The 206,580-nt window shown below is 37.5% G+C and overlaps 1 protein-coding gene and 1 pseudogene across 1 annotated transcript; both read left to right on the top strand.

The window, feature by feature from the left end:
- The first annotated feature begins 14,577 nt into the window (after positions 1–14,577).
- On the top strand, positions 14,578–172,776 carry LOC131041699 (uncharacterized). The gene is made up of 10 exons (XM_057974878.2): positions 14,578–15,000; positions 74,484–74,632; positions 118,161–118,221; positions 118,375–118,534; positions 118,715–118,820; positions 118,915–119,022; positions 119,308–119,448; positions 119,559–119,650; positions 171,609–171,757; positions 171,860–172,776. The coding sequence occupies exons 1-10, from the start codon at positions 14,847–14,849 to the stop codon at positions 172,555–172,557; spliced, it is 1,818 nt and encodes a 605-aa protein (XP_057830861.2). The 5' UTR covers positions 14,578–14,846; the 3' UTR covers positions 172,558–172,776.
- Positions 172,777–176,383: 3,607 nt separating this feature from the next.
- Positions 176,384–177,530, top strand: LOC131041694 (bifunctional protein FolD 2-like; annotated as a pseudogene).
- The last annotated feature ends 29,050 nt before the right edge of the window (positions 177,531–206,580 follow it).

The raw sequence follows: 206,580 nt of genomic DNA, 5'->3' as shown, positions 1-206,580 counted from the left end.
CCTTTGAAAGACTTGTGGCCGACAAGTCTTTCAAAACCCATTCCTCCCCCAAAGTACCATGTTTGACCTCCATATAATCTCTACCCTAGTCACCCCAAATTCTGCATAACTATGTCTTTATATCTGAAAAGTCAACCATTTCTTTTACTACAGGATAGGCTGCCCAAGAATCATCCCAAAACTTAGCTAATCTACCATGTTAGTTGATCAGTTAAGACTTTTCTACAACTCACTATGAAATTCCATATTGCAGATCATTTTGGCGGATTTCTAATTGTAAAATTTTTGTGGTCTTCCACAGAGTCCAGATATTTAGCCCTCGTAACTTTAACCCATAGCTGGTTCGAGTTAGCATAAATGCTCCAAGTTAGTTTTTCTTTGAGAGCTTCATTCATAATTTGCCAGTTCCTAAGGCCTGCACCCCCATTCTCCTTCAAGCTACAAACTTTCTCCGAAGCCAATAATGGGATTTTATCCTGCTCATTAGCTCCATTCTAGAAAAATTTCCTCATTTTCTGTTTGATCACATTTATGATTTTACTAGGAATCTTGAGGCACATAATAGAGAAGATTGGGGTCATTGAGACAACCGTTCTAAGCATTAAAATTCTACCCGCCAAGGTCAGCCATTTTCTCTTCCACCCCTCTAATCTGTTGAAACAACTCTCCACCAGATTTTTCCATAGAGCTGATTTATTTGCTCCTCCAAAAAGAGGGATGCCTAGGAATTTGTTTGGTAATATTCCCGGTTTAATGCCAATAATTCTACTAATCTCCCTTTGTCTAGAGGGTTCTGTATTGAAAAATAAAATCTCTGATTTGATCCAGTTCACTATCTGCCTTATCAATGGTCCATTTTATGATTCTATCCTCCCTTGTTGATGCCTCTCCGACCAGGAATGTGTCATCTACAAATTGAAGATGGGATAATGGTTCCACCCCTTCTGCAATCTTCACTCCCTTCCATCGGCCTTCCCCACACTCTTTAGAGATCAGTCTCCTTAATACCTCTGCCATAATTATGAATAAAAAGGGGATAAAGGATCCCCTTGTCTTATCCCTTTGTTTGAGGAGAAGAAACCTTGTGGGCTTCCATTTATGAGGACAAAAAAACATGGGGAACTTATGCAACTATCCACCCGAGCTATCCAAAGTGGATCAAAGTCAATTTAGCTAAGAATTTTAAAAGGAAGTCCCTATTAACTTCATCACAGGCTTTTTTGATATCCACTTTAACTATCATTTTTTCCCAATTTGAGTGTCGGATTGAGTGAATTGCCTCATGTGCTAGGATGATTCCTTCATAAATGGATCTTCCAGGTGTGAACCCACTCTGTTTCGGTGAAATAACCTCCTCCAACACCCATTTTAGTCTATTTTCTATCACCTTTGAGATCACTTTATAGATTGTATTACAAAGGGATATAGGCCTTAAATCATTAAAAGTAGAGATATTATCCTTCATTGGGATTAGGGCTATAAATGTGTTATTAAAATCCCTATGGACAGAACCACCCCTTCTTGATTCCTCCACCACTTCCCAAATATCCCTAGCCAAAATATCTCATAACTTTTGAAAGAAAAGTGCAGGAAAGCCATTCGGACCCGGAGCTTTGTCAAAGCCCATTCCAAAAACCGTTGATCTCACTTCCTCCATAGATACTGAGCTCATTAACATCCTATTGTGCTCTTGCTTCACACATACATGGATAATATCCATAATGGTTTGTAAATCCTTATCTATTGCCTTTACTCCATTAAAGGACATAGAAAAATAACTAATGGCCTCCCTATTAATAACTTCCTGGTCTGTTATAAATTCACCCTCCATATTCTTGATTGAGAAGATCTTATTTTGTGTTCTCCTCACCTTTATTGACATGTGAATTTTTTTTGTGTTTCTATCACCTTCCTTCAACCAGGTTTCTCATGATTTTTGTCTCCAAAATGATTTCTCTCTTGCTAAAATTTCAGAATACACCTTGTTAAGTTCCTTCTCTTTATTAAAAGCTTCTTCATCCATGCCTTGTAGGATGAATTGTTCATGGAGTTGTTTCAACTCTTCTTCTAGTTTCAATTTCTCATTAAAAGTGTTCTTAAATACCTCTCTATTCCATTTCTTCAGTTGTTCTTTAACAAATTAAAGTTTTTAAAAGAAAGTGAAAGCTTTATTACTTGTCTTTTCTGGAAAGTGAAAGATTTGAGATTACTGTCCATAAGCCACATTGCTTCAAATTTTAAGGGACTTTTGTAAGGAGCTTTCTCATCTTGTATATGTAGACATATGGGATAATGATCTAACCTTGTAAAAGGGAGAATTTTTGCAATGCTTGTCCAGAGACTTGACGACCAATCACCAGGTATGAAGAACCTATCTAGTCTTTCAGCTATGTTTAAAAATCTGCCCCTTCTATTAGTCCTTGTGAACTCACTAGTCTTGAAAGGAATCTCAACTAAACCAGTTTCTGTAATAAATGAATTGAAGTCTCTGTTACTCTGATTAATCCATCCCACTCCCCCCATTTTATTTGAAGGTCTTACTAATGCATTAAAGTCACCACCTATTATGAAAAGATTTTCATTGTCCTATTTAAGACACTCGGATAGATCAGCCCATATCTATCTTTTTAATATAGTGTTGTTCAAACCATAAACATTGACCATGTAAACATAGATATGCAATTGTTATGAATATAATCTCACCCATTGCCACCATTTTCCCTGTCTTATGATTGTGACATCCACCAAGGAATGATTCCACATTAGAGATAGACCACCTGAAGCTCCCTGAGCTTCCACCAAACAACATTTCCATTTTTTGAACCTTTTGTGAAATGTCTCAAAATCCTCTACCTTAACTTTGGTTTCCTGCAAACAAACTAGATCCGGTCTAAACCGATCAAGGCATCTCTTGATCTGTCTAATCTTGTTAGGGGCATTGCAGTCCCTAACATTCCACGATAGCATCCTCATTGCCTTTGAAAGATACGATGTCTCTTCCCGATCTCAGTCTGAGTTTACTCTGGCCAGCAGTACTCCCTGCAATTTCCAGTTTAACTCTATTGGATTTAGGCCCTCTTTTCTTGTTTTCCCCAACTTTCACCTCAACATTTTGAGCTGGTGTCATTTCGAGTGACCTCTTTTCCTATTCTCCTCCCTGAGCAAGAAATCCTAGCTCATCCTCTCCTTCCAGGGCATCAAATGATTCATCCTCTGAGTTTGAAGAGATCAAGTTCCTTCCACTATCTTTGTCTCCTTCAAAAGAGTTCTCTAGATTCCTTATTGGTGATATTTGTATGTCTTTGTACACTGTCTCTTCCGATTCTGAATCATTATGAACTGCTTGTAAGTGATGGTATGATGAAAGAACAAGAGTCTGGTCAACTACTGAGAGGGGGAGTGAATTAACAGATAGAAAAACTGATACTAACTTCACCAATATCAAAATCAATCTCTCAAAGTAAACTTAGAACTATCACTGTCAAGATAAAAACTCATAAGATAAATCGGTTGACTATTACAACAAACTAACAATAAACAACTTCAAACTCATAAACATCCAAATGCTTTTTCATATGTCAATAGACTTCATTTCTCAATGCTTCGAGTTATCATTACTTATCAAAGTAGTTAAGTAAATCAACCATAAGAACATAACCACAAAAACATTCACCACTTGACACAAATATTTTTGACGTGGAAACCCAAATGGGAAAAACCGCGGTGAGATGAGACTCACAAGATAACTATCGGAACTCTTCTAAAGTTTGCCCTATTAGGAGCCTAGCCTGTTAAAGCTTTACAAAAGTCTTGTTAAGAACAGATCTTGTTAGGGACCACCCGGTTAACGGATTGACTACAATGCCTTGTTAGAAGCAATACCCTGTAAGGAGTAACCTCGGTAGAGGATTTGAAATCCAAGCTAATGGATCACCTAGTTAGAGGATTTGAATAACGCCAAGCTTGGTAGAGCTTACCTAGTTAGGGGATTTCAATTATGTTGTAATTTTTAGAAAACAACATGATTTTGTTGATCTATTTGAATAGGACTACACTTGCTTGATCAGATCATTTTCATGCTCCTATCCGCCTTTACTCAAACTACAGATACATCATCTGGTTCGACAACCACACACTCAACTAAAACTTTGCCAACTCTAAAACTAAACAACTCATCGACCTTATAAACAAATCAAGTAGGTCAGTCACACAATAAAAACCTAATTCTCATATAGATTACAAATAAGTTGGTTCAAGTATGACTATTGGATTACATAGAAGTCTCTGCACATCAATCAAGGAAACCTCGATCTCTCCTTGATCATCGCTTCATCGATCTTAGTAACTCATCACGCGCTTTGCATTATATGCAGTATACTTGCTCATTCCCTAGACAAAAATTGTTACATCAATGTGCTAAAATCACTTAAAATTGTCTTTATACAATAATCATACACGTCATAATCATTACCTCTCATCATCAAATCATAAACCAATATAACCAATTCACCAAACTTAATCAGTTAGGGTTTATCAAATCAACAAGTAGGGTTTACCGGTTATCAGTTCAACTTTCCAATATATAGCAATACTGGTTCACTCCACAAAATCTTCCTACCGGTTATAGTTTCCTTCACTAGCTCATCCTACCGGTTACAAAACAATATTACAACAATATCATTACCGATTAATTGACATCAAAGACAACATAACATATCATTAATGTAATCTTCATGCAAATGCCAACAATCTCCCCCTTTGGCATTGAAGGAAATACAAATATCAATACCATTGATTGTTGTTGTGATTGTGAATAGGAATCTTGCTTTACATTACCAAGTATTCACCTTTCCCTCCATGTCTCTAGCTTGTCATTGGTTCTTCTCCCCATAATCACATAATTCTTCTCCCCCTTTGACAACAATGCCAAATTGAAAGTAAAACATGTAATGTCAAATTTCACTATGTAGCATCAACAACCTGCAACTTGATGCTCCCCCTGTGGAATAACTCCACTTCTACACCAATCCTTCTGTAAAATTCTGCAAGTAGCTCTGGGATTGATGTAATCTACATCATGCTTAACTGACCTCGTGAAGGGGTACAACCCCTAGTTGACTTCTAAGATACTCAAAAGTAGTCTTAGGCAAAGGTTCAGTAAAGATATCTGCAAGCTTCTCCTTGGTAGAGACATGCTCCAAGATCACATCTTTACTTTGCACTTTTTCCCTTAAGAAATGATACTTCAATTCAACATGCCTGGTTCGTGCATGCAAAATAGGGTTCTTGGAAATATTTATGGCACTTGTATTATCACATAAAATATTTATAGGTTCTGAAATCTTCATCTTAAAACCTTCCAAAATGTGCCTCATCCAGATAGCCTGAGTACAATTCATGTAAGCTGCAACATACTCAGCTTCAACAATAGATTGTGATGTACAACTCTGCTTCTCACTACTCCATGAAACAAGTCTTCCTCCAAGAAAAAATGCTCCACCGGTTGTGCCTTTCTGGTCATCAACATTTCCTGCCCAATCTGCATTTGTGTACACCTTCAAGTCAAATTTTCCTCCATATGGATACCATAATCCATAGTCAACAATACCTTTCAAGTATCTAAAAATCCTCTTGGTTGCTATCGGATGTGCTTCCTTAGGATTCTTTTGGAATCTAGTAACTATGCCAATTGCATGAGCTATATCCGGTTTGTTGTGAACAACATAGTGCAATTTTCCAATCATTGACCTATATTCCTTCTTATCAACATATGTGGATTCATCTTCCTTGGACAACTTACAACCTGTAACCATTGGTGTCCCAACTGGTTTATAGTCATTCATGCCAAATGTCTTCAAGACCTCTTTCACGTACTTAGACTCTGTGATGAAAATGCCATTCTTCATTTGTTGTATTTGCAAGCCTATGAAATTTTTATTTATCCCACTAGAGATATTTCAAACTCATTTTTCATTTCATCTACAAAAGCATTGCTCATGTCATCATTACCTCCAAATATGATATCATCTACAAATACTTTGCTGACCAGTATTTTATCTCCTTCATATTTGAGATATATGTTGCTATCATCACTAGTTCTCAGAAAGCCCATCTTCATCAGATGTGTATGAAGCCTTTCATACCATGCTCTTGGTGCATGCTTTAATCCATATAAAGCCTTATTCAATCTGCATACCATGTCTTTCTCATTAGTCAAAACATAACCATCTGACTGCTTAATGTATACTTCTTCTTCCAGTATCCCATTCAAAAATACTGACTTGACATCCATCTGGTATACCTTGAATTTATTATATGCTGCAAATGCAAGTAAAGTTCTGACACCTTCCAGTCTTGCCATTGGTTCAAAAGTTTTACCATAATCTTCTCCTTCCTCTTGTGCATAACCTTTGCAAACCAACCTAGCTTTGTTGTGAACTACAACACCATCTTCATTCAACTTGTTCTTGAATTCCCACTTAGTACCTATCACATTTTTATTTACTAGTTGGGGTACTAGGGTCCAAGTGTTGTTTTTCTCAATTTGATCTAGTTCCTCCTACATATCTTTTACCCAATGATCATCACCAAATGCTTCCTTAGCAGTTCTTGGTTCAATAGTGGAGATCATGCAAGAATTCTCTCTAATTCTTCTTCTGGTTAGTACTCCAACATCCTTATCCCCAATAATTTGTTCAGGATTGTGATTCTGTCTCACATATCTTGGAATAACATGATCATTATCTTTAGGTTCAACTTCTTCATTATCATCATCTTCTTATGAATTTATTTGTTCTGGTTGAATTGGTATATTAGTATTTGCTCTACCGGTCTCAAATTTCATAGTTTCTGGTTCCAAAAACAAAATGAAAGGATCTTCATCCTTTTTCTCCAAAATGGTTTCCTCTGAGACTTCAGGATATTCATCCACTCAAACATCAGCACTCTCAGTAATTCTCTGTGTCCGATTGTTAAAACACTTCTAGGCCTTACTTTTGGTGGAATAGCCAAGAAATACATCTTCATCGCTTTTAGCTTCAAATTTGCTAATATAATCACCTCTCTTAATAAAAAAATTGCTTCTAAATATGTTGATATAACTAACATTAGGTGATCTTCCATACCAGTATTCATAAGGAGTCTTGTCCTTACCTCTCTTTACTAGAATCCGGTTCATGGTGTAGACAGTCGTGCTGACAACTTCTCTCCAAAAAGTTTTCGCAACACCTCCATGTATCAACATCATCCTAGCAGCTTCAACAAATGACCAATTGTTTCTCTTTGTGATACCATTCTATTGTGGTGTCCTCGGTGCAAAAAGTTGTCGTTTCATACCATTTTTTTCACAATACCTAGTGAATTCCTCATAAGTAAATTCACCACTTTGATCTGTCCTCAGACTCTTTATCTTCTTACCGCTCTCCTTCTCAACTAAGGCTCTGAATGCCTTGAACTTACCAAAAGCTTCAGTCTTATCCGTCAATAATGTGACCCACATCATCCTTGAGCAATCATTAGTGAAGATCATAAAATATCTATCACCTTCAATACTTTTTGTCCTTATTTGTCCACAAAGATCTGTATGAACCAAATCTAACAAATGTTCCACTGAAAAAGATTTGCTCTTGAAATTTGAGGATGCCATCTTTCCCAACTGACATTCTTTACATAGAGCATTAATCGGTTTGTCCAACTAAGGCAAACCTCTCACTGTCTTGGACTTACTCACTTTAACAATGTTATCAAAGCTTATATGACAAATCTCCTATGCCAAAGCCAACTATCATCTATCTTTGCAATTAAACAGTTGATGACTTTAGGATTAAGGTGAAACATGTCACCTTTAGTTTGCTTCCCGGTTGCAATTAGTTCACCTTTGCTACCATATATTTTGCACATACCATTCTTAAACTCCAATGGGTATCCTTTGTCATTGAGTTGTGCCACACTCAAAAGATTGTGCTTTAAACCTTCAACCCCGTAGACATCATTTGCACTACTCTTTCCATTAAGAGAAATAGTTCCCTTACCTTTAACCATGCAGGGTGAGTCATTGCCAAATCTTACAACTCCACCATCAAATTCCTTCAAAGAAAGAAATTTGCTTTGATCACCAGTCATGTGATGTGAACAACCACTATCAATGATCCAATCATCAGAGTTATCCATCCTGGATACTAATGCCTTCTGATCAGATATCTCCTCTTTAATAGCTACAAACATAATATCTTCATTAGCATCAGCATCAGATTCATCATTAGTGATACCACCATCAACAACAATAAGACAATCTCTTTTGCCTTTACCCTTATACTTCTTTAATTTCTCTCGTTTGTGCTCATTATCACCATTAGGACAGTTAGCAGCTATGTGTCCAATCTTGTTGCATGCAAAACATTTCAAAGGTAATTTACCTCTATATTTACTTGTACCTCTGGGCAACCACTTGGCCAACAATGCTTCAAGCTCAACTAAACTATCTTTATTATCAGCTTCTCTGTTGGATCTGGATTCATAACTGTGACTAACATCTCTACTTTTCCTCGTAGATGGGTTAGAAATAGAAGCTCTGAATGGAGACTCAATTTTTTGTACACTACCATCATAACCATTTAATTCAAAAGCAGTAAGCTTGCCAATGATGGAGTCAAGAGTTACCTTAGTTTTGTCAATGGACTTTAGCTCCTGAATGGCTGCAACTTAGATAGTGTAGACCAGTAGCAGGGTTCTCAGTACCTTACTGATCACTGTGGCATCTTCCACTTTACCTCCTGCACTCTTAATTTCACCCACTATCTCTTTTATCCTTTGATCATACTACTGGATATTCTCTCCTTCAGCCATCCACATGTCATCAAACTTTCCTCTTAGACTCTCTTCTTTAGCAATCTTAACATGTTCATCACCGTTATAAATCTCTTCAAGTTATTTCCATACCTCATATACAGTCTCTAGACCATGAACGTCTACATACTCTACATCAGACAAAGAACTGATAATAGCCTCTAATGCTTGATGATTTTCTTGTTGCTCATTCTTTTGGTCATCAGTCAAAGTCCCAGTAGGTGCAACATATTGAGTATTGACATGTTCCCATTACTGGCTTCCCAGACTCTTGATATAAATTTTCATTCTGTCACTCCATATCCTATAGTTCTCTTTATTAAACTTCAGACCTTCCTTCTTCATCATGATCTGCAAGATGTTTACCTCAAGTTGTTAGGCTTAGACCTTAGAGGACCTGATATGATTTGATACCAATTGATGTTATGATGAAAGAATAAGAATTCGATCAACTACTAAGAGGGGGGGGGGGTGGTGGTGAATGAATAGATAGAAAAACTGATACCAACTTGACCAATCTCAAAACTAATCTCTCAAAGTAAACTTAGAACTATCAACGTAATATCACTGTCAAGATAAAAACTCATAAGATAAACCGATTGACTGTTACAACAAACTAACAATAAACAATTTCAAACTCATAAACATCCAAATGCTTTTTCATATGTCAATAGACTTCATTTCTCAATGCTTCCGGTTATCATGACTTATCAAAGTAGTTAAGTAAATCAACCATAAGAACATAACCACAAAAACATTCACCACTTGACACAAATATTTTTGACGTGGAAACCCAAATGGGAAAAACCACTTTTAGATGAGATTCACAAGATAACTATCTGAATTCTTCTGAAGTTCGCCCTGTTAGGAGCCTAGCCTGTTAAAGCTTTACAAAAGTCCTGTTAAGAACAAATCCTGTTAGGGACCACCCGGTTAAGGGATTGACTACAATGCCTTGTTAGAAGCAATACCCTGCAAGGAGTAACCTTGGTAGAGGATTTGAAATCCAATCTAATGGATCACCTGGTTAGAGGATTTGAATAGCACCAAGCTTGTTAGAGCTTACTTGGTTAGGGGATTTCAATTTTGCTGTAATTGTTAGAAAACAATAGGAGTTTGCTAATTTGTTTGAATAACACTACACTTGCTTGATCAGATCCTTTTCATGCTCCTATCTGCCTTTACTCAAACTGTAGATACATCATCCGGTTTGGCAACCACACACTCAACTAAAACTTTGCCAACTCTGAAACTAAACAACTCATTGACCTTATAAACAAATCAATTAGGTCGGTAACACAACAAAAATCTAATTCTCATAGAGATTACAAACAAGTCGGTTCAAGTATGACCGTTGGACTACATAGTAGTCTTTGCACATCAATCAAGAAAATCGTGATTGCTCCTTGATCACCGCTTCATTGATCTTAGTAACTCTTCACACGCTTTGCATTATATGCAGTATACTTGCTCATTCCCTTTAAAAAAACTATTACATCAATGTGTCAAAATCACTTGAAATTATCTTCATACAATAATCATGCATGTCATAATCATTACCGCTCATCATCAGATCATAAACCAATATAACCAATTCACCAAACTTAATCGGTTGGGGTTTATCAAATCAATAGGGAGGGTTTACCGGTTACTGGTTCAACTTTCCAATATATAGTAATACTGGTTCACTCCACAAAATCTTCCTACCGGTTATAGTTTCCTTCACTAGCTCATCCTACCGATTACAAAACAATATTACAACAATATCAACAATATCATTACTAGTTAATTGACATCAATGACAACATAACATATCATTAATGCAATCTTCATGCAAATGCCAACAGTAACACTTCCCTGCGATCTTGGATTTGTAATTGGAGTTGATCTTGTCTTACAAATCCCCTGTCCATAAATTCTACCCGAGTTTTTGGGACTATTTTCTCCTCCTCACCATATTTATAGTTGTCATGTATCTCATTTAGATTATAGTTGTTGATAGGTTTTAGTTGATCTACCTTCTGGTTGATCCCCTTCTCCTGATTTTTAGCCGATTCACTCTTTCCCTCTTCAGCTACCTAGGGGTTCTCATCTATAATCCTCTCCCAACTTTGCCTTTGATAATCATTCATTTGGTGGTTATTATCCCAGTTCAACGTCTCTTCACTGCTCATAGCTGCAAAATTCTCTGATTCCATCCTAGAGGATTCTATCTCAAAGATTTCATCAATGATCCCTTTTATCATACCAAACTTTGGGACTATGTCATACTCTAGTATGCACCCCCGCTTGTGGTTATGAAGCACCTCCCAGTCCAAAGCTTCCCATTGATGTTCCCACCTATTAAATTTTGAAAGTCTTATTATCTCCTCTGCCAAAATATCCTGTTCTTTGATTTTCCCTTTATCCCCTTTCTTGCAATCCCCTTTTGGGTTGGCAAAGGATTTGCAATTTGGACATGAATCCATCTTTTCTTCTAAAACCATCACTTGTTTCCATACACCCTACCCTGATTTGATTTCTAATGTGTTCGGAAGATTGTGAACCGGATTCCATTCTATGCAAATCCTCGTTAGCATGCTGTAATTTGATGAGTTGATAAAATCTTCTTCTTTCATAACTTCCCTAGGCTTTCCCCTATTCTCCTTAGGGTTTCTATATCCTTATATTCTTGGGGCAACCCTGGTAATTTTAGCCATATTGGAACCCTACTGAGATTCTCTTCCTTCAGGTTAAAATTTGGTTTCCATTTGATAATATAAAATCCTTTCTCATCCATGAAGAAAGGGCCATTTTCCCAAATCTATTTTCTATCCTGGGTAGAAGGGCATATAACTAGAAAGAAGCCATTTTCCTATTATTTTGAGTTCCACTCCCTCACCCCAGTTCGAACAACACCATGTCCTGATCTTGGAGAAAGCCGACCATGTTCCCCCCCATTTTAGAAATAACACATATTCATTAAGAAATCTTATGCTTTCACTCCATTCCTCATCGAAGATTTCTAGGTTCATAACTCTACTGTAGACTGACTTTGGGCTTACCTCTAGAGCTTTTGCCGCTTCCACCGAGGGTTTTGGTCTCCAGAATTTCTCCTGCACCATTTTAAAGTCAATTTGCTGCCTGTTATTTAAGGCTGCATCGCCATTGAACCTCGCCTTTCTCCATTCCCCAAAATTATTTGTGGTTTCTCCATATGAGGGCCTTCTTTGTTTAGGGTTCTCCAGATCCTTCCATGGCCAAGTCTACCTTCTGTAACTTGGTCAATCATTCATTTGATTTTCTCGGTTGTAGTATCTATTTCGGGGCCATTTCAAATTCAAATCTCCTCTATAGCGTAGCCCTTCATGTCTTCTGAACCCTTGCTAGGTGCTCCTATTCGCCATGTCTTAAAATTCCGCAACCAAAAGGTTTGGATCTTTAGCCTATAAATTGTCTTTTTTGATTCCAATATATTATTATATATAAAAAAGATTTTATTAAAAAACTAATATAATTTAATAAATAATATATAAATAAATATACATATACTAATTTATTTTTTAATCTAAATCAAATTAGAGAATCAATTAGTAACTGAAATTAAAAAATAAAAATAATTAATTTTATTTTTAATATTTAAATTATTTTATATAAATTAAAATTTTACTTAAAAATATTATTGCATGTAAATAATATTTTATAATCAAAATATAATGTAAATAAAACAAAGAAAGCATATAATGTTATACTCATAAATAAATAAAAAGAGGTGTGAAGAGGGTGCAGTGAAAAAATCTGCTTACTTAAACATTTCTTATTGGACATGTACAAAATAGGAAAATGGTAGGGACAATGCATGGGGAGCTCCATTTGCAATGCTTTGGGCATGTTTATTTGCAAACTTATTTACTTTTTCCTTCACCTGTAGTAGGGAAAGAGCACCGATAGATAACATAGTTCCAATAACTGTCACCTTATTGTCATGTTGACCCCCTAATAGCTGTCATAGTGAAAACACCATTAATAAATTTGTTTTGTACCAATAGCCGATCATTTTTTGTAATTAATTGGCCCATTTGTGCACAACTATTGGAACATTTGTCCCATTTGTGCACAACTATTGGAACATTTGTCCCATTTGTGCACCACTATTGGGACATTTGTCAACAAGTACTAGCAATTTTGAGTTGACGATTATTGAAACATCTTTAGTTAGGTATTAGGCGACACTTTGAAATGCGTACTTTTTGACCTTTGTGTGCATAATTGATTCCACAACGTGCATCGTTACTACCCAGAAGCCGATCAATAGCTATAAGCAATTAAGTCGCATACAAAGACAACTAAAAAAAATAATTCAAAATCCGATGTACTGTTTAGGATCTAGGGGTGCGCGAAGTCATCTATGACGGCTACTGGTGCTCTTCTCCTAGTGCTTTTGTTGGTGCCAAGTAGGCGCATAGAAGCGTGGGAGAGGGAGGAGTGTTTGGCACAAAGAGTACAAAACCATGTCGTAGTACGAAAAGTAAAAGTAAATGGCGAGGAAGCGAACAAAAAGGAAACTCATATCGATCAAAAACAAAATTTGATGGTAGTCATCAGTGATTGTGTGAAACTCAACGATGACAATACCTTTCGCATCATTAAAACAAAGTTTCATTTACATCAGGCAAGAAGTAAAAATGTTGATGGACGGGAGGGAGGAAAAAACGACGACAAACAAAAATCTAACGACCATGCAACTTCCCATTGTCTTGCATCCATTTTTATTGATTTCCAATCATTGATTTGTAAATTTAGCTTGTCCACTTCAAATAAAGGATTCGCCTTCGACGTAATAATTAGATGACAAAATAAGGCTATTTATTATTTTTATTTTTTTAATAATTAAATATAAAATAAAAATATATTAATATATAAAAATAAAATATTTTTGAAAGCATTAAAATTGTAACAAATAATATAAAATATATTTTTGAAAACATTAAAATTGTAACAAATCATATAAAATATATTTAGATTTTAAAAATAAAATATACATTAAATTAATTAATTTAGTGATCCATATTATGTTAATTGTAAAAATATATTAAACATTATTACAATTTTTATATGAAATCTTTTTTTTCTCACTTTCTCATTAATCTAATTTTTAATTACTAACAAACAATAATATAAACATAGAAAACATAAAATCATCAAAAACAATAAAAATATTTAAGTGTTGTGAACTTCCATCATCATCACCTCACTTCAATTTAAATCTCCTCCACAAAAAATAATTGAAAGAAGTTTCTCTTGAGAGCCACATATTTTGGGCGACGCTTATCCAAAACATCTCCTTCTTATGATGTGCTAAATATATGATTAGATAAGGAGATACAATGATGGTAGCAATTCTTATTCATTTGAAATCCAAAATATAACTAGATACTTGTAAAAAAGAACTCAATATATTTTTAATTATGAATGAAAACCAAATAAATTAAAAACAACAAAAGAGTTATTTTTTTCTCCATTAAATTAATACCATATCATATTTCTATTTATGTTAGCTATTTTTAAAAAATAATATATTTATATGGCTCTAGCCATTTTGCCTTAAAAAACAACAACCAAAAAAAAAACAACAAAAAAAAACCTATTTAAAAAATAAAATAAAACTCCATTAAATTGAAAAAAAAACAGTTGAAAAAAAAATTAGGACACTCCCGAACAAGAAGCAAGCCGAGGACATGAAGTGGACGTGGCATTTATACGGGGAAACAAAATAGCCCCTTATAACGCTTACATTTGGAATTCGTTAAAATCAACTTAAAAAACCAGTAGAAATATTATCACGGAGTAGTTCCCAATGGTCGTCCTGGTGTTGTCATCCCACATCCCCATTGGATCAAGAATAAGAAATATATCAAATTTGCAGTCTCCAGCTGACTTGGAGATCAGGAAACGGTCTCCATTTGGCTTTACCAAAGATTTGGTGTGGAACGCGGGGGCCATTGCCATTGAGTGAGAGGAAAATGGCAGGGGCGGCAGCAGCACCAGATGCTGTCGAAATATGGAAAATGTCAAAGAAGGTATGGAGGTTGGGATCCATTTATTTCAGGTCTGACCAAAAGCTCAGAGCTTACCTACTCCTCTCATCTGTTCTCACTCTCTGCGGACTAAATTCAGGTAATACATATCATGTCTTAATTAACAGTTACTGCAAATTTTTAGTTCAATTTGCTGGATCAGCTTCGGTTGTTTAGTTTTTTTGATCATCGGATTCAATTAAATGTCTCTTTCATGGAGTTTCAAAATTAGTATATAAACTTAACTGAATTTTATCTTATTCTGTAGCCTTGGGACATGGCCTTTTTTGTCATGTGGGGTAATGGCTAAATACAATTTTCAAGATCTATAAGGGTGTAGTACGCTCAACTGTAAAATATATTAGTTGCCCCTTAAATCTAGGTGAAAGGAATTGATCCGAGTCAGCCTCTTACGTGTTAATTTTATTAATGTCCTGCGGTCCAGAAGATGGACTTGGTATAAGATCGTTTTCTAACTCGCCTACATCAACCTGTGGGTCTGAGATGAATGGTATTCGGATATATTATACGTGCTTTGACCGTTTGGGACCGAGCGGTGTAATTTTCCTCGCGCAGAATATGTGTGAGATATTCAATTGGGGCTCAGCAGAATGTTTTCCTTCGCACATATTGTATGTGTTATGACGATCTGGGTCTGACCAGAATAGTTTGCTTGCACATATTATATGCTATAAGACCATTTGGGACTGAGCAGGACGACCTCTATTACATTTTACATGCATGATGGCACACACCATTTCAGGAAATCAAGACTCATCTCAGACCAATTCATGTTAACCGATTAAACACCCTACAAGGACGTCTAAATTAGTAATTAGTAATTTCTTTTTTCTTGGTTTAGGGTGTATATTCTTTGCTTATAACTAGAGGCTTACCTAATTCGGTTGCATGGGTTCTTTGTTTAACGAGTGATTTCTGAGACCCGTAATTCGAGCTCTGTTTGAGGACACTCCTCCTCGGGGCATTTAGCCAGCCAAGTCTCAATTCCGGCTTCTGACGGTGGCTCATTCTATCCAGTTGATCTCGAATGAGGGACAAATGTTTTTGTGAATTACCAATTGCCTTCTCTATATTTCTTTTTTGCCATTTAATCTATTTTTGAACACCCAAGCGAATACTCAACTACAAATGGAAATACATTACCCAACTCAATCTATTACAACTAGAAAATTATGGGAGTATGCCTGGCAGGATTTGAACCGGGATGTCATAAGCATATGAAATGCAGCTTACTGATCGCAACCTGATAGGCCCTTTCTGCCCATAAACATTGAGCAATGCATGGCATAATGTCATAATCTAATGGATCCATGGAGGTTGGCTACAAATAATATCTTCTAGGAGTATTCTTCATACAATTAAGTCATGTGGCACCTCCTTCAGAAAGCATTGAAGCCAAAGCTATTATGTCACTACATTCACATTAAGATTTCTGAGTGTTTCTTTCGGTGTTCATTACCCCTTTGCGAAAGAGCTTGATACTCTCAATGAAGCAAGATCTAACTTATGAAGGTGCAAGGTTCGACTAGGAATACAAGTAAAGGCTTCTCAATGATGACGTATAGCTGTTTGTGGTTTGTTTTATCAAGAGTCTCACTTTTGTGTTCAAGAGGAATTTTTACCAGTATATTGGGCTATTTGTTCAATGTACAACTGATTGGTAAAACCAATTAGTGAATTTTAAGACCAGTTAAAAGTGGCAAGGAAATCACTTTGGACCGTTTGCAGGTGTAATGTTTGTCTTTCTTAAACGTCTTTGTGCATGTTTTGGTGGATTTTGCAGGGTGAGTTTTACTTGCTGAGAATCACACTGAAATTACTCTATAGAAGTACAGAGATTGTTGGAATTAGGCATGCATTTTGTATTTTTTCTGTTTTATCCTATGATCCAATTTTTTATCTAAATAAATACGAAAAACAAATGCAAACTGGTTAATTCAAAAGCTAAGGTAACAGTTTGGGTTTGGGTATGCTGGTATGGCAAAATTCCTTTTAGGGATTGGGTATGTGTTAGATTTGTCTGTAGAAAATGTATAAAGTTCATAAACATATACATATTTTAGGCTTTTACCCTAAAAACAGGAATTAAGTTCAAATAACACAACTTACATGTAATACACAAAACACCCATAATTTTTATAATATCGTATTATCTCTATCTTAAAAGCTGTAACCTCCTTTCTGTGGACCTGTTGTGACCATTTCACACATCGCCCCATCGCAAATGGGGACCCCCTCTTTTTGCTTGTTTTTCGCTCGTTTTCGCTTTCGTTTTTAGGGTTTTGTTAGTTAGTTGGTCGTCTGGATTTAGGGCCAAGCCTTAGGGTTTTAAATTTTGTCTTTTCAAGCCAGAATTCAGTCGTTTTTGAGAGCTTTCGAGCTTCCTTTTCTAGGAGGCAAATTTTGAATGCAATGAATTCGCCAAAATGGTCTAATTTTCAATTGGAATGTTAATGCAGAGCTTAAATTTGTCTAGGTGTTGGCAGTCAATGTGAATTTTTGTCTGATTGAGTATTTTGATCAAATTTTGACTTTTTTAAATTTTGATCCTGGGCATTGGGATTGATTTGTTTTCGCCTCGTGAAGTGTTAAAATATGAAAAATCATGTTATTTTGGCCTGTAGGAGCAAAATCGCTCCTGTCCCTCAGTGAAGGACGGGAGCTCATTTTCAAATATCTCATCATCCCTGTAGAGTCCAGACAAATTTCAAGTTGGAAGTGATGGAGAACGGCGAGATCTTTCCATTGAATATAAATTGAAGATTTTCATGAGCACAGAAATGCCTCCAGGAGGAAAATCGCTCCTGTCCCTCAGTGAAGGACCGGAGCTACAATTCAAATTTCGCCTTGTCCTTGCAAGATTTCGAAAACTTAATAATTTGAGGACGTCCAAGGGAAGATGCTTTGCCAAATGAATACAATTTGATGTGCAAAAACGAAGGAGAATGACCTATATTGACCAAATCGCTCCTGTCCCTCTCCAAGGGACCAGGGCGAAATACCTTATAGCTCTCGTCCCTCTCCCAGGGACCAGAGCGATTTCCTTCATTATGCAAAATCCAGACAAAGGTCAAGGCAAGTTTACGTTCAAAAACAAAGGAAAACATGAGATAAATGCGTTGAATATAAATTGAAGATTTTTGGGACGTCCATGACAGTGTTAAATGCCTAGTTCGCTCCTGTCCCTCAGGAAGGGACCAGAGCGATTTTTGATATAAATGATTTTCTTGCAAAGTTACAGATGATGTCAAGGCATGGACGAATAGAGTGAAGAAGGACGAGTCCGTTGAATATAAACTTGGAACCTGGCAAAGTGAGATAGTGGCCACAAGGGAAGGATCGCTCCTGTCCCTCTCCAAGGGACCAGGGCGATACAATGGTGATGATACTTCCTACGCAAGTTCAAGGTCGTTCCTCCAAAGTTCAAGGTCGACACAAGTCAAGACAAGGTGGCGAGGGACATTTCAAGGCGTCTTCATCGTGCGCAAACATTCAAAGGACGTTAAAATAAAGAGATTGACACCCTATAACATAGATCGCTCCTGTCCCTCAGGAAGGGACCAGGGCGATGTTAGATGCATTGGCCATTTCATGCAAAATTTACGTAAGGACAAGATGTTGCAATGTTCTAGAGGGTCCATGGTATGATAAAAGGATGATATACAAGGGTTTTGAACGTAAAATGATCATCATTTTGAGCATGGAGACTATATCGCTCCTGTCCCTCTCCAAGGGACCAGGGCGATTTGCTTTGGATTCCTCGTTTTGCTTCAAGTTCAAGCTAAGTCAAGATGTCATAAGATAGCATATGGTCCAAGGCATCGTTTGAAGATAATTCACAAGAGTGTTGAACGTCCAAACATCGCCAAATAATGTAAAAGCCTCACATCGCTCTTGTCCTTTGGACAAGGACCAAGGCGATATCACCAAAAGCGCTCACGTTCCTTCAAGATCAAAATGAAGCGAGGTTAGGAAGAGTGAAGGACGACGTTTGGAGGACATTGCAACGAAGATCAAAGTGTAAAGTTGCCAAGGTCAAGGAGAAAACGTGGATCGCTCCTGTCCCTCTCCAAGGGACAAGGGCAATGGTCCCTTTAATACGTCCAAACACATAATGAAGGCAAATGAATCAAGCGCAAAAGGAACAAGTAAAGTATGTTATTCGCCAACAATAAAGATCGAAGTTAAAAGATGCAAGATGGACGTAGAAATTTGGAGATCGCTCCTGTCCCTCTCCAAGGGACAAGGGCGATGAACATTCAAGAAGCCTTTAAGTACGCATGCAAGATGATCAAATTCAAAGGACTCATCATGATGATCGATTTTCAACGCGAAGATGAAGGAGTTGGACGTAAGAAATGCAAAATCAAGACCAAAATCATGGATCGCTCCTGTCCCTCTCCAAGGGACTAGAGCGATGAGGTACGTCCCTTTGTTTTCCAGTTTTGGCGCCAAATTAAACAATTCAAATTTTCCTCAAATGCTAAATCAATTTAAAAATTGAATATCCATTTTATTTAGCATTTAATATGGCGTTATCTTTTATTAATTATTTTTTGCCTTTATTAAAAATCGAAATTCTCATTTAAAAAAACGCAAGGCATTAATAATTAATTATTTAATTAATATAAAATCGATTTGAAGCGCCCAATTAAGCAAGTCGGCCTTGTTATTTTATTGCAAATCATTTAAAAAAATGGTTTTATTTGTCAAGTCGGCCTAAGGGGTGAAAGGATGAGCGCGCTATATATGAAGGGAGTGAAATGTTCATTTTTCACATCATTATTTTTATCCTTCACATGCGATCTTGAGGAGAAGCGAAGGTGATGCGAAGTATATCATTAAGTGTGGAGTGCGAATTGCTTTGAAGACCAAAGGTGGTGCGAATTTCATTCATCCAAGGGTGGCGCTTAGTTATCAAAAGGTGGTACGAATTTGAAGACCACACCAAATGCGAACTTGAGGAAACATTAAGGCGAATTTGCTAAAGACTTGAAGGATTTGTTTGGGCGATTTGTCAAAGGCGAATTTGAAGATCATTTAAGACCACGTCTAAGGCGATACTTGAAGATCACGTTCTCTCCAGAGGTGGCGAAGTCAATTTTGAGGAGACCACATTGAAGACTATTTTATACCTCAAATTTTGCCTAGGCGAATTTTGTTTTTGCATTCTAGAGTTAGCTCTCTTTCGAGGTATGGCGACCCCAAAGGCGGGAGCATCCACCAGCCGCTCAACTCTCATGAAAGAAGATCAGAAGAACGAAGAAGTGGAGACCAAGATCGTGTCTAAATGGAGCAACATTGGAGATACCAACTTGGGGAACTTTAGCACGAAGAAGTTTCAAGAGGTCCCTTACATTGGCAAGCCATCACCTGTCGCCCGGAGAATCATAGAGAGTGGCATCATTAAGGCGGCCGGTTTTCCTCCAGCTATTCAGTGCCACGAGTTGATGATCGAGTGTGCCCGTCACTACAATCCACAGTCTAGGACAATCGTGTCCAATGAGGGAAGCACTTTGGCGTACCTTTCAGAGGAAGCCATAAGTGAAGCCTTCCATCTTCCAGAGCACAGGGACATGATATACAAGAGCATTGAAGGAGCCAGATCAGTGTACGATGATGATCCAGATGCTTGCCTAAGCATAATTAACAAGAACTGGCTACTCAAGAGTCGTCCCCGTCTAAGCAAGGTATCGAACACACCGCATCGGATTGATTTCCAAGAGGAGTACAGAGATTTGATTACCATGCTCAACAGAGTTACAGGAGCACCTCATGCCTTCTATTTTGAGAAATGGATGTTTTACTTCATCCAGGTGATTGTTCAAGGAAAGGGTACGATACATTGGGCTAGGATAATTAGCCATTGCTTAGACGTACAGTTGAGAAGACTCAGGGCTACTAAGTCCTTCCACATGAGTTCATACGTCATCTATGCCTTAATCAGGAGTGTTGAGTACGCAGGACTACCTCACAGAGGAGTGATTGGAAGAGGACCCGGTGAGGTCAGAGCTTGTGAATCCTATACCTACTTGCATTATCCACCAGGGAAGAACTACAAGTTAGTCAATGATACTTTCACGATGAACATCACAAGGACGTTGCAAGGAGGAATTCACAATAGGTTATCTCAGGATGCCCAGGAGTTCATCAAGAGGTACGGTGCTTGGTTCATTCAGTTTCCCAAGTTCACTTACATTAGAGTGCATGGATGTCCTTTACCTCCATACATGTTGCCGAGGTACCCGACAGACAGAATTGTGTTACTTGAAGTAACAAGGCAGTTGGCAGCATATGTGAAGGCATTCAGACACAGACATCAGAATGGAGTTCAGGTACCTATTATTTTGGGTAATTCAGTTGAGGTATGTCCTAATGTCTTAGCCATGGATGACGCAGAGAAGGAGTTAGCCTTGTATCCTTTTTCATCTTTTGCTTGGAGGAATAGTTTTGATCCACATGGACATTTAGAGGAGACGGTCGGTAGAAGATTTAGACATGAGCACCAAATTGAAGATTTTATGATGAATCTCCTAGATGATCTCGAAGTGAAACGAAAGATACATTCTAGATTGCCTTTGGATTTCATCAGGAAATGTAAGATTTACAGAGTGGCCGACCAAGCTCAGGACAACGGCAGGCACATCCAATCTTCATATGATAGAGAAAGCAAAACAATAAGTTTGAATTGGAATGAGCCCGAGGCCGTGGATTTAGATGATTTGATGGCACCAGTCTTGTCTTGTACTCGCAGATGGGTAGACGTTCAGCATCAGAAGTTGAGAGAACAAGGCATAGCTATGTCTTTTACTTTGGAAGAGAAACCAGCCGAAGGTGGAGCCAGTGTTAGCGAAGGCAATCCTAATCCTAGGAATTCAGGTGAAGGTAACCTTCAATGTGCCAGTGAGGGCAATCTCCATTCGAGGGGTTCGAAGAGAAAGGAAAGATCAGAAAAGAAAGAGCCTTCCAAGAAAAAGTTAGGTGCCAACAAAGATCAGACACCAGGTACTTCTTCCAGACCAGAAGATAGAACAGTTCGAGTGGAAGAGTCCATGGAGTCGATGGTACAGAATGACAGACAGGAGGAAGGACAGGCACAGCATGTTTCATCCGATGGATCTCTCCAAGATTATGAGTTGGAAGAGGATAATGAAGTAACAACTCCTCCCAGGCAAGAAGAAATAGTACATAAAGAAATTCAAGTTCAAGAGACAAGATCAAATATCCCAGATTGGTTGAAGGAAAGATTGACCAAGGTGATCGTAGTAGAGGACGAGGACAGTGCAATTGATTTAGAGAGCCTTGTTGGACGTTCACATATGACAACAGAGAAGAAGAAGGCTACAAAGATGTCCAAGATGATTCGAGATGGGACTGGATCTAGAAAACTGTAGATAGCTACACCGGCAGCAGACAAATATGAGGGTGAGATCCTAGCAGAAGACTATCATATACAGACTATTGAGTTAGGACCATCCACAGCAGAGCAGACTTTAGATGATGCCACCGACACATTTGAGGCATTGAAGGACAAGCTTAGAGAAGAAGTAGAAAAGAATAGAAAGCTTGAGAGAGAGGTCGGTGCATGGAGGACATATTTCAGTCACATCAATGAACCTTTGGGACGTCAGGATCCAGTTAGATCACCAGTGCAGGCATTGCCCCTTCAATCGATCAATGAAGCAGAGAGATTCAGGAACCTGGTCCAGCGTACATGTAGTTGGATGGATAGATCTCATACAATGGCCATAGAATTTGTTGCAAGGATGTCGAAGATCATTCATCAGGCTATCCAAGTTCTTGAGATTATTCACAGATTGATGGCAACAGTAGCTGCATTTGCCCATACCAAGGACGTTGTCGTCCCTGTCTTGAAAGTAATAAGACACACATCCAGAAGAATTTTAACGCAGGAGAGGATCTTAGAAGGTGATTCTCACAGTTTGTTTCAGTGGTCAACCTTACTCCATATAAAGAGTGTTCTCTTCGAGGACATCAGTGTTAGATGTGGTCAAGTTGAGGAGGTGATCAATCCGATCCAGGACAGAGTATTTGAGGTACTTCGTACCATTCTTGGCAGAAGGATCGAGGTCGAAACAGATGTAGATATACAAGAATTTGAGGATAGAATCAAGATCATCTTTCGCAAGGACGCAGATGTTACAGATGAGCAGTATGATCAGATGTATGCCACCATGCTCCTGATTGATAGAACAAAGGAACTTGAACCTACTTGGGATGCAGCTCTTCTAGATGCATTTGATCAGGTTATCCACTTAGAAGAGAGTATCAAGAATCTTCCCGAGATTCCAATCACAGAAATCGAAGGAATCGTGACAAAATTCATTGCATATGCTAAGAAAGAGAATTGGAAAGGGAATAAGATTCTAGATGAAAGGTTGTTACAGATGACATGACATCTTATTTCTCATTGGTTGATACCTCCTAGATTTTTGTGCCAAATTTAATATTTGGCTATGTATTTAATATTGTTCAGTAAAAAGGAGGTCATTTGTAACAAACCCTAATTAGGGTTTAGGTGTCATGATCTTGTCCGTTGATTTACTTTTAATCTGGACCTTTCATTGTAACTGGGGATGCTATTTATACCCCCATTTTCCATTTCATTTGGTAATAGTGAATAGTATAATAGAAGAATAGAGTAATAGTCAATAGTTGATGTAAGAGAGATTAGAGTTAGAAGCAATTTTTATTTTGTAGCAAGATTGAGTCTTGAAGAGAGAAATTCAAGCAATTGTTGTATATGATGACTTGGAAATCAATAAAATATTGAAGTTATGGTGTTTTGTTGCAAATTTCTTAAGTTATCTTCATGGTTGTTGGATGTACTTGAGTCACGCTCAATCAAAGTAGTTTGTTAATTTGAAAGACTAAGTGTGGGATTTGATATTTGGTAGGATTCGCAATCCAAACCACTAGCTTCTTGCTGATTGTAGGAACGCCTTGCGTGGTCGACTGGAAAACATTTTGAGTCCTTAACCTTCAAGCATTTTCGTATCTAGGATATGTACCTTCGTAGTAGTGTCCTTGGTCTTTGATGCATTGAACATCATTATTACCTTAGAAGATCGCACTAATTTCAATTGAGTTGTTATCTTATGGCAAAATTGAAGTTGGTTGAGTCTTGCCAAATCTCATTCATGCTAAGTCGTTCATAGGGTTAGGCTAGATTAGACCTCTCAAACCCTATTCTTTTGCTTTTTTTGAAAGTTCCTTTTAGTTTAGTAAAATCTTCGAGCCTTTGGAATCCGTAAGACGCCTTGGAGGAAACAGCAAATCACATCATACCACTAAAAAAGCTTGTCCACACGTAGAGACCCTACTAAAAGAACCTTGGAGTCCATCTAACTGATCCTTTTTGCAGATCTTCAGCAGTTAGAGACTATTTTCTCAAGAGAGGATAAGATGCCTATTGGTATTTTATTCTGTGTATGATTGTGTATAAAATACACGTCAACAGGACCCCGTGCCATTACTAATGTGTTATGGCCCTTCGAATCTCCCAATTCCAATTAATATAATCTGCAAGAGCTGCCAACAGAGCAAAGAACAACGGAGATAATATGTTAAACCCTCAAATTTTCAGATGAATCTCAAATAGTATGGCCTGCAAGAAAGGTATGACCATCATGTACTTGTATAACTAACTCCAAAATCTCCTTCAATCACTTCATAATCTCTCCAGAAACCTTTGAAACTTCAAGCAAACAACATCAAAATCTTTAGCATGTCAAAATACATAAAAAATATTCATCTTCAGCAGAAAATTGGAAAACTCTTCACTTTCAGCACCAAGGCAATCTCTGGATGAAATTACTCCAATGGATGTTGAGGGTTTTTGTCCGCAACACCCAATATTTTCAGCATATAAGTGACTTTTAGGTGAAATCACTTTTTCCAGTCCGAAAGGTTTTCGTCCTTGAATTTGGTATTCCAAGAGGGCTTTCATCCTCAAGAAATATGATAAGGACCCAGGATCTTAAAACAATTAGCAAATACAATATTTAGTCTAACTTTTCTTCTCTACAAAACTCCTCCTTAATAGGCATTTTTAGGGTAACCGGATAATTTCCTATTTAAAAGTTCACTTTTGTCCCCAATAATCAAATAAAGTGACTTTCTGAGAACTTTTAATTAAATATTACTTTTTAATCCTCCATTTCAGTGTCATTTTTAAATAATAACCTTTTGAGTCACTTGCAACCCATGTCTAGTGCTAACACTTTTTGATCCTCTTTAATAAACAAATTATGATGTATGCCACCCTTCTTTAAAAATAATTAAATAAAGTGTGATGTCCCCTTCTTTGTGATGATGCATTCAGTGGTCCATTGGCCTATTCTGGAGACCCGTAGGCTATGTGGAAAGGAGAATTAGGGTTTCCATCTTCTATGGAGTTTTGATCAAGCATGTTAGGTGTAGTCAGGGGGGAATTCTTAGTCCGGCTTGTGGTTCCCTTCTAGGTTTTTCATGGAACCCGGTGTGGCATAACATGCAATTGACTCTTTGATGGAATGTGAACTTACTATATTTAGTAAGTTAGGGTTTGGCTGTCTGGATGGTGCAGTGTTACTAAGTTTGCCAAGCTTTTTCTCTGGGTGCTAAGATCATGATTTTCGGAGCAGTATTTCATGACTTACTATTTTTAGTAATTGGCAATTTGGGCGTTTCTATTTTTGGCAGTGCTGGATATGGTCTTGATCTAGCGCAGTTCAGTGATCCTCATTGCTCAGCCTCATCCTGGATTTTGTTGATAATCTATATTGGAGTTATAAGTGATTTAATTAAATATTATTTCCTTATCCTAAGGTTTAATATTTAATTATTTTATTACTGATTAATGATATTGGGAATTGTGTATAATGTGATTTTCTTCCTAAGTTTGCCTAGGCGAATTATTTGATGATTGAAGGGGGATGCAAAAATGAAAGGAGACTTTATTTTATATTCATCAAAGTTTATTTTATGCCAAAATCGTGGTCCTCACTCCTAGGCGCGATTTTTGACTAAGGAAGTGGGCGCCATACTTGGGTCCACCACTTGAATCGAAATGCAATTTGGAAGAGGTTAATTTGGAGGCAATTTCATTTGAATTCCAGACTTGAAAATCTATATATACAGGTGTTTGGCTCCTCATTTGATTATCCAGAGAAAATATATTGTTATGCTGTTGGAATGACTTCAGACTTCTTCGAGGGTGAAAACCTCCTAGATCTTTCTTTGCAGTTTCGAGTGTGAGACATCACTCCTAGCCGTGGTTCGAATTTGTGAACTACTTGGTGTTCCTTTGGATTGCATTGGGTGTGTTTTTGAAGAGTTGTGTGCTGCTGCATATTTTTGGAGTTGCTGGCGTGTGTTGGCTGGAAGTGTGTTTTGTTCATGGCTATTTGCGTGTTGGGTGCATCATTCTGGGTGAAGGCTTGTTAGAAGTGTATTGGAGAGACAATCGTTCTTCTACATTGGCGTGGCATTTGGTGAACTCTCTAATTTGTGATTGCAAATCGAAGTATTCAGCTGTAGCGCCATTTCCAGATTTGCATTGAGTTGCTTGCATCACTCTTGTGGCTCTCAAGTTGCTGTTTTAAGGTATTGGATTGATCGCCTAAGTTATGCTATTCATCTGCATTTGGTTTGACGTGATTTCGTTTAGTTTTGGGAAAGTTACGAGCATTTTAGTGAATTTGGGTGTGGCTGGTTCTGCGTATTATTGACTCTGATTTCAGAACAGCAAGTAGTGATTTTTTGTTGTGTGAACTTTGATATTGAATACTTGAGATATGTACTTAACTCTATCTTCTCTCGCATCTCTATCTTTGTAAGATTGTTTCAGTAACAAGTGGAGGCTTAGCCGCCTTCTTATTTTGTAATTCAGTTTTTGTCCTCCCACTGAGAAAGTGGTTGAGTGATATTGTCCTCCAGCTGAAATATGCAGTTGAGTGATAGTTTTTATGTATAAGTCCTCTCGCTGCATAAGCGGTAGAGTGATTTGCTTCTAGTTATGCTCTTGTTCCCTTGGTTGGTTTACCGCCAAGTTCTTGGTCTTCATCCCGCTGAAAAGTGGAAGGGGCTGGCTTGTCGCCTGTTATTGTATTTCAGCAATTCAGCAGATTATCACTAATGATCCCCTGCTACCGTATGCTCTCACCCTCCCAGTTTGGGCTCTCGGTGATTAGAAAGTGTAGGGTTCTTTCCAGTTGTTTGGATTTCTTTATTCTAACCCTAATGGGTGATTGGTGTAATTGTGAGATTGCTTTGAAAAAACAAAAAAAAATTAGTGGGTATATTACATAAATACAAGTCACCTTTATGATATAAAGTCACTTTAAGACTCTTAAACTATATATTTAATTTTATCCACACATCCCAAGGTCTTAGGAAAGTTGGTGCTCTCCAAGGATGTTGGAAATCTCAAAGAAGTGTGGAATGTTCTCTGAAAGTTGGATCCACATTCAGGAAAAACCATTTTATTCATCTTTATTGCTGGAACACTACCATTGTTAGAAAACTATTTTGATAAAATCAATGCTCTTCAAGAATCTTGGAACTTTCCAAGAATGTTGGACTGGACCAAAAAAGGGACATTACAAGTCCTCCCTTCCCAAAGTTGTTTGTTCTCAAGCAATTCAACCTCAACTAATTGTTCATTTCTTGAAAAATGAAGGTGGCTCAAAGATCCCAAATCAATTTAGGAGGTTTGTGAATCCTTTTATTTGATGTACTATGCTGTATTACACCTTCAAAATTAACCTCCTTTACTCTTCTTGCTAAAAATACAACGATCCTCTGTAAGAATTTGGTAAACTCTCCAAAAAATTGCTTTGCTCTACTATGTTTCTGGTGCACCACTTTGATAAAATCTGGGAAGTTTGCAATTATTCTTTTCTTTCACTATCAGAACTCCTACATGCTAATCACAATTGTGCAGAAATCCTTTGTCCCATGTTATTCTCAAAGACAAATTATTAAAATCCACAACACATAACTTTGCAAGATGATCTTAATTAGTGATGTTGTAGATTATTTCTTCCAAGATAGGACACAAATCAGCTTTTGTACTAGCTGAAAATAAATCTAGACAGCCACGAATCACTTTTTTTCGCATCCATATTAAGGCTATGTTGACTGAAATATCCATTCTCTTCAGCTGAAAACATTTTCCAACATTCTCTAATGAATCCATGCTTTCAAAGGGATTAAACTCACTGCTGCACAAGTCTGAAATTTACAACTTATAATCTGATTTTATCAAGTTTAGCAACCTGGTAGTGGAAAAACAGCTGCAAAAGTTAAATCTTTTTGCACTAACAAGAATATGAGCATTCTAATGATTGAAAATACTTAAGGTTAAAAATTCTTTCCTAAAAGTTATAAATTGAAAATTGCTCCATTCCTTGACTGAAATTATTTGCTAATCCACTTGAATATGTGCAATTGAAGCACAGGTGATGGCTGATTGGAATGATGACAGCTGCACCAAATCTGAAATTGTAACGCATGATCCTCCATGGTATATTCCTTCTATCGCTACAACCCTCCAACAAACTTTGTTGGTGAACTTTTGCATGAATACTTATCAATCAAGTAGCTTCATCATGCTTATGCTCTGCTACTCTTGTATTCATGAGCAGTTCTCCTAGTGATCTTTTGAATGTGCTTAAGACGTCATCTCTAAGAAGAATGCTTTTCGAATACCCAATCTTTAACTCACGATAGTGCTCATCTGTGTGTGGTGATTTTGTAAATGCAAGGCCTATCACCAAATCATTTTGATCCGAAGTAAGATTACAATCATTAGAAATCTCTTCTCTAGCTACATGAATTTGCACTCTTGATGCACTTTTCAAGTGTTGTCAATAGACTGGACCACCATGGTACTAGGAATACTGGAGTCACTCTAGTTTTTCATCCTCTTTAAGTTCTTCTTCATGACTCCATGGATATTTTGGCTCCAAATTAGAGTGCTTTTGAAACTTACCAATTCCTTCTACTATTTGCTTGAACTCCCTAATTCTTGCATCAGCTTCTTGTTCCTTGGGTATAATTGCAATATATGATTGACTTTCAGCTTGGTAGAGTGAAGCAAATCAGGATAGATTCAAGGTTGAGCTCATCAACCTCTTTTTCCTTCTCTTGGTATGCATCAAAGGTGTCTTCTGCAAACTTGATGGCATGATACCGTTCTGAAAGCAAATGCAAGTAATCCGATTTCATTATCTCTTATGCATCTTTGATAGTTTGCAGATTTGCAAGAGTAGCTCTACCCTTAGTGCCTTTCTGTCTCTCCTCAAATTGACCCTTCTAAAAGAGGTCTTTAATAAAATTATGCGTGCTATCAATTCTTGTTAAAGCTTGCACCAGTTTCTCTTCTGAGATCACTAATTGTTTCTTTATTATTTGCAATTATTCAGGCCTTTATTCTAAATCAGCAAAGTAACTTTGCTCTCCACTTAGAAAAATTTCTGATTTGTCTTCAATTTTAGGAGTAGCACGACTTTCAAAAATTAGGCATCTCTCTAAAATTTGCCTTGCAATCTTCTTGAATAAGTGGTGGGACAATATTATCATCAAAAGACTCAATTGCTTGTTCTTCACTAATTGATGTTTTGAAAACTTCATCATTCTCAAAATTAGCATACTCTTGTACTGAAACTTCTGAAAGGGCAATCTGCCAATCTTCTTGCGTAGGAACATTTTCCTCATCATAGGAGGAGTTCATACCTTCATCTCCCTTTAAGTCATCATCTTCAAGGCAACTCAAGTACTTCTGTTCCTCTTGTTCCGTCATCTTTTTTCAGCCTCCTTTTCTTTAACTTCTAATTCTTCCTTAACAATTTTGCTTCTTTGTCCTTGCATTGATGGTTGGGCTTCCAAGACTTTTTGCTTGAGAAGCAGAGATTATTTCTTTTGAGCTCATTTTTGCCAGCTCTCCTTTTTCTTGAAACTTCAAGACTTTCCTATTTTCTTGTAGGTGCTTCACAAGTTTCTTTTTTAGTCAATAAATAACTAGAGGCAACCCAGCCTTGAGGGATTCATTCTATATGCTTATTTCACACATTTCAGACCTAGAGAGTGCGGTTATATCAGGCAGCACTTGTTTACCTTTTCAGGGATGAAAATCCTTGGATCTAGAGGTAAAGGATAGAGCTCTTCTTGTTTCTTGTGGGCAATCTCATCCATAGATTGCATTTAGCTGAAAGCATTATTTTCTATTGGTAGATTGATTTCTAGGCCAACTGGAGCAACGTTAGTTCTGATTTTGGAAAGATCTTTCACCAGGTGCTTGAGTTCTAATTAGTTCCACATTATTATTATTCTGTTGATATATTCCAGCAGATATTATTATTAATCTATTGATATATTTTAGCAGATTTTATCATCATTACTCTATTGATGTATTCCAGAAGATATTATAAATAAGATATGGCTCCAATGTTATTGTTAAAAAACTAGCTTATCGGGTTCGCCCCTAGACACCCTTGGTTCAGGTCTGGTACGGTCCGGGTCCTTGGTTCGGGTCTGGTCCAGCCTTGGTTTGACCAGGGTTCGTGTTTCTTAGTAGGGGTTCGACCTGGCTCGAACTCGGGCGGACCAAGATCGAACTAGGTCAAATTGGGCGGACCCAGGTCGAACCTTGGTGGCCCAAAAAGGCATATTTTATGCAAATTTTAATTTTTTTGGGAATCCGCCATGTAAAAAGTGAATTTTATACCCTAAAAGTGACTTCTAAAACATAATCTTGGCTCATTTCTCCTCATTTGTGTGCAAACAAAAGTTTTTTGACAGCAGGTTGAAGAAAGGGTGAACAAAGTTTGGCTTCCAAGATCAAATAGGAGGAGTTGAAGACTGATTTTTGAAGCTTCAACAAGTGTTGCAGCATCATTTCCATACATTTGCAAACTCCCATTGGCTACAAGAGGTAGGTTTTTTAACATTTTTTTCCAACTATTTTTGTTTCACAAATTGTCAAACATGAAACATTAATTGTTTTTCATTATTTTGTTTTTGTTTTTGAATCTGTTTATGTTATTTCTTTCCATAGGAACTAGAATGGCATCTACCTCTTCCTCCATTGGCAATGAACAAACAATTACAAAACAAATAAATGATCCAAATTCTCCCTTATGGAAGTATGTTGAAATTTTAAACCCACTTCCAGGAGGTGGGGGATTCCGTTGGAGATGCCAAGGATGTGGTATTGAACGTAATAGTTCATATTATTGGGTGGTAGGCCATTTGTGTAGAATAAAAAGAAGAGGCATCAAAAAATGCCTTGGAAAAGATGGTAAAGCTATACCAAATGAGACAATGATGAAACATATTAGGGAGCATGAGGAGGCAGAAGAGGGAGAAGCCCGTAGATTGAATCAAACCGCACCAAAGAAAACAAGGGGAATTCAAGCCCCATCTAATCCCGATGTTGTAGTAGAAGACCACCCCTTCTTTTCCACAAATGAACCTGAAAGTGAACTACCCTTGACACACAAAAGAACAAAGGGGCCTTTAGAAACCGCATTTCAAAATGAGAGTAGAGACATTGCTGACCAAGATATAGAAAGGTGCATTTGTGCAAATGGGTTGGCTTTTAATGTTGTTTGCTCCCCATATTGGAAGCAAATGCTAAAAAGTGTTGATGAAGCTCCAAGTGGGTATAAGGTCCCAGGTTATGAGAAGGTATGTGGAACATTATTGGACAAAGAGGTGAAGAGGGTTGAAGATGCATTGAAATCCACAAGGGTTCATGGGCTGAGACAGGTGTAACAATTGTTTCAGATGGGTGGAAAGATGCTAAAAATCGTCCCTTGATCAATGTCATAGCGGTGTCCCCTAAAGGGGCAATGTTTTTGAAAGCTGTGGATTGTGAGGGTCAAGTAAAAGATGGCCAATTTATTGTAGAAATTCTCATCTCTGCCATTGAGTTAGTGAGACCTCGCAATGTTGTCCAAGTCATAACGGACAATGCAAGAAATTGTAGAGCTGCTGGTTTGTTGGTTGAGGAATGCTATGATCACATCTTTTGGACACCTTGTGTGGTCCATTCACTCAATCTTATGCTACAAAGGATTGGGACTAAAATAAAATGGATCAGAGGTGTGTATGCAGAGGCTGAGGACATCCAGATGTTCATCACAAACCACCACGTCTCAAGGGATTTTTAGATCCTTTTCGAATTTGGAGCTATTAAAGGTAAGTGAAATAGTAATTTAATTTTACATTTTCTGATTTTTTAATTTCAATGTTCATAATATCGTTGTGTAAGCTATATTGTGTATTTTTCTTTAAAGTTTGGCTTTATTTTTTAATCATTTTGGCATTAATTTGTGTTATAGGTTGCTGAGACCTGTTTTGCATCAAACACAATCGTCTTAAGACGACTTGTGAAAGTTAGAGTGGTACTATGCAATATGGTGATCAACAACAATTGGACTATATGGAAGCAGAGTAGCAGTGAGAGGGCAGAAAAAATTAGGGAGAGAATATTGAGTGAGAAATGGTGGGATCTTGTTACATATCTCCTAAGTATCACTGAGCCCATTATGAGTATGATTCGCTATACCGACATGGATAGGCCTTGGCATTTATTCAATGCTTGAAAAAATAAAGTTCACTATAAATGCAAAAGAGAATGACCCCAAGGAGAAATTCTTCAAAGAAGTGAAAGCAATTATTGTAGAAAGGTGGAATAAGATGACCACTCCTTTGCATCTTCTTGCCTATGCCTTGACAACAAAGTACTATAGCAATCAGTTTCTTGGTAAACCAGGAAGGATTCCACCATGGAGAGATCTAGAAGTATCTGATGGGTACAAGGCAACATTTCTTAGACTATATCCTGATGATGATTTGGGAGATAATGTTACAAATGAGTTCATAGAATTCGCAAATGGGAATGGTCTAAGTGTTGATGCACTTCGTCATAGATCCAAGAAGGATGCTGAAAGATCCCTAAATGGGTTCTTTGCTGCCCTGGATAAGTTTTAATTAATAAACTATCTTTCAGAGCCTTTTGGTGTTCTTAGAGACTAGACAGAAGATGCAGAAAGTGTTGTTTATTTTTTGGTGATGGGGATTGCAACCATTAACCAATAATAACATAGAATTCAACTCAAAATAAGATATCAGCTTCTGATTTTATTTATGACAATTGATTACATTCAACTAGGAGTGAAGATACATTCACCAAAACGATTAGAAACATACCACAGATCTAGTGCTGGGGTTTGTTGCTGATTTGCTATCCAGAAATGGATACAGGCATGAGTTGAAGGTACAAGGGCATTCCAAATGTACCAATACACTTATACTACCTCCAACTGAATTACCAATAACAAATTGGGCCAAAAACCCAATTACCAACTGGAAATCCAAATTCTGCCAGGCAAAATTATACAATTTTAGCCTTAAATCCTCACTGTTTTGCTCACCCTGATCTCAATTCAAGCCTAATGACTGTGATTTCTTCTACACAGTCCTTGCTGATCCTAACAATGAAGCTAAGAACAAGAAATGGAGTTAAAACCCTCCATTTTATTTATTATCACTCCACAACCATCTGTAATGGTACGACCCCCTTGGGAAACAGTACAACTGCCAAAAGAAATAAGTAATGCACTGAAATTGAATGTATTCTTGCTCAGATCTGATGTAATGACCTTGCTGCTAATGATTACTGAGTTTGTTTGTTGAAATGACCCTCAATATGCCTGAAACAAGCTTCTGATGTGTTCCACGTGCCTCTTGTAGAAGGGATTCCATCCTCCTGAAGACTAAATCTGAGGTTTCCGTCTCAAACCTGCTTGCTGTTGTAAATTGCAGACTTGCAACTTCCAAGTTCTTCACAAAATAATATATCATGAATCAAGAATACCTCTGAGGCTGAATACATGCATTCCTTACATTTCACGTGGGATGTGCTTGCTGCAAATGGCGGCCCTAAGGCTGCAAGGATCACGCCCAAGCTGAAGAATCAATCTGCCATGCTGAAACCCTTACTCTGCAACCTGAATCCACAATGAAGAATGGCGTACTCAATCTCTGTCAACTATGCACTCTGCCTGAAGAATCCAATGCCAATAACTGCTGAGGGCTACGTCCCAGCCAGTCCAGATCTTGGGGTTTGCGTCCCAGATGAAGAATCACTCACTCAGAGCAAATTCACAAAATAAGTTTGATTGTGTAAAAAGATAATGAACAATTAGGTCTTCATCTCCTTATATCTCCTTTCCTTTCCAAGCCAAACCCTAAAAGGGAGTAAAGTTGGTGCATTATGAAAAGAGTGTAATTTTCTAATTATGGCGGCAACTATAGGAAAATAACACTAAATTGCAAATAAATAGCGTCAGGCATCCAAAAAGACTCCGGAAGGTGAGAATCATGTAGCAAAGTTCAAGACCTTTCCAACGAGCTATAACACATAGGCATATCAACCCAGATGAAGCTAGAAACCCCTTATTACTCCGAAATGACTAAATACATAGCCTTATTTTAATTTATTTAATCACTAACTTAGGAAATATTTAAATATATTAAAATATTTCCAGATATCCAATAACAACCCAAAATAACCAAACAATCATGAATATAACTTTGTCACCTATCTATGACCGATGCCGGAAAAGCTGAGCTAACTGGCAGTCCCATCCCTAAAATCTAGGGATGCTCCTAGAAACTAGGAAACACACCCAATCTTCCTGAAACTGAAACCATAGTATGGTCCTGTGGAACCTCAAATATGGAAACTGCCACAACCTCCTAAAAGGTAGGGAATCTCCCTAAAAAGTAGGAACCTCTCTTCAAACACGTGTAACTGCTCAAAAGGATCCTACTCTGCTCCTTGGTCCCCCAGGTGGTCATTCAGTCAACTGCCAGTTCTCCCTAAAAAATAGGAGACCTCGTTCGAAGGTCCGAAACGGCTCACAGAGCCCTTGCAAAGCTCCATGACCCTCAGAATGAGTCCCCTAACCATGTTGTTGACCTACGGGAGCTCGAATGGTAGGTCAACCCCTGCTCATCTCATGTCACCTAGAAAAGGGGACATTACAGATGCTCATAGCTAGTGGTACTTCCATGGTGCATGCTTCCAACACCTACAATCCCTCGCTGTAAAAGTTTTATCACAAGTAAGTTTAATTAATTAAAATTTATCACAAGTTTATTTATAGTTTACTTTGTCTTCATAGGTTGTTAGTAATTTTTAATTTTAATTTTATTAATGTATAACTTTAATTGTTTACTTTGTCTTCATAGGTTGCTAGTTCATCTGCTTCAAAAAGAAATTGGAGCACATACTCTTTCATCCACTCAGTAAAGCGCAATAGGTTGCTATCAAAAAGAACAAAGAATTTAGTATATGTGCATTCCAAGCTACGTCTTGTTTCACACAAACAACGTGACTACACACAAGGGGAAACAAAGATGTGGGATATAGAGCCAGAGCATACTGATTTGGATGCTCCCGCTTCTCAGCTTTTTGCATTGGCACATGATGACTCAGAGAGCAAGCAAACTTATAGTGCAAATGCAAGTGCAAGTGGCATTGGCTCATCTAATGTCAATGTCAATGATGAGGAGGATGAGGAGGAGGAGGAGGATGAATTAGCTGATCCATTTGATGATTAAACTTTATATTGTTGAAAGTTGAAACAATGATACTTGAATATTTTGTCATTTTGATATTAAACTTGATGTATATGATGCTATTATGGTATGGTCATGATGCTATGATTACAAGTTTATGTTTATTTTGTTGTTTATATGATGCTATGTGACATGCTTATCTTAATTCATGCTTATAGGCTGCACAAGTATTAAAATACATATGCATATATATAAAATTTACATGTTTTTGTACTAACGAACCCAAACGAATCCAAACCCCTTTTCAAAATTTTGCCCTACCAGCATACTGGTTCTTCAAACCGGAATCGGCAAGCTAGTTAAAAAATAAAATAATCAGATTGAGGGCAGCACAAGGAGTTTGGCTAAATGTGAATTCTGATATTTTTGTGGAGAGTTTGAGTAATGATGGTAGAGAGAGCGAGGTTTGTGATGGTAGAGAGAAGAATGGAGTTCCTGCGGAATTGTTGGGTGAGAAAGTTAGAGAGGACAGCTAATATGAGAAGATGAATGGTGAGAAATATGTGAGTCCTAGAGATAGCAAATCAGGGAGTTTAGAAGATAATGAAAGTTGGGGTGAATGCACAAATGAGATTGCTGGTGAAATTTACAAGGGATACCCTAATGAGAAAGCTAGTGAGGATAATAGACATGTTGAGACCAGTGCCAAGAAATACAAAAGTCCTAAAGAATGCCCAAATTATCAGGTAGATAATGCAAGCACTGTAGATGAAGTTAAGATTTCAGTGCTATGTGCTAAAAAATATTGTGAGAGAATGTGTCCTGTAATGCCGAAAGCTTTTTTTTCTGCTTGAACAGAAGCTGGACAGGATTTAGATATCGTTTATAATGAAACAGGAGGACACTAAACAGAGATACTAACTGGCAAGCCATAGCAAAAAATTCAATACAGTAAAAATTGCATTGCAGTGAATTTAAACAAAGATTCCTATTATAAATTAATTGACACTTTTACCTGTTAAATGTTTTCAAATAATTCTCATAAATGCTCCAACTACTCTGAATCATAGCTCATTCCTATGCACAGGAATATCCTTGTTGCCACAGAGATGCTCCAACTACTCTCAACTAAGCTCGTTCCTTCATGTGTAGAGGAATGTCTTGACTGCCTCAAACTCAAAGCAAAGCAAAAGGAAAAACAAGAAATTTCAGATGTCCCAAACCCTAAAAAAATACATGGAGTGAGATGAGGTAAAAGTTTGTTTCCAGATTATAATTATATTATAATCTACATTCACATGTAATGACTCTTAACCATCTCCACTTCCCTTTTTATGACTCCGAATAGCTATCCATATATAATTGAAGCATCCTCTATCCTGTAATGGTTTTGAATAAATTTAAAATCCCCACCATGCATTGACGTGATAAGATATTGGTGTTCAAGTGAATCTCCCAGAATCCAATGGTCCCTTAATTTAATACAGTATGCGAGACCCTATGTGCAGACTGTTACTGTTGATCTGCTTCTGATCATTGGCTTAGGTCTTCTTCTTGAGGTAGAATCACGACATCTATGCATACATATATACAAACATAAATATGTATGCTTGTATCTGCATAATTAGATATGCATATACTGCATATCAACAGAGATGTATGCATACTCGTACTTATATCTACATGCATACATTATAAATGCATCACTCCAACCGTTGTTATTTATTTTGATGTTTATCAACATTGACCCAAAAAAATATGGATAACTTAGTGCACTAATAAATGCATCACTTCAACTGTTAATCATTTATTTTGAGTTTTATCAACATCAACAAAAAAACATGGATGTCTTAGTGCACTTATACTACCTTGTATCATTACCAATTTACCTCCACCTCGGATAACTGAATTTTGTAAATTCCAAATTGTGGAGTTTTTTGTATAATGAAAACACCTCCATTGTTGATCATTTTAACAGTTTTTGGAAGGTTAAAATTCTGATATGGATTTTGTTACACATGGAAAGGATAAAATAAATAGATTTATTTCAGATTTTTGTAGTAGAATATTTGTAATTGAGGACATTTATCTTTTCTTCAAGTACAACAAGCACATTATAAAGCAAAGAAACGGGACTCGGACTCGGCTCGGACTCGGCAAGGCCAACTCGGACTCGGACTCGGGACTCGGCGTCAGACTCGGCTCCAGACTCGACTGGACTCGGGATAGTGAAAAACTCAAGAAATTTAGAGATTTTTAAATATTTAAAACTTGTTTCAGACACCCTTTATTGAATACACCTTAAAGACACAATAACATCATCAAACTCGGCTCATTTGATTACATACACAAGTATACATCAATCACATAAGCATAAACGCAAATTGTAGCTGAAGAAAATAACAAACATAGATATATAAATATTGTCAAATGTATACAATATTACAAAACTCATGGAATAAAAAATCCATGTCATCATATGATCATCATCAAATGTTTCATACAAATACCAAAGGTAAATACAACTACAAGTCTATGGCTCAGAGGAGCCTGCACTCTCCGGCCCCAGCCCCCTGCGAAGGCGTCTAAGGTAGGTCCTGGATGATTCGACTGCCATAGCCGCTCCCCGTGACACCATGCCATGCTCACCAACATCAGGAACATCCGTGTCACTATCTGCCTCTGAATCTCCTGTCTGTGCTCGTGCTCTCCGCTCCTCCTTTGCCATGGCTACAGTCTCAACCTCTATATCTACTTGGTCGATCCAATCAATGTCAGACTCGGAGGTTAAATTTTCTCTACTTCTATCGACGCAGTTTCCCCCATATTTTTCGACGGGGGTTTGGGGGCAGTGCCTCCAAGGTGGGTGCGCACTCCCTGTCGCGATACAGGGCGAGGTCGAGGGGCAGCGCCCCGCGAGGCCAAAAAAACTTATTACAAGTCTGAATTAGGGTTTCTTTGAGAGTCTTCCTTAGGGCCTGGTTTTGCTCTTGTTGCTAATTGGGTCTTGCTTGGTGAGTGAGTATCATTCTTGAAGGTCCAAGCTAGGTCAAGTTGGTGAGTGATAAAGTCTGGAATGTCATCCTGATCTTCAAATGCCCTGAAATTTGGCTAAGTCTGGAATGTCCTGATCCTGAAATTTGACTAAGTCTGGAAAACTGAAGAATCCTCCAAAAACTAGATTTTGCAATATAACTCCTGGAGGCCCGAAACCACTCTCAAACATCCTGACAGTATATATGGAATATAACTTAAAGTATAAGTTCCTTATATCTTTCTTCTTTCTTATACTTAAATGTTATATTCCATAAAATAATCCTGACGGAGAGACCAAAATGTCAAATTTCGCCCTTCCAAAAAAACTTTTTAAAATGTTTTTTTTTTGGTCATTTTATTAACCCAGCCAGTAGCTGAGTCTGGGGCTCAGGACTCGCCGAGTTTGGCGATTATGAGCCAAAATCGCCAACTCGGCGAGTCTGGCGAGTTTACTCTCCAGACTCGGCCGAGTCCGAGTCCGAGCCCTTGGGACTCGTTTGGCTTGACTCGGACTCGGACTCGCCGAGTTTGGGCGATTTCGGGCGAGTCTCGTTTCTCTGTTATAAAGTAAGGAGTTATCTTTTGTCAATTTTTTTTTCTTACAAGTTTGACAAGTCAACATTTTCAGCTTATGCATGTTAGAAGCAAAATTAGCTAAAATCCAATTTTTTAATACAAGAGAGAAAATTGCAATCTTAGATGGTGGATGATAAGATGATTTTTCTGCAGGGAATTTTGTTGCCTCTTTTTGATTTGCCTTCTTGTTGGACTTTGTGCTGTCTTAAGTATAATTAATGTCACTAAGTTAAATACGATGGCCCACATGGAGATTTGTTGGTGGCTTCATGTGGCTTACGTCTAGTAACTACCGTCTTGCTTGTAAAGGGCCTCATCTGTGTAATGGCCCCAACCAAAATTTTTAGATAAATATTCAGATCTAAATATCCAACAAATACAACATAAAATATACTGAAATAATCACCATCAAATTCGTATGATACACAATGTTGATTTTTTATGAACTGTCATGAAATTCACATAAATTTGCATGTGACTGATTTATATATTTAAAATGACAGCAAAATTCTGGAAATAATCAAATGTGCACAGTAATACGTGTGAATAGGAAACTCTGAAACTATACTTTGCTAGTTGTAGTTCCATCTTCTCAAATCTGCAATAACAAATACTGAAATAGATGTTGAAAATCCAAACAAGACTTTGAAGTGAGATTGCCCTCAAGATGCCAAAGCATTTTCATTCTCCACTCTTCAAGAATCCATGGGGTTTCGTCCGCAAACCCTATAGTTGAATACACGTGCTCAAGATGTAAAGAAAATTGATTAATTGGCAAAATATATAAACGAAAAGAATCTCCTTGACTTGTTGTAATGTCCCCTTCTCAATAAGGAGAAAGCAGTGGTCCATTAGCCTATTTCGGAGATTCGTAGGTTGACTGGAATAAGGAATTAGGGTTTCCTATTTTTTTGGAATACTGCGTGAGTCAATTGATGCTTGTTTGATAGGGATTTTTTGATTCTGATTGTGGATTCCTTCTGGGTTTTTTGAGGGCTTCGCAAAGGTATAACATACATCTTGTTCTGAAGTGATTTTTGAACTTACTATTTTTAGTAAGTTGGTGGTAGCTGACTGGATTTTGAGGTTTTTCTACGATTTCCGAGCTCATTCACGGGGTTCGACGAGCATGTTTTTCGGAGTTGTTTTCATCACTTACTATTTTTAGTAAGAGTCAATTCAGGCAATACTATTTTTGGTAGTCTTGGGCAGAGCTCCAATCCAGTTTAGAATAGTGATTTCCTGCACTTCAGTTCACAGTTTGATTTGGCAGTGATCAATATTTGATTTATAATTGATTAATTAAATATTATTACTTTATTGTAAAGTGATATTTAATTATTTTTACTGATCAATTTTGGAGGAATGACCTAGGAAGGAAAAAATTATATCATTTATCCTAAGTGACATTTATTTCGTAAGTCAGGAGGGCACTCAAAATGAAGTCATTTCACACTTTATAATGTTTTCTCATGTTCAAACTTGTGTACCTTAGTAAAGTTCAACTAGGAGGTCTTAAATGGGACGCCATGTCTTGAAGGGGTCATGTAATGAGATGCAAATGAAATTAAAGGGAATTTGGCGCTATGTTCATTTGAATTTGAGATTCAAAAGTCTATAAATACAAGGTTGGGTGCCTCATTTTGATCATCTTGGAGAATTTATACTTTTGCTGCCGGAATGGTGATTGAATCTGAGCTTTGAAGTTGTGGCTTCCTAGCTTGCACAGTTTCGTACTTGAAATACAATACTTAGTTGATTCAGTGTGTTGTTAGAGTCATTTGAGAGTGTGTTTTTAGTTTTTAGTGTGTTCAGTGTTTCTCTGTGTTGCTGGTTTAGTGTGGTTGAAGTGAAGTTTTGTTCAAATCTCCCTGCCTGTGCTACAAATCATTCTGGGTAACGGCTCATCGGAAGCGTATTGGTTGGGCGATTATTCTTTTGTTTTGGCATGGTTTTTGGTGTGAGTTTGAATTTTTAGCAACAAATTTAACTTTCAGTGCTGGCCGTACCTTTCTGCAAGTGCATTGGGTTGTGTTCTGCTCTTTGTTGGCGTTTTTGGTGTTGGTTTATGTTCCTATCTTGGTTGCCTTGGTCATATCTTCCATTTGCCTGTGTTCGTGTGCGATTTGGAGCTGTTTTGAGGAAGTTGTGAGTCTTTCAGTGTTGCTGGTCCATTTCTGGAGTTGCTGGTATTTTACATCAGATTTGGTTACTTGTGTTTTAGCTTGTATTTCTCTGAGTTCCATTGTTATGATTCCTAGTACTTCATTGCATTCATCATTGAATTGTTGGTTAGTAGTACTAACCTCTATTGTATCTGAAGTACTTCATTGTAATTCCCACTCATAAGTGGAAGAGGTTGGCTTGGCCACCTTTAGTGTTTGTAATTCAGTCTGTAGTTCAGTCCTCCCGCTGCATAAGCGGTCAAGTGATCTTTGTTTGTAATTGTCCTCTCGCTGCATAAGCGGTTGAGTTGAGTTTGTTTAGTGATAAGTCCTCCAGCTGAAATATTGCGGTAGAGTGATTTGTGTTTGAATGTGATCTTCTTTCCTTGGCTGGTTTACCGCCAAGTTTCCTTGTTTTTACCCACTGGAAAGTGGAAGGGGTTGGCTTGCCACCCAATATTGTAATTAGCATTTTCAGTGTTGCATCTAACGATCCCCTATCACCGTATGCTCTCACCCTCCTAGTCTGGGCTCTTGGTGATCAAAAGGTGTAGGGTTCCTTTTAGTTGGTTTGGATTGCATTATTCTAGCCCTAACGGGTGATTGGTGTGTTTGTAAAACAGTTAAAAAACAAAAAAAATTGTTGGGGATGCTACAGTGGTATTAGAGCCACTCTTCCTGCCAGCCTGTGCGTTAATGGCACTCCATGAGTGATAGAGATATCAAATACTACACCATAGATCAAAGAGGGCAACACTATCAAATACCGTCAATGCCAGTGGAAGAGACCTTTTCAGAGGTTTTGAGAAACAGAGAGAAAGAGGTTGATTCAGCCGATTCGGTGGATTCAATGGCAGAGAGAACATCAGGTCAGAATGATGCAAATGGGGCTGCAGAGAGAGCTAAAAAGAAGTTTGATGCCATGATGGATATGATGTCCTAGTTGATGGCCACATTAACTCAAAATGCTGGTGGGGTTCAAAATCAAAACACCAATGGAAACAATGCCAGCACTTTTAACAACTCTGGAGGAAATGGGAATGGTAGCAACCAGAGTAGTAACAATGGTGGAACCCCCGCTGGGTCTGCTTCAAGACCTTTGCAACCCGTCTTCCTTCCCAAGGAAGCACGACCACTTGAAGTTGAGGTTCCAATGGTCGATGAGATAAGGGCTAGCTACATGGAGTATGCCTCTCTTCTAGTGGAGATTCGAAACATCCCCACCCTTGACCAATACATGAACCAGAAGAAGAGAAGGGATGGGAGATATGAAAACCGTTATTTCGCTCCAAGAGACTATCAACAAGATCTTGGAAAGGTGACTTTAGCTCATTATGATGGGAGCAATAAGTGTATGACTAGAGCTTGGGTTCAGAAGTTGGACAACTATTTGTCCTTGAGGCCGATGCCTGAAGAAGATGCCATCAAGTTCGCTACCTTACACTTAGATGAGGCTGCTCACAAGTGGTGGTGCCATGGATTGGTCACCCTTGGCCATAGCTCGATCAATACCTATGCGGAATTCACCAATAAGTTGATCGAAAGATTTGATACTAAGGATCCAAAGGTGAAATTTAGAGAGCTTGCACAACTCAAACAACAGGGCTCGTTGGATACTTTCATAACTGAGTTCCAAAGTCTTTTGGTTATGGTTAGTAGCATTTCTGAGAAGAGGTTAGTGGTCCTATTCACTGAGGGACTTGAATAACCTTTGAAAGGATGGGTTAAAGCCTTTGATCCGCCCACCTTGGCATGGAGTTGGTTGCCCCTAAGTCTAAATTTCAGTCCAAGCCTTTCCCCTATCGAAAGAACAAGAAGAAATTTTCCAATCAGTCCAAGAAGTTTCCTCCTCGGATGGATGATGAGCTTCGCGAAGAGCTCCGAAGGAAGAATTTGTGTTACTCATGCAAAGAACCATGGGCCCCGGGTCATAGGTGTCATGGAAAAGGTAGTGCACGTCAGCTGGAAACCTATTTTGCTGATGGATCAGATTCTGAAATCTTCAAACAGCAGTCTGAAAATGAGTACGGTGAGTATGAAGAGGCCCTTGAAAGGCCTGAAAGTGAACAAGATGATAGAGGTGTGGTTGCTCAACTCTCGAGCATTCACAAGAATTAATCTTTTAGAGTTCGGGGAGTGTTGGGAGAGCACCGTGTCATAGCTCTTATTGATACCGGAGCAACTCATAACTTTATTGATGAAGGAATTGTTGCAAAGATAGGGCTAGTAATTGAGGAAGTCGAAGGATTCAAAGTCATGGTAGCTGATGGCTTTACAATATCTTGCAACCGAATGATTTGTTGTCCTCATTTTTGTTTTCAAAAATGAAGGACCATTACATTAAATTTTTGTTGAAAAATGACAATTTTACTCTATGGCACGCTTCTCGAGGCATAATTTCGCCTGCTTCTCGAGGCATAATTTCGCCTAATCCTTGGATTAGCTTAATCCTCAGTCCATCCTTGAACCACGTTTCAAATTTCATCGCATTTTGGGTTCGTTTGCTATATCTTTCCTTCAATTTCGGGTTTTTTCGCCCTGACTGCAGGTGGGAAATTTTCCTTGAATTACAAGTTTTAATGATTTCTTTTGTTTTGGTCTTTGTAGGGAAATTTTTGGCTAATTACAAGTGCACTTTATTGAAAAAAGAACTTGTAACTTACCTTTTATTTCCCCCTTGATGCCTTTTGGCTTTTTAAGTTATGATAGGGATTTTTTGGATAAGTTACAAGTTAATTTTAAATTACATGTTTATAAATAACTTGTAATTCTTTTCTAAAACCCCTATTTTAATGTCTTTTGCTTGTAATAGGGATTTTAAACCCCTATTACATATGTGCAAGTTATTAAAACTTGTTGTAGGGATTCTATTTTCCCCTTACAAGTAATTTGTAACTTGCACATCTTTCTCCAAAACCCGATTTTTCCTAGAAATGAAATAAAGTGACATTTTAAACTTGCTATTTTGCCCAAAAAACCCGATTTTCTCCATAAAGTGCAAATTGAGGAATTTTGAACTTGTAATTTCATTTCTAAAACCCGATTTTGCCTTGTTGAGGATAAAGTGACAATTAAAACTTGCTATATGGGAAATAAAACCCGATTTTCTTTATTGCATGTAAAATTAAACTTTCTTTTTCCAAAAACCCGACCAGCGAAAGGAAGGCGATTTTATTGGAAATTTGAAGGATTTTTTGTGGAGAATTTTTGGGAGATAGAAGGCGTTTGGGATTCTTCCCTATTCTCATGCATTTGCAAACACATATCATGCCATTTGAAGTGTATGATTGCTGGTTTTTTGGTGTTGAATAAGCAAACACGTTTTTACCGAAACCACGATTTTCTCTCCCAAGTTGCCACAGATCTCCAACCTCCTAAGTCGTTGGGCCATTTTATTTGCATTTGGTGCCACGTTTTTCTGCTTATGGCGTTTTAGTAAAAATATGGCTAGGGTTTCGGATTGCGGTTAATCTCTATTTAAGAGCTATCCTTCTTTCAAAGACTAATCATCTTTTGAAGAGGCATTTTTCAGATTAAAACAAGGTATGTTTTCTTTTCTTTTCTTGTTTCATTTTCTTGTTTTCTTGTTTTCTTGTTTTTCCTTTCTAGTTGTAAATTTGTGTATATGTTGGTTCTGCCCCCAAAAATCGGTTTTGTGAGAGAGATTTTCCCCTTTGAAAAGCAATTTTTGAATTGCATTGTTCTTCCCCATTTTCCCTCTTTACTTGTATTCGGGATTTTAAATCCCGATTACAAGTTGGATGAAAATAATTGTTCTTCCCTTACGGTTAAAAAAATTTAACCATCTTTTGTTGAAATTCCAAGTTACAAAGATGAAAAATACCCATCCTTCCAAAATCGGGTTTTTAGAACTGGATTGCATGTTCAAAGTTCTTCCCATTTTCATGAAAATGTCATTCCCAAAATCTTTCCTTTTTTTTCCATCCATATCGCCTATATCCGTACTTTCCGTTCACGTCATTTCCTGCAAGTCTAATTCTCATTTTTGACTCATTTCTCCATTTTCCATTTTACAAGTATACTTGCATTCGGGTTTTAAAAATCTGATTGCATGTGCATTCTTCCCAAACTTGTATACTTGTAAAATTTTCCCCAAGATCCGAAATTGGTCAAAGTCAAGATTCCTAGCATTTCCCATTTATTTCCCCTATTTCTCTGACAAAATCGTGAAGTGCAAGGGTTGGAGTTCTTCCCATTTGAAGAAGGAAAAATGTTAGTTGCAGCTGATTATGATGTTGCTTTAACACTTTTAAGTCTTCATCGCAGTATACTAGGTTGTCCTTCAATGTCAGATTTGCTGTCATCTCCAATTGCAAAGAAGATGTTGCATGGGAAAGAGTGAATGAGTATGGGTGCTTGTTTCTTCAATTCACGACCTTTACCTATATGAGAGTCGGATGCTATAGTGGGTAGCCATACATGCTCCCTAGATATCCGACTGATAAGATCATACTTATGGAGTTGGGAAGACAGATCATGACTGTGCACGCTCATCAGTTTGTCAGACATAAGGTCAGAATGGGGATTTTTGCAACAAACCCATTGAAAATTGACTGGTATTCTCTTGTCACATCCATCAAAGCCAAGGCTATGGAGACTGAGATGCAGGAAATTAAACTCAAAAGTTTTAAGTCCAGAGCTGATTTTGATTACCGAGGTATGAAGGAAAAGATCAAAAAGCCCTTCGTGCACGTGCATCATATTGAGGATATTTGGGTAGATCTCCCTACAAAAATGGAAATTCTGAAGATGGATTACTGCAGGCTTATTGTTGAGCAGGTTATTGATTTGAACTTGGTGGATATTCCACAAAGGATGATTGATGATGGGCATGTACTTGATCCTGAATATATTTCTGAAGGGTTGAGGAAGCTCCACTTCCTTTAATCCAATGGTCGCATAAAGAATGTGTTGGCGGCAATATTGTACACGGAAATAAAACTAGTTAATTAAGTTGTAATTGTGTTGGTTAGTTGGCAACCGAGGGGTGGCAGTTGCGGTGCGACGGTTGGCGCTCGCACCCCCTCGGTATCTTTATATACTTTCGAATGTAACTTGGGAAGGACAATTATAAATGGACTAACATCTCTTATACTTTGTCTGATATCTATGGTGTTATTATTTTGCATTACGTGCTTTATGTTTTAAGTTATTCACTCGAGAGGGCAAACATTTGGCGCCGTTGCCTAGACATACTCGGGAACGGAAGATGTGCATGGCGCATGGACACGATGGGCCTACTTGTTGGTGAGATAAACCCAGAGGCCGATGACGCGCAAACAGAGCTCTACACAGGAGAAGACACTGCAACGAGGGAATTTTCAATTTTGCTCCAAGTAGCCATCGAGACCTACGTCTAACGAGAGGCGACAGAGGCTGAAATCCCACCAAGTGTCGTGTGGATAGCGCTGGAGGTTAGCCCGACAGTAAATCGGTTAATGAACCACCTCCCCTGGTTGCTTGCACAGGCATCGCTGGCACAACAAGCTCGCTTGGAGGAGATTGCCCAGGAAGAGCGACACCAACAAATCCTTCAACAGTACGAAGAAAGCAGCCGACGGGAAGCGGAACGGGATGGTGCCAGTCTAGGAAGGAATTGAACCCTGAACCTTCTATATTCAAATAAAAGTGTCATTGACACGAGTTGTATTTGACGAAATGAATTAATAAAGACGTGTTTTGGTTTATGTATTGTGAATTATGGAAATGTACGACAATTAATGCCCAACCTATTGAATAAAGATAGAAATAAGAAAGTAGAAACGGACGAGTGGGAGGCCACGCAGAGGGCCTTGATTCTAGAACGAGTAGAACGTAGACGGAGGTTGAGGCGACCTGCCGAGGGGTTGCCTGAAGGGAACCAAGGAGGTGTCATGGAGGGTGCAGAAGCCGAGGGGAATTTATACGCGTCACCAGAACACCGTAGGGTGAGAAGCCACGAAGAGTTTCTGGAGGAAACATGGTTGCGGAGGAATCTAGTCGAAGAGACTCGGGATCAGTTTAGAAACTTATCCCTTACACCACGAAATGAGGATCACCAAAGGGAGCCTCGAGTGGGCGCGGGTGAGAACGAAGGGGAGGACAACCGTACGACTGTAGGTTCGACACATGGCAGGCAAAACACCGTACCCCCAGTCGCCCATGCAGGACACACCACCGGCGCCAGAGGGGGCGGCACAGGGGCTCAGGCACAGGCATAGCCACCTCAGGGGAGATGACCCCCATTAATGGCGAGTAAACAGAAACTGCCGAAGTTCAACGGCGATGGGAAGGAAGATCCCGTCCGCCATTGTCGGACGTGCGAAACCATATGGTCAGCAAACGGTGTTACCAACCAAGACGAATGGGTAACACAATTCCCAGCAACCTTAAGGGGAGTGGCCATAGACTGGTACTCAGATATGGATAAGGCCAAAATTGGCACATGGCCCGACCTGAAGAAGGAGTTTGGGATAGAGTTCGCCTCCTGAGAGATGACAACGAAATAGTTGCCGAGATCTATGGAACAAAGGAGAACAAGAACGAGACTGTCCGAGCCTATAGTCGGCGGTTGAAGGAACTGTTGGGGAAAATGGAGAGTCAATCAGCGGATGGGTTGAAAAAGAGATGGTTCGTGGAGGGACTAAAACACTCCCTCCGGAAGAAGATGAAAATTGTTCCACCGACATCGTATGAAGACGCATACAATAGAGCGATGGATCTCGAGAGCGAGACCAAGACATCGAAGAAAAAAAAGGAGGATAGCTCGTCCGAGGAGGATGACTCTTCACAGGAAAGCAACAGTGATGGCGAGGCTGGCAAACGGGTGCAAGCGCTCCAGAAAGACATGGGGCGAATGAGGAGGGAATTCAAAACAATGAGAAGCACCGGTCGGACCGAAGGGGACATCTGGTGCACTGAGTGCAAAGAGGAGGGGCATACAAAGGGTACTTGCTCGAAGAAGGTATTCTGTGAGATTTGCCAAGTGATGGGACACTCCACCAAGGAGTGCCCATACAACATGAAAACTCGAAGTACGCAAATGAACCAGGTGCTGTTCATAGAGCAGGCCACAACATCCGCACCAGCGGGTATGGGCCAACAAACTAACACAACGACATCATCTGGAGGATATCGGGATAACAGATGCAGCGGCGGAAGAAACAACAACAATAACAATAATAGAAACCGGATCCAGTATGACGCCAAGGGCCGGCCAATGATCCAGTGTAGGGCCTGCAATCAGTAGGGACACTTCGCCCGCGATTGCACAAAGGAAGCCAACCCTCAGCACCTCTGCCGATGGTGCAGGCCAGGCGACCATGAGGACGCAAATTGCTCGAAGCCTGGTGTAAACCTTCTAAACATAGAACCCACGAAGGAAGAAGTGTTGGCAATCACAAGGGCGCAGGCCAAAAAGGTTGCATACCCAAATCCCCACACGGAGACCGAGAGAGTGCGGGAAGCAAGAGATGAGATCACAAAGGAAATGGCCGCACAAGGACAGAACAGCTACCAGACCGCAAGTCCGCCACGGACGAGGGGAGGAGGAAATTTTACGACAAATATTGCAGATGGAGGTACCCGTGAAAATTCAAGACCTCCTAGAGACCATGCCGCAACTAAAAACGGCTATCTTAAACTCTGTACCCTCACAAGTGAAAATGAGGGAGGTCGTGAGCCCCACAGCCGACCTCGTGTTAAGGGAGGTCGTAAGCCCCGTGGTCGACCCCATGTTGTTGGTAGTTAACAGCGGACGCCAACCGGCGGTGGTAGAAATGGGCATACTGGGGACTACCTTGATAGACAGCATTGTGGACGAGGGGTCAGGAGTAAATGTGCTCCCAGAAGCGACATGGAAAAAACTGGGAAAGCCTACATTGTGGCCCCCCACGTTCAACCTACTAGGGGCAGATCAACACGGGATTAAACCCCTTGGTACCTGTTGATGTGTTTTCTATGCACATGCGAACACAGAATAAAATACCAAGGTATCTTATCCTCTCTTGAACAAAGTCTCTCATATGCTGTGCTTCACGATCAAATGAGACAACTCCAAGGTTACGAAATGTCAAGTCTTGACGTGTGGATAAGTTTAGTGGTTTGATGTGATAATGCTGGAATCACAAGGGGACTTACGTTGTACATGAATGCTCAATCTTATCATGGATCAGGATAAGTATGTCGATAACTTAGGATTTGGCAATGAAGCTTCGGACTTAATTCTTACTATAAAAGGGGGAAAAGGAATAGGGTTCAGGAAGTCTATTCTAAACCTAAGAATGTAGGAAATGATGAATGGATTTAGTGGAATCAAACCAGGCAAGGTCTCACAATCAGGTATTGACACAAGCTTAGTGCAATCGTCTAAGGTATACTTAAAGATTTTCAGGCTATCACCATCAAACGTAGACACCATCCAAGTTGATGCTTGTCAACGGACGCGTGATAGTTGAAGTTATGCTTACTCAAATTCCAATTGACCACACAAGGCGCACTTACCGGCGGCAAGAGGCTAGTGGTATGGACTAAGGATTCCACACAAATAAATTCAACAAATCTCCCACTCAATCTAACATACATGAAAATAAATTCTAATCTAACTTGGAGGAATTGAGAACCATGAATGCAAATACAACATTTGAAGAGCAAAATCACCAACAATTGAACAATGATTAGGATTCAAATAGCTGCAACATATACCAACAATTCTACAAAAACTCTCTCTTACAAATGAGAGACAAGGAGGCATATATAGAGTCTCTTACAAAATGGATGGCCAAGATGGATCCAATATCAACGACCGAGATTACAAGATAAAACCCTAATTAGGGTTTGTACAACCACCATTACATTGGATAATAAGAAATGAGGGTAGGTAAGATAAATAATATTTGATGTAGCGCCATGTGTCACCTATTCCCCCCTCAAATCAATTTGCCTTGTACATTCTTCTTCTTCACAATGTTTGGAATCCTTTATGATACTTTGCATTCCATCCTTATGTTTAGGAATTCCATGAATTGTTCCCTCCTTATGTTTGGAAAATTTCCCAATCTTGGAATCCTGAAATATTTCCTTCCTTGACGCACTTTGATATTGAAATTCCTTGATGTAGTTCTGGATTTCTTGGTGTAAAATCCTTTGTGTTCATTTCTTGAACTTGCTTTCCTTCATTTGTTCACCATCAAAGTGAAGTCTTCTTCATGATTGATCTAGTCCTCATCTTCACCTTCTGGAATCTCTATCCGGAAATCCCCATCCAATCTTTTGAAGTATTCATATTCCGTATCCTCATTGCGTGCATCCTCCTTCACCTCAAGCCTTCATCATCATGCTTCATTTCCTCATCACAGTCCTGCAAAACAAATAAGCATTGAATCAAACACTAGTATGATAAACTTAACTTCAACCTTGGTGAGAAATCCATCCGCATATGCACTGATCATTCCTCAAAACCATCCGCATTATCCTTGTCCATTCTTCACTTGGTGGAAATTTGATGCCTACCTGGACAACTTCCTTCCTTTGTAATTCCGCCCTGCAGTGGAAATTCGACCCTCATCCAGACTCACTGTCCTTGAAAATCTTGTGTTGACTGGATCATCATTCCATGGAGTGGAAATCCGGACACCATCAGGACTTTGTTCCTGACATTTGTCCCAACATGTGATAGGTAGTCTTAGAAAATTGTTAAACCAATTCTAGAAAATATGAAGGTCCGGATTGAAATCTGGAAAATTCTCCTCAAGAAAACCAATTTTCAGACTTAGAATAAGTCTGATCATAATTGCTAAGTCTGAAGACATCCATGTAAACTCAGAAAATCAAGTATTTGGAGCCCAAAAATGAATGTCCAGGTTTGGAAATATCACTTGGAGGTATGAAAACACTCAGAAAGTGACTGATTTTTTATATCAAAGTTGTAATAAAAGTCTGATTTTCTGAGGACAAAGTCTGAATACGCCCTCCAATGTCTGAAAATACTCAGAAAATGGTGTATTGAAGTCTGATTTTCTGATTGTTAAGTTTGAATACACCCTTTGAAAGTCTGAAAATGGCTCCAAAAAGTCTGAAGACACTCTAAAAATGATGAATATCAATGGCTGGAAGTGGTCACAGCCATGTCACATGCTTGCATTTGAATTATTTTGACCTTCAAAACTTAGAAATGGTCACATCTGGGCACTATGTGGCTGGAAATGAAGTTCCAGTGTGAAGACAACCTGGTATACTCAGAAAAATGTCAAAAATGGTGCTCGGAAGTATACCAAAATTCTGAAAATGCTTGGAAAAGGGTGTGGAAAAGTCTGATTTTTAGTTCTTAAAGTCTGAAGACACCCTTCCAAGGTCTAACAATGGCTGCCCAATGTCTAAAGACCACCTGCAACTTCAATAAATCAGTCATTTAAACTTGTCGTAGTCATAGGAAACACCTGTATTCGATGAATTTCACCTTCCGAAAGTGAAGTTTGTCAAATCTGGGCACAAACAAAGGGCTGGTAAAAAATATCTGTCTGAAGACAAAGCTGAAAATGGAGTTTCAGACTTAGATCAGCAATGATGCCCAAGTAAAATATTCCAAGTTGGCAAGTGGCTGGAAATGAAAATCAGTCTGAAGACAACCTGAAACTATGGAGTTTCAGACCGTAACAACAATGGCAGCCCTTGAAAATGCACTGAAAACTTCTCCAAACAGCCCTTAACCAAAATCGCCTTAGTGTGGATGAGCTAGGCAATGAAGAATAATTCTGAAAATGTGTTTCCAGCCAACAATGGAGGTCAAATCACTCCTAGCAATGGCGCCCAGCAAGGTCTGAAAATAATGGCAGCCACCAAACATGAAGAAAATCACCCCAAACAACGGCACAAAGCACTCCCAAATAAAAATCGTAATTTTCTCAGCAATGGCGCCAATGTCAAATTTTGAAAAATGTTGTTAATGGCAGCCTTGATCTGTAGCAATGAAGGTCTGAACAACAAGCAAAAATGGTGGAGGAAAAATCGCCCAAGTCTCCAAACAAAAAATTGCCAATTTTCACCAAAAAATGCTAAAGTTTGAAAAAATCGCCAAACTTAGGAAAATCAAAATTTTGAAACTGGTCTTTAATGGCAGCCAAGGGGAATAGATCAGCAAGCTGGAAAAAATGGAGCAAAATAAATCCTCAATCCCACACTTCACAAAAAACGCCTTGCTAAAATTCACCCAAAAAACACCTTGGTAAAATTCACCCAACTTCGAGAAAAATCGCTTTCATGGAGACACTTGGCAGAAATAATAATAAAATATTGCTAAGTCTCCTCTCATATACTTGCTTTCACCTCTCACTTTCACCACACAAGCAATGTGGGATAAAACACTTGCTTAAATACTTGCCTGGTGAAAACCTAACTTGCTTCTAGAAGGTTCAAACATTAAATGATTATTGCAAGTTATTTAAATTTGCTTTTAAATTTTAAATAATCATTAATAATTATTTAAAAGCAGTCAAAATGGGGATTATTTATTAAAATATTGCAAATTAAATCCAAAATAAGCCTCCAAGGGAAAATCGATATCAGTTGGGATTGAAAAATCCCTTTTAAAAAATCATTTAAGTGTCAAAATTTACCCCATAAGGGAAAATCGATCCATGCTTGGACAAAAATCCATGCATAACTTCATCAAAATGCACACAAAACCCTCCCAGGGGAAATCCGATGTGAGTTTGGACAAAAATCCAGACAAAAATGCACTCAATTTGCAAAAAAATCACCCCCCAGGGGAAATTCGATGTGTCTGGACAAAAATCCACACTCAAAACTCACTTAACTTGGAAAAATACCTCCCTGGTGGAAATTCAACCTCAGTCTGGATGAAAATCCGGACTCAAAACTTTTCATAATGTTCCCAGTGGAAAATCGATCCCTGTCTGGATAAAAATCCGGACAAAAATCCTTACAAAATGTCTCAGGGAAAATCGATCCCTGTATGGATAAAAATCCGGACAAAAATCCTCACTTAGCTGTCACAAAAATCCTGGTGGAAAATCGATGGCAGTTTGGATAAATCCTGACACTTAGCCAAATTTTAGCACTTCCAAGGGAAATTCGATGGCAATCTAGATAAACAGTGGGGGAAATTAGTGGCCAATATGAATTCCAGGGGAAACCCATGTGTAGTATGGATTTTGAGTGGGGGAATGGGTTGGGTAGTCTGGAATGTGAGGGGAAAAACACCTCTAGCATGGATTTTGACCCTTTAACCCTTGGAATAAGCATTTCCCTTAGGATTTTATCATTTTAACCACTCAAAATCAGTTAGAAACATTAAATTTAACTGGACTTGGACTAATTTTCCAAAAATATGAGCGAAACGCTAGGAAAATATTGGAATAAAGTGCGAAACCAACTTAAATATTACCTTAGGAGCGAGAAAACAACTCCAAAAGGTCTGTGAATACCTTGGCACTTTAAAATCACTGATGTGCGTGTTTAAAAACACGTTAACGCTCAAAAGGTCAAAACACTTAGGCAAAACTTAGGATCATTAAAATATCAACTTTTGCAACTTGATCCTATAACTTCAAAAACCCTAGACGACACTAGGAAACTAGGCAAAACTTCTATTCTAAAAAGTGAAAAGTGGGGGGTCCACATTTGCAATGGGGCGATGTGTGAAGACGTCACAACATCTAGCGCCACCTCGAATAAATGTTCCTGAACATTTCAAAGATAAAGACCCAATCCACACTTAGAACCTCTGGAAAATTCAACCCAAACCTATCAAGAGACTAGGAAAGTACCTCGAAATGGAAGAAGAATCCCGAACCGGACCAAGGTACCTAGTCTTTGATTACCCATGTGTGTGCAAATGCATTCATTCCAGCTCATGAGGACATTGCAACCCTTAAAATCCATCGTGACTAGCTACGTGATTTATCCTAACTTCATAAGCATCCTGGATAGAGCCTCGTTGCCAGTCAGACGTCTATAGCCCCGATGAGGTTATCGCTGTAATCTCACAAATATTGCTCCACTGCCAGCCATGCGTCCATAGCCCCGGTGGAGTTACTCGCATGTTCCCATAGCCCAAACATTCTAATATTTTTTCATTTCATCTTTCTCTTTTCTCTTGAATTTTCTCTTTTCTTTCTCATATCTTCCACACTTGCAGTTTGGCGCGTAAGCAGTGAAGCTCACTTGGGTTTGAGAATTACAGTGGCGCTGAAGCAGGGTTTTAGATTTTTCACTGGCCACAACTTCACCTAATAAACCACAATGACTAAGAGCAAACAATTAAGTGTGTAAAATATAGTAATCGAAAGATGTTGATATCCAGACACAACAAGTGATTTTCTTCCAAGTCAAGTACAAGTCCCAACCAAATGACGAAGCTGGAGAGGAACAACCTTGGATTCAAAAGCACTTCATGAATAGATACCTAAGAAATGGCCCTCAATTCGAAGAAATGTAGATTCATGGTACCATAGGGAAGATTGCTTGGACACATTGTGTGTAAAGAAGGATTGAAAACGGACCCGGACAAGATTCGGGTAATAGTAGAAATGGAACCTCCTACGGACGTCACGGTGATAAAGTCCTTCCTTGGTCATGTGGGGTACTACAGGAGGTTCATCAAGAACTTCGTTGAGGTGTCCCACCTGTTGGATAAGTTGACATGGAAAGGGGAACCATACATCTGGACAGAGCCACAGAGCAAGGCCTTTGAAGAGCTGAAGACGAGGATGATGGGAGCACCCATACTGGCATACCCAAATTAGGATAAGGAATTCCACGTTCACGTGGATGCCTCAAATTATGCCATCGGGGCTACATTAGTCTAGTTGGGCGGACACGGGTTGGACCACCCCTTTTATTTTGCAAGCAGGTTGCTCTCGAAGGTTGAAAAGAACTACAGTACCACAGAACGCGAAGCCCTCGGCATGGTCTATGCCGTACAGAAATTCCGTCATTACCTACTGGCTACACCATTCACATTTTACATAGACCATCAGGCACTCATGTACTTGGTAAACAAGCCGATTATCCAGGGGAGGATAAGCCGCTGGCTATTGCTACTACAGGAGTTCACATTTACAATTGTGGTAAGACCAGGGTGAAGCCATGTCATAGCTGATCAGCTGTCCCAGATTAAGTCAGGGGAACCTCTAGAGGGAGTAAATGATGATTTTCCGAATGTGCACCTGTTCCAAATAGCCGTACTTCCTTCGTGGTACAAAAAGATTGGAGAGTACTTGTCGACGTCCCGATTTCCGGAGGGAATGTCCCCAGGGGAACGAAGAAAGCTCGTATTAAGGAGCAGGACTTTTTCACTCATCAACGGTTTACTCTACAAAATGGGGCCAGACCAGATATTAAGGCGTTGTGTCATGAAGGAGGAAGTCCCCAGTGTATTGAGGGAGGCACACGAAGGACCTGCAGGTGGACATATGGGCCCAGACACTACAGCCCGCAAGGTGCTTCTGGCAGGACTGTGGTGGCCAACCGTACATCACGACGCCAGGGAGTGGTTCGTGGGGTGCGACACTTGCCAACGGGCGAGCAAACCTCTGAAGCGGGACTTCATGCCCCTCAACCTGTCGCACGCACAGGAACTCTTCGAATGATGGGGACTCGACTTTGTAGGGCCTCTTAAGGCTAGCCGCACATGACGGTGCCGGTACATTGTGGTTGCGACAGAATACTTGACTAAGTGGCTGGAGGCGAGGGCTCTCCCGGATAACTCGGCAGTAAGCACGGCGAAATTTATTTACAAACAAATCATTACGCAATATGGTATACCTATTCAGTTGACCAGTGATCAGGGGGCCACTTCGTGAACCATGTCATACAACTGTTGACCTTAGAGTTCAAGATTTTTCACTCATTATCGAGCCCGTACTACCCACGTGCCAATGGGCAAGCCGAGGCCACAAACAAAATATTGGTATCGGTAATTTACAAGTCCTGCGGAGTAGAAAAGGAAGATTGGGAGAAGTTACCCTCTGTTCTATGGGCCTACAGAACGACTTACAAGGTGACCACGGGTCAAACTCCGTTCCAACTCATGTATGGGTAGGAAGTTGTGGTGTTAGCAGAATTCATGGTGCCCAGCCTTCGCATTGCAGTAGAGAATAGACTCGGGGATATGGAGAGCCTGAGGGAGAGACTGTATGCCCTAAGCAAGTTGGACGAGAAAAGAATGATGGCACAATGGGCCACAGAGGCAGCCCGGCAAAGACGGAAGGTCTGGCACGACAAGCACCTTCGACGAATGAAGTTTACTCCTGGGCAGTTAGTGTTGAAATTCAATGGGAGGAACAAAATCAAACCGGGAAAATTTAAAGTGCGATGGCTAGGGCCCTTCAAGGTACGCGAGATCAATGCCAACCGGGCGATTAAGTTGTGGACGCTCGACGGGAAGGAGGTGCCAGACGCCATTAATGGATCGAAATTAAAACAGTACCATGAAAGGGTGCTCGATCCCGGACCCTCGAGAAGGAATAATTAAAAAATAAAAAAATCCGTACGACCGTACGACAGTTGACCGTACGATCGAAAACAAATATAAAATAAAATTACGAAAAAAAAGAAAAAAGAAAAAAGAAAAAAAGAAATGGCATGGTGGAACCACCGTACAGTGGGACCACCGTGCAGTGGTAACACCGACGGTGGACCAGACCATCGTGCAGTGGACACCACCGTCGTGCGGTGGACACCGTCGCAAACAAACACAAGCCCGCACAAGTCCGCAAACAAACATGCAGCTGCACAAGTCCGCTCCACCGAAAAAACAACACGCAACCTAGCATAGTAGGGAACCGCGCAAGGAAGCAAAGAGTAAGGCACGACAACGGCACAACATTACCGTATGGTTACAACGTACAGCTACAACATTCCGGGGAGGGAGAAAGAGGCACGTGGCTATTAATTTAACCCTATTTTTTTCTTTAGAAAAAAAAAAGGTGGTAGACGGGTTTTTTTTAAACAGTTATAAAAGCAGAATTAAAGAATTAATCCGGGACTAATGGACACAAATAAGAACAAGGCAAATTGGCGAAAACGGTTGTAGCCGTTAGAAGACAAGTTGCAGGGAGGGCAAAAAGAAATGAGTGCAGATACAGGCAAACGGGTTTTGCCATCTGGGGTGCGTATTGCAGGTAGCCTCGGGATGAGCAGCAGTCAAAAAAGCAAGAAGCATCGTCCAAAACCCTTGGTGACAAAGGATAGGGATGAAGTAACAACAGATAATATTGTGTTCGAAGGTCTGAATGGTATAGACTGTCGGAATTGGTGGGCGAAGACACCTCATGATGATCTGATAAAGAAAAGCCTTCGCCAGACACAGGTACACTGGGCCGTCCAGATGCCAGTTTTTTGTATAAAGGACTTTGAGGTGGTTTTACATGCCATGATTGGCAGCTATGACAGACATCGCCACCAGTCGGTATTTGATTATCAACACCAGCGGATAACAGTGTCATTCACGACAGGCAAGTTCACAAGGGTGTTTGGCATACCGGGGGTGAAAGGGAAAAAGATAGACACTTCACAGAAAATATCTCCACAAAATCGTGCCACATTGCTGCAGTTGATGTTGCGCGATAACCTCACCCAGGGAGAAAAAGATAGCCTCAAGAGTGCAGGCAAGAGTTGGGGGGTAAAGAAAACATTTTTCGCCAAGGGAGTATGGCGATGCCTGTTGTCTGTGGTGAAGAGTCGCCTCACAGGTGCCAGCCGTGCGTCAGACATAGCCATCGCATAGATAGCGTTGATGAATGGGCTGCATAACGGGGTGGTGTATGATTGGGCATCTCTATTGGCGGATAGGATGGACGAGTTCATGACGCTGCAATACAAGAAGTTCTACATGCCGCGTCATGCCATTGGGTTATTCCTGGATGCAGTCCACACACAGATCACCCCGGGCTCACAGCCATTGGAGCCGCAAGGACGGGTTGCACTAGACCAGCCGCTCATATTCTATTGGTCTCACTTGGACGTCTTGGCACATGGCGCCGAGGCACGTCTGGGCATAAAAAGAAAGAAGGCCGCCATGCTCGACATGGAGTCCAACACAGATGAGTCCGATGCAGAGGAGGATGCCGATAGTGGCAGGGAGGAATCCGCAGACACCTCCCAGGTGAGCGGAGGGAGCTTCCGATTGGCAGGAAGAAGAGGCGACCAGTGGCCTGAAGAGGAAGTAGTGGAATCGGCAGGTACAGAAGGGTCTGTTTTAGCATCGCAGGGGCAAGTTCACTTTACATCAGCCCGCTTACGGGAGACTTGTTAGCTGGCGGTACCGTGGTCATTTGGGACAGTGAGCGTAGTCACCACAGTGCCAGTTCCCAGCTTTGGGCAGCCTCAGGTGACAATAGCAATGACACCACCGCGGGTGGAGACCTTGGCGAGTGTAGAGGCTTCCATGGTGCACGATGTGCCAGAGGCTTCCATGGTGTACAATGTGCAGGATGTGACATGCCAGGATGTGCCAAGGTTGCCAGGCTATATGCAGGAGGCAATGACGGAAGCGGGCGCTCTTCATGATGACCTCAGTGCGTGGTTGAGCCGCTACCAGCTTACACCTGTGGCACTAGCGGGAGAGGCCGCACTATCTCCAGCCAAGACCATGCATTCCTTGGATATCATTGATCTGGAGGAGGGGAGTTCCCCGAGTAGTAGGGCGCTTTAGAGGGTTGCGTCACCCCCTGCAGTTGTAGTCACCAGCCCGTACAAGGAGGAGGAGGTTCCTGGGGGAGTACAGCAGGGTACAGGAGAGTTGGAGCAGTTCATTGGCGAGATGACTTTGAGAGCACAGCGGCTTGTGTCATCTTCCACACTCCAGGCGGATGCCGCCATGGTTGAGCGGATCGAGGGACTGTTGACCTTTGCCTGCACCGGATACAGAGAGGAGTTTGAGAGGTGTTTTGAGTGTGCCGGGTGGCCTGAGACGGAGAACTAGGCAATGCTGGAGGCTTGGAGCCTCACCGAGGGGGTTGGCGAGACTCGGATGCAGTCGGTTTTACGGGAGGTGGAGTAGACCTTTCGTGAAGGATATCTTGAGCTTTGGAGGACACAACAGACGACAACCACAGTTGAGGCCTTGCGCGTAGCAACAGTGTTAGCTCGGGAGGAGCTGACTATCAAGTTTCGGGGGCTGGACTCTACCATGGCACAGACCCAGATAGCGATAGACACTTTAGTAGCAGAGAAGTCTGCCTTGCTGATACAGTTGGAAGAGGAAAGGGCATCCAGAGAGCTGTTGGATACTCGATTGGTTAGTACACTGGAGAGTGTGGACAAGAAGGATAAGGAGGTGCTCGAGACAGCCTATATGGTAAAGACTGCTTTGGAGCGGCAGATGGTAGCTAAACGGGATCTAAAGAGGAGGACCGAGCAAGTGTATGAGCTCCGTGGGTGCTTGGCATCCACCGCTACACCACCACCGATGCCTTCTTCATCAGGGACGCCCTTTGCACCCCCTTAGTATTTTTTCTGATTTTGGGTTCTGTAAGCCCCATGTATTCTCCATTTTGTTGTAAGTCACCTGGAGACGACTTTTCTTTTGGGGGGGATGATGTTAGCGGCAATATTGTACACGGAAATAAAACTAGTTAATTAAGTTGTAATTGTGTTGGTTAGTTGGCAACTGAGGGGTGGCAGTTGCGGTGCGACGGTTGGCGCTCGCACCCCTTCGGTATCTTTATATACTTTCGAATGTAACTTGGGAAGGACAATTATAAATGGAATAACATCTTTTATACTTTGTTTGATATCTATGGCGTTATTATTCTGCATTACGTGCCTTATGTTTTAAGTTATTCACCCGAGAGGGCAAACAGAATGCACGTCCATTCTTGAAAGATTTCAGCCTATCTTGGCTAACACCAATACTTGGCTCAAAGGTAATGGTGTTAGACTCATCAAAATCAAGGTTGGGAAAGAAGATGATTCTATGGGGCCTCTTGGATGTAAGTCTGAGATTCAGGTTGACAACAAGGAAGGTGCATCATCTTCTGGCACCACGAACAAATTGCGAGTTAGTTGGGCAGTAGTGCTTCCTCCTGAGGAGGCGACAGTTCGTGAAAAGAAAAAGTCACGGTTTCATGTTAAGGCGATCGATCTTGATAATCCAGAAGAAGGACAACAATCTGATGATGCTCCTAGATCTCTAGCCTCGAAGTCACCTCATGAGATTCCCTCTTCAGTTTCTATGGAGTTGCCTCTATCTCCTCCTGATATAGTGGTGGAAGAGTCTCCTCAGAATGCCGTCCCCATTTCAGCAGTTGACCCTTTTATTGATTAGCAACAAGAGAATGTGCTAGAAGTTCTTGAGGATACTCTGCATGTATCCAGCCGTCAGAGATTGATACCTCCACTTTTGGTTTTGAAGAATTTATGAGGCAATATTCATGCCCATTGGTTACTGAGCAAACTATGGTCGCCATCCAAACAGATACTTCCCCTAGGGTGACCACAGTTGTTCAAATAGAAACTGCTTCTCCTTTGCTCGCAGCTGCTATTGAAGGAGAGTTGATGGCTTTACCTCCATGGCTTAGTTCTTTTATCCCAAAGAGGAAGAAGCAAGAAATCTCACCTGATGCCTTTGATTATCAGCAACTTAAACAGTCTAGACCCAAGGTTGCTAAAAAGGCCAAGACTATCTCAAGAGTAATTGTTGATAGTAACAAGATGAAGGTGGCTGAAATTGTTGAACCTCTGGCAGATAAGCCACTTGAAGAGATGTCAACTGCTGATTACAAAGTCACAAGGGTAGAATTGGGCAAGCAAACGCATGAAGTGGTTAAACATGATGCCCAGTATTCTGTAGCCTCACTGGTGCAGTGACACGACGAACTTCTAGCTAAGAAAGATAAGCTAGAATAGGACAACCGACAACTTGTTGCAGTTGTTCGTAAAATCACAAAACCAATTGGTGAAGTGAGTAATCCTACAAGTTCTTCCGAGGCACGAGAATCAATCCAGGGAGTTGAGAGAGCTGCTCAAGAGGTACAAGCACTAGAATCTTGGGTTGATCAGCTTAATAATCTATCTACACAAGTCTTGAAGGAGGTTTTCCAAATGATGGCCAAGTTGAAAACCATTGAAGAACAATTGAACCAAGTTTCTGATACTTTCAAACGGAACTTGGAAAAGGTAGAAGACAACTTGACTATTTGGCTTAAAATTCCTTAGCAAAAGTTAAGCATTCTTCTAGAACGTCCGGTAATTCCTTCAAAAGTTGTATACTTGGAATATCAGGAACTCTTGGAGAACAAAGCCCTTGTTCTTAAGTCACTTATTGAAGACATTGATGATGCTATGAGGCTGCAAATGGAAGTTTTTCAGGATATGGTCTCTCATTGTCAGAAAGCTTCTTGCACCATCATGGGTCATGATGGAGAATTGTTGATAGAAGAAAATGTTCTTTTTGATCTACAGTTGAAGATCTGTCAAGAGTGGAAAAGTGAACCATTTTCAGCAGCATCCATTCAAGCCTTAGTGACTTATCAAGGTTACTTGTGGGAAATTCAGTCTTCCTTTGAGAGAAATAATGCCACAATCCTTCGTTGCAGCGATGTTGTCGTGAAAACCATGATCGTGGCCAAGAACACCCATGAACCAAATCTTGATGAACTACGAATGATTATCCAGAAGTTCGAAGGATTCATGTCTTGACATACTGCAGCTTAAGTGTTTTTCAACACTTAGTTGTATATTTCCAAATTTGTAATCTTTTAGTTGTAGTTTTTCTTTTGACAAGTTACATGTAAAAGCCTTTTTGTAAATTGCAAGATAAGTCATTACTTGCACTTTTGTAATTACATGTAAGGCAACTACAGTTTGAGTTCAGTTAGGACTGTAGTTGGAATAAGTCATAGTTAGTTATTGAATTAGTCTTGGTGGTTGAGAGAATCTCTCAAGCTAGTTAGGATCCTCCCACCTTTTTCTCAAGGCTCCTCTTCTATAAATACTTGAGGGGTCTATTGTAATCTTTATCTTTTGGAAAGCAAGCAAAAACTCTGCCAAATTTGCAGCAAAGAAGTCTTTGAGCTTTTATGTGTAATTTGAAGAATTGAAAAGAATAGAAGAAAATTGCTCAAGCGTTGAGTCATTGTGCTACATTCTTAAGTTTGTGTTCCATATTTCCTTTCTTGCAAGTGTTCCTTTGAGAACTTAATCGAATCTGATTTGCAATCTTTGAGCTGCAAGTATCGAAGATTAATTTAGTTAAAGTAGAAGTTCTATTGGGAAAAAGCTGTAAGATTTTGCTCTTACACTTGTTCGTAACAAAATTTAGAAGTAGATTTTGTGTGAAATAGCTGTGAATCTTTGAGCTTATACTACTTCCCATTGTTTTATATAGAAAGGATAAGATATTTTAGTCTTTGTGCTGTTATAATTTGTTCTTAATCAAATTAGTATAGAAAAGGGTAGATAGGACTTCACATAATCAAGTCTTTGAGCTTGATATTGCTGTCTCGTCCCAAAGGAAGTGACAGAAGTCTTTAAGCTTTTAGGAAACTTCTTTTCCTTTCTCTCATTTCATTTCGAAAGTTGTTACTATTGATTTATATCGAATTGCTATCACTTTTCTGTGAAGAGAAAAGGATATTGTTTTTCTTGAAAGAAGAAGAAAGATTGCTGTCCCATCCTATTTTATTTTTAAAGTTGTAGTTAGATAGGGGGAGCCTTCCCTTAATTAGGAGAGTTTTACTCACACTGTGGTTGAAACCACAATTTTGTATATTTCCCCAAATGTACAAAATTTTCAACCAACATGATTTCCAACATGTTTTTGAAGTTCAGGATGATTTCTTTGTGGTAAGCATTGGAGAGACCGATGATGCAGTCCTTGCTATACAATGGTTGAGATCTCTTGGTGAGATCACTTTAAATCTGCAAATCATGGAGCTGAAGTTCATGTCACAAGGGAGAAAAGTGGTGTTGCAAGGAATGTCCAATGGTGGTCCAAGAATTGTATCATTGAAGAGGATGGAGTGGCTGATCCGCCATGATCAAGTGGAGTGGGCAGCGAAGTGTATGATAATGCCATCAAGTCCACTTGAAGAAAAGAGAAGCTACCCGACATGCATTCAAGCTTTAATCACAAAAAGGAGTAAGTTTTTTGAGAATCCACCCCTTGGTAGACCTCCTGAGCGAGGTATTGAACACATTATTGAGCTAGAAGATGGAGCTAAGCCCGTCATGACTACTCCTTATCGGTACCCAAAGAAGCGGAAGGATGAGATAGAGAAAACCATTAAGGAGCATCTTGACATGGGATACATTAGGCCAAGCAAGAGCCCTTTTGCTTCGGTCGTAGTGTTGGTAAAGAAGAAGGATGGGACCATGCGTATGTGTGTGGATTACCAGGCACTCAATCAGAAGACCATCAAAAACCGGTACCCTATCTCGAGGATTGATGAGCTCATTGATGAGCGACATGGTGCTGTGTTCTTTTCAAAAATTGACCTTAGATCGGGCTATCATCAAATCAGAATGAGAGCATCAGATGTTGAGAAGACAGCCTTCAGATGCCACTTTGGGCATTTTGAATTCTTAGTCATGCCTTTTGGTTTGACTAATGCTCCTGCTATGTTCCAATCTTGCATGAATTGGATTTTTTTAGAAGCAGTTAAGGAAGTTTGTGCTCATCTTTTTTGATGACATTCTTTTTTTCAGTAAATCATGGACCGAGCACTTACAACATTTGGATGAAGTACTTAACATTCTAGAGTCTGAGTCATTGTTTGCAAAGGAATCGAAGTGTGAATTTGGCATGAGAGAGTTGCTCTATCTCGGTTCGTTATTAGTGTAGAGGGAGTGAAGGTTGATCCTGAAAAGATCAAGGCTATTATTGATTGGCCTCCACCTAAGAACATAACGCATCTGAAGGGGTTCTTGGGGTTATGCGGCTTCTATAGGAGGTTTGTGAAGGGATATTCTCAGATGGCTGCCCCCCTCACAGATCTTTCCAAGAAGGGAGCTTTTGCATGGTCAGATAAAGCACAAGAAGTCTTTGACAAGTTCGAAGAACTTATAAGCACATGTCCTGTTTTGGCTCTACTTGATTTTTCAAAGCCTTTTGAGCTTCAATGTGATGCATCAGGAGAAGGGGTTGGAGTTGTGTTGATACAAGACAAGCATCTAATTGTGTTTGAAAGCAAAAAACTGAGAGGAGCTGAGAGATCATATTCTATCTATGATAAGGAGATGCTTGGGCCAAGTTCAGGCAGTACTTGGTGGGAAGCAAGTTTGTAGTGAAGACAAACCACAATAGCCTCAAGCATTTCATGCATCAGAAGGACCTGAATGAGAGGCAACAGAAATGGGTGAGTAAGTTACAAGCTTACGACTTTGACTTGAGTATGTCAAAGGCAAAAACAATGTTATGGCAGATGCTCTTTCACGGAGACCCCATTTGAGCTTATTGTGTGAGCTTATTGTAGACTAGAAGGACTCGTTGCTTGCTGATTATGCCAAAAATCAGTTTGCAATCAGCATTATTGAGGGTACTTTTCATGATGAAAAGTACAATTTGGTGGACGGGTTGATTATGTATAAGGGTAGAATCCTTCTTTTGCTCGAATCCACGTTGAAGGAGAAGGTCTTGCAAACCTTTCATGACATTCCCCTTGTTGGTCATCAGGGTTTCTTCAAGACCTATAGGCAGATCCAAGAGAGATTCTCTTGGAAAGGGTTGAAGAATGATGTTTTGAGATTCATCAAGGAGTGCCATACTTGTCAGATAAACAAGGATGAACATACTGCACCTGCTGAATTGTTGCAACCACTCCCTATTCCCAATCAGAAGTGAGCAAGTATCTCTATGGACTTCATCACCAGGTTGCCTAGAGTGAATGGCAAGGACTGTATTTACATTGTGATAGACAGATTAACAAAGTTTGCTCATTTTTATGCCATTACCAGTTCATTCACAACAGCTCAGGTTGCGGATGTGTTCTTTCACGAGGTGTTTACGCTGCATGGGCTGCCTAAAAATATCGTAAGTGATAGGGACAACAAGTTCCTAAGCACTTTTTGGCAGGAAATATTCAGATTGTGTGGCATTGTGCTTACTCTGAGCACGAGTTATCATCCACAAACGGATGGGCAGATGGAGATAGTGAACAAGTGGTTGGAAGGTTATCTCAGAAACTATGTTTCGGAGCAGCATAAAGCATGGGTGAGATGGCTACATATGGGAGAATATTGTTACAACTCCACTTATCACATGTCCTTCAAGATGTCCCCTTTCATGGCACTGTATGGTTACGAGGCTCCCAACTTTGCTGACTTGGTATTTGGTGATAGCAGAGCCCCTTAGGCTAAGGAAATGATTCAACAGTGTCAAGATATTCTGAAAGCATTGATGGACAATCTCCGAATTGCGCAAAACCAACAGAAGTTGTACGTTGATCAGTAACGTGTAGAGCGCTCATTCGAGGTTGGGGACATTGTCTACCTTAGAAATCAACCTTTTAGATAGTCTACTCTTAAGAAGAGTGGAGCAGAGAAACTCAAGCCGCATTTCTATGGTTCGTTCAAGGTCATCAAGAGAGTTGGAGCAGTGGCTTATGAGTTAGAGCTACCAGTGAGTAGCAGAGTGCATAATGTCTTCCACATGTCACGCCTCAAAAAGGCGCTTGGTTAATGTTCCCTTCTCAGTGATGTTCATTCAGCGATCCAGTGGCCTATTTTGGAGACCCGTAGGCTATTCGGAAAGGAGAATTAGGGTTTCCTACTTTTGTGAAGTTCTGCACGAGCTTTTTTGGGGTTTGTCAAAAGGGAATTCTTCAGTTCTGTTTATGGTTTCCTTTTGGGTTTTTCATGGACTTCAGGGTGGCATAACATGCATTTGATTCTACGGTGAAGTATGAACTTACTATTTTTAGTAAGTTAGGGTTTGGCTGACTGGATGGTACAGTTTTATCGAGCTTTGCAAGCTCTTTCTCTGGGTGCAAAGATCATGCTTTTCGGAGCAGTATTTTATGACTTACTATTTTTAGTAAGTGCAAGTTTGAGCATTGCTATTTTTGGCAGTCTTGGACAGGGTCCTGATCGAGTGCAGTTCAGTGGTTTTCATTGCTTAGCTTCACCCTTGATTTTGATGATAATCAGTATTGGAGTCATAAGTTATTAAATTAAATATTATTTCCTTATCCTAAGGTTTAATATTTAATTATTTTATTACTGATTAATTTTATTGTGGGCGACTTAGGGAAAACATATATATCTGCCATTAATATTGTTATTTTCCTAAGTTAGTGGCGTTAGAAAAAGGAGGCATATTTCATGTGTTTATTGCATTTTATGTTGCAAGTTATTCACCAAGGGAAAAATCGAATTTCTTGCCTAGGAAGGGACACCAAACACATGAGGGTGTGGTGAAGTGAAATGCAATGCCATTTTTTGATACAAGATGAAATGTAATTTGATTTGGGGGGAATTTGGGTGGAGTTGAATTTGAATTTGGAGAGTGAAAATGTTATAAATAAGAGCCTTGGGCTCTCATTTTGATCTTCCAGAGAATTTACACTGTTATGCTGTCGGAATGACTCCAAACTTCTTCGAGGGTGAAAACCTCCTAGAGTATCCTTTGCAGTTTCGAGTGTGAGACATCACTCCTAGCTGTGGTTCGATTTTGTTGGATAGCTTGGTTGTGTCCTGTGGATTGCATTTTGTGTGGATTTGGAGAGTTTGTTGCTGCTGTGATTTTTGGTGTTGCTGGACGTGGTGGCTGAAGCATTGTTTCATTCATATCTCCCTGCCCGTTGATCATTGCATTTTGGGTATTGGCTCTATCCAACCGTATTCCCTTGGGGATATAACTCACCAATTTGCAGATTGGGACGTGGCGATACTGATTTTTGGTTGCAAGTCAAAATCTACAGCAGGCCATACCATTTGGGAGGTGCCTTGAGTTGCGTGCATCACTGTTGAAGCTTCCATGTTGCTGGTTTGAGGTTTGAGATTGATCGCCTATGTTGTTAATTTCATTTGTTTCAGATTTTGTGTGATTTAGAGTGGATTAGAGTGGATTGTGAGTTTTTCAGTGTTGCTGGTCCAATCTAGAGTTGCTGGTATTTTATATCAGACTTGTTATTTTATGTTTGTGGCTTGAAATCAGCTATATTTTATTGTTGTAAGCTAGTAGTACTTCATTGTAATCATCCTTGTATCATTGGTTAGTAGTACTAACCTCTATTATTGAACTTGAAGTGCTCATTGTAATCCCCACTGCATAAGTGGAAGAGGTTGGCTTGGCCGCCTTTGTGTTTGTAATTTCAGTTGGTAGCTTTTGTCCTCCCACTGAGTAAGTGGTTGAGTGATCTTGTCCTCCTGCTGAAATATGCGTAGAGTGATAGTTTTATGTATTGTCCTCCTGCTGAAATATGTGGTAGATTGATAGTTTTGTATAAGTCCTCCTGCCACATAAGCGGCATAGTGATTGTGTTGAATTTCTTTGTTGTTTCCTTGGCTGGTTCATCGCCAAGTAGTTTAGTTTCTATCCCTGCTGAATGAGCAGAAGGGGCTGGCTTGCCGCCCGTGCATTGTAATTTCAATTCAGTTTATGGTGCTAACGATCCTCGGAACACCGTATGCTCTTACTCTCCCAGATTGGGCTCTCGGTGAACAAAAGGTGGAAGGGTTCCCTTTCAGTTGTTTTGGCTTATTTCTCTAACCTTAACGGGTTATTGTGTTTGCATTGTAATCTTGTTGAAAAAATTAAAAAAAAAATTGTTGGGGTTATTACACTTGGATACAATGTTGTGGTCTCTTTTGATTTACCTCCTTTGGATGAAGGAGAGTTGGTGCTTATTCCAAAGGAAATTTCTGATTTTAGAGAACGCTTTCAAAGGAGGAGGACCATCAGAGAATACTTGGTGAAGTGGAAGAACTTACCCTGTTGAGGATGCTACTTGGGAGAATGAAGAAATTCTACAGCATCCAGCCTTGCGATTGCTTGTGGACAAGCAATCTTGGGAAGGGCGGACTGTAATGTCCCCTTCTTAGTAAGGAGAAACCGGTGGTCCATTAGCCTATTTCGGAGATTTGTAGGCTGACTGGAATCAGGAATTAGGGTTTCCTATTTTTGTGGAATACTGCGTGAGCCAATTGATTTTTGTCTGGTTGGGATTTTTCGATTCCGATTGTGGATTCCTTCTGGGTTTTTTGAGGGCTTCGCAGAGGTATGACATGCATCTTGTTTTGAAGTGATTTCTGAACTTACTATTTTAGGAAGTTGGTGGGAACTAATTGGATTTTGAGGTTTTTCTAGGCTTTCCAAGCTCATTCACGTGGTTCGACAAGCATGTTTTTCGGAGTTGTTTTCATGATTCACTATTTTTAGTAAGTGTTAGTTTAGGCAATACTATTTTTGGCAGTATTGGACAAAGCTCCAATCCAGTTCAGAATAGTGATTTCCTGCACTTTAGTTCACAGTTTCATTTGGCAGTGATCAGTATTTGATTTATAATTGATTAAATAAATATTTTTACTTTATTCTAAAGTTTGATATTTAATTATTTTACTGATCAATTTTGGAGTGAATGAGGAAGGAAAAAGTTATATCATTTATCCTAAGTCACATTTTATTTCCTAAGTCAGGAGGGTGCCCAAAATGAAGTCATTTCACACTTTATAATGTTTTCTTATGTTCGAACTTGTGTACCTTAGTAAAGTTCGACTAGGAGGCCTGAAATGGGACGCCATGTCTTGAAGGGGTCATGTAATGAGATGCAAATGAAATTAAAGGGAATTTGGCGCCATGTTCATTTGAATTTGAGATTCAAAAATCTATAAATACAAGGTTGGGCGCCTCATTTTGATCATCTTGTAGAATTTATACCGTTATGCTGCCGTGATGGTGATTGAATTTGAGCTTCGAAGTTGTGGCTTCCTAGCTTGCACAGTTTCGTACTTGAAATACAATACCTAGCTGATTCAGTGTGTTATTGGAGTCATTTGAGAGTGTGTTTTCAGTTTTCAGTATGTTCAGTGTTTCTCTGTGTTGCTGGTTTGGTGTGGCTGAAGCGAAGTTTTGTTCATCTCTCCCTGCTCTTGCGGTAGATCATTTTGGGTTACAGCTCATCGGAAGCGTATTGGTTGGGCGATTATTCTTCTATTTTGGCGTGGTTTTTGGTGTGAGTTTGAATTGTAGCAGCAAGTCGAACTTCTAGTGCTGACCGTACCTTTCTGCAGGTGCATTGGGTTGCGTTCTGCTCTTTGTTGGCGTTTTTGGTGCTGGTTTATGCTCCTATCTTGGTCTCCTTGGTCAAATCTTCCATTTGCTTGTGCTCGTGTGCGATTTGGAGCTGTTTCGAGGAAGTTGTGAGTCTTCAGTGTTTCTGGTCCATTTATGGAGTTGTTGGTATTTTACATCAGATTTGGTTACTTGTGTTTTAGCTTGTATTTCTCTGAGTTCCATTGTTATGATTCCTAGTACTTCATTGTATTCATCATTGAATTGTTGGTTAGTAGTACTAACTTATATTGTATCTAAGTACTTCATTGTAATTCCCACTGCATAAGTGGAAGAGGCGGGCTTGGCCGCTTTTAGTGTTTGTAATTCAGTTTGTAGTTCAGTCCACTGACTGCATAAGCAGTCGGGTGATCTTTGTTTGTAATTGTCCTCTCGGTGCATAAGTGGTTGAGTTGAGTTTGTTTAGTGATAAGTCCTCCCGCTAAAATATTGCGGTAGAGTGATTTGTGTTTGAATGTGTTCTTGCTTCCTTGTCTGGTTTACCACCAAGTTTCCTTGTTTTTACCTGCTGGAAAGTGGAAGGGGCTGGCTTGCCGCTCAATATTGTCATTAGCATTTTCAGTGTTGCATCTAACGATCCCCTGTCACCGTATGCTCTCACCCTCTGTAATATCCCCACTTTGAAATAGAATTTAATAATAAATGATAATAATATCCTCACTTTGAAATAGAATTTAATAATAAATGATAATAATCAAATTAAAATATAAAATGATATAATTAAATATGATTAATAAAAAAATAATTAAGTTAATGAAAAGTCAAAAGACATGAAAGGAAAAGTTGTGAATCCCTCAACAATGATATATAAAAGGGAGAAGAAAACCTCATTTGAGAGGGGGGATAATTTGGTGATGAGAAGTGCAGATTTGATTTAAATAATAAGTGCAGATTTGATTATGAAAGGTTGTGTCCCTTTCAAATGGTAGAAATAATGAAGAGTTACACTCTTTCAAAGGGTGCTAATGGTGAAAGGGTATGTCTCTTGCCAAAGGACATACATGATGAAGAGGTGTGACCTCTCCCTCAAATTGAAAGATATAAACGGAAGGAATCAAAAGCATCTAGTGACATCATCATTGATAAGATCAAATCAGAATTTTTATCAAGTTACAGGAAGTAACATTTGTGTTCTTTGTGGTATGCCTCCCAATCTGCAGGCGACATCTACAGTGCGAACTCCAACCGCAGGCTACAATCTGCGTACAGGTAAGAGGGGTTAAGAAGTCTTGAGGTATATATGTGTGTGGACGTGTGTGCCACACACACACATATATATTAATGCATTTTTATGAATACATATATCTCTAATGATTACTTATATGAATGTAGCAATAAAGATAGGAATCTACGTAGAATATGTATGTATATTTAGGATCATTAGAAAGATTAAAGAATATGTAAATGAAGATGTAAATTATGGAATGGAAAACAGTAATGAATTATAAAATGTAATATTAATGTGATATATATGATGAAGGTTATAGGGAAGAAATTCCCTTAGCCTAATGGAGGGATTATGATAATCCCTGGTAGGCAGTATATACTGAATATCTATATGCATATATATGGCTTGGTTGACTAAGTTCATCCAAGAAGAGACGGATCTGGCCGGTCCCCTCTGAGGACTTGGATGATGGGATGCATCATCCAAGGCAAGGAATTGACATAGGGTCTTCCTTGGATGGCTTGGGTGTAAGAGGTTACACCCAAGACAGGAATCAAATTAACCTTCGATTTCCTGGAGGGCTTGGATGTAAGAAATTACATTTAAGACAGGAGTCGAATTAACCTTTGATTTCCTGGAGGGTTTGGATGTAAGAAATTACATTCAAGACAGGAGTCGAATTCACCTTCGACTTCCTGGAGGGCTTGGAACCAAGATGGGTTCCAAGAAGGCGAGCTTCACGGTCGCCTAAGGACATACTTTCGTATGGCAATCGTATCCTTTTTATTAGATAAAAGTTGTGATTATGTTAAGTATTTTAAAGTTAGATTGCAATTTAGATTATATATATATATATATATATATATATATATATATATATATATATATATATATATATATATATATATATATATATATATATATATATATATATGTTTGTTGTATTCTAACAATCTATTTTGCAGGTTAATGATCTCTAACTAGTAGGGACATTACACCCTCCTAGTCTGGGCTCACGGTGATCAAAAAGTGTATGGTTTCTTTCAGTTGGTTTGGATTGCATTATTCTAACCGTAACGGGTGATTGGTGTGTTTGTAAAACTTTTAAAAAACAAAAAACATTTTTGGGGATACTACACTTGTATAGAAGTGGGGGCACAAATCCCAACATCCCATAGGATAAAATAAATATTAGTTAAGAATATTTCAAATATTCCCTCTTAAAATAGGCTCCATAACGGGTTGTCATAACCTCTTACACTCGCTATATTAGTTAGTCAAAGATGCCTTTCTTGTACCTACTTATAGACTTAAGTTGTTATAGAAACTTGTCTAAGTCATATGGTTCACTGAATTTCGGCCATGAAGTTCAAAATTTGGGGAACTTCAAAACATAGCAAACAATTTGTTAAAATTTGTTCAAATATTTGTATGGACAAAATGTGGTATCTTTTCATTAAAAATATAATTAAAAAAATGGCTTTATGGTTTTTTTTGCTTTTAGTTTTTTTTTCTTTTCCGTTTGTGTATTTTATGTGGGTTTGCATGAAGTTGTGTTCTTTTCATGTTTTTTCTGTTTGTGTATCTGGTGTGGTTGTGTGTGGAGGCATTGAGGCAGCTCTCTGGGGGAGATTTGTGGGTGAATAAGAGCTCTATATATTTAATTTTCAGTAAATGGATAACTTTGTGCAGCAAGTTGCTTAACATCAAAACCCTCTCTTCCATACCCAAAACTCGATTGCTACCATCCAATCACTGATCTAAGTTCTGATAGCAGTAATAGCTGTAAAATTTTCAAAATAGCTGAAAAAACGTGGCTTTTGTTTGATTGTAGGCTAAACCATCATATGGTCTAATTAAGCCAATACAAGCTCCTCATGTTTATCATGATTTCCAAAGATGAATGGTCGAAGATTTAGAGTAGGATTCTTTTGGGACATCCAATCGTCGACATTCAAATTGGGCATGGAAAGGATGCTATTTGTTATTATAAATTTAAATATGTTAAATATTTACATATCTTTGTTATTTAATTATTTATCTATTTAATATAAAATCTATATTATTGTTTTTACTTTTATTTTTATTTAAAATAATATAATTTATTATGTATATATATAATTATTTATATCAATCTCTAAGAAATCTAATAGTTTAATTTATTTTCCTTGAGTTGTGAAAGAGGGAGAGGAAGGAGAGAGAAAGCAGCACAGAGAGTTTTGAATATAAAATAAATATAAACATAATATTATATAATTTTTTTTGATAGGTTATAATATTATATAATTACATATTAATATTATACAAAATAAATTATATAAATATTTATAGTTTTTAATATATACATGTATATATACAAACCCTTACCTGAATTTAGGGAAAATAAAAAAATGCCATATTGATTTACCTGAACTTAGTTATTTAGCAATGTTAAACTATTTTGATAATTTTGTGGTTATATTATTTATATAAAAATAAATAAATTATATAAGGCACAATTGATTACAATTTTTTTTCTGAATTTTACTTCCTTGCCGAACTTCATCAGAATTTTGTTGTTGCCGAACATGAACATGAACTTGAACCTTGTGACATAGAAGCCTGTCATAGAATATTTCATAATGGAGATTCTCTTCCTAAATTAATTTCTTGTATGTAACTCCATTAATTTTCATCTCATTAATTCCTCTCATGTGCCAATATTATGAATTGTAACTCTTCATTTACGAGCTGTCATAAATTTTTTATATTCCCACAAAAAAATTATCATAAAAGAAGATGCCAAATGATTTGGGAGTTACATTATCCCAACCTCCATGAATTTTTGCTCCTTAGGAAAATACACAAAAATAATAATATCTTATTAATTACATGGCCCCCCCTTGTATAAAAAATGAGAAATGATAATTAAATCGAGTCCAAACAATCAACTTTAAGTAAATTTATTTCTCTAGCAATTTCTCCTTAGTCCATAAGAAATATAGGAACAGGCATTTTCTCCACAAAATTAATTTAATAACAAATGGGACATCACATTATTTGATATAGCACTGCTTTGTTGTCTTCTTTGGTGTAGTATGAGGAGCATAATTTGTTTGCTATTTAACATGATTTATCCAATTTGCTTTGGGAGTTAATTTGGGATTGACGATCAATTTCCCATGTTATGTGTGATAATTCTTGAAGTAGGTCAAACTCCTTGGGATTGCTGATGTGTGGCCAGGGGTGTTGTGTCAATTTTGTACTTATGATAGTTCCAAACACTATTATGTTTTGTTAATACACAACTTTTTGTCTCAGTTCCTCATAACTTACAAGCTTGTGACAGGCAATGAAGATTGCAGAGTTCCATGAAACACTATTTGGGGAAGCATAAATTATTTAGGATATAAGTTATGGTTTTGTCTATATGAAAACTTATTTTGCTTTGATATACTATGAAGAAGATAGCAGACACAGAATAAAAGATACCCATTCTTTTAATTTTATAAAATTAAACGTGAGGACTGTTTGGACATGGAGATTTTTATGGTCTCTATTTTATTGTACAAATAGGATCTTATGCTAGGAATAAGGTCTTCTATGGCTTTGTGGGCCTTATATGCAATATTTCTTGTTTTTATCCAAAAGAAAAGACTTTTGGGAGCACATACATACTATTTTAGACTCATTTTTTGTTTCATTGCTCTAAATGTTGGTCTGATTTGTATCATTTTGACTTAATTTGTATCTTACGGCTTTAAAAATTAACACTTGTCCCTTTGACACAGGTATCTATGTCATTTTGTCTTACATACAAAGAGACTTTTCCACAGCACTATCCAATAAAGATGTGACAGGTTTCCATCGTGCAACTTGGCAATTTATTGGCATCGTGATTGTAGCAACTCCTTTGTATGCTTTCCATGATTACTTGCAGGTAAGCTACATTGTAATAACCTCTCCAAGAGTTTTTTGATCAAAACTTGTGATTTTCACAATATTTGCTAAGTAGGCATTTTGTTAAACAGTTTGCATTCTCTTGATTTGAGCTTGTATTTTCATTGGTTTTGAAGGACATTAGAAATAATCATCACAATATTGGATTTCTTATTCCAAATAGGGATAGCATTCATTGAACACAGATTATACAATAAAATATTGAACAGATAAGTACTATGTAATACCATGCATTGCTGGTGCAGGACAATATGATAAAAAATTACAATAGCAATAATCTCATTAATTAAATTTCATTCTTTTTAATATTTCAAATGGCTGACCTGCTTGACTTGCTTGAGCTGCTTGAGTTACTTGGGCAGCTTGCAATCCCAAATCAGCACTCAACAATTATTTTGACCAGCTTTGATGAAGTAGAGCTCCCTTCAATGGTACGACCACCTCTTAGAAATGCATGACACCCTTCATAGTTTGCACAACTGATTATTTAGAGTCCTATTCACAATAGAATTCCCTTTCAAAAGTTGCAATGTGCTTTGATCATGCTTACTAGGGGATGCGTCTTTGACTCCTCGGGATGTGTCTTTGGTACCAAAGACATGCCTAGAGATCGCACCCAATTGCAGGGGACTTCATCAAATGTCCTTTGACGTTTCCTCCCATCTCCTGTGGAAAAAGAGACATCTCCCACTGGAATCCCCTTAGAAAAGTCAAAAAAATTATTAAAACGTGGCCATAAAGACCTAAAAAGAGGTCGATAATTGATGTTTGGACACAGGACATGGGACGCCATGTTATTTTTCTAAACATTTTTTTTTTCTTGCCATCATGTGGAGGTTGAAGTCTCCTTCTATATGTGTGGGAACTCTTTCATTGCACATTGACTCAATTAAGAGGGTTGATTGGGCAGATTTGAGACAACTTGCACCCGTTGTATTTGGTGCCAAGTATGCGCTAGGAGATGTGAGTGTTTTGGGAGATTGGCTGGAGCCAAGTATCATCTACCGTACCAGAGCCTAGATGTCTTTCCTCTGTGCCGCTGTGAAGGAAAGAGAATAGAGAAAACCTGGGATGTGGATTTTGTTTGCATTGTGAACAGATTGCAATAAGTTTCAACTTTAAGTTCAGAAAATTCAAAATTTGTAGATACCTGTTTATGAGCTGCTCATGTTGCATACTTTAGCTCGATAATGTATTCGACTTTCAGACTGATATTCTATAGGATTTATAATTTAAAATTTTATATCTGCTCAGTGTCTATTTGATATTCAATATTGTAAGGGCATTCAACTACAGAAAACCATTAAACAAATACCACATATAACTACAACAGTTATTACACTAATAAATGATAAAGCATTGTGGGCAAATGAAATTCTAAATTCAAATAAATTGAATAATCCTTCATGACATTAGAAAAGAAGTTCGAACTTGGGCAAAATAAATTCTGAAATTCATATGTTTGATGCACAACATACATGGTCAGATACAAAGAAACAAATAATTTCTTTAGTGAAAGAATCTTGTATTTGAGTAGGATATGATGTTAATAATCATTTTATTTTTTCGTGTAGAATGTCAGGAGGTAGAAAATAAGGCTTGTATCCATTGTGGAAGTATTGCAATCGTGTTCCGGGGCCAAAGGTATAGGTGGAAGTTGGAACAACCACAATCACATGTAAGCTTTGTTTAAATTGATGGCAAGGTACTTACACGAGGCTAGTGCTCATTTCCTTCACATACCTAGAAGAGGTGTTGATCCTTGTCCAAATGAGGTGCAATGATATGATGCTGTGAGGAATTAAGAAAGTGCTAATGGGAAACTTTCTAATTTGATGTCTCATGCTTCAACGATAGGGGCAACTACTGCAACTCAAAATCAAAATAGAGAGTTCGAGGTAGATGTGTCTTCTAGAGATGTACCAGCAGAATATTCTCACAAGATAATACACATTGGCAGCTCAAACCCCATTGAAAGACTATTTGATGTGCAAGGTCGAGAAGTGGTTGATGTAACGATTGCGCTCTTCTTTTATGCAAATGGAATACTGTTCAATGTTGCTCGTTCACTTTTTTATGTAAAGATGGTTGAAGCTATCATTAATGGACCAGCTGGGTATGAACCACTTGGGTATGAAAATCTTTGCACTACTCGAATTGATAAAAAAAAATTGATTATGGTAACAAATGACACCAACGAAAAGAGTGTGGGCTACAAAATGATTTAGTATTGTGATGGATGGGTGAACACATGTTAGAAATCATCTAATATTTTATATCATGGTAAGATGTAGCAAATGACCTTATTTTTGAAGGCAATAGATTGTTTGGGGCAAGAAAAAAATGCAGAGTTTCTTCATAACCAGCTATATGATGGCATTGAAAAGGTGGGGCCATCACATGTAGTCCAAGTTGATATTGATGTTGCCCCTTTTTGTAAAGTAGTAGGTGTGTTGGTGCAAAAAAATATAGGCATGTATTTTGGACACCATGGTGTGTGCATTCATTGAATAATGCACTCAAAGATATTGGCAAGTCCTAGTGGATTTTAGATCTCATAAAAAAGGGCAGAAAAATACAAATGTTCATATGTAACTATCATCACACACAAGCCATTTATAAAAAAATTGCCAAGGTGGAACTTCTCAAACCTGCAAATACATGGTTTGCATCTTATTTTATTCTTCTTGAACATCTTTGTGAAGTCAAAGGAGCTTTGTGTTCCATAGTAGTTAGTAATGCATGGGCAGCTTGGAGACAATCTACATCAAATACTATAGTTGAGGTAAGAGGTATGCTCCTTGATGACCATTATCGGGTTGATGTTTTTGGACCTTTTTAGGCTCATATATGAGGAGTTCAAATTCGCAAATTTACACAAGCCATGTTCGAGAGAAGTTTATGAAGAAATAGATTCCATGTGTGAAAGAGTTGAGAAAACTATAGATGCAAAAAATCTTTATATCCTTTGATAGAAGAAAAGTTACATAGAAGATGGAACGAACTTAACCCCTTTTTTGTGTTGCCTATGCCTTAAATCCTAAATGGTATAATATACGAGAGAACAATAAGAGGGCTCCATATGAGGATACAGAGATAATGGAGGGATTTTCGGTTGCAATAAAAATGATTTATGACTGAGGTGAGATTGCTTCAATTATCGACGAATAAGTTTTCACATGGGCATGTTGATTTTTTTTCCGTGGAAGCTTTATATGATATGCAAGCAAGGAAAGACTTTATAGAGTGTTGGTGGAACCATAGAGGTAAAACCCTTGGATTGCAATTATTTGAATAAGATTGCTCTCACAAGTAGCCAACCCTTCATCTTGTGAGAGAAATTGGAGTACTTATGATTTTATTCATTCTTTAAAGACAAACAATTAGGGTAAAAAAAGTAGAGAATGTGGTGTACTTTCATAACTCACTTTGTCTTCTCTCTCGTGTAGATCCTAGGTACATGGAAGTCCCTTAAGCGAAATGGGACCAAATTTCACCTGAAGGAGAAGTTGCAGCCATGGTGGATGAAGTAGTTGAAGTAGATGGGCTTAATGATTTACCCCCAATTCTTCTACCAATAGAGGAACTTGAGTTTGAGAGTGATGAGCATCTGGATAGCATCATAGCTAAGGACCTTGATATGGATGTTCAAAACATAGAAGTATAGATGATAGATTTCCGATTTTTGTTTTTGTTCGTACACAAGCCTATCAAACTATTAAGATTTTTGAATTTCAATATGTAATGATAATCTAATAACAAATATGTAGTGTGAGTTGTAAACTCTTTGACTCTTTCACACAGTGACATTTGTGTATTTGAACTTTTTAAAGTTAATGTTAAACTTTACCACTATTCTTGTTTTGGAAGTTCTATGTCATGATATTTTCTACATATTATTGAATTTAATAAGTTATATTAAAAAAAGAAATGTCATCTTCAAGTATCCCCAGTCTTCTGTCTTAAAAATAGTAGTACCAGTACCGGTACTAGTACCGTTCTCTTGGAAACCTTGGTTTGGATAGAGCCTATTAAAGGCTGCGGTAGACTTAGGTTGACCAAAGATTATTGCGTTGTAGCATAGGTAGTCATAAATGCCTCCACTCATGTATCACCCCTCCTTGTAATCATAAATATTGTGTATTGCAATCTCATAAAGGCTGTGATAATGCAACATACACCCTTGTTTTTTTTGTGTGTTTTGTATTGTGATTTGAAGTGTTTAATAGAAGAAGACGAAAATGTAGAAGTTGTGTTTCCATGTTTTCACAATAGAGATAAATTGCAAACATAATGAATTGAAATAACAATATTTTGAAATATGCACAACCAACAAATAATTGTAAGTACAATATATCATCAAACTCAAATTTACCCAGATGGTAAAATCACATTACAATCAAATATTCAACATACCTTTTGCTGATTACATACAATATTGAGCAATGAGAGGAAAAACTAGCAACTAGTGCTCAGAAACCCTAGGAGTTGTTGTGACCATTTCACACATCGCCCCATTGCAAATGGGGACCCCCACTTTTTTCTGCTTTCAAGGTTAGTTGTAGTCTCTTTTGCTATTAGCCTTTCACTTGGAAGTGGCGTAGTATCTTAAGTGGCTAGGAGGTAATCGAGTTAGGTCCGTCTCTTTAGGATGAAGTGAGGTTAGTCAGTTTTCAAGGCTTATGAAATGAACAATTCATGATGATCATTCCATTTGATCATCTTTTGCTTGCAAAATCAGAAATGAGGTGCTGAAATTTGACTAAGGCAGATTTGTTTTGGAGAGTCAATATTCTAAGGAAGAAAAGAGCTGAAGTTCAAAATTATCAAGTGGCTTGGACCAAGAGGATTAAGGCAGCTAAGTTGCCACTTTTGGAGTGCTTCCTTTGAACCCCCCCACAAATGTGCGAGTAAAGCATTTCCTTTGATTGCCTAGATCAGCGACTAAAGCATTCTTGCTGCACTTCCTTTGCCCAACCCAGGCATTGCCAAAATTTCCTTTGCTCAAGCATGGTAGTGACATCACTTCCATCGACCCCTCCAATGTACGACCTAAGACTCCTGGTTCCCAAGAAAGAGCATGATACTCCCTTTCACTTCCCTTTCCACAGCTCTTCCATCTTCTCTTCCTTCCCACTTCTATCACCTTCCACTTCCATTTCCTTCCATCTTTTCTTTACCTTCTTTCCTCTCATCCTTTCTTTGACATTCATCCCTTCCATTTCCATTCACCCTCAGTTCCTTCCTTCCATCCTTATTTCATTCTTCCATCCCCTTTTCCCCCTTTCCATGCTTACACCCTTCCTTCCTTTCATCTTTACTACCCTTCCTTCCATCACCCCCACTTCCTACCTTCCATTTCCTCCATCCTCTATCTTCCATCCCTTATCCTTCCATCTTTCTTCATCTTTCATCCTTCCATCTCTTACCATTTTCATCCTTCTGATTCCCAACTCCCTTTCCTTTCATCATTCTTCCTTTTCACCCATTTCATACCTTTCTTCCATGTCTTATGCCTCCCAACTTCCCTTTCTTTCATCCTCTAACTCACATCTCACATCCTTACCCCTTTAACTCCTTCAACTACCCACCTTTAACTCCTTTGCTACCCTTCATAACCCCAATCCTATCCTAGCCTACACCCTCTACACCCCTCCTTGCCACAACATCCTTTTATTTCTTATGACTCTCCATTCTCCAACACCTTCTTAATTGCCTTCCCCAACTTCGCTTTCCTAACCCCTACCTACCATGTCACTCATCCTACCCCGATCCTATCCTAATCTTACCCTGCGGTATCTTCCATTTACCACATCCCCTCATCCTTACCCTTGTGGCGTCTCCTTACCACTATCTCTTCTTCACTGCATCCCCTCCAACTTATTGCCTTCCACCACATCCCTTCACTACCGTACCACGCCATTGCTTGGGTCCCATGAACTAAGGAAGAGAGCGAAAGTTTTTTAAAGGCATTTACAATGCCACATCGTAGAAGCCAGATCACTTCCTTTGACCATTGAAAACGTGGACTAAGGATTAAAGATTTCCTTTGATGCTTCAAAGGCACGAACTGACATTTCCTTTGATTGCTCCAAACAGGGAACTAAGAATCAGCAACTTCCCATTGGGCCTCAAAAAACACGGGTTAAGCATTGAGTCATTTCCATTGCTATGCCAAATCAGCGAGTTGAGGATTTTCTTTGCCCAGCCAAATGTGTGACATAAGAATTGAGTGATTTCCTTTGAGAGCCAAAAGTGCGACATAAGGATTTGAATTACTTCCTTTGCCCCTTGAAAAGTGTGAATTAAGAATTTGTTTATTTCCTTTGACATGCTGAATGTGTGACATAAGGTTTTGAGGCTTCCTTTGCTGCGATCTCATTTCAAGCCTAGGAAGGGACATTTAAACATCAGTGCCAACTTGTAAGAGGGGGCCCACGTAGGAAGGAGGAACAGTTCATGACAAATAAAATTTGTAAGACTAATCAGCCCTTCACATTGGAGCTTGAAACAAATGAATCATTAAAATACAATTGAAAGACATGTCGGCTGTGTAAAGGGAGATTAAAAGGTTGCGATTGATCAATAGCAAGATACATATAGCAAAGGAAGAGAGCTTTAGTTCAAGAAATCATATTTTCTAATATCTAAAGAGGGGGAAACAAAACAGAAACTGAAAGTTCAAGTACAGAAAAACATATCTGAGACCTTGCATTTCTAGACCTATCATTTCTGGATTGTAGAGAGAGTTTTATTGAGCAATTGCTAATGATACTTCATGATGATTATCAATTGGATTTGAATGCAAGGATTTTGAATTTTCAATTTCTATCATAACTAACTTCAGGTTTCATCTTTCTTCCAAGGTTTAAAGTGTTTCTTTGTCTTTTCCAGGTTTGACGCAAGCAATCATAGGACATAAAGGAGGAGCTTCACCACTTGAAAGTGATTTAAGACATACAAGGGATCAGCTCATGGTGATTCAAAGAAGTGGATACAAGAGGACAGCGATGTGAAGATGGACAACATTCACACTTCAAGGTACTAGAGACCTCAACATGAGGATCTACATTTAAAGGAGATATCAAAAGGAGCTCAACAACATCTAGGAGAAAAGGCTCAAGGTTTCGAACAAAGAAGGCTTCTATCACACCGAACCTTATCAAGGTTAGAGCTTCAAGTCAAGCTCAAGGAGACAAATTCAAGATCTTTCAAGACTACATCAAGGAAATCAACCATTCAAAAGGAAAAAACACTATAAGGCAAATAGTAGCGATCAACATCAAGCACTCAAGGAGGAAATTTTCACAATCTTGAATTTCCTCTGGAAACCCAAGAATCATTGCCAGTATAACCGGATGAAAGCTTTAAGGCATAGATGATCAAGACGAGATAGTTTCAGAAGAGTTAATCAAAGTTAGAGGATTTATTTGAGCAAAGTCATCATCACATCAAGCGCTTGGAAATGTTGAGTATCAAGAGATATGCCTCATTCATCTACAACTTGTGATGAGTTACAAAGATCAAGCAAACTGAGGTGGTGCCTAGTCATCACTTATTCAATTACATCATTTTAAGCTAAGACAACCAGATTCAATGTACCTAACTCATCCATCAAAGGATAACTACCACATGAAGGCACACAGCTCGATGCATCTACTGTCGTCATCTATTGGTCAAATATTCAAAGAGGGAGATGTGTCCCATCGAATGTAATTTTATCATTGGTCAAGCATTAAATGCTTTGCAATGGGTGTAACAAACTCTAATTAGGGTTTCTATCTTTCGATCTTAGCCATTGATTGTGAATCAATTTGAGCCACTCAATTATAATGAGAGCACTATATAAGGCTCCATTTCTACTTCATTTGTAAAGGTTAATAGTTAGTAGATCAGTAGCAGATAGAAGTTAGATAGCAAGCAAACAGTTAGAGTAGAGTAGGAACTAGGAAGAGAAGGCAAAGATTGTTGCCAAGACATTGTTGTAAGAAGCATGTAAACATCATTGAAGATATGGTGAACTCTATGTGTTGATTCAACAATTTGTATGATCTCTACTTATTTGATTTTCATGTTGTTTAGATGAATGGAAGAACTTTGTGTATGATCAATGGTGAAATTCGTACATCTATACTACTAATACCTTGTTGATTGTGAAGTGTTTTGCATAGTCAATTGGATCCATCGTAGCCAAGCTTAACTTCAATTTTCACTCTTTCATCGATATGCTTCACCTTGAAGGTATCTATGCTTGTGGTGGTGATTTGAAAATCATCAAGCTATCCTTAGAAGATTGGACTAGCCTTTTGTAGATGTTCGCTACATGTCAAAGCAAAGCTTAGTTGAGTTTCATCAAAGATTGTCCATTGCTCTTACATTCTTAGGATTAGAATAGCTTTCTCAACCCTCATCCTTTTTTCCTTTTTTTTTTTAATTTAAATGAAATTACACATTCCAACGACACCCAACAACGTTTCAAGCATTCAAGATTTTATGCAAGTCCACCTTGTGATTCCAGTAATATCACGTCAGATACAACTCAGTCTATCCAAGAGCATGTCAAGACCCGACATCGAGAACGTTGGAGTCATCCCATTTGATCATGCAGCTTGGCATTTGGGGAGTCTTTGTTCAAGAGAGGATAGAATACTTAGTATTTTATTCTGTGTTGCATAGTGCATAAAAACACCATCAACAGGCGGCACATTCAAAATCACCAAAAGGGATGACCTAATGAAGGAAAGATATGGCAAGGAGATGGATGCCACAAATATCAAATAATCTCTCCAAAACCCTAGTCAACCTCTTCTCAAACCCTCATGTCCCTTCCAACAAGTGTACAACCAACTAGAAATGGTACAACCAATCTCAAGGAGGATAAATCTGCCCAACAACTGCTAAAAACTTTCCCAATATGTTCTAAACAATCTCTCTTGAATCTATGTTGAGTTCTTTGAGAAGCAAAATGAATATATCAATTAACAATGAAGTCCAGTTGGGTTTCTTGGATTCAATCACCAAGTAATCATTTAGATTCGATCTTTCACCAATGTAGAAGATGTTCCTTGCAAGGGTATTCGTCCTCACAAAGCCACAAGATGAACAAGTTCAACTAGCAAGAGAAATCTACAAAATATCAAATCCAAGCATGACCAAATGTGCTCCAAAACTCTCTTTTAAAGCCCCTCCAAAACCCATGTGTAGCTGGGGATACTTTTTTAAAATTTAGTTTATAATCCTTATGTCTCCCAAAAAGTGGGTGTCCAAACCCATAAAGTCAATTTATTATAGTTTTAGCACTTAGCCCCTTTTATTTTTAACTTTGGGCACCATATATTCAATATTTAAATAAACGATAAAGTTAAATATTTAATTTAACTTTATAATTTATTGTTATCTAAATTAAAAGCACTAGACTATATCAAATATCATGATATCAATATTAAGTGCCATCGAGAAATCTAAAAATAGTAACATTGACAGTTGGCTTAGTCGGTGCCCAGGCTGACTTACTAAAAATAGTATGGAAAAACTATCCAAAACCACTCCATAAAAGGGTGTTATGCACATCTCAACCATTTGAGCTCAATGGAACACTTGTCATTGCCAAACTATTGGATCAAACTGTCATCATGAGTCCCCTAACCCTAACTCATTAGCCTATAGGAACCTGCTGAATTGGCTACTGACCCACCATGCTGATGTGCTTAGGAAGGGTACATTATAGTCTACCCTCCCCAAAATTGCTTGTCCCCAAGCAATTCCAACTTCGGATGCTGTAAAATCTGCTTATTCTCCTATATTGCATCCTCAATTAGCAAGTTCTTCCATCTGACCAAGTACTCTTTTATGACTCTCTTTTGTAGAGTACATTCCCTATAGTCTATAATGGCCGCCGGAATCAAAATTAACTTTTCCTCATCCAATGGTGGCAACTTTGATGAGAGAACCACATTTTTCCCAAGTGCCTTTTTGAGTCTAGACACATGAAACACATTATGCACCCTGTTACTATCCTGTAACTCAAATTTGTAGGCAACCTCTCCAATCCTCTTGGAGACTGAAGGGACCATAGAACTTGGGTTTAAGCTTCTTTGACCCACTCTTCTTGAGAGTGCACTATCTATATGGTTGGAACCTCAAATATACCATGTCACCCATCTCAAAATTGCGCTCTACCCAATGTTGATGAGCATATAACTTCTGCCGATTCCATGCCTTATGCAAGTTCTCCTTCAAAGATTTCATAATATCTTGGCTTTTGTGCAACAAATCTCTTGCCTTATACACTTGGCTATCCCGAAAGAGCAAATCAATGAAGTTAGGTGCCTCATACCCATACAATGCTATAAATGGTGACATCCCGATACACATGTGATAGGTAGAATTGTAGCAATATTCTTCAACGTGCAGCCATTTCACCCATGCTCTTTGCTGTCCTATAATGTAGTTCTTGAGATACCCCTCTACCCATTTGTTTGTAGGTGGTAGCTTGTGCCAGGAGTAAACTCAATCCCACTCGATTTAAAAAGTTCCTACTAAAAGAGGCTTAGGAACTTGCTGTCCCTTTCACTTACTATGCTCCCAGGCATCCCATGAAGTCTAAAAATCTCCTTGAAAAATAAATTAGCTACTTGTGCTATAGTATATGTTGCAGAAATAGCGAAGTGTGCAAATTTGGTCAACTTGTGAAATATTCCACTCCCAATTCCAATAATTATATAGAAAATATTAGATTTGAAAAGACTCAAATCTTTACCAATTGCTTACACAGAGAATAAATATTTAACAAAGAAAATTCTTGTATTATATGTATTGATTAAGGGACACAACCAAATAGAAACATTCCAACCAATTTAGAATCTTTAGATAGACAATGCAAGATTTTTACATTCATTCATACTCGACTAACTCAACCATATCGCACTATAGATCTCACTATATCCTGAAATACATAGACTTTAATATAGCTTGATTACACACCAATACTGAAGCTAGGTTTGTGACTCCACAGTTGTTCCTTATGATAATGTTCTACCTTTTCTTTTGATTGTATAGAATATTTCTAATGATAGGATCATAGAAACGAGACTCGGACTTGGCGCGAACTTAGCAAGGGTGACTCGACTCAAGACTCTGGACTTGGCAAAAAAACTCGACCAGGACTTGGCAAAGTGAAAAATCTAAGAAATTCAGATATTTTTAAGGATTTAAAACTTGTTTCATACACCCTTTATTAAATAAACCTTAAATACACAATAACATCATCAAATAGAAGCTAATTTGATCACATACACATGTATACATTGATCACATTAGTATAAACGCAAATTGTAGCTGAAGGAAATAACAAACATAGATATATAAATGGTCATAGTGTCAAATGCAAAAATATTACAAAACTTTTGGAATATGAAATCCATGACATCAAATGTTCTACACAAATATCAAAACAACTACAAGTCTATGGCTCAGAGGAGCGTGCATCCTTCCTACGGTGGCATCTAAGGTACGCCCTGGATGATTCAACAACCATACTCTGCCCGTGACTCCATCCACTCGCACCAATATCAGTTGTGTCTGGCTTTGGCTCTAGCTCTGCTTGTGCTCTAACCTCCTTTGCAGTGGCTACAATCTGAGCCGCTCTATATACTTGGTCGATCCAATCAAAGTCCTCGTCACTAAAGATAGGATCCGTAGCCTCATTGATCCACTCAAATTCTGGATCGACCTCCTCTAGCATGATTGGGGTGGTTTCATGGTCTATAACCTGGCTTTTTCTAAGACGAAGGTTGTAATGAACAAAGACTAGATCATTCAACCTCTCCACAGATAGTCTATTGCGCCTCTTGGAGTGTGTGTGCTCAAAATACTCCAATTGCGCTTAGAACCAGAAGCACTGCATGGTTGGCTCAAAATATGAATGGCTATCTGTTGAAGATTTGATGTTTTAGGACCAAACATCTGCCACCATCTATCTGAGATGAAAAAAAGAAAAAAAAATCAGCCTCATTTAATAATTAATAATATAATATATAATTCTTTTTTAATATTAAAGATAACAGTTTTACAAGATAAGAGCCTATCAATGCACAATATACCCAAAAAAATAGAGCATATACATTAAGTATTACTAAAGAGTTTCGACCCCAAGGAGTGTCATATCAAAACTGATTTACAAAAAATGGATAATTTATTGGACTGTTGTAGGTAACCATTGAAGTATTCATTCAAAGAGAGTGCTGCAGCCTTCATCCTTTGTCCAAGCCATCCATCCTTGCTGGCCTTCCATCCAAATCATCCACTTTCTTGCAAAGTCCAAGAGAGGGATGGCCTCTGGGATATCTACTGTTATATTTGGGACTGCAACAGCAATTGGGGTTGCTGCTACAGCAATTGTGGACTTCCTTTTTGCATTCAACTCTGCCATGAAATTAGAGAGCCCTCTCTCAAATGCATTCCTCTCCTCTGTGGATCTATTCTAGGTATAACCGTGGGAGATCTTGCTTGAGTACATCCTAACCTGTCCATCCCCAATCAGTTGTTCAAATTTCTTCTTGGAGATCTTCATAACCACTGTAACCTGCCAAGAGACATTATAGAATATGAGTCTCTTAAGAGACTCCGTAAGCAATCTTTGATTGCCATTAAAAAAATCGTTATTCCTAGATTTCTTAATTGACCATAGAATAGCAAAAGAGAGCACAAACCAAAAGTATTACCACTTTTTGACAATCCTGACACATGCCCAATCACACATTCCCAATTAATGATATTTGCATTAAAAAAAATTCCAAACATCTTCCATACTTAGCAAATAAACAATAAAAAAAAAATGCTTTATTGTCTCAGAACTCTACAACAAGAGCAAAGAATAGGACCACCATCTGAGAAGTAAATAGGTAATCCGTGAAGAAGAAGGCACCGAGAAAAATATTTCTGTTTAGGCTCCACCGGCTTGGCCCAAAGATGACCAAGAAGTCTATTCCACATAGAGGCCTCAAAGTTAACATTCCAACACTTATTAATATGATTCAAAATATCATTTTTGTCAACAAGTTGGGTATAAATGTCTCTGGCTTTCACCTTAGGAAGAGGGGTGCCATTGGGCCACTCAAACTGAGAACACTTGTCTTCATTATCATAGTCTCTAGGAAGGGAGAGAATAGAGCATGCTTCTCTCAACACAATGTATGTTCTCCATGGGAAAAGGGAATGTTATATTTGCTGCAAAGATTAGGCCAAGAGATAAGGTGACCATCTCTTAGGATATCCTTGAAGTATCTAACACCTTTAGTGGCCCATTTTTTAGCCAAACATCCCTAAATGAGAGCAAGGGGTTTGTCCTTATTGTATAGATTCCACTAAACTGATCGACTACCACAATTCAAATTGCCTTCATTAATGATTCCATTGTTACTAATAAGATGTCTAACCCCTTTCCAGGCTCTCTAGATGGCCTTGAAGACCACTGAGCTTGATGGCTTGACAACAAGATGTCTTGCAACCAAATCATCCAGAGGGAAAAGCCTCCAAGATTTACCCTGTTTTGGGATTGATTGAGCAAGATTATATCTGATCAAAATCTTCCATGGTTCTTTACCCTTAAAGGCCGTGAAGATCCATTTAGAAGCCAATGCCATGCCTTAAAGCCAAAGATCTTTTAGGCGAAGCCCTCCTTTAGACCTACTTATAGTACACCAATCCCATTTAACAACATGGACCTTTTTCTTGCCTCTGTTAAACAAGGTATCAAGCGTCAACTCACCACACCCTATACCCCTCAGCAGAATGGTGTTGTTGAGTGGAGGAACCAAACCATACTAAAGATGGCTTGGTGTTTGCTAGAAAATAAGAATGTATCTAAGAAGTTTTGGGCTGAAGCAGTGTATACTACCGTATACTTTTGAATCGGTGTCCCACATAGGCTGTTAAGAAGATGACTCCTAAAGAAGCTTGGTCTGGGAGGAAACCAAAAATCAGCCACCTCAAGGTTTTTGGTTCGACAACATATGTTTGGATTTCAGCTGCCAAGAGAACAAAATTCGATTCCAAAAGTCAAAAGTTGATGCTTACAGGCTACAGTGACAATCATAAGGCCTATTGGCTGATTGATGTGGACATTGATCGTGTCACATTGAGTAGAGATGTGGTTTTTTATGAAGAAGGTGGGCTCTTTCAGCTCACTTCTCCCATCTAGCATCCTGAAGATTAGCCTTTGCTGACAAAAGATATAGGTGTTAGGCTTCCATTAGAACCACCTGAATGGAGGGATTTTGATGATTCTAAACTTGAAGTTGTGGAATCTCCTAGGCATGATATTGTACAACTAGAGTTCCCTAAGGAACACCTTGATCAACATCTAGATGATTTTATTCTAGGCAGCCCAAGTCATGTTGATATGTCCATTTTGGAAGTAGGTGATTCTTCTCTCCATCCTAAGTGGTGGGAAAAACATATTGGGATGATGAGCTTGTGAGGGGTAGATCTTCTGGAGGCAATAGCAAGAAGAACATAGTCAATTTTGCTCTTATGGCCAACATTCAGAGTGTTTATGAGTGTAACATGCTAAATTTTTTTAAAAGAGATAACCATTCAAATAATCTAACCGTTGTAAAAATAACTGCTAACATAAGCATAGCAAGATGGATATATATATATATTTTTTATAAATTCAAAACTGGAACATGAATAACGATAACTGAAAGATTAAGTACATTGAACTAAAAAAATTAAGCATACATGTAATATTTAAGAACTAATTAACTTGCATGAAATGAAAGAGAGATAGGGTTTAGAGAGTACTTTTCAACTGATGCTAAATTCTGAACTTCAAACTCTGTCATGATACTGGTGTACTGTCCCTACTAGTTAGAGATCATTGTTCTGCAAAACAGATTGTTAGAACACAACAAAAATATATACATAACTAATCTCATTTGCAATTAAAGTTCAATTGCTTAATTAACACTAATCTCAATTCTTAAAAAGGATATGTGTGCAGCACTGATATGTCCTTAGGCGGCTGTGAAGCTCGCCTTCTTGGAACCCATCTTGGTTCCAAGCCATCCAGGAAATCGAAGGTTAATTCGATTCCTGTCTTGGATGTAATTTCTTACACCCAAGCCATACCAAGGAAGACCATCATATATGATCAATTCCTTGCCTTGGATGATGCATCTCATCATCCAAGTCTACTAGAGAGGACTGACTAGATCCGTCTCTTCTTTGATGAACCTTGTCAACCAAGCCATAACATATATGCATATAGATATTCAGTATATACTGCCTACTAGGGATTATCATAATCCCTGAATTAGGCTACAGGGATTTCCTCCCAATAGCCTCCATCATATAATCATATTATTGCCATTCATTGATATACAACATTTCATAATAATTCATATTATCAATGTCATTATAATTGCTATTAACATTATTACTTAAATTGTAATCTTGTGACATACAACATTATGCTAAAATTCTGTAACATACAACATTGTAATAATGATGACATAATTTTGTACATACATATTATAATAATTATGTCATAACTATTAAAAACACATTATAATAATTCTGTAACTACACATTATAATAATAATAATGATATAACTATTAAAAACTACACGTATATTTATATGTGTGTGTGTTGCACACACATCCACACACATATACGTACCTGTGGCGCCTCCGCTGTTTCCTTCCTTTACTCTTTCCTCTGTCTATGCAGCAGTAACTCCTATCTTTTCCTATGTTCTCCCCATTGAAGACCCATTTATGATCTTCTTATCATGAATATGATCTTAACCTTTACACTATGTATATATATTGATTGTTGTTCCTAATATTACTTCACGTATATTCACATGATATTTGCTACTAACTGAGAGTGTATGATGTTGCCGATATTTTCCTTTAGTGTATATGTAAGTTTGATTGTTGCTGATCGCCCAGACCTGATCCTCTTATTTGATACGAGGCTTGTACTGGCAGTGATCTAGTGATTGCCGTAATAGGCTAATGCTGGACAAATCCTCTTGACTTTCTACGATTCTTGTATATCCGTACCATGTTGGACAGAGTGTGGACGTGGACTGTGATTGCCTTCCCGTGGCTTCATATATTCCTCCGTGAATCCTCTTCTATTCGCTGCTGTAAATCAATTGTCATATAGCCTGATCATTCCCTGGCCTAATTCCCCCCATCTCGGGTGAATTCAATGGTCTTAATATATGATGGGAAACGATGTTTGAATAGACACGTATTCTTAATTTATCCTAGGTTATACTTTGATTGGTTACTTAACAAATCAGAATCTTGTTTTCCTTAATGATTTTGCTGATCATTGATGATTCTTAAATAGATCGATCATTATAATGTAACCGTCTCTCATATAGTTGACCCAATCAACCATCTTGATAATAAGTAAATTTGACTTGTTTTATCTTTGTTCTCAACAAACGTAAGTTTATTAAATACATTTCTTAATATGATTGCTGCTCATAACCGGATTGTTTTATTAATATAGACATCAACTCTTGATATTGTGTGTGAACATATCGATCAATATAATCAATTTTCTTTAATGATGTTGCTATTAGATATCCTTACCAAATCATGCTGCCAAGTGGAGTAGTCACTGAGCTTTGCTCTCAAGACATTATCGCTGACATTTAGTGATGACAATATTATCTCCGTAAGACATAATCGCTGCATATCACTTCATACGTTAATTGCTTTCAAACATATACTTATCACTGCTTTAGTCAACTCTGTGCTATGTCTTAATGATATTGCCATGATCCACGTTACCCACTATATTTCTGAAGATTATTATATTGGCAGCATAGGAAATGACATGCCTGTGAATGGAGACAAGAGGTGATGTGGCTCATTGAGTGGTTCGTATTTCACTTTTAGAAGATTTTGGAAGGAGTTTAAGTTGTTGCAAGGGAGACTATTCTGACATGTGTCAGATCTGGTCTGCCAGAAAGATATGCTGGACACTTAAATTAGCAGCAACTCTCAAGCTGGTAAATAGATAAATTTTTATTTGTGTTTTCTTGGGTCTTCCTATTATCTTCAGCCACCAGCCATTGAGAAGGGAAAAGTGGGACCCACAATAATAATAATTTCTTCATTTAGGGTCTTTCTCTTTCTCTCTGGTATATATATAACGATCCAGGAGGGGACATGACAACTGGTGGGGAGGGAAAGTATCATTTGGGCACTTTTTTGCCCAACCACAGACAATCTAGTCCCCAGTGCCATATCCTTCTGGACTGGCTTGACCCTTCGCAAGGAGGTAAAGGAATATGAGAATTCAATGCCATCTGAGACTTGGTGTTAGGACCTACACACTTAGTCGGTCATACACTAAGGGTAACTCCCTACTAGCATGACGCTCTGACTAAGGGTGTATCTGGTGCTAAAGATCAGACTAGTGTATGCATTACGTAGCACCACCTTGGCCAAGGTTTTACACTGTAAGCACGAGTTTTCGCGCTATAAATGATCTCACCCTTCTCGGCAATAAGTCTGGGTTAAGGAGTTTAGCTGAACTCAAAAGGGAATCTAAGGACCATCTTGGGATTAGCGTTCAATAGTTATAGTATAAGTATTTCAAGTGTTATCAACCATTCAACCTCCCGATGATGATGCTACTGCATCATGTACAATCGTGCTCTTCCACCCACTGCCTTCCTAGGCTAGGGTACGGATAAATTTCCTGATACTAGAGAGGTTGATCTTGATTAAATAAGATTATCCATGTGCTGTCTTATCATCTTAAATTAAGAAGTTCAGGAAGCCTGGTTGAGAGGTCAAGTCTTCTCAAGGTTGACTCAAAAAAGAACTCTCTTCCTTGGAATGATACAAATCTGTATCGCTATGTCGGAATATACTTACCAGTGTATGCCAAGATACTTATACACAAACACGTGAGTACAATTATCTTTGCGTATACGGCAAGTATTACCAGTTATTAACACACTGGTACATACTTGTCAATATATGCCCAAGTATGGTACATATTTGTACCTGTACCCGCACCTTTGCAGACACAATGAGTATTCTTGATGTCTAAGGTTTAAGGCTTAGTTTACTTCAGTTATAAATTAAGAATGACCTTATCCTTTGTGTTACCCTGACTTAAATTTTCATGAATAGCAGAGATTCTGTGGGTAAAATTTTACTCCAGACTGTAATTTAACTGGGCTTTACAAATGTATCTAAATAATAGACCTGTCATTTTTGCTGTTTGGTTACAGTTGTTTTAATGAGGTTGCTGAAGATTTAACTTCCTAGTCTAGGAAAGTAATAGCAGAATTAGCACATTAGAGATGTCTTGCCCTTCACAGTTATACAATAAGAAATAAAGACCTTCACTCCTATCATCCTTAATGTTCCAAACCGTGAACAAATCTGTTTAAATATAGATGTACTGCAGGAAATAGACATGTAATTTCTTTTAACCAAAAGTTAATCCCTCAAAAGTTCATAAATTCTTGTTCTCTCTTCTTAAACATGTTTAAGAAGGACAAATAGTAAATCTCAGACCTGCAAGCATCCCTACACACATATTTATGTATATACTTCCATTTATATACACATATATATATGTAGATATACCTCCCTTCAAATTTCTTTTACAAACTACCTGAAACCCTACTCGAAAATTTCATAGATTAATTTCCAACTGAATGTTATTTGTTAAGAACTCAAATAACAACATTATGTTTCATTAAAACGCAAAAGGGTTTCCAACCCATAAGTATTTCATGAATATTTCCAGACTTTCAGTATTTTATAACCCCAGACACATTATTCATAATTCCCTTCCAATTTCCAATTGAGAAACCAAATAACAGTAAGAAGAAAAGAAAAACGCAGGTCGGAAAGGTAGTATGACCTGTGAAATATCGTATCACGTCAATGACTTTATTCCAACACTCTCCTCTATCAGAACCCGCTAAACTTGAGATAGCAGAGCTGAATAATAGAAAATGCATAGCCAAAACCCTTGTTCCTCCCGTTTTTTCCAAAAACCGATCGTAGAAAATATGTCATTCCTTTCCCATATTCTGCTTAAGTATACCAAAAGCGTTTCCCTTGCTGCCAAATCGCCCTAATACCAGGCGGATTTTTCCCAAACCACCCTAGGAATCATGCTCGGCGTGCTTCATGTTTCACGTGATCTGGGTTTTGGCTTCTAGGAGAAGCTTCCACTCCTCACGCCATAATGCCCAAAAATAAAATATCTTCCCTTTTTTTCCATAGGTTATGAAGTTTAGCGATAAGTATCAAGTCCCTCTCAAAAAATGCTCGATAAAGACTATATCCAGATTGTGTGATTCAAATGGTCTTTTCTTTTTTTTTAAAATTTGCAATGCCCTTTTTATTAAGCAATCCTCCTAATAGCCCGATAAAAATATTATGACTTGCTCATAGGATGAGTAATATGTCATGGCTTAGTGTTGAATAAAATTAAAATGTTTTACTTAAAACTTATTTCCTTTCCATTAAGAAAATAATCCAAGTCAACCATTTAGCAACTTTAGAAGGGGCAAATTTCATAAACATTGCCATTCAATTTATAATTTAATTTAAAATTACATATTTATTTATATTTATATATATACATGCGACCTATACTCCCTACAAATACCTGAATGCGGTAGTACGTATACGACCAGATATACGTACTACCGTACTCAGGTACTCGTATAGGATATATTTGTAATGTGTATATATATATATATATATATACATAAATATATATATCTATATAATATAAGTAACATTAGTCCAGTCAACTTAATTAATGATTAAAGAAATAATTTATTAATATTTATAATTAATAATTATTACAAGAAGCGACAAACCCTAGATTCTATGTACTGACCTACCAGGTTAGCTAATGCACTGGCTAACAAGGTCTGACAAGATCAACCTAGGTTTCCCTGGCTTAGGTTAGGGTTTCCAAATGGCATTGAGTTCTTCCTTCCTTTCACCTCCCGACCTGATGATACTTTCTCTCCTTTCGTGGAGGACGATGATCTCCTGCACACACTTGGCCCACGTAAATTAGTTAGATCCAATCTTGTCTAGTTTTGACAAATTATAAATTTTGATAAAAGTGAAACATGATATCATATTGTTAACTGCTATTCATCAATTTACTAAAACAAATTACATCAAATTAGCATAGAAAACATAATTATCATTACTCACATTTGCATAATCATCTGAACAAATCCATCATTTAAAGCATAAAACTAGGTACACTATACATCATACGAGTATATCAAAATGCATTAGGGTTAACATGTATCAGGATGTAAATACTGCACAAAATCAACTACGACACAAGTGGGATGTAACAATGAGCCCCAAACCTATTCAGAGGCAAAAGGAATTCTTGAATGGGAAAAGGCTATGGAAGTTGAACATCATAGGCTTCTGAAGAATAGCACTTGGGTTCTATCAGATCTTCCACCAGGGAAGATACCTATTGGCTGCAAATGTGTCTATGAAGTGAAATACAAAGTTGATGGAACACTTGATAAATACAAAGCTCGATTGGTGGCTAAAAGTTTCTCACAGAAAGAAGGTGTTGATTATGAGGAAACCTTTGCTCCTAAAGAAAAGATGAGCACCATCTGGCTGCTTCTAGCCATTGCAGCACAATCTAGTTGGAAAATCCATCAAATGGACGTGAAGAGTGCCTTCCTTGATGATGATTTGGAGGAAGAGGTCTACATGATGCAACCTCAAGGTTTCAAGATTGTAGGCAAAGAGTAGTAGGTATGCAGACTGGTGAAGTGTAATATCCCCCTTAATTTTTTCCCAATTTTTTCCACAATTACATTCAACACACTTGTTATGGTTAGAAAATAAAAACCAAATGCTGCTGAAAGTAACCCTCCACTTTTTGTTCACCGAGAGCCCAATCTAGGAGGGTGAGAGCATACAGTGTTAGGCGGATCGTTAGATGCCAATAACTGAAAGTGATTACAATCTTCGGGTAGCAAGCCAACCCCTTCTGCTTATACAATGGGATATTGAAAACTATGCAATCACCTAGCGGTAAACCAGCCAAGCACAAGCCAAAGAACTGAAGAATGCAATCACTCAACCGCTTGTGCAGCAGGAGGACTAGAAATAGAAATTAATATCAACTCTACCGCTTATTCAGCGGAAGGACAAAATTACAAACTCAAGGTAGGCGGCCAAGCCAACCTCTTCCACTTATGTAGTGGGAGCCAACTAAGAAATCTGAAAGATAGCTGTTAGTACTACTAACTAGCTTTACAAATTCATTACAAGATTTCTGAATATAAGAAATATTACTAATCTAAGATAGGCAGTTGAGTCAGCCTCTTCCACTTATGCAGTGGGACAACAGAAAGCCAAAATGTTGCTGCTAGTACTACTAACCAGCATTACAATAAATATGAAATTTGATAGCCAAGTGCTGATTATGAGCTGACAACTGCAACAACACCTCCAATCATCATCTAACCACCCAATCTACTCACACTCTCAAAAGCACACCCAATGATCAACTTTTGAAAATCTGATATTTATGACAGCAAGTTGGAAATGCATAACTAGCAACACCAAAACACACCAAAATGCTCCTAACTCTTTCAAAACCCACTCAAATCACCCAACAACACACCCAAACTGATAATAAGCATATAGCGACTAAGAACCAACAGGAAAACAACATAAATATAACCCCAAATACTCAACACGCAACCCAATGCACTCCCTAACAAAAACGTCTAAGCTGAAAAGTTTGATTTGCAATTAAAATTTGGAAACTCAATACTAGGGGCTATAAACTTACAAATCTTATCGTTGGGAGCATAGAAATCTTTAGAGCCAATACCCAGAATCAACAGGAGCCCGCACAGGAAACTAGGAGTGAAAATACGCTTCAGCCATGATGCCAACCAGCAACCCGGAAACACACAAACTCACACCAAAAACAAAAAACCAATTGAAGCAACCATTCCCAATATGCTCTATCTATTCCTCTGAATGAGAAATAGTCTCTCCACAACTATAGGTGCTATCTCTCGAACACGAAACTGACATTGGCTAGGAAGCTCGCAACTTCGAAGCACGAATCTGACACCATTCCGGTAGCACTTCGTTATACAAATTTTCATGGATACCAAATGAGAGCCCAAGGCATGTATTTATAACTTTTTGCCAGCCAAATTCAAATTCAAATGCTCTCCAAATGCGCTCAAACCAAATGCCATTCCATTTCATCCACATTTGGCGTTGCATTTCATTTCATTTCCTTGCACAAGTTCACCCAACTCACATTCACCCAAAATCGCCCTTTTTAATAAATGTGTCATAAAATAAAGTGTAAAGTGGGTGCCCAACTATGACTTCCAAATAAAAAATATTACCAAGGCAATATACTTAGAAAATCGCCCCATTTGCCTTGAGATATAATTTAAATATTAACACCATGACGACCCCCTTGAAGTCATATGGAAATTTCACCCAAATAGACCTAGGATAAAATTAATAGTTTCTCCCCTCCTAAGTGGTCCATCCATAAAATAATCAAATATTAATACCTCATGCCTAAGGTATTAATATATTAAAAATACCTTCTCCTCAAATACTGATTGTTGCCAAATTGAGTCGGAAACTGAAGTGCTGGAAATCACCAAAATTGAACTAAGTTGAAGCTCTGAACTGAAGTGCTAAAAATAGTCATCTGAGTGGATACAGGATCGTGTCAAAATAATATTGCCAGAAATAGCCACTAAGCTAAGTTGCAGAATCCCTGCCAAAAATAGCACTACCAAAAATAGTACTTACTATAAATAGCATACTGCTAAAAATAGTAAGTGTTTCCAAAGTGATTTTTAGCACATTCTTAGAAGCTGCCAAACTTACTAAAAATAGTAAGTTCCGAAAAAGGTCCTCAGATTGGTTTGCATGTTAACCATCGCAAAGCTCTTAGAAAACCCGGAAAAATCTAGAGAACTCAACTACTTCTGCCTCCACTTACTAAAAATAGTAAGTTGGTCAAACTCCATAACTTGCTATGTATGTACCCTCATTGCAAAGCTTTCTGAAAACCCAGAAGGAATCCAGAATCCAAACTAACAAATTCCAACATGTAAGTCTTTGAAACTGTAGAAACATCTCCCTAGAGGTAGGAAACCCTAATTTCTGCTTCCGACTAGCCTACGGGTCTCCGGAATAGGCTAATGTTCCCCAAAACAAACTATAGCGGAAAAGGGGACATTACATGAAGTCTCTTTGTGGCCTAAAACAAGCTGCTAGGGCATGGTACATCAAGATTGATCAATAGTTGGTTGAGCAAGGCTTTCAGAGAAGTCCTTCGGTTCCCAACTTGTATGTCAAGTGTGTTGGTAATGAAATCATTTTTCTTATTGTTTGTAGTTTCTGGATTTGATTGTGTGAGAAATTTTTGAATCATCAACGTTTCAAATCACACTCCGTGATTCATCATCAGGGTGCAAGAGAGTTCAAGGAGTTGTAAAATAGTGAGTTGTAGACCCAGACATCAATATAAAGAGAGAGGAAGGGTATGAGCACGAGGACCAAGGAGAACCCAAGGTAAAAAAATATAAACAATGCCAAGCCCCTTAATATATAAAATAAGCCCACAATAATGCTAGCCTAATAAATCTTAAAAGCTACAATAATAATGAAAGAACAAGAAAGATAAAATAAGAAAAAATAATAATGGAAAATAACTAAAGAGCAACTATATAAATACAAATCCACACACACACACACATCTATGTGTATGTATAAAGATATGTATATGCTAATATGTATATAGATATGTATGTGTTTAAGTGGGACAACTTCTTTAAAAGGAAACTCAAAGAGGCAATCGAAATTAATAATAACCCCACCAATCTCAATCGTGATGAAGGGTGGAGTTTAAGTCTCTCTTGGCATCCCTTTATTATCGATCCTTAGAAGCCCCCATCATCCCCCTTCATGACTCTCCTCTCTTCCTGGTCCCCTCGTTTTGGCCCCCCTTCGTCCTCCTTCCAGCCCCCCCTCTCCTCTCTCACCCCTCTCCTTTAGTTCCTCTCGTTTTTGGTGCCCCCCTCTCCCCCTATTGGTTTGCTTTTATTCTTCTTTGTCGTTTTCCTCGCCCCTTCCTTGCTTCTTTTTTCTTTGGTTGGTTTTTCCGTCGTGCTCTTTATTTATCTGTTATTTTGGTCTCTATCTCTTTAATATATATTTTTTGTCTTCATTTAGTTGTTTTATTTTTTGTTTTATTATTTGTTTTTATTTTTTATTTTTTATGTGGCCTCTTTATTTGTTCTCTCCCATTTTTTGACTTTTTCTTTAATTGCATTTGTATTTCATTCTTGGTTGGGTTCTTATTGTTCCTCTTATTTTTTCTATTTTTTGTCTTTTTTCACACAAACACACACATACATCCACTATTTGTTTTCAAGTTACTTTACTTTAATTTATTCTTATATTTAAAGATTAATTTAAATATAAGAATAAATAAAGAATATAGTCATTTGAAAACAAAGTGTAATATCTTTATTTTGTTTTTTGTTTTTAATATTTATTTTTAGATCTTTCTTTCGTGGTTTCAATTCCCTTCATTTTTTATTCTTGTTGGATTGTTGTTTTTTCTAGTTATGATTCTTCACACACACACATATATACATATTAGCATATACATAACTTAATACACACACAGACACACACACACACACACACACACACGTATATATTTGTATTTATAGTTGCTCTTTAGTTATTTTCCGTTATTATTTTTTCTTATTTTATCTTTCTTGTTCTTTCATTATTATTGTAGCTTTTTAGATTTATTAGGCTGGCATTATTGTGGTCTTATTATATGTATTAAGGGGCTTTGTGTTGTTTGTATTTTTTTACCTTGGGTTCTCCTTGCTCCTGTTGTGACCTTTTCACACATCACCCATTGCAAATGGGGACCCCCTCTTTTCTTTCTTTCCGCATTGGTTAGTTTAGGGTTTTGGCAACATAGTTGGCAATTTTGAGTTTCCCATGCCCGAGTCTTGGAATTTTGATCATGCCTATTGTCGTTTAGGTTTTTTTTTGAAGTTATAGGTCAAGCACGTAAAGATGAGATTTTAAATGATCCTAATTTTGTCTAAGTGTAGACCTTTTGAGCGTTAACGTATTTTTGAACGTCCACGTCAGTGATTTTAAAGTGCTAAGGTGTTTTTAGATCTTTTGGAGTTGTTTTCTCGCTCCTAGAAAGTTATTCAAGTTGATTTTGCACTTTATCTGGATAGGTTTCCTTTTGTTTTGCTCAAGTTTTTGGCAAATTTGCCCAAGTCCAGATGAGTTTTATTGAGTTTTGAAGTTTCCTAGTGATTTTGAGTGGAAAAATCATCATTTTCCGGATGAAAATCCATATTCTTAGGGTTAAAAGGTCAAAATTCCACACTAGGGTTGCTTTTCCCCTCATATTCTTGACTACCCATGATTTTCCCCCACTCAAAATCTAAACTGGACATGGATTTCCCTAGGAATCCAGACATGCCCCATTTTTCCACCATTAAGAATTTATAATAGGGTTGATTTTCCCCCAGGATGATTAATTTTGACTGTGTTGCGATTTTTTCCTGACTGACAACCTTCGTTTTTCCACTGGGAGTATGGATGGGGTTGCAGATGACATTTGTGATGATTCTTGACATGGATCGATTTTCCACCAGGGCCCTTTTGTGATGAGATTTTGTGGATATTTATGTGGATATTCATTCCAGACCCTAGGCGATTTTCCACTGAGAGTGATTTTGATAATTTTATGTTCGGTTGAATGTCCAAACTAGGGTCGATTTTCCCCCAAGGGGCATTTTGTGCCAAATGACGAAGTTTTAATTGGAATTTTCATTCTAGACTCAAATTGATTTTCCCTTGGACCCATTTTTGTGCAAGTTGATGAAATTTTGATAGGGATTTTTATCCCTACTTGGATTGATTTTCCCTTAAGGGGATATTTTAATGATTTTTTAATGATTTTTATCCCAAGTTGAATCGATTTTCCCCATTTGGTCATTTTTTGATTTAAATTTTTAAATATTTTAATAAAGTGACCCACATGTAATTGTTTTTTTATGAAAAGTAATGATTATTTAAAAATAAAAAACAATTAATAAATGATTTGCAATGAGCATTAAATAAATTTACCTTATAGAAGCAAATCGTTTTTTTTTGCCAGGCAAGTATAAGAACAAGTTTTTTATCCCACATTGCTTGTGTGGTGAAAGTTGATGGTGAAAGCAAGTTTAAAAAGAGAGATCCTAGCATTATTTAATTATTATATTTGCCAAGTGTATGCTTGCAAAGGGCAATTTTTCCTCCAATTGGTGATTTTTGGTGAAGTGTCAAGTTGACACCATTGAGCTGCAAGTTGATTTTATTATTTTTCTTCCTCCATTTCCAGTTGGGCGATTTGTTTTAGCTGCCATTTGAGTGCCATTGAAGCTTCATTTTCAGACTTAGACGATTTTTGGAAGAGGGCAATTTTTGTTTTGGAGGATTTTCACCTCCATTTTTGGTGATTCTCTTCACCATTTGTGGTGCCATTATTGGGAGAATGCTGATAATTGTTTTCAGATCTGACATTTCGCCATTGTTGAGCTTATGTGACCTCCATTGTTGGCTGGTAATTAATTTTCAGACTTCAATTTTCATTGCTTAGCTAATTCCAACTTAGGCGATTTGCATTCGGAGGTGTTTTGTGGAGTTTTAGTGCATTTTTCAGACCATTTGAACGCTGTTGCAGGTCTGAAACTCCATTGTAGGGGGGCTGTCCTTAGAAAATCTTCATTTCTAGCCACCTACCCACTTTGGCGATTTTGCTTGGAGCTCATTCCTTCGTTGTTTTTTGATCATTTTCAAGGATTTTTACTACTTTGCAAAGTGCTGGTGAGTCTGAAACAACTAATTTCCAGACTTTTCCTCATAAATTTGTTTTTTACTAGCCATACTTACATTCTTGGATATGATCACTTTCATCATTGAGGTTGATTTTCATCAAATTTGTGCACATTTGGGGTGATTGCAACATGTTTTTTTTAGAGATTAATTTGTGAAGTTGTAGGTTGTCTTCAGATTTGCTGGCAGCCATTGTTGACTTCAGAAGGTGACTTCAGACATAGTTTTGTGTGAAAACACAACCTTTCACACCTTTCCTTAGTCATTGTTTGATCCGGTATACTCTTTTGCATTCTAATTTGAACATAATTTCTAAGTATAAGGAGGTGTTTTCAGACTTTGGTCTGAAAATTATTTATTTTAATGAATTTCTTGAGGGTTTTATACCCTAACTTTGGCACATTTTTGTATTCAATTGTTGAAATCTATTGAGAATGTGGATTATTTTCCTGATTTCCAAACCCAAATTAGTCTAAATCATTAGGCAATCAGAAATTTTGTTAGGAATATTTTCCGAAGTTCTAACTTCTAGCTTTGTATAGGTACGATGTCGAAGTCCGGACTCAAGGATGGAGAGAACAACAAAAGATAGTTGAGATTGGATTCTATCCAGAATCCAAGATGTCGTCCAGATGGAAGGAGGTTCCAGACACGAACATGCATTTTCTGAACATGAACCAGATGCGACAGCATATGTTCGGAATTGGGAGCCAGATTCCCTCCCTAGCCTATGTGAACATTATGAAGAGTGGCATTTATCAGATCGCTGGATTTCCGCAATCCATACAATGCAGCGAGCTTATCCTGGAGTGTGCATGATGTTATGATCCTCGCTCCGGAATGATCAAGACTCCTAAGGGTGCCATCATTGCCTACCTTGCTGAGGATGCGATTACTGAGGTGTTTGGAATTCCACGAGGAGTGGACATGAAAGATATAACTAAGGATGAATATGAAGACCAATATAAGAAGAAGATGGATGTGTGTAAGACCATAGTAAACAAGGAGTGGATGATCGAGCCTAGGACTCATCATTCCAAGGCTCCCAAGACACTCATGTGCACAGACTTCAAAGAGGAATATAGTGACTTAGTATTCCTGCTTAACCGAGTGATGGGGTTGCCTTAAGGTGCACTATACGAAGGATGGATGTTCTATTTCATCCAGGATTGTTTAAAAGGAATATTGATAAATTGGTCTAGAATCATAAGTGACAATCTGGACTTTCAGTTGAGGAATGTGGAGCGGTCTAGGTCATTTGCCATGACTTCCTATTTGGTGTACTTGCTTGCACGATTTGTTACATACAAGGGATTGATATGCAGAGGCGAAGTCAGGAATGGACAAGGACAATTCAAGGGTTATGAGTGCTATCCACAACTGAACATGTATCGAATTGAAGATTATAAGAGTGAATGATGTATTCACAATGTACATAACGCAAATGTTGCAAGGTGGAGTCCACAGGAGGTTGTCCAAGGAGGCAACGAAGCTGATAGAGAAATATGGATCGTGGTATATATAGTTTCCTACTTTCACATACCTTAGGATTCATGGATTTCAATTCGAACCCTATAGGCTTCCTAGGTATCCTTCTGACGGAGTGATCTTGTTGGAAGTGGTGAGACACCTTCTGGAGTTTGATTCTATCCAGAAGGAAAAGTACAAAACGGGCATGTCATTTCCTATTTCAGTTGGGAAGACATTGGAGGTTTGCCAGTCCGCCTTATCAGCTAGCACGATCAGTGAGGAACTTGCATTCTACCAATTTGCAACATACAAGAGAAGAGAAAGATTTGATCCAGATAAGAAAGTTGGAAGGATCAGGAGAGAAAAGTTCATCCATAAGGTAGACATAGAAGTTTATTGGGCCAACCTGATGGACGAGCAGGCAGTAAAGAGAAGAATGTGGTCCAGAATGTCAGTGGATTTCATGAGGAAGTGTGGACTTTTCCTCATTCCTGACCAAGTGTTAGATGATAGGGATCATATGCATCCACAATATGAAAATGAAATGAAGAAGGCGATTCTATTGCCTAATTGGTTAGAACCAGAAGAAATAGATTTGAATATATTGATGAGAAAGGTCTTGAGTTTCTCCTAAGCATGGGAGGATATTCAGATGAACAAGCTAGTTGATATGGGTGTCACCTTCACTTATGAAAAGATGAAAGAGGAGGAATCCTCTTCTGAAGATAATCAGAGGACTATCAGTGATATCAGTATTCATGCGGATGAGAAGAGTCAAGCTGCCAAGAGAAGGAAGAACACACCAGGAGAAGTCAAGGCTAGAGGGAAGAAGATTGAGGAGGTCAAGAAGAAGAAGAAGCAAAAGACTATCATTCCTTCACTGCTCCTCAGTGTCTCATCAATCAAGGAAGTTGAAATGCCAGAACAAAACAAGGGGATTGAGCAATGTTCCAACACAGTGATACCACCAGAGAATATTTAGGATTTACATGCCACAGCAACATCTGCTCCACCTAATGAGGATGATGATCAACAGGGATCCCCTACTGTCCTTTTAGAGGTTAGTTTGTGAAAGAATGTATGTGATTTGACCAAGAATAATCCTGATGATGATGATGATGTTATCTCGACGTTGAGAGAGCTTGATCAAGAGATGTGTCTCGATGATGGTATGGAGATGGCCACTATCCCTGATTGGCTAATGAAGAGTATGGAGAAAAGTAAGAAAATGATAGAGGCATAGCCTATTGATGACATTGATGACTACTTAGCTAGGAGCAATAAGGAGCCAAAGCCTAAGAGAGTTGAGATTTTGTCACACAGCTAGAGACGAGACAGGAATGCGGATTGCTCAGGTGGCTGTTCCTATTGCAGGTGTGACGACAACATTGCTATTCCCATGGATTTCTAGATCACTTTAGTTGCCCTCATCCGTACAGGAGAGCAGGAATTTTAGGAGGTTGGTGATAACCTTAGGGCAATTAGTGCGAGATTGGATAGAGAAATTGAAGAAAAAGAGAAGTAAAAAGAAGAGAATATCAGACTTTGAAATTATAGTGCAGGGATAAGGTGTGAGATTCCCACCCTTATTTCCCCTATTGCAATTGATTGTGGACTACATTCACATTATGAGGCAGCGAGAGATACACTCTCAGAGGTGGAGAAGTGGATTGAAAATACAAAGAGATAAGCGGATTGTTTCCTTACTCAATTTGTCCATGCATTTGACAGGACAACATGGCTCATATTCAAAATATAGTATCTAGAGGGAGTTTGGGAAGAATTTAGACCTATTCAGGAGAAGACTATTCCACGCCTCAGAGCTTTGAAGAAGATTCCTAAGTCCACATTGGTCAGGGAGAATGTTGTGCACAGTGGAGATAGATACGATTTCCATGACTGGCATTGTTCATTAGCCATGAAGAAATCAACTTATGAGAGCACACAACTGAGTTGTGCAGAGATGGAAGGGTCAATTCATGATATTCAGTTGAAGATCCTTGCCTCAATTGAAGAGTTATTGGGGGTTGATGTCAGTGAGGATAGTGGTTTACACTTAGCACAATTAAGATACAAATGAAACTTATTTATTTTCATTAGTTGGACTCTTTGAAGAAGAGTCAGATAGATGATTTGGTCTCTTTGTTGATTCATGTTCATAGTTCGCAGAAGCTCATGCCAGATTGGGAGAACACTTTGGATGCTTGCTCAGATGCGTTGGACGTGATTGATTTACTGCAGGATACCTTACCAGCATTTCCATGGAAAAGTTAGATTCTGTATTGGCTAGATTCTTGAAGTATGCTAGGAGAGAGAGAGATGCAAGACAAAATCTTCTAGAAGATTCCCTATTTGATGACTAGATATCTTTCTATTGGGCCATATGTTGGTGGTACCATTTTTGTTGTAAACCCTAATTAGGGCAATTCTAGGGTTTTGTTGGCATGATCTTGGCCCTTGATTTAGTTTTAATCTTTGCCATCCATTTTGTATGACTCTATATATACCTCATTGCCTCTCATTTGTAAGAGAGTTTTTGTAGAATTGTTGGTATATGCTGTAGCTATTTGAATATAAATCATTGTTCGACTTGATGGTGATTTTGTCTTTCAAGTGTTGTTTTGCATCCGAGGTTCTCAATTCCTTCAAGTTAGATTAGAATTCGCTTTCATGTTTGTTAGATTGAATGAAAGAATTGTTGAAATATTTGTGTGGAATCCTTAATCCATACCACTAGCCTCTTGCTGATTGTAAGTGTGGCGTGCGTGGTCAACTGGAAATTTATGCAAGCTTAACTTCAATTATTATGCATCCATTGATATGCATCAACTTGGACGGTGTCAATGCTTGATGGTGATAATTTGAAAATCTATAAGTTTACCTTAGATGATTGCACTAAGCTCATGTCAAAATCTGTTCGACTTGATGGTGAGACCCTGCCTAGTTTGATTCCACTAAATTTGTTCATCATTTCCTACATTCCTAGGCTTAGAATAGATTTCCTGAGCCCTATTCCCTTTTACCATTTTTTAGTGATTCTTGAGTGCAGAACTACATTGCCATATCCTAAGTTATCAGCACACCCATTCCACATATCATGATAAGAGAAATTGATTTGAACATTTGTGTAAGTCTCCAAGTGAAAACAACAATTCACATCGACCATTGAGTTACCCACTCGTCAAGACCTGACTGTAGAAACCTTGGAATCATTTTAGTTGATCTTACCCTTAGCATCTGAGGTGATTTTGTTCAAGAGAGGGTAAAGTACTTTGGTATCTTATTTTGAATGTTATGTGCATAAAACACACATCAACAGGTCCTCATGCTCATTACGCTCCTCTCTCTTTATATTGATGCCTAGGTTTGCAACTCACTTTTTTATAACTCCTTGAACTCTCTTGCACCCTGATGATGAATCACAGAGTGTGATTCAAAATGTTGATGGTTAAAAATTTTCTCACACAATCAAATCCAGAAACTGCAAACAATAATTGAATGGATTGTGGAAATCTTATAGCTTTGATTATTTTTCTTATCATCTATGTCGATGATATCATCATTACTAGTAGTGAAGAACACTTGCTTGAGAAAATTAAACAGATTTTGTGTTAGGCATTTGATATGACAGATTTGGGGCTTTTGCATTATTGTCTCGGTGTAGAGGTTTGGTAGATAGGTGTCAGCATTTTCATCTCTTAGTCGAAGTATGCCAAGAGTTTGCTGGATACGTTTAGAATGCAAGATTACAAACCTTCATCTACAACTATGTAGAAAGGCCTGAAACTATTAGCTAAATTAGATTCACCTGTTGTGAATGAGTCGACATTCAGGCAACTAGTTGGTAGTCTCATCTATCTTACAGCCACTAGACCTGATCTTAGTTATGCTATGAGCTACAAATTTTGTTTCAGGATAGCCCCTAAAGTTGAACATTGGGTTGCAGCGAAGCGTGTGCTGAGATATGTGAAAGGGACACTTGACTTTGGCATTTTATATAGTAGAAACAAAGATCCTTTGCTGATTGGTTTTTTAGATTTAGATTGGTAGGTTCTGTTGATGATAGGAAGTCCTCTTCTGGGTATGTCTTCAGTCTTGGTACGAATGTAGTCACATGGACTGGTAAGAAGCAATAGGCAGTAGCTCTTTCCTCGACAGAAGCAGAGTATCAAGGAACTGTTAAGGCAACATGTGAGGCAGTATGGCTAAGAAGGATGCTTTCTGACATGAAAATGTCTCAAGCATGGCCTTCATCGTTGTTTTGTGACAATCAAGGGGTGTTGAATCTTGCCAAGAATCCAGTTATCCACAGGCGAACCAAACATGTAGAACTTCGTTGTCATTTCATTTGATGGCTTGTTGAAGTTGGAATCGTGGTCTTTTAGTATGGTCCAATTGTGGACTAGACTGTAGACATCCTCACCAAGTCTTTGAGCCTGGAAAGGTTTGTAAAATTTAGGGGGCAACTTGGTGTAGTTGATAGGATGACCATTAAGGGAGGGTATTTTTGTGATGTTTTCACACATCGCCCCATTGCAAATGGGGACCCCCTTTTTTTGCTGAATAAGCCAAGTCTTTTGCAGTTTGTGTCATCTCCCGATGCTAAGGAATGAGCTGTAAGGTGTTGTCGGTTTGGATTTTGATCTTTGAAAGTAATAAAATGACTAAGCAGGGAATGGATTCTAAAGGAATATACAGCCTAGACATGATATAGCCTTAATATTGTCATCAAGTCAAGAATTAGGATTTTGATGTATTGAGAAATGCATTGTGCTTATTGTTTTATCCTTCGAACTTTACATTTTTCTAACGATGAACTTGATTGATACTTATACACCACAACGTTTTCTTGTCTTTTTCAAGTACATTGTGGGGAACAAGACTTTGGATGCTGAGAAGAGGACATCGTTGAGTGGATGATATCATCATCCAAGGAAGAGATTGCAGTGATAGAACAAAGAATGCGCATGCAGAGGAATGGAGTGATGGATATTTGACTAAGTGTCAAGATAACCCTAAAAATTGATATGAAGAAATGAAAGAGAAACATTCAAATTTTGGATGTCTGCAAGTGTTTTGGAGAAATTTGGCTAAGTTTGGAAGCTGGTATTGTCTATTTTAGGGTTTTTACCCTTCAAACTTAGAAATGAGGTCAATAACTTAGGGTTTCGAGAAATCTGAATGAAGCAATGAAATGAGAATCCTTCATGGAAGCTACCAATGAAATTTGAGCGAATTTTGAGGATTTACTATTTTTAGTAAGTTTCACTATGGTCTAGATTGGTCTAATTTTGCTTTTAAACAAACTTACTATCTTTAGTAGCAGTCAATTTTTAGCAAGTCTATTTTTAGTGTCATTGTGTTCCGGTTTGCCCTAATTTGATGTTTGGAAGAACTTACTATTTTTAGTAAGTTTATTTTTGGAAAGCCTATATTTGGCAACTAGCAGGACACAAACGACAGAGCATTCCTGAATATCCAGCTCTAAATTTGGAAAAGTTGAAAAGCAGGCAAACGATCAAATTTTTGGCTAATTTCGGAATTCTTTCCCAAAATGGCAAAGGCACGAAAAGTCTATTCTTTGGCATGAAGGAATTCATCCTTCACTCAAAATTCCTCAGCTACCTCAAAATTGCACTCAAGGACAAGAGGAGAGTGCATTTCCTTGGTCAAGGTGGATTTTCCTTCCTTGGCAAAATTCCTCCACTACCTCAAAATTGCACTCAAGGACATGAGGAGGGTGCATTTCCTCGTCAAGGAGGATTTTCCTTCCTTGACAAAATTCCTCCACTACCTCAAAATTGTGTTTAAGGACAAGAGGAGAGCACATTTCCTTGGTCAAGGAGGATTTTTCCTCCCCATCAAAATTCCTCCTCCACCTCAAATTCGCGCCCAGGATAGGGAATCGAGTACATTTCATTGGCAGAGAAAGATTTTTGAAAAATTGCAAAATTCATCCTTCCATGCCAAAATGTGCCCAAGTATGCAGAATTCCAGGAAAGTGAAAAATTGACTAAGTGTTGAGAACTCTCCTTTGGACTCCAGAGTGGTCAGAATTCTTGAAAGATGGAAAAAGTGATTGAATGTCAGAAAATTCCTCCTTCAGGACAAAGCAGGCACGAGCATTCATAGAACAGGAAATGGAAGAACTTCACAAGGAAATGAATTTTTCCTTCTCCAGGATCGATATGTGCTCAAGGATTCCTTAGAAATGGAAACTCAAAAATTTGACTATGGAGAAATTCCTTCTTCATGCTCCAAATGTGCCCATCTACAAAATGTCAGAAAATGATAAAACATCAAGAATTCATGTATCCAATCCAAAGACAACATCAGGACGTCAAGAGGCACGAAGGTCCAAGATGAGCAGATCCAGTTTGTGACATCCAAGTACAGATGAGAAGAGTTTACAACTATCTTGAATTTCCTCTGGAAGTCCAAGATCCCAGTCAAGAAAGAGCAAGGAGGAAGAATTCCAGTTCTAGACGTTCAAGGAAGACATTCAAAGTTCTTGTGATCCAATTCAAGTATGAAAGACTTCAAGAATGATAGAATCATCAACAAGGAAAGATATTCCAAGAAGGTGAATTCCCAAGCAAGTACATGGAAGGAAGAAAATGATCATGGAAAGATAATTTCAGAAAAGCTAATCAAAGTTAGAACCTTGATCACAAAATGATGCAAAATGGAATATTCCTCGTGATGAGTCATCAGGTCCACATGACATTCAACATGCTGAGGTGGCACCTCGTCACCTTCTCCAGCCAATCAAATGTCTCCCAACTGTCATGATCAGATTCATTGCATAGGCCGCCAAGGAAAGGGATAGTGGGCGCCCTATTTTGGGCAATGAGCTATTAAATGTATAATGGAGTGGTGGCCTATTTAATCTATAGTGGTTGCCTTATTTGAGTGATGTGCCATTAAATACATGATGAACGTGATGCCTTATTAATTGACAGGTTCACTACTTGGTGCCACATAGGTCATTTTTGTTCAAACCCTAATTAGGGTTTGCATGGTGTAATCTTGGCCCTTGATTTCAAATCAATCTGGGTCGTTCATTCGTGGGAGGATCTCTATAAAAGGCCCTGCCTTCTCATTTGTAATTCATTAGATAAATAGCTCATTAGTTCAAGTAAAAAGCTTTGGCTCCTTAGAGTAGAAGTAGAGTAGGAGAAGAAGACATTGTTGTAAGACTTGAAGAAATAAAATTTGATTTCATTGAAGACGTGGTGGACTCATGTTTATTTCAACTTGTTGCATGGTGTTCTTCCAATTTCTCAATTGTTAGATGAAGTACTTTGGTTTTGATGGAGAATGTGGCAATGTTTGATGAATTTCAATGGCTCATACTTTTTGCATTTAAATGATTTCTATTTGTAGTGTAAAGTTAGCCCGATCCTTTTTTATATGGATGCTTAACTTCGATCATTGAATGTACATTGTTATGATGATGTTCATTATGATATGAAAATTCTTTGGATAACCCTTGGAAGATTGCACTGGTCTTGTAGAGTTGTTGCTGAGCTGGGCGAAGCAGAACTTGCTTAATGTGGAATTCGTCCATTGGAGCACCATCCATTGATATCATTGTCCTTACGAGTAGAATAGACTCTCTAACCCTTCCCGTTTAATTTCAGTTCATTTCAGTTGTGTCCATTCGAAAAAGAAGCATCATGAGGTTGCAATATTCGGTGAAGAAGTTCCAACCATCACTGCAGAAGAAGTGTAGAATGATTCAAACGTAAGTCTCTCTGTGTTACCAGCATATCACAATGACTATTGAGCTTATCCACATGTCAAGACTTGATAGAGAAGAACCTTGGAGTCACTTGCATGATCTTTCGCAATCTTAGCATACACGGGATTTTGCTCAAGAGAGGATAAGATACCTTGGTATTTTATTTTGTGTTGGTGTCGTCATAAAACACCCATCAACAAGTATTAGAGTAATTAATGTTCATATAATGGTTTGTAGTGTCCCTACTAGTTAGAGATCACTGACCTGCAAAACAGACTGTTAGAATGCAACAAATATACATATAACTAATCTAATTTGCAATAAAACTTCAATTATTTAATTAACACTAATCTCAATTCTTATTTAACAAAAGGATATGAGTGCAATACTGGGACATGTCCTCAGGCGGCTGTGAAGCTCGCCTTCTTGGAACCCATCTTGGTTCCAAGCCATACCAGGAAATCAAAGGTTAATTCGATTCCTGTCTTGGATGTAATTTCTTACACCCAAGCCATACCAGGAGATCGAAGGTTAATTCGATTCCTGTCTTGGATGTAATTTCTTACACCCAAGCCATACCAGGAGATCTAAGGTTAGTTCGATTCCTGTCTTGGATGTAATTTCTTACACCCAGGCCATACCAAGGAAGACCATCATATATGATCGATTCCTTGCCCAAGTCTACCAGAGAGAACAGGCCAGATCCGTCTCTTCTTGGATGAACCTTTGTCACCCAAGCCATACATATATGCATATAGATACTCAGTATATACTGCCTACCAAGGATTATCATAATCCCTTCATTAGGCTAAGGGAATTTCCTCCCAATAGCCTCCATCATATAGTCACATTATTCATATTACATTTTACAATTCATTATCATTTTTTCCGTCCATAATTTACTTATACACTTACATATTCCTTAATCCTCTTTGTTGATCCTAGATATACATAAATATTCTGCATGCTTACCTATATTTATTGCTACATACATATAAGTAAATATTCAGTAATATATATATTCATAAATATGCATTAATATATATGTGTGTGTGTGGCACACACGTCCACACACATATATACCCTATGACCCGTAACACCTCTTAACTGTTCACAGTCCGCAGCCTGCTGTTTGACGTTCATAGACGTAGGTTGCCGCCTGCAGATTGAAATCCGCAGTTGCTGCCTGCAGTCCTCCCGTCTCCTTTCCTTACCTTCTCTGATTACGACTTCTGATCTTGAATGATGTACATCTATCCTTTACAAATCTGCCACAAAACTTTCTTCCCAAAAATGTCTTACAACAATTCTCATGCATATTTATAGGTGTTCCATCATTGATTCACTTCAATGTTCTATATATATTCTCACTACCAAATCTGCATACATACTCCTTCCATATCTTCATTTATTTTTATTCACCAATCTGCTCGTGTTCCCTTCATATCTGAATAAAATTTCTTTTATGCCTGCATATATATATATATTGTTTATATCGGCTTCTTCTCACTTCCTTATTCTACTGTGTATATGATATATTTCCTTTTTCACTTTATCTCTGTATATTTGTCTGTTCTAAATTCATATGATACTCTATTTTTACTCACACGTCCGAGACCACCCCCCCCTATCGATCTTCATTTTAATTCTTATTTATATCTTATTCATCGGTCATATCCACTGGTCATCTTCTTTCATATATCTTTTTGTGTATTTTAAAATGCACCTTTTCATGAATTGTATTTGTTTAGAGAATCATTAACAAACATATTTACTTAACAAGTCGATACCAACCGATACCAACAAACAAGTCGATACAAACAAATTTAGTTGATGCTGAGTCAATTTATATGTGCTGACGTTGGTATGTAGTTTCCTCAATACCTTAATACTGCTGTATATGATACTGATGTTTGTTTATCAATATCGCTGCCTGAAGAGTTGACGTCGTCTTTTTCAATATCTTTTCTTCCCATTCTTCAATATCGCTGTATATTATAATCAGTTACTTTAATCGCTGCACATGATATAGGCAAATCTTTTATATCACTGTCTTTGATCATTTAAACGCTTCTTTCCTCTATTACACTGTATCGGGCTTTTTCTCCCATATTATCGTAATCTGAATAGTCGCTGTTCTTTCCTTGACATATTGACCATATCTGAATTGAGTCAACCTTTGACTTCATTAATTTTATTTAATATATTAATATTATTTAATAATTCATTTCTTCTTTTAATATATTAACATTATTTAATATGTTTAACATTATTTTAATAATTGACTTTATCACATGTCAAGAATAAATATTAATATATATATTTAATTAAATAATTTATTTAATAAATAAATAAAATTTCAAATAATCATTTGTTAATCATTATATTAATCAATAGTAATACTTGCCTCATTTAGGATATATATAATGATCAAGGAGGGGACATGACATGGTCATTATGTAATATTTAGTTGTTTTAGTTAGTTTCTATATCAGTCTTTAGTTCACGATTGTTTCGTTTAGAAGCATTGTCTTGTAATTGCTTATATGTAGTCTTTCGTTATAGTAGTAGAATGTACATTAGAATGAATACATTACTTACAGAACCATAAAAACATAGAAAGAAGGAAAACAAACAACACAATATAAGGGATTTTTAATGTGGAAAATCTAAGGTGGAAAACCAGCTGCTGCACATCATCATCTTCTTGCCTTCATCAATGGAGCAAATACAAATAGCTCTAACAAGTATAACATTACTTTCTCTGTTAGTGTCCTATTTTCCTAGTTCTGCTATGGAAAGAAATTAAGAATTACGAGCAGCAGAGTAACATCATTTATGAACAGCTGACTACTCTCTGCTACCTACTTATAGATTCAATAATTGAATCCAATACTCCTTCCTCCAATTCCTTAGCCCATGACTCTTCTTATGCATTTTTGGTAACATCCCTTCGAATACCAAAGGATTCCAGACACTCAAAATGAGAAGATCAATTATTTCTTGTTATTACTTTTTCTTTGTGCAGAACTGTCAGTTAAAACAGGGTGGAATTGCTGCTTAGGATACCAGTCGTTATGAAGCCACTCTGATGGTTGTGAAACTGTCTCTATAGTACTATTCATGATAAGCAGGCAAAAGTTACATAACCATCACTAACACTTGAATAACTGCCACTTAACTGTGCCAAAAAAATTCTGGAACTTGCAGAGGTCACAACTTCTGCATAAGACTTAAAATTAGGTCTCCTTTTTTGAAGGTGCATAACTTTGTGAGAGGAATCCATATATGCAATCAGAATTGAATTTGGAGGAAGCATAGCCTGTGTTCCATGCTTCACCTTTTTGAAGTAGAGAGTTTTTGGTAGGAGTAGCAATGCAGCTCTCCTCTATTTTGTTGATCTTGATATGTCTTTGGAGTCTATAGAGGTTTTGGTGAATTTCTTGGATCTTTACAGATCTTTTGTACACATCCTTACTTTTCCAATTCTCTTGTGCTTTTAACTGCTCTGTTGGACATATAAATTCTGTTAGGTGTTACAAATGTTTAATAACTTTAATCTTTAGTCATGTTAATAGCTACAATATGTGAGACAAAACTATTCTGTAGACTATAGTTCTGTATTTTATGTTAAGCATTCAAATAAGCTCTTTGGATTGAATTTGTTTATGCCTATTGAAACCAATAAGGAAGATTTTAGTGGTTTTTAGATGATAATGTTAATCTTTCTGATGAAGGCCTAAAATTTTAACATGTCCAAATGAGTCACCCTGGTCAAAACAGGAAAATGACAGGTTCTCTAGTGTGTATTGGAGATTAGATATCCTGAATATCTGGGATATGATTAGTTTGGGCAGGGAAACCTTATTTTAAGAGTTAGAATCAAAGGGTGGATATCATCACCGATAAAAATTCATTTTGGCACTGTAGGTTTGGCCTGGATTCCATGGTATAGGATGGGAGGTTAGTTTTTAAATGGGTCACATGTGCAGGATTTGGTTGTGGTACGGTTTCTTCTTCTTCAGAAATAGATCATAATAACAATTGCAGTATAAGAAATTGTCGAGATGAATGGGAAATGAATAAGAATAGAATGGTGCATACAAACAGAGAGCAGATTATATATATGTAAATTATTTGTATCATTGATTTTGAACTTTAGAAGAGCACATAGTGTCACAATGTGACATGCATGCATCTGGAGATGTTCGGGAATCCTTGTACTATGCAAACCATGTGCATTACTTTGTATGCGAGAAGGGTACATAATATCACAATTTTCTATGCATGCACCGCGCCACCAAGGGATCTAGAATCCTTGTATATTGCCATCATGATTTGCCACAGTTGGCTGCATAATTGATGTCATGTTGTATACTGCTAGCTCATCCTTGGGAGGGGCAGTTGACAACAACTCTTGAATTTTATCTAGGAGAAAATGAGTTTTGAAAATCCTTTATTGTCTGCAATAAGAGCTATGTCTTGAAGGAATTATTATGAAAGATAAAGCAAATTACATTTTCATATGCAATGCTTCATTTTCCAGTGGTTACACACAAGCACTGTCAAGAAACAACAATTGGCCCTGGCTTGTGGGGTATGAGGGAAACCCCTTGCGTTATTGCTAGTCTCTGTCCTACAAGGAAAGGGTAACACTGCATAGTGGGGAATGGTGCATTGATGCTGCTACTTGAATTGTTTTTATTAAAAAATATAACCATTAACCAAAATCATGTGGTATTAGTTTTAAGATTTTGAATAAAGGGTCTACAATGGCTAAAGTTTGGTAGAATATAACGAAGGGGTTAGAAGTAGTCTTGAAGTAGTAACGAGACCTAAGAATTCTGGTTTAGGATATAATAGTACAACTATAGAATGATGAGGATGTTCTCACACATCTACAACACATTACACCATAAACAATCCTGGTCAAAATCAGTCCAAGCAGCTTGTCTCTAAATTTGCAGAAGGTTTGTCTTTCATTCTATGATTTGTAGTTATTTCTGTACAACAGGTCATAAATCTAGACAATGTTGGTTTCTACATCCTTGCATATTTTTGTGGTGGCACGTGCAATGACAAGAAGTCTACAAATTGGTTTACAGGCTTTTTGTTTCAGGAACTTACTAGGTCGATACAAATGATTTTTGGTTGGATTATATAAGCCAGACATAAACATATTACATCCTCATAATGTAGTTTGTTTATTCCATTTGATATTAGTTTTTTGTGGCTCCATAAGGCAACATGACTTCTACGGTCAGCACAACATTGCACAAATTCTTCTAGTTTGCAAAACTTCACAAATCCTACCGTTATTCTCAATAAGCATCTGAAAGACAAACTCTCACATATAGAAGGTGAATAATAACACCCTAAAGATGAAGAATCATACATGTAAGAGCAACTGTTTCATCTTCTAGAATGGTCCCTTTATCTTTCACTACTAATATACGTCAATGGCAGAGTACATAGGGCATACCAGTTTGTTAATCTATAGTAATTGCCCCCTTCACTATATAGTCATGTATTTTATAAAGATATGGCATCATATATGCGACCCCCTTGTGTTTAAGGATTTCAGTCATAATATTTGAAGGACATCTGGGCAAGGGAGAACAGGGATCCAAAAATATTCTATTTTGCATCCACGGTGAATTGTGACATCAAGTACTCTTACACTTGTTAGATTTCCACAGTCCATGATTCTGGATTCAACTGTGTATGAGTTTTTTTCGCAAAAAAACTCATACAAAGTTGAATCCAGAAATCTTCATAGAATTAATCAAGTACTCTTCTCATGTATACACTATAGAGTTTATATATTACAAAGTATCCTCCATGTACATATTTTGTTCTCTACTGGTGTGCTATAGTATGTTGTTCATGTATCTAGTTATTGGCAGTTTAATTTGAAATTTATATGAATAATGCAATTGTTATAATGATTTTCTTCCACTTGGAAGACATTTAATTTCCAGCAATTTAGATTTGTTTTCCCATAGATACTTCTTGGATAAACATTAACTGGACTTAAGTATTAGGTCTTCTACTACAAAAATAAAATTAACAGCAGGAAGAACAAAATAACACCAGAAAATGAAGTCAAAGTGTCGGGGCACTTGCACACCGAACGATTATAATGTGATTGCAAATATATGATAGACTGTAATCTCGTCTTGTTTCCAGCTTTGTAACAAACGAACAAATGATTCATGATATAAAGAGAGAGGGGTTGACCTCTGTTATACAAGAGATGGTAAAATCTTAATTTGGGGCATAAGTTATCTGTAAGGGGTAACTAGCCCATAATCAATCTTATTCATTCAATCAAATTCCATAAGTAATAATTAGTCTAATGTACTGTAGTTACATAAGTTTAAGGCTTAATTTTCTGTAAGGGGCCTTTACATCATAAATCTTGACACTTGTAAGGACAACTTAATATAATAAAGTGTGAGCTTATCACGGATTAGTGCAACATAATGCATAACTAAATGAAGTTGTGATGAGGTACACAACATGTCCCTTTCTATGTATTGAAGTGCAATACATTGTAAGCCTTTACTTTGTTTTAACAGTCTCTAAGGTGTTATCACAGACAGCTGGAGACGGGTGTATGAGAACTTGGGCAACAAGGATGCCATTTCAAATCAATGAGAAAATGAAGAAGTGTATAACTATATTATACATAAATATAGCCACTTGGAGATGTTGGTCCAGGTATGGGTATGCCACTTCAAAACAGGGTATGGAGATGTTAGTATATGAATAAGCATGCAACTATCTTGTATGAATATAGTCACCAAGAAATTTGGAAGCAGATGTGATTTCAAGTCAAATTATGGGAGTAAATGAATATGGTTAGCATAATGTATTTTCAATATTACCACCGTGAGATGTGGGTTAAGCCATGTGGGGACAGGCTCATGGTCCTTGTCCCTATATTGGAATTTGTAGATGACCATGATTTTTAGATGTGGTTGAACAAAACATAGGGTAAAGGTGCCTTGTGCACTCCTTCCAATCTTATAGTTAGAAAAGGGTCGTCTTGTCAAAACAAAGAGAAATATCTGAAGAACATAGTGTTAATAGAGAATTCAATGCCATTTATGATACTTTAATTGTTTGTCATCTTATTTATACAAATCAAATTTAATAGCTTGCTGAATCTAAGTTGCAACTGGGTAAATATCATATTTTAGGCTGCTTTTAATCTTTTTGGAATTAGATTTAATCAAAGCTTTATATTTCCTTGCCATAGAAACAGAAATACATTGATTGGCAATTCTCAAAAATTACTTTCCTGGTTATTTTTCAGGATCTCCTTTGCATTGAATGGCGCATATGGTTAACAGATTTTCTCCTCTCTAACTATTTTGGTATGAGGCTTTTTTTTTAATCATTCAGTGTATGCTTCACTTGTGAGTATTGCTTAGATTCTATTTTCTATTTTTGTTGTTTACTTGCATTTGCATAGTTTTATTGAATGTCACAAATATCAGGCACTGAAATTGATTATTGTTTCTATAAAGTAAATAGGGCATATTTTGATCTGAAAATGGAAGGAAAGCTTGATAATCCTGATCAAAGGATATGTGAAGATGTGGCAAGCTTTGTGAGAAATGCTGTTGATATCATATCATTGACGTCAAGCAAAGTGATCAATATCTTTGCATTTACAGGTGTACTATGGTGAGCAACTATTTTGGGCTTGTGACTTTGTTTGTATTGAGATTTTACTTTGTAATGTTTGGCATATTGTTGTCTTGCAATTTACATTTTGCAAGTGCGTGGAGCAAGTTTTAATTTTTTCAAATTTATTTATGCTATATATAACAAATCCTCGGAAGAAATATTGTTTGTTACAATCAGGTCTATTGCACCAGAACTGGTTTATTTTCTTCTGCTCTATTCAGTTATTGGCACTTTTTCTACGATCTGGATCTTTGGACAAAAGATAATGTTTTTGAAGCTACAGGTAATGTTTTGGGTCAATGGCAGGTATAATCTTGTATTCTTTAACTAAGATGCTCTTGCTAACTCTTATTAGGGTTCTCAATTATTCTATGAAGGGCTTACAAAAGGAGGCAGACTTCAGGTATTCGTTGGTTAGAATACGAGATAATGCAGAGTCCATTGCTTTCTACAGGGGTGAAGAACACGAGTCCATTTCAATTAAGGTACACTTAACCTTTTTTAGTGTTTCACATATGCAATTACTTAACAAGTGCTTCGGAAATTTCATCTATGTAGCCAACTTAAGTGTTAAGTAGTTATTTATTTCCCCCTTTTCTTCAAACATATTTGGAAACTTAGTCTTTACAGTGCTATAGAAGTCTGAGAGAAATGCATGCCTTTAAAATGACCTAGGGCTTCACTAGAGACAATAAGATGGAAAGATACTGTGCATTACTCTTTCTTTTTTAAAATTTAAATAAATTCTTCCTGTTTAAACTCCTGAGCAGGGTTTTTTTTCAGCCTTGGTGAAAAATGCAAGAGAGCTTATAATTTGGAACAGGCATCTTGCTCTCTTCAGCAATGCCTATGATTTTTCCGTGCTTATTATTCCAAGTTTAATAATTGCCCCAAGGTTCTTTAGAGGAGAGGTGCGTCGACTAAATTTACATGATGGTATATTGTGATAATATTCTTTGTATTCAATATAGGCAACATTGCTAAAATCATACTATTAATGTTTACTTTCGGAAATCTTCAGGTAGAGTTTGGGGTTGTAACTCAATCTGGTATGGCATTCAAAAGAATTTTGCAAGCTTTGTCTGTCATTATATTAAAATTTGATCGTTTCAGGTGAGCAACAACTTTTAAGCTTTGTATTTGTTAATAAGTAGGGTTTCTGATTTTGGTTTTCTGAAAGACTGTACTGGTCCTATATGAGTTCCATACATATTCAGACTTTGAGAAGTGAATATATATCTATGAAATTCCTAGTAGTGATAACTAATCTGCAATTAGTGTGGTGGTGCATTTAAGGCTGCAGATGAACTAAATTCCATGCTCTTGCTTTGCTGATGCCAGTCAAAATCAAATTATGATAAAATATAAGAAAACGTTTACAACTTTTTGAAAGCATTTAACTTGTGCAACTGTGACTCAAATCTACCATGATTATTATGATGTTGGGTTTTGTTGTTCATTTAGCTGATATCTCAAAAGAATATATCATTGAGTCAAATTCTCTTTACATATGAGAGTGCAATAGGTATCTTTAAATAGTTTCAATTGGTAAGGTTAGGTATTGGATAACAAAATGATCAGCACTGGCTTCTATCAGGATATTATAAAAGTGTTCAATTATAATGGTTGATGCAATGAGGGATATAGAAGGATCAGCAAGCTATGATGGTTAGTGATATAGGACATAATAGTCATTGTGACAAGGTCATATTGATCAACAAGATAGAGAAGGAACCTATAGATCTTCATCTCACTATTCCGTTATAGATAATGCTTTTCCCTAATCTAAAACAAAGAAAACAAGAGCAAAAAAGAGTTAAGAATTAGCATAGATACAAGTATAGCCATTGGATTTTCCAAAAATGATGAAAATATTGTTGTAAGTTAGCTTATGAAACTTTCCAAGAAAGCCCCATAAACTTGGTATCCATCTGTCAAACTCTCCAAAAACATGGTGTTAACAAATCAAACTTTGGCAATTTGGTGAGTTTGTGAAGACTCAAAAGAGTTATAAAAAATCAATGAGTTTCTCAAGTTGAGTTTGTTGCTGTTGTCATGTCAAAATTTGAATAAAATGGGACGAGCATATGACCAGGCAAGGAGTTAGTGGTTAGGTATTCAGTATATGGTTTACAGTTGGATAATTATTACAACTGAATAGAGAGACTAGTTTCTGCTCACTAGGATAGCAGCCTAATTGAGAATGAACACAAGTTTGTTGAGAACAGTTATAGGTTGAAATCTCCTTGAATGTCATCCTTAAAAAGGAAACTAGATTTTATTGCTCTTATCCAAGTTAAAATTGTCTAGGGTGCCTCAGCATTAGAGGAATAATTTTTCTGTTAATTGGCAAGTGTCTAGCAGTGTCAGTCCCAGAAATTCCTAATATGTAGATGCAAAGTGGCAGTCTGCAAATAGCAACATGTTGCACTTGATTATATTTCCTTTTGATATTTATTTTCAAATTTTAAAAGTTATAAGCAACAATTTTCCAGGAATCATGACTTTATACGCACAAGCTCCAATTCTCAAACACTTTAAAGTGCCTGAAAGCTTTGTCAGTGCTCTTCAGTTTCAGGCCAGAAAATTTCAGATGTGGTGAAGTTTTAACATTTTTCAAGAATAACAAAAATGGAGACCATCGAGCACCTAAAATGTGATTTGAAGAAGTCATTCCTTCTCACCCAAAATACATGGTATGTAGATCTGAAAGTTTCTTTATACATGACAAGCAAATTCAATGTTGATATCCATGATGATATGATTGATGATGATATTCATGATTAAGATGCTTCATATAGAGATTTTTTTGAGTCTTTTTCGTCCTCAAAGAATGGAATTTCAGATGTTATCAATGATGCTCGTAGTTATACTCTTTGTGATCATGTCTTTTTTGATGATCCTATTCATAGTGATGTTAGTTTGATTGGTAGTACCGATATTTCTGCTTACTTATTTTACATATGATGTGTATACGAGAGGTACTTGGTGGAGATTGATGCAGCAGATTATCTAAATACAAGGAGGATTGAGAAAGCATGGACATGGGACTGATAGTGAGTTTGTTCTTATGCCCAAGAGAGCTGGTTTGGTTATTTGTAGAGTCATTATACTCCATTTCTAATGAGCACACTACATCATTGTTTCTTGTCATTAGTCCTTTCAAATTTTGAGTTCCTAGAAGTTGACACTCTCGTTTGGAGAGAGAAGCCATCCAAAAGCTTGATCTAGAGTGCATTTTGGAGAGGAGGAATTCTAAGCCTGAATACAAGATTTGACTTTTTAGAAGATAGAGTTGGGATGATGCTAGTTTGACACTTGCTATGTGAGTTAATTACGGATGTGGATTGATGATGGATCATGTAGAACTCCTGGCTCATATATTAGGTCATAGCTCATATATGAGGTCATACAAATACATAAAATCAATAACTAGGCCTCTAGGCTCTCATCATTGATAATTAATATGCTGGTTTAAATGGATAGTCATGAGCACACAAATGACCTTTTGACGGATGAATTGCATGGGCATTGGGGTGCTATTGAGAGTTGTTCATAGATATCTGGTGTTTGTTGAGCGTGAGTCTTCTGGCACATTAAGCTTGGTTGATCTTCTAACATTTGGTGTCTTCATGGGCCCACTGTAATCTCCCCCATTTTTGTGAGCATCAGAGTTCGAGGGGTTAGCCTATTATTTTGACCCTCGTAGGCTAGTATGGTGGATTAGAGGGTCCAGTTTGGGAGTTTTGGAGCTCTTTAGGTGGCCGTTGGAAGTGCTTATCTCACTAGATCTTTCATTTGTTCTGAGGCATTGATATTTAGAGGTTCCTGGTTCCGTTTTGAGGGACTTACTATCTATAGTAAGTCAATGGATGTTAGAGAGGGGCCCTTACTATTTTTAGTAAGACACCTAGATTGATAGTGGGAATAGTGGGCTAGCCAGTGATGAAGTCAGAATCATTAAATAATGGCTTTTAATGGAGTTATGACATTTAATTATTATTAAAGTGTTACTTTAATAATAATTAATTATTTTAAGGGAATATTACATTGACTTCATGTGATAAAGTCAAATTATAAAGTGAGATTTTAATGATTTTATTTGACTTTATTATAAAAGGACATTTAATGATTATAAAGTCAAATTATAATGTGCATATGAGGAATAATATAAAGTACCAATTTCAAGGGAGATATAAATGATTATTAATATATATACTTTATATTATTTTGTTTTGTATCAAATGAAGGGATCGACCCTTTTGAAAAGTTATTATAAATTTTTATTAAAACCCTAAAGTGGATTTCCAAAGGGAATTAAAGGCATTTGAGAGTTGAGAGGATAAAAGGTTTCAAAAAGCAAATCAAACTCATTATTGATGATCATTTGTCTTTGCTTTCGGTTGTTGTGCATTGAGACCTAGGGTTTTAGGCAACTTCAACTTTGGAGAATGAAATCTCTTCAATGTTTATGCATCTTGAGGCTATGAAAGACTAGCTGAATTATTGCTTGACTGTGGGCTTCATACAAAGGTCTAGTTGGTGCTTCATTGGATAAGATTTACATTTCTTTCAAAATCTTCAAGGGGTTTTCAGAGAATATCTTTCGCAGATTTAAATACATTGAAAGAAGACATTGTTGAAGATCTTCATTATTGCTGCTACGACTTTATATCAGAAGTTCATGCTAGAACAGGGGCGGCTGCATGAGAGGCACAATTTGGCGTCAAAGAGACTCCATTCTTTGTACAAGGATCTGCCACATCTTCATCAATCATAAGAACTTATTTACATCAGGTTCTTTCATGTTTTTCTAGTGTAGTTGGCATCATTTTTATAATTGTATTAGTCGTTGTTCTTAAGCAGCTGTAGATGCACATTTATATCAGTTTGGTACTTGCATTGGATACATCATAGATGAAAAAATCGCTGATAAATCGTATGAATCGCGATTTATCGGGAATTAAAACCCTAAATGATTTAATCTTCGGAAAAATCGACAACGATTTTTAGAAGCGAGTTTTTCAGAGAAAAAATTTCGAGAAAATCATGAGCAAATACTGGAAAATCGCATTTAAAAAAGTCATTTCATGTTATATAAAAACCCTAGAAAGGTCTCACAAATTTTTCTTTGTTTTGACCCTGAAAGAAGGCGAAATTAAGCGTGCGGGAGAAAATAGACATCTAAATATGTTTAGGCTTATTCATATCATTCACCGAATCTCAAGGAAGAAATCCAAAATACGTCAAACTTCATAAAAATCTGAAAAATTCATTCGCTAAATACTGTCCGTTGAATAAAACCTTTCTTTTTAATGTTTTTCTCTTCTCTATTAAACTAAGTTATGTTTAATGTTCTTTTCTTTATAAAACTAAGCGATGTTCTCCAAGCTTTGAAATTAAATAATGTGAGTGCAACTTTTAGTTAACGGAATAGGTGCCCCCATTTTCCATTTTTTATAAAATTCTAAGTTACCGGTACGTCTAGGTTTTCCCCCAAATTCGTCTTGGATTCGGATTCGGATACGATTCGTCTTGGATTCGTCTAGGTTGACTTTCACAGAAGGAAAATGGGTTATTTAAACCCTAAAACAAAAAGAGAAGATGACACGAGCAGATAGAAAACGCATTTTGGATTTGTCTTCGGCAACGCTTGTCTTCGGCTCACGACAACGGCTCACGGCTCACGGCTCATGGCTCACAACGCTCAGGCAACAGCTCACAACGCTCAGGTGACGACAGTAGTTTCTTCGTTTGCTCAGGCGATGGAATCTATGGATGATGTCGCAAACCTTCATCGTTAATAATGGAATATATAAAATAGATTTTTAAAAAGTATTATACATTATCTTAATATATTGTCCTGTAACCTATATATTAGTAGTTATATAATTAGATTACAAATTTAAAATAATATAAGTTTTATAAGATATATTTAATATTAATTTATAATTAATATGTTTAATTTATAATAATGAAATATATAAAATAGTTTATTTTAAAATTATTATACATTATATTAGCATATTGTTCATAAAACTATATCTTAATAGTTATATAATAAAATTATAAGTTTAAAATAATATTAAATCTATAAAGTATATATTTAATATTAATATATATTTAATATATGGAATTTTTAATATATATAAATATTTTTTAAATTTAGAATTAATATATTTAAATTTTAATATACATATTTATGATTTTTATATGTTTTTTATACCAACGTACCCAAAACGTACCCAGCTCCCTCAATTTTTTTTACCGTACCCACGTACCCGATTCCGATTCCGATTCCGATTCCGATTCCAATTCCGATTCCGATTCCAATTCCGATTCCGATTCGGTAACTTAGATAAAATTTAATATATTAAAATGTATCAATATTGTTTTATTTTGTTTTGATTTTTTTAATATATTATAACATTATATATTAAAAATTAATATTTTAAAATATATTTTTTAAAATTTTAATTATTAATAATATGTCTATATGTGTGTTTTTTAAGAATATTTTAAGAAATTATATATTTTCAAATGTTTGATAAATTTGCCGATTTATTGCCGATTTTTTCCCAATTTTTTGCTAATTCCTGATTTAAAAATTTTTTTCAGTCAAAAGATTTATTGCTGATTAAGAGTTTTTCATCTTTGGGATACATCATTGTAAGCCAAGAGTCTTGGCCTTTTGTTTGTCATTTCAGTTTGTAAGCAATCTCATTGCATTCTAATATCATTGTAGTCACAAGGACTCTGAATGTCAAGAGTTGTCTCTCTCATATTTAGTTTGCATGCCAACTGTTTGTATTAATGTCTAGCTGCTGTAGGTGCATATTTACATTGTGTGGGTCATCTATATGCATTCAAAAAGACAAAAAGAATTGCATTTGCATTTGCATTTGCCTAGACATCTTAGTACCCATTTGAAAGCTTTTAAATCACATTTGACATCATTTCAAGCAATCATTATCAGATTGAAACATAGAAACAACAAGTAAAGAGGTTTTATGCAAAGTGTTTGACAATATTCCTTGAGCCTCTACTCAGCATTTTGAGGTCAGAATTGGCAAGGGATATTACACCCACTTGATAGAAGATGAGGAGAGATGTTTAATAATCAGAGCAGTGAGAGATTCTCTTTCCCCAACACTTGTTTTGATGTTATTTTATAGGTCCTTTAAGAGTTTGATGAGCTTGAGGGGCTGGCTTATATCTTTATTAAAGGATCTAGTTTTCTAGACAAGATTGTTTCTACAACATTTGGTAATACTCACATCTTAATTCTTTCATTTATGATGCCCACTTTTATTTTTTATACTTGTTATATGTGCTTTGATGGGATAGTAGTTGCTAGTTTGATTTGTGTAGATATGGTTGACATAGTGAGGTTTATGTGGAGTGCCTCTCTCATAGTTTTGGATACAACTTGATTTGTTTTCCATCATTGATTGAGACATTGGACTATTTGACTAAACGTATCATCTCTACCTCTTATAGACACTCTTTTCATCCTTGGTTGCATGTGGTTGACATTTGATGATTCCGTGGATTCATTTGGTAGCATCCTTATGATGTGGGCTACATATTGATATGCTTTCTTGCCATCTGTTCTGAACTTCTTTGGGGATGGCATAATGACTTGATAGAGGTCCATTTTATTTTGTTTCTAGACTTGTATTGTTTGTATTCTAATTTTCTAGAGATGATGATGGGCGACATTGCTTTGTTCTATAGATATTTTGTGAAAATATGAATGTTGCTGATGTTGATATTGAGTTTTTTTATGCACCCTTCTCATGTGGATTACCTGTTTGCTGATTTTCTATCCATGGGCCAAGGTGAATGATAAATTTTTCAATTGATGGCCTTATATTTGAGACACTCTTCCATGGTGTGGTTGTGTGGTTGAGACTTTTGGTATTCTAATACTAATGAGATTGGGATGTGAAGTGCACACATGCAATACTGAGGAAGGGGGGGGGGGGGTGTGAATCAGTATTGCTGATTTTAACACTTTGAAACCACAAATACAGATATAAAATATGATAAATAAATTAGAGAGAGTCAGACACCAGAATTTTCTTGTGGAAAACCCTTTTGGGTAAAAAGCCATGGCATAAACAAGCTCTTATTAATCTCAACAAATGGGCACCAACCCAATTCTAGACAACGAGCACCAACTCACAAACAATCTGCACTAAGGAAGTACCTAATCCACAAAGCATGAAAATCCCCTCTTTGAGACAGCTAAGGCATTTGAACGCTCACAGTAAAACCTTTATTGAAGGAACATGATATTTGCAAAAACAAAATCTCCTACCAGTCTTTGCAAAAACGACCCTTCACTTTTTCAAAAGTCAACAACACTTTCACCCTTCAGCACATTCACCCTTTTAACACCTCTATACCCATGACAACTCTTTTTAAAAATAAAATAAAATGAAGCAGCTCCCCAAAACTTTTCAATAAGCTCGGTATCTGTTTGAAAGTGAAGAAACATGTAACACCCAACACAAAATCAATAAAATCGATACATATACTTCCCAAACAATTTACGGCACCCTACATAAGAAGTTCAAAAACTTTCTGCCCAAATACGTTTCAAATTTTTAATTGAACCAACAACACATTACGAGCATCGACCGCAACTTTCCTTTCACTCATAAAGACTTAGAGTTAGCGGCAAAAGCAAAAAGAACTGAAGCTGCTCACACACACAAAAAAACAAAACAAAAAACAAAAAACGTGTCTTTCAATTTTTAAGAATACGACACAACACTCTCATGGTTCACGATAGTACTTCACTCAAAAATTCCCCATCATATACAATTTTTGGCTATTGAATTGTTTCCACTACCTTCCATTACCAACCACAACAAAAGGAATAAAAAAAACACTTTTAAAGAAGGCATCAAACCATATCCATGGCCCACAATTTTTATTCAAGGAAAGTTGTGGCTATAAAAAAATTGCATCAAGACCTGCTTTCACCTTAATTTTTTAACGCATGCTAAAAATGCACTCCACCATAAAATCGTATTTTGAAAAAGAACATGGACACCAATAAAATTTCCGACGACACCACTCCATATTCATAAATACACAACAACCACACCCAAAAAAATGCCTTCTTACTTCGAATCATAACTGCGTTCTGCTACAACCGCAAAACGCACACATTTATGCGATAGCTGATCACGATATTGACTTCAGCGTTTTGAATACCCCATAACCTTTTTTTGCCGATTCACTGTAGTCATATAAGCAGCTGAAGTAGGCACACAACCAACTGATGTTGACACTTAGGCATCTTAAGGAGATATACACACAACTCAACCACACACCCAAGCACCTCAAGCTAGCAGACAACTAGCTCAACCAGGCAAGCAACCATGTCAAGCAACTCAAATAAACCTTGGATAATCTTGACATCAATGACAAAAATTCTAACAGGGTGCTCTTTGAGTTGCTGATATACTAGGTTCTTTGATGAAATGCCCAAAATTTTGATGAGATGATGAAAGGCCTTTATGGACCTGTTGTGACCTATTCCACACATTGCCCCATCGCGAATGGGGACCCCTAGTTGTTTGCTTTTTTTAGGGTTTTGACTTAGCGTTGCAATTTCATAAGCCTTGATTTTTGAGAGTTTTGAGTTAGAGTTTTTCCAAGAGTCACCCCGAGTCAAACAAAGAATTCTTGCTCAGATCAGTGTCTAGACATCACCAAAGCACTCATAAGGCCCAAAGACGAAGATCACAATTGCTTTGAGTCAATTCTGATAGCTTCCTATTTTTTAAGAGTTTTGCTTTTTTTGCGTTTTCACTTTTTTGCTTTTCTGCTTTTTGGCACTTTGGGACCAATCCGAGAAGCATCTTTTTTGGCTTGCTTTTTGCTTTTTTTCTGCTTTTTTGAAAGTAGACCTAGGGTTTGGTCCCTCAGGTCATGGCATCAGTGCCCATGTCTTCAGAATAAAAAAAAATATTTCTCTGTGTAAAAAGCAAGTACTTAGGGTTTTGTTCTAGAAGATCAAAACTTGAACATGGCAATAGAGGAAAGGATGGCAGCATGGTAAAAAATAAATTCAATGTCCAATGATGCCCAAGGACCGCCTAGGCAAGGTGAAAGATATGTCTAAGTAGCTGCAAGCTCCGACCAGCATGGTGAAAGTTATGGCCAATCAACCTCAAAGTCCTACTTGCCTAAGGATGAGCATGGCATTGGAAGAAGAGAAGTTAAAATATGTCCAAACATCCATGATGTCTTATCAAACTCCAAGTCTACCTTGCTTTGTCCAATCAACATGCCAAGGCTGCCATGCCTAAGTTATGATCAAATCCGACTTGGCCAAGAGGAGATGGCAGATCAGCTGCCAAGTCCACCCAAGGAAAAGGTTGAATGGCCAAACACTTAGAAACTCCGCCCAAGGAAAAGAAGGCAATGTTCAACATGAGATGAAGTCTGCCCAAGTGGAGATGGCACAAGGCTTTCCAAGTTTGACCTCCTAAAGGATGTCCAAACAACCTTGAACTCCGCCTTATCCATTGAAGAGCAAAGTTCGCCAAGCATGAAAGACATGGCCAATAGAAGGGTAAAGTCCGCCAAAGGTTAGAAGGATGCTATGGCAAAACAAGTTTTAGGTCCGCCTAGACGTGAGAAGAAGAAAGCAAGGCATGAAAACCAAAGTCTAATCAGCCATCAAGGTCACCCATGATAAGATCAAGATGGCCAAACAAAATTGAAAGGGGAAGTTAAAAGATAGTCTAAAACCACTTGAACTCTGCCCTCCTCTGGACTAAGGCACACTACAAAGTTCGCCTAGGGTAGAGCATGAAGGGTAAAGTTTATCTATAAGCAAAGGATGAAAGCAAGGCATATTAAAAAGCATATCCAAACAAGAGGTAAACTCTGGCTAGTAAGACATAAAGAATATGTCCACTCAAGCTTCAAGTCCGCCCTACCCTGGCATAAAACTCATAAAGTCAGCTCAAAAATTGGCACATAAGGTATAAAGTCGGCCAAGGGAAGCAAGATAAGATGGCATAAACTCTAATCTGCAATTAAGAGGAATTGTCCAAGGCCAAGCAACCTCCGCCCTCCTAAGCAAGGTGTCTAATCAACTATGAAGTCCGCCCTAGAGAGAAGATGGCTAAACAAGATGAAAAGTTCGCCTATAGGTTAGGGATTAAACATGAAGATGACCAACTTGCCATGACGAAGAAGGGAAGATGGATAGAGAAATAAACAAATTTGACAAGAAGCACATGAGATCTACCATGGAAAGATTGACCAAGTTTGAAGAGGTTGGAAAAATAAATTCAAACACACATAATATTTTAAAATTTTTCCAACACTTTGAACTATTTTCACTTTGAAAATAAGTTCAGCACTTAGAAAATTTTTGGAATTTGAGAGAAGGATCTAGAAGGTTCCTTGTTTTTTTTGGGCTAAGGATGAATTCTTGAGAGAAAAATAAAAACTTTCCATTTTGGAAGAATTAAAACAAGTCCAAGTTCGATGAATATCAATAAAAACGAAAAAACACAAAAAACAAAAAAACAAAAAAACAAGAAAACAAAAAAACAAAAAAACATGGAGCTTCTAAAATTAAAATCCCTAGCTCTATATCTATTCAATCAGTCACTTTCAAATTCATTATTTTGGTTTGAAGATTGGAGTTTGATTGAGAAAAAGTTTTCTCTCTCTCAAGATTATTGAAGGATTGGTTGTGAAGAAGAATTTTTGAAGGGATAAAATATTTTAAGTGTTGGAAGACGAGAAACAAAGTGCTTTTTCTGAGTTTAAGACAATTTTCAGAACTAAAGGTAGATTTTCAGTCACGAGCAATTTTGAAGGTTTAGAATCAAAGTCCGACTGATTGCTTACACCCTCCTTATGTCTTATTCACTTATTTTCGTGAAATTTACAGGATACTTAGCCATATTCTTCCATTTTCAGTTTGTTTTTTCACAGATATTTAGCTTTTGATAGGCTGAAAATGGAAATTTTCAAGTAAAAGGATCCAAAATCAGAGTTAGAACCTTTGAATTTTCTCGAAAATAATATTGAATTTTCATGTGCATTGCAAGTTAATGACCACCAAAGGAGTACAGATGAAATTCGCCAATAAGGGATTGCAGCCAGAATCGAAGATCAATTCAATATGGAAGAATGTCACAGATACCAACCTCGAGCAAGTAGATTTCAAAGGCTTTTCAAAAAGAGAATGTACGGGCACGATGGGTACCTGCCAACACCAATTGCCCACTGAATGATGAGAAATAGCGTCGTCCAAGCAGTTGGATTTCCACTAGCTATGGAATGTGCAGAACTCATGGTTGAATGTGCTATACACTACAACACCCAAGAAAGAGAGATTATTGCACTTGATGGAAGAATTTTAGCTCATCTTGGAGAGTTAGCCATTCAGGAGGTGTTTGGGATACCGAACTACAACAAAACCTCTTATAAAACCAAAGAGGACACCCAAAGACTTTATGAGGACTAACCTGACCTCTATGCAACAAATATCAAAAGTCATGGTTAGCTTCCCTCAAGAAAGTGCCAAAGAATATGCTACGCACAAACTTCAAAGAAGAATATGGTGACATCATCTTACTACTGAACAGGGTAATGGGCAGCCCTCAGGGTGCACCATTCGAAACATGGATGTACTATTTCATTGATGAGATCACCTCAGGTTTTAAGATGTTCAATTGGTCACGAATAATCAATATTAATCTTGATGAACAACTGAAGAACTTGGAAAGGACAAAATCATTTTACATGAGCTCCTACATTGTTTACTTGTTGGCCAGAAATTACAGATACACAAGATTGATTTGCAAAGGTGTAGCAGGCAACTGAGAGAATGAGTTCAAGTCCTATGATTGTTACCCGCAGTTGTAGCTTAGTGAGAATACCCACTTCAAGCGGGTAAATGGTGCATTCCTGATGTATATCACAAGGACACTACAAGGAGGAATTCATCAGAGGCTTTCTCTTGAAGCCAAGAGTTTGATCAATAATTATGGATCTTGGTTTATCCAGTTTCAAAAATTCACATACATAATAGTTCAAGGTTTTACTGGTTGTCCTTACCGTCTTCCAATCTATCCTAGCAACAAAATGGTCTTGCTTGAGGTCCTTAGACAGTTTGAGATTTATCGAGGCTTCCAAAGAGCAAAACAGAAGGCAGCTATTTCCTTTCCTTTCTTCATCGGAAATATGCTAGAGTCTTGCCCAATAGCACAAGCAGTTGAGAGTGCCAGGCTTGAGATGCAATGGTACCCTTTCACATTCTACTAGTCTAGAGTTGATTATGACCCTCACAACAATATTGGGACAGTAAATGGAGAAAGGTACAAACGTAGAGTAGACTTGGAAGATTTTTGGGCAAATGCTGCTGATGAGTTTGACATCAGGAAAAGATTATGGTCCAAACTATCAGTAAGCTTGATCAAAACAACTAAACTTTTCCATATGCCAGATTAGTTGGAAGATGACGGAGAATACACTCAGCCTCGTTTTGATGAGAATGCACCTCTTCCTCCTGTGAGATGGTCTGAACCAGAGCATGCAGATTTGGCTACCTTAATGCGGCCAGTGGTCAAGTATTCAAAGTGGTGGGTCGATGAGCAGGTTCATGGGCTAAGATGAAAGAATATAACCTCGACTTATAACCTGATGGGTGAAATAGAAGCATATTCTTCAAATGTAGAGGCATCTTAAAATGCCGAACCCGTTGAAAGCACTAACTCTAGGAAATAGAAGAAAGAAGTTGGGAGCTCTTCAAGGACAAAGGGCAAGACAATTATAAATGAAGGACTTGCTCAGAAGAAGCAAAGGCTGGAACCATCTCGTTCTACCACATTTGAGAATAGAAACAATGTATTAACTATTGATGAGTCATTGGCTGAGATAAAGATTCCTTCTCTGGTCCATGGGGAAAATGTAGGGTCAATCTAGCAGGTTGATGAAGAACCTCCATCTCCTACAGGCACAAAAATATTGGAGTCAGATAATGAAATGGATATTCTAGGCAATGAGTTTCAAGAGGGAATGATTTTCGCTCTTCGAGGAGGCCAAAATATGGCATGTGGAGAGAATGTTCAGGAGGAGGAAGGCATTGAGCAGCCTACGATTCCTGTTTGGCTGAAAGAAAGACTGGAAATAAAAGCACTGGTGGAAGTTCAATAAGAGGAAGATGACACGGCCGATTTCTTGGCCAGATTTGGAGAGGTTGTTGCAAAGAAGCTTGCCTGGAAGTTTTCCACAATCCAGAGAGATGAGATAGGCTGCCGAACAACTCAGATTGCTGTACCAAAAGTGAACAAGTCAAAAGAAGATATAACTCATAAGGAGTATGAAATTACCACCTTTGACTTGGGACCAACTACTAAAGGTCAAGAGGTGGAAGACTTAGACAATTCAGTCGCTTCCATGAAGGCAGGAATAGATAAAGAGGTAAGAAAGAAAAGAGAATATAAGAAGGAAATTGAGCATCTAAAGGAATACATTCAACACCTGACCAAGCCACTTAGCCAAGGCGATGCAACAACTTCTTTACTTTTGAATCCTTCACAAGGAGCAACTGAAAATCTTGAGGAAGAAAAGGTGACAGTTAGAGAAGCTAAAGAGTCGATGGCAAGCAAAAGAGAAGAAGCAGCCACATTCATGGATAAATTGATGTTGATATATGGAAAGACCCCCTTCTTGCTTTCCAGAATTGCAAATATGGCAAAAGTGTGGTCTGAGTTTCAGGATATTCAGGACAGAGTTATCCTATGCCTTAGAGTATTGAAAGGCATGCCTAAACAGGAACTAATCGATGGAAAGATAATTACAGCAGGGGCCGCATATGACTTCAACACATGGCATTGGGCATTGGTTGCACGCAGTGAAGTTCTGGAGAAGGTAAAGGCTGAAAGTGTTAAGTCCGAGGGGCAGATTAAAGAAATACATAACAAAATTCTCCTGTAACTGCTGATTTGCTTGAAAAGGAGACCATTCGAGAAAGTGATATGTGGTTGGAAAATCTAAAACTCAAAACTCAGGAGATTTTCTTCACTGTCAGAGGACCAGTCCTGAAGCAAAATTTGACCAAGGCATCAAAATTCTTGTCCATCCGAGATGCTTTCCAAAAACAGGTGATGGAATGGGAGATTGCAATCGCCACTTGTGCAGATGACTTGGACGGGTGGGAATACAGGGTTAATATGCTGCCACATGTCACTATGGAAGAGGTCGGCTCGATCATGTCTAGGTTCATTGAACACATTGCCAATTAGCAGGATAAGGATGTGCCTTCTTAAGAAATGGCTATTCACGCCACTTGTCTAGCATGCATTTGTCTCTAGTTTTATTTTGGCAAACTCCATTTAGGGTTGTGTTGTCTTAATTTCAGCCGTTGATCTTAAATTGATCTTGACCTTTCATTCATTTTCCAAAACTCTATATAAACTCTCATTCTCTCATTTCATTGTGGAGAGATTTATGAAATTGTTTCTTAGAGCTACTTGAATAATAAAAAGTTCATTTGCAGATTTTGCTTTGAATTTTTTTTCTTCTTTATATTCTTTATAACCTAGGGGGTGTCTCCGCTACCCGCCCAGCACCTAGCAGCCCCGTATCTTGTGTACCTGAGGTGAGCGAGGTGAAACTAGTCCCCCTAGGGATGCACCCACGTGCCCGCAACATGAGTGCACCAGGTGAATCCGACACCAAGACCATGGGGAGCATACCCACGACTTAGGCCTTCTCCGCTTAACTGGACGGGCTGGGGTCTTACCCCTGCTTTGAAATTTTATTGTTATTAAGTGGTTGCATGATTCCATACTTCCTTCAACAATAGAATAGTTTTGCTTATAGTAAATTTGCTTTCAAAGTTGTTAGATGAATGAAGGATTTGATAGTTTAGATTGGTGAAACTCTTGGTCCTACTTTCTTTGAATGGATGATTTTTGTTCAATGTGTAAAGTCAGCTTGAACTTATGATGTGGATGTTTTAACTTTTACTTGGAGTAAATATTCTTCGATTGATGGTATTATTCACAAGTATAAAAATCTTAAGTACAACCTTAGAAGATTGCACTTGCTTTGCATAGTTATCCTAGTGTAGCGAAACAAAGTGTTGTTATTAGTTTCACCTAGTCTTTACCGTCTCTTGAGTTCATAAGGGTAGCTTAGAACTTCTAAACCTTCATCCTTTTTATCCTATTTTAGAGTTCAAAATCTGAAAATCCAAACCAAAAGAAAAAAAGAGAGCAGTTATGGTTAAATCCATCTAAGTCCTAGCTTGTGAATGATATTTGTTGAGTGTAAGTCCCCATTGTATTTCAGCATACATAACGAAGGAAGCTATCCAACATAAAGTCGCTCGTTCGCACATATAGACCTTGGAGTCGCCTTGTGGTCTTTCTTGCAATCTTGACACAAGTAGTGATTTTGTTCAGGATAGGATAGAGTATCTTGGATATTTTATTCTGATGTTCGGTGAATGATAAAATGTACACCAATAGGACCATAGTTTGAAACTTGAAGTTGGCAAGCCTAAATTATAACCTGGACTTTGGACTCAGCAAAAACTTTACATATTAAAAAAAACATAAAATTGTAAAATAAACTTAAATAATGCATATGAAGTAGAAAGGATTAATTTAGAGAGCACACAAGTTATATTACAATAAAATAAACTTAAATAATGCATGGTTTTAATGGCATCACAAGTTATATTACGATATTTTGCATATGAAAATGTTGATGATTATGTGCTTACTATATGCCTGATGTGTCTTCAAGCTGATTGCTCCATTTTATATGTATGTTTTGTATGAATGCTTATGAGATTGCTTAATGTTTCCAACGTGATTACATCATGCACCTTTCTAATGTATGTTTCTTGTATTCTTACTGCGTGTATTCATAGATTGCTTCATGTTTAATATGTTTCTCAACATGTATGCCTTATGTCCATATGTGTTGCTTCATGACCGATATGTCTTCAGCATGTCCACTCCAAGAGTGTCCTTCTTATATGTGCTTTGTACCCTACATATATTTGTGTATGCTTAGGCCTTGCATGTCTTACGTGCATACTTTGTGCCTCAGTGTATTTGTATATTACTTTGTATTTTATGTGAATGTACCATCTATGCTCCATGCCTTATGTACATTACTTCATGTTTACATGTGTGCTATTTCATACTTTGTGTACATACTTATGGATTTGCGCTACATGTCTGATATGTATTTAAGTGAATTGCTTCATGCTTTAAGTGTATTCACATGCCTTATGTATGTTTCTCTTAAATGTATATACTCTTCATAATTGGTGGATAATTATGTGTTTATTGTGTCTTCAATATGTTTGTTCCATTGTATGTTTTATATGTGTACATGTATACTTGTATTGTATAATTATGTGATTGCTCCATCTTTGTCACGTTTTCAGCATAACGGTGTCACACACACCTTTCAAGCGTATGCTTCATCTCTTGAACATGCTTCACATCGTGATTTATATGTTTTCAATGTGTTATGTGCATTTATGTGCCTTCCTCAAATGTTTTGTATCTTAAACATAGCTACTCTAGGATTGATTTGTTTTCAAAATGCTTACCCCGTGTGTGTTCTCTAAGTGTATCTATCACGTATGCTTTACATGTGATTGCTTCCTATCTAGCATATGCTGTTCTACATAAGTACTTCTCTCATAACCACATACACTCCATATATATGCTTCATGACTTAAGAGAATTTATGTGCATGCTTCACACTCTGTGTGCTTCATAACTTAAGTGAATCCATGCTTATGCACCATAAGATTCATGCGTTATATGTATTTTACTTGTGTGTTGATTGTGTTCACTTATACTAACATATGCTTCCCACCTTGTGTATATTCATGTGTATACTCCATGTTTTATGTAGATGCTTCTTGCCTTATATGCTTTGGATTTACACCTTGTGTGTTTTCATATGTGTGTTTTTGTGTATGCTTGATGTGTTGGGTTTGTGCATAGAATGCTTGCTCTATATGTTTTTCATATACATGCTTTGCACACCCATATGATGTGTACGCTTCATATTTTACGTGTATTATTGCTACTTGCATTACTTATGTCTGAAAAATAAATTGAATGAATGATTCAATAATCGGATAATCTATTCAACAATATACAAGCGTATATATAGAGATTACAAGATGACGTTCTAAATTAAGAACAAGTCGTTTAAAGTGAATTACTAAAAAGCTAAATGTTAAATAAAGCTTAAAAGCTAATTAACTAAAAATAAAAAGCTAAATGACCATTAAACAAGGAACGAAATATAGGTGACTAAAATATAATTAAATATTCTAATACCCTCCCTTAATGGTCATTCTATCTACTAACTACCCTATAGAAGACACTGCAGATCTTTTGATCACAAATGAAAATAACACTCTGCCGTGGTGGAGACCCTCCTGGATCTGAAAAGTGTTAATGACCAAGAATACCAGAATCCATCCAACTTGATGTTGGGTAACCAAACTGAAACCTGAAACCATGATTTTGAGGAAAATCGACAAACCCTCCAAAACTGAAGATACAAATCATCATTTTTGTGGAAAAAAATGGTAAAAACCCTTGAAACGGTTTTTGTGGAAAAAATCGAACAAAACCCTGAAACTTTGCATGGCAAGACCCAAAACACCACGTGGTAAGACACCAAACATCACGTGGTAAAACATCAGACATCATGCAGGAAAACATCAGACAACATCATGTGGTAAAATAGCAGACATCACGTGGTAAAACAGCAAACCTCACGCGGCAAAATAGCAGACATCACGTGTTAAAACAACACTCCTTGATTTTTGAGGAAAAATCAAGCAAAACCCTCACATGATTTTTTTTGTGGAGAAAAATCAGAAAACCCAACCAATGACAAAATCAAAAAGCATAGAAGGCTGACTCCTCTTCAAAATGCTTTGCAACATGATCCTATACCTGCTCCTGAGACCCTCCCTGGTTGGACTTTTGATCATCCAACCTCTTTCTGCAAAACTTCTGGATATGCCCAGATCTACCACAATAGTGAAATGTGAATCTCTGCGTGAACCCCTCCTTAGAGTTGTGCTGCCCTTTCTGCTGTGAGTGATTACCTTTGCCCTTTTCCTTGGTAGTAAAAGCTTGTTCCGCACTGACACTGTTACTACCAAACTGTTGCTTCCATCTATCTTGTTGTAGAAGCTTGGTGCAAAGATCGGGAAACTTCAAATTAACACTAGTAGAAGAGATATTGAGTGTGTCAATGAAATGCTCGTAAAAGAGGGGAAGACGTTTCAGTGTGATCACTACCATATCCTCTTCCACCATGGTATGACCAATAGCTTCCAACTGGTCACGGATCTCCTTAATCTTCGTAAGATGTGCCTGGATAGATGTCTTCTCATCCATCATGATAGAAAACTACATATTCTTCAAGAAGAAAGCTCGGCTCTTGTTGGACGTTTCATGAAGATCCTTTAAGAGATCCCAAATCTCTTTAGCTGTTTTACTTGAAGGCACCTGAGGGAGTTGATCATCTGTGACGGATAACTTGATAAGCATGACAGCCTCTCGATTCTTCACATCATGTTTGTCTTGATCATCACCTATTGTTGTAGGACGAGATTCCTTGCCCAAAACAATCTGATCAAGACAACGATACTCAAAAATTGAGAGCATTCGCTGCTTCCAGGTATTATAGTTCTACCCATTGAACTTCTGACTGCTCTCCAACATGATGTTGGTTAATGATGCCATCACGGAAATCAAGGTTGATCAAGGTCAACTGAGTGAAAGCAAGAGATAAAAGAATTTGATTTAAAAAAAAATCAAAATAGAAGCAATTGCTGAAAAAACTGAAACCCTATAGGAGAATTTTGGCACAAATTTCGAGGTTTGGAAGAAACCCAAAAATAAAAATTTTCTGCACACTTAAAACAACATAAATGGTGCCCAAAAAAACCAGCAAAAATCCCAATGTCCACAGAAATAGCAGAAATTGCGAACTGTTTTTAAATTCCAAGACATTTGCTAGCACAAAAATTGAGGCGCCCAGAAGAATTTGAGACCAACCCAAAAAAGCTCTCGAAAAACCCACCAAGAATCTGAAAACAGAATGAAGATTCGACGGCTCAAAAATTGAGGCACGAAAAACGATGCACCAAAAAAATCCGACGATGACCCAGTTGAGGTCTCAAAAAACCCACCAAGAATCTACAACTAGAATAAAATTTCGACTTGAACTGAAGGGTCAAAACTCTAGTCGAAAATTACAGAAACCCTAGGAAAATTTTCAACCTGCAAAAAAAAAATCTGCCCAAGAAGAGAAAAGGAATCTGCTCTTTTTTTAAAAAAAAAAAAACAGTTTTAAAAAAATCTCTTCAATAAAAAACTTCGAAAAATATTAATTACAAATTTTTTTGAAATTCTTAATTTCCATGCTCTGATACCATGAAAAATAAATTGAATGAATGATTCAATAATTGGATAATCTATTCAACAATATACAAGCGTATATATAGAGATTACAAGATGACGTTCTAAATTAAGAACAAGTCATTTAAAGTGAATTACTAAAAAGCTAAACGCTAAATAAAGCTTAAAAGCTAATTAACTAAAAAGAGAAAGCTAAATGACCATTAAACAAGGAACTAAATATAGGTGACTAAAATATAATTAAATATTCTAATAATGTCCATGCTTCAAGACTTCCATGTACACTTCAAGTCTTGCATGTATTTAAAAAGACTGTATGTCTTTTTACTTCATACCCTCCCTGTCTTACATACTTTAATGGCTCATGCTTCGTTCCTTGCATGTATTTAGATTTCCTGCCTCTTTACCTTACATGTGTTGTGCGTGCACTTCATGTATGCTTTGTGTCTTTATGTCTACCTTGTGTTTTTATTGGGAGGTGACTCAGTTTAAGGAAATTGTCAATTGCTTGAAGATAAGCAATTTCAGGAAGGGTGGACTGTCATGACCCCTCCTTGATTGTTATATATATACTAAATAAAACAGCTATTATTATTAATTAATATAATTACCAACGAATAATTTTTTGAAATTTATTTATTTATTAAATATTATTATTTAGCGAATTAATGTTTATTACTTATAATATTCTTGAAATATTCAGATAGAAATAAATTAATATTACACTATAAACATAATTTATACATTATAAATTATAAACATGATTTATATATTCTTAATCATAAACACAAGTTATATATTTTAAATTATATATATATATATATATATATATATATATGGAAGACACAGAATTAGTTTGTAATAATCATATATTACCCATGCATAGATTAGTAACGGCAACATATTTTCTAAAAATAAGCCAACAACGATGATTGGATATGAATGTATATGATCATAATTGATCCAATAAACACCAATCTGTATCGATGATAGACCAATCCAAATACATATAAGGATGGCACCTATTGATTGCAATATCGATTAAGGAGAAAAGTCTATCTATCATTGAGAGAAGCATGATACGAACCAAACAATAATTATTTTAATCGGAAGAGAGACGGATAATACTAAGGAAAGGATATGATAAAAGAGAGCAGTGCGTTTGGCGAATATTAAGAGGGATGTTCACCAAGAGACATGAGATGTCCCTTTCCCGTGACCTTTCAGCCCAACATGAATATAAGGAGATGGTCATAATCTTTGGAAAAAGAAGGGAATTATGGATAAGGTGGAGGGAACGCTCCATAAAAAAAAAAGCAATGTTTTAAGCACTACGTATGATTTAATAGTTTGCAGGAAGGGTATTCCATAATGCACAGTAAATAGAACAGAGTTGGGAAATATAATCTACAACCTCGAATAGACCACAAATGAGAGCAGATTAGAACTGTTACTAAGATATAGGCAGTAACATCCTTGTTCTCGGTGGTAAGCATAGGGGATGTGCTTAATACGTTTGCCTAATATTATAATGCCTCTATGCAGAATTTTATAGTAATATTAATATAGAGTGCAATAAGTATGACACTCATATTAGATATTTAGTGGCAGACCAGATCTGACGCATGTCAGATCTGTCTGTTTTAAAGCCACCCTTATACTAACAATTTATGTTTTAGGCAGTGGTGGTATTAGTGATTTATACAAAAAGGTAATTAGTAAATGTATTAATAATTGGTAATTAATAAATATATAAATGATTTATAATACAATATAATGTATTTATTTGTTTATATATATATATATATATATATGATGTAATAATATTATATGAATGATGTAATATCAATAAGTATGCATATAGATATACATAAATATATACATATATTTGTAATATAATGCCGTAATCAGACATAAAAATATTAGATTGTAAATAAGAAAGAACTCATAAGATAATAAACAGTAAGAAGAATATTGTTTGGATATAATCCTTGCTACTATTGTCAATATTCACAAGGTTAGGAATTGAGATGTTCCAAAAAGGGGCGGTCTAAATCCAATAAATAGGATTGATCCCAAGACAAAGTAGGGATCAGCAACCCATAAACCTTGAGGGCATGGTCCCAAGATAGGTAAGGGCTTGGATCTGTAAATTTATTATGGATGTATGATAGATTAACAATTTATCTATTAATAGTTAATTGATCGAGCTGCGGAATATCACTGATTCGATGCACGTTAAGGTGGAATTGTCTCCAAATATATTTAGTTTGAGTCATAAGTATATTGAAATAGATTGATTATGGTTAAAACATGTCTCAGCCTACTAGGGGACGTTACATATTTGTTGAGTGTAAGTCCCCCTTGTATTTCAGCATACATAACCAAGGAAGCTATCCAACATAAAGTCGCTCGTTTGCACATATAGACCTTGGAGTCGCCTTGTGGTCTCTCTTGCAATCTTGGCACAAGTAGTGATTTTATTCAGGATAGGATAGAGTATCTTAGATATTTTATTCTAATGTTCGTTGATTGATAAAATGTACACCAATAGGACCATAGTTTGAAACTTGAATTTGGCAAGCCTAAATTTTAACGTGGACTTTGAACTCAGCAAAAACTTTACATATTTAAAAAAAACATAAAATTGTAAAATAAACTTAAATAATGCATATGAAGTAGAAAGGATTGATTTAGAGAGTGCACGAGTCTTTTAATTCATAGTAGCACTACTTGGAATCATGGTTGACTCAGCAAAACCAAAAGTGTAAAATAATACATAAAGTTCAATTACTTGGAATTTTATCGGGAGAAATTCGGGTAACTAAAAAATGCTGAAATATTCATAAAAGTGGGGAAGGAAATGGCTTTTAAAGAGTATAAATTTCAAGCTAAATAAAGGGGAAAAATATATAAACCTACTATTAATATTTAGTATAGTTATTGGGTTAAAATACTAGTTTACCTATGGTTAATGAGTTTTTGGGTGTTTTTTCTAGTACATATAACTGAAACTTGGTGGATTGTGGACCCTAGAAAATAGGATGATTGTGTATCTTAATGTGTCCTTTTTTGAATAAAAGTACCTCATTGCTTTTTTTAATTAAATTATTTATGGATCAATATATGGGGCTCCATCCCAACTACAAGCAAACAATGACTAACAAGAGCAAAGCTCCGATCCAATACAACAAGAGTATCTACACTTTTCCTTTCTTCTTAATCTGGTCACTATATATCCCAATGACTGAAACATTACAAACTTCTTACTAGGATTTGCCTATTTCCATCCACATGAAGCCTCATTTGCTTCATGATACGTATATGAGGAATTTGGTAATGAGCGAATGATCATTGCCAACAAAAAATCTTGAAAATGAGAGGCAACACCCCATTCTTCTTTTGTTGAAAGAATAAGAGACCTACTCAAACCCACAATGCTACTAGTTGGCTATTTTGGATACAAGGGACACATTATAGGTTGTCTCTCATTAACATGGATGGGTTTTCCTACTTATTTCAAAATTCCTCCATGCTCAAAAGGATCTTATTTACTTTTCTAGGAAGAGCAATTCTAAGATAGCTCTGTTAGAGGTAGAGATTGCGTAATTATTTTTAGAGTATTTGGATGGTGAATGTAAACTAGACTAGCACTATTATGGACATAGCTACATTTGGCTATTTATCCCCAACATTACTGGTCTCTCTATCCTACTCCTCACTGGCCAATTTTGGAACCACCCATTTAAAGACAAATGAGAAAACCTAGCCCCTTGCCACCAAGTCGCATGTTTCACATTCTTGGTTGTCTCCTTTGAGCAACCAACAATAATATGATCTACTTGAAAGAAATGTATATACATCTAAACAAAATATTTTCATAGTCCAAAACTTGCTTCCAAATTCTCTCACCTATCTTTAACCAAACTTCCTCAAGCAACCCTTTTGATACATCCACTTGGACTTGAATTCAAACAATAGTAGAATTGATTAACCCATCAATTTTGGGATCTATTGACAGGAAATGACCTAGTAGATTACCAATGCCTCCAAAACATGCATTCACCTAGAACTAGAGTGGCAAATGCGTATAGTTGAGAATGATTCAGTCATTGGATTAAACTTCAAAAGCCATGGTTTCAATAATGGCACCACATTATCCCAAAATCATGGACCATAGTTCAAGGTGTTAAGCTTAATTGGTTAAAGCATTGAGTTCTCATTGTGGAGACCCAAGTTCAAATACCAAAGGGACATTTGATATGGAATTCAAAGTTGTGAGACCCTTAGGCTTCCATAGATGGCTTTTGGAGTGGAGCTGGTTTCTAAATGAGTGGATTTCCAATTGTTGACTCATAATCTTCCATAGATAGTTTCTAGTGTGGTTGCTTGAAAGGAGCTTGTAATAGTCTCATGGTTGTGCTTGCAAGAGCTTGTATTGATTTCATGTTGATGCTCATATGGCTAGAAAATTTGTGAATGATTCTCAATATAATAAAAACCATGGACCATTAGCTAAAGATAAACTCCCTATCTTCCACTTATTGACATGATAGGTCAAAGAAACTTTGATCAGTCGGGTAAATTTCTCTATATATTTTTTGTTTTTCTAACCAATTTTCAGTTATCCATGCATGCATGTTAGCTAGCCATGGTCATAACTATAATATGCCCCTTAATTTTTTCCCAATTTTTTCCACAATTACATTCAACACAACACTTGTTATGGTTAGCAAATGAAAACCAAATGCTGCTGAAAGTAACCCTCCACTTTCTCTTCATCGAGAGCCCAATCTGGGAGGGTGAGAGCATACAGTGTCGAGGGGATCGTTAGATGCTAATAACTGAAAATGATTGCAATCTTTGGGCAGCAAGCCAACCCCTTCCGTTTATACAGTGGGATATTGAAAACTATGCAATCACTTGGCAGTAAACCAGCCAAGGACAAGCCAAAGAACTGAAGAATGCAATCACTCAACCGCTTGTGCAGCGGGAGGACTAGAAATAGAAATTAATATCAACTCAGCGGGAGGATAGAATTACAAACTCAAGATAGGCGACCAAGCCAACCTCTTCCACTTATGTAGTGGGAGCCAACTAAGAAATCTGAAAGATAGCTGTTAGTACTACTAACCAGCTTTACAAATTCATTACAAGATTTCTGAATATAAGAAATATTACTAATCTAAGATAGGCGGTTGAGCCAGCCTCTTCCACTTATGCAGTGGGACAGCAGAAAGCCAAAATGTTGCTGTTAGTACTACTAACTAGCATTACAATAAATATGAAATTTGATAGCCAAGTGCTGATTATGAGTTGACAACTGCAACAACACCTCCAATCGTCATCTAACCACCCAATCTACTCACACTCTCAAAAGCACACCCAAAGACCAACTTTCGAAAATCTGATATTTATGATGGCAAGCTGGAAATGTATAACCAGCAACACCCAAACACACCAAAATGCTACTAACTCTTTCAAAACCCACTCAAATCACCCAACAACACACCCAAACTGATAATAAGCATATAGTGACTAAGAACCAACAAAAAAACAGCAGCAATATACCCCCAAACACTCAGCACACAACCCAATGCACTCCCTAACAAAATGTCTAAGCTGAAAAGTTCGATTTGCAATTAAAATTTGGAAACTTAATACTAGGGGCTGTAAACTTACAAATCTTATCGCTGGGAGCATAGAAATCTTTAGAGCCAAAACCCATAATCAACAGGAGTTCGCACAGGAAACTAGGAGTGAAAATACGCTTCAGCCATGACACCAACCAGCAACCCGGAAACACACAAACTCACACCAAAAACAGAAAACCAACTGAAGCAACCATTCCCAATAAGCTCTATCTATTCCTCTAAGTGAGACATAGTCTCTCCGCAGCTAGGTGCTATCTCTCAAGCACGAAACTGACATAGGCTAGGAAGCTCGCAACTTCGAAGCACAAATATGGCACCATTCCGACAGCACTTCGTTATACAAATTTTCATGGAAACGAAATGAGAGCCCAAGGCCTGCATTTATAACTTTTTGCTAGCCAAATTCAAATTCAAATGCTCTCCAAATGCACCCAAACCAAATGCCATTCCATTTCATCCACATTTGGCGTTGCATTTCATTTCATTTCCTTCTACAAGTTTGTCCAACTCACATTCACTCAAAATCGCTCTTTTTAATAAATATAAGTGTCATAAATTAAAGTGTAAAGTGGGCGCCCAACTATGACTTCCAAATAATAAATATTACTAAGGCAATATACTTAGAAAATCGCCCCATTTGCGTCGAGTTATAATTTAATTATTAACACCATGACGACCCGCTTGAAGTCATATGCAAATTTCGCCCAAATAGACTTAGGATAAAATTAATATTTTCTCCCCTCCGAAATTTTCTCCCCTCCGAAGTTGTGCATCCATAAAATAATCAAATAATAATAACTCATGCCTAAGGTATTAATATATTAAAAACACCTCAAATACTGATTATTGCCAAATTGAGCCCGAGATTGAAGTGCTTGAAATCACCAAAACTGAATTGAGTTGGAGCTCTGAACTGAACTGCTAAAAATAGTCATCTGAGTGAATACAGGATCCTGCCCAAATAATACTGCTAGAAATAGCCACTGAGCTGAGTTGTAGAATTCCTGCTAAAAATAACACTACCAAAAATAGTACTTATTATAAATAGCATACTGCTAAAAATGGTAAGTGTTTCCAAAGTGATTTTTACCACATTCTGAACAACTGCCAAACTTACTAAAAATAATGTCCCGAAAAGGTCCTCAGATTGGTTTGCATGTTATACCATTGTAGAGCTCTTTGAAAACCTAGCAAAACTTAGAGAACTCAACTACTTCCGCCTCCACTTACTAAAAATAGTAAGTTGGTCAAATTCCATAACTTGCTATGCATGTACCCTCACTACGAAGGTTTTTGAAAACCCAGAAGGAAACTAGAATTCAAACTGACAAATTCCAACATGTAAGCCTTGGAAACTATAGAAACATCCTCCCAGAGGTAGGAAACCCCAATTTTCTTCCGACTAGCCTACAAGTCTTCGGAATAGGCTAACGACCCCCAAAACAAACTAGAGCGGAAGAAGGGACATTACAATAACACATTAAATCTACATATCATCCCATGACGTGAAAGTTCTTTTTCCTCTCAAAGCATTTCTTGACCCAATGCAAGGATCAAGTACATAACTGTGCAAGGGACGAGATTCAATTGACACATTTGGGATACCAACCCTATTGCACATTCTCTCCTTCACCATTTGCCACCTCCTTAGCCAAACTAACCCATTTAATGGAAGACTATAATGTCTCCTCATATTTGACCTTAGAGAAAAATTAAACGATTAAAATTAAGTTGTCAAAAGAGTAATAAATTAAAAGATGACAAATTTTAATTATTTTTGAAAAAAGGTCATAAAAATGATTTTTGAATAATAATCTTTGGAAAGTTTTGTACAAGGAGTCGAGAATGAAGAAAGTGAATCTGGGAGAAGACAATCTAAAAGCCATCATGGTTGGAGACAATTGGGACCCATTATTGAAGGTGGTGGCATTCAATGAAAGATCTCTGATGGATCCCCTTGTTGATCTGTTGTAATTTTTAAAATAATAAACTATATTTTCCTATGATTTTTGTTGATGGTCTTACAGAATAGAGAGAAGTTGCAAAATGTTTGGTTTCTTTTTGTATTTTTTGAATATATAAGCAAGTAATGAATAAAGAACAACAAATAAGGAAGAAAACTGAAACAAGTAAGAACATTCAATTAAATCAGAATTGATACAACTCGTACTAGGCAGATTTCTGATTTATAATATCCAGATTATTCCCTACGCACTGGGGATGTGCTTACATCCAATAATGGCGCCAACTGAAGGGTAGATGATGAACACAAACCAAGAACACCAGCTATGGCTGAATGAAAGTCTTCACCACTTCCAGCGTATAGTGTACCTGCTATAATGGTGGCATCAAGCTGAAACAATCACGCCCCAACTGGGAAATTCAACCACCCTGCTGAAACTCTCACCAAGGAATTTGAATCTCCACAAGGAATAGCGCATACACTCTGACCAATAATGCCAATGCCAAAAGAATCCACTGCCAATCAATAGCTGAGGGCTACGTCAAAGCCAGTGCCAATCATGGGGTTTGCGTCCCAGATTGAAGAATTGCTCTACCAGAGCAATATCGCACCAAACAAGTTTTCAATATGTAAAAGATAATGAGAAATTAGGTTTTCTTCTCCTTATATCTCTTTCCTTCCAAATCAAACCCTAAAGATATATGAAAAGTGTGCTTTAATATAAAGTCATATTTCCCAATATTGGGCGCCCAAGTATAGAGAAAACACCACTTTTTCAATATAAAATAACTCCAAGCGCCAAAAGGACCCTGGCAAGTGAAAATCATTTAGAAAAGTTCAAGACCTTTCCAATGAGCTATAACACATGGGCATACGAATCCAGATGAAGCCAAAAACCCCTTATTACTCCAAAATGGCTATAGACATAGCCTTATTTAAAATATTAACACGCTAACTTTGGAAAAATTTAAATATATTAAAAATATAACCCAAATAGCTACAGAAAGCTCGAAACACACCAAAAGCCTGAAACTGAACTTGTCACCTGTCTGTGACTGATGTTGGAAATCATGGATCAACTGGCAGTCTCATCCCTAAAATCTAGGGATGCTCCTAGAAACTAGGAAACACACCCAAATCTCCTGAAACTGAAACCAAGGAATGGTCTCATGGAACCCCAACCCTGGATGTTGTCACAACCTCGTAAGAGTAGGAACTGCCTCCTAAAATCAAGGAATTGCTCCAAACTGGTCTACTACTGCCAGAAACACCAAATCCAAACATTGAATATCCTGACTGAGTCTCTATCCACCATTGCCAGCCTACAAGACTCCATAATAGGCTAGTCTCTGCTAGACAGAGCTAAAGAGGGGACATGACAGTCCTCCCCTCTCGGAGATGCTTGCCCACAAGCAACTGCAAAGCTGGATGTTGCAAAATAGCCTCTCCCTCCCAAGTGGCGTCCTCTATGGGGAGACCCCTCCAACAAACCAAGTACTCCCAAATCACCCTGCTCCTCAGTCGGCGTTCCCTCTCTTCCAAGATCTCCTCAAGAACCAACGTTAGCTTACCTTCCTCATCCAAGGGAGGTAGATCAAGAGATGCTACAATATGTTACCCCAGTGCCTTTTTTAGACAGGACATGTGGAACACATTATGAATCCGATTGCCAGGTGGTAACTCAATCTCATAGGCAACCTCTCCAACACGCCTGAGAATCCTGTATGGCCTGTAAAAACGAGGCTTGAGCTTCTCAGCTCCACCCCTTTTAAGGGTGCTCTGCTGGTAAGGCTGCAGACATAGGAAAACCATATCATCCACCTCAAATACCCTCTCAGTCCTGTGCCGATCAGCGTAGACCTTCTGCTGATTCTGTGCCTGCTGCAAATTCTCCTTGAGAGATCTCATGATATCCTGGTTCTCCTGTAACCAATCCTGTGCCAATGGAGCCCTGCTGTCACCTACAACCAGATCAACAAAAGATAATGCATCGTAACCATAGAGGGCTCTGAAAGGAGTCATAGCAATAGAATATGGTGTGTAGTATTATAACAATACTCGCCCAAATACAACCAACGCACCCATGCCTTCTGCTGTCCTGCCACATAGCTGCGCAAATACCCTCAACCCACTTATTAACAATCTCAGTCTGCCCATCTGTCTGTGGGTGGTAGCTGGTACTAGGTGTCAATTCCGTACCTGCAAGCCTGAAAAGTTCTTGCCAGAAAGAACTCATGAACATGCTATCCCTGTCACTCACTATGGTCTTGGGGAGGCCATGGAGTCTAAACACCTCTCTGAAAAATAGCTCAACTACTTGAGATGCTGTGAAATCAATTGCAATAGGAAAGAAGTGGGCATATTTAGTTAACCTGTCCACTACGACGTAGATACAATCTTTCCCCTGAACCCAAGGAAGACCTGTAATGAAATCCATAGAGATCCCTATCCACTTCTGTTCCGGTATAGGTAAGGGCTGCAACAAACCAGCAGGAAAAGTATGCTCAGACTTATTTTGCTGGCACGCCATACACTCACGGACATGACGTAGAACATCATTTTTGAGACCCTTCCAAGAGAATCTCTCCCAAACCGCCCTGTAAGTCTTACCATACCCTAGGTGTCCTGCGGTAGGAGTATCATGGTAAGCATGTAGAATCTGTTTCTTCAACTGAGAACCCGAAACAAGATATACCCTGCCTTTGTAGTAAATGACATCATCCACCACACTGTGCTTATCATCCAATACCAATCCATCCATGATCTCACAAGCATGCTGATTTTTGGAGTACTCAACTAAAAGTTGAGCCTTCCAATCTGCTGAAATCTCACTCAATGAGCATAGGACAGCAAGTGATGGTTTCCTAGAAAGTGCATCAGCAACAGTATTATTTTTTCCCTTAATGAATTCAATGTCAAAATCATAGGCCTGGATCTTGCTTACCCATTTTTGTTGACGATCATTGAGCTCTGTCTGATCAAGGAAATACTTCAAACTGTTGTGGTCTACTCTTACCACGAATTTGCTACCAACAAGATACTGTCTGAACTTGGCTAATGCATGCATAATAGCCAACATTTCCTTATCATATGTAGAATACAACCTCTCATTATCACGCAACTTCCTACTCTCGTAAGCAATGGGATGTCTGTTCTGCATCAACACCTCTCCAATGCCCACACCTGAAGCATCACACTCAAGTACAAATGGCTGCGAGAAGTCAGGGAGTGCCAAAACTGGACAAGTGCTCATAACATCCTTGAGTCTGTCAAAGACCCCCTGTGCCTGTTCTGTCCATCTGAAAGCTCCTCTCTTTGTGAGGTTTGTTAGGGGTGCTGCCAATTGAGAGAAGCCCCTCACAAATCTCTTGTAGTAAGCACATAGACCGAGGAATCCACGTAACTCAGTAATGTTCCGAGGGCAGGGCCAATCACGAATCACCTAAATTTTCTCCTCATGCACCTTCACCCCATCAGCACTGATCACATGACCCAGATATAAGACCTCTCTAAGTCCAAACTCACATTTGGACAACTTAGCAAATAGAGACTGACTCTCCATGATGCTAAGTACCTCCTCAACATGTCTGAGATGGTCCTCCCAAGTACGACTGTAAATTAGGATATCATCAAAGAACACTAGAACCGACTTCCTCAATTGCTTGTTGAAGATATGGTTCATACAGGACTGGAAAGTGGCTGGCGCATTGGTAAGGCCAAAAGGCATCACCAGAAACTCATAGTGCCCATAGTGACAGCGGAAAGCAGTCTTGTGTACATCCTTTGCTAGTACACGAATCTGATGATAGCCTGAAAGAAGATCAATCTTAGAGAAGTAGATAGCTCCATGAAGCTCATCCAACAACTCATCAATGCGTGGAATAGGATATTTGTTCTTGATTGTCTTCTTTTTCAACGCCCGGTAATCAATACACATCTGCAGAGTCCCATCCTTCTTCTTAACAAGCACCACAGAAGAAGCAAAGGGGCTAGAGCTAGGGCGAATGAAGCCCATGTCCAACAACTCATGAATAGTCTTCTCAATCTCATCCTTGTATGCTCTAGGATGACGATACGGAGTGGTAATCATTGGCTTAGCTCCATCCTCCATCTCTATCCCATGCTCAAACCCTCTATCTGGAGGTACACCAGGAGGTATGTTACCAAAGACTCTGCCATGCCGGTCCATCACCGACTGAATATCAACATGTAACGCCTTGCCATCCTGAGGTGTAGGTGTTTTGGACTTCACCAAACAACATGTAGCCCAAATCACATCATCATGTCTAATAATAGTCTCCATCCTGCGAGAAGACACCTCTTTAGGTCCACCGTCTGAAGCTGCCCTCAAAATTATCTTCTTCCCGCCAGACAGGAACTCTAACTGCATGCGGTGGTGATCAATAATATACCTCCCAATACCCTGTAACCACTGCATGCCCAAAACCACATCATAGTCATCCAGAGGTAGAATATAAAAGTCATCTGTCAAGGTATAATCCCCCATCTGAATGCTAAGTTGTGGAATCCTCCTAGTACAGCCCAAAACTGCACCATCCGCAACCTTCACTCCAAAACCATCAAATACCTTAGACTGTAACCCACGCTGCTCAACCAACTTCTGATCAATCAAGTTGTGAGTGGCCCCTGTATCTACCAAGCTCATGACTTGCTGCCCTTGTAATGTACCTTTCAATCGAAAGGCATGAAATCTGGGATAAATGGAAAGGGTAGCCATAGTCACTTTTGCTGCCGCCAAGGGTTCAGGAATGTCTATCTCCAACTACGTCTGTTCCTGCATAGTCTCCTCTAGGCTTTCCTCAGTATTAGTGTCTAGTATCTCCTCATCCCCAAACTCGGATGTTACCTCAATCAAGTGAACCTTGCCCTTACCCATGCAACGATGTCCGGGTTCCCAAGGGTCCGGGTTCCCAAGGGTCTTTGCAGGAAAAATATAGTTTCTTCCTCAATTCATTTCATGTCTCTTGGTCCATCCTAGGAGGTCTAGCTGATTGTCCATCTCTAAACTGTGAGGTGTTGGCCTTCTGTGGAGGTCATGAGTCTCTGAAAGGTTTCTTATTTGTCTGATAAGAAGTAGGAGTGGTTTCCAACCTCAATGTCACATCTATGGCGTCCTTAAGGGTGGCTGGATTGAAGGCGCGTACCATTCCCTTAAGCCTATCCTGGAGTCCCTCAATGAACAACATAACATTGCACCTCTGGGGCATGTCAGGCACCATAACTGCAACACGCTGGAACTCATTGACATAAGCTTCTGCATGCCCAGTCTGTCTCAGATGTGCCAACTCCCTATAATAGAGCTCTGTGTCCTTACGGTCAAATCGAGAAATGAGGCGCTCAGTGAACTCTGCATAGGAGTGGATCATGGCATGGTCCTGGGTGACCAATCCATGGTGCCACCAGTAATAGGCAACCCCCTCTAAATGCAGGATGACAAATTGAATGGCCTCACGTTCTTGCATGGGTCTCAATGAAAGATATATATCCAGCTTGTGTACCCAAGCTCGTGCACCTGTTCCACTAGTCCCATCATACGTAGCCAATGTGATTTTTCCAGTAACTCTACTGAGGTCATAGTTTTGCTACTGCGGTCTATAGCCCCGGTCTCCTCTGAACCTGGCAGTATCTCTGCATTGTGCACAATACTGGGGAAAAGGAAAGACATCCCTAACCTCTGGGGGTAGGGCTCTCCACTCAGCTGTAGCCGCCATGACTGAATCCTAAAATTCCACCTTTGGTGGTTCTTCCCGTGTCGATTGCTCGTATGGTGCAAATTGAGGAAGTAAAGGCCTGTCCCTAGCCTGTACATGTGGCCGCTCATGCCTAGGGGAATGAAGGGAGCTCCTGGATGATGCGTGCGATCTATGACTATGCTGACTCCCAGCCAAAGACATTGATCTACTCCATTTGCCTTTGTGTCTATCCACTTCCAAACGCTCCAGGGTTTCCTGTATTCTGTCTAAAGTCTGAGCAATCTTGGGCTGTGTAGTGATGAGAGTTCTCATCAATTCTCCCTCTTGTTTGTCTCCCTCTACTTGATTCACTCCGGCACCTGCCTGTCCTTCTGCCATGATGGGTTCCTGTTCTATCCCACTCTCACGCTCGTACTAAGCTCTTCTGCGTGTATAATATCTGTAAATGTCAGTTCTCCCCGGATGCATAGAAAAATAAACTTAACCCCACAGGCTACCAGGTATCAAAGCTCTGGTACCACTGAAAGATCTCTGATGGATCCCCTTGCCGATCTGCTGTAATTTTTAAAATAATAAACTATATTTTCCTATGATTTTTGCTGATGGTCTTACAGAATAGAGAGAAGTTGCAAAATGTTTGGTTTCATTTTGTATTTTTTGAATATATAAGCAAGTAATGAATAAAGAACAGCAAATAAGGAAGGAAACTGAAACAAGTAAGAACATTCAATTAAATCAGAATTGATACAACTCGTACTAGGCAGATTTCTGATTTATAATATCCAGATTATTCCCTACGCATTGGGGATGTGCTTACATCCAATAATGGCGCCAACTGAAGGGTAGATGATGAACACAAACCAAGAACACCAGCTATGGCTGAATGAAAGTCTTCACCACTTCCAGCGTATAGTGTACCTGCTATAATGGTGGCATCAAGCTGAAACAATCACGCCCTAGCTGGGAAATTCAACCACCCTGCTGAAACCCTCACCAAGCAATCTGAATCTCCACAAGGAATAGCGCATACACTCTGACCAATAATGCCAATGCCAAAAGAATCCACTGCCAATCAATAGTTGAGGGCTACGTCAAAGCCAGTACCAATCATGGGGTTTGCGTCCCAGATTGAAGAATTGCTCTACCAGAGCAATATCACACCAAACAAGTTTTCAATATGTAAAAGATAATGAGAAATTAGGTTTTCTTCTCCTTATATATCTTTCCTTCCAAATCAAACCCTAAAGATATATGAAAAGTGTGCTTTAATATAAAGTCATATTTCCCAATATTGGGCGCCCAAGTATAGAGAAAACGCCACTTTTTCAATATAAAATAACTCAAAGCGCCAAAAGGACCCTGACAAGTGAAAATCATTTAGAAAAGTTCAAGACCTTTCCAACAAGCTATAACACATGGGCATACGAATCCAGATGAAGCCAAAAACCCCTTATTACTCCGAAAGGGCTATAGACATAGCCTTATTTAAAATATTAAAACGCTAACTTAGGAAATATTTAAATATATTAAAAATATAACCCAAATAGCTACAGAAAGCTCGAAACACACCAAAAGCCTGAAACTGAACCTGTCACCTGTCTGTGACTGATGTCGGAAATCATGGATCAACTGGCAGTCTCATCCCTAAAATCTAGGGATGCTCCTAGAAACTAGGAAACACACCCAAATCTCCTGAAACTGAAACCAAGGAATGGTCTCATGGAACCCCAACCTTGGATGCTGTCACAACCTCCTAAAAGTAGGAACTACCTCCTAAAATGTAGGAACTGCCTCCTAAAAGCAAGGAACTGCTCCAAATTGGTCTACTACTGCCAGAAACATCAAATCCAAACATTGAATATCCTGACTGAGTCTCTATCCACCATTGCCAGCCTACAAGACTCCATAATATGCTAACTCACATGTCTCTACTAGACAGAGCTAAAGAGGGGACATGACATTCAAATCTTTATGGAATACAAGGACACTTTTGCCTAGACGTACAAGGATTTGAAGGGGATACCTTTGAGGTTGTATACACAATTTCTCTAGTGGTGGGAGCACAACTTGTATGGAAGCCACCTTACATAATGAGCAAGAATTATGCTATGAAAGTCCAAGAAGAGATAGAAAACAAAGTCCAAGAAATAGAAAACAGTTTCGAAACCGACATAATTGTTCAAGGTCGAGACCAGGGATTGGGTTTTCCCAATAGGTATCTCCCTGAAGAAGAAATCCGAACAAATTCAGATATGTGCTGACTTTAGAAGTCTGAATGCAATGACCATTAGAGACCCATTTACAATCCCCTTTGTTGACTCGATCTTGGAAGAGGTCACGGATTACGAGATCCACTCATTCATCGATGGATTCATTGAGTACAACCAAATAAGCATAGCGGAAGAGGACAAGTTGAAGATTATGTTTATGGTTGAAGACAAGGTGTACGCATACAACCAAATGTTGTTTGGATTGTGTAATGCTTTGACAAGCTTCCAAAGTATCATGTACACTTTTTTTTTCAAAATGTGGGTGAAAAATTTAAGTGTTCTTTGATGATTAATTGATCTACAATATTTTGGAGACAAATTTGAAAGCTCTTAAGGAATGCATAGATCGATGTCGAGCAACACGAATGGTGTTGAGCCCAAAGAAGTGTTGATTTATGGTACCACGAGGTAAACTATTGGGGCACATAGTTTGTAAAGCTGGGCTCAAAACGACCCATACAAGATAAGGGTGATCATATAGATGGAAGCACCACAAATTGTCATAGGAGTAAAATCATTCCTAGGTCACATTGGCCACTAAAGATTCATCGAAAAATCAAATATCTTATCCGCTCGACATACTCACAAGGAAACAACAACTGCTCACATGGATTGAGGATTAGGAGGCGGCCTTCAATGAACTAAAGGTACGACTAATTAGCTCACCAATTATTGCATACTCAGATTAAAGGAGTTCCATGTATACGTTGATGCATCAAACTATGAAATCAGAGCAACAATGGCATAGGTGGGACCCCAAGGATTGGACCATGCAATCCTCTTTGCCAACCAATTGCTGTCAAAAGCAAAGAAGAACTATAGCATGACAAAGAGGGAAGCACTAGGAATGGTCTATTCTGTTTAGAAGTTCAATCATTGCCTACTACAAACACCATTTAGATTCTATGTCAATCACTAGACACTCATGTACTTGGTGAACAAGCCAATCATTCAAGGTCAGGTAAGTAAGGGGCTCTTATTATTGAAAGAATTTACATTTACCATCATCGTTCAGCCAAGGAAAAGCCATGCCATAGCCAACCAAGTGTCAAGGATTAAGTTGGGTGAACCACTCGAGGGTTTGAATGAAGATTTTCTAGATGCTCATTTATTCCAAATTGTAGCACTAACTCCCCAGTATGATAATGCTGGAGAATACCTATCCACTTCCATGGTGCAGGAGCACCTAGTACTAGAGGTACACCATGTGGTTAATGGGCAATTTCATGAGGTTATGAGTCTTTTTGATGAAATAAGAGTCATTTCAAAGTATTATGATTCATCTTGTAAGGCAATGTAAACCAATGGTTCAAATAGTCCATTAAGGTCCTAATTGAGTCAAGAAGGTCCAATTGTGCAAAATGCCCAAAGAAGGGTAAAATTGATGTAAAATGTCTATTTGAGTCTATATTAGGATGTTTAGAGTGTCCATGCAAAGTTTTATTAAGTTTGGAGTTCAAACACAAAAGTTGTCAAGTTGTCATCAAAGGTTGTCAAGCTAAAAAAGTTCTTAAAATGTTGTCGAGTGTTGCAGTTCGGTCATGGAGCAGTTGGAACAGTTATGAAACTGATGGGAGGCTATAAAATCCCTTGTTTGGTCGAATTCAAAACAGTGACAAAGTTTGAAGGAGAGTTTGTAAAGTTAGAACTTTAAATCCTCTGACTGTCACACAATTCTGCAGTATTGTTGACAGTTACAGAGTTTGTAAACCATTTTTTTTGGATGCAAATATTTCATGTAATAGTGGTAGAAGGAATGAGGAAGGAAGTGAATTCTATGTGAATCATTTGCAATGCATTTTGAAGAATCAATGGATAAATTGATGTTCTTCTTCAACATTTATGACAGTCACTGTGACAGTCACGTTTTTACTGCTTCCAAGGCATATTTCTATTGGTATTTTGATTGAATGAGTCTTAAAACCTATTGGAAGTTGGATAAGGGAGAGTTAACTTTGCTTTGGAATTTGATTTGATGCCTTTTCATTGAGTATTTTGAAAGTTATGACAAATTTTCTAAAACTTACCAGAATCTGTTCCTAGGGTTGCCTGTCGTACGAAAAATGGCATAACTTGGTTTTTCACCATTAGATCTCCCTCTAAATCGGACTGAAGGTCTGTCATGAAGTTATCTAAAACTTCACTGAAGCGATTGGGGAAATATTGTCATTTGGAAAAGTTATTAACGACTGATACAAAACTGCCGAAATCTTATGACAGTCATAATGAAAATGACAGTTTTGTTTGAATTGATCAGATCTTGCGGTTGGTTGATGATAGTTGTGCTTTGGTAAGATGATTGTTTGTTTGTAACAAGAATGCCTCTATTGTATTGAGTTGGTTGATGAACAAATTGTGGATGTTGGGATTTAACCTTGTTAGATGCCTCAAACCTATCAAATTTAATGATGTTTGGGTCAATGAGTACCCTAAGAGTAGTGTTGTTGTAGATGCTCTGCATCGTTCCACCTTTCTGAAGGAGATGCCACTAGGAGATAGAAGGAAGTTAGCCTTGAGGAATAAAGCATTTTTGCTAATTAATGGGTTATTATATAAAATGGGGTCTAACCATGTCTTGAGGTGACGTGTCATGTAGGAACAAATACAAGAGTACTTAATAAAGCACATGAAGGGCTTGCTAGAAGACATATGGGACCGAATGCCACAACCCGAAAAGTTCTTTTGGTGGGTTTGTGGTGGCCAACACTACAAAGGGAGGCCCGAGAAGGGGTGGTGGGATGCGACCCTTGTCAGAGGGTGATTGGAAAACCACTAAAAAGAGATTATATGCCGTTGTTCCCATCATAACCACATAAATTCTTCAAGGCTTGTGGAGTCGACTTCATTGGTTCGCTCAAAGTCAACCAACTACACTTGTGAAGGTATATTGTCATAGCCACAAAGTACTTAACCAAATGGGTAGAGGCTAGAGCACTTCTGGATAATATGGTAGTCAATACAATGAGATTCGTTTATGAACAAACTATCACTGGGTACAACATCCCTATACAAATTACCAATGATCGGGGAGGAAATTTGTGAACCATGTCATTTGCCTGATTATGATTGAGTTTTGCATATTGCACAACCTCTCAAGTCCATATTACTCGAGAGCCAATGGCCAAGCCGAGTCTACAAACAAAATGCTTATCTCTGTCATTCGCAAGTCCTATAGCATTGAAGAAGTAGATTGGGAAGAAAAGTTGCTTGCCGTATTGTGGGCATACCCAATGATGTACAAGGTAACTATTGGACACATACCATTCCAGTTGATGTATGGGCATGAAGTGGTGGTTCTTTCCCAATCTATGGTATCTAGTTTGAGGATTTTCATGGAGAATTGGCTAGGAAATATGTATAGTTTAAAGAATGACTTTTCTTGTTGAACAAGCTTGACGAACAAAGGGTACTTGCCTAGTGGGCAACTGGGCAATGTAGAAACGAAGGAAGTATTGGTGAGATAAATATCTTCGATGAATGAAGTTTCGACCTAGACAATTGGTTTTAGAATATAGCGGTCGTAATGAAATCAAACCAAAAAAATTCAAAGATGGCTGCTTGACCCCTTTAAAATCCAAGAAGTATGTCACAATGGGGCTATTAAGTTAGAAAGTTTGGATGACACCACATTGAAAGATAGTATTAACAGTTCAAAGCTATACGAGGAGAGAAGAGAGACCACGATTGCAATCAACATGGTGGATTGGACAACATGTGTAGATGAACCTATCTACTAGCTTGGAGTAATACTAGAAGAGCAACCTATTGCCAAGGAGGCTAAAGAGGTCACCATAGTAAGGACAAATCCACATTTGACTACTTGTCTGTTTGGCCTATTGGCTACAAAGATAAGACATTACAAGGGTTGTTGGATACTGCATGCTCCTTTTGGAAGGATGGGTTACATAAGCCTTGAACTTGACACAAACACAAGAGGTGAAGGAAATGACAAGCAAGAGGTCAATTGGCCCAAATCTGTCGATGAGGATGGATAAGGCCTGAAGCTACATTCTTTACTAATGGTGGAATGTTATATGGTAGCAGAAAAGTTGAGATACAATGAAGTTGTAATTGAATATGCAAAGGAACACCAAATAACCTCCATTACCCCGCACAAGTGGACTATGGTGAGTTATACACACACCGACAGGCAGCTTGACAATACAAAGGGAGGATGTTAATTGGTATCAATATTGTGGAGGGATATTTATTGATGGTGGTTGAAATTTAGAAAAAGGTATGCCAACATCTAATATTGTTGATAAATTTTTTGACTTAGATTATGTGTAAATGCCGTGAAAATGATTGTTATAAAAGACCATATGACTCATGTATGTTCAGGCATGATAAGGAAATAAAAGCAAAAATATGGAATTAAATGGCCGAAATTGAAAATGATTATAAAGTTATGAGGAAAAGGGCAAAAAATAATATTAAAATATTAAATGTTGGGAGATATTATAAGAAGATTAGTTATAAAGCACAACCAACTCATTATCATAAAGTTAAGCCAATACATGTAAAGGTACGGTCACATGCAATTCACATAGCATGGAAAGAGAGAAGGTGACATGAAGTAAAACTTTATGGACCAACCGTGCGACAACATAAGGTAAAAATTATTTTGAGAAAGGGTATTGGTTATAAAGCGTTCCCTTGAATCGTACATCAGCATAAGGGTCTAACAATCTCTATTGTATGACCAAGGCATCGAACTCTTCCTCACATCGTACGACACACTCCCATCTAACATATTAAATTGTTCATAGGACATTCTTCTCATAGCATATGGCCTCTCCTTCATCAGTCATATGGTGGGCTTTCTCCCTTGGTGTGTGGTAGTTCTCCCAGGTTGTACAACCTAACTTTGGTGTATGCCTAAGCCAACTCATTAGATGATATCAAGAAGCTCACATCGTACAAAGTTTGCATCGTCCCATTCCTATTCTATCGTATGGTCTCCTATCTATTTCCTCGTACAACCTCCCCTACATCATATTGTACAATGGCATTAATGAGTTCCTTCTTACATGGTGATTTGACTCCTTCAGTGTATGACAAAATATTAGTCGACTTCTTGCATTGTTTACTTCCACCTCCACCGTACAACTTGTTGTCCTTGGCATTGTATGATATCCATCGTTTACCTGGCACATCTTATAGACAACATTGCATTTTCTTTACAAAAAATTTATGATGACATATTTGTTCTCAACATTCTTAGGCATTATTAACTTCTACCCCAAATTGCATAGTTTTGCTCATAGTTTGTGGACTCTGCGAGTCCTGGTGAGGACTTGTGGGACTGGTGAGTCCTAAGGCTTGCATTTCCTTAGTTTAATCTTACGTTTCATAATTCATATTAGTAATTCAAGGTATAATTTCTTTTCAAGAATCAAGGAAGAAGGAAGATGAATGACAAGAACTTCCAAAATATCAAGATCAACTCATCAGGGAAGAAGATGGAAGCATATGGAATTCCAAGGATGAAAAGAACATTGTAGGAGAGGACTTCACTAGTAAGCACAAGAAAGCACAAGGAGGCAAATGAAATGAAGGACTCAACCATAACAAAAGATTTTCAAGGCAAAAAGGTAGATAATGAATGAGGAATGATTACAACTGAAGGAAGGAACATCTCAACAAAGCAAGTGTGAGGATCAACATAAGGGGGGATACAATTACAACTATCTTGAATTTCCTTTGGAAATCCAAGATCCCAAGGTCAAAGAGGCATTCAAGATATCGTTGAACTGGGACTACTACAAGGAAATCAATCACGTCAAGGATATGTTCCACCTTTCAGGAGAACTTCAAAATGCACTTACATAAGGTTTGCAACATGTTCCACATTCAAGAATGTTGAGACATGGACCAGCTAGGACTCGAACCTAGGACCCTCCATACACTGTTGGAGTGCTCTACCACTGAGCTACTAGCCCCTCTCGGACCAGTCCATCGTCAGTCTGAGTGTGGCTTATTTCCAACACCAACACCCTCCCTTAAGCCACACCTCTCGTGTGCTTGGGGCTCCTAGCCTGGACCTGACTTTGATACCATGTTGAGACATGGACCAGCTAGGACTCGAACCTAGGACCTTCCATACACTGTTGGAGTGCTCTACCACTGAGCTACTAGCCCCTCTTGGACCAGTCCATCGTTGGTCTGGGTGTGGCTTATTTCCAACACCAACAAAGAACTCCACCAAGGAAGCTAAAGACAAGGAATTTCAGGATCAAACACCATCAAGGAGACAACACAAAGGAGAATTCGCAAACAAGAAGATCAAAATTGAAATGTGATCAAAGAATGAATGATAGTTTCATAAGAGTTGAGCAAAGTTAGAAGCTTGATCATCAAAGATGATGCAATTCGGGAATATGGACCATCACAATTTGCCTAGCTAGGAGATAATGTTGAGTATTAAGAGATATTGCTCAAGTTGGAAGACTTCTTTGTGATGATCCACAAGATAAGCATGCTGATGTGGTGCGTAATCATTCTTAACCAATCAAATAATTCATAGTCAAGGTGTCCAATTTCAATGAACTTGACTCATCCTACAAGGAGGATAACTACCCATGTGGAAGGCATTGAGTTCAACTTACCTAACCTTGTTTCTTATTGGTTCAAATTCAAAAGAGGACATGTGACCAAATGTTATAATTTTTTCATTTGTTGAAGAGAGTTAGTTGTTGTAAAGTTATTTCAATTTCAATTAAAGAACAAGTTATGAACTATGTATGCTATAAATGTATATGAGGAATTATGTTGATGTCTAATAATTCTGATTTTATCTGCAGGTCTGAAAGAGAGAGATCATTTTATGTTTTCTATGTCTCCTCCAAATGAATTCAATTGGTATATATATCATTTAGGCAACCGGTCAATTGGTGTATTGACCGGTCATGCCTTTTAGGCATGACCGATCAATGCACCCATTGATCGGTGCCTTTGTAATTATACCATTAACACAAGGCTGTTTATCGGTTCAAAACCTCGATAGCATATTGTAATATAATATAATGATTGATCAAGATAATGAATCGGTTCATGTAAACACCGATGATTCAAAATGCACGATGTATGTAATCCAACCGGTGCAGTTGTTAACCACTGTTAATTCCAAATGAAGCGGTGTATGTATTAAGCCCGATAACAAATATGCCCGATGATTAAGCCCGATAACAGATGTGGATCGGTGCCAATAGTTATGCACCCTATAGCAAGTATGTATCGGCTAATAACCCGATAAATACTTGCTAAGCAATGTTTGTAAAATCCGATAATCATATGCAATATAAGTTTAGACATGAAGCATGTAAATAACAGAACAAGGAAGGTTAGAAATATCTTATCTTGCATAAGCTACCATGCATTAACACTCCCTCTTCGCTTTGGAAGATAGATAAGGCAACCTGCATCACATTTCCTTTAAATAACTAAGATAATGTCAATCAACAAAAATCATTTATACATGAGAAGTACCATCAAGACATATGATACAAAATAGAAGAACATCACCTGAGTATGTGACATAAAGTATTATTTTAACATGTGATAAAAGTAAGAGAATCATTACCTGATCATGTGAGAAATCACCAAAACATGTGATTTGTAAGATTCATCAAGATATCATCTAACACGTGATATTAGTATTGCCTAAAACGCAATACTTACGGATAAGTCTATGAGAAAGGTTAGTTTCTCATCATATCCAAGTTGTGATAAGTGCAATAACATTTGTAAATGTTTATCACAATATAGTCATGGCAAATCCATGACTTACCAGAGATCCAATCATGATCAATGGTTGAGATATCACCTACACGTGATATCAGTATTGCCTAACACGCAATACAAGGATAATCATATGAGAAGTGCTTAATTTCTCATTATATCCAAATTGTGATAATGCAATAACATTTGTGCAAATGTTGTATCACAACATGGTCATGGCACATCCATGACTTACCAGTGATCCAACATGATTACTGGTTTGACTATCATAAGATCGTCACCTTATGATGTCTACATACAAGTGTTCAGTATCTGAGAGATCGTCACCTCTTAGATATGAACACAGGTGGCAAGAAGCCAAGAGATAGTCCAGACATGACAAAAAAGTTTACACATTAAACATCTTAAATATATGTAAGTATAGATTACAAAGCAGATTACCTTTCTATCATACCTAAACCCTTTCTGAAGTGATCAACCTTCACTCTAGAAAGTGGTTTGGTCAGAATATCTGCAGTCTGATCTCCTATACACACATATTCTAACTTTATCACATTCCTGTCAACCATATCTCGTACATAGTGATATGGAATCTCAATATGTTTGGACCTGTCATGAAATACTGGATTTACAGAAAGTTTTATACAGCTTTGATTATCACACTGAATAACTGTAGGTTTCATAGGTTCTCCAAATAATCCCACGAGCAATTTCCTTAGCCATACTGCTTCTCGGGCAGCCATTGAAGCTGCAATATATTCAGCCTCTATGGAACTCTGAGCTACTGAAGATTGTTTTCTGCTGATCCAAGATATCATGGCTGATCCTAAACTGAAGCAACACCCTGAAGTGCTCTTTCTGTCAGTCACACTACCAGCCCAATCTGAATCTGTAAATCCATGTAGATCTATGTCAACCTTTTCATATTTAAGACCAAGCTTTAGGGTACCTTGTAGATATCTCATTATATGCTTTACTGCAACCAGGTGTATCTCCTTAGGTTCACACATGAACTGACTTAAGGCATTAACAGCATAGCAGATATCTGGCCTTGTATTTACTAGATAAATCAGGGACCCAATCATCTGCCTGTATTGAGTGGGGTCAGTAGGTCTTGATTCTGCTGCTGCTTCTTTAAGTTTATGGAAGTTGGTTTCCATAGGAGAGGTCATGGGTCTGCAGTTTAGCATTCTAAATCTTGTCAATATGTCCAAGGTGTACTTCCCTTGGTTCAATACAATATTATCAGAATTCTGCCATACTTCCAATCCTAGGAAGTAATGAAGAAGCCCCAAGTCTTTCATATCAAATTCTGTGGATAGATCTTTCTTGCATTGATCTATTAGGTGATTATCTCCTGTAATTAATAAGTCATCAACATATAAAATTAATATTAACATATCACCTTTATTTCTTTTGAGGTAGAGATTAGGATCTGCATCATTCTTAGAGAAACCCAGCTTTGAGAGGTAGGTGTCAATTCTTTCATACCAAACTCTGGGAGCCTGTTTGAGCCCATAAAGAGCTTTCTTGAGTCTACACACATGAGACTTTGCATCATGAATTTCAAACCCTTCAGGTTGCTCTAAGTAGACTTCTTCCATGATCTCGCCATTTAGGAATGCTGTCTTAACATCCATCTGATGTACCTTCCACCCCTTTGCTGCTGCAATGGCTAGGACAGCTCTTACTGATGTGTACCTGGCAACAGGTGCAAATGTTTCTTCGTAATCTATTCCTTCCTTCTGTGAGAACCCTCTAGCTACAAATCTGGCCTTGTGTTTTTCAATACTGCCATCTGCAGCATGCTTGATTTTAAACAACCATTTAGAAGACACGACAGACTTCTTGGTTGGCCTAGGAACGATCTCCCAAACATCATTCTTCATAATGGACTGATATTCTTTAGTCATGGCATCTATCCATACTTGATGTTTGAGTGCATCTGAAACATTGTTAGGTTCAGCTTTAGAGAGATCATTCATAAGTGCAACATAGTTGATGAATTTATTAGGCCTCTTGCTTTCCCTGAAGGTTCCTGAAGGAGCAGCGAACTTCTGAGCTTCTGCTATAGTTTTGGTGGCCCATAGTGGTCTTTTCTTGTGATTATCTATAGGTGAGTTTTGTGTTTCACTTATAGTTTCCTCAAGATACTCCCTCTGAAGCTCAGGAGTAGGTTCTTCTTCTAGGTTAGAAGTAGGATTATGAATTTCAGGTTCTATTGTATTTTGAGCCCTTTTGAAGGCTAAATCTTCTTCGAAGATTACATCCCTACTGAGTTCAATATTTCTCTGTCCTTGTACATAGATTCTGTAGGCTTTAGAAGTTTCACTGTATCCTACAAGTATTCCCCTTTTTCCAAAGGGTTCTAGTTTTAGTCTTTTCTCTTTAGGTACATGAATATAGACCGGACACCCAAATATCCTAAGATGGCTGATATCTGGTTTTGTTTTGGTAAAGACTTCCTCAGTTGTTTTATCTTCAAGGTGTGAATGAGGACATCGATTTTGTATGTACACAGCAGTGTTGGTTGCTTCTGCCCAAAGGTTCAAGTTTAGATTTTGATCTAGTATCATGGCTTTGGCAGCTTCTACTATGGTCCTATTTTTCCTTTCAGCTACTCCATTTTGTTGTGGATTATAAGGTATTGATAACTCCCTCTTAATCCCAGAATTTTTACAAAAGTCTTTAAATAGTTCTGATGTGTATTCCCCCCCATTGTCAGTTCTTAAGGTTTTAATTTTGTTTTCAGAGAAATTTTCTGTTAATGTTTTAAACTCTTTGAACCTGCTTAGGATCTCTTCTGATTCTTTACATTTCAGAAAGTAGATCCACGTCTTCCTAGAGTAGTCATCAACAAAAATTACATAGTACAAAAATCCCCCTAGCGAGGGTACGGACATAGGTCCACATACATCAGAATGAATTAACTCCAAAACTTTGCTAGTTTTCCTAGTACTATTCTGAAATGCATTTTTGGTATTTTTACCTAAGGCACACCCTTTGCAAGCCTCTGAATGATATTGCTTCAACTTAGGTAGACCTGTGACAAGGTTTCCCATGGTTGACAAAGCTCTATAATTCAGATGACCTAATCTCCTATGCCATACTTCATTTGCATTAGTTGCTTCATGGATCAATGCTAGATTGGGCTCTGTACATAGCTCATACAAATAGCCTTGTCTTCGACCAATGACCTTAGCGTCTTTGATGGAGGATCTCTTTGGCCAAGCCAACACCTTGTTTTCCATGAAGGTCACTCTGTATCCTTGATCTTCTAGTGCTGATATGGAGATTAGATTTCTTTTGATGCCTGGAACATATAGTACTTCTTCAAGTCGTAGTGACATGCCTGACTTCAGTTTGATGGTGCAGGTTCCAATTCCTCTGACTGGATGTGAAGAATCGTCTCCGATGGTTACTTCCTCATCATCTTTCTCTATCATGGAGTCTAGTATTTCTCTAAAGCCGGTGATGTGTCTAGATGAACCACTGTCGATCACCCATGAGTTAGATTTGTTTGAAGTATGGCTTGTAAGTGCTGAGTAGAGGACATAGTTCTCGGAGTCATTTTCTTTTCTAGATTTCTTCACTTTTGCAAATGTGGCTTGCTTCCCTTTCTCCGGACAGTTTGCAACATAGTGTCCGAATTTGTCACACCTATAACATTGAACATGTGATAGGTCTTTCTTAGAAGTGTTCTTGCCTTGTTTGGCTTTTCTTTTCTTGAATTGCTTCTTTTTGTACCTTTTATTGATGTTTGTATTTAGGACTTGCAAGTCTTCATCTATATTCTTCTGTTTTATTCCTACTTTGTTCAATCGGGATTCTTCTTGTAGACAGTCATCTCTTAGTCTTTCAAACTTAGGATATTTGGACCTTGCACTGATGCCTTGGACGAATGTGCTCCATCCACTAGGCAACCCATCTAAAGCAATGAGTGTTAGTTCTTTGCCTCGGATCTCGTAGTCCAAAGTTGCAAGTTCATCTTTTAGAACTGATATCCGCATGAAGTAGGCGTTGATTGTCTCCCCTTTGTTCATGGTGATATGATTTATTTCTCGTTTTAGTGCTAGAGTACGACTTGCATTTGATATCTCAAATGTCTTTTCAAGTGCCTTGAACATTTTATAAGCCGTCTCCTGCTTTCTAATGATGGGCATTATATTATTTCTTACCCCATCCACTATTATTTTAATAGCCTTATCATTTCCCTCGATCCATGTGGATTTCTCGGTTTCATCTTCTGGTTGTGCACTTTCAGTTTGGACATATGAATCAACTTTGTTTTCTCTTAAAATCATTTTGATTCTAAACTTCCAAGCTGAAAAATCTTCGCTACCTCCGAGTCTATCTTCGAATCTGATAGCGTTGGCCATTATGGAAATGTGATGTAGTTTGTAACTTAGTCCTTGAATTTTATCAAAATTGAATAGCCTTAGGTTCGATTACCTTGGCTCTGATACCATGTAAAGTTATTTCAATTTCAATTAAAGAACAAGTTATGAACTATGTATGCTATAAATGTATATGAGGAATTATGTTGATGTCTAATAATTCTGATTTTATTTGCAGGTCTGAAAGAGAGATCATTTTATGTTTTCTATGTCTCCTCCAAATGAATTCAATTGGTATATATATCATTTAGGCAACCGGTCAATTGGTGTATTGACCGGTCATGCCTTTTAGGCATGACCGATCAATGCACCCATTGATCGGTGCCTTTGTAATTATACCATTAACACAAGGCTGTTTATCGGTTCAAAACCTCGATAGCATATTGTAATATAATATAATGATTGATCAAGATAATGAATCGGTTCATGTAAACACTGATGATTCAAAATGCACGATGTATGTAATCCAACCGGTGCAGTTGTTAACCACTGTTAATTCCAAATGAAGTGGTGTATGTATTAAGCCCGATAACAAATATGCCCGATGATTAAGCCCGATAACAGATGTGGATCGGTGCCAATAGTTATGCACCCGATAGCAAGTATGTATCGACTAATAACCCGATAAATACTTGCTAAGCAATGTTTGTAAAATCCGATAATCATATGCAATATAAGTTTAGACATGAAGCATGTAAATAACAGAACAAGGAAGGTTAGAAATATCTTATCTTGCATAAGCTACCATGCATTAACAGTTGTAACTAACCCTAATTAGGGTTTCATCATGTAATCTTGGCCATTGATTTCAAATCAATCCTAGTCCCTGAATTGTAATTGGAATGTTTATATAAGACACTACGTTCTCATTTCTAAAGGCTAATAGACAATTTAGCAATTAGCATTATATAGGAGGAGAAAGCTAGAGATTGTTGCCAAGACTATGGTGGAATTAATACATGATTTTCATTGAAGCATGGTGGATCTTTATGTGTTGTTTCAACATTTGTATGGTTTCTTGTTACTTCTCAGTGAGTTAAAGTTCATTGGTCTTAATGGAGAAATGCAATGATATGTGTTGAATTCCTCGGTTCAGAATTTTTGTGGTTTGCTGATTGTAAGCTGTGATGTAAAGCTAGCCTGAACCTCATTATTGCAACAATTCGATTGTGAATGTTTCATTTGGATTGTGCCGGTATTGGGTATTTGAATGATTGGTTGTCAGTATGAAAATCTTTCATTATCTTTTGAGATCACACTAATGTTGTGTAGCTGTTGTTATCACGACAAAGCAAAGCTTGGTTTGAAGGAGTTTGTCTATCGAAGCATCATCTATTATCATCATTGTCCTTAAGTTTAGATTCGACTTCTCTAACCTTTTATCCATTTGTCTTTTATTTTCCAAGCAAGTTTAGTGTTCCACATCCAGCAAAATGTAAGTCCCTTTGTGATCACCAACATTATCACATCAAAATACTAAATCTATCTAGAATATAGAGTCGATCGTTTGCATTGGAAACCTTAGAGTTCCCTTATTTGATCATATTATTTAGCATGAGTTTTTTTTGTTCAAGAGAGGATATTATAAATGCAAATCAACGACATGGACTGTGGAAATCTAATGAATCTAATTCATAAAATCTTCTTGATATTTGTGGAACACCTGCAAACACTTTATAAACTCTGTATTGAATTCCTCAACGTGATTTTGATTGGACTTCATCTTTGTTTGACAACTGCAACTCTTAACCCGACAGGCTGGTAGGGTCAAATCTCTGATACCACTGTGAGATACCCATATTGATTTCACCCCAAGTTCTTGTAATATATTCCAAACAATTATAACAAACATTTGCAAAATGTCTAATGCTCAGAAAATAATATTTGTAGAGCAGACTTGGTTTGTAACAAGCTTGGCTTTTAATAAGAACTCAGAGTATTACAACATGGTGCACCTTACCAACTGTGTCTTCCAACATATTTACATTCAATCTTATTCAACTAAACAAAGATATTTGCACACTGAATAGCAACGAAATCATAATAAATGAACAACTATCATTGGATGGATTCGTAGAAATAACTTTAATAGAGAATTTCATAAATCTAAGTTTGATATAAATATTGACCAATGTTGTTACATGGAGCCTAATTAGACTCGAAGGTTAAATTTTCCCCCCTTTTATCGATGCAGTTTCCTCCCAAATTATTCAACGGGGGTTTGGAGGTAGCGCCCCTTGTGGGGTCCAGGGGCAGTGCCTTTGGCGCGCTCCTTGTCGCGGTACAAGGCGGGGTCAAGGAGCAGTGCCCCCACGGGGGTTTATGGGGGCAGTGCCCCCAAAAGATCAAACGACTTTTATTATTTTATAAAGGCATCATGAGTTATTTTTTCTATTGGCTGATATCTAATGCTCAGAAAATAATATTTGTAGAATATTTATCAAAGTCCAAGGTTTGCATTGGCTTTATCACTCCTCACGTCCTTGAAATTTGTCTCTAATGGAGACTACACTAACTTTTTAATTTTTTTTTGCGCAGACTCGGCCAAACTCAACCGAGTTTCAGTCTAGGGTCCTTTGGCATCGGCAGAGGTGACTCACCTTGGGACTTGTGAGTCCTGTAACTATGATATGAAGACACCTTTCTGTAGTTAACCCACATTTGAACATGATGCTTGAATTTCACCTTCAAAAAATGGTCTTTTAAATCTGATAAGGAATTGCAGCTCTAAAAATAATGTGCTAGGGCATCATAGACGAAAGCCCTTCCACCGAAACACACCCTTTTGACTAGGGGGAGTCCATATGTCTCTTTGAAACTAGGGATAGTACTCAAGGTTTTCAGAGCTTAAGCCAAAGATTGTAGCAACAATAGATTAAAGATTGATAACATGATGAGCTCTGAAAGAACCCTATAATGTTAAATAACTCCCAAAAAGATGATTTACCTCAGCCCTTGATCTACTACCAACTCAATCTAATGCTCCAGAATAAAACTCTAAAAATGAGCCAACAGACTCCTTGAAAATCCCTTTTGGCCTTTTTATCACATGCTTATTAAAATCAGTTTACATGTAAAGGGGGACAATTTAAGTCTTTAGGCTGGGAGTCACTTAGTTGCATAAACAGATGTGCCCACGAGTTAAAACCACTCAAGTTCCCTTAAGTCTTATAAAAAGAAGTGCCCACAACTTAAGATAGAATAGAATACAAGCCAAAGACTCTAAACTTACCCAATAATGCTCTACATCCTCTTCCTCTTGGGTAATCCATAATGGACAACCAATGCACTTTTAAGCCTCATGGCTTGAGTTGGGAACATCACAAAGCATTTGCAGTGTGGCTTATGGGTGGATGTTGGAAATAAGTCACTCTTGGACCAATGTTGGACTAGCCACAAAGGGGCTAGTAGTTTAGTTGAAGAGTACTCCAGCAGCAAATGGAAAGTCCTAGGTTTGATTCCTAGCTGGTCCATGAGCAGTAGCTCAACAAATTTAAATAAAGCAAACCGAGAGAATAATAGAAAAATGAAACCATTGAAACAACCCAAGAACAAAACTAGAGAAATACATCAAAACAAAGATTCAAATGTGCTCGCCTTTAAAGAATAAAATAGAAAACTTTAAAAGAACCACACAAAGATTCAGAATGAAGGATGAACCTAGGAACACAAACTAGCAAAACATTTTAACCAAATATTAGAGTTCTAAAGTTGGTCTTTGGTTCGAAATGAGTTGGGGTGTGTTGTGACAAGAAGTTTTTGTTTTACTCACATGCGAAGATAGGCCTTCATGCCGTACAATGCCATGCTAGACTGTGCTTTTAAGGCTTGCAATACATCAATGGACATTTCCATACAACATCTACTTAGGAGATGAATTGTCACATCCATTGGAAAGTGAACTATCAACAACTATTAACACAATCTTTTTTTAACCGCTCTTGATGTAACTGTCTTTCTTGTCAAAGTATTATAAATTTATATGCCTTTGTAGTATTATTTTTGATAGACAGAGTAAGCAGAGATCATAGCATAGACAGCTAGAGGATAGATAATCACGTCTCTAGAGTATGCCATCTTCAAAATTCATAGATTAATACAGTATTTTTTGTTTTAGTTCTATTATCTTTTTTCATTAATATTGACTCATCAACATTGCTCCTACACAACACAGCTAGATTCATACAATTTAAAATATTGTGGCACGGAGATTGCCTGGGATTTGGTTCATGGGAGGAATGGTGAATGTAATCCATTGCTTTGGGCTTTTTTACCTTCGAGCTTCTTTCCTCACCAAGAGTCTGTAATGTGTTATAAGTCATAAGTCATCCTTGTCTCACAATTCTTACCAATGTAGGGTTATCCAAATAACAAACCAATTTGTATTTATTTTTGGTTACATGAGGTTTGGAGTTGATACAGAATGGGTTTGCTTGTTTCCTGGGTACGAGTACATCATTATCAATATAATAATATATCTGCATTATTAGTTGAACTTTGAAGCAAGGCATCAAAAAATGATTGAGAAGTCAGAGGTCTATGAATAGAGCATTTATGAGATTGTCCGAGTGATATATTTCAAAGGTTAGAGAAGTGGAAAATACTAATAACAAATGAAAATGTTACTAAGTTATTCTAGTCATGCCAAAAATCTTCTATGCATTTTTCACTAAACATTCATGGGACAGAAATAACTGGTTGTCGTATAATGATCATCCATCCCAACGAACATTCAAGAATTGGACCTTATCAAGCTATAGAAATAAGTTAGAAATAGTGATGGGATAGGAAGTATGCTTCTTAAGATCTTCATTTTTAGTTGCTGTCTCCATCTGCCAGGGTTTAATTTATGAACTTTGCAGTGGTCTTGCAGCACAAACAGAGCGGTTAGATGCACTTCATAGAGCTCTGGGTAATCACCTTGCTAAATTTGATCTTTACTCACAGAATAATTCAGAGATACTGCGAGTATCTTCTGAATTAAAACCTCTAATAGAGAAGATTCCCACTGGTATGTTTTCTTTTCTTTTGGGATATTAAATAATTATTTATAAAGTATTTGCATTTCGTGAGCTTCCTTCCATCTATAGACTCATTGTAATTTCTTGCACAGGTGTTATATCGCGAGAAGTGGGACGTGATTTAGTTACCATGGGACTATGTGTAACAACTCCCAACTTAAAAACTTTACTTATCAAGGATTTGAGTTTCTCACTCACACAAGGAGAATCATTACTGATTATAGGCCCTTCAGGATGTGGCAAATCTTCCTTGTTACGAGCTATATCAGGACTTTGGAACAGGGGTGGAGGCATGATTCAAGGACCACCCCAAAAGGAAACCTTTTTCCTCCCACAAAAACCATACATGACACTTGGTACACTCAGGGATCAAATGCTCTTTCCAGTGTCCAATAAGTGCTCTACAAATCTTAGCAATGAAAAGTTGTCAATCTTCCTTAATGATGTTTCATTGGCCGATCTTCCTGGAAGAACAGGAGGCTTTGGTGTTTGTTGTGATTGGGCAGACATACTCAGTGCCGGGGAGCAACAGCGATTAGCATTTGCTAGGTTGCTCCTGCATGAGCCAAAGATGGCTTTCTTGGATGAAGCTACTAGTGCTTTGGATTTAGCAAATGAGTCTCGGTTGTATTCTAGCTTAGAGAGAAAGATAAACACCTACATATCTGTTGGTCACAGGTTATCACTTGTTAAGTTTCATACTTATGTTCTAGAATTTGGTGAAAACTTTGATTGGAAAATATATTCTCGAACAGAATTCGAAAATTCAAGGATGTATTCTGTAGGCTGACACAGGAAGTTGTAGTTCCTAACAAAATTTGACTAGAAAAGTTAAAAGGAGGTCACACCTTACATGCCACTTGTGAGTGCACTGGTAAGGTACTCGACAAACTCTTTTTCCATCACTAAAAAATAAAATTTGAAGGCATCAGTTTTGGTACCTGATGTAGTGAAATAATGAGATATTAATCTTGCATTTCCTGCCAATTAGATATTTTTTCATGTTTAACCTATGTTTAACTTGCAGAGTTATTGCTGTGCCATGTGAGCAATGCTATCAAAGATGCCAATATGTGTGTTGCTTTTGGTAGTTTCTTTCATTAGAGTCTCTTTTGTTGTTTGCAAGAGTACTTGCAGTGCAGACATCTTGCTTAGCTTCATCTGTGATCTCCACTTTAATATTATATTTCATTTGTGGTTATTGAGCTATTGATTCAGAAGATGAGGATACATAGTTCAAGTTGTGTTTATTTAAATATGCAATTCATATGAAAATTGGCTTGTTTCTTGATCGATTATGTTTTGCTCTTTCTATAAGAATGTTGTAAAGGTGACAAGTATTTTTTGAATTCCCGAGAATTTTGATTTATAGAGTCAGATTTCTTAAAAAATAATGGATTATTTCCTTGCAATTAAAGTTATTAGCTTCATCACGTTCCTTAGTTTTCAATGAGATTACATTTGTAGTGTTTCCTAGCTAACATTATTTTATTGAGTAAATTACAATTCATCTTTTTTTTTTTTTAAATTAAGGAAATCAAGAATAGAATTATTTGAAGTAAGCTTTATTTGCATTTAAAAAGTCACATTTTCATTTCATTTCATGTGATAACAGCAACAAGGGGCAGATAACAATGCATAAATAAACAAAAGTATTAGACGTCATAAGTTTACTGAAAATATTGACGGGGGAATTTTCTATAATTTATCTATTGTGCATGAAGATTGACATTCTTTGTGGTCATTGTTGCTAAGAAAACATCTCCCCCAGTTAATTAATTAGGGAGGGAGAGACCAAAATTTGATGAAAAATAGGGAAAGCAAAATTCTGAAGATTGCATTCTAGAAAGAATATGGCGGTAAACAAACAAATATACAAATAGCCATTATGGAAATCTGGACCACTCTGCATGTTAAAATTGAATTAATAACCCATCTTTTGAATAGTGTGGTTTCGCAAGGATCCTTCTCTTAAGCTTTGAATGCTTCACTCAATATATCTAGTGACGCTCACACTCTTCAGCTTTGAATGCTTCACTCAATATATCTAGTGATGCTCACACTCTTCAGCTTTGAATGCTTCACTCAAATGTAAATCATTGGATAAAATCAATCAACAATGTCAAGACTTGTGCCTATTAAGCAAGGATCCTTGAGAAGCCACCTATCTCTAATTTCAGGTAAAGTGCATTTGATCTTGAAGTTTTTCTCACAATCATTCATGCATGGCTTCCCACCCCATTTGAAAACACAAAAACAAATGGTACCTAATGAACCATTCATAGTGAAGCTTCATAACCCTTCTTTTTTATGCATTTGGTGGTGATATCAAGTCAATCTTCAAGACCTATCTTTCAGAAGTAGTTGTTTCCAAGTCCCCTTTTTACGTAAGCTCAGATGTTCCATCTAGTATTCATTACATTTAAGTGATATAGTTATTAACTGCTGAAACTAAACAATCAATACAAGCATTTGTAGTGCAAGATAACAATAACAAGTCGTACCAAGCATGGTTGCACAAGACTAACAATTTGTTTTATTTTAAAGGTAGTGTCCAATTACAAATTAACGAGGACAATGCTTTGTATAAATTGACCCCTCTTCATTGTGAAAGTACTTTTTAAGGGAACAATGGTTGTCCATTAGGTCTTGACCATTGGATTTAATTGTTTGTATATCTTTTGATAACTTAAATTACCTTTAGCTAACAACTAAAATAAAAAGGCCAGTCAACATTACATTATTAATATAATATAAATCATATTGCTACATGATTTCTCTAAAAGGAAAATTGAAAGTACCATCCAATTAGTATATGAACATATTAGAACAATTTCATATAAGAGCTAGGGAGGAAGACATCCTTGGAGGTACATTGATTGTAGTCAATCCTAAAAAGTTGCTCTAGTGGGTTGTAACTATTTTACTACAAGATGGAGTTTGTAGACCTCTTTTCTCTGTTGCTTTAAGTGGCATGTTACAATGATTACTCATTCCTAGGAAATCTTAACAACATTGACAACTTTTTGAAGCTTCACTTGGATATACTCCCTTTGTTGGAATCATGACCACCCTAGTCTTCAACAAAGTCGTTTCCCACTTGAAATAGCTATTAAAGTCTGTTGCCCCCATATTTGGCATACCTAAAATTTAAACTTCAAATTGGTCTCAATGTTGAATGAAGATCCAATAGGTGTTTATACGTAAGCAGTGAGCATGTGATTCAAGGTCGATATCAGTCATAATATCAAAAATGGATGAGTTTTGAAAATTACTAAGAATTGAAGGAAATCATTTGATAGATATGTTCTAAGCATCATTTTGTGTCATGTGGCTAATTTTCGCCTGAACCCAGTTCATAGTTTATCATATATTAAAATTTCTTTTTTTGATGTCCCTCGCCCAAAAATGATTAAAATCTCTCATCCTAGGTATCGTCATGAGGAATAAATGATGATGTTGGCTCGTTTTCCTACCATCAATGCGTGTTTCAAATTTCAGAACCCAACTCCCTACCGTTTGGAAGATATAGTTGTCTTTCCTAAGTTTGGACATTAAATTTAATATATTTAAATTATTTTTCAAAAGATAATTTAATATTTGTGGTCTTTTGAGGGAAAAATTTGTGTAAAAACGTCATTTTCATTTCTCCTTTATTCTCCTCCGTGGTCTATGGTTTCTGAGGCCAAGGTCATAGTCTTTGAAAGAAGTGGTTAAAGATGCTCCGTTTTTGAACATTTTTAACCCATATTCATAACCTCAAAAACAAAAAGGTTAAGAATGCTCCAAAACAGAACATCTCTAACCTTCTTTTCTAACTTAGTGTGGACCCTTTTTTTTTTTGAGTTACATGTAAAGGTTAGAAATGCTTTGTATTCGAGCATTCCTAACCTTTTCCACAAGACAATCAAAATTTGATGGAGGTGGCTCACATGGAGTTGTTGAAGAGATTTTAGAAACTTCCAAATCAATGCAAAGGACATCCTAGGTATCGTCATGAGGAATAAATGATGATGTTGGCTCGTTTTCTTACCATCAACGCGTGTTTCAAATTTCAGAACCTAACTCCCTACCGTTTGGAAGATATAGTTGTCTTTCCTAAGTTTGGGCATTAAATTTAAAATATTTAAATTATTTTTCAAAAGATAATTTAATATTTGTGGTCTTTTGAGGGAAAAATTTGTCTAAAAACGTCATTTTCATTTCTCCTTTATTCTCCTCCGTGGTCTATGGTTTCTGAGGTCAAGGTCATAGTCTTTGAAAGAAGTGGTTAAAGATGCTCCGTTTTTGAGCATTTTTAACCCATATTCATAACCTCAAAAACAAAAAGGTTAAGAATGCTCCAAAACAGAACATCTCTAACCTTCTTTTCTAACTTAGTGTGGACCCTTTTTTTTTTTTGAGTTACATGTAAAGGTTAGAAATGCTTTGTATTCGAGCATTCCTAACCTTTTCCACAAGACAATCAAAATTTGATGGAGGTGGCTCACATGGAGTTGTTGAAGAGATTTTAGAAACTTCCAAATCAATGCAAAGGGCATAGATTCAAATGTATTGCATATTGTTTGATAAGTACATAGATTCTTCAACAGAGTACCTCATAGAGATGCCATCTTATGGCTGTCAGAACTGCAGTTCATGCACACAATGAAGTCATCAAAAAAGTTATCAAAATTCCCAGCAATATATTGATCTTCATACAGGCAGAATATGATTGCATAGTCAATGCACGTGAACTGTTTGATATGATGCCACGTCAAAATGCATGCAAAAGTGGAAGCTTAGACATGACAAGTGAATTGTCTGACAGAATGCTTCAAAGAATGTTCCTGGATTGGCAGTTGTCATTGTGGGTGAAAGGAAAGATTCCCAGGTTTATGTGCGCATGAAAAGAAAGGCATGTGCAGAGGTTGGTATAAAATCCATTGATATTGACTTACCGGGAGATGCATCAGAAAAGATGGTGCTTGAGACAATTCTTAACCTAAACGCCAATCCTCAAGTACACGGTATATTGGTGCAACTTCCATTACCATCTCACATCGATGAAGAGAGAATACTGACTGCCATAAGCATATAAAAGGATGTAGATGGATTTCATCCTCTCAACATTGGAAAACTTGCAATGAAGGGGAGGGAGCGTGGTTGGAAGGAGTAACATAGTAGGGTTGCTTGTTGCATTGCTTCTGATCAAACTAGATGCAACTGTATCTATTGTGCATACTCGAACTCTAGATCCAAACAACATCATACGTGAGGCAGATATTATCATAGCCGCTGCAGGGCAGGCAAACATGATCAAAACAAACTGGATCAGGCCAGGGGCTGTTGTTATTGACGTGGGGACAAATGCAGTTGATGACCCAAGCAGAAAATCAGGTTATAGATTAGTTGGTGATGTTGCTTTTGAGGAGGCAAAAAGTGTTGCAGGATGGATCTCTTTAGTACCAGGAGGTGTTGGACCAATGACTATTGCAATACTTCTTAGAAATACAGTAGATAGTGCAAAGCAGGCTTGTGTAGAAATGTGGTGTTGAAGGATCACTGCACACTTATGATATATAGGCTAATACCATTTCTCTTCACAATTTTAATGAAGTTTCGATAAAGAGCTTTATTCAAACATGTCATGAGCACTTTGCTGTAGAAGAGATTTAATCAAGCATTGCAAAAACAAATTTCATTAATGATCTTTGACTTATTGTTTAGCTGCTTACAATTACCATCTAATATCCTACAGAGAGTACCAGACTAAACTGGAAATTAGTGACACTGTGTATTAATATTTATTCAATTAGTAAGCATGCAAATTGTTGTAAAGGATTGAAGGCCAAAATTCATGATTTGAGAGACACTCTTGAAGATTGGGCATCCTTCCAATCAAGTGGATTGAATAAGACAAAGGTGCATTGGAGAGCTCGAGAGGAATGTAGACGTTCTTGGCATATTTCTAAAACTTTTGGTACAAATGGAAGATGTTTTGAAAAGTTAGGTGCTATGTCGTATTAGGAAAATATTGATCATATGAAAACATTCAAGCCTCCTACAAGTTCAAAATATTATAAGAAATGTTCAAGGAAGAATAGGATGCTCAACAAGTACGATTGAAATCCTCTGATATACACATGTCGAGTGTTCATTTCAATATTTCAAAGCGAAAATGGGTGGCTTCTTAGAAAAACAATTTGTACCAAGTGTTTTTTATTGCATATGATCTTATTGGATGAACGATAAAAACTAACAACTTTCTCTTTTCTTCCAAAGTTATGAAGCTTCAAGTTGTTCTTTTGTAAAAGTGACTATGTCACCCATGTAACCACAAGTTAGAATTTGGACCTAGGTAAATTCCAACTTGTTTCTAAAAGGTAGTGATTCTAAGTGTTGACTTGAATGGTTATCCCAAGTAGTTACATGAGCTGGTTATAAGGTAGTTATCCTACAAGGCCTATAAATACAAGGCTATTTGTAATGGAAAAGGAGGGGGGGGGGGAAATCTACAAAATTTTGTAGAGAAACTAAGTGAGATATTTTGATGTTCATACCTTTGTACTAAAGGGTTTTTGAACTTGTATATTTTCAAAAAGAATAATGAAGAATGCATTGAGTTTGTGTGTCTTAAATGTATTCATGAGTTATCGTTACTAATTTCTTGTATGTTGAATTAGTAATCCCTTTACGTATTGGTGAAATTGGTTGATGGAACACATCATTTCATGGTATCTTGATTGGCATGTGCTAGTGCAGCCTATCTCTTCGTTTGTCGAGGTTTATTGTATTGCTTTCATCATCGTTGTATGACTAACCTATTTGGTGGTAACCCCTTTTGTAATTGTTATCATTTATGGAATCCTACTTGGTATTCGTATGTCTTCTAGTAGGGTTTTTGTTATTAATCTTGGTTTAAGTTCTATGCTGTCTCCTTTATGTACTTTCAGGTTAAAAGTACACAAAAATCCTAAATACCCTTATCATATGAGGGAGCTGCCCCTCTTAAACGTAGAGGAAGATTGTGGTTTTACTCCAATCTCTCCAACTATTGGAACGTTTGTCACTGCTCATCGAGCAAACAGGGTCAGTTTCAGATAAATGACCGCAGTGACAAATCTGTTTACCAACATAATCAAAACAATGGGGCGAGTTTTGATTGACATCCACTTTTAAAGTTTACAAATTATTTTGCCTTGACCGATTTGGTTCATAAAATTCTTACAAACTTCAAGTGGTACTCTTCTTCTACAAACTTCTTAATACATATTGCCTCCTCTGATATTAGTTGAAAATGTGAAAAGTCCATATTCTGGATTTCCTTGTTGACATCGACCCAAAGATACATAATGCATGTTTTGGAACATCGACCCCATACTAAGTACCCAAAGGATTTGGAAGGTTGGATTGAGGGATTTGCATTTAAAAGACCCTCTTAGGGGACGAGTAGAATTATTTGGTCTAGAGTGTGTAGAGAGATGTAGTGTAGGAGGCAAACCCTTTATGAGAGTGGTGAAATTCTTGTTCTTGGACTTGTAGATGAGAGAGTTGCATTGAAAAGGTCTCTCTTAAGGGGTGACAAGAATTATTTGGCCTAGAGTGTGTACATAGGTGTAGTGGAAGAGGTATATCCTTCTTAAGAGTTGTCCTATTGTATAAGTTCTTGTACTTACTATTTACTTGTTGTAGACTTTGTTATTTGTTATAATAATAATTGAAGGTGAGAAGAAAGAAGAGATCATTGGAGGAATATCTAGTGTGTACATAGGGCACCCAATTGATCTAATAACTCCTCTATGTGGCAAGCTTATATGGTGCACGAGCAGCAAGGTCAAAATTGGTCCAAGTTTGTATACAGGAGTCTAGGGTCATGTTTTGTGTACATTTGATGTAATAAGGTCATATTAAGACCATTTGTGCATGTTTTAGTTCATGTAGGGTCATTTAGTGCAAAAATGCTAATGTTGTCAAAATTGTCAAAATTGCTTAGCAACTTGACAACTTTTGGAAGGTGAACGGTCATTTTATTCAAAAATTAGTTCTGGCCATTGGAATTCAGACCAAAACATGTTTGAATAGCCTCAAATTGGTCGAGGCATGGTTGTTGATGATTGTTGAATACATTCTTGGAGGATAAAACAATAAAAACACTTCATTTTTTTTGTAATTTTAACTGTTTTCTTGCACTTTTCTATGTGTTGTACGGTTTGTACATACATATAATCGTGTGAGATCCTATGGAAATGAAAGGGCTCCGAGTTCCCTTCAATTTGATTTTATTTTGTAAAGAATTAAGCAAGATGTAGTGGTTTCTTTATAGACCGCTTGAAAACCCTAGCAAACAAGGGTTTGTGTACAAAAACGTAAATACAACAAAGGAAAGGAAAGAACCCAGTCAAGAAATGGTGGATTGTGAACCTATATGGAGTTCCAAGACCCTACAAGTGGATATGAGAAATTTGGGAACTAGTTTGTTGGTAGTTGCTTTGTAAAAGAGGGCTAATTGATCCCTAGTGCAGTGAGAAACCCCCACTTTTGATTGACATGTCCCAAAGTTGTTTTGAGATATTATTTAGAACTCCGAAAAGGGTGTCTGAATCTGTTCTCTGTTTTTGGAGGGAGGGCCAAAGTAAGTAGTTCTTTTCACTAGTCCTAAAATGGAGGGCTACTAGATTCTAGGAGTGATATAGGGTGCAGACCTTGGAGGGTGTTCCCAAACCATTTGGGTGGAAAAAGTGGGTTGAACACATCATTTTCACTTGGAGCAAACCTTTGGCAAGTCTGTGGAGAAGTTAGGAATCCTTTTCTTATATGTTGCCCTTGGAAAGCTTAGTTGTGCATGCACCATGGTTACATCTTTCCATAAAGGATCAAACCTGAGTCAAGGTAGGGGTTGCCATGGTTGTTTTAGGTAAGAGAGAAGTTTGTGTCAGTAATCCTCATCATTGCCTAACTTATTTTCCGAATTTGAGTAGGTGAGTTGGGAGAAAGATTTCCCTTGACAATAAAGAGGTGACATTGCTAAGGGCAGATTGTGATTGATTTGGAAATATACTCCACCAAGGCTACACCAAAGTGGTATCAACGCATCAGGTTTTGATAAGGAACAATAAATTTGGTTGAAAACTCAGTTAGTTATTGTAGACAGAGACAAGATGCCTCCAAAGAGTGTTATTGCAAGAGAGGTTAGTGAAATGAAGTCAAAGCATGCAAGGGGGATGAGAGAGTTGGAAGAAAAGATGACCGCAAGAATTGGAGCCTTAGAAGCCAACCAGAGAAGGGGTGAGGTCACAGGAGATATGAGTGACCAAGGGGAAGAAGAAGAACCCCAAGGAGGGCCTGAGGAGCAAATGGACCTTGAAGAAGAGAGGATGGATATGATTTTGAAAGAAGTCAAAAGTGATGGTCATCAGAGCAAGGTAGATTTACCCAAGTATGGTGGTAAGATAGATGGAGAAGAGCTCCTAGATTGGATAAGGGTCATGGATAATCATTTTGATTCTGAAGATGTGCAAGAGGATCAAAAGGTGAGGATAGCTTTGGTGGGATTTTGTACAAGTTGAGAGGAGAAAGAAAGGGAAACCCTTCTTGGGATAGAATGGTAGCAAAGATGAAAGGGAAGTCACTCCCTAGTGATTACAACATTCAGTTGTTCAAGAAGCTGCAATGCCTCAAGCAAAAAGAGTTGGATGTGAAAACCTACATAGAGGAGTTCTATATGCTGAGTATAAGGACAAGGCATGAAGAGGATGAAGAGGATGAAGAGGAAATGGTAGCAAGACACCTTAATGGCCTGAGGTATAATATCCAAGATGAATTAAGCCTTACTACACCAAAGACGGTGGAAGAATGCTTCAAGCTAGCAATCAAGGTTGAAGACAAATTGAAGAGGAAGCAAGACATGGAAAATAGAGAAGAGAATAAAAATTTCAGAGGTAGAGGCTCTTTGGGGAAAGAGGACAGTCCTCCAAGTCACAAGATGAATCAAGCAGCCAACAAGAACAAAAAGGTGAAACAAGTGGTAGGGGCAACTTTAGAGGAAGAAGGCCTAATGGTAGAAGAAGGTTTGGAAGTCAAGGGAGAGGGTCAAACACCTTCTCAAGTAGATGCTTCAATTGCAATTTGTTTGGACACCCTGCATGAAAGTGCCCGGAAAAACAAGGATCAAGTTCCCAAGGTGGTGAAAGAAGAACTCAAACTGTACAAGAAGATGATGAAAGTATTAATTCACCTTCTCAACATGCTGCCCTTGAGATAGGCGAGTCTTTGATGCTAAGGAGAACGCTGATTAAAGTGCCAACAACTCAAGAGCCTCTATAAAGAAAACAACTGTTTAGGAATACTTACAAATCACTTCGGAAGGTATGTAAAGTGGTTATTGATTCAAGTTCCATTGATAATTTAGTGATGTAGGAGCATCCCCAGTTGATGAGCAATCTTGCATCAACCAAAAATATATTTTGTTTTTCAATTGTTCTTATTTTGTGTTGCTTTTTTTGTGTTTCTTTTGGCATTCTCCGGTAGTTGTTTATTTTCTATTGCGGATCAGATTCTTGGCTTCCAGTCGTGTTCTTATTTCTTGTTCCAGATTTGCAGTTCATTTGGACTCTTTTTTGATGAGTTATTGCTTCTGGATTGGTTGTTCTTGGTTCCCAGAGTATTTTTTAGCTTAACGGCTAGTTGGAGATTTCTTCTCATGCAGAGCGATTTCTTGGCTTGCAGATCAATTTGGTGCCTTGATCGATGTTCTTGGGCCCTTGGCTGACCTTTCTTTGTGGTCCACACTTCATTTGTGTTCTTGGCAGAGGAGATCTTTGCGTTTTGGGGCCAACCTATTTTACACGTTTCATTTTCTTGTTTTGGAGAATGTGATTTTTTGTGGCCGACCTAGATGTGTTCAGGATGGTATATATATTGTTGTATGTGATCCTTTGGGATATGTCGAAGTAGCATGATGTAGATTCATAATTTGTAATTTGTGATATCTCTTGGAGATCCAAATGGGTTGTATTCTAGAATGTAGTTTGTAACTAGGCATGTGAGACTACATGTAACCAAATGTTACCGGATGTTCTTTGATGAATATATGATGTTGCAGATGTCTCTGATTGCATTTTCTATGTTTTATGTTTGTTCTTCTGTTGTCTTACTCTTGCTGCATGATCTAGATTGTTCTCTATGAGGATCCTCCGGGTTATGGCTGCGTTAGATGGTATTAGAGCGGGTTGTGAACCTTTAGGCATTCCTTTAGGTGGACAGATCGTCGATTTGAGGAAGGTTGCAAGTGTGTTCAATAGATCGCCGATGGAGAGACAATTGAAACCTTATAGTCAAATTGTTGAGTTGAGGTAGTCAAGATGCTGCCAAGAAGGATGAACCCTCGAAGGGTAGAGGAGATGATGGAAGATTTCAAGAATGAGATGATGAATGAGATCCAAAATGCGTTGCTGGTTTGCAGAGGAATTTGGAATCAGAGGATGAATTTGAAGAGGCAGGAGAAGAGATTGAGGCTGAAGAAGCTGAGAGACTGACAGACGAAGGTGAAGAAAGATTTCTTAGGGTAGTGGCACAAGTAACCCTATCAAACTTTTTGAGATTGTTGAATTCGGAAGACCTGATAGATTGAATCAGAGAGTTGGAGGACTACTTCGAGTTTGAGGATGTTAAGGACCCGCAGAGAGTTTGATTAGCACATACTAAGTTGAAAGGGCATGCTGCTTTATGGTGGAAAGAATTGCAAAGAGATAGAGTGGAGAATGGTGAGATGAAATCACCTGATGGAGGCAAATGGTTGCAAGATTGAAGGCTAAATTCATTCTGGGAGACTATGGGTTGGAGTTGTTCAAGAGGTTGCAGAACTTGAAGCAGAAAGATATGAGTGTGAAGGAGTATACTGAAGAATTCTACAAGGTGATGATCAAATCCAAACATCGAGAGATGGATAGGGAGAAGGTGGATAGATACATAAACAAATTTTGATTTAACATTCAGGATGAGATGATTATGTTGAAGATTTCTACAGTTGAGGAGGCTTATCAATATGCGTTGAAGGTAAAAGATAAAATGAAGAGGATACAATAGAATAACCCTAAGGGAAGAGATAGGAATGCAAATAGAGGGCAGATAAGTAGTAGTATGGAGAAGCAGATTGCCGAATAACCAAAATCTAAATGGAGTAAAGAACTAGAGCAGAAGACACAAAGGAAATGGGGTAGCAGTAAGGAGTTCTTGGGTACATGTTTCAAGTGTGGGGAAACCGAACATAGAGCTTTTGAATGTCCTCAAGATAAGAAGGGAAGGGCACGAAATCGCTTAGCAAGTGAAGATCCAGAAACTGGAGTTGCAGGTGAGAGCATGGTAGCACTGGAGCAAGGAGAATCCCTTATGTTCAAAAGAGTCTTGATGGAGTAGAGCAGTGAGGATACACAACCTACTCAGAGGAAGAATCTTTTTCGGTCTGTTTGCAAATCACGAGGTAAGTGTTGTAAGGTTATTGTGGATAGTGGTAGTACGGAAAATTTGGTATCTGAGGAGATGGTGGTGAAGCTTGGTTTGAAGAGGCTTGAGCACCCTTGTCCTTACAAGGTGAGTTGGTTGCAAGATGATCATGTGGTAGAGGTGAGAGAGCAGTGCTTGGTTAATTTTAATATTGGGCCTTACAAAGCTGAAGTCTTGTGTGATGTTGTGCCTATGAGTGCTTGTCGTGTTTTGTTGGGTAGACCTTGGTGGTATGATAGATGAGATATCTATGATTGTAGAAGAAACCTGGTCACTATTGAGAAGGATGGGCAAAAGGTCACTTCGGCTTCTTTGAAGGAGAAAGAGAAGGAAGTGAAAAATTCGAATCTTGAGAAGAGTTGCAATACTGAAAAATAGGTTGCAGAGGTTGTATTGGATGATGGTATGGATCTGAGGATTGATCTTGCGAATGGATCTATTAATAAGGTGGTATCGACTGATAGTAAGGCTAGAGTTATGGTGGAAGATAAGAAGAATTCCGGTGGAAGAAATAGATCGAATTTGTAGAAGAAAGTGAGTGGTAAAAAGAAACAGTGTGCAGATATGAAGCAAGGAGGAAGAGAAGTGGAAAATAAGTTGGAGAATTCAGCTAAGTTACCATAATAGTTAAGAAGGAAGAAGTTTGCAGACAAAGAGGACTTTTGGATCAGAAATGAGCATGGGATCTATATCCTGAATCCTTTGCGATGTTCATGAGTTACCTCTCAGGGAACATCTTTTCCTACCTGGGGTGTCTAATGCAAGAGAATCCCCAGTCAATGAGCAATATTGCATCAACCGAAAATATATCTTGTTTTTCAATTGTTCTTGTTTTGTGTTGCAATTTTTGTGTTTCTTCTAGCATTCTCTAGTAGTTATTTATTTTCTGTTGTGGATCAGATTCTTGGCTTCTAGACGTGTTCTTATTTCTTGGTCCAAATTTGCAGTTCATTTGGACTCTTTTCCGATTAGTTATTTCTTTTGGATTGATTGTTCTTGGTTCCCGGAGTAGTTTTTGAGCTTAACAACCAGTTGGAGATTTGTTCTCGTGCAGAGCGATTTCTTGGCTTGCAGATCAATTTGGTTCCTTTCTTGATGTTCTTGGGCCCTTGATCGACCTTTCTTGGTGGTCCGCACTTCATTTGCATTCTTGGCAGAGGAGATCTTCGTGTTTTGGGGCCGACCTATTTTACACGTTTCATTTTCCTGTTTTGGAGAATGTGATCTTTTGTGGCCGACCTTGATGTGTTCTGGATGACATATATATTGTTGTATGTGATCCTTTGGGATATATCGAAGTAGCATGATTTAGATTCATAATTTGTAATTTGGGATGTCTTGGAGATTCAGATGGGTTGTATTCTGGAATGTAGTTTGTAACTAGGCATGTGAGCTTGCACGTAACTAGATGTTCCTTGATGAATATATGATGTTGCAGATGTCTTTGATTGCATTTTCTATGTTTTATGTTTGCGCTTCCGTTGTGTTACTCTTGTTGCATGATCTAGACTTATCTGTATGAGGATCCTTCGGGTTATGGCTGCGTCATTTAGTGTCCTTAGAGATGGTAGAGAAATTAAATTTGAAAAAGATTCCTCACTCCGCTCCCTACAAGGTGTCATGGTTGAATAAAGGACAATAGGTTTTGGTGAATGAACAAGAATGGGTGGAGCTCAACATAGGAGGTTATAAAGATAATATACTATATGACATCATCCCTATGGATGTATGCCACCTACTCCTAGGTAGACCATGACAATATGATAGTATATCCAAGCATGATGGGCACATGAACACCTATGTGATAGAGAAAGGTGGAACTTCATAGAAGAAAGAATGGACAAACAAATTGGGTCTAGTGTCATGGTGGTTGGAGAGGAGTTCTTGAAGACAATGAAGGAAGAAGGAGGACAAGGATATGCCATCATAATCAGACCACAGTCAGTCCTAACAACAACATAGATTGATGATTTGCCTAGGGAAGTGCAAGGTTTGTTGGATGAGTATCAAGACACAATGATTGATGAGCTTCCCAATACTATACCACCAATAAGGAGTGTGAGCCACCACATAGATCTTATACCCGGTGCAACTTTGCCCAATAAGGCTGCATACAAGATGACACCCAAACAAAATGAAGAGATAGGCAAGAAAATCTAAGAATTGTTGAACAAGGGTCTCATAAGGGAAAGTTTGAGTCCATGTGCTGTCCCTACTATTTTAGCACCAAAAATAGATGGAGGATGGAGAATGTGCATTGATTCAAGAGCAATCAACAAAATCACCATAAGGTACTGGTTTCCTATGCCTAGAATTGAAGACTTGATGGATTGTCTTGGAGGGGCTTGTTAATTTTAAAAGAGATCTTAAAAGTGGATATTATCAGATTAGGGTCAAAGAGGGGGATGAATGCACGACAACTTTTAAAATCAATGAGGGCTTGTATGAATGGAAGGCGATCCCTTTTCGGTTATCTAATGCCCCAAGTACTTTCATGAGACTTATGAATGAAGTGTTGAAACCTTTCATAGGCAAATTTGTGGTGGTGTACCTAAATGACATCCTTGTGTTCAATAAAACAAAGGAGGAGCACTTGCAACACCTTGATATGGTCTTAAGGAGGTTGCATGAGGAGAAGTTGCTGATAAATCTTAAGAAGTGTGAGTTCATGAAAGAGGAGCTAGTCTACCTTGGTTTTGTGGTCTCAAAGGACAATTTGAAGATGGATCCCACAGAGGTAGAAGACATACTTAGTTGGCCAACTCCTAAATCAGTAGGAGAGGTAAGAAGCTTCCATGGTTTAGGTAGTTTTTATAGGAAGTTCATAAAGAATTTCAATCATATTTTTGCTCCTATTGTTGATACTATAAAAGGGGATAAAAGTAATAGGTTTCAATGGACTAATGAGGCAGAGAAGAAATTTGAAATCTTGAAGACCAAAGTAGCCCAACAACCCATTCTTACCTTGCTTAATTTCAATAAGATGTTCACCATTGAATGCGATGCAAGCAGGTTTTCTATAGGTGCAATTTTGAGTCAAGAAGGGAGTTTGGTAGCCTTCTTTAGTGAGATGCTGAATGAAGCTAAGAGAAAGTATTCTTCATATTATTAGATCTCTATGCAATGGTGCATGCCCTCAAGAAATGGAGGCATTATCTCCTACCTAAAGAGTTTCTTGTCTTACGAATAACCATGCATTGAGTTTCTGGAACAACGAAGAGAAGTTGAACCATAGACACATGAAGTGGGTAGAATATTTGCAGGCATATACCTTCACCATCAAGCTTAAGAAGGGTCAAGCAAACAAGTTTGATGATTCTCTGAGTAGGAGAGCTATGTTAGTGAAAGAGATACAACTCCAAAGTGTATGGGTGAATGCAATGAAAGGTACGTATCAAGATGATGATGACTTTAGAGATGCTTTTGTTGTTTGCAATTAGTCACAAGGTGCTTTTCACAGTGAGTATTCTGATTTTGTGTTGCAAGATGGTTTTTTATTCAAGGGTGCTCAATTATATGTGCCAAAATGCTCTATGAGAGCAAATCTGATTAGAGAGAAGAATTGTGGGAGTCTAGGTGGACATTTTGGGTAGGATAAGACCTTGGAGCAGGTCAAGAGATTCTATCATTGACCAATGATGAATGTTGATGTCAAGAAGTTTGTGGAGAGTTATGGAGTGTGTCAAAGAGCCAAAGGATCAAGTTCTAATGCAGGTCTTTATCACACTTTTCTAGTACTTAATCGCCAATGGAAATCAATCAACATGGATTTTGTTTTGGGGCTGCCCAAGACATAAAATGGGTATGAAAGTGTTTATGTTGTTGTTGATAGATTTAGTAAGATGACACATTTTATTCCTTGTAGAACTAAAACCGATGCATCTCACATAGCTGGTTTGTTTTTCAAAGAGATTGTAAGGATTCATGGACTTCCTTTGACTATTGTGTTTGATAGAGATTCCAAGTTCATAGGTCATTTTTGGAGGACCTTATGGAAAAAGTTGGGAACCAATTTGACATTTAGTTCTACCTATCATCCACAAATGGATGGGTAAACTGAGGTTGTCAATAGGTCATTGGGAAATTTGTTGAGGTGTCTTACCAAGGATCATGGTCAGTCATGGGATCTCATACTTCCTCAAGCAGAATATGCTTATAATAATTCTATTAACTAGAGCATAGGAAGGATTTCTTTTGAGGTTGTGTATGGCATGAACCCAAGGGGTGTATATGAGTTGAGAGATCTTAAAGGAATGGAAAAGAGGAGTGCACAAGGAGAGGATTTTTCCATAGCGATGCATGACATACATCAACAAGTGAAGGAAATTCTTCAAAAGAGTATGGAAAGGTACAAGGAGAGGGTAGATTTGAGAAAGAGGGATGTTCAATTCAACATTGGAGACTTGGTATTTTCATATTTGAGAAAAGAAAGGTTTCCTAAGGGAAACTGATGCTGAAGAAGGTTGGACCTTGCAAAGTGGTCCATAAGTTTGGACAAAATGCTTATGAGATAGAGTTACCTCTTGGGGTAGCCATCTCACCTATATTCAATGTAGCTGACCTTTACCCTTTTAAAGGATCCGTGGATTCAAAATAAGAAGAAGGTACAACAGGGATTGAAGATGGAGAATGGATTAAAGATATACCACCAAGTCAACCCATGAAACTTGAAGGCATATTGGACACAAGGGAGGTCAAGAGGACAAGACACAAAGTCTACAATGAGTACTTGGTCAAATGGCGTGGATTACCAAATGAAGATGTTATATGGATGTCAGAGGATGACATACAAAATAATTGTACCTTAGCTCAAGAGTTGATCTCAGTAGACGCATGACATCTTTTCCTCTCTGGGTGAATGGTGCAGGAGCATCGAGGTCAAAATTGGTCAAAGTTTGTATATAGGAGTCTAGGGTCATTTTTTGTGTTCATTTGATGTGATAAGATCATATTAAGAACATTTGTGCATGTTTTAGTTCATGTAGGGTCATTTAGTGTAAAAATGCTAATGTTGTCAAAATTATCACAATTGCTTAGCAACTTGACAACTTTTGGAAAGTGAACAATCATTTTATTCAAAAATCAGTTGTGGCCATTGGAATTTAGGCCAAAATATGTTTAAATAGCCTCAAATTGGTTGAGGCATGGTTGTTGATGATTTTTAAATACATTCTTGGAGGATAAAACAATAAAAACACTCTATTTTTTGCAATTTTAATAGTTTTCCTACTATGTGTTGTACGGTCTGTACGAACATATACGTGTATGAGACCCTATGGAAATGAAAGGGCTCTGAGTTTCCTTCAATTTTATTCAAGTTTGGTTTGATTTTTTTAATAATTAAGCAAGATATAGTGGTTTCTTTACAGACCGCCTAAAAACCCTATCAAACAAGGGTTTGTGTACAAAAACGTAAATAAAACAAAGGAAAGTAAAGAATCCAATCAAGAAATGGTGGATTATGAACCTATATGGAGTGCCAAGACCCTACAAGTGGATAAGAGAAGTTTGGGAACTAGTTTGTTGGTAGTTACTTTGTAAAAGAGGGCTAATTGATTCCTGGTGCAACGAGAAATCCCCACTTTTGATTGATATGCTCCAAAGGACTGTATAGTTGTTTTGAGATATTATTTAGAATTCCCAAAAGGGTGTTTGAAACTGTTCTCTTTTTTTGGAGGGAGGGCCGGAGTAAGAAGATCTTTTCACCAATCCTAAAATGGAGGGCTACCAGATTCTAGGAGTGATATAGGGTGCAGACCTTGGAGGGTGTTCCCAAACCATTTGGGTGGAAAAATTGGGTCCAACATGTCATTTTCACTTGGAGTAAACCTTTGGAAAGTCTATGGAGTATTTAGGAATCCTTTTGTTATATGCTGCACTTGGAAAGCCTAGTTGTGCATGGAACATGGTTGCATCTTGCCATAAAGGAACAAACCCGAATCAAGGTAGGGGATTCCATGGTTGTCTTAGGTGAGAGAAGTCTATGCCAGTTAAAATCATCATTGACTAGCCTATTTTCCAGATTTGAGTAGGTGAGTTGGGAGAAAGATCTCCCTTGACAAGAAAGAGATGACACTGCTAAAGGCTGATTATGATTGATTTGGAACCATACTCCACCAAGGCTACATCATTATATGAGAGTAAATGGATAGGTGTTGGGGTAGCAAAGGAAAGAGCAAGTGCTTGGTTGTCCTCTACCTCCTTAAGTTCCTCCATCTTATTATATGTTTCTCCCTATTTACAACCTCCTCTAAGGTTGTTCTTGACCACCATTTTGTGTTTCTTGGTGGTACTTTGTTTGTTCTTTGTAGCTTCCTCCTAGCCCTTGACATTTATGAACTATTCTCCTTGTCATCTCCATTTGGGAATAGATGGCTAAGCTGTCATAGGATGTATTTGATCAAAGGTAGGGCCATTGAGTGTTACCTATATATAGACTATGTCAACAAATAGTTTGATGACTTGCTTAGTCATATAATATTAAATGTATTTTAGGGAAACAAAATTATGAATCCAAGTGGAGAATTCTCACCAATTTTAAAATTCCCTCCTATTCAAGCCAATCATTTAATATTTCATTCATATTGTAATGCTAAACACTTAGATAACACCAAACAACTTGCTATTAATAAAGTCCATTATACAATGTCATTCCTTTATGGGTGGGTATTCTTTTCTCAATTCTTTATTCCCCTTAGTTTACATTGTTACTATTTATTTATTCATGATATCTATCTTATATTAGTTTAGAACAACTAGATTTTTTAAGCACCTTTGATGAGTACATTGAAATATTCTTCACAACCTTCTTGTGTGTTTGCTTCTTTATATTTCTAGTAGAAGTAAGCCTAATTTCTTTATATTTTAGCTTAAAATATTTTTCTGCATGCAAAATTTTCTTTCAATTCTCAAAAAGAAAATTGAATCACAATATGCACTTATATCTAAAATAAATTAGAAAATGAAACCCTAAAGGGCAAATAGTGGTGGGTAAGATGCATAAAAAGAAGATATCACAATGAATTGCAAAGCCAAAAAGAATGTATAAGCACGAATCACAATCAAAGAGGGAATGAAAACCCTAATGAAATCTAAAATAGGTGATGAAACTAGAAAATTAGATTAAAAAATCCAGTGAATGATGGAAATAAGTCCAAACACTGGTGGATGTAAAATAAGTAAAGTTAATGTAGTGACCCTCCGTGATTCATCTTTCCTTTTATGCATTGGTAGACTTTATAGACTTAGCCTAGACTCTTTTATGATGCTTTTGATGGATGATCATGGATCTATTTATATTTTGGATGCTTACCATTGATGCTTGACATTTCATATGGATAGTTGATACATTGTGGGTTATATGAATGAAGATACATTTAGGAATTTTATGATGATTAGACATATGTTGGATATTGTGAGCACTTATTGTGTGTTGTGGAGATTCATAATTGCTTATGATGAGATCATATTATGTGCCAACCCTACGTTATGCTTAATGTAATATGATAATATCATTGGGTTTTTTTTTCTGTTGCCATGGTTGTATTATCGTTGTATTTGTGAAAGAGACGAGATTATACCACTCATTATGAGCTAGGTATGGTGTTGTAACTCTCTTTCACTTACCTCATTATTTTATGTTATATGCAATATATATGTTGTTGTATGGACATTGGTGTTGCGCAAAATGTCAGATACTAGACATCTACTCCACCTAGTTTCATAGGTTTGAGCGTGTCTTTAATCCCAATGGTAGGTTGATCGGAGGTGACATAGGACCCTATCACACGCTCTAGGCTTAGTTGGTACTTTGTTAGTATGGAGTCTTGGCCAGAGTTGCCTTGTTAGGCGTTATGTGGTATTTTATGTGATCCCTATACAGGGACATTTTCTGGAGCTTTGGTTATTTTGTTAATTAAATTATTAATGATTAATTAATTTCTTTATATAGTTTATTTATAATGAATTAATTTAATGGTTGGTCTTGACATTTTGATATTATGTGTAATTTAATTGTCAAAGGTTTATTATTTATTTTGTGGGCTTATATTTGATTGAGCTCTTTATACGATTTGTAGTATTTGATTTATTTATTGTTTAATCTTTCACCCATTTGCTTTATTATTTATTTTACTTACCCTCTTATGCTATTTGCTGCGAGAATTGGATTTGGAGGTTAATATTATTTTATTATATTTTGTCTCGAATTTTGGTATGGTTGGTAAGGTTTATTATATTTTTGATTATTTTGATTGGCTGTGAAGAGTTATGGTTTTTAGTTGATTTTTATTTATATGAAGTTCCGAGATTGCTGGGGGTCGCTTGGCTGAAGATTTTACCAGAATTTTATTGCTTTGGACTAGAGATTATTTTTGCATTTTTGGAAGTTTTGGCTAGATTTGGGACTTTGGTGATTGTGTGAAAGGATTGGTCGTACTTGTGCTTCTTCAACTTTCTTGACCTTCTTCTTCATTTCTAGGTTGGAGGACCTGAATCCCTTTCCTTGCCTTATATTTTGAAAAGATTGTCGATGAAATATTGTTTGTTTTTGTGTGTTTGGAAAATAATTTGGTTCTCTGAAATATTGTGGTTTTTCTCTCTCTACTTCTATTGTTGGAAAAATAATTGTTTTGTTATTTTCTTGAAGGGACCGAGCGATGATAATTTTGTGTTATTACTTTTGGTTGAGTTTGGTTTTAGCTGTGATAAGTCTTGAGGCTTTGACATGAAGGAATTGTAATTGTATCCTTGGAGAATATCCAATGTGTTGTTATCATAGTTTTCATATTATCTTTATTGGTATTGCTGGGAATGAGCCTTTGTGCAGAGTGGGCATTAGGTATACCTTGACCCAATTTATTGATCTCTTTCCTTTTTGTAATGGATTCATGTTCTAGTTGATCTACACCTTTGTAAATAGGTGTTTGGTGTCGTTTTATGTATTCATATTATTTTCGGACTTTGTCAAATTATTTTGTTCTATGTCTAAGTCGCTTTGGCCTACCGTTGCATATGTGCTAAAGTAATTGTCATATGCGCTATACCGCTGAGTGTATGTTCTTATCTAGTTAATCTATGCGCCAAACTGTGGTTTGTATGCATTGTTCTAGTTGACAAAGGTGCCAAAAATTGTTGCAAATGCACTACTTCAGTCTGTAAAAGTGCTAGTCTGCTCTATGTTGTGTTCCGTGGTCATTTTGTAGTCTAGGTTTTATTTTGTTAGTCCAGAGGTTGGGCTTTGATTTTTTGAGTTTTCTGTGTTGTTTCCGACTCGATTTACCTGATTAGGGATGGATAATTGCAATATTTAAGACTTGAAGCAAGATGGATGTCCCTTATTGTTGATTATTGCGTTCATGTTTGATATATGAAGATATTGAAGTTATTGGATATTATATGGTTCCATGTTGGCCTATGCATGGGGCTTTGATTATTGGCATTGTAATATGCATTTGTATTGAATATCATTTGGATAAGGAACCTTTAGGTGTTTGTGTCATGAGTTCTTGAGATCTTTTATGTATGTTGTTTTACCCAAGGTCTTGGAACATGTATGGGAGAGTGGGCTTTCAAGTGAGTGTCGCTGTCACGAGAGATGGACTACCAGGAGGTTCCTTGTAAGGATGCCTAGGGGTCTAGACCGCTAGGAAATCTCATTAGAAGTTTATTTGTAAATAAGTGATAGCCTTAATTAATTAATCTAGATGGGTTGGATAAATACGTTTCACATTAATAAGATAAGAAATGTTTTGGTGCCCCACTCCTGGCTTAGAGTGCTAGTACAGGCTCATGATGATATTGGGAAGGCCTTGAAGAGGCAGCCAAACTCCCTTGATTCTCTGAAAGGTTGAGACGGTTTTGTATGGGTATCATGGGTGTCGAGGCATAAGGCCAGGGGATCTCCCTATTTTGTGGTGATATCATGTGATGACAATCTTCCCTACATGTGTCCTAGTTCCTTATGTCTTATTTGTTTTGCAGCCTCTAGTGTTTTGTTGTCTTTGTCCTTTGTTGGTTGAGCCTTGTATTGTGGATGTGATTTTATATTTGTGGTTGGTAATTTTTTATGTTCATGTCCTTTGGTTGTTAGGTGTCGGCCTAGGTTTAGACTGTGTGTGGGATCTTGTGTTATTCTTTGGAGCACGAGGGGTAGACCTTATTGGTTCCACATGGTTAGGTGGTTTGATGTCTTCTTCCATTGGGATTTGCTTCTCATTAGATGTTCGCATGTGTGGATGAGGATTCCTTATCTCTTCATATTGTACTTGGATTCTTGGAGAATATTGTATCGTTTTCTTGTGGATTGGAAAAACATTATTGTATCATGAATCATGGAATATTCATATTTGTAGTTGGAGGCTATGTATCTTGATGTAAAGATAATATTGTAATCTTGTAAGACATGCTATGTAAATGGATAATTGTTCTTATGGTTCTTGTTGGTAATAGATGATGTACTCTTATTGATCTTACTTTATTGGTTGTAATTACATAATGAGTATCATGCTAGAGGTTATAGCTCTTCTTTTATAGAAATGGAGTAGTTATGTTCTAGACGATGGAATTGTTGGGGTAGGAACATTTGGATTTGGTGTATTAAAAATGAATGTAAGATATTAATGGTGAATGGGATATATTAGCATGTTAGTAGTATAGTTAATGGATGTTTTTCTATGTTCTTGTAAGAGATGAATGTTAGAATTGATATAGGAATAGTATATGGTAGAATTGTTATGATGTTAATTATATTCATTTTCTCAATGTTATGTTAAGTAATGATGTTGGAATACCCTATTGAATGTTATCTATGCTTGTGAGTTTATTTCTATTTGCGTTGTTATATTATTATGTTCATGAATTATGGATGTGTGCATTTGTTGGATATTATAATAGTTGTGTATGCATAGTATTAGATCTTTTAATTTTTTTTCTCTATTTTCTTGGTTAGTTGGTTAATTTCTCTAGGGTATTTTGGTGGGCATTACAGTTAACCAAATATATAGTAGAATAAAATATTCTTTATCTAAATTATCTAGGTTAATTAACTAAATGCATTTAATTGAGACATAATTAACCTAAAATAAAATAGTCAAGGTTGATTTTATTGCAATTTGTGAAAATTAAATATGACAATTAGCTTGAATTTGGTGTTGGGAAACTATTGTGACAAAAGTTAATTTTCCCATGCTCTAGAATTTTAGGGTTGACTTGGCCAAAGATCTAAAATTATAAAAATTGACTATATTTTACTTTAGATCACCTATAAAAGTGTAGATACGATCTTTGCTAGGAAAAATCTAAACTTGCATGTGGATCTTAAGCTAGAAATTTTGAATCTAATCCGATAGAATAAGCACTGTTAGAATTTGATCACCTTGATTTTTGTCATGTTTGAATATATTCAAGGACTTTGCAATGTTTGCAAATATTTTTTGAGATTTTTTTTAGTTGCAAGAGTTAAGTTCTTCTTAGTTACACCTATAGTGGGACTAGTTTTATGACTATGAGTGTAAAATCTAGGATAGCAAGCAAGTGTGCAATAGACCCTTGACGAAGTGATCTAATAATGGTCTAGTAAACACTAATTTAATGTTCTTATAAATATTCTATCAATAAGCACTATCATGCTTTGAGAATGATGACCCATGATCTTTTTCAAATGAATTTATGAATACCTATAAATACAACAACAAATCCTTTAAATTAACTAAACATATTTTTTTGATATTAAAAGCAACAAAACAAAGGTGCTGACACTATACAAACTCAAGTCGAATAGGCCATTAACAACATGTTGAAAGACCATTGTTAACATTTAACAAAGGCCAAACAAACCATCAACAACACACTAGCAAAAAGCTAAGATCCCAACTGAAGAGCGGAAAGAATCACCCACAACTCAAGTTGGAAGAGTGGGGGCAAGGGGGGCAGGGAGGTGGAATTTTATGTTTTCGCCTATGACAAACAACAATCTAGGCAATACTACTATTAGTAACATCATTACAAGTGGGATTAAGGGTGGAAATCTCCTTAGGGTGTTTGTCAACACCTGGAGTAGACTGTCGCCATAGAACATGAGTAGATTGCTGCAAAATAACAATAATAGGAGTAAAACCCTTAGGGCTGGAGGAGGCTACATTAGTAGGAGTAGGATCCAGGGGGTAGCGAAGGTCACAACAATAGTAAGAGGCAAAACCTCATCTTGGGAGAAGGAGTCATCAACATGTGAAGAGTCATCAGAATTAGAAGCATCGATAGTCAAATGATCAACATTCCCATCTTTCCACCAAGTAGCAGTATCTTTATGACATGAGAGAGAATAATCTGTAGCTAAGTGACCGATTGAGAAGCATCTACGACAATGAAAGGGGAGATCCTCATGATCAACTAAACATATGTTTTTGATTAAAGAAAAAATAGGTTTTGAAGGGATCCGAAACCCTTTACAAAAGGAGATCAGTTTGGACTTAACAAGACATTAAGCCAAAACAGACCACAACAACAAAACATCCCCATAGAAGACATTTTCAAAATTACAATGAGGGGGCAGAGATAAAGCCAACCAGGGAATAAAAATCCCAAAAACAAAGACATGGGTTTTAATAGAAGGCTTCCACAACTTGAAACAAAACTAGAGAAAGCCCAGAAAAAATCTAGCCAAGGCTCTCCCAAACTAAAACCATCAAGATTTACACTTAGTACTACTCTTGTGGGATCAAAGAGTCATATCAAAAGAGGGTTTTGAATGCTTAGCTTTCTTACCCTTAACAGTAATCCACCCCTCCTTCACCTGTGCTACCTTGTTATGCCAAGCCAACGAAGGTCCACCATCAATTTGAGAAAGAGAACCATAAAAGAGAGTGTTTACCATATCAGGGGAATCAACAACATTCCTCCCAACATCAAAAGAGCCACAGAGATTGGTAGCTAGAACGCTATCACAAGACACAGTACCCTGAGGCCCAATCCCTCTCACATTTGGGGAATCACCATGTACAACCTGCTCAACATCAATTAAACATATGTTAAGTCAAAGCATAATGGCTAATAAAATAGTTGAAGAGGGAATTTGAATTTATAATATTATAATTAGACATTAGATCAACGACTATGAAATCAACTTTGATTAAAAATATACACCCATATATTTGATTTAAAATAATAAATAATAAACCTAAAAATAAGAAAGTAATCTTTAAGAATTGATGATAAAAAGAATCAAAATATATTATATCATAAATTACAAATATACTTAAAATAAAAACTAGTCAATGATTTAAGAGATTTTTAATTGAAAACATTTGAAATAAATTTATGCCGTGTAATACTCCAATTATTTCATCGGTAACATGAGAGCCCACCTTTATTCTAATTTTTCGCCAGTCAAATCTGTTAAAATAGTCTACCATGAATTCTCTTCCACAAGTTTGTGGCATCTTTTGTCAATTCATGGCGATTGAATAAAAGTGGAGTGATGTGCAGTCAAATACGATCCCTATCTTTCATTGAATAGCAACCTTCACATATTTTTCTTGTGCTGATCAAACTTTTCATAAAAGGCTTCTTTTACAGGCATCTTTTTTCTCTCATTCGGATAGACTGTCGCGTTAATGGGGGTCATCTGGACCTCCAGTATTTCAATTATTTCAATCAATGTCTATTCAGGCTGGACATAGTCAGTCTGTGTGCACATGTCAGTCTGTGTGCACAATGGTAGGCCATGGACATATTTATTTGATAGTGTCATGTGCATGATATCAGTTCTTTGATTCTCACTTTTTATTAGGTTTTTCTATTTCTTTCGATTTGTATGTACTTCTAGATTTGATTGTGTGAGTGTTTTTTATTTCGACGTTTCAGATCACTCATGATCCATCATCAAGATGATGAGAGAGCATAAAGAGAAAAAAATCTCACTAGTCACACCTTTGGACATGAAATAAACATACCAACATAAACTTGGAACTATTGATGATTACATGCAACACATCACTAGATATAAAAAGTCTAACAAACTTCATCAATATAAAGTTAGCGCCTTTAGATATCCAAACCTCTTAAATTTGAAACATACTCTTAATAAGTCAAAAACTTCATAAGACCTTCCAATGCTCCAATACAAGATGAAGGAATAAAACAGCAACAAAAGTAGCCAATGATAGATACAAATAATCAACACAATACAAAAATATGCAAGGCGCAAAAGTTTTGTATTGTTATTTGAGAGAGAAGATTTGCATTTTATAAGAATACTTTACAAGTCAATTAAGAAACTAACTTCTAGATCTAACTAGCAACTAACTGAATGTTAACTATTGCTAAATAATAAAACTTCAAAATAAATATTTATTATTCTTTCTATAACAACTTTACATGTCTAAAAAACCAAAACTTTACATGCCTGTTGTATCTCAATTTTACAAGAAAATGGGGTATAGTTTAGATAGTAGAAACATTAAGTACCGGAAATTGAAGAAAAATTTGTGTTATCAATCTTACAAACACATCAAGACACAAAAATTTCAAATACTATTCTTGATCAAATATCAAACAAAGCTGAAAAATATTTGCGTGTGACAATAGAGAGTTTTGTCTATTAAAAACATTATGCATTCAAGAACAACCGATGAAAAAAACAAAAAGTTAAGTTCGTTGTTTAGTCAAATAGATATAAATGATTTAGATTGAAAACAAAAATATATTTTTTATGATATGATTTTAATAGAAATGTTCCTAAGGTTTTTTTCTTCTTGAACATGAATGAATGATTATCAAATGAGTAAAATGAGAAATGAAATGAATTGATTTTTTAAAAATATATTAAGAAATAACATTAAGTCATTAAAACATGTGTTTTGTCCATTAATAATAGCTAGTAAAAAGGGAAAAGAGCTTTGGAATTTAAATTTGTATGTTTAAACTTTTGAGGTCATGATCAATCTCGTGCTCCAAGATAAAAAGATGTGAGAATCAATGTGGAGGTAGAATATTTTAGAACAAATGCTTCAATAGACATAGTAAATGAATAATAAAGATTGAATATATTGGGATGTGCGTACATACAAAAAATAGGATTAAATGTGGGAGTGAGTGTAAAGATAGTTGTTAAATGGCTAATGTATTAGAATACTTGTTAATAAAAGTAAAATAAGATAAAATTTGTAAGAATGAAATAGGAATAAGATCATTTTTATGTAAAATCACATTATATCTAGATTTGTAATTACATTAAAAATCAAAACTAAATAGAAATTAGAATTGGTATATCATTATAAAATTAGTAATATATTTAAAATGTACAAGTATTAAAAATTATTTTTGAAACATATTGAAACTTAAATTAGAAGATAAATAAAACAACTTGATTGGTCAAACAAAATAATTATATTCAAGATCTCTATAATAGAAGATCCAAAGGTTAAAAAATGGATACCAATCCACTATCACATTATGTGTGTGGACTAATATACTATCATTTTATACTTATTTCAACAATGACTAATCCACTAGGGGAAGGGTACTGATAATTGTTATAGCTAACTTTACACACCTTAAGCTCCTAAACAATACATTGGATTTTGACAATTTTTTGTTGTTGTCTTTGTATGTGACTTAAGAGCTTAAAGCTATTGTTTCAACTTTTGGGTAATGAAAAACATGTGATGATTCATTATGTATACAAAGGTCAAAAAGTGGCCGTTTAGAGGTGACGCCTAATGCATACTTAAATATGCCCCGAATATTGTGCACAACAACCAACTCAAAAATTTACACAACTAATCTAATACATATTCCTCTAATAACTAATCCATTTTCTAGAGGGAGTGGTAGATAATGAGGATTTATACTAGAGGTGTGGTTTGGTGTGCTAGTTTCCCACCCTCTAACCTACTCTTCCCAAATTACACAAATGGGTCCAAATGTCTTGGAGATAATTGGTGTCTGGTAAGATCGAACTCTTTTCGTGTGCTAAATTTTTTTTCATAGTCCAATTTGCTTTGTTTGGTAACCAAAATATTGTGTTGGGAAAAACTTGGGCTTAGGGAGAGCATTCTCTTTCCATCACACCTTGGACTCCCTCTTTTAATCCTCCCATTGAACCACTCTTTGTGTATTCGGTTTGGGCCAAATTGCCTAATATTCCCCTTTAGTTTTGGGATGATAATTGTTATGACGCCATCAACAACTCTATTGGGGATTTTTTTGAAGGTGGATGATTCCATTTCTTGCTTGGGTGACTCCACCTTTTCTCACATTCTTGATGACATTGACATCTCCAAACCTCTTCATTAGGATGTGGCTTTCATGGTTGGGGACAAGCCTTGGATGCAATCTCTAGATTATGAGGGCCTCCCTTTTTTTTGTCATCATTGATTCGGTACCAATAAGTTGACTTAAAATGCTCTATATTGAAGAAGAAAGGTATTGCTACATGTTGGAAGGAATCTACAAAAGACCACTTAACTGTTGAGGTTCCCTTTGAGTTGGACTCTAACTAGGTTTCGCTTGAGCATCATGATCTAGGCGTGATCCTCTCATGCTTTAGTGTTCCTTCTATGACTCTTGTTCCTAGCCCATCTTTGGTTGTGCAAGCTACTCCCTTACTGCTACCATCTTCTTCGGTGGTCATTGATATGCCTTGTAATCTTGTTGGGCCCCCTTCGGTTGTTGTTGATCCTCTACTTGGGGGATCACCTCTGATTTCCTCTAGTATTGGGGTGATGGATGATAGCATTTCTTAAATTGTAGTTTGTAGGAGGAAATACCCTTCTCCTTCTCTCCTTACTCTTTCAAAGGTGGTGAAAGAGAATTCTATTATATAGGGTTGGGACCCTTGTCTTCCCGCAGTTCCCAACTCCAGTAAAAAACTCCACTGCTCTTCTTTTTGTTCTTCTTCTTTTTAAATCTCATCTCTCATGGGATTTATTCCTTTTGTCTTGATGGTTGAATTGTAATGGGTTTAGGTCTTTTTTGTGTTTATCTAATCAAAACTAATCCATTTTCCTCTAATAACAATTTTTACTAATACTTATGTACAAATGCCCTACACTATGGGTACGAATAAAGTTGCACAACTTCTCCAATTACTATTAAATTTTACCTAGTCAGGGTACAAGTGGGCTGCTATTGATACATGTAGAATTTTTTAGTGAACTTGTAATTATTATTTTTTTGATTTTTTTAAAAGTGAGTAATTAGAATGTTGGAAGAGTAAGGAATGAACAATAATTAGAACATGAACAATAACTAAACCCGCTCAATTTTCTTTAAGAATTCCATAAAAAAAGATTTACGATAAAAAATAAAATAGATTTCCACTCACTTTGACTTGGAAAATATAAGGACTAGGGGAGGGGTGGGCTAGAATGTGTGCACCCTAACATCAGGGTTCCATTTGGACCTCCAACCCATTTTTTTTTCCATCCACGTAGACAATTGAGTGGGCTAATAGAAAACATAATTTAGAAATTTTTTTGGTCCATTTGCCACGTGTTTAATGATGATTTGTCCAAGGTGTTAAATTTTTGCCATTTTGGTGTAATGACTGAAACTTGCATGGCCCACGCTGTCAATGTGCGTGTTTTTCCTCCCAAAATGGACATGGTGGCCGCATTCCATTCCATCACATGGCCACCCTCATATCCACTTGTTTGCATTTACTACCATCACCCTACACTCTTCCTTGCAATCATATTAACTTTGTGTCCCTTCACCTTATGTCCACCGCATAGCTCACAAATTTTGAGTAGAGAAACATTCGATACTCCCAAATCCTCGCCATTTGAGCCAACTTTCCTTCCATTATTTCTCATCTCTTCTCGATTGTTCAACTCATTTCACACTAGAATACGTTCACCAAGGTTTTAGAACATGCTCGCTTCAGATACCATGCAAGCTTCATCTTCAATGATGAATAGGCCCCGTCTCTTCAATAATTGTTACACCATGGAAACCCTTTTGGTAAATGCGCCTGTATACATTTCAAATGTTTTATTTCAATTATTTTTTCTATGCACGACAGGTGAAAATGCCAACACCATTGCTACATTTACTTCCTCTCATTTACGACTTGCAGATTTTGATAGGAGAGATCTTGGATAACCCTAGAGAGGAGGATCAAGGTTGTTTCAGGAGCCTACATTCTACCTAGGTGATGATTATTCCTCACTAAGGCTCGATTTTCTTTTTTTTGCTTGTAATATTTTTGTTTTCTCCTAATTTATTCGATTATTATTATGAAAATTTGTGGGTTATTTTTTGGATTATTGTTCTGATGAACTGTTAACTTGCTTGTTTATTTTTATCTATAGCTCTAGTGTTCTCTACATTTGTGGGTGCCTATTCTGCAATTTTTTTTAGGTATTTTGTGTTTATGAATACTGCAATCTATTTTCATAAACACACATATCACAAAGGGAAAATTACTCTTCTGCTCAAGCTTCACTGCTATCTTACATATTATATTTTTGTTGGTTAAAAAATATCATTATTTATAATTATTTTTTTCAAGCATCACCATTCATGTTTTTTATTTGCTATTTTTTTTCCAGTTTAACTATGGAATCTTTGAAATTCATTTTTGGTTTTCACCCTACACTCTTCCTTGTATTGGCATTAACTCTGCATCCCTTCCCCTCACTTCCTCTCTCTCTCTCACTCACTCACACACACACACACACACACACACATGCGCGCGCGCGCACACACACACACATAATTCCTACTTAGATTTGTAGACCCTTACTGTTCAACATCCTCATGCGTTATTTAGTTTCTTAAACCCTTCCTTACTATTTTACATCGTCATTCTTTATTTACATTCCTAAACACCGTCTTACGGTTCTGCATCCTTATATATGTATACATATATATGTGTATATATGTACATATACATATGTATGTATGTGTGTGTACATACATACATACTTACACACACATACATATACTTATAATTACATACATACATATACATATATATACATACATACATATATATAGACACACACACACATACACACACATATACATATACATATACATATACATATACATATACATATATGTACATGTATGTATATACATATATGTATATGTACATGTATTTATATACATATATGTACATATACATGTATATGTATACATATATGTGTTGGATATCATTGGCATATGATGAACCGATATGTTGTCATTGATGTCAATAAGTTCAAGTGAACCGGTATGAAGAGGTATGAGGAGATTTAGTGAACCGGTGTCGAGGTTTCACTAAGTGTGATTACCAGTTGGTAGTCTCAACTCTATGGTTATTGGCTTGTCGATCCAAATTGTGTGATGAACTGATGATATTCTGTGATCAAGGTGCCACATTAGATTTGAGAGCATAAAGGATTAAGGAATGAGAAGATCGATCGCATTTGAATTCTACCTTGGGAATGACTATTCTTCTTAGTGGCATAAGAAGAAAACGTGATGGGTTACTGATTCCCATGAGCGGTGATGAATGAACCATACAAATTGACTTGTGATCTGTTTGAAATTTTAAATACTCTATGCAATATGTTTGGACAGTCAGGATGAGATTGCCTATATGGTAAACTAAGATGTTTAGGGTTTAGGGTTTATGCCACCGACCTTTCTGTTACCTATAAGGTTGATGATGATTGTATTGAAAAGTTGTTGGCAAATGTTGTGTGTGTATCCGAGTGAAGAGATACTTGATACTTGCCAGACCAGTAAAGAGGGAAACTGCAGAGTGTGACTGCAGAGTAGAGGATAAGAAAAGGATCTGCCTTGGCATGTAGTGCTGTTATCAGATTATAGTTTTACCTATTGTCTTCTAACCATTGCAACAGTTGGAAAATCCCTTTACCGGGTAGCTTTAATAGGCTTATTGTAAAACCTGTAACCAGGTGACTCAAGATCATTGAGTTCTTTAAATCCTCTAGCGAGGTAACCTTTAACAGGGTATATAGCCATCTCTTAATCGGGTGATCTCTAACAGGATCAGTTCCTAACAGAACCTTATTGTAAAGTCTTTGACCGGACTAGGCTCCTAACAGGGCGAGCTTCAAAAGAGTTCATAACAAGCTTGTGGGTATTCATTCCCACCGTGGTTTTTCCCATTTGGGTATCGACGTGAAAAATCTGCGTGTTATGTGTTATGAATTTTTCATGTGATGTTTATGAAGTATTTGGTTGAAAGATCATGCATGCAGAGTTAATAGGTTATGGTATTACTTGCATACCATATGCATATGTTTATGGGTGAAAGTTGATGTTGTACATTGATTGTATTTGATGTATTCAGACTTATTAGTTTATGGTGTCTGGTGTCTTACTGTGTTAAACTAGTATTGTCATGGTCAAGTTCAGTAATGGTGATAACCAGTTGGTAATGCTTTAGCTAGATAAGTCATTGAGAGTTTTTATCTGTACTAATTCACCCCCCCCCCCTCTCAGTACCTGTTGGGGTATCTGCTGTTCATCATTATTCATCAATTGGTATCAGAGTGCCTCCAGGTCCTCAATGATATAAACCTAACAACTTGAGGTAAAAGATCCTACTGTAATGATGAAGAGGGAAGGTCCTAAGTTCAATAGAGATAACTTTAAAATATGGAAGGATAGAATGAAGATTTACATCAAGAGTATGGGTTCTCAACACTGGAACTATATTGAGAATGCTTTTTTGACTCCCATTGGCACTCTGACTGATGATCAGAAGAGAGAAATCTAGGAAAATGGGCATGCTGTGGAAGCTCTTATCAATACCCTGTTAGATATTGAGTTTATTGATGTTCAAGACAAAGACACTCCTAAGGAGGTATGGGAAGCACTGGAAACCATCTATGGTGGTGATGAGAATTTAAAGAAAGCTAAGGAAGAGATCCTTAGAGGAAAATCCGAAGACATGAGGATGGTTGAGGGTGAGACCATTCAACAGTATGGTATTAGGATTAAGACAGTAGTTGGTGATATCAAAAGCACTGGTGGAACGATTGAAGATGCCACTGTTGTTAGTAAAGTTCTTAGATCATTGTTACCAATCTATGCAATTAGAGTAACAACTATCTAGGAGCTAAGGTCTATTGATAAAACCAAGGTATCCTTAGACTCTATTATTGCAAAGTTAACTGCATATGAGTTGAATAGCTATGATGGTAGTGTTTAGAAGACTGAGTCAGTCTTTAAAGCATCTACTGTACCATCCATAAAAGGAAAAGAAACTAGTACCAGCTATGAATCCAGACAATGCAAAGATATGGATGATGAATAGATTCTAATGGAGTTCGAAGCCCTTCTTGCTAAAAGACTTCCGAAGGGAACTAAAAAGTATAGAGGTAAACTTCCTTTGAAATATTTTTCCTACAACAAGATAGGACATATAGCTGTTAATTGTCCTAACATTGACAATAAGGACAAATCAGAGAGGTTTAGAAAATATAAAGGAGGAAATAGAAGAAATTGCCTAGTTGCTGTGGATGAAGGTGTCACTAATGAAGAATCAGAGGATGAAGAAAATGAAGACATAGTGTTTGTAGCAGTAAAGGAAGAAGTATCCGACAAGAAAGCTCTTGTGTCTCGCATTGACAACTCCAATTAGTGGCTAATTGATAGTGGTTGTTCTCATCATATGATTGGTGACCGAAGAAAGTTTGTCTCTGGAGGAATATGATGGAGGTGTATTTAGATTTGGCAACGATGCACCGTGCTTGGTAAAAGGTAAAGGATCCATCTCACTAAATGGAAAGAGTAGTGAAGATGATGTCTACTGGGTAGAAGGTCTTAATCATAACCTATTGAGTGTTGCTCAGTTGGATGACAAAGGACTAGTTTTGGAATTCAAAGGTGGAGTCTGCAGTATAAGTGGAAAGAATGGTGAACTTATTGCCACTGGCAAGTAGAACAGAGGAAACCTATTTCAGTTGAATGCCAAGATAAGTCGGTGTCTAATGGCTAAGTTTGATGATAGTTGGATATGGCATAGGAGACTCTGTCATATGAACTTTGACAACATTGTTAAAGCTAGTAAGATCAAGGCGGTAAGAGGATTACCGTTGCTGAACAAACTTGAGAATTCTTTGTGTAGAGAATGTCAACTTGGGAAGATGTCTTCCTCAACTTTTAAAGGTAAGTCTTTCTCAGTAGAAAATTTACTTGATCTTGTGCATACTGATTTGTGTGGTCCTATGAAAACTAGAAGTATTTAGGGAGATAGGTATTTTATGGTTCTTACTGATGACTACTCAAGAATGATGTGGGTCACATTCTTGAAAGACAAGTCTGAAGCATTTGGAAAGTTCAAAGCTTTCAGAGCATTAGTAGAGAAAGA

The sequence above is a fragment of the Cryptomeria japonica genome, chromosome 11 (genome assembly GCF_030272615.1).
Source record: "Cryptomeria japonica chromosome 11, Sugi_1.0, whole genome shotgun sequence".
NCBI lineage: Eukaryota > Viridiplantae > Streptophyta > Pinopsida > Cupressales > Cupressaceae > Cryptomeria > Cryptomeria japonica.
The sequence above is the reverse complement of the archived record's forward strand: the minus strand, read 5'-3'. Positions and strand labels throughout refer to the sequence as shown.

Excerpts from the sequence above, each read along its gene's own strand:
- LOC131041699 (XM_057974878.2), top strand. The coding sequence starts at position 14,847 with ATGGCAGGGGCGGCAGCAGCACCAGATGCTGTCGAAATATGGAAAATG. Across the intron at positions 118,222-118,374 it reads TCTCCTCTCTAACTATTTTG|TAAATAGGGCATATTTTGAT; the intron begins GTATGAGGCTTT and ends GTTTCTATAAAG. Across the intron at positions 119,449-119,558 it reads CAAGGTTCTTTAGAGGAGAG|GTAGAGTTTGGGGTTGTAAC; the intron begins GTGCGTCGACTA and ends GGAAATCTTCAG.